Source organism: Labrus mixtus, chromosome 21 (genome assembly GCF_963584025.1).
Source record: "Labrus mixtus chromosome 21, fLabMix1.1, whole genome shotgun sequence".
NCBI classification, from domain to species: Eukaryota; Metazoa; Chordata; class Actinopteri; order Labriformes; family Labridae; genus Labrus; species Labrus mixtus.
In genome coordinates this window covers 12481805-12687963 of record NC_083632.1, presented here as the reverse complement: position 1 = coordinate 12687963, position 206159 = coordinate 12481805, and the positions used below count along the sequence as shown (strand labels likewise).

General features: G+C 40.4%; 18 protein-coding genes and 1 long non-coding RNA gene across 30 annotated transcripts; 13 read left to right on the top strand and 6 right to left on the bottom strand.

Annotated features, from left to right (window-relative positions):
• Positions 1–208: 208 nt before the first annotated feature.
• On the bottom strand, positions 209–2389 carry LOC132955839 (uncharacterized). The gene is made up of 3 exons (XR_009665953.1): positions 2239–2389; positions 1150–1256; positions 209–562 (listed from the first exon to the last, which is right to left on the bottom strand). It is a non-coding gene; the product is annotated as an uncharacterized LOC132955839 (long non-coding RNA).
• Positions 2390–4292: 1903 nt separating this feature from the next.
• prr12a (proline rich 12a) lies at positions 4293–21153 on the top strand. Of its 2 annotated transcripts, none has more exons than XM_061028389.1 (15): positions 4293–5484; positions 7283–7440; positions 7886–8047; positions 8295–12994; positions 13901–14128; positions 14218–14911; positions 15132–15634; positions 15929–16045; positions 16337–16470; positions 16677–17131; positions 17484–17603; positions 18048–18145; positions 18531–18662; positions 19607–19702; positions 19809–21153. In XM_061028389.1, exons 1-15 carry the CDS (start codon positions 5402–5404, stop codon positions 19941–19943), a joined length of 7815 nt encoding a protein of 2604 aa, XP_060884372.1. In that variant the 5' UTR covers positions 4293–5401; the 3' UTR covers positions 19944–21153. The 2 variants fall into 2 exon arrangements, with proteins under 2 accessions (XP_060884372.1, XP_060884371.1); XM_061028388.1 differs by having other exon boundaries at positions 4295–5484; positions 16659–17131.
• A 4659-nt stretch (positions 21154–25812) lies between these two features.
• Positions 25813–31893, top strand: irf3 (interferon regulatory factor 3). 5 transcript variants are annotated; one of them, XM_061028104.1, is made up of 11 exons: positions 25813–26027; positions 27279–27445; positions 27634–27805; positions 28374–28447; positions 28532–28592; positions 28694–28759; positions 28864–29109; positions 29305–29395; positions 29894–30183; positions 30279–30397; positions 30843–31893. In XM_061028104.1, exons 2-11 carry the CDS (start codon positions 27281–27283, stop codon positions 30954–30956), a joined length of 1398 nt encoding a protein of 465 aa, XP_060884087.1. In that variant the 5' UTR covers positions 25813–26027; positions 27279–27280; the 3' UTR covers positions 30957–31893. The 5 variants fall into 5 exon arrangements, with proteins under 5 accessions (XP_060884087.1, XP_060884085.1, XP_060884086.1 ...); XM_061028102.1 differs by having other exon boundaries at positions 28691–28759; XM_061028103.1 differs by having other exon boundaries at positions 27634–27813; positions 28379–28447.
• si:dkey-94f20.4 (synembryn-A) lies at positions 31629–40443 on the bottom strand. Its single transcript, XM_061028099.1, has 14 exons — positions 40021–40443; positions 39538–39632; positions 39399–39446; positions 38074–38091; positions 37847–37936; positions 37144–37751; positions 36714–36849; positions 36330–36524; positions 34644–34738; positions 33805–33955; positions 33617–33712; positions 33350–33494; positions 32919–33198; positions 31629–32185 (listed from the first exon to the last, which is right to left on the bottom strand). The coding sequence occupies exons 2-14, from the start codon at positions 39625–39627 to the stop codon at positions 32044–32046; spliced, it is 2094 nt and encodes a 697-aa protein (XP_060884082.1). The 5' UTR covers positions 39628–39632; positions 40021–40443; the 3' UTR covers positions 31629–32043.
• A 5345-nt stretch (positions 40444–45788) lies between these two features.
• LOC132955232 (transient receptor potential cation channel subfamily M member 4-like) lies at positions 45789–61335 on the top strand. Its single transcript, XM_061027996.1, has 28 exons — positions 45789–46054; positions 47725–47786; positions 47905–48082; positions 48560–48740; positions 50718–50887; positions 51055–51232; positions 51729–51793; positions 51908–52144; positions 53411–53513; positions 53858–53979; positions 54155–54451; positions 54544–54645; positions 54780–54908; positions 55440–55569; positions 55810–55955; positions 56152–56264; positions 56359–56475; positions 56656–56705; positions 56791–57029; positions 57288–57403; positions 58413–58545; positions 58791–58965; positions 59189–59354; positions 59443–59624; positions 59783–59915; positions 60007–60079; positions 60611–60704; positions 60857–61335. The coding sequence occupies exons 1-28, from the start codon at positions 45980–45982 to the stop codon at positions 60886–60888; spliced, it is 3798 nt and encodes a 1265-aa protein (XP_060883979.1). The 5' UTR covers positions 45789–45979; the 3' UTR covers positions 60889–61335.
• A 1814-nt stretch (positions 61336–63149) lies between these two features.
• On the top strand, positions 63150–67485 carry LOC132955582 (cilia- and flagella-associated protein 251). 2 transcript variants are annotated; one of them, XM_061028481.1, is made up of 6 exons: positions 63150–64426; positions 65697–65815; positions 65942–66013; positions 66116–66170; positions 66271–66307; positions 66594–67485. In XM_061028481.1, exons 1-6 carry the CDS (start codon positions 63496–63498, stop codon positions 66613–66615), a joined length of 1236 nt encoding a protein of 411 aa, XP_060884464.1. In that variant the 5' UTR covers positions 63150–63495; the 3' UTR covers positions 66616–67485. The 2 variants fall into 2 exon arrangements, with proteins under 2 accessions (XP_060884464.1, XP_060884465.1); XM_061028482.1 differs by having other exon boundaries at positions 63154–64426; positions 65709–65815.
• Positions 67486–70195: 2710 nt separating this feature from the next.
• LOC132955580 (uncharacterized) lies at positions 70196–82983 on the top strand. Of its 2 annotated transcripts, none has more exons than XM_061028476.1 (17): positions 70196–70315; positions 70556–70610; positions 72132–72164; positions 72268–72444; positions 72573–72724; positions 72833–72916; positions 73383–73449; positions 73871–74031; positions 76918–77023; positions 77126–77155; positions 77254–77430; positions 78712–78866; positions 78978–79067; positions 80949–80990; positions 81078–81159; positions 81243–81406; positions 82377–82983. In XM_061028476.1, exons 1-17 carry the CDS (start codon positions 70277–70279, stop codon positions 82539–82541), a joined length of 1779 nt encoding a protein of 592 aa, XP_060884459.1. In that variant the 5' UTR covers positions 70196–70276; the 3' UTR covers positions 82542–82983. The 2 variants fall into 2 exon arrangements, with proteins under 2 accessions (XP_060884459.1, XP_060884460.1); XM_061028477.1 differs by having other exon boundaries at positions 70198–70315; positions 76918–77025; positions 77131–77155.
• A 5149-nt stretch (positions 82984–88132) lies between these two features.
• On the top strand, positions 88133–91057 carry ca15b (carbonic anhydrase XVb). Of its 2 annotated transcripts, none has more exons than XM_061028688.1 (9): positions 88133–88274; positions 88805–88877; positions 88969–88995; positions 89093–89263; positions 89469–89617; positions 89713–89808; positions 89979–90051; positions 90140–90303; positions 90402–91057. In XM_061028688.1, exons 2-9 carry the CDS (start codon positions 88805–88807, stop codon positions 90585–90587), a joined length of 939 nt encoding a protein of 312 aa, XP_060884671.1. In that variant the 5' UTR covers positions 88133–88274; the 3' UTR covers positions 90588–91057. The 2 variants fall into 2 exon arrangements, with proteins under 2 accessions (XP_060884671.1, XP_060884672.1); XM_061028689.1 differs by lacking the exon at positions 88133–88274 and adding an exon at positions 88342–88366.
• A 1536-nt stretch (positions 91058–92593) lies between these two features.
• Positions 92594–113747, bottom strand: mmp25b (matrix metallopeptidase 25b). Its single transcript, XM_061028334.1, has 17 exons — positions 113541–113747; positions 112542–112743; positions 112184–112390; positions 110374–110456; positions 110090–110246; positions 109066–109139; positions 107597–107729; positions 102694–102791; positions 100605–100737; positions 100333–100486; positions 99353–99654; positions 98961–99140; positions 97328–97412; positions 96966–97048; positions 96591–96743; positions 95138–95431; positions 92594–94078 (listed from the first exon to the last, which is right to left on the bottom strand). The coding sequence occupies exons 2-17, from the start codon at positions 112645–112647 to the stop codon at positions 93834–93836; spliced, it is 2487 nt and encodes an 828-aa protein (XP_060884317.1). The 5' UTR covers positions 112648–112743; positions 113541–113747; the 3' UTR covers positions 92594–93833.
• A 5271-nt stretch (positions 113748–119018) lies between these two features.
• Positions 119019–124171, top strand: zgc:92313 (uncharacterized protein LOC436869 homolog). The gene is made up of 6 exons (XM_061028244.1): positions 119019–119419; positions 119615–119733; positions 119911–119990; positions 121611–121882; positions 122949–123109; positions 123256–124171. Exons 1-6 carry the CDS (start codon positions 119374–119376, stop codon positions 123508–123510), a joined length of 933 nt encoding a protein of 310 aa, XP_060884227.1. The 5' UTR covers positions 119019–119373; the 3' UTR covers positions 123511–124171.
• mapk7 (mitogen-activated protein kinase 7) lies at positions 124131–130422 on the bottom strand. Of its 2 annotated transcripts, none has more exons than XM_061028242.1 (7): positions 130295–130422; positions 129231–129511; positions 128933–129098; positions 126825–128365; positions 125661–126742; positions 125309–125454; positions 124131–124459 (listed from the first exon to the last, which is right to left on the bottom strand). In XM_061028242.1, exons 2-7 carry the CDS (start codon positions 129505–129507, stop codon positions 124312–124314), a joined length of 3360 nt encoding a protein of 1119 aa, XP_060884225.1. In that variant the 5' UTR covers positions 129508–129511; positions 130295–130422; the 3' UTR covers positions 124131–124311. The 2 variants fall into 2 exon arrangements, with proteins under 2 accessions (XP_060884225.1, XP_060884226.1); XM_061028243.1 differs by having other exon boundaries at positions 125324–125454.
• A 780-nt stretch (positions 130423–131202) lies between these two features.
• vkorc1 (vitamin K epoxide reductase complex, subunit 1) lies at positions 131203–132646 on the top strand. The gene is made up of 3 exons (XM_061028241.1): positions 131203–131484; positions 131845–131954; positions 132163–132646. Exons 1-3 carry the CDS (start codon positions 131315–131317, stop codon positions 132372–132374), a joined length of 492 nt encoding a protein of 163 aa, XP_060884224.1. The 5' UTR covers positions 131203–131314; the 3' UTR covers positions 132375–132646.
• Positions 132647–140881: 8235 nt separating this feature from the next.
• On the top strand, positions 140882–153924 carry LOC132955391 (uncharacterized). The gene is made up of 32 exons (XM_061028238.1): positions 140882–141060; positions 141159–141427; positions 141523–141668; positions 141755–142064; positions 142465–142627; positions 142726–142994; positions 143090–143235; positions 143322–143631; positions 144032–144194; positions 144293–144561; positions 144657–144802; positions 144889–145198; positions 145599–145761; positions 145860–146128; positions 146224–146369; positions 146456–146765; positions 147166–147328; positions 147427–147695; positions 147791–147936; positions 148023–148332; positions 148733–148895; positions 148994–149262; positions 149358–149503; positions 149590–149899; positions 150300–150462; positions 150561–150829; positions 150925–151070; positions 151157–151478; positions 151593–151764; positions 151851–152116; positions 152301–152398; positions 153498–153924. The coding sequence occupies exons 1-32, from the start codon at positions 140906–140908 to the stop codon at positions 153747–153749; spliced, it is 7008 nt and encodes a 2335-aa protein (XP_060884221.1). The 5' UTR covers positions 140882–140905; the 3' UTR covers positions 153750–153924.
• Positions 153925–154060: 136 nt separating this feature from the next.
• On the bottom strand, positions 154061–167219 carry LOC132955392 (integrin alpha-M-like). Its single transcript, XM_061028239.1, has 30 exons — positions 167010–167219; positions 165649–165751; positions 165385–165482; positions 164926–164996; positions 164641–164755; positions 164222–164349; positions 163907–164049; positions 163014–163164; positions 162730–162880; positions 162415–162488; positions 162169–162286; positions 161364–161500; positions 161100–161246; positions 160790–161005; positions 159917–160050; positions 159517–159659; positions 159266–159420; positions 158988–159113; positions 158567–158640; positions 157365–157506; positions 157165–157263; positions 156996–157075; positions 156827–156913; positions 156653–156722; positions 156433–156531; positions 156202–156282; positions 155120–155230; positions 154894–155007; positions 154703–154813; positions 154061–154567 (listed from the first exon to the last, which is right to left on the bottom strand). Exons 1-30 carry the CDS (start codon positions 167044–167046, stop codon positions 154475–154477), a joined length of 3408 nt encoding a protein of 1135 aa, XP_060884222.1. The 5' UTR covers positions 167047–167219; the 3' UTR covers positions 154061–154474.
• Positions 167220–169035: 1816 nt separating this feature from the next.
• Positions 169036–173415, top strand: aldoab (aldolase a, fructose-bisphosphate, b). The gene is made up of 7 exons (XM_061028330.1): positions 169036–169182; positions 170646–170762; positions 171399–171665; positions 171782–171942; positions 172245–172503; positions 172631–172830; positions 172999–173415. The coding sequence occupies exons 2-7, from the start codon at positions 170651–170653 to the stop codon at positions 173089–173091; spliced, it is 1092 nt and encodes a 363-aa protein (XP_060884313.1). The 5' UTR covers positions 169036–169182; positions 170646–170650; the 3' UTR covers positions 173092–173415.
• zgc:123217 (uncharacterized protein LOC641414 homolog) lies at positions 173259–179393 on the bottom strand. Of its 2 annotated transcripts, XM_061028333.1 has the most exons (6): positions 179275–179393; positions 177169–177183; positions 176851–177025; positions 175548–175816; positions 174837–174985; positions 173259–174610 (listed from the first exon to the last, which is right to left on the bottom strand). In XM_061028333.1, exons 1-6 carry the CDS (start codon positions 179327–179329, stop codon positions 174299–174301), a joined length of 975 nt encoding a protein of 324 aa, XP_060884316.1. In that variant the 5' UTR covers positions 179330–179393; the 3' UTR covers positions 173259–174298. The 2 variants fall into 2 exon arrangements, with proteins under 2 accessions (XP_060884316.1, XP_060884315.1); XM_061028332.1 differs by lacking the exons at positions 177169–177183; positions 179275–179393 and having other exon boundaries at positions 176851–177152.
• A 1956-nt stretch (positions 179394–181349) lies between these two features.
• Positions 181350–190606, top strand: si:ch211-180a12.2 (uncharacterized). Of its 2 annotated transcripts, none has more exons than XM_061028328.1 (13): positions 181350–181551; positions 183944–184264; positions 184362–184655; positions 184815–185120; positions 185383–185493; positions 186083–186244; positions 187365–187679; positions 187762–187812; positions 187906–188160; positions 188256–188603; positions 188743–189015; positions 189741–190016; positions 190256–190606. In XM_061028328.1, the coding sequence occupies exons 1-13, from the start codon at positions 181500–181502 to the stop codon at positions 190285–190287; spliced, it is 2796 nt and encodes a 931-aa protein (XP_060884311.1). In that variant the 5' UTR covers positions 181350–181499; the 3' UTR covers positions 190288–190606. The 2 variants fall into 2 exon arrangements, with proteins under 2 accessions (XP_060884311.1, XP_060884312.1); XM_061028329.1 differs by having other exon boundaries at positions 181352–181551; positions 187449–187679.
• A 901-nt stretch (positions 190607–191507) lies between these two features.
• Positions 191508–198930, top strand: si:ch211-136m16.8 (uncharacterized). The gene is made up of 6 exons (XM_061028327.1): positions 191508–191832; positions 193366–198003; positions 198099–198294; positions 198389–198468; positions 198550–198641; positions 198724–198930. Exons 1-6 carry the CDS (start codon positions 191776–191778, stop codon positions 198782–198784), a joined length of 5124 nt encoding a protein of 1707 aa, XP_060884310.1. The 5' UTR covers positions 191508–191775; the 3' UTR covers positions 198785–198930.
• A 569-nt stretch (positions 198931–199499) lies between these two features.
• On the top strand, positions 199500–203047 carry LOC132955385 (mucin-5AC-like). The gene is made up of 2 exons (XM_061028231.1): positions 199500–199627; positions 200437–203047. Exon 2 carries the CDS (start codon positions 200558–200560, stop codon positions 203015–203017), a length of 2460 nt encoding a protein of 819 aa, XP_060884214.1. The 5' UTR covers positions 199500–199627; positions 200437–200557; the 3' UTR covers positions 203018–203047.
• Positions 203048–206159: the final 3112 nt, after the last annotated feature.

Sequence of the window (206159 nt, the reverse complement as noted above, 5' to 3'; positions counted from 1 at the left end):
GACAGCAGCTTGATGGAAGAGGTTATACTGAACACCTTTTTTCCTCCCATTTCTACTGAAAATTCAATCTCATGTCCTTTCTAGTCTTCTCAGAGCTCGAGCGCAGAGTGGAAAAGTGGCATTATAGACTGCTGAGAACAGGCACTAATGTGAGGATTAGGCAGAGATTAACCAGCTCTTCTTAAGTCCATTGAGAGTCACTTTTCCTTGTAGAAGATTTGAATGGTCAGTGTAGCGTTTCCAACAGCTAGTAGCCTACATGTGATATTATTAGAATGTAACTATGCTAACATTGTAACACATGTGACCAGAAAAGAAAACAGTATGATCTGTGTAATAAAAAACACAAGCTATTTATTTAATTTATTTTTCTGCATTAAAGATTTACAGTGTATTAATAATCAATGTTTGTATAGTGGCATAAAAAATAGTCTCATATACAGAAGAGCACAGTATCAGAATCTTAGTGTCATCACCCCCCCTCTTCAGTCTGTCAGATGGTTCAGTCCAGCACAAAAGAGGAAGGGAATGCTGGGAAGAGGAGGTCTTTGATACAGCAACGCTGCGATTAATGAAAAATAAAAAAAGATGGGGTAAAATTAGTCAGCAGAGTCATAACAGAGGTGAGAAAAAATGTGATTCAAATACTTCTTCATTGTCATTTCAACACAATTTGAAATTTGAAATGTATTCAGCCCACAACAGAACAATATTCAATTAAACATTAAATAGAACTAGGTGACACATTAATGACCCATCATTTAACAACACAGCTGGAAATAAAGATGGACAGTATCGTATGTATTGTAAATGGATTACAGAGGTTTTCATTTTTGCTCAATCAGATTGTCTTATAAATGTCTTTTTAACTTTTCTGAATCAACATTCTTTTCCTTGGTTGTGCGATACATGTGTATTTTCTAGATCAGCTTTAGGACTCAGTGGCATACTTTACCAATTATCATTTGTGATTATCTAGTAAAACAGCAAAAGAATAGAAATGTGAAGAAAATGATAAAGGAAAATCCAAAAGCTAGTATCTCATTGAGCTATGATACACACTGAGGTCTGATACAGGACTTTTGTTTTATGATTAGTTATGATCTGTAGGCCTATGCCTTTTTTTTTTTCATTTTTTGGTAAACTTACATTAGCATGTATTTCTTGTGTGTTATGACCCCTCTGACAGGGTTTTTATACAAGCTTGGAAGGCATCTATCAGATCTTTACAGCTCTCTGCACCTTTTCCTCTGACACTGTAACATAAAAAAGCAAGTTAAAAAAAAAACATACAAACTTTACACCTCTGGCTAGGTTTTGTGTAGGGACCAGTTAAAAAATAATACAAATTCCATGGTAGAAAAGTAACAACATTGAAAACACTTTAGAAATGATGTCATTTAAAATTGTGCAGAAGAGACAGAATGTCTCAGACTGATGCTACATGTGCATCACAGGGATTATAACAGTGTCTCCTCTCCTGATAATGAAGTATTTAAACTCAAAGCCCCCCAGCTGCCTTTATCTGCATTTGATGAAGAAGAGTGTGTAATCTGCACAGCAGCTCTACTAACACTAATCACTGCTGCACGTGGACACGCACCAAAAGTCGACATGTAACACAAAACCAGCCGACAGGAATGTTCTGCTACTCTCTTGCAGCAATAGGTCACACATGTGGGCGCCTATTTTAAACTTCCAGTCTATTTCTGCTCCTCAAAACATGGATGTTACTGTGAGAAGCTCAGTGTAAATGTCACTATAATGTGAATATGTATTCTGGCTCCAATTAGACTTAATGATGATCCCACGAGCAATAAGAAGTGAATATGGGATCAATGGGTGCATGCATTCAGCTTGAGATAGTTATGGTTTAACGTGAGTAAATGAAGCTTCCTTGAGGGCAAAAAGTTTTACAATGACAATTTTTACTGGCAATTAAACTCACCAGGGGTTGTCACAATGTCTGGAGAACATGTATGAGTCATTAAAACAATGTTTTCTTTCTTTATTGTATGTGTGGGGCTTGGTTTAGCGCAGTTGATAAAACAGGCGCCCCATGTGGGCTACAGTACTCGTCACACTGGTTGCAGGTTAGAATCCCGATCCTGACTTTGGTGCATGTCATCCCCCACTCTCTCCCCCAACATTTCTCGTCTCTCCCAAAAAGCCCGAAAAATGATCTTCTGAAAAAAGTAATAATATCGATGATCTAATGTCATTCCTGTCATAACTTACCACTTGTCGACGTCCTCCTTGATGACAAGGCATGCAGCTGGCACAGCTTCAATAGAGTCTGGCATGTTGACAGAGCAGAGCGGAGTTTGTAGTGGTGAGCTGCTGCTCGAGTTAAAGTCAAGTAGGTTACGGATTAGTTACAAAGATGGAGGGAAATACAGTAAGGGAGGTAAAGAAAAGGGTGACGCATGACATGGAGTGTGAGGAGCTTAAAGAAGACGATCTAATGGAAATTAATCAAGAGATTAATAAAGATTTGAAGTTTGAATTGAAAAAATCCTACTTGATCTTCTTTTTCTGAGTTTTGTGTATTTTCTCTCTCCTCTAGGAGTAATGTTTGCCTCTCTGTTATTCTTACCCTTTTAAGTTCATCCATTAGGTATGCCTACATTCTTTCACCCCTATGCTTTGTTTTACACACTCTCTAATGAATATGCATTTTCTGACCTTTTGAGTCACACATTCTACATTACAAAGGCCTTATAATGCATCTAAACTGCTCACAACAGGGGAGAGGATTTTCCTTGAGCCCATGGAGCCTGACTTTGTTTTCACTGCTGGATTAAGAAAGGTTGAACTGAGAATTGGAAGATTTTATTAAACAATAAAATGTTACTGGAGACATTGCCTTTAAAAATGGTGCCAGATGAATATTTTGTAATAATACAGAATATTTGGGCTTTAAAGATACATAACAAAGCAGATGTGGGAAGAATTATTGAGATAAAAAACCAACACATTTAATATTAGATGTCTGAACTTCTATCTTAGCCTGTAAAAAACTAAGAAACCGTTTTTTTCAATCCACGCTAGCACCAAAAATTGAGTCAAGTTAAAACAAAAAAATAGTAATGCATCATGTTTCTAAAGAAAGATCATTTGTAATCATCATCCTATGATAGTCAAGGAAAGTGAACAATTTAAACATGGTGTTTAAACATGGTGAACACAGTGATTATTCAAAGAATGTAATGAAGCAAATCAAAATAATTTTTTTGTATGTCCTGATTACATTGTATATTATTTAGAAAAATACAGCAAAACCATTAATTGTTGTTTCTGTATATCTCTGCCCGACAGTTATCCTATACTCGGACTAATTATGAGTATTTCAGCCTTATTCATATTTGTGGAACAAGTAATTTACTAAACTTTTTTCAGTTCACAGTCACATTTGTACTTTGTAATAATTAGTTTATTTTAGGTAAAGTAATTCAATGGTTTGGGTGGATATTAAATGTACAAAATTGAGTTACTAAAATGAAGTAGTAGCAGTGAAATATGAACTGCTTTGACTGTAAAAAAATAAAAGTCCCCTAGATATTACATGGAGTCTTAGAGACTATGTATAGATAGTTGTATAGATATTAAGTTAATGTCACTGCTGAAATATTTACAGAATTTAAATTCACCGCTAGAGGGCGACAGAAGATCATCAACACAATTAATTTCTTGACAACTAGGCCATTGAGAGGGTGCATCATGACGACTTGTAAATAAAGATATCACATCAACATTAAGCAAAAATACTTAGTTCAGAATCAAGTGTACATATTGTTAAATATTACAAGGCCTCATCTTTGTTGATGAGTTTAAATGCACATAGTAACGGGTTGATATAATGCTCAAGCTAAATACAGTACATTAAAAAAAACGCTGGTAGGACCTGCATTTGAAGCATCAAGTATGTGAGCAAGAGAAGAGCATCTCTCTGTGAACCCTCCTCCCTTATAGTGACCATAAAATCCAGCGTGCCATCTGCTGGCGGACAAATCAAGTACATGGGAGGCCTGTTTGACAGATTCTCCTAATATTATAATGAGCCTAAAATAGCCTCAAGTCTTTTTTTTTTTTTTTTTTTTTAGACATTCGCTTATCTAAAAGGAGAAAATACCCCATATTGACATGGTGTTTTTTTGGCAAAACGCCAGTCTGTCTGACAGGGGCAGGAAATGACCAGGTCTCTCACACAAGGCTGTACATTTCTGGATGTGCATTTGAAGAACGCTCGCTGTGGGCATTTATATATCTGGTTATTACTGGAAATAATTGTGCACTCGAACGCATCTCAGCCAATCACAGCGATCTACTGAGCACAGCTGACTTAGTTATTTGTGCTCGTGTAAAATGTTGCTAAAATTAAAAACAAGATTATCAATGAGATGAAAATCTGGAAGAGCTTGCGGGGCCGGTGAATGGAGGTCACCGAAAACACAGAGAGTGAGTCTCAGCGGTGAGACAGAGAGAGAGAGAGAGAGAGAGAGGGAGAGAGAGGGAGGACGGACAGCGGCCAGCCGCCTTCAAAAATGGCGTCTCTGGAGGAAAATGAGAAAAAATATTAAACGCGGCCTGCTTTCTATTCACTTCCTAGTTCGGTTTTTGTCATTTTATCCCCGTACTCTTACTGCGTTTTCTTTAAGCGGGCAAACGCATCGTCGTTTTTACTCGAGAAGCTGAAAGAAGAAGACACATTTTGAGTATTTGGGGAATAAAGGCAGCCCCTGTTTTATTTTGATGCGACGTTACTGACAGCTAGCATCTGCTGCTAGCCCCACAGCTCTGCTCTGGAGGGGGGGTGGGAGCGATTTGCATGCAAAGAGAGAGAGAGAGAAGAAGAAAAAAGAAAAAGATTTTGAAATTGGGGATTTCTTTTGCTCGTCCGAGGGGAATGATCGCTTCCAACGTGGCCCGTCGATTGCAATCGTTTCTGTTGCTAGCAGCGTAGCAAAAAGACTAGCTCGAAGAAAGGGGAGGAGAGACGGTGGAAGAAGGACGCATTCAAATCAAATGTTTATCAGCAACTCGTCTATCAGCGGACCAAATCCGCAGCATCTTCAGGCATGACCGTGACTGAGTGTGGACTAAATCAGCAATCGTGGAAATGATAAACGTGAAAGACGCAGGAAAAGGAGAAAGACTGTCTTTTTTTGGAGGTGGTTGGATTATAACCTCGTAGACCCCCCCTCTTTTTTTTTTTTTTTCATCCAGCTTTCTCCTCCTCCCCTCCATTTCTCTTTCAATATGCTGTTTTCCACTCCTGAGGACTTGCTTATGAAACCGGGGGAAAAAGCCTGAGACCGAGAACTGGGGAAAATCTGGGGGCTTTGCCCGTAATCTGCTCGTTGCTTTTTCGTCCACATCGCACACTTTGTACAGCGCGTAAATGGATAGAAATTACCCGGGAACAGGGTTTGGTGATTTGGGCGCAGGAGCAGGATGGAGTTACGAGAGATCGGCTAAAGCAAGGTATGCATTGGATTCAGACAATGTGCATGCATCACTGGTACTTTGCAGGGCACGATGTGGCCCATGTAAACAAATTGTCGCCAGTGGGTTCATTTATAGTGCCATGCCTTGCCATTTTGTGTAACGCATTGTCACCCAAACAGATGCATAGTAATAATATTATAAACAGGAATGGAGCCGTGTGTGCGTGTCGTGGGGGTGGGCGGGGTGGTGAAAGGAAAGGTTGGGGATATGAATTGTGTGATTGACAGACGTGGGTTTGAGGTGGACATGGCGGGTTGGAGGTGGGGGTATGTCTGGAGCATCCATAGGAATTATTGTTCCCAGTGTGCAGGCCTGGACTCAGACCCCGAGAGATAAATTCAGTGGATTGATAGAAGCTGCAAAGCCCTCACAGCATCCCCCCCCCCCCCCCCCCCCCCCTGACACACATCAACAAGAAGGACTGATATATGTTATCCTGCAGGATGCATCTATAGTGACACATTTTTATAAAACGGGTTCGTTGTGATTTAAGAGACACATATTAAAATGGACATTCATTTCTCTTCCAATTGGAGATTACCATTTAATTTTGCCCAATCGTGATCTAGATAATTTGTGGTTTGTTTTGGGTGCTAATTTGCATAATTTAATTTCAGATTAAAACCACTGCTTCACACTTGCAATTCGTGTATTTGTCTGAAAATGTAAACCCATGCCAGGGTGGATTTATAATATGATGAAATTGCATGGACCGTGCAAGAAAAGCCCTGTCTGTTAGCTTCAAGTTAGCATGCAAAGCTAGCGCTACATTGCATGCAAGTCAGTTCAGGCCTGTACATTAAAACATAGTTTCATCTTATTTAGCTGCACATTTGTCAGATGTTTAGACCCAGGGTTAGCAGCCGAGGCGTGACCGAAAGCCATCACGTTTCTTTGGGGAGTTATTTACGGCTAAAAACACCTGACTAGTTGCTGGTGTTTGCATGCAGCTTAGCATGCATTTGCGTCGACTTGCACTCTCCAGCTGTTAGCTACATCATCATAATCAGAGTAAGCAGACGAATGACTCGTTTGTCGTTGGTATAAATGGAAGAAACTGCGTTTTTCAAATGGTCTAAATATGTACATTCATTTCCAGTAGTCTTTATACGCGTGAAATACGACTGGCCGTGGAGTTTAGGCCTAGTCTCTGTATTTCATAGCTGTTGCTGTGCATTGCTGCTAGTGGATCCTAGCAGCAGCAGCAGCAGCAGCAGCAGCTACCATGTTATCTGGATAGCCAGGCAGCCACGCATTTAATGTCTTTGGTACAGCAAAGTTCTTCTGCTGGTAAATACTTACAGATGGACTATGAGCCCAATTTAGTTATAGTTATAATACTTCTGCAGGGGTTTGACTTTACATAATAATAATTACACATGCAAATAAAGTATTCCACTATTTTTGCATGACACTTTACTGGTTTGACAGATTTGCGTCTACTGTAACACACTTTGTCATAGTGACAGAAAATCTGTCATTGACACTTAAAATAATTGTGAAAGGGTTTTTCTTCTCCTTGCTTTATTAGTCTGACTCATTGGGGATTTTACTTACTCATGCAGGCTGCTGCTTAGAGGTTGCACAAACTGATGAGCAGCCTGGAATTTACACGAGGATATGATATGTAAATAAAAAAAACGAGTTACCACTTAAGTAACTTCAGATTAGATCGTCTTTTCTCAGTGGTCACATTTGGGAACATATTAAGTATTTACTAATGTTCTCTGAAATTAATGACACTTCACAATTCCACACTCCCCTTTCTGTGTAGTCTTGTGTATGGGAGTTCCAGATCATCCCACCCCGAGTCTGAGCTTCTTCACCGACAAGCCTACGCCACCCCACACCCTCTGCAGGGCTATGCCACCAATCACCACCCAGGGAGCTCTGGCCAAGGCGGGGCTTGGGGAGCAGCTGGACGGAGTTTGGGTGAGATAAATGTCATACCTTCCATGTAACCACCATCAGGGGCCCTGACTGTGAATTACTGTGTTTCTCCTTTCAAACCCTGGTAGATTATTGTCATTGAAAAATGTGTTCATTATAGCTCAATTGAGTGGAAACCTAAGATTTTAAAGGTTATCTCAGAAAAAGCGTGTAGTCACAGTTTTTATACTTGTACACTTGTACAGCTTTAATTTAAGGTTGTTTTAAGCAAAACAGATTGAGTTTTGTTTCCACTTACACTCAGAACTACTGATATCATGATTGATGAAACAAATAATAAGATTACATTTAAAAATTCTTCTTCGTTTTGACTTCCTTATTATGAAATACGTTTTTTATTTACATATCTGCAACTTACTGCAACCCACAGTATTTTCATTTTTTGTCAATTAATCAATAGTCATGATTCTGTCATTCATTCTAACAGGTTTGTCGGGGCTCTTTGACACGGGTCTGCACCATGCCAGCCCCTCAGCCCCTGATGCCTCCGTCATGAATCTGATCTCAGCCCTGGAATCCCGGGGTCCCCAGCCTCCCCCTTCTGCTTCCTCCCTGCTCTCCCAGTTCCGCACACCATCCTGGCAGACAGGTGGGGCTATGTTAGATCTTCCCTAATGTGTTGACATTCAAACAGGCCCCAAAGTCAATATGACATTTAAAGACTCTGAATGTGTGGCTGAATTATAATTCTAAGTGTTGCTATCTGAGCATTTTTGTATAGAACTTTACAACATCTTCATTTTTAAGACTCCTTTTCTGTCTTTGCTGACTAATTTAAGTTATAGCCTGTTGGATGTTGGAAGTAATTTTGCAATTTGTTTTCCTTTTCCATACAGCAATGCACACGCCTGCTCCTCCAGAACTATTCATATCCGGAGCCCTCCCTGGCTCTGGCTCCTTCCCCTCCTCCTCAGCTCTCTCAGCCTATCAGCATCCAGCATCCTTCTCAAGCCGCTCTTTCCCTGCCACTTCCCTCACCCTCCAGGATACCCCCACATTTAGCCCCACATCCAATGGCCTTCTCTCCCCACATGACCCTCTACTACACATCAAGGCCCCTTCCCAGTCCAGCCTGGGTTTTGATAGACTCCTGTCCTCGCAGGGTGCTGCTGCAGCTGCTTATAGGGGCAGCCAGGATCCTACGAGCGCCACATCAGCCCAGGCCTCTTCTGCCAGGCACTTGCAGTCGCACCAGTTCAACCTGCTGTCATCACAACTCCAGGACCAGTCGTCCCAGCTGTACAATGCATCTGTCTTTTCTTCAGCTCAGCCCCAGCCACAATCCCAGTCCCAGTCCAATTCGGCTCAGGAACGGGCGGTACCTCGCCAGGACAGCGTTATCAAGCACTACCAGCGGCCCACGCCAGCTCAGTCTCAGCTCTCATCCTCTGCTGCCCACTCCCTTCAGCACTACCTCAGCTGTGGAGGAGCAGGGTACCAGCAGATTGCTTCCCATCACAGACACGCTGGCCTTTCTTGCAGCCCACTAGGTGACCAGAGCCCTTCATCTGACCACAAGCCCACATCTCGCACTGAACAATATCGGCCTATCATCCAGCCTCCCTATTCCTCTTCCTCCTCCTCCTCCTCCTCTTCTTCAGCTGGGAAAGGTTCCAAAAGCAGCTCCAGCAGTGGCTATTCTTCTGCCAGCTCAGCCTCATCCTCAAGAACTCCCCACACCCCCCCTTCTGCTTCCTCTACCTCTTCCTCCTCTTCCTCTTCATCTGCTACCTCTGGGGCTCATCCCTCCAACTCAATTCCAACCTCCAGCTCCAGCGCAGCCCCCTCAAGGCAGCAGCCTCCCCCTCAGCCCGCTCCTCCTCCCCCTGCCCCTCAGCAGCCTCCTGCGACTTCCTCCTCAGCCCCCCAGTCTCTCCCCAAATCCTGCCTCTCAGGCTATGGCTCTCCTGTGCCCCCTGTGAAGACCCCCACCTCTGCTCTTACTGGTCAGACTCCACCCCAACAACAGACACAGTCATATTCCCCTAATCAGCCCCCTACCTCCCACCTGGCTCAGTCCTACGGTGGGTTCAGCTCACCACAAGCCCAAGACCTAAGCTCTGGTACAGGAGGGAAAGGCTATGGGAGTTTAGGAGGACGGAGCCAGTCATACTCAACTGATATTTATGGATCTGATTCTGCTTATGGATCACTTCCATCCTCACTTGGTGGAGCAGGAAGCCCATCCCTTAGCTACGGAGCTCCTGGTCACTCCCCTGCCCTTTTAAGGTCAAGTGGATCATCAGGAAGTGGAGCATCAGGAGGAGGAAGCAGTAGCGGCACAGGAAGTGGGAACTCTGGCTCAGGAGGAGGAGCAGGAAATAGTATGACAAATGAGAGAGGTGGCGGTGGCAGTGGTGGAGGGTCTTATCATATTCCGGACTCCAGCCCTTCTCCATCTGGCAACTCAGGCATCATCCGTCCAGGGTTGCACTCCCCAGTGCCCACCTGTCCTACACAATCTCCAGGTGGTGCAGGCTCTAATAAATACATCTCATCAGTCCTCTCCCCTACTTTCCTTGCTTCTCCGCAGGGCTACCCCGACACCAGAGGTCCCAACACCCAAGCTCAGTCCTATCACTCCACCTCCTCCAAAACAAAGGATACTTCCATGCTAGGAGTTGGCTCTCAGAGATCCCAAGAGGAAGTAGATGATGATGAAGAATTCTTGATCCAGCACCTGCTTCAAGCCCAAGCAAGTCCTGCTCCCCAGGCTGCTCATCACCATCCTCAACAACAACCCCAACAAGCATCCCAGCAAACCCAGTCTCAGCCCCAGTCAGTGCCCCCTACCACTGATTCAGGCAAAGGACTGACCTATGATATGGGTAAGACCTCCGAGGAGAGGTACCACCCCCAAAGTGTAATACGTACACACAGTGCCACATCCTCTACCGGAGTAGGTAATGCAGGGTCTGGAGGGTCCATCTCAGGGCTGGAAAACCAGCTGGAGATGTCACTTAAGAAACAACAGCAGCAACATCAGCAACACCATCACCAACAGCAGCAACAGCAAAGGAACGAGAGGTCTGTTGGAAGCAGCAGAAGCAGCGGAGGGAGAGGCAGTGCTGAACAATTGCATTCCCATCTTCATCACCATGACAACCTAGGGTCAGTTGTCCATTACGGGAGGGGTGACCCATACAGCCAACACTCCCTTGCTGCCCAACACTCCTCTCATGGTCAGCACGTGTCCTCACACTCGCAGATACCGTCCCACAGCCAAATGGAGCTCCAAAAGAAGCCACAGGAGCGCGCTGAAATCCCGTATCCACGTAAAACCCCGGAAGTCCAGCAACAACATTCCCAGTCTCAAGCTGCCACCTCCCTTATGGACTCGCCCACTGATCAGTCACGTCAGCCGCCACACCTGCTCCAGTCAGTGTTGTCCCACACCACCAGAAACAAACTGGATTCCCATCAACAACATCAACAACAACATCACAAGATGGACCCCCATCGGCAACACCAACCACATCACAAAATGGACTCCCACCAACCGCATCAGCAGCACCCAAAAATGGACTCCCACCCTCAGCATCAACAGCACCACAAAATTGATTCTCATTCCCAACACCAACAGCATCATAAAATGGACTCACACCCCCAGCAGCAGCAGCAGCACTCCATTAACCAACAGCAAGCTGTGATGGAAAGTGCTGGTGGGACACTTGGCTCAAGTAAACATCAGAATCAGTCACAGTCCCAAACCACCCAACTCCAACTTCAACTCCAGTCCCAGGCTTTGGAGGTGGCAGCAGCCCACTACAACCACGGCCCACCTCAACATCAGCACGAGCAGAGCCAGGTCAAACAAAGCTCAGTGGTTTCTTCGTTGGACATGCTTGAGCGCTCCCTCTCTCAGACCTCCAGCTCTGATGTTGCTGTTTCTGAGGATAGACGTAGTGGAGCAGGTAGTGGGGGGAGGAGTGGTGGTAGCACTGATCGCCACCGACAGCAGCAGGAGCAGCAGCAGAGGCAGCACCCATCCCACCACCACTCGCAGCAACACTCCGCCTCTGAACTCCACTCCTTTCTTTCAGAGCCTGATATCGGCTTGTCCACGCCATCTCACATGCACCATCTTTCCCAACACCACCAGCAGCAGCAACAGCACCCCAGCTCTCAACACCAACAGACCCACACCCACCACCCCCACAACCAGCCCCACCCTCACCACATACCAACACAATCTGCCCAATCATCCCACTCCCAGCCTCAACCTGACCAACAGCAGCCCCACTCCTCCCAGCTTACCCCCCAGCAGAGCCAGCTGGACCAACAGCGATCAGAGCAGCACCAGTTTGACACAGTCAGCCCAGGGGAGAAAGCAGACCAGAGTCAACAAAGTAACCGCTTTGTACCCCTTACTTCTATCTGCTTCCCCGACTCCCTCCTTCAAGATGAGGACCGCTCCTTCTTTCCAGGAATGGAAGACATGTTTTGTGCAGAGGACTACAAGTCCAGCTGTGCAGGAGGTGCAGGACCAGGGCAGGAGGAGATGAATGAAAGCCATACTGGGCAGGAGGGAATGGATTCAATAAAAGCCGGACAGAGTGCAGGTGGAGCAGGGGGAGGTAGTGGAGCCAGCTTTGACATAATGGGTCACCATGGTGGAGATCAGGGGTATGAACCCTACTGTCATGGCTTGGAAGAACCCAACAACAACACCATGACTCTGGATCTGGACTCCCTTAAAAGCCATGAGCTCCCTTCCACTGTCAACACTGAGCATCTCGGATTGATACAGTCCCAGGCCCCAGCTATGGGAATGGGCTCCAATACTGCTGGTCCCAACAACCCTGGAACCAAACTTTCTTCAGGTCCTGGTGGAACTGGCTCAGGAACTGGTTCTGGAGGCCTCCAGTCACCCATTTTCTGCTCATCTCGTCCCAAAAAGCTCCTCAAGTCCAGCTCCTTCCATCTGTTGAAGGAGCGGCGGGACCCAAACACCCTGCCTAAGAAAAGTTATGCTCAAGAATATGAGTTTGAAGACGATGAAGATAAGGCAGATCAGCCAGCGGACATCCGATTGAATAGTAGGAGACTCCCAGACCTGTTGCCAGACTTGGTTTCGAGTTGCAGAAAGGGAGGAGCTGGAACTGGGTCCCTCAGTCCTTTAATGGGTGACATTGACTTTTACCACTCCTCTGGATACTCCTCTATGGCTTCACACTCCCTTATGCCTCAGGATGGACCCAAGAAGAGGGGTCGAAAGCCAACTAGACCTAAGAGAGACGGTCCACCCAGGCCAAGAGGCAGGCCTCGCATCCGTCCAATGCCTGAGCCCTACACGCCACGAGGGATGATGGGAGAGATGGGTGGAACAACAGTAGGAGGGGGATTCAGTGTAGAGGGACGAGGCAGGGGAAGGGGCCGTGGAAGCCGAGGGAGAGGAGGAGGAGGAAGGAGGGAGGATATGTACATGGAAATGGGCGGGAAAGAACAGGAGCAGATGCACCATCATCATCTCCAGCAACAGCAACATCATCACCAGCCCCAACAGCCGCTACATGAGCCTATTCCACCTCTAAAGGTCAGTCACATTCAGTCCAGAAGACCTGGAAAACCTATCATTAGAATAAGATTGGTCTGTTGCTAGAAAATGTTAGCACTAGTTGGTATTAAAGCTAAATGTAGGGCCTTGGGAAGATTTTGTTGTAACAAATAAAACAGGTAGTTCATCTATTGCCCCCTTTCTTTAAATTAGTAACACTCTGCTTGTGCAGTCAGGAGAGTCAAGCAATGATTGAAATTTGCTGCAACGACTACTAGCTTCTTATTTTTTTGCCATGTGACCAAGTCTCTCTTCTTTTTTTTTTTTTTTAAAGATACCATGTCTTTATTAGGTCACTTATACAGAATAAAGGCCTACTAGGAGCATAAATCAAAACTTTAATCAAGATAGAAATCAAATCTCAGACAATGACACTAAATTTTGCTCGTATATTAAAGGTTGCCACGATACAATTTTGATTTGAGTTAATTCATTTCGATTCTCAAGAATTTCGATTTTTTTACTTAAATCGATTTTTATTCCCACCCCTAGTAAATGTATATTTTTGGGTCAGCTAACATCTGAGTGAAGATGATACGTATTAGTGTTTCCACTTAGCTCTGATAAACTGCTACTGTCAATAAACTACGTCTGTCTGTCTGTCTGTCTGTTCATCCATTCAATTTGAATCATTGATTGTTAAATTGACTTAACAATTCATATTGATATATCATTATACACCCCAAGTGCCTACAGAGGTTTTTATTCTCTTTTTCACTAACTTTCTTTTCATTTTCATAATAGTCACACGAAGCACAAGAGTTATTAAGCATGTATTAAATGCTTAATATTTCAAATTTCTTTCCCTGTTTCCTTGGCTTCGTAATTTGTGAATACATTGTCTGTATATTCAGGCCTTGAAATCTTTCCTATTTTTTTGTTTAGATCAAGTTACCAATTGGTACCCTGTCCTCCTCTGATGCCTTGCTGAGGACGGACTCTCTGTCAGGCACAGACCCGGCTTTATCAGACGGTTCAGTTGGCTCCGCTCCCTCACTGGGTTTAAGTCCTGGACCTCCATGCAGCACTGAAAGCTCCAGACACCAGGAGAAAAACAAACAGAAGAGCCAGATGATGAGTGAAGGTGTGGATGAAGAGGGGCTGGAGGAAAGGGTAAGAGATCCAGAATTATATCATGCTATTTTTTAGCATAGAATATTAAAAGGAATCCCATTAAGCTAAATATTTTCTGTTACTTTAAGGGTGATGAAAAGGATTCCGACTCCAAGGCTGGCTTTGTTGCCTCATTCCTTGACTTCCTGAAGACTGGGAAGAGACCTCCAGGCTTGGACATCTCACCTGGAATGGAACCTGACAATGGTGAAAACTCACCTTGTAAATCAGGGGGTCTTCGCCCACTGTCTCCTGCACCTCCGCCTCCACCACCTCCACCTCCATTCGGGGACAGTGAAGGAAACGGCGGACTGGCTCTTGGCAACTGCCCCAGCCCCAAGCGCCTGGAAGATGAGCTGAAGAGGAACCTGGAGACCCTGCCCTCGTTCTCCTCTGATGAAGAGGACTCGGTGGGGAAGAACCAGGACCTCCAGAAGAGCATCTCTTCTGCCATTTCTGCTCTGTATGACACTCCTCAGCTGCCCTCCAACATCCAGCCCCCGCTCCATCCTTCGCCGCATTCCCAGGCGGAGCCTCAGCAAGCCCAGTCCCCACTTACTCCCATGCTGCCCCCCACACTTAGCCCTCAGCCTGCAATGCACACACCTCACACCCTTTCTCAGACCAGTGAGCCTGATGTTCTCCAGCCAGAAGATGGAGACATGGAGGAGAACAAAGAGGAGGAGAACGAGGAGGAGAGAAGCATGGGAGGGGATGGAGAGAGTGAAATGATGGAGGAGAGGGAACCACATCTGGAAACACTGGATGCACCTAATCTTGATGGTGAGGCTGCCAGCTAAATTTTCTATTTAATTCATCTACCATTTTTTACATATTGATTTTTTTCCTGCCATTATTTTTAAGGAAATAAGAAATTCCCTTTGGTAGAGCTATTACTAGATATTTGTCTGATAAATGACATAAATTATGTTAAAGGAGCTTAACTCTTCTGGTCATTGACCGTAAATTAACTAACTTCAACCTTGCTTTTCTGTCCTTCCAGCTCACCTTCCAGAGATTCCTCCAGCGCCAGAAACTCCTGAACCTCCCTCTGCCCCTCCATCTCCCTCCTCATCCTCCTCTCCTTCCCACTCCCCCCTCCCTCCCCTTTCGCTCCCCTCACCTCCACCTCCACCAGAAGAACAACTAGAAATCTCCCAGCCTCCAAGCCCTGTCGCTCCAGCATCCCCCTCAACGCCCCCTCCCCAGCCCGCTACTCTCCCTCAGCCTGCCCCCGGCACCCCTCCTCCCCCTGCTCCTGCTCCGACTTCCCCTGCTCCACCATCTTCTGCTCAGAAGGAGTCTCCCATGCCATCTCCGGAGTCCCCCGCCTCTCCAGAAGAGCCCCCGCCTCCCAAGATCACCTCCCTGCACCTTGCCCAGAAGCAAGAAGATGCCGCCATTGTTGGAGAGAGTGAGGAGGACGAGAGCGAGAGTGGAGGGGAGGGAATCTTCAGAGAGAGGGACGAGTTTGTGGTGCGGGTGGAAGACATTCGAACCCTCAAGGTATTTTTGGGGAATTATTGTGTCTGTAATGAACACCGGATGACTCAAAACACTGTGCTAGTTAAAAATGGAAAACAATGGCATGCTTTCCTTTAGACAGACAACAAACCAATACATTTTAGCAACCAAATCATCACATGCAGGTGTCAGGTATAGGTTTAAAAAAAAGGGGTTTGATAAGTGATTGTTCATGCTGAGGAAAATTACACTAGGAAAAATGATGAGTTGAGAGTCAAATCTATCAGTTGCTGCAAAGACATCTTCCTAATCTGCGTGTCATGTGTTTGTGCACAGCTGGCCCTGCAGACGGGACGTGAGCCTCCACCCATCTGGAGGGTGCAGAAAGCCCTCCTGCAGAAGTTCAGCCCCGAGATCAAAGATGGACAGAGACAGTTCTGTGCCACGAGCAACGTGAGTTCACCCTCGAGCCTTCTGTAATTTAAACACACCTACAGACTTTAAGGTCAATATGAACAAAATTCCTGTCACTCTACAACTTACCCTAGCCCCACCCGAATAAAGGCAAAGGCCAAAAAATAATTTATACAAAACAAAAATCTTAAAAAAACGAACTGAGATTTATTCTTTAATGTATTTTTATAGATCGAGCGTTGTGGACCACATTCTCATAGTAATGTTAGTAAAAGGAATGATTGTGAAAGTTTTTCTGTTGTATCATTTCTTCTTGTATTTCTGTCTCAGTATCTTGGCTACTTTGGAGATGCTAAGAGGCGATACCAGCGAATCTATGTCAAGTTTCTGGAGAATGTTAACAAGAAGGACTACGTTCGAGTCTGCTCACGGAGACCATGGCGCAGAGCAACACCTGCTCTCAGGTACCAATAAACGCCACATTGAACAATCTAAATAAAGATTTAGCTATATCAAGTGTGCATGAAAGCCATTTTCCTGAAGGTGTCTGTATCAGCTATGTCTTTTGTAAGGATGAGTTTCTTGTATCGAGGTTTTCTGTTTATAGATAAGTATTCTGCATAATCTTAGAAAATGTCCTCATGTGTCACAGGCGCCCGTCTCTCCCCAGAATGGCTTCCCCTCCTGCCACCCAGGCGCCAGCAAAGGTAGTTGAGAAGGAAGAGAGAATAGCTCCACCAGTCCAACGCGAGCAGAGGGAGAAAACGAGAACAGCCACCACTGCAGCAACAAAAGAACCGAGAGAAAAGAAGGAGGCTCCAGCTGCTGTGCCCAAAAGTAAGGACCGGGAGAAAGAGAGGGAGCCCGAGAAGGAGAGGGAAAAGAGAGTGCAGCCGCAGCAGGAGAAGGTGGAGAAACGTGCTGCAGCAGCAGAGCGTGGGAGGGCAAAGGAGGAGAAGAAAGCGGTGGAGAGGAAGGAGAAGGAGAAGTCCGAACACCCACCCAAGTCCAAACCGGTTAAAGTGAAGGCGGAACCCCCGCCTAAGAAGAGAAAGAAGTGGCTGAAGGAAATACCTTCATCGTCAGACTCGGACTCATCAGAGGAGGCAGCGAGTGAGAATGAAAGTAAGAGGCCTTTGTCATTCCTAATGCTAGTGTAATTACAAGTCACTGAGAGCATTTACATAGAGGGAATTTCTCAAAATTGAAGACAGAGTGCTTCGTAAAGGCAAGACAAGAGGAGCCAGGCAATAAAATGATTCAATTTTAAACAGAAATTTAGAGATGAGAATATTTAATATAAATGAAAAATAATAAAAATTAAAGATCAGGAAAGCCTCTCTAAAAAAAATGGGACTTAAAAGGCCGTGGCTTCTAACGACATTTTTCAAGTAAAAAAACAAAAACAAATGTATGTTGTGTTTTATGACAAAGATATGTGTTTGATAGAAATAACCTCTGTTTTTTGTCCTCTCAGTGCCAGTGAAAGGCGGAGTGAACAACCGTGCCATGAGGGAGATGTTCAGGAGCTACGTGGAGATGCTGGTCAGCACAGCGCTGGACCCCGACATGATCCAAGCTCTGCAGGACACAGACGGTAAGAACTGCACACACAGTGCATTGTTGATGCTATCATTGGTTCAATCAAAACGTCCATTAAAAATCTGTAAGCATGTAGACCTCAGCTGTTTCAATGCGTTCGATGGCTTCCAAGTTTTCCTGTTGATACTGGGGCAGGTTAAATAACCATAACCATCACAGACACAAGCAGCAGCTGCCAAGTTACAAATCGGGACATCCAGCTTGACAAACTGGCTTTACAGTAGCAGGGGAATTCTGCAGCGTGCATATTTCACTGAATCTTTCAGTGCCTTTTTGAAATCTAAATAAACAAGGTGTGACCGGTTGATGGAAAGCACCAAGAATGCTGATTGACGAGCAGCCAGAAGGAGCTGCTTTGAAACTGCCCTCTGTGTTAAAATGATTGGCATGCACATGAGTGATGACTAACGAAAGTTCCTGTCCCTTGATTGGCCACCAGATGAGCTTTACCTCCCGCCGATGAGGAAGATTGACAGCATCCTCAGCGAACAGAAGAGGAGGCTGTTGAGGCGAGTCAGCATGAGCTCTCAGCAGCAGGTAATATGTCCACTTTGCCCCGCTTCGCTCTCTGCACCAGGACTGAGAAAAAACCCTCCATTTTATTGGAGATGTTCGTGTAACATTTCTGTTTAATTTTGAAGAATTTAGAATATGCTGATCATTTAAAAGGCAGGAAATCTAAGCCTCCAATAAGAAAAATATCAGAATAAGGATCATATATAGTTTACACTACAGTGATTGATAATTCATTTAACAGAAACTAAATTTAACGCTATACATTTTTTTCATGATTAAATTAATTAAAAACCAGAATGATGAATGACTCAGGTGTAATGATGAGCTACTTGGTTCTGCCATTTCTTATAATGTTGTATTTCATAAATTTAAAAGTAATTATAATGTTGTACCTCTTCTTTGACAGGAGGTCCTGCATGCGTACCCTCAGATCATTGTGGACCCGCTGGACTCAGGAGTGGTGAGGGTACGGTTAAGCGGGGACGCTTACAACCGCAAGACCCTCAACAGAGTTAAAAAGACCCTGCCTAAACCACAGGTACGTGTTCCCGAAGGTCGACGGGCCGACCAGAGATAGACTCCTGTGTTTTCAATGAAACGCCATCCGCCCTGATGAGAAATACATATTTTCCGTCATAGCTTTTATTGAAGTTGTGAATATTTATACACTTCGATATGGATCATTTTAGGACATTTTGAGCCTAATACCAGATGAATACTGGTTTTCGGGTCATACTGAAACTATGGGATGAAAGAATCGGTTGTTTTTGCAAACATTTTGACAGTGAAGATCGAATCAAACGAATCACAAGGAGGCACAGAAGACAAAATGGTGCCAGCTTCCCCTCCTAGCACCTGCTGCGTGTTCAGTCTTAGTGGCATTATGCTTTCCAGGAAATCGAAGTTGATAAAATTCACTCGATCTTATTTCTTGACTTCTTTCTTCAAAAAAAATAATAATAACTTGGCATGCATCATATGTAAATATACACACATTGCATATGTTTGAAATGCAGTGACCGTGAACTCCTCCATCAATAGATCTAAAAGGAAAATTAAAACTACATGAAGTAAATCAACAAATGTCCTTTTTAATTTTTGTTTTTTTAAGATCGCTATTCGCCTTGTCAAAGTTCCTCCGTCATGATGCTTTTGTACTTGAAAATGAATCCCCAACTCTATAACATTGGGTCGGCAGTGTGTGATTTCACAGTGGCATGCCGTGTAAACGCACAGAGGGAACTTCACATCCACGCTCACTGATACATGCACCAACACACACACACACACACCTGTTCTGTCCTGCCAACTCCTACACCACCTACCCCTCTGTTACACCTCTGTTACTACCTCCAATGGCAGATAAGGGGCGTAATGACTTCACCCCACCATTCTGCCTCTCTGGGTTCTAGGTCACAGGGGTGTAAATATCCTGAAATAACCTGGTAATATGTTTGATTTTATATGTTTTTTGTCTTTTAGGACCTTAAGCTGTCAGCTGACTCGTATCGGATCTACAGTCTGTATCACTCCCTGCATCACTATAAATACCACACCTTCTTACAGTGCAAAAAAGAGGTAAGGGTGCACATTTGTAGTCTTTGTAAAACTGAATGATTAGTTTATGTTATTTAGAGCGGGGGCTTTTGGAGTCTTCTTCACCACAATCGTCTTGTGTTTCCAGACCAACACCATCGAGCAGGCGGCCGAGGATCCGGGCCAGGAGGAAGTGGTGCAACAGTGCATGGCCAACCAGAGCTGGCTGGATACACTCTTCAGCTCCTTCATCGAGCTGCTCACGCTCAGCACCAAAGCCTGAGCTAGATGCAGAAAAGAGACTAAGAATATAAGGCAAGGGGATTGAAATGAAAAGAAAAACGAAATATGGAAAAAGATGGATCCTACTGTACAGCCCCCCTCCCCCCATGGATTTTGAAGGCCCTTGGCGAACACAAGAGGGTCTGTTCATGTGACCTCGGACACTGGCCTCTGTTATTTTTCTTGCTGTCGATCAAAGACTAAAGAACTGTCTTATTTTCTGAGGAAGGGGGGACCCCACCCTACTGGTCCCTGGCAGATCAGGAGGGAATTGACCGTTGTTGAAAAAGGAGCTAAGGACAAAGAGTAGGAGCCGCGAAACACCAAGTCAACAGAGGAGCCACTGACATAGTGTAAACTGTGTCATAAAGACGATGGTTCAAAGAGAAACTATTACCACTTAGTTTTTACATAAATTATTTTTTGAAGACTAACATCAGCTGTCGGCTTTTGAAAAGAGTGGACCAGGGTGAGAATGCTTTTTAAACTGCGTGCAGAGTGATGCCGTGAGCAGCGTGAACATAGACTTGTCCAGGACAGAAACATGAAATGTGATAATACAACGCTCTCTCTCTCTCTCTCTTTCTCTCATCCTGTGCTATGTGAAGGGCAGCTCCAGTCCGCTGTGTGATAATATATAAACACATTTTTATTATTTATATGAGGAGGTTTTTAAATTAAACTCTCACAAGCGCTAGGTTTGCTGCCCAAACATTTTAAATACCTTTTTAATTTTTACAGGTTCAGTATACAGTTGTTACCCACATATCCAAGCTGTCTTCCCCCTCTATACAAACAGGACACATGCTGAGACAGAAATATTGGGTGTAGTACAGTGGGTGTAAAGTAATAAAAAAAAAAAAAGAAAAGAAGAAGAGGAGGAGGACTGGCAAATCTATTTGAAACTTAACATTGTTGTGCTTCAGTTCAACCATCAGTCATGCAGGTGCAAAGAAAAAGAAGTAAACTATCCATTTCCCATGTGGGAAGAAGGAGTATAAATAAGTAATATTTAAAGAGGAAATAGTCATTTCATTTCTATCATTTTGACGTTTGTGCATACTATGACTTATTTTGAAAACAATCTAATTTTCCATAAAAAAAAGGAAAAAAAAGGCGTGTAAATATTGTACAGTTCTTGATGAAATTCTTTGTCCTTCTGTACATTAACTCCTGTATTTGAGAAACAAATAAAATCTGCAAAGAACAAATGGTGTTTCATTTCCCTGCGGTGTGTTTGTGGAATTATGTTGATCTTGTGAGGACATTTGGACTTTTATAACCTTCCATTTAAGGAGGTTAGGGCTTGATTTAGGGATGAAGTTGGATAAAAGTTTACAGTCAAACAAAAATGTGTCAACAGGCGTTTAGATGATAAGAAATATTGTCTTAGGAGCACATTTGATACATTTAAAGTGTAAGACAAATGACCTGTGAGCATACTTTGGGACAGCTATGATCAAGTATGCAACTTAAACAAGTCTGCGGTCAACATTTTTTTGTGATTTTTAATTTTTTTGAACTTGAGTTGCCTTGTTCATTTCAGTCATATAGAAATACATAAATGTGCAAGAACAAAAAATATGGGTCATACAGCAGGTGGAAAATAAAAACATAAGACAGCAATAATCTTTCCCAGAACCCCCGGAACTTTCTTGATCTCTACCTGAATATCTCCTCAGCATTTATTCAATTTGGGACAATCCTGGAAAATATGAGTATGGTCTCCTATCTTCCCGCACTCTCTCTCCAACATAGTTCTGATGTGTTGCTGTATCTCGCCATCACAAGAGGGGTTTTAAATATTCTCATTCTCATTTTCCATTCAAACTCCCTCCAGGTAGGACTGCTTGTTAATTTATGTCCATAAAGCCATCTCTTTGCCCACATTCCATCAGTAATAATAGTATTCTTTTCTAATTACCGTTTCTGTTTTGTTTGAATAGTGTCTCCTGTGTCCTTGTCCTGGAACCATCTGTATAGACACAACACTCCCTCCATAGTCAACATAAAGTTTTTTTCTAAACTTGATACTGGAAACTTACATACCTGCTCCCAGTCTTTATGAGTCTTTAAATAGTGTCTTAACTGAAGAAATCTTAGAAAATCCATCCCTGATAAACCAAATTCTCTCTGGATGTGTTCATAGAATTGAAATACTTCTCCATAAAAGAGCTGGTCAACAGTAGTTAACCCTTTAATCGACCATTTTCTGAAGCCAGTATCAGTTTTAATAGGTCAAAATCCTGGGAAAGCTACAGTTTTTAATGCCCTGGGTATAGAATTAAAAATATGAAATCGTTTTTTTATATCCAGCCAAGTCTTACTCGTGATTATTATCCATTCATTCTCTATTTTGAATTTCTGCCAGTTCTCTTGGCTTAGAAATGGAAGCCCCCCTAAGGGAATGTCAGGACATGAATTTTGCTCTATACTGACCCAGTCGGTATCTGTTAGTTATCCATGATATTAAGGTCCTCAGTTGTGCCACAGTAATAGTATTTGAGGTCAGGTAACTTGAGCCCCCCCTTTTGCTTTGGTAGCAATAGTGTTATAAGTCTAACTCTGGGTTTCTTGTTCTGCCATATACATTTTGTTATCAGATTGTGGAGAACATTGAATATTGCTATAGGGTCCCTGAGCGGCAAAGACTGATATAAGAGGAGCAGCTTAGACAAAATATTCATTCGAATAGTTTCAATTCTGCCAATAAGTGATAAGGAGAGAATCTCCCATCTGTGCACATCTGCCTTTATCTTTCAACAACCTTCCATAGTTGGCTTCATATAGTTTTGATGTGGAGGGGGTGATGATAACACCCGAGTGTCTGAAGCCTTCCCTCGACCAGTGGAACTTGACCTGGTTGTTTAATTATGGTGGCCACGCCCCAGATAAATTCATCAGTTCTGATTTTGAATCTTTGATTTTATAGCCTGATATCACTCCATATTCGTTCAAAGCCTGTATTATGTGAGGAATTGACACGATAGGATCGCTCACATATAACATAACATCATCTGCAAATAATTTCATTTTGTGCTCTATCCCTCTAGCATCTTTGACGCCCTTTATAGAGACATCCTGCCTGACAAATTCAGCAAGTGGTTCTCAACATATATATTGAAGAAGGGAAAGACCCACCTACTGTGAAGGATATAGGCCGATAAGCCTTTTATGTAATGACCAAAAGGTATGAAGTGCCATACTAAAGTGAAGGTTATAACACAATTGATACACCTCGATCAGTCAGGGTTCATGTCATGTGCAAAAAAGACTCCTCATGCATCTATGTTACTTAGCCTTGATGCACAGAAGGCATTCAATAGAGTAGATTGGGTCTATCTCAGCCACACATTAAATAATATGGGGAAATTTATAGTTTGGGTTTAAGTGATATATTTGAACTCAAGATCAAGAGTGAATGGAACGTGCTCTGAGATTTTCAGCTTGAAACATGGTGTAAGGCAAGGGGACATGACAAAGATTATTGCATCTACCCAAGATCTAGGTGGGTCTCCTTCATATAAAGCATAGTTAAAGCCCCAATATGTAACTTTTCAGTTTTGGTGCGCTTTGGCGCCGACAGCAGGTCTCTGACTGCAACTGCACCGTCGTAAAACTTACGCTGCCCATCTGAAACAACGTGCATTTGTTGACAAGCAGAGGGTGAGGAAGCGAGAGAGAGGATAAAGAACCATGTCGACTCAAAAGGTACAGCAATATTACCAGATTTTGTAAGCTTATAAACTTTTTGGAGACAACGCAAGATGGATATATTTATCTATTTGTTTGCAAACCGGAGACATAACTTGAGCTGCCAAACGATGACAGGCAGGCAGAAAGTTTAGGAGCAGCTTCTCCCTGTGAAATGTGAGCATGAATAAGATCAGCTTTTGTTGGTGCCTGTGGATCATCAGCACCAGACTCTGTTTTGTAGGAATGCCCGTTCAACTTTGAATTTACTCCAGCTCTTTCATTTTTATTGCAGCAACTTCAGGACCTTGGACAATAACATAATTTTGTACAAGAGTGGTTTCATATTTTCAAAACTGTTTAGGTAACAGCAACAATACATTTGTATGTTAAACAACTGTTATACTAAATACTTACATCTTGTGTCCATCACAGTTTCGAGCAGGAAGTCGCCGGTTCTGTTGGTTATAATCAGCTCTGCAACCAAGTCAGTGTTCTGTATACAGGTGTGACCAGACTGCTTCCCTGCAACATAAGGGTGTGCTTTTCTGAAATTCTCTTGAGTTGTCCTGTTGGGTGGAAAAGGCAGACAGAAAAAAAACGTGCTCTGTTAGAGACATACTTCTCACGTCCACTTCATACTGCACCAAATAACATAAAGGTGAGCAGAGTCCTCAGCTTGAAAATCAGCTGATTCCCTGAGTTCAACCAGGAGCAACAATAATCACCTGTGCTGGCTGCAGCAATCAGCCACAGGTGAATGAGAGCCCCAAATCTGGTCTCCCATAAAGGGAAGGAGAGTTCATTGCTCAGTTTGCTCTCCTAAGGACAAGACCTGTTCCACCTTTCTTTGCTGAGTGCGTCCACATGTGAGTTATTGTTTGAATAAATTAGTTTAGTGATTATGTTTGTTTATGATGCATATAGGCAGACTTGATTTGTTGTTTAATTGATACATCCTCTGTTTAGTGAGCCTGTTTAGAATTATTGAACATTATTTTGTTGAAGAGGCAAATCATTAATTGTCATATTTTGTCTCCGAAACAGGAAAAACCACCTCACAAATTAAGGAAAAAACCTGTGCAAATAAAAACCTTGAAGTGGAATCATTCTCGCTGCCATCATTCCCATGCCTCAACTTTTGATGTCAATGAGCTTCAGCCCTCAACATTTAGGTTACACCTAAAACAATTATAATTTGTCAAATGTTTTGTACGACCGCAAAATGGAGCGAAATGTGAACTTCTTACCACGTTTTTACAGATTTTACACATTAGCATAAATATATGAATAAAGAGCAATAAAATCCTTTAGTTGTCCTTCAGTGACTTTAATTGAGAAACTTTGGTTTTCACAGCAATAATAATAATAATCATTATTTATAGAGCACTTTTCAAAAACAAGTTACAAAGTGCTTTACAAGGACAGCAAATATAAAACAGGCAGGTCATCGAATAATAAACACGGAAAGATTAAGGAATAAAAATCCCTTTTTAAAAGAACTGTAAAATACATACAATTATTTTAAAGGAGTTCTTAAAAAGTGAAAATAGTAACAATTTAAAATAAGGAAAGGCTCGCCGTAAAGAGTGTCTTAAGAAGGGACTTAAAAGAGATGACTGATTCTGCCAACCTGATCTCCTCGGGCAGCTCGTTCCATAGTGTTGGAGCCCTCACGTTCATCCACGCCCCATCTGACAGTACAACAAGAGTGAGTGCTGTCAGATGGGGCCAACTTGGAGCCACTTCTTTGGGTTTAACTCTGTCAGGACTGGGGGGGCCCTACTGGCCTGGGGCCCTATTTTCATGACATTTTTGAAGTCAAAAATTTGTCATGAAAAATTCAGACATTTTTAAAGTAAACACTTTTAATGAAATTTTAAAAATGTTTGATGTCAACAGTTTTTCATGAAATTTTGCTGTCTCAAAATACCCCATTTTGATATAACATTTCACGTATAGGCTATTCATTTGTGATTGTGCATTTATCTGCTTTTAAGAATTTTTAACGATTTAACGTATATTTCATTATCTTAAACATTTTATCTGTTGTTGATTTCGGGGTTTTGGTAAACGTTGTTTAAATGAGGGATCTCACGAAGATGTGAGGTGTGACTCCACCTATCGGGCTCTGCCGGTGTGAAATTGGCGCTGACGTCACATCAGGAAAACGAAACCGAGACTTGGAGTTTCCCAAGAAAACCACACAGCCAGGGTTTAACAGCAGCGGGACTACTTAAGAATTTGCAGCTGGGAGAGAGTGACAGATTGTCACAGAGCCTCTGTTATTACGGCGCACACTTTACTACTCGTGTTTTAAACCGTGGACCTCTTCAATCCGACTGTAAGTGAACTCAACACAAGCTGCACCGGCTGTGACATCGCCAATCAAGTAAGTATACTAAAGTTATAGACACAATCCACGTGAGTTTATATCTCGTCGCTGTTGTAAAGTTATTACTTCGCAACATTTGAACCCGTCAACATGTATGCAAAAGGCCAAGTGGTGTCTTTGTGCCTGAAGAAGTGGTATAACCTACTCGTCACTTTTTCACCCAATTGTTTTTTGAAGTGGCCCGTCCAGCGGCCCCTGTGACATGTAAGACTACTTGCATATTTAGTTAGTGTCTACTTGCCAATTAGAGACAGTGCAGGGAGGGTCACCCCTTCACCTATATTGAGTATAGGCTACTACTGCATATACCCTGCACCACACCACTGGATAGGCCCATATACTCTTGTAATGTTAATGTTTTATGCATGTGATGTTGTAGTTTGGTAGTGTTCTGTTTGGCCCATAAGGGGGCCCTCTTGGTTCATTTCTGAAATATGTGTTGGAAAAAGGCTGAGAGCCGACACAACACTGTAATGCTACCAGAAGTCTAACTACAGGAACATTAAAACCGTAGGCCTACATGGCTGTGTTGAATATTATTTAGCAACTTTATAATAGCCTACTTCCCTTACTGTAAGAGACATTTTCCAGTAATACTTCGGATTATTATTGTTTGGATTCTAATTTTCTAGAGTATAGCAGATGATATGTGTGTGTTTATTTTGGGAATATTTACTGTGACTATTCCTATTTTATTTTGAAGGTTTGTTGTGATTTTGTAAGACTTCCGTAGCCATGTGATCAAGAGACAGGAAGTAAAGTGTATTGTTGTGTGTGTTGATGTAAAATAAACCGGTGACAGCGGAGCAAAACAGTAGTTTCACCGTGGACACATGGAAACATCTGTATCAAGCGGACGTAACGCGTGAAACATTATGACGTCACTCTAGAGTGGGTAAGAGAGAAGTAAATATAAGACCACAAGATCTGATTCGAAGACTGAAGAAACCACTACACTTACATTTCAGACCTTTTGTGTGCTGGTAGCATAGAAGTTTTTTACAATTTGAATAATTTTGTCTCTATCATGTTATTGACCTACTCCTTATCCTTCAACTTTTCTTTTATTTTGTGGTTTTGTGTGTATATTTGATTTTTTTTAACTTGTACATTAATTCCAAGTTAGGTACCCTGCATACAAAGAGGTAGGCTAGATGTAGGAATTTTATGTTATTGATCTAGTAATAAGCTTACTGTTAATAATTTAGATTAGGTTACATGTTGTTGTTTTTTTTTTTGCTCCTGCAGAAATGTCTCACCCTAAACCTCTGCTCATCCCGTGGCTGCGGGGCAAGATTAACAGCGAACAGTATCCTGGTGTCCAATGGATGAACCCGGAGCGCACGGAGTTCTCTATCCCCTGGAAACATGCGTTAAGACAGGACTCATCGAACACTGACATTCTTATCTTTAAGGTAATTATGGAGCACATGCCATGACTAATAAAATAATACACATACAGTACAATACAGAAGTAAACATACCGAATATATTTATATGACGAACTGTATCTCTTGTATGCAATGTATTCTGCACATTCAAGATACTTTAAAAAATCCATTAGTCTGTTCTGTTTTTCTTTGACCTGTTTCCTCTTGTGCAGGCCTGGGCAGAGGTGAGTGGGAACGGCCGGGCACAGGGAGACGCCTCAGTGTGGAAGAGGAACTTCCGCAGCGCTCTCCGAGCCAAAGGCTTCAAACTGGTGTCTGACAAAAAGAACGACGCAGCGCACCCACACAAAGTGTTTCGCTGGCCGGAAGAGTCTGCATCAGGAGGTGAGGATCTACAAGTGCTTCCATAGACAATCGACATTTGGTCCTTTTTTTTTCTGTTGTAAATGACGGGCAAGTTAATAAAAGTATGTTTTCCTGCTGTCATGCGTGCTAAAAATGAAATGACATTGAAACATATTTGATATGCGGCTATGCTCTGGCACCTGGCATGAAAAAAGGGCCCAACAAAATTGCTCTCAAACTTGCTAAATCCAAACACACTGCTTTGGTCTTGTGCAAAATGATTGAGCTTGTTTGAGTTCATCATACAGTAGTTCCAAGCAGTGGGAGTCATTATCTGTTTGTCATGTTATTGTGCTGTTAATGGGATTTAAATGAAAGAAATAATACAGTGAAACAGTAAATGCACCTTGACTCTACTTTGTGCTTTATGCATGTGGGTTTGGTTTTAAAATTGGAATGCTACATATTGTACATATCTGAACTCGATTGTTAAAACCATTTGTGAAGGGGACTATCAGAGTAAAGATGTGTTTCTTAGGAGAATCTAAATGATCAAAAGATGGGAAGCAGCAGATTGTAACTGAGCTCTTTGTTTTCTTTCTCACAGCTAACTCATCTGCTGGATCCCAGGATCAAGATGACCTGGATTTGTTTGAGGATTGTGGCTTTCCTATACAAGAAGTAAGCCACTTCACGGAAACATTAAAATAAATGAGTTTAATCTTCCTTATTAACTCTTTGAAATATGTTTCTTTTATATTTTAGAGCCAGGTTGTCCCATGTCTTGATGCCTTTCTCTTTCATCAAGAAGAAACTGGGCTTTCTGGTAAGAATGCAGGCCTCTCTTCCAATTTGTCACATCATCAATTCATATCCAGGAATTTAGAATCACTTCCTGTAAAATGCTGATCTAAAATTTGCCAGTAGAATCCACTGTGCACCAGGATGTTCTCCAGGAGTGTCTAAAGGGACTGAACATTGGCCCTGAAACAGGTAGGCTCACCAGCCTCGCCTCGTCATTTATTCTCTTTGCTGCAGAATGAGCAGAAAACAAGAAGCTACTTTCCCCACTAACGCTTCTCCCAACTTTTCCACAGAGGGCATCACAGGCTTCGAGCCTCCTCCTGAGCAACAGCAGTTTCAGAGCCAGGCTGTGATTGGTGCACAGGCGTTTCCTGGGCAACAGCAGTACCCAGTAACGTTTGAGGGTGCAGTCAAGGAAACTGGGTTGCCTGAGCAACCAGTATATCCAATGGGGGGAGCTGTGGGCGGGGTCAGTGACGGGGAACTTGTGGAGCAGTTCCTGCAGACTATGACCCAGACCAATGATGGAAACAGTATTAGTAGGTTGATGGATGAGACTGCCAAAATATATATATCTCAGAAACTCCACAATTGATTTAATTATTCATATTTAATGTAATTAAATGGCCACCAATACTTCATAGTATGAGTAATAGCATGTTCTTAAGGAATACTGTTTAAATAACTCCTTTCTTTTTTTTTTTAATATGCCTTTCCTTTTTCTTAATCCCTAGAGACTCATTTCAGGATAATAGTCTACTACAGAGGGGTGAAGGTCTCCGAGCAGATGGTTGAGAATGAAGCTGGATTTCGCCTAGTTTATAGGTAACATCCAAATAGAGCTCTAACACAAGAAAGTGTGTCTGACAAATGTTCATTATTCCCAAGTTAGCTTGAAATCAAATGTTGAGTTGAAGATTGACAATTGTAGACACATGGCAAAGCAGTAGCCTAGCTTTTTCATCTGCTTCGCCTATCTAGTGCTTCATAATACAATTTTTCATCTCTTTACTTTCACTTGCTTTGGTAGCTTAGCTTTGTGCTAAGCTAGTCACGCTCTGGCATTAGCTTTATATATATTTAGTGCATTATGACGGTCACTGCCTTCATGAAATAAACATACTAGAGCTAAAACCACAAACAGCTATCTTAAGGCTCACTAACACATCTTTTGCTTTTTTAATTCTTTCTTTATAGCTTAGCTTTGTGCTGAAACTCAGCTAACCATCTCCTGACTAGTGCAGAGACATTCTTGTCCCCTGAAAGTGAAATTATTACTGCTGTTCCAGTTAAAATCTCTTGTATTCAATGTCCACACATCAGGCCTGAGCTCAGCGGGACAGGTTTGGATCAGGACTCGGGCCTTTCTGTGGTCTCTCTGCCAAGTCCCGGAGCAATGTTGGATCAAACCCAAGCCAAACTGACCCATCGCATCCTGGACAAGCTGGGGGATGGTTTGGACGTGGGCGTGTCAGGCCAGGTGGTTTACAGCCAGCGACGGGGTGAAATCAAAGCTTATTGGAGCCTCTCCAAGTACGACAAGAGCAAACAGATCCAGGAGATTTCTAAAATGCATCGTGAACCGCTGTTTCAGTTCAGGGACTTTGTGCGAGGTGGGATGAAGGACAAATGATGTGGCGTGTTTGAGCTTACCATAGCAAATGTGTGCTGTTGGCTCAGTGTAGTGATTGATATCCTTTCCCTGCAGGAATATTGAACTTCATTGATGGAAGAGACTCCCCTCCCTACTCCCTCTTCTTCTGCCTTGGAGAGAAGTGGCCTGACCCAGACGACAGGCCTTGGGGGAAGAAACTCATCACAGTAGAGGTGAGAAAACCTTTAATTATTTAAATGCGCACAGTGGTGTGCCGCCAAAGACCTACAAGCAGTATTTCACTCTGGCAGTTTTTCCTTTCTTCTGCTGCGCATACAGTACCTCGACCAAATGTCATGAATTATCAAACGCCCAAAATTGCCCATCAAGGGAGGTTTGGTCAGCTGCAAATTCCAGGGGGCTCAGCATTGATTCATTTCACTGAGGGAAGAACGCCCGAGTACCTGCAGTGGCACCTGATCCCTGTGGTGTTCAAGGTTTTAGAACAGTGGTTGATGCTGAGAAATTAAAAGCTGACATGAAAAGTTGCAGAATCCAGTCTGATATGTTTCATCGCTCCTGCTGTTCTGAATTGTATGATGATGGAGCAGTTAACCTCCGATTTGCTTTCATACTTATGTCATTCCATTTAACGTCTTACTGCTCTTCTTCTCTTAGGTGGTCCTGACCTCAATCGAGTTACTAAAGAACATAGCTGTTGAAGGAGGCGCCTCCTCCCTGAAGTCTGTGGACCTGCAGATGTCACTAGAAGAGATGATGGAGCTGTACTGAAATAAGTCATTGTTTACACATTTTATGTCCTAATTATACACATAATTTATCTTCCAATAAGTAGGGTATGAAAATGAAAAAATAAGAATGGGGACCAATCAAAGGTGGTTTAAGAGGATAATTCTGCCATCAGTGATATTATTGATGCGAAGATACCATGCTGCTTACTGCTGCAAAGACAAGCAGCTGAATAGAAGAGCCCTGTCACTCAACTCAAGACATGAAAAGTATCTCTTCACTCAGTCTTTCTGGAACACTTGCAAAAAGTGTGTTCCAAAATGAGCCGACTTGTTTTTTGTAAAAATAACACAGCAGTTTTCCCTTCAGACTGCAGAGAAATGCCACTCAAAGGCTGTCAGTCATCTGTATCATCATGCTGCTGGGAAAGTGAAAGTGGCCTCTTTGTGTTTATATTTATATTTACCGGATCAAAAAGCAAACGTTATGGTTCTAAAAGATCCTCATCAAATCTTAAATACTGTGCGTGCATGGAGATTTATTTTCTGTCACTATAACTAAAGCCTTCAATGCAGAAAAACACATGAAATTAAGTGTTCAACAAAAATCACAGATCAGATCTGACCTGGTTTCACATGAGACAGCTTCAGAACAATATGAAAAAAAAAACCCCAGCTGAGCACAATGTGACGGAGTTATAAAGCAAAACTCGCATTTTCCTTTCAGATGTTTATTCCAGGTTGTTTAAGGTGTTAGTTTACGTTGGGCCAATAGTCTGTACAACATAAGCTCTAAAGCAGCGCTAGAGAGGAGACGTCAAAATACACTCATCAGTACAAACAATACATTTTCAAGACATGATTAAAATATCACATTTACACCGTGAAATTTATTGGACCTTCTCTTATTTTAACTGGTGTGATTGCTCTGCTGATGTGTGTTTCTAGTGTGAATTCAAATAAAGAATCACTTTTTATAACCTTTGTTGAGTTCATTTAGTTTCATGACGGCTGGCTGTATCTGAGTGACTTCAATGTCACGTTTTTCAATCATTTAAACAAATATTTTAATGCTTGGGCAAGCTCGCATATTTACCAAGAATTACTATTAGTTGACTATTTGCCATGTTTCAGTTCTTCTCTCCTTCCTTTCCTCCTCCGTCATTCTCTGACCCGGACTCCCCCTCTTCAATGAGGGAGTTCTCCCTGAGCCCCGACATTGGGATGAGCCTCCCCTCTGAGTTCACTCCCATTGGCTGAATTATCTTGTCTCTGCGGGACAAAAAGAACAATTTATTCAGCAGTAGGCTATTTAAGATGTGCTTATTGTACTTTATAATCTATCTGGTTCTTCCCTATAGGCTACTGGACATTTAGTGAGGAGGGTGTTTTTCTTATTCGTTTTTTCACGTCACCTGAATCCACATGTGTCGTCTCTACAAATGTTTAAGGGAAAAACTAATAGGCCACCTTTAGAGATATGGATTTCTATCAGGCTAACTGGTGTAAAAGACATCTTAATTAGAAAACACTATTGATGAATACATCCGACACATTTACTGGGAAAAAAAGTAATTCTATCGTATTTAACATTATAATATCCAAGAATACAAATAGTGAAGCTTCTTTGGCCGACCTGCCTTATTAAAAACGGAAACATGTGTGGGGAAACTTAAGTTATTGAACTTTTGTCAAAGCTTGAAGTCAACAGAAACCCATTTGTTTCCAATGAGTAACTAAGAAAGAATACCTCTGCTCACAGCGACAGGGTGGTCGACTCTAGGTTAAAGCCAAGTGCTCTTGAAGACTAAACGGTATACTGTTTAGGTAAGGAGGCTATTTGACTAGGCTTTCTTTTTTTGATAGATATATGCCCTGGCCTGATTAATAAAAGGTATTTTTATACATGTTTCTGTGAGCGTAGCTGGAACCACAGCCTTCCACACTTTCTCAAAAACCTGAAGTAAAAGGTCTTAATGAGGCTATTGTTCGTGTTATCAATGACCTGGAAAGCTTGTTGAAGAGCATGATCAGCCTCTTGGCCTCCTCCTCTTTCTCATCCTCCGTCATGCCCTCCATGGGGTCCGGCTGCTCTGCCTCCACTCGCCCCGTCACCGGGTTGACGCGATCTTTGACCTGCCGGTACTCCTCTGTGTCCGAGTCCGAGTCGCTCGAGTACTGGGTGTCAGAGCTTAGGGTCCTGGATGTCTGGCCGCCCAGCAAACCCCTGGTGGCCAGCAGGCCTGCTGCATTACCGTAGCCTGTGTACTTGACAAAACGTCTAACTGGAAGAAGAAGTGAGGGGGATGGTCGTTGGAGACAGAGCTTGTAAACAACAATGCAATATGATCATTTAGTTTTATAGACTTGTATTTCTGTGACTGAAAACTCTAATTTAATTCATCCCTGTTAATTCATGGAAGGGATCGTTGTTACCATTTTCCTTGCAGAGGACAAATATGAGGTCAGCTGCGCAGTGTTTGAGGTCTGTGTCCAGATGAGTCATGAGACGGATCAGACGATTCTTCACTGTGGAGCCCTCCTCTGGCCGGTGTGACACGTCTCTCAGAGGGGGCAGGATCTAAACCATGCAATCATTTTCATTTCAGTGATTTAAAAAAAAAAAAAAATTGATATAGCCCAGTAAAGGGTAAGATTTAACATGAGCTTTCTCAGAGCTTTCCTATTTTGGGGGGTTATTACATGTTTCCTGACGTAATGGCGTGTTTCTCTGTGGGCCCTGCAGCTCTCTGTCAGCAGGTTGAGGACCGGAGTCAGTTTTTCTTTGATCTTGTCACCCTGGAAAAAATACTTCCTCAGGTTATTATTATTATTTTTTTTAAAGAATATTGGTCATTGAGCTTCTCTCTGCACATTGCATTCTCCCTCACCGACTCAAGGCGCCTCTCCATGAACAGCAGGAGGATGTGGACACAGTCCATGTTGACGCCCTGGCTCGGCTGGGAGTCTCCCTGCAGAGGAGCCACCAGCAGCACATCAAGACACTGCAGAGGCAGCGCTGATAGCAGGTTGACTGTGTGACTGAGACATGATTACAGATCAGGGATGAATGTTTTTTTTTTTTTTTTTTTTAAAGAGCAGCAGAGAGGTGAAGAATGTGATTCGGTTTGGCATGATGGATTATTGTAAACTCGTCCACCACAAACGTACAATAAGTGTCCTATAATGAAGCACATAATATAATACTTTTATTTATATAGCGCTTTCAGTCAAAGTGATGTACGAAAGTTAATACAAAATACAGTTTAAAAACATTTCAGAAACTAAAAATAATTAAAAACACACTCAGACTCTCAGAAAAACATAGAGAAATCATAACTCATACACTACAGTCTTTAGCTTAGCTTTAAATATCTCAACAGAACAAGCCTGCCTGATGTACTAGTGTTATACTTCTAATAAAACTGTGATAGGAATTAAAAGTTCTTTAGATAAAAGGTAGAGTAAGTAACCAGCACATAATCATTCAAACATATTTTAGATTAATACTGACCCTAAAAGCTTCTAATTTGATTTAATTTAACAAAATGAAATGTGCTTTTATTGCAATATCATCACATTTTAAATGAGTGTCAGGACTATTTATATTAATCCATGGAGTATTTCTATCATCCTTGTTCACACCTCCTACTGCCCTTTCAGCTCATTTGAACTTGTGACTGTCAGTGAGCTTTTCTTTCTAACCATCCTCACTGAGGTTCATGCTCACCCCTGCAGTTCGTCTGTGTCATCTGAAAGCGTGCACTTCCTCGTCAGGCAAAGACGCAGGATCGCCACCAGGTGTCGGTAAAGAGCTGCATCTTCCTGAAGGAGAAGAGGCACCGCTCAGCTCATTTGTCCCTCTATACACTGCAGACTAAACGAGTCGGGTATGGCTGCATCCTGGCGCTCTCTCGTCTGTGCGCTCTCGTCTCATGCGCTCTGGCTCCCCGCTCCTCCAGAAATGTATTTCATTAATTAAATTAATATTTACAGTATGATTAATTCAAACATTACCAAAAGAAGATAAGAGTGTAGAAGACGGTGAAGAAGATGGAGTCACGCGCCCGAGGTTTACAAGAAGCCCAAATGAATGTATGAATGGGTTGGCTGTGGCTCAGTTGGTAAAGTCGTCGCCTCTCAACAGGAAGGTCAAGGGTTCGATCCCCAGCTGAGCAACATGTCCGATGTGTCCTTGGGCAAGACACTCAACCCTGCATTGCTCCCGCTGCTTCAGTGGCGGTGTATGAATGGATTAGTACTTACTCTCTGATGTACGTCACTTTGGATAAAAGCGTCTGCTAAGTGAATTGTAACATTGTAACATGAATGAAAAGAAGTTCAAATGAGTCACGCAGAGGGGAGAGTTTGCTGATTGAGCTGTGTGTTTATATATAACTCAAAAAACACATATACATATAGAATGGCGAAATTGCTTATTTTTTTATTTAGCCTTGACTGTATAAATACGACGGAGGATTAGGGCCACGTTAATTTTTTTCATTTTTTATTTCAAGATTAAAGTCATAAATTTATGAGATTAAAATCGTAAATTTGCGACTTTATTCTCGTAAATTTACGAGTTTAATCTCGAAATAAAAAAAAATAAAAAATAAAATGTAACATGGCCCTAATCCTCCGTCGTCTATAAACACCTAATATGTATGTAATATATCACAACACTACAGATATGTTGATTTCCGGAGCTTTATGGCTTTATGTTGAAAATTAGAAGCTCAGAGTGCTCGGCTTCAGGCACACAGGCGAGAGCGCACAGACGAGAGAGCGCCAGGATGCAGCCATGCAGTCTTCCAGTACTAAACTGGGCTCATCTACTGAGCCCGGGAGGTGATGAAGTGTCTGAAATTCCTGAGACATAGGTTAACTCCTTAAGGGTGGTGGAGACCACGCCTGGACAAGTGATTGTGTGTTGTCCTTTGAGTTTATGACATACATCTAAGACAGAAACCCCCGCAGCTGTATGGAGAGGGGTTGTCCTGAGAAACAGATGTTGTTCTCCTGTGGGGTGTGTCTTTTTTGTTCTGTGTGATAGAGATCATTATTGGCTTCATGACTCTCCTAGGCAGACGTGTCTAGTGATGCTTTCTTGTTAATAAATAATCCTTTTTGAAAGCAAGTCAGTGTCAACGGCGATTCTTTTCATCATCTACATCTCATCAACGACTGAGGGGAACCACATCAGTGACATGAATGAATTTTTTTATAAGTCACACGTGCGAGATAGTAAGTCGTGCATGCGAGATAAAAAAAAAAAACCCATCCATGTAACCTCCAGGGCTCTACTGTACTCACCCGATCAAATCATGAAAATAAAGAGAGAAGTTTATTTGTGTATCTCCTCAAAACATCCCACCTGAAAGCTGTCAGCTTCATTAATGATCACATACTCACTAACCTCATTTGGCTCCTGCCTGTGCATGCTGTAGGTGATGTTGAAGAGGATTTTTAGGATCTCTATGACACGCTGAGAGGCTTCAAGTGAGATGGGTGCTGCAGCTTCTGCTGGGCTCGACACACACTCATACTGGTCCTTCCACTGAACCTCCAGGCTGCTCTCCATGGCTGCAGTGAGGATGGACACGCCGCCCTCCTGTTAGAGCAACAGAACAATTGTAAGTGCAGGAATGAAACCAGAACTCAAGTGTGCAGCATGAATCTTGGTCAATAATTATTTTCAAGATCAATACGAGATACAGCTTATCAGAATCATTTACATCATACATGAACTATTAACTATTTCACATGTTTAATACGTTTAGGGCAAGTGAACATATGTGACCTGTTGAAGCTGAGTCCTGAGCTCTGGCCGAAGTGCCGTCATGAGAAACATGAGGCGTAGTTCATAAAACTGACCACAGGACGGAGATGAGGAGCTCCTACTGGAGGACAGGCGCTCTGTGAGGCCACACAAGAGCCTGTGATTCAGGAAAAACATTTGGTTAGTTTTGTGGAAGCGTCTGTCTTTGCCTTCAACAGCAGTCTGTTAACAGGCAGGTGGTTGTTAAATTCAAGCAGAATAATTTGCCAGATTCAAAGGATTGACGCCAAAAATGAATAGGTGGAATGTGAATGCTTTTCCAACTTGGATTCATTTACACAATCTGTCCTTTGACTTATCCTAGATCCTAAATATCCTAGAGACCAATCCATGTCTACGTTTGATTGTTATATGCTTTCTTGTATGTGCATGTTTCTGCCAGTTATCCCACCTGAGAGCACTGAACCGCTCCTGTGCCCAGGTACTGTTGTATACCACATTACACAACACCTTCATGGCCTCCTTTCTCTGCAAATCCTCTCCCAACTGCCCTTCCTCCTCTTCTTCCTCCCCATCCATCTGGCTCTCCCTGCGGTCCCTCCTCCCACGCTCCAGCACCTTGTGGTGGTCTCCGGCTCGGTGCATTTCGTTGATGCTGGGCCTATGGCTCCCGCACCAGCTGATGCTGTCCAGGTCACCGCTGTTGGCGATGCTTATGTCACTCTTGGCGTCCTCATCGAAGGCCGAGCACTCTTCGTTTTGGTCACTGGCCTCAACATTATCCCCGTCCTCTACAGAGCAACTCTGCAGAACTCTGGCCTCAGAGACAGAAGCGATGATGTTGTCATAGAAATCCGAGTCAGGGTCCCCGCCTTCATCACACGCATCACCTGTCGTCAGGCCGGCTACTCTGGCCAGAGTGACGAGAGCGCTGTCGGTGACCAGGGGGCCGAGGACCTTCTTGTCTCTGGAGAGGATCCTCAGGGAGCGCAGACATAATCTCAACACGTGACATTTAACTCCTGTTCTGATGAACCTCACAAGGACAACAGCTAAATTCTGAGGACAGGGACAGAAAAAAAAAATAATTTAAGTTTTATGATATTCCTTTAAAAACAACCTCTGGGCAAGCAGAGCATGATAGTGTCAGGTACCTGTCTGAGGATAAGGTCTCGATTCTCCTGGTCATACTCGTCACAGTCCGAGTCAGAATCAGTGTACTCCCTCACTTTGTTCTTCCTGAACTGGAACAGGAGAGAGAGGAGAAGAAATAAAGTCAAAGTTTTATACTGGACTGCAGTTTCTGAATTATTTTTGATCCTCTCTTGCGAAATCGGAAACAAAATATAAACATTACTTCTGAACTGTCGCGGCACTGTACCTCTTCTAGTTTTCTTTTCTGTTGGAGGTGGAAGGTAAGATTTCGTTGAACAGCGCAACAGAAGAGAAAGAAAAAATTAATTTGTACAAAAGTGTCTAGCTTGTGGAAATTCTGCTAGCATAAAGTTTTGACCTCGCTGCTATCTAGAAACTGGACAGAATAAAAATTCATGTAAAGTAACGAGAAGGGTTTTTACATTCTAATGAAAATGAAAGGAAATTCTAGAAAAAAAAACATTAAAGTTAAAATGTAACTCTCATTAGGCAGTCAGGGAGGCAGGCATGAAGGGAGAAATATCTTTAATTGAAATGAGCAGGGGGGGCATTTTTGCCTTTTTTTTAATGAGATATGACTTTATCTGAATTTAGACAGGAAATGACGGTGGGGGAGGGAGGGGGGGGGATGTCCGATGTGACCTTGGACAAGGCACTTAACCCTAAGTTGCTCCTGCCACTTTGTCAGCGGTGCATAAATGTGTATGAACGGATTAGTTAATACTGATGGACACTTTATGTAACAGCCTCTGCCATCAGTGTGTGAATGGGTAGGTGTGACAAAGCGGTGTAAAAGCACTCTAAGTAGTTAGAATAGCACTATATAAACTCAAGTCCATTTACTATGTACATGCAGCAAAGAGCCAAGGCCGGATTCAAACCCATGGCTGCTGCGACTGCGGCAAAGACTATAGCCTCTGCACGTGGGGTGCGTGACATAACCACTAGGCTATCTAGGGCTCCCGAAATGAGCTTTACAAGGTTCTTAATCAGAATGAACTTTTTGGTCACTACAGTATATGAAGCTATAATGAAAAAGGTATTTGAAGGCTTGCGTAGTAAAGAAAAACAACATACCATTTCATTGTTTTCATACAACAGGATGCACAGTACTGGCAGCATTTGGCTTACTGTAAACTACTCTTTTAGTAGTCCTTCAGATTACCTGTAACTTGTTTTAATGTTTATGTTATGTTTTTGAACTGCGTTGTAGACTAAAAACACAAGTTGAGACTACTGCTTACTTACTACTGACCTACTGCTTGGTAGTGTGAATATGGCCAGAGAGCTGCTGCACAGTGACTGCAGACGACAGAGCTCTCAGTGTTGTAGAGATTACCATACTGTATGTTGCGACGTGTCAATCACTTTGTCTGTGCCCAATCTGCCGGCGCATGCAGGGAGAGAGGATCAGGGGCAACTTGCACAGCAGAAATACTAATCACAGACAGACTGTAAGCAGGGGTGAGCAGGGGTGGAGAACATGGAGGAGAGGGTTAACAGGGTAGTTCACTTTCTCTCCGTGAATGAGCGCAACATCAACCGGCTTACTCTTCTTCGCTCCCTCTCCTCTGCATCAAAGAAGAAACACTGTGCGTACTGCAGGGGAGAGAGGGACACAAAGTGAGGGGCTGAACGTGTCACAGCAGCAGCCTGACTCCAGTGTGTGCCAGCTTCTACACTGCGTTACCTCTTTGTTGAACTCCTGCAGCTGTGACTGAACACCGTTCTCATCCCCCTGCTTGATGCAGCGGATAATCCCCTCAAGGTCCACCACCATGTTTACTGCACACGCACACACACATTAGCACACACACACACACAATATGAGGCCATAACAAAATTAAAGTTACACAACAATAATGGGGGTGACAGAAAATAGGCATGATTAAATACATAATGTCAAAACGTACACATTATATACAGTATGCTTTGAGTTTATGGAAATATAGTAAATATGTCACATTAGAATGAGAGATTTTCAATAAAATACAAATGTTGCTTCTTTATCCTAACGTTCATCACGAGTGATAAATGCTTCCTTACACGTTTTACACAATTATCAACGAGAACATTTTATTCACACACACAGACAAATATAAATATAAAAAAAAACACACTCACATAAAAAAAGACTACAGACAGATCACTAAATATATTTGTCTAGACTTACCTTGTGCTGTGATTTTATCAGCCAGATGATATATTTCAAGTCTACCAAAATGACTTTAGATCTCCCACACCAGAGTGCTTCAGATGAGCTCGTCTGCCAGTGTTTCCAGTCCAAGTTTGCACAGTTAACTATATTCTCCCTTTAAATTTGATGAATTCACTTGCTTTCCAGTCACCTTCATGCGCTCAGCATATCTCTCTTTTGCTCTCCCTCTCTGTTTCACTCTCTCTCTCTCTCTCTCTCTCTCTATTTAATCCTAGAGAGGTGCAGGACTCATGGAGTGGTTATGGTTATAATCCACTAATGGACTCAAAGCTTATATCTCTGTGTTGACCCTTTAACCTACAGGTTTTCTAGACTTGTGTGGCACATCTCTCTCATCGCTCTCAGTGTCTCTCTCTCCGTTCCAATCCAACACAGTCTTTCACTTCAAATCTCTTAATGGCTTGAGAATGACCGAGCGACGCACTCACCATTAAGATTTTAGTTTTTATCACGCATCTCAGGCTGTTGCATAACCACAGTGGAGCTTTTGATGGCAAAAGTGGATTCAAAAACCTCAGCAGAAAAATGTGTCTGCAGATTCACCTAAGATGGCATAACTCTTTTTTTCCCCAGTAGCTGATTTTTTTTACAGCTTCAGATGTCATGTAAATGCACGAGTACAGCAGACTACATGTTGCGCAATCTGTATTACAATTCTGTTTGATAGCACTCCCACAAGATGGAGATATCTCATGGCTATGTTTATCCGATTACAAGTCTCTCGAGGTTATATCTTACATAATATGAGTGTACATCAAAAAGGTTCCACTGAAAGACAATACAAAAGATCCAAGCTCATAAGATCAGCTTGGCCAGAACCCAAAGTGCATATAAAGGGAAGGCAGCAAATGTTTTGATCTGACTTTATTCTACTAAATCGGATGTTTTTGTTTTAAATTTAGCAAACCTGTCGTACACGCTACACTGTGAAGATAAGGCCGGAGTTTACACACTTGTTGCAAAGTGTCTTGAGTACCCTTAGAGACGTAATGTGTGAGAAGATGAAGTGCGAGTGAATGGCAGTCTTTCCTGGCAGGATGCTCACTCTTGTGCCCAGTGGGCAGAGGAAACTCGGCCGGGAGTGTTGGAGTGGCCGGCTGGTGGTCGGAGGCTTACAACAACAGGATGCACGCTACGTCAGGGATAGTGGGAGAGAAGTATTCTCATGGAAGTGAACCTGTATTCCTCCAAGATAAATTAAGCCACTTGAGAAGGAGGACATCAACAAGTCAGACAAACACAGACAAACGACCCACAGTGACCTTTAAAAGAAGTGGAAGAAAACAAGTGTTGTCCCAGACGTGTTGAATCCAGGACAGACTGCTTTAATCATCCTGACACACACTGACATCATGACTGTGGTAATATCTGGGACATGCCATAAAACATGTAGCCTAAACTCAGCAGATCTCTGTCAGCTTTTAAGGGTCAGTCCACTTTTAAAGAAGCAGTTTTAAACCTCCTCACCGTTTTGTATTTTTTTAAGTACATTTTTTTTTACACCAGTAAGATATTTGCCCATGATAGTGAGGGTATTTTATCTTTTGTTTACTTTCTGTGTGGAGGTAATGAATTACCCAGTTGTACATTTGTAATTAAGATATTTCTATTATCTTTTACTTTAATGTCGTGTGTGTATTGTTTTCACATTATACCTGTTTTTCTTTAGTCATCTTAGTCATTTTCTTTTGCCCTCCAGTCTAAACCGTGTGTGGCTTTAACAACAACCACATAAAAAAGGAAAAAAGAAAAACAGTCAGGATGATGTGTTCAGGGTGTTTTATATGAAACTACAAGTACACTATGCTATATTGTCATTTCTGATGTGGTCGTATCGAAGCATCAACATGTGTTGCTGTTGTTGGAAAGGCCAGGCATACCTCAGTATCTATTTACAATGTTATCACCTGCAGGACACTTACTATGAGCAATAAACCGCCTTAAAAAATGAGTTGAAATCAATGAAGAAATAATAATATGAACGTATTCAAATTAGATACAATGAAATAGAAAAACATCTAAACAGTTAGGATGCACATAACAGTGCAGTAATGAGATGAAAACAATCACATTCCTCACACAAAACGTTGATCGGCTTACAAATTTAAAAAATGAAGTGAAAGCACGTTTAAATGGTTTCGTGCTTATAAACGCTAAGGTGGGAGAAACAGCAACATAGATTTCTCTTCATTAACTTGTTAGACCTACTCTCCATACGGAGAATACCTTCCAACATGTTTCCCATTGCAACATCCCTGTAATACTGCAATGAAAGATGACACGACCCGTTATCCTGCTTATTGTTTTCTCAGTTTCTTGTGTATCATAGAAATTATTAGGGGTGTAAAATGACAAGAACGGTGAAAAACATCCCTTTAAAAGCCACGTGTATGCAGTTCACTATCACTAAATAAAAGTAGCAGCTCATCATGCCCGAGGACCTGGAACCAGGCACTGCCAAAATGTTTCCTACACAGCTTGAGCATGCATTTCTTATCAATATAGGTGAGAATAATTTGCTTTATATTGCCTAATCCATTATTATTTTATTTTTTTAAAGCTTGCTTTCTAGTGTAGTTATGACAAAAACAGGTCATGGTTTCATTCAGCACATAATCTTTGCTGTCGTGCAGGTTGTCATATTTCACAAGGAAATTACTCATCAAACATTTGATGCAATCGACTATTATGCTTGTGAGAAAGCACAGGATTGCATTCTCATTCAACGGCTTGCGCTCTCCTGTGCACGCGCGCCTGTCATGACTCAGTGCACTGCTCTGACAAACACAACCTGCCCAGATGGTCACAGGAAGGCCACACAATGGACTCCAGAGGGGGAAGTTGTGATTCAGAGAGAAGGAGAGAGGCTGGGAGAAATTTAGTGCGAAGGTTAGAAAACATTAAATGTATCACTAACTCCCTGAGGACTTACTGTGTTATTAAAAGACGAAGAACTCTGAGATTATTTCCTAGAGGTGTCTGTATTTGGCCAAGATTTTTTATTTTTTTGCATGGATAACACAAGCATGAACCAATCTTGACTGCTTCAATGAGGTCATCTTAATTAGATTGACTATCTTGAGGTCTTTTTCAAACACTGTATGTGAACGGGGGGCTGAGTGAAGGGCATTTTGAGGAATAAACACAGTGATGGCCAAAGTGACTCAAGGGAAAAAGGCACAGGAAAAATGAGGCGATAAAGAAAAGCCTGAAGGAGAATCAGGTTATTTTGGGCTTCGCGAGCTTCCTGCAGGTGATAGGGATGAAAGAATGATTTCTGGAACAATTGCTCAGCAGCGAGTTGAGCGAGAGAGCTGAGGGATGGAGGAGGATGTGGATGAAGTGGGGGGGGGGGGGGGGGGTGTCGAGCAAAGAGTGAACATAAAAATCAATGTAAACATGGTAAAGGGTACAAGGTCACTTTGAGTTTAAGTACAATGTTTTGCTAAGGACTGATATATTATGTTTATGTTGGAATCATAGCTCCTGTAAATAAAGAAAAACAAAACTGCCACAGTGACTGATGATTTATTAGTGTGGGAGTTGGTTTGCCAGTATGACTGTGTTAAAGACACACCCCTTCACTGTGCCATCACTATAAAGGACCAGAGGTACAGAGGGGTGTCAGACTTGAGCATCCAACAATCAACAAGAGACTTTGAACGGTTCCATTAAAAAAAAAAAGCCACAGCAGATTTATTGGTTTTTTTGGTGGTAAGTTACATCCTGGATTCATGTTTATGATGTTTTGAACACATTTCTAACCAATAACTATCATCTTTAATGGCCTTTCTTGTCACAGGTTTGTGTCTGAGTTATTGAGGTTAAATATTGACTTTGTCAGACGACCTAGGGGGAATTATTCTGGTCAGGACGGTTTGTTTTTCTCAGCATCACTAATGGTGTTTTCTCCCACAGGCCTGTGCGGTATGGAGATAGCTGTTCTACTGCTGCTGATTGTCCCTTTGACTTCTGCCTCACCTCTTAGACCCCTTCACAGGTCAGTAAGAACATCAGTAAATACACTGCTAATAATGAAGGTAAAATACTCATTATACCATATTGAAGTATCACCTAACATATCAAGACATTTCAGACACAAGGTAGCAGTAAAAGGAGTTTACAAGAGAGGATGCTGACTAAGACACCAATAGAATTTGAAGTCATAAAATTCACAAGTGCTGACTTACAAAAAAAAACACACAAAGAAGTTTATCAGTGTTTATGTTTGATTTATTTTCCTTGTGTTGGTTTCTATTCAAAATGAACCTCCAAAAGGATTTGAAGAAAAAAAAAATTCTGTTGCAGACTGGTTTTAGGATGAACTGGACTTTGTGTTAGATTATCTTTAAAAAATGTAAACAAAAAGGACCTTTATTTTTTTTTTACTCACAGGTCAGGCGAAGACGTTGTCTTCCCAGAGGACACTGTCCAGGCTTCAGCTGCTGAAAGCTCAGAGGACACAAAGGAGCACCATGCTCAGGCACTGAAGATCATCCCATTTCATGCAGAGGACAAACATCTGGACCTGGATGCACTGAAACGCAGGTACGAAAGAGCAAATACAATAGCCATCAGCTGATATAAAACACAAGCCCTAGTGTATAATATAATGCTCATATTTGTATTTTAATTAATCTAATATTTGTTCGCCCTCTTTCTACTTCTTTTTTTATTAACAGCATGGCACTGAAGTTGCGTCCACGGCGCGCACCTCAGCGTGGCTGCCAATTTGGGACGTGCCAGCTTCACAACCTGGCCAACACGTTGTACCACATCAGCAAGACAAAAGGAAAAGACGTGTCAGACAAGGCCGACAGCCCACAGGGATACGGCAGATAGGGACGAGAGGGGAAAACATAGATATGGACTACAGAGGAGTACGGTTCTTCAAATACATTTACAACCAAATATCTCTGTTTATGTTCAGACTGACTGGTACTTGGAACGTGGATTTATTCTCTGTAAACACACACACAATGTGGATGTTTGAATGCTGCGTGAAATGCTTAATCATATTTCTTTTTATAATATCAATTCCTCAATATTTAAATTCTTTTTATAATATCAATTCCTCAATATTTAAATGCATTGTTTAATAAATATTTTATATCAACAAATGTCTGGAGTTGACTTGCAATTAATGCATGCCTGGATTAACCTAGGGAAACAGATTCCTACAAGGAAAATGATTCAATATTTCCAAGGGGTAAACCATCTGGCTTTAGTTAAAAATAATAATAATAATAATAATAATAATAATAATAATAATAATAAATTGGTTTTATATAGCTCTTTTCTAGATACTCAAAATTGCTTTGACAAGGAAAAAACAACAAAAACACAGAGCAAATACAACTAGGACAGTACAACGAAGAAGTAATGTAAGGGGGGAAGTTGTCCTTGATGGTGGTTCAACACTTGCACTGTTGGAAATCCAGGTCTTAATGTGTGATATTTTTAGCCAAACAGGACAGAAGCAAATACCTCAATCATGTGTCTTCAGTTGTCTGTCTGCTACAGTGGTGTCAAAATGATTGAGTCATTAGTGGCAAAGAGGATTTTCTTTCAAAGAGGGAGGGGGGGGGGGGGGGGTCTTTTCCATTGAAATTAACTCATTTTGAGAGAAGATTAAGATTTGGCTCAGGTCACACCCCAGGTATGCAAGTTGCCCCTCCTTGATTTAAGGAATTTGCAGGTTGTGTGCCTCTTGTTAGAAACCACACCCTCACCTGTGTGGTGTGTCTGCTCTGCACCTTGTGTCCTGAAATGGCATTTTCATAGTTTAGGATACATTTTTGTTAGAGCAAATCCAGGATATTGGCCTCATCCCTGGAGAATGCACAAAAAGAAACACTGAAGCCTTTCTTCCTCCCATTATCTGTGAGTGAGGCGAACAGAGAAGAAGACAGCAATGAGAGACACAGGAGGAGAAGGAGGAGGAGGAGGTGGCGGAAGAGACCACATTTCTAAATCTGAGAAGGACCAGGTGGGTACAGTTCAAATCATTCTGCTTCTTTTGGGATATCGTGGTGGGTAAAGCCTACAATGGCGAAGTGATTAAAAAAAGTGTAGTCTGTGAAATGAAAGTTGTTCTGGGTCACAATGACGAGCGCTGCAGGACAAGCATTTCCTTTTCCGTTTAAAGTGGTCGTGTAGAAACATGACACTCACAGTTTAGGGTCTTGTTCTTGGGAAAACCAAAATGCTCTGAAGCATGGCAAACTGTGTGTAAACAGCAAACGCGTGTTGACCCGCTCGAAGCGAAGTCCAGCAACTTTCTGCTCATGTTTATGGATACGTGTCAAACCGGAAGTTAAAGCTAGCTTGAAACATTCAACAGCTGTGCAACTAGATAACAACACGGTGGTTACCGGGTCGTGGAGAAATGATCAAAAACAACGCCAATTATAATGGAAGTTATCTAGAACGACTGAAACAAATACGAGCACAGAGCATGCCCATTGTGTGGACTTTTTTTTTTTTTACTGTATCAGCGACGTTAGCTGAACAACATTAAACGTGTTTGTGCTTGAGGTTAATGTGGATATTAAAAAGTCGCTCATACAGAAAGAAGTTTAATCGACAGACACACGTGTGATGAATTATTACGTGTGTGTTGGCTGCATTCCGTTAAGGTGTGCAGAGTTGACTTGACCTGCACAACTACATGAGATATAAACAGTGACACTTTTCTGACTGGACAGATGATCGTGTGGGAGGGATTTATCCAAGTTGTGACACAGCTATATTGACATAAAATGTAATAAAGAAAGAAAAAAAAAAAAAAATATATATATATATATATATATAAAGAAACTCTAGGTTTAAGTTTTGTCGCTAAGGTAGAAAGAGATACCATCCAAGTTAAAGAAAACAGTTCAGTGGGGCTCCTTTGTTTGCTTTAACACTGCAGAATTAAGATTAAGATTTACTTTATTCATTTCTGTTTTTACACTCTGTAAGTCATGCAACACACTGAAATATACACACACATGCACAAACAGGATCCTATGGACATGCACTAATGGAGAGATGTCAGAGTGATGGAGCGGCCCACAGCGGGCGATCCTGAGCTGGTGGTGGGTGGGGGGTGTGGTGCCTTGCTCAAGGGCACCTGGGCAGTGCTCAGGAAGTGATCTGGCACCTCTCCAGCTACTACAACTTCCTAGAACTTCCTAGAACTTCCATATTTGGTCCGCACCAGGACTTGAGCCGGCGACTCTCCGGTTCCCAACCCAAGTCCCTACAGACTGAGCTACTGCCACCCCAAAATTTTTATTTTTATTTTTAATTTATTTTTATTTGTTCCGTACATGTCAAAACACACAACAGAAAATGAATGTACTGTATGCACTGCACACATGTCATCCACACACTCGTTCCCCTTCTCAGACACACACACACACAGTTATAAACTGGAGCTGAAATTACTGCACCTACTCAGAAATAAGAGTCAGGTGTTAAAGCACTGCATACCTCACCAAAGTATCGCCAGCTATCCCTCCTAGCCAAAGCCAACATTTCATATTCGAGCGGTTTACTACACTCTGCAGCCCCATGATTTCCAGGCGTAAAAGGGTAGGGACCTGAACTCCTTCAAAACTAAATGTGCTTTTACATATATTCTGTTAATTAACCTTTTGAAAACCTTTTCAGACTTGGATCGCCAAAATCATCAACAAAAGAGTGTGCACCACCTTTGTAGAAGACTCTTTCAGGTACTGTGAGCTGTGTGTGGAACACATTCCTCTGTGATAGTAGTGTCTCTTTGTTTACTGTGGTGATGCAACAACAGCGTGATCATGTCTTCACGTGTGATTTACTTACCTCTCTCAGCAATGGTGCTCTGTGTCAGTGTGGGGGTGCTCGAGACGAACATGCCTCCGTGGCTTTGGGTGACTACTTCAGCACAGCGATCGTCAACCACTGGGACAGCGCCCAGCACTCCTCCGAATACCCGACTGATGCCTTCGGAGAGTTGAAGTTTGAAGGAGCCAGCAAGAGGCACAGCTCTGTGGGTGGCCTTTTAATTTACCTGAGAAATGTTCTGCTATTAAGTGATTGATTTCCATATTCTTAGATTTTTAAATGATTGATATTTAATGCTCCAGTGATATTCCTATACATATATAAGTAGCATTTTTCACATAAAAACTCAGTACTTGCAGTTTATTGTATCACATATCAAAAAAAAACTTTGCCATGTAAAATATAAATGACTGATTTTCACTTCGTCTGACACCTACAGTCCCGGCAACGTTTTTTAGACAATAAAAAAGCATTAACAATCGTCAGTCTTTATGTGGATGGTCTTGTTGACTTTTATGGGTCATAAAGTTATATCAGTTTGTTTTAAAACTAGCTTAAAATTCCTTGCTGTAGCTTTTAATGATCACAGCTTTTATTTTTGTAACCACTTGTTGTAGAATTTGGAGCTGTATTTGTTTTTTAATCAGTCAAGTGTCTATTTTCTCTCTCTTGGGGATCTCAGTACCTGCGTCTGTCATGGGACACACCCCCATCTATCGTCTACACCTTGATGACGGCCCACTGGGGTCTCCCCTCACCCAACCTGGTGGTTTCTGTGGTGGGTGGAGAAGGCAGGACAAAGGTGAAGACTTGGGTACGGGAGGTGCTCAGGCAGGGACTGGTGAAAGCCTCTCAAAGTACAGGTAAACACTTAGTGAAACAAAAGTCAGGTCAAAGTTTAGGTGAATATTATTGTTGCGTTGTAGTATCAGTAAGTTAAGAGAAGTAAAGCAGCACGTCCATGTTAATCACATCAGATACAAACTGAAGTTGGATTGTTGTAACTGTCGATGATACATGGAGAATGCCGTGTCCTCATTTTTTGTGGAGTATGAGTCATCACCCGTAGACATTCAGTTAAACATGCATCATTTCTTCTGCTGTCTGTATCAGAGAGATACTGTATGTGCCTCAATTACTTAATAATTAAAACAGGGTGCTTTTAGTGACATTTTCCAAATCTCCAATTCTCCAGTTATTTTTATTATTTTATTTCAAATAATTAAGATTGTTTTTCCTGACAGTAATGTAAAAAATGTATCTTAATAGTAGATTCCTCAATATATGGTTTTCCATTATACAAGTTGACATATCATTCATTTCACTTTCAATATGTTGTAAAAAGGTCTTTGGCAGACTTAATTTTAACTCGATTTATTCCGCAGAAAACTGCAACTTTGGCCACAGATTCTTTGGTAGATGGAGTTACTTCTGCTTTATTCTAAATTGTAGTAAATGATTTCCTTATTTCATTTCTTTGTTTCTTTTCTCTATTTTGTCCCTTACATTTAGTTATCATTTCTAAGTAACTGGCTGAAGGTGATAAATAATGAATCAACTCCTTACTTGGAAGATACAGAACTCAGTTATTGTGGCTTAAGTCAGAAAAATACAGCTGTTACAAAATGCATTAGTGTAATGAGTCCGTATGACTCCCCGGGGTCGCACCATAATCTGGTAGCACAATGGCCATTTCCTCTAGACTACTGTGCCAAGAACAGGTGGCACACCACGATACTGATCTCCCGTCATCTGAGGTCAGTTTTCACTATTCTGCTCTCTCCAAGGACTCAGATCAAAGCGAAGATAATCAGACGCATGCAAAAACATTCAGCCGACAGGTTGCTACTGCTTGGCCTCAGAACAAACATGGTTGTCAGGATAAGACACAGAACAGTGTTGATAGAACAAATATGTTGTTTTTATATGGACAAAGCTGCATAAAGGAACATATCATGACTTAAGTATATTTCAATGGTCATATATAAATCTTTTCTTATACCTCTTCTTTTTTTTTGACTTCACATTATGTAAATACATCATTAACAATAAGAATGGGGATTCTACAAATCTAAAATGTAATGAATTTAAAGTCCCACCCCAATCCAACAACAGATACTGAAAATACATTATGAAATTATACATTAGAATTACAAATAAATGTGTATTCTGTATACACAAGTTTACATACCCTCATGTCATGAACATGCTCATCAACGGTCAACAGTAAAAATGCCAAAGGATAAATGAATAGCACAGAGCAAACATGTAAGACAGTTAGACAGTTTCTCTCAGGGACAGAAGAGACTTTCTTTTCTTATATGTGAAATGAATTTGTACGGAGCCCCTGAAGTCCCAAAAAGTAAAAAATAAAATTCCAACAAGATATTATGTGTGCCCACAATATATACATATATATATATGTATATATGAGTTCCCCATTTGTGACTGGGTAAGTTTCTGTTCTCAGCCTTTGTATTCCTTCAGTTTCCATTTTGAGAATTTCTCGTCAGATTCTCTCGTATTGCACTTTGTTTTATGATCTTTTTTTCTTTTTTTTTTATCATTACTACCGTTTCAAAGGAAGTTGCTGCGTAGAGGAACCACATTTATATTCCTGTTTCGAGACAGACATTGCAAATAAACGTAGGCTCTAAATGCTGAGGTTTTTTTCATTGGTTTACACGCTATTTGTTTCTATACAAATGAACAGTAAATACAAATCAACAGTTTTAAGACTTTTAAATACACTCACTAAAGAACTGTTCCCTCGATCTTTTGATAAATTATCCACACAATGTAAAATCAAGCCGGAATTCTACTTCTGCTCCTCTACCCAGGAGCGTGGATAATGACAGCCGGCCTGCGTGAAGGTGTTGGCAGGTGTGTAGGAGAAGCGGTGAGGGATCATGCCACCGCAGCCTCGTCCATGTCTCTCAACAAGGTGGTGGCTCTGGGCATCGCTCCCTGGGGCCTTGTGCACAACAGACAGCAGTTGGTCAACCCTCAGGTTGTACAAACACTCATTCGTTGTAATCACAAATTCATTTAGCCTCCTAAAATGTATGATTTCCTGTTAATAATAAACTTTCATGATTCCCCATAGGGCATTGCAGATGTTGACATTTATTCTATGAAACGCTGCTCGATCATATTTCTCGATCTTTCCTCTTACAGGGGAGCTTTCCTGCTAAATACTACGTCCAGAACACGTCCCGGGACTCCTGTTGCCTTGACAACAACTACCAGGCGTTCCTGCTGGTTGACGATGGGAGTGAAGGCCGAAGAGGAGGAGAGACGGGGTTCAGGGCCAAACTGGAAGACTTCATCTCCCATCAGCGAACAGGCATCTGGGGTAAGTGTTTTAAAACACAGTAAATCTAAAATGAATGTAGAATTGTACATCATGGCATTTACAGCTGAAGAAAGTAGACCTCTGAACTCTTATTCCAAGAATGTATTTTTGTTGTAAACTGAAAAGAGATGTCTGCCAATTTAACCGTGCATGCTCTCACACGTTCGGTCCGGAATCCAAACTATTTGGCCCTCCTGTGGTGAACTTTTACTACAACATGTGACGATAAAATGATCCTTTGTTATCCACTGGAGGAAAGCCTTGGCATGACGCTGCGTGTATATGAGACTCGACTCATCAAGATGTATAATCCAGCTGAGATTTGTCTGCAGTGCAGCAGCCTCTATCAGTGTCCATGCTATCTCTAAGCTCTTGCATTTTTTTGCAAGAAAAATAAGCAGTTTGTTCAATGTCTGCAGGAATCATCATAAAGGGAATCAAGTCTAAAATAAGAAATGAATGTTGGAATAAAACTAGTACGTGTTTGTTTTTGCAGGCAGTGGCAGCATTGACATTCCAGTCATCTGTATGCTGGTATCAGGGGACACAAGCCTGCTGGAGGTACAGCCAACACCGTTTATGTGTTCCATTTTGATTCATTTATCACTATTATCATTTTCTTTTAAGGCTCCTCTACAGATAAAAGTCCATCTCTCTTTTCCTTATTTGTGTCAGAGAGTGGATCTGTCTCTGAAGACCTCCATGCCGTGGCTGGTGCTGGCCGGATCAGGAGGCCTCGCTGACTTCTTGAGCGATGTCTTGGAGAATCTGTCATCGGCCCCGGTGGCGGTGCAGTCCTCTGGTGAGGCAGACAGCGAGGCGGGTCCCAGCGTGGATCTGAAGGACAGACTGGCAGAACGGTTTAAGAAGCACTTCCCTACTGAAGCGGAGCCAGACAAACTGGTGGAACGGGTCAGTACAGACTAAATGTTTGACTTTTGGCAGGTGCATCAGGAGGAAGCGGTATATTCATGAGCTCCTGGCTAGATTTAAAAGACTTAAACGCTCAAAATCTCAGGGCTTGTCTGATCATATCTCTCGTCCTGTTTTTCATGCTTTAAGGGCAAGATTTTATTTTTACTCTTAAAAAAAAAAAAACCTCAATATAAGTAAATAGTGTTTATTAGCACCTACTAGCATGTTTTTCAGCACGTTGCTACTATTGCCAGTTACATGAATTTATTTCGCTTCCTCTGGCTCTGCACACCTCACGCTTCTTCTCAATCTACTTCCCGACTCAGTTTGACCCAGATTCCCGAAACTGCTGGCTGTTATTCAGTTGTTTTCACTTCTACAAAAGCTGCGGTTTGGTAGACAGTTTCAGTTTTCATGCAGCAGCTGACGAAAACCCTGAGAAATATGGGACGGCTGTATAGTATGTAGCCAATGACTATCAGACTAAAGAAGGACCTGAAACAGACACTCACGATGTTTTGATGACATCTGCTGTCAAAGTCCTTCTTGTGCATTAGAAATCTGACTTTCTATGAAATGTAAAAAGCAGTGTATTTCTTTTTATCTTCACTGATCTCTTTTTTTTAAATCAGAATTGATGTTGAAACAAGAGTAAAGCTGATCAGTGATCTATTCATTCCGTAAGTGGCCAAAATTTCACTTTGCTGTGTTGTGATTGGTCGTCTGACTGGGGACTGATAAGATACCGACTTTGTCTTTTTCTCTTTCTGCTTAACTATTACTGTAGTTTATCACTCTGCACAGAGAGGCTGTGCACCTGATGGACTCATGATCTCTTTAATCTCTTTCTCTTCTGAACAAAGACAAATAGATATCTCAGATCTCGGTTGATCATTCTACAATTACTGCTCTTACATACAGTTGCAGCCAGACTTGCCTACCTGTGAAAATCAGTAGCCAGTTTTGACCTAAAAACACACTCGTATAAAAGCTGGTTTTATTTCTTAAATCAAATGTCTTTACCTGTGTTTGATATTCGTTTTCTTTCTTTATATTTACACTCTCGTTTGAAATCGTCCACACAATAAAGCCTTTGCTAGTTGACACTTTTCTGTCTCACCCATGTTGTTCGTCGCTTTGCTATCTTTCATTCATTCATTTAAAAGCATTTGAAAAGTTTTTGAAGAAGTACTATGAAGATAAAGTTATAATTATAAGCTTAATATTATTCTTTCTTCTCTCTCCTTGTTTCTGTGTCTCCAGGCTCTGAACATCTACCAGAACAGAGACTTGATCACAATCTACCATGGAGAGCAGGAGGGCCCAAATGACTTTGATACAGTCCTGCTAAAAGCTTTGGTGGGAGGTATGTAATAGAAATATAAAAATAGTTATACAGCACCTCTAAATACACAGCTTTGAAAAACAAGGCAGAGAGCAGGATGCTTAGAAGGCAACACAGCAAACAAAGGACAAATAAAGACAGATGATACGAGGGGACAGTCGATATAAAGTTGTAAAGCAGAGAAGACGTTTTGTATGACAACAAATGCAAATAAACAATGTTTACTTTAGAATATAAAATACAAAATGTACAAGATAAAATGAAAAAGATTAAAAGTGACAAAAGCAAACAACTACTGTATATCTCACGGTGATTCATAGTGACAAGTTTTTAAAGTGATGTTTGTGTTATGTTTTCTTTTCCAGCTAGCAAACATCGTGCGTCCGTTGATGACAGCCCTTACAGTGAAGAGCTGAAGCTTGCAGTCACGTGGAACAGGGTGGACATCGCCAAGAGTGAACTCTTCAACGGAGACATCCAGTGGAGGGTGAGAGGGGAAAAATATCCCATCAGATGTCACATTCTGAGAAATGCATCCAGTCAGATGAAGATGTATTAAGTGTGGAGTTTAAAGACCAAAAACTTGTTAGAAAAATTGTGAAATTTCTAATAATGTAGTGTTAATAATAATAAACTAATAGACCTTTTATTCTCTGGAATAGTATGAAGACTTGGAGGACTCCATGACAGACGCCCTGGTTAACGACAAGCCTCAATTTGTGCGTCTCTTCACCGAGAACGGCCTCAACATCCTGGACTATCTGACATACGGTAGACTGGAGAGCCTGTATTACTCTGTGGCTGACGGCACGTTGCTTTACCAGCTTCTACAGCGTCGCTTAGTGGAGAGACTGGGTACTACAGCTCATGTGACATCATCAAACCTGCAGGAGTCTTCCTCCAAAGTGGCCGCAGAGAACATTCATAGCGGCCCTTCAAAGGAGATCAGCCTTTTTGAGGTTGGTGTTAATAACTCGGGTCTAGATTTGACCAAATAACGATAGAAATGTATTTTGTAATATTTCCTCATTTGTCTTTTTTTCTCCCTCAGGTTGAGGGGGTTCTGGAGCTGTTAATGGGTGATGTCTGCCAGCCGTTTTACTACAGTGCTTTGGGATTAGGACAGATCTCACATAAGAGAAGAGCTCTGAGGGTACTCTTATTTCTTCTTCGGCGAATATGCAGACGTTTATTAAAGCCGCTGAACTCCTGGCTTAACAAGACATGACACTCCACCGGTCGCTGTTACTTTCTCATGGTTGTATCTTCTCTTTTTATCCACCCCAGCGTGTCAGTAAGCTGCTGCGTGGAGACTGTGTGTACAGAGAAAATCGCTGCCTCTTCCCCTGGGCTTCACTCTTCATCTGGGCCGTCCTTCAAAACCGCAGCGAGATGGCCATGTTCTTCTGGGAAATGGTAAAAAAAAGAAGAAGCAACATTTTGAGTCTGGTGTGGAGGAGAATGTTAAAGAATTACAGTGTAGAAACAATCCAAAATAACGTGGTTCTAAATGTGATCAGAACTTTTTTACAAGCTTAAAAACAGCGACACTCGTCACCTCGATTGATTCATTTACAGTTTGGACGTCCCTGGGGACATCTCTTTATGTAAGCTGGTGTGTGTGTTTCCGGTTCTCAGAGCGTGTGTGTGGACCCTCCTCACATCATGTGTGTGTGTCAGTGGGGGGGATCTGTGCAGGCTTTTTAAAGGATTGAAGGGTTTTCTCTCAGATAGATGAGATAATGAAATTAAAAGCCTTTATAGCATGGTTTTCATCAATTGTATGATCAGTGGCATATGCTGTTATTGTGATTAGTCTACATACATTTTTACGAAGCATTATTTTTTTCAGTGAGTAATTAATGGAACATGCTGGGAAATGTTTTTCTGATATCCCTAGAATCAGTAAGAAGGACCACGTGTCTGATTTCCATGTATCCCTCTCAGGCAGGCGAGTCGGTGCTGAGCGCGCTGAGTGGCTGTAAGATGCTGAGGGAACTGTCCAAGCTGGAGTTCCAGACTGAAACCGAGCTGTCCATGAAAGAGCTCGCTCAGAGGTTTGAGAACCTGGCACACGGTGAGACCGTCAGTCATTCAAAGTAGTTAGAATAATAAAGAATCCAATGACAAGTGATGTCATTAAATTTCACATCTGAAAGGTTCTACCCAATGTTATTTGGTAACTCAATACACAGTGAAAGTGCTGCTTGATTTTAATCTCAAAATCTTCATGTTGCCAAAGTCACTTCCTGTTTTGTTTTCTTACTTGAAACATGACATTGACTTTCAACACTTCATTGTGTTTCCGTCTTCTCAGATGTCTTCAGCTCTTGTTACCGGAGCAGCGAGAGTCGCTCTTTCACCCTGCTTATCAGGAAATCTCCCGTTTGGGGCGGCACTACCTGCCTCCAGATGGGCATGGGCGCCGACGCAAGACTTTTCTTCAGCCATGATGGAGTACAGGTGTGTCACCATTTATGCAATCGTGACTGGTATATACAAAAATGTTTAAATGACTGACTTCAGCTTCAGTATCTCAAAGGTGAACACAGATTTTTAGTAGGACTTTGAAAATAAACACCTCACAAATAACACAGCCCTCTGTTGTTCTGAGCAAATAAATTTGTTAAACTTGTTAAAATGTTCTATTGTCCTCTAGTCTCTGCTGTCTCAGATCTGGTGGGGCGACATGAAGAGAAACACAGAGGTGTGGAAGCTAATGCTCACATTCTTCTGCCCAGTCCTCTGCTACACCAACCTCATCTCCTACAGGTAAAATTATCCTAATTACTGATATTTCTTGTTTCTAGCAGTAAGAGGATTCAGATTTCAGAACTGAAAATCTAAAACATCATCCGCCTTGCAGGAAACAAGAAGATAATCAGCAAGAGGAGCAGGAGAAGCCTAATGAAGACGGACCAGGCAGAGACAGCGACAGCCTCTATGGGACCACAATCTTCTCTTTCTCAGACATCAAACACATGTAAACAAACAAGCAATTTGAAAGAGCTTTGATTTTTCAATTTTCCTTTTTTTTAAATCGGGTTAATGCAATGATGAACTGGTCTTACTGTTTTGTAAGAAATCTTCAGAGTTTGGGGGAGAAATAATGTTTTTTTTGTGCGTCTTTTGGCTGATTAAAAATGTGTGAATGTTGTTCCAGTGATGCTGATGCACAAGGATCCCTTTCTCCCATGTCAGCTACAATCAAAGGTGAGCCCTCCTCAAACCTTTTTAGCAGCTGTTTTTTCAACTGTATCCAGCTACTTATCCACATCCCATAAATCCTTCTCCACAGGCATACCCCACTCTCACAGACCGCCAAAGCGTCCGTTCATCGTGTCAAGATGGCGTCAGTTCTGGTTCGCACCTGTCACCTCATTTTTGGGTAACGTCCTGATGTACTTCCTTTTCCTGCTGCTGTTTGCGTACGTGCTGTTGGTGGACTTTGCGCCCCCGCCGCCTGCAGGCCCGGCCATCACTGAGTGCGTGCTGTACTTCTGGGTTTTCACCATCGTGTGCGAGGAGGTCAGGGAGGTGAGCACAGAGAAACATGTTACTTTCATCCGATTATGTGGTTTTTATGTTTTATTCGCATTCAGCCGTTGACAATGTAAATACAAGTACATTACTGAATACTTTCAGAAATTACAGTCATGTTCACATGGATCAACCAACCAAACACAGGAGATAAAACAGAATAAATTACATCAATTAAAGTAATAAAATGCTGATATGTTTTTGGCTCTATGGTATTTCTTTAAAACTGTTAAATTCTTTTTTCTTTTTGACAAGACGTTCTTTCTGGGCACGAAGACTTTGCGTCAGAGGATTCGAGTGTACATTCAGGACGTTTGGAACAAGTGTGACCTCGTTGCCGTCACGATGTTCATCATAGGACTTTTCTGCAGGTACAGACAACCAATGCACACAATCTACATTATGAATAACTACGAAATCATATGAAAAACGTCTTTCTTTGTCCTGCAAAATAATCAAATGTACCATATTCCCCTTTTATTCAAATGATTGTGTAGTAAGGCTCTTGTTCCTCGATAGCTTTGCCTCTTGACCCTTGAAACCAAAGCATTACTAATTCAGTCATACATCGAACATGCACTGTTCAGCCCGAGTGTTAAGTCTTTGTAGTTGGAGTAGATTACCCTAATAATCAGAGTTCAGAAGCTAGCTTTGGATTGCAAACACAACATTTAAAAAAAAAACAGATTTAACAGAGAATATGTTAAGAGTCCCACAAATCATCTCATACATCCTGGCTCCTAAAAGTTCTATCTGGCCACACACTTCTCACTTATTAAAGGTGCTTTATGTAACTTTCAAAAATACTGCGATCATAGTGATACCGCATGGCCGTTAGGCGAAATGCACCAGTAACCTGTTGCTCGCTCTCCCTATTAGTCTCTGAGACCGGATATTTACCGGCATGATGTTAACAGAGGAGGTAAGTGGTCATACACATGTGAAAGTCTGTGAAGGAGTCTGTGTGTCTGCATTCATTCTCCATCCTACAAACGACAGTCTCGGCAGGCACTGGCTGAGAGCGGGAGTGTGTGATGAGTTTGTCCACCTTTTGAGAGCTCCTAGGGCGGATAGAAGTGTGTTGAAGGCGGCCTCTGGCTGTAGCGGGAGTGTGTGATGAGTTTGTACTGTTGATCTCTGTAAGCGGATCGGAGTGTGGAGGACGTTGAGAACGTGCATAAAATGTCACTTCCTGTAACTTTCGAGGAAAATACGACCCGGGTAAAAAATGTATACAGGCAACACAGATAGACAGTGAACATCTACATTTCTACATGTAAAAAGTTACATATAGAACCTTTAACTTAATAGCCTGCACTTACTCCCATTTGACACTGGGTGATGCTGTGGCCTCAGTGTGAGTTTCAATCTGTGCTTCAGGATGTTCACTTGGTCGTATGGATTTGGCCGAGATGTCCTGTGTGTGGACTTCATGGTCTTCACCATCCGTCTCCTTCACATCTTTGCCATTCACAAAGAGCTGGGACCAAAAATCATCATTGTTGGCAAGATGGTAAGAAGCATTTCCTGAAGTGGTACTATTTTTGTGTTTTTTAGTCATCTTTTTTTTATTTACAATCACGTTTGCATCAGTCTTTAAACATATATGTACTATCCCTGTTCTTTCTTTCTTTTGTAGATATGTTGTGTGAGGCACAAAATAAATAAATCGCATGTTTTTGCACTTTACTTTGCTTCAAGCATTACTCGCAGGATGTTAATCATAGTAAATTAAGTTCATTATTTTCTCTTATTTAGGTGAAGGATATCTTCTTCTTCCTCTTCTTCCTGGGGGTGTGGCAAATGGCATACGGTGTAGCCAATCAGGCCTTGCTCTACTCCTATGACCCTCGACTTGATCGCATCTTTCGCCGGGTTTTCTACAGGCCATATTTGCACATATTTGGACAAATTCCTGTGGAACAGATGGATGGTATAGTTTGAGCATTATACATATTGACAAAAAAAAGTCTTAAATAACAGAAAATTTATCCTGTCTTCTGAAGCCTGTGCTAGACATTTTTCTGACATCAATACATGTTTGTTTTTTTAAATATACACAAAAAAATCTACTTCTGTGTTAATATTCAGTAATAACACATTTATAAAATTATAATAATCTTTATTTACTTTGGCTTTTTGTGTGTCTTCACCAGTGGGGAAGAAATGGGACATTACATGCACAGACAACGTGACTCTGATTAAGAACGGTGATGAGCCGTGCAGAACTCTTGACAATAACTGGCTGGTGGTGATCCTGCTGGTTATTTTTCTGCTGGTCACCAACATCCTGCTCATCAACCTGCTCATTGCCATGTTTAGGTAAAGAACAAGCACAGAACTGTCCCTCAAACTTTCTCTGGCTTCACCGACATGCTTCATCTCAATATTTCTTATCTGTGCTCTCTAGCAACACCTTCTCTGAAGTGCAGGCTAACAGCGACATCTACTGGAAGTTCCAGCGCTACAACTTGATAGTTCAGTACCACTGCCGGCCTTCGCTGGCTCCTCCCTTTATCATCCTCTCTCATATAAATCTCTTCATCAAGAGGATCATCAGAAAGGTGCCCTCCATCAAGATCCACCAATTCGGTCAGTATTTGAAGAGGAGTCTAATTGGAGTCATAAAGTTATCGTGTGAAGCAGAAACACTCATCGAGATGCTTTGGTTCTTCCTACATGGCACAGGAATCCCCGTGGCTTTAATGAATCATAGTGATGATGATAGAAACCTTGGCATTCTCTTCTAGTTCTGCAGGTAACGGGGAAAGCTGCTAACAGACTAATGACGTGGGAAACCATCCAGAAGGAGGACTTTCTGACTGCCCAGTACAAAATCCAGAAAAGTAGTGACTCTGAGAGGCTCAAACGGATGTCTGCCAAGTGAGAATGACTCTCTGCACCGACACCGCGTTGGTTTAATTACTTGTTTTTTTGTCTTCATCATGCTGAGGTAAAATTTCTCAATTTTTAGGGTGGATGGTGTCATGAAACATTTGACTGAGAGCAGAGATTTTGACCACAGACTGAGAGCTCTGGAAAATGAGGTAACATTTAATCTTTCACACCCATCATTCTGTATATGTCAGCTTTATTTGTCATTCTTGATACATTGATGACTTTGCTTTGAATAAAACATGTATGCTAAGTAATCCTAGCCCATGGAAAGGTTAAATGAATGTCACCCCTCCACATATAACATAGTAACTTATATCACGACAACTAGAACTCCATGTTCTGATATTGATATCATATGTAGGGGATATGGGGGGGGGGGGGGGGGGAATGATATGCGCCTTGTTAGCAAAAGGCGACCTTCTGGTTACCTTCTATAGGCTGTGTATGTATGAAAAGACTTTGGTTTATTTATTTGTGAAAGAGTAATTTGCACCTTTGGGAAATATGCCCATAAATATTGGTCAGCCCACAGCCCCCCTTTTGCTATCGCTTGATACATGGATTGTACTCAGTGATGTAAAACAGTGGTTTTTGCAAAGTAGAAATATTAAGCCTTCCGCCACGTCTTTGAGTTGCGTTACATTAATAAAAAGCTCTTGAACCTGTGACCTTCTTCTCAGATGGAGTACTGCTCTAACGCTCTCACCTGGATTGTGGATACTTTGGCACAAGGAAGCACATTCAAACCTCCCCGGCCTCCACCTACATTAAGAGGTAATTTCATACACATACATGTATCTTCACAGTCTGCAAGTTGGAGAGTCACATGCGTGGCTTGGTTGACTAGTTTGAATATTTTGAGTGCTTTCCTCCAGGCATCCATACCTACCGTGTCCCTTCTTATATTGTCTCTTTTCTCTGCACAGATGCTTTCCCCTCTTCTTCCAATGCTTCCTGATTCTCCCTGAAGATGTGTTTACTTGCTCAGGGTTGGCAAGAATCAACCACGCACTGGTATAACTATTTTCCAGCCATGTTCATCACTGGAATAACTCACAAAAAAGGTTCAAATAGCTTTGAACTGAAAGAGAGGGAATGGATATCAACCATCACTTCCTTTTTTACAGTATTAAAAAAGGCAAATGCTGATATTTTAAGTGTGTAATGTTTTATATTTGTCAATGCTATTATGTCTTCAATGCTGTATTTTCAATCTGATGGCTGAAAGTCTCTTTTTACGATACAGGTGTTAACTGTTACACTGAAACTATGATGCTATTACAGGGACAGAACTGTCAGTGCACATTGTTTTGTATTTTGTAACCTCTGGCCAAATGCTTGCTATATATTGTGTATATGTGTTGCTACTTTTTATTCTGGTCAATAAAGTTTAAATATAGTAAAATGAATGCATTCTTTTTGTGTTAAAGAAAAAAAAAGTCATTACACTCTGCTGTTGAGCCAGCAGACAGTTAGCAACGTTTAGCTTCTTAGCAATACTTGAAACAAGTGGCAACAGCTCACCTGGCTAAAATGATGGTATATACTGTAAAATATAGTACAGTTAAAGTCGGTAGGTGGATTGTGTTCCCCTTGGATGGGAACAGGCTAGTTATTTCCCCACTTACTTTAGGCCACAGTAAGCAAAGCGAACAGGTCGCTGAGTCATAGCTTAGTCTTCAACGCACAGAGACAAGAGAGTGGTACGTGTCTTTCCTTCCAAAGCAAGAAAATAATAATTGTTGCCTAAAAGTTGAGCTAAAACTTCATGTGTAACAACAATTGAACACAAGAATTCCTGGGGGAAAGTGTGACCAAAAATGATCAGTGAGGTAGGTGGATACACTGTAGAGAGAAGGGGATATGGATAGTGTGAAAGGTGCACCATGGTGCTGAGTTTCAGTGTACCAGAGCTCTATTGAAGGTCACATAGAAGCGCCGAGCTATTGAAGGAGCCTTTACTGTAAATAGCTGGTCGGGCCACCTGTCAATTGCAACAGCGGCTCACACACACTGAGCACAGCAGTGTCATCACTTTCTGCCTGATGGCTGCATGTGCAAATATGTTCCCATGTTAGTGAGCATGTGTGTCTCACTCCTCCTGTGTCGCTGTCTGAGTGATTTGGTGACAGGCTTCTTCTTTTAAACAACCTGCAATGCTGTTGAGTCCAAATGTCATTTTTGTCTCCTTAATCAAAATAAAAGGAAGTATAAAATATTCTGTAGCCTACTTAAAATGTAAACCAATTCTGAACGCAGATGAACACACGACATATGTGCACACACATCTCCATTTCCTTCTATTTACATCCAATCCATACATCATTCTGACATCTGCTCCACTGCTTCAGGTTTGGCAAGCACAGTTTGTCTTTGCTGATTAGACTGTCTGAGACCAGTTGATTTATCCCAGCTGACATAGTTTATTACTTTGCATTTCAAGGTTTAGTACTTTTTTTTAAATTGGGTTTCATTTAAAGAGAAAGACGTGTACGGCTTCCTTCAGTACAATTCCTGTTCAACCTGTTGGATGGAGATTTTACAGCAAAAGTATACACTTTTTTCTCATATTCTTAGTTTTAATTATATAATTTATTCACTTTGAGTTCATCAATTTGAATTTAATTTCCTTTTGAGGGGATCTTCCAACATTTTAACTTGTCATTTGTTTAATTTTTATAAATACGTTTATTTATTGTCTCTAATTGGATGTTAGTAAGAAAAGAGTAGACATGAACCCTTAATACACCGTCAGAAATGCACATATATGTAATTACATGTACTTCTATGAACTCCCGAAAAACATTGGAGCAACAAAAAAAAAAACGGCGCCCCTAAAATGTTTAGGGGCGCCGGTAGTGCTAGTCGTAAGTGCGCGTGCCCCATGTACAGAGGCTATAGTCCTCCAAGCGTCCAGGCTTCCGACCTATGGCTCCTTTCCCGCATGTCATTCCCCACTCTCTCTCTCTCTCAGATTTCTGACTCTATACACTGCCCTATCTCTGACAAAGGCATAAAGCCAAAAATAAACTGTTAAAAAAAAAAGTTTAAACTTCAATTACTTCAATGCGACTTATTTATTTTAATGTAATGTAATTGAACATTTCCTTCTAATTCCCATGCGTTCTCCTAACCCCTCCTCCCTGTGCTCCACACCCCTAACCCCCTCCTGTCTGCCACTCACAAACCCCCACCTCCCTCACACACTGGGTTAAGGGCATCAGGAGCATTCTTCCTGTACATGTGCCTCTGTCACTCATGCCAAACGGCCACACAACTACACCACACACCCAGCTGTGTTTCCACTGTGTCCTCTGTGTTCCCACACAAGCCTGGTCTGTCACTCTGTCAGTTCCAGTCGGACTCTCCTTATCGGACAGCACCTAAGCAAATTCTCTGAATCACCAGCACCTTAGTTACATTTTCTGTGGATTTTATTATTTGTCAAAGAGTTAAAAAAGTAATTTATTGTTTGTTTTTATTTGGTGGAAGAAACAAAGTAAGGACTTCTCTCCAGTGTAGACTTTTATATCAGAAAAGTACTTGGCTGTTTTAGTTTTCCAAAATGGCTCCTGTGAGAGGCTGGGTGGTGGGACTCCTGCTGGTGCTCCTGAGCCCCTCTCAGCTCCCGCTCTCTGGTGTGGTGAGTGCCCAGGACGTGGCCGAGGCAGAGGAAGACCTTTCCAGAAATGAAGAGGAGGTGGTGGCTGAAGAGGCCGCTGAGGGTGACAATGGTGCTGGTGAAGAAGAGATAGCGGAGGAGGAAGATGGGGGAGAAGCAGAAGAAGAAGAGACTGTGGAACAGGAGGAGGAGGAGGAGGAGGAGGAGGAGGAAGAGGAAGAAGAGGAAGAAGTGGAGGATGTAGCAGAGGAGGAGGAGGAAGAGGTGGCGGAAGCTGCTGAGGAAGAAGAGGCTGAAGAAGAGGAGGAGGAAGCTGTTGAAGAAGAGGAGGCTGAGGAGGAAGAGGAAGAAGAAGAGGAGGAAGCTGTTGAAGAAGAGGAGGCTGAGGAGGAGGAGGAGGAAGCTGTTGAAGAAGAGGAGGCTGAGGAGGAGGAGGAAGAGGAAGAAGAGGTGGAGGAAGCTTCTGAGGAAGAGGAGGAGGAAGAAGCAGAGGAAGAAGCAGAGGAGGAAGAAGAGGAAGAAGCAGAGGAGGAAGAAGAGGCTGAGGAGGAGGAAGCAGCAGAGGAGGAAGACGAAGAGGGGAAAGATGTTGAGGAGGAAGATGATGATGCTGAAGAGGACGCTGAGGACACAGTAGCAGAGGAAGAAGAAGAGGAGGAGGAGGATGCAGATGAGGAAGCTGAAGCTGAAAATGAGGAAGAAGAGGAGGAGGAGGAGGAGGAGGAGGAAGAGGCCTCTGAAGATGATGAAGAAGAAACTGAGGAAGAGGAGCTAGCCGGAGAAGAGGAGGCTGATGATGCTGAAGAAGAAGAAGAAGAGGATGTTGCTGACGATGAAGCTGTACAGAACACAACTGATGCACTGGAAGATGAAGGTATCCACACTACATTTAATATGGCTTGTTTCTTAAGTAGATTTTTTATGTATTAATTGTTTATCAAACAACTAAATGAAGCAGGAATTCAGACAAAGGACAACACATATTTATACATTTCCCGCAACTGGTGAATGTTTTCTTACTCTTCAGTAACCTCGGACATTGTTTTGCTAGCTGTAGCTGCAGTAGGAGCTCTGTCACGCATTTACGTCTTAAAATAGACACGCTTATCTGTGTGGTACCTGACACCCAGCACTATCTGAACCCTTTACGCCTTTTGTTGAACTAATGCTCCTATTTTGGGACCCCCCCCCCCCCTTAAAAGAGGTGCTGTTTAAGTGTGTAAGTTCAGACAAATAGACAACTCAAATGTTGGTCCAAAATGAAACCCTTAAAATTTAATTAAAGTTAAAGAATAATCTGCTAATCACTAAGTAGCCAAAACCAGAAGATCCGGCCTTTTGACAATTTAGTTTATGTTCTTAATTCCCAGGCTTTAAATATCTAACAAAAAGCTGGAACACCAAAGTCCAAATACTTCTCAGGTTGTCATCAGTGCCATCAATCAGTGCAACTCATTTGTCTCAAGTGTTCATGGAGTACCTGCTGTGCTGTATTTTAAACTATTCAATCACCTCGTGATAATGTTTAGGATAATACAAGTAGTTCTCCATGTCTGTGTGTTTGGCTGCTGTAACACTAGATTTAGAAGATATGGCTGTAATATCTACACTGACAAATTATTGTTAAAGCAAATCAGACTTCAACATATCCTGAGAATTGAAATCCAGAAACTAATCCTATGAAAGATACTACTTATATCAGTATTTGGAAACATGAACTATACTGTAATAATAATGTATCCAATAGTAAGTTTATTGTTTTTGTTTTTATGGTCTGTTGTTTATTTGTGTGGCACTTGAATTGTCGCTGTCTTGGCCAGGACTCCTATTAAAAGACGATTTTTTTATTTGTAGTTTCCTGGTAAAATGAAGTTTTACTAGACTAAATAAAATGCTGACGTTGAATGTTACTAGTGTTGCAGGTAACGTGTCGATAGTGTTGCTTGCATGGAATGGACCAGTCAGAGCCCTGCAGTGTAGAAACTGTGTTTTAGATTCTGAATTAGGAGCATTTAGTTGTTGCAATCTCTTGCTTCTTCTTGGTTCACATTTTGGCTACACAAAGACAAAAAATATTGCATGTCAGGCTAATATCAGTCTAGCTATTTAGCCCAAAGTTGTTGTTTGCCGTTTACTTTATTTAGATTTGCCAACAGATGACGATGCAGCAGAAGTCGAAGATGATGTAACTGAAGAGGAGCCAGTCGCTGACTTGCTCCAATTCCACCCGGGCTCTTTGTGTAGTGTTTGCTCCATCTGTGAGGTAAACCATACTATATTTATATATTCATAATAAAAGATCTTTAGTTTTAATAAATAAATGTGCTTTGTGGCAATAAACAAATCAGTTATCATGACTGTACAATGGGATGTTCCCTCCCTCTTTCAGCACTGCTCCAAACACTGTGGGGATTGCCCCTGTGAAGAGGGAGACGAGTCAGAGCACTGTGAACATTGCCAAGTAAGAATTTCAAATAAAATGATACAGCAAATAATACACATCACAGGAGACATTTCAGTCGGACAAGACCTAAATCAGTGTAACCGATTCCTTGTGTTTCAGGAATGTTCATCCTGCTACCTTTGCCCATTACTTTGTGACACAATTTGTACGCCAGGTAAATACTGGTTATAATTCCTCATTATGAGTATGCACTTTCTGAAAATGTATTCACCCAACGTTGGACTTTCTTAACTTTAATATGCTTTTTTTTCCAGGTGGCCTTATTGACGAGCTAACTGGATCCCTCTTTCAGTAAGATGTTTTACTCACAGCTCTTGTAAGGGATAATGCCCAATAAGCATTAGCCTATCAGGAAGTAATGAACGAAGCAAGGTCCATTTATTCCTAACAATGGACATCTCATTGTCCTAATTATACAGAGCGATCTATCAACGAGTATTCTGTCAAACCATGTTTGATAGTTCATTTTTGCTGCTACTGTTATTTACTGAAACAACACACACCAAATGAAAGCGTATTGGGAAATATTGCATAGCTTTGTGTTGAGTGATCTAATGTTCTGACCTTTGTTTTGCAGGTCTTTTTCCTCTCTTCTTTAAGCTAGCCTTTGAACCACCATGTGGTTTCATGAGGTATTGCGCTCAGCATCAGAGCTGTCTGGTTGTTCATACCTTTCCAGCAACATGAGGACTCCCACAGGAGCTTCACATCGAACAGCTGACAAAAAGGAAAAATCACGACTAGGTTTTAACTCATGTTTAGACACTGATTTTAACTAGCTTTGAAAGGAGACATTTTCTTATCTTTTTAATGACCTGCATACTGTATGTGTTTTTTTCAACGCATAACAGAAGAAAAAAAAACGTTACTGAGGCTTTAATGTTTTTTGTAGAACTCTTATATATAACAGTCAAGTAAAAATTGTATAGTTGACAGGAATCAGTTAAAATGCACCAGATAGATGAAAGTGATGTCAATGGTAACTTATGCAAAATGAAAATGTATTATAAACCCTCACTAAATTTGAAAAACACAACATCAAAAACAAGTGTTTCACGATCACTAGTTTTAATTAAATAATACAATTATCCTTCTCCATCAAGCTCTGCTTGTTGTAACACATATGTGCATTAAAGGTAGAGGTTACAGCAGTGCTAATGCACACTTTTTTTGAGTTCATTATAACCTATTATTTTACATTGTTTATTGAGAAATATTTTTAGAGGTATTTTTGTGCATATAGATATGGCTATGGCTTACTTTCAAACCAGAGCTACAATTCAATATAAATGTAAACGACTCGGGTATAAAGTCCCTGGTAAAATACTCTTATGTAAGAACAACTTCTGAAGATTCAACCCACAACTTAGTTTAAAAACCAATGTACTTTCCTGTTGCTCATTGGATACACATTGAATTAAAGAATGATTAATAATAAGAAAAATAATAAACTATGTTTTGACAAAGAAGTTGTTAATTGTCTTTTTTAACCAAATAACATTGAAAGCCAAACCTCTCCTTTAAGGAGCTCTTAAAGGCGTACTAGACCAGAAACCATGGTGATCACTTCAACCCAGTTTTAAGACCACTGAGACACTTGGTAAAAAAAAAAAAAGAAAAAGAAAAGTGTTCAGGAGACACATACATGTGTCCCCGTTATATCTAAAATAAACAAAACAACAACAACAACATCTATAGAATCTAAATGTTCATGAAGTAAACATTCTGGCCAATCACATGTTGATTACTAAAGGATATCCAGCTGCGGTTCACATGAAGCTATATGATTCACCTCAGGCAAGAACTTGTTTAGAGGTCTCTGATTTATTGGCGTTCATCCTGTTGGAAGTGATCCAGGTAAAGGCTTTTCTGCTTCAATGGAATGAATCTTGTACTTTTCTGGCACTGACTTGATAACAGAAGGAAGAAAAGACTTTATCAGTCAATGTATACAAACAGCTACTAAGTTTAAGTGCAGGAACTGGCTGTCCTTTTACTTAGGCAATTGACCGCATAGTCTGCTCCTAATTGTTAATCTTATGTATTTCAGACATTTCCATATGAAATCCACTTTAAAATGACTAAAATCACACCAGAAATGAATATCATGTTATCTTATGTTCTCTTTTTAAACATTGATTTCAATTGTATGACTACCTCCGTTTTGGTTCTTATCACACATTGTCAACTCCCTTTGTGAATTAAGTTAGCATAAAGTGCCTCTCCTTAGTGCTTGTTTTGGAAAAGGCTTGTGTTGTTTCTTTATTAGAAGTATAAACACAAATGGTGTGTCAGGACATTTTGGAGGACAGCAAACCTGTTGTGTAGGTTCATGTCCCGTTAGGCTTACGTACATATAAATAAACACAGTAGGACTTACATAAACAATACCAGGTACAAAAACATTTGGCCCTCTGTAAAGAAAAAGACACCTACCAATCATTCTTCTTTTTTTGATCTGAATTTAGAGCCAGCAAGTTAGCTTAGTGTAGCACAAACACTGGAAAAACAAGGTAACAGCTAGCTAGGGTTCCCTACCTGGTCCAAAAGTTATAAAATCTGCCTACCTTCATCTAAAGGTCTCTTTTTATCACTTAGTTTTATTTGTATGTTTGTATTTTTTTTTTCTTGGCTTGAGACACACCAGCAGAAACCCATAAAGGCTAGCTCAGAAAAAGTCTGCTAATTAACCAGCTTAAAAAACCTAACATTTACTCACATTTTTGTATGGATACAACACAATAAATGAACAAAATAAAACAGATTTTTTTTTTTTTTTTCAAAAGCAGTGTAACTGTTAGCAGGCTGTTCCAGTCTTTGTGTGAGGCCAAGCTAACCACATGCTAGCCTGCTATTTAACAAACAAACAATAGGGCTATCCAAATCATAACATCAAAAAGCATTCCAGCAATTATCATTGAATGTTGATTCTTTTCTTCACAATGCAGGATTCATTTTGGACACCACATTACTTGTACAATTTTTAAATCTAACTTCTAAATTTGCTATAGCTGTTATAATTTGCTACCTTAACTTTATCATGTTGGTATTATTTTGTGTTGGAGTTCAGAGACTCCCAGGTCTGATTTAGAATTCGGGAAATCATTAAATATTTTTTAACCCTACAAGACAAAACAAGTTAAGCAGCTGAAATTTAATCATTTTTATAATGACAAGAGTGCTTCATACCCGGCCTACATTGCGTCTCACATTACTACGATACTATGATATATAGTCAACATTCCTACAATGGCTTGTGTAAGCTTGAAGTCTGCTGGATAATCCAATGTTTGGATAACAAATCCTGTTTAGCTTATCAGGTCTCAGTTTTCAGGAGCACCTGTCAATTAAAAGCTTATTCCTTCTGTGCTGTATGTTTATAGAGGGTTTTAATGGGTATTGAGAAAATTCCAGTGGCATAGTATCCTTTATCTTGATTGTACTTTTGTGTGTATGTGTTAAGTCTATTGTTCAACAATACAGTCAAACCTGTGTTGAATACAACTTCCTTTCTAGGGGTTAGAATTGAGATTATAAGTCTAAGATGTCCTGGAGTTTGCTGTAGCCTTTGGTTTGAATTATTTCCTCAGGGTTTACATACAAAATAGTTATTTCACATGATAACTGTTTGTATCGACATATTTCAATAAAATAAAACACAATGTCTGCATATCTGTAAAAGTTAACATTTAACAATTAATGTTTAGCCTCCTTAAAGCATTAAAAACAAAGTTGAACCATTTTTTTCACATAAAAAGGCATAAATGGCAACAATTATTAAGCCTGTAAATGTCTTTATGTCTGCTTAAAATTGCATTCCATTGTTTTGTCCATGAGACTTAACTTGCATAAAGCGTGTTAATTATACATTTGTGAAGTTAATACAAGTAGGCTAATGCCATTATATGAAATAATCCTTAAATTAAGCTAATAAGTCTTAGTTGAATGACATTCAAGTAATCGCCTTTGTACCTAGCCCGCATTGTGTATGAAAACTTCTGTTCTGTGTCATTAGAATTAGCCAGTAAACTCCCTTAACCAGATCACTGGCACGCTCCAAGCACCTGTATTTTGACCACAACGTCCTGACAAGAGACCTGTAGATTGGCTGTGTCCCCCATTCTGATTAGTGATGTATACACAAAAGCCCCCCCTCCCTCCTATTGTATGTCCCCTCCTGCTCTATATCACTGACTAGAAACACACTTTTTTAACTTCTCATCACTGGTGGACTTATTCAGGAGTTCACAGCTGCTTTTGATGCAACACATTTTATTTTCAACGTTTAAAGCCTTAAAGGTAAGACGATTTGAAGCTGCAGCGAAGCACAAAATTCCTATTGATTTTTGTTGACTTATTACAGAACATACAATAGGGCTTTGTCATTTAGGCTAGTATAGCATTATACATCAGTGAGTCTGATTTCCTCTTTCTCTAAATGAGAGGCTTCTTCATCATTATTACGCTGTGAAATGGCTGCAAAACCTAAAAAGAAATCCAACTTCAGATTGGTAAAAGGTCTGTTTTCTCCCCTCCAAGATGGCGGTCTCCTCCCTTCTGCTGTGCTTGTGTTTTGGAGCTTTGGTGAAATGTGGTAAGTAGAGTGTTTATTTCAATTCAATGGAAGAGCTCTGTTGCCCACCACGACACATCGAGTTCTTTGATAATTTTCAAAATAATGCAGAGTTACACTAACATGAAACATGTATTTTGTCCAACTTAAGTTAAAAGAATGTGTGTAGAAACCTAAAATGTGAATAATCTGTATTTTATTGTTCTATAAAACAAATATAATCATGTGGAGGTACAGAAAAATGAAAATCTTGTGATTTTGTTAATGACTTTTTTTTTTTTTAAATGAAAAATGTTCATACATCAACCTCTTTGATTCTGAACATTTTATAAATGATGGTTATTTAGTAGGAGAGTTCAACGTCTAGGTAACGTGATGAGGGTACAGAGAACGGCTGTACTTGCAGATACTTCTTAATTGCTGTTAATAAAGTTACTGTGAGGAAGTTTCAGGAGTGAAGATTTTGGCATTTCCTGTGGTACATTTTATTGTTTGCTGATCATGTCCCGTACATGTGTGGTGTTTTCTATCTTTTAAACAAAAAAAAAACAAAACAATTATCACACCTTTGAACTTCCTTACCCACTACATCACTGTGAATTTCTTCAGTGGAAAATGTGAACAAAGGCTACTTTTTGGCTGTGTGCTTAAAATAGCTTTTGTCTGATACAGACCTGTTGGGAGCATTAATAGGCACTAGAAACATAACCATACAGCCAAAGATGACAGGTTGACCAACTCCCATCTCTCTGCTTCAGACAGCAGCTGTTCAAATAAAAGCCTTTTTTGATTAGTATTTTTTTTTAAATGCAAGACCAAAGATAACAAAAAAAAAACTAGCAGAACAACAAGAGGAAGACCAAAACAACAGATACAGGATAACTAAACAAACAGGTTGTCACAGTACAGAATAATGACGTCGTTGTATGCGTGCGAGTGTGTGCACTCTCAGGGGGGAAAAAAAAAAGGATTAGATGGTGAACAAATGGAGTGCAAACTGCAGAAGAGGTGGGAACTCTTTTTAGTAAATCACTGCATGAAATCAAATGAATCCAAATACATAATAATAATTATTATTATAATAGTCATACTAATCCTAGCAATGTTAATTATGCAAATATTGCTACCACAACTGCCTCTAACTACTACTTTTTATATTTAAGTAATTAATTCAAAGGGAGTGCTGGCAGTGAAGCTTGTTCGAGGAATTCATGTATTGTTGCATTGAATTCCAAGGTTGCCTTTTTTTCCCCTCCCTATTGACATCTGATGAATCACATATTAGTCACTGTAAAGCTTCTGAAGCATGAGACGCAGTGATTAAGGTTATCTGACTGTTTTAAGTTTATATCAGTAGCTAAAGCAATAAACAATACAAGTTCAACATTACCCCCACCCCCCCCCCCCCCCCCCCCCCCCCCCCCCCCACACACACACACACACACACACACAGCAGCTAGCTGGTCCCAGTTACAATGTTCCTCAAACATTTGATAAAGTCACTTTTGACATTTTGTTTTGTATTGACTATTACTGTTTCAGCTGCTGGAACTGACTGGTGTTACACTGGCTGTGGTAAGTAAAAGTCTACATTTTCAGACTCCTTGAATTATTTAAATGAGCCATCATCAGTCTACATTAGTTTGAGCTATTGAGAGCATCTCTTTTACTTTCACAGAGCACACCCCGGTTCATTGGAAAGACATCTCTGGAACTTTCTGTGGAGAAAAGAGACAGTCTCCCATCGATATCATCACCAGCAATGTTAAGACTGGCCAAAACCTGCATAACTTTACATTCGCCAACTTCTCCTCGGAGAATGTAATCAAGTCGATCAAAATGGATGAACATACAGGTACAGACAGTGACGTTTGAGTTTTATCATCTTCTTCTTAAATCTGACTACAGACAGTTTAACTTGTGACAGAAGTCCTGAAATGTCATGTGACTAAATTCACACTCATCTGTCTTTTTGGTGTAAAGTGAAATGCATCTTGGAGGAAAATGAGGTTGAAGTGAGTGGAGGTGGACTTAATGGAACATATTCAACGATTCAGTTTCACCTTCACTGGGGGGATACAGAACATCATCCGGGTTCAGAGCACACTATTGATAAGCATCGATATCCAATGGAGGTACAGCATTGTTTACTGACAGTTAATTTATTCAACTGCCACTTTTCTTTATAAAGCAATCTTGTGTTACCTTGCTTGGTCTCATCACTCTAATGTAATCTCTTGTAGATGCATATAGTCAGTCTGAAGAAAGGTATGCAGGACCCGATGAACGATCCAGAGGGAATCGCTGTTCTGGGGTTTTTCATAAATGTATGTTCAACATTTTAAAATGTTTTTCTGAACCTTTTGATAAAGAGATTGAAACAAGGAACCATAGCAGCAGCATTTCAAAAGTCCACATCTGAAAATTACTAAATAAATACATTTTAGGTCAAAGTTTGAGAATATATATATTTTTTTATTCTTCTGTCTTAGATACTGCCCGTACCATGCTGGGCCCATTTGTCAAATATATATTTTGTATACTTTGAGACAAAAAGCAACAGTCAATTAAATGGATTTTTAATACATTACATTTTGTCCTGATCATATTTGCACTTAATATAATCTTTAAATGGTATATTTGAGTAGCAGACAGATGTAACTTTAATATATATCAATTTGGATGTCAAGTCTAAATAATGACAAACTCAAGAGAAATGCAAAAGTGTTGCAATCGCCCCCTCTCGCTCATTTAAATGTTTCTGCATATTAACAAACAGTTTTCTCCCTAAAGGCCACAGAGGATGGAGATATGTCTGGACCTTGGAGCAATCTCACGTCCTACCTGAAAAAGACCTCAGGTATGGTAGATTCTTAGAGTTCGTTTGTGACTCTGTGCACCATGATGCCAAACGGCAAGTTACTGTAATTGAGACAAAGATGTGGAAAGTGTTTTTGCTGCATTATGAAATGTAATGTGCATGTCGTGCCACGACTACATTGTTGGGTGACATGTCACAACAATTAAGATAATAATAATAATAATGCCACGCCTAAATACAGTCTGAGAACTTTCTGTGTGAGCTGTTACTTTTGGCGTATGGGCAGTGTGACGTCTAAAAACACACCTGGGATATGTACATTGACAACATAATAAAAGCGTGAGAAATTAGATATTGTGGGCTTTTGTAATGCTGAGCTCTAAATTAGGGCTGTGTTTTTGTAAAAGTAGACTTTGTGACCACTCACTGAGTCTTCTCTGTGTCTGACATCTTTTCACAGACATGGTAGACTTTAACCACAACATCTCTATCGATGACCTGATTGGAAATGTAGACCGCACAAAGTTCTACCGCTACATGGGCTCCCTGACCACGCCCAACTGCAATGAAGCAGTTGTGTGGACAGTCTTTCAAGAGCCAATCAACATCAACAAAAATCTGGTGAGTTGGCTGGACTAGAGTTGTTATTTTAGTGTAAGAGGAGGTCAGGGCAGTCAGCACATGCCCCTCACAAGACAGAAGGCTTTAAGTACTTAGTAATGCAACATCTTTATTGGCCAAACTCTCCAATAACCAAGTGTACACTTCCTGTATCAAACTGTACACAGACACATTTGGCAAATAGAGCATTTAACAGTTTCAGAGTCTCAGCTGTTTCCGAGTATTCTGATCAGATAAAAGCTAATTCTGATATGAGCATAACAGCTATCCCTCTTACGTTAGGCTATATCATTTAATTATATAGTGTGACCTCTCAACAAACGTAATCTCATTAAACTTTAAACATAGAGCAGGCCTCTGTTTAACCTTTATAATGTTACAAAGAACAAACTTGATCCACCAATCAGAAAGCACTTTGCAAAGAAAACCTTCAATCACGGGCAGAAACCTTGAGCAGAATGAAACTTGTTCTAAAGAGAACAGAATTAATTTCTTAGAAGAGGCTGTGAAGCTCTCAGAATCTCTACTGAAATACACAGAAGTACAGATACTTTGGCAAAGATAGAAGAATGAATTCCACCTTAGTGTACTGGCTTTATCACAGTAAAAGGGAGCCCTCTGAAGGACATTTCTACCAGTGTTTTCCAGTACAAAGTTAACTGAAACTTTACTTTCTTTACGCCTTGATCCAAAACCCAGACACATCCAAAGACTGTGATGACCTTGGGCAAATGGAATCATAACAAAATGTTACACAAGCTGCTAATGCAGGCAAGCGTCTCCAGAGGACACAAACAAGTGCAGGGACATACTGGTTTTCTACATGCTGGTGTCTGCTTTGACAGTCGTTTTTGATAAGTCAGGCTTGTTTTTTTTTTTTTTTTTTTTTTTCTGTTGACTATAGCCACAAGAGATGCTGCTGCATGTGATGTTGGGCGGGAAAAAAGTTATCAGTCACGTGCACGTAGCAGAATGACACATTCGGTCTTCCATTCCATCTTATCTTTCGTAACATCCATCAGCAGCCAGCAGATTGTACGTTACACATGACTCTGCCCTGCAGGTGGATCAACAGGTGCCTGACTCATTGACCTCAACTTCAAACATACCAGTCTGTTGAACAGTAAAAGGAAAACAAATACTTCACGTAGCTTAAAAAAATATATTTCAAAAAGTTGTATTCTAAATAATTTAATTCATTTTAGACATCTAGATTTTTGCAGAGTTACTGTATGATATTTAAAGGGTTAAAGTGAATACACCTTCAGAAAGCATTTCCTAAACCACTCAACCTTGTGACACTGGTTTTGAAAGCTTCACGTGTCAATCTACCTTGCAATCCAGGAAATTTCAAGCATCTTTTCATACAGTTTGGTAGAGTTTAAATACGTTAACTTGGCGATGACATTAAAGAAAGTGATAAGACTACTATATGAAAAAGAACAAGATGTTAACCATATACATAAATAGTCATGTCACAACTAAAGTAATAGAAGTGAACATTAAACGTAAAACAGTGCCAATTCATTACAAATGTTATCTAAGGACATGTTACAAAAGAGCAGGTAGAAGACCTTACTTTTTATCAAGCCTGCCTGACACAAAGGAATAACTCACCTGTTTTTCTTAAAGAGGAGTGGTTGCAATTGAGCTATATTTTGGGAGGGGGATACAAGCAGGCTTTGAGCCATTGAATTTTGATCTGTGTAAAACATCAAAACTTTTCTTTTTGGCTTGAGGAATTGCTTTTGCAACCAATTTGGCTCCATAAGCTTGAGATCAACATTTCAGAGGGGATACAAGTTGAAGCTTCTTCTGCTTTTTACAATATGTTTGTGATGTGATTTCAATGTATGAGATATTTAACTGTTGATTAAATACCATTCAGTCATTCAGCCTTCATTAACTTTGTGAAGTATCGACAACTTACGTTGGTTTAAATTTTTTTTTGGATTGTGGGTTGATGACTACATTTTGGCCAAGAAAAATATCTGGGGGTGTGGAATTGTGAAAATGGAGCTTTAAGGCCTCTGTAGCTAGCTTTTCATCTCTGCTCGAGGCTACAGGGTTACAAATGCATTTTGTTAATCGATTAGATGAGGAAGAAGCTGAAAACAATAAGTCCTCTAAATAAATCACTTTAAGTTGAAATGAAAAATGTCCTTCATTGGTGCCGTACTGTTAAGGAGTGCAGTGATATTGGATTAGTCTTTCTGATATTTATAATACATTCATATGTCATGAAAGACAAAACAGAGGAAAACTACATATGTAAACCGCAATAGAGGAAAACAGGTTTTGTTCTCCGTAGTGGAGACTATATACTATTGTATTACCACAAGTTAGATACTTGAACAATCATGACTATTTGATTAAATCATCATTTAATAAACAAAGACCAAAACTAGGCCTGCATAGCTTCAACTGCTACGGTTTAAATGGCTACAAGTTCTACAAACAAAACAAGTTCTGCGTTAATCACCATGTTGGTAGTGCATCTAACCTCACAGCAGCTTTTACACTCTCTTCAGACGAAGTAGAGAAGAAGGCATCCGCGACAAAGTCAATGGAGAGTGGGGACTCATCTGTCAAGCATCTCTAGAAATATACCTGTCACAAGAAGAACAGGCTATACATGTTTTTCACGGTTTTTGGGATTAGTAATCTGTGGCGTCACCAAAGTATGACTCTTTAGGCTCGGCCTGAAGTAACAAACTCCACATTTTAAGGATTTTTTAAGTCACCTTAGACATTGGGACAACCACACCAATGGACACAACTCATATTCTATGCTGCTAGAAAAAATGCTACAATAAAAAAACAACAAATGTTTTTGCTAAAATCACTGTGGTTCATCTGATGTAGTGGGTCTTGTTTTGTTCTTAGATTCAAAATTTTCCCATGAAGACAGGAATCTCAAACGTATTTCGTCCAACCCAAAATACTAATGGACGTCAAGTGTTTGCCTCCCCTGCAACTACTTTGCCTTCAAGTGAGTTAAAAATCAAACATACACACCAATCTGTGTCACCCAACATACTCTGACATTGAGAGACACATTTCTTATTGTTCTTTACTTTTTTTTTGTTTGAAGGTCATCATTGGTGCTATGATGATCACTGTTGTATGTATACCAGCAAACTTCTACAGGTTGAAATAATTGAGTCAAAATTGTATTCAAATTTGTCTTTAAAAGGTTGATTTTCCTTCTTCACCCTCAAGCTTTCAGCCCTTCAAAGTGGCAGCTCATGCCTCAGTCTTATTGTGGCGGTGAACTCCAGTCCCCGATCAACATAGACACACGTAACACTTTGAAGGATAATCATCTCAAAGAGTTCACCTACACAAAGTTTGGGGAAAAACATGCAATCAAATACATCACTAACACAGGAGAAGCAGGTAGGTTGGTTTTCTTTCACATTATTTGCTCTTTTTTTATTTTTAACACATTTACTGACTTCACATGGAGCAACTTTAACTTTTAAGTCTAGACTCAATGTTGAACTGAAAGTCACACTGAAAATTGAAAGTCAGCCTGTTATGAATGGCTTTCCTGAAGAATTTATTATCAATTATTCCTAACCAAACAATACAGTTTACTGTAGTATATGTGGTTGATCATAAAATGTGCCACAATTTATAGTCCAAAAGATAAATTCAAGCATAACGCCACTATTTAATTCTTCCTGCCTCAAAGCTGTGGTGGTTCTTTGTAATAAATCAAAGTAATATGACCTTTATTTAAACAGGGAAAACCAATTGAGAGCAGAACTCTCTTTTGCAATGGTGCTCTGTAATAACATTTAAACATAAATACATATCAAAAATACAAGACAATGTATAAAACACAATCAAAATCCATCAGGAAAAACAAGAGCATTCCTCAGACAACATTTCACTCAATAAAAGTTTAAAGTGCTAGAGAGTTACAAGATTGTCCAGTTTAAAGGGAGTCCTGAAGCTTATTCCATTGATAGGGAGCATAATGAGAATGCAGTTTTACCCAGTTCCGAATTCATGAAAGGAGTATTGAGAACGATGCAGTCATGAGAACGAGTAAAGTATTAAATATCCCTAAAATGTATGAATGAGGATCAATAGAACGGCAATTTATTTAGGACGGCTTTGTAAATGAGAGGAATAATTTTCCCTCCTAGTGAAAGTGATGTCCATCCCACCTTGTCATAAAGAATACAGTGATGCGTCCTAAAAAATGTCGCCTGTAATAAACCGTAGAGAGCTATGATATACGGCATCAAGGGGCTTAAGAGTATATGCAGCAGCATGCATGTGAATAATGTCCCCATAGTCAAGTACTGATAAGAAAGTTGCTTGTACAATCTGATATCTACTGCTCAGTGTAAGGCACTACTTTTTAGTCAGTTCTCCAATGAGTTTTAAAAGATAATTTATTATCTAAACAGATACCCATATATTTATAACATGGAATAAATTTGAACCCCAGTTATTGTGTTAAGAAAAATCTTAAATATTTTTTCAGCTGGGATCTGGTGAAGATCATGTAATTTGTTTTATCTGCATTTTTCTATAATGTAATTTTAAACATTGTGTTTGCACCTGCCTTATATATTGGTTTATTTTATATATATATATATATATATTTATAAAACAATAAAAGTTTACTAATGAAACTTTGACTTTTTTTCCATTTGATCTCAGTAAAGTGTGTTCTGAAGGAGGATATGTTGGAGGTCTCAGGAGGAGGTCTGGGACACGTCTACTCCACCCTTCAGTTCCACTTTCATTGGGGCTCCAGGTCACCAGACTCTGAGGGCTCGGAGCACACCCTGGATTCACACAGATACCCAATGGAGGTTGTAACATTGTTATTGGCATTTCAGTATTGTATTGTTGTAGCAAAGGCATTTTAATTGAATTCTAGGTTGCCACTGTATACTCAATGTTGTTATTGTCTTTTTGTCCAGATGCACATAGTGAACAAAAGAAAGGATTTAAGTTTGGAGGATGCAATAAAGACTCCTAATGGCCTGTCAGTGCTGGGATTCTTCATTGAGGTAACAAAGTGTAGTAGACAACAGTTGTTATAGTAGGTCAAATAGTTCTACATCCAGGAGGAAGAGTTACATTTTTCCCATCTGAACAAAACTTTCCATGTCAGGTGTCTCTTACTCGCTCCTGTAAATAAACGGTCCCACTGAGTGCCCCTACAGGCCTGGGGCTGTATTCACAAATCCTCCTAAGTACTAAGAGTTGGTCCTGGTGACAAAAGTTAAGACTTGATCCTTGTAAAGATGAAAGTTATTCACAAAGTGTCTTAGCGGTTAGAGAGCTCCTAAGGTGTCAAACTGTTAGGAGTAGTGAGGAAACTTGAGTTTCTCAAGCTGAGGATAAAATGTGGAAATGTTCTTCAAACACGACATGAACAATAATCTTTTTGACTCACAGCTGGGCTGAACACATACAAATTATTTGTGCAGACATTTCACTCCATGTGTGCTCTCAACCGAGAAGCTGACGTTTATGTTTATTATTTTGTGAATACAGAGTTGATGTCATAATGATGATTGGTTGCAGGCTTGTAGCCACTCCCTATTTAAGATGTCATGCCCATCTTGACAAACTTCGTGCCTGATGAAGGTCTAGTACCGAAACGTTTCCAATAAGTGTTTGTTTGCAAGTTAGACAGTGTGCAGGAGTTTCTCTTCAACTTAATATACTGTGTCATCAAAATAAAATGAAAAGTGGTTAAAGACTTTGCTGACGGGTTCCATTTATGCAGTTCAATTCAGAGCATCAGGGTCGCAGCAAAAGCTCCATCGCCTCTACGGTTCAACCAGGCATTTGAAAAACACGTGTCCACTTGTATAAGGAGGCCAGATATACAGCAGGGGAAATGACTATATTCACACAGGGGCTATTTCCCCTGATATATATCTGGCCTCCTTTCCAGAAAAGTTGAGCCTCAGGTAGGAAGGTAAAAAGCTGCAATGATCTCAAACTGTTGTGCTTAAGGATGCAAAACATTAGAGTTTAACTAGCTGGCTAAAGAAAAGTATACAAACATTGAAAATACAACAACATAACAGTTACCTGTTAGCCATGGTCAGACAACAGCTAGTGTTAGCATTCAGACACTTACTGTCACAGTTAGATAGGAAGTTGTAGAAAGATAATAGGCCTGACTGTTTGTATTGTTACACATTCAAATGAGAAAGGCATTAATGCCCAGTACGCATTGCAACAGAACTTGTAAATTTAGTTACATGAGCTATTAAGTGGTTGAATGCTAACATTAGCGGTTGGATTACAGTATCCTAGCAAATGGGTTATGAAATGTTTTGTCCAATGGAATGACAACATCCACAAAAGAGAGGAGAACAACATACTGACGAACAGAAAACATAATGCAGCCGTTTATTTACGTGCACGGAGATCGTAGTAGTCGCGTGCAGACACTTTAGGCAGTCACTGTATATAAACAACATTCTCTTCCCATTGGCTTGAGTTGAAATCTCCGGAGTATATGCTGCCGCGTTCAGACATCAGCTCACTCAGACTTTCTGCGGAAAAGATACTAGGGGTATGGTCGGAGAAACTCCGGGTAAAGTCAGTGCGACTTTTGATTTTCGTATGTGTGAAAAGGGTTTATGTTAGAAAAGGAGACTTGAAAGTAATGAAAAATCTCAAAATCTATTCAGTCATGCTGTAGTCCGTGCAAGGAGTCTAAACAGAAGTGATGCAGTCAATTTATTTTTTGTTGTGGTTATAAGCCTGTGCATTCTGTGTAAAGTCTCTGATCATCTGTAGCCTAAATCATATCCATCTTTTATATTTGCAAAGGAAATGGAAGCCTATGTTTTTTCTTAAATGTAAATAAAAATTGCAAACCAACAATTACTTTGTGTAAATAAATCTTCCAAATTGTAATTTTCCAGGCTAAAGAGTCTACCAAAAGCAGCGACGAATCTGATCACGAGGTAGGAGGTGAAGCTTTCCTTAGAAGAGGATTACAATCTGCAATTCTGTCAAATGCTTAAATTCTTTCAACCTGTTCGTCTCTGCAGACAGGTCCCACATCAAAGCCAACATCTGATATTGATGCCTGGAAAAGACTGACCAGCTACCTTCCACATATACAGAACATCAGTGGGTGCACACGATTGCTTACCCAAAATACACAATACACTGAATGTTGCCACTTGATCTTGAGTATTTATGCTTTCTTTTAGACTCGAAGGCAAATGTCACAGACGAGATCTCAATTGATGATTTGCTTGGTGACGTGAACCGAGTTGTGTTCTATCGCTACAACGGCTCCCTGACCACCCCGTCTTGTAATGAAGCCGTCGTCTGGACCATTTTTAAAGAGTCTATTAAAGTGGATAAAGACATGGTATGTGCCCCTTATCTTGGTGCTGATTTTTTTTGCCTTCTATGTGTAATGGGTATAGAGTAATGAAAGGCATTAGGACCTGTCAGATTTTACATTCATAGTAATTCTCAAATCTATCTGATATGTTGTAGTTCTATTTCATTACTGGAGGACTTTTTGTTCCATTGTGTAATGCTGTCTCTGCCATCACCAATCAAAGAAATCATGTTTTTTTCTGGCGTTACATTTCGTTCAGCATGTCTGCTATGTGCACATGTTTACAAATCACTGATGTATGACGAGTTTTCAAATGAAATGATGACTGAATTAATGGACAAAATAACTTTTCTCTTCTGCTGTAGATCATATTGTTCTATTAGTTATCAATTCCGTTTGATGTACCAACAATATAAGTCTATTAAAGCTCATCTAACACTTAAACAGAAACTCTGAAGATTATATGTGAAAAGGTTTTGGCTATTTTCTCTGATTTGTGATGAAAACATAGACAAAGATGGTACAGAAGACCAAACAAAGGCTAAAGATGGGAATAACAAGTCTGTAAAAGTTATGGTATATGGTTGGCAAGGAACAACACAAGTCAATACTTTTTAACACCTGTGAATGTCTCATTTCAAACTCAGTGGTTGTAAGTCAGGGCGAGTGAGCTGCTGTCAGCTCAGTTAAAAAAAAAAACTGGTTGGATTCCATTGTTAAAGGTTATTTGTCAAACAAAGATATGTAGCTGGAGGTAATTGCCAGTCATATTAGGAAGCTGTCTACCTACAGTTTAAGAAAAGACCTCACCCTGTCTTTAGATTTAGAAAACAAATCTCATTCACTGACTCACACCCATGTTGACCTGCTAAATGAGGTTTACCACTTCGACCCATGTGACAACTTCCTTGAATCTTTCTTTCCAATTCACCTCATGTATCTAACTTGAGTTTGTCCAAAATGTGAAAGCTAACAATTTTTCTAATCCCACCAGATGATGCTGTTCCCCACTCATGCAGGATATGAGAACGTGTTTCGGCCTGCACAGGCTCTTAATAACAGGAAAATCTTCACCTCTGCATCAAGTGCCCCTGGTCCCATCAAACTATTTCTGCTGCTAGCTTGTCTCTGTGCTCTTTCATATAATCTGCATTTGTGAGACAGAATCTGCTGTGAAGAATAATGCACTAATTTACTGACTTGCACAGTTTCCCTTTTATCATGATATTTATGGCTCTAAAGGTCATCTGTAACCACTATTTAAAGCCTGGTAGTTGATTAATTATTGCAGTGTGTTACTGTTGTAGTATAGTGATTGTATCAATTAGTTTCAACATTGTAAAATAAATGCTTGTATTAGTATAGACTAAAGCTTAAATCATTTAATTAACTTGTTAATGGTTTCGGACATCCAGGCACAGACTGGATGGAAGTTTAATGGCGACCAAATTGTCACCTGAAGTTATTATCAAATGTATTGTTACAGTGATCATGTCTGCCTTCACCTTTTTGGCCTCATCAGTTCATTATTTAATTACTATAGTAAATTGTATCACCACATGTTGAAGCAAGTATAATGAATAAAACACTGATACTGTTGAGTTGAAGTTTCTATGTTAATTTATGTTGCTTTTAGGACCCACCTTGAAATGTAGCATACTTGGTTTTGGATCAGAAGAACAGAATATATCAAGGATAAAGTATAATCCTCCAGCCTTTATTTTAAGGGAAAATAATTTTGTTATCACACCTGTTTCCACGTGTGTATCAATTCCCATGGAAAATGAATGTGATGGTATCACCACCACTTGTGCACTTGATGTACAAACATGTCAATTTACATACTGTATGACCAATTATAAAATCATACATCTCTAGGGTGAATTCACCTATGGTAAGTGACATAAAAACAGAGTGCATTGCAATGTATACAACAATGGCGCGATGTGGGTTAATGCATATTTCTCAATGTATAATTCTAGTGTGTTTTTTTTTGTACGAAATATAAGGATTTATCAGTTCAAGTCAGAACTGTTTGTTCGATGGTCCACCAGCATACATGTTTTATATTTTCTATCTAAATTGTATTCACAGTATAACTAACTATATACTATAACTATAATTCAGTTAGTAATTTGTTTGTAAGGATGGCTTTGATGGATTTAGTTTGAATGTAGTAATTGAGTAACAAAGAATAGATAGTCTTTATTAAGTAATCTGTGTTTCTTGCGTTTCCACAGACAGTGAATCAAGATTTTAAAGACAGAATAACTCAAAAACAGCATGTTAGAAAGAGGAACTGCATTTACTGCATGCCATGCATTTGAAAAAGAATACACTGTGTTCATCTAAAGAAATAATGCCCATATTTGACATATACACGTGGTACTACTTTCTGTTGTTGATACAAGTGTCAGTATACCGTAAGGATAAGTTATGTGTATCTAAGCGGAATGATACCTTTGTGATTGTATCTACACTAAGACAGTAATAGAAAAAACAAATGACTCCATTTCAAAGACTGCTTTCGAAACCAGCATGTCTGCCAACTATTTGAAACACCCTGTTGCCCTGGTGCCACCAAAACATTTCTGACGCATTTCTTGACTGATGCATCAAATGGCTTTGATGGACTTAGTTTGCGGTAATTGAGTAGACAAAGAATATAGTCTTAGCCTATTAAAAGGAATCTGTGTGGCTCAATTCCCATGGAAAATGAATGTGATGGTATCATCACCACTAAATTTACATACTGTATGACTAATTATAAAATCATACATCTCTACTGTAAGAGAAAGGGTGAATTCACTTATGGTAAGTGACATAAAAAAAGAGTGCATTGCAATGTATACAACAATGGCGCGATGTGGGTTAATGCATATTTCAGAAACAAAAACCGTAACAAAAAATAAGGGCAGCAACGATAGGCCTATATATTTTTAAATTCCTCAATTTCCTGTCTGTCACATAGGCATGTAGATGACAGACTAGTTGTTACGAGGCGACGGAATGGCAAAGTTTAATCCCCCAGCGAACTTTGCTTTTGATAAGCCGACTGAATGGCTAGACTGGAGACAACGCTTCGAGTGGTACAGGCGCTCGACAAAGCTAACTGAAAAGTGCAGGTGAGCTGCCTGATTTATGCAATGAGGCAGAAAACATATATAAATCGTTCACTTTTGCCGAAGACCGCCACAGAAACAACTTTGATCCTGTGGTGAGAAAGTTCGATGAGTATTTTTCCCCAAGGAGGAATATTATCTACGAGAGGGCATGTATCCACTAGCGCGTCCAATGGTCAGGGGAGAAGGCAGAGTGTTTTATCCGAGCCCTGTATGATCTATCAGAGCATTGTGAGTTCAGTGCCAACCGAGAGGAAATTATCCGCGATCGTATTGTCGTCGGTATATTAGATAAAGAGCTCTCGCGCAAGCTGCAGCTAATGGCGGACCTAACGCTTGCACTGACAATACAGACCATCACGCAGTCAGAGGAGGTCGCGGCACAGGTTAACCTGCAGGGAGACACGGTGGGATCAGTACAGCAGGTGCGTTACAAACAGAAAAAAAAGAAAAGAAATAACAACAACAAGGCAAGACAGAAAATGGGGGAGCGAAAAAATGTGGTAAATGTGGGAAAGCCCAGCATGGCAGAGATGAAAGGTGCCCTGCAGGGAAAGCTACATGCCACAACTTACAAAAAATGGGACACTGGGCCAGAGTGTGTCGCAACAGCAACAGGTCAGTGAATGAGGTCACAGAGACTGGGCAGGCTGAACAGACCTCCTATTTCTTAGGTTCAGTGTGCAGTGCAGATGACAATGAGCAGTGGACTGTGCAACTACAGGTTGATTGCATCCAAATGGAATTGAAAATCGACACAGAAGCTGATGTCAACGTCTTAAGTGAGGATGCATTCCACACGCTCACCCCACTGAGAGCACTAGAACCTGCTGACATTCCATTGGACAGCCCAGGAGGTGAGCTGGGCCGCTTTAATGTTACAGTTAGCTACATAGGGAAGGATTACCCCTTCAAAGCATATTTGGTCCGCGGCCGGAGTGTCAACAATCTACTCAGCCGGTCCCTGTCAGTGAGAATGAAGTTGGTGAGGTGAGTTGATGAAGTGATGCACACCAGCAAGCTTACAGTGAGCATGGCACACTAAAAGTGAACCAGTCAGAATTCAGTTGAACGACGGTGGTCAACCGTATGCTGTACATGCTGCACGCGTGTGCCCTTCCCCACATTACAAAAAGTAAAAGATGAACTGCACAGGATGGAGAATAATGGCGTCATAGAGCAAGTAACACAGCCAACTGAATGGTGTGCACCCATGGTACCTGTTCTAAAGAAAAAGCCTGGCAAAGCCAGGATATGTGTGAACTTGAAAAGACTTAACGAGTCAGTCAGAAGAGAGCGGTATATCCTACCTACATTGGATGATGGAAAATTTCCAGCGCAGAATACTGGAGACTGCAGGGGCTGGAAGGTGTGGAAGTTTTTATGGATGACATCCTAGTCTATGGGACCTGGATGAAACAGCACAACACCAGGCTCGAGAAGGTACTGCAACGTGTTGAATCGGCAGGACTGAAACTCAAAAGAGAAATGCTCCCTCAGACAAAGCCAATTACGCTTTTAGGGACATCTCATCGACCAGTCAGGGGTCAGGCCCCACCCTGACAAAGTTGAGAACATTCAACAGCTGGCCCCCCAGGAAATTTCCAGGAGCTAAAAAGAGTCCTGGGTATGGTGGACTACCTGGGGAGGTACGTTCCCAGCCTATCCACGATAGGTCAACCACTGTACAAACTTTTGAAAAGCAAAAACACCTGGACCTGGAGCCACTCACAGCAGTCAGCCTTTGAGAACAACAAGGAGGCGCTGATCACAACACCGATTATTTTCTTTCATGATGTTGCTAAACCTGCATCTGTGTCTGCCAATGCCAGTAGCTACAGCCTGCGGGGGTGTACTACCATGAAGAGGAGTGGAACTGCTCCAGGCGCAAAACTGAAACACGCTACGCCCAGATTGAGAAAGAGTGTCTGGCTGGCGTGTGGGCCTGTGAAAAGTTTGAAAAAGTATCTATGCGGCCGGATCGGTTCAGACTTGAGACTTGTGACTTGCAAAGAAATGACTTTCTCCCACCTTATGGTTATATATTCTCTTGCATATTTATTCAATTTCTTCATTCAACTTAGCCACTCCCTCTTCACCACTTCCACCATCTCCCTGCTCTGGGGCTCAGCTGATTTGGGGAGTTTACTCTGATGACACAGACCCGACTCTGCCACAACCTCTCTCAACCAATCATTCTGCCTCAGTCCAATTTTAAAACTTGTTCTCTCTCTTCCACAGTCATTTTTGCCATTTCAGTGCGATTGCTCCGCCCCAGTCACCACCATTCCAGCTCAGCAGAGTTCAGATACAGCCTCAGAAACCCACTTCTCATCACATCCAGCATTCTTCTATCACTACCACTATCCTATCCTGCTGTCAGCATCATTACCCCTCCGAGTGCATGAAGTCGGCGTGATGGAGTCTTATCCCCAAAGACTTTGCACATTTATTTCCTAAATTGTTAAATAAATGATTGTTCATTCTTAATGAAGTCTTTCCTGATTGAAACTATATGCTGGCATCATGCAAGTTTGTTGATGTATCACAATACAAGTGACACAACTTAAATGACATAAATAATAATGAGAGCTTATAATCTTTATGTGATCTAATAAACAAAATCTACGTATGTTCTTTAACTCGTAGAAAAATTAGTAGACATTCATAGACAGAAGCTTAATGCCATATAGCCGTGAATTCAAATTATTTTACATTTACTTTTAATCATGTATTGTTTTTGTTAAAAAACAAAAAATTCCCCTATGGGGGATCAATAAAGTTTGTCTTTATCTTTATCTTTATCACCTCTACATCTTTTAGGAATTGAATATGTTAATGGACCCAGAGCACTTAATCTACTCCTTTTTGCTATTTGAAGAGGACTGGTCCCTGAGGCTGTTTTATAGATTCAGTTCTAAGAAGAGCATTTGTGTGCAGGGCGAGGTCAGATGAAACCAGGATGTGGGAGAACAATAAATGCAATTTTGACAAGTCATTACTAATCAATCAGCAATCCTGAACCTACAGTATCTTCACAGATGACTGAAAAGAAAAGGGAGGAGTGAAGAATAAAAAGAAAAGGTTTCTAGATTCAAGATTCTAGTCTATTTTTTTTGTTCTACATTCCTGCTCCACAGATCTTTCCCCTCAAGTATAGAGTCACTTTAAATGTTGTTCTATCAATATTAAGTGCCCTGCCTTTAGTTACAATAGACATTACCCCCTAAAACACCTCAGAGTGTAAGCATGATGGAAAGTGCAGACTAATAAATATTCATTGAGATTGATTTTTAAACATCATCACTGCCACAATTACAAGTGCCTAAACCATATAGAGGTGATACCTTAGCGATGTCCCAATGGAAGTTGGATGTTCACAAAGCATTGACTTAATTAATTTTCTTTTCAGAACACTAATAATAAAACACAATCACACACACATCTCCAGCCCTCACACACACACACACACACACACACACACACACACAGAGAGAGAGAGAGAGAGAGAGAGAGAGAGAGAGAGAGAGAGAGAGAGAGAAAACGTGTTCTCAATGAGGTATCAATGAGTCCTTTTCGAGGAATCCAAACATACTATCAGTAGATCTCATCACCTTAGGAACATTCTTGCAGTGAGATAAAAAAACTTCGCTCGATGTCTGAAAGAGGCGGTTTCGCAGCAGATGCTGAAGGGGTTGAGCGGATAAAAAGCGGCTGGGGGAGTCTCCACAGTAGTCAGCTGATTGAGAGGAAAGACAGGTGCGTCAAAGGTAAGACACTGGCTCTTTTTACAATGCACTAATGCGTAGACTGGTGACTCTCATTCGCGGCCGTAATGGTTTAACATAGATGATTATTAGAGGTGGGCTATATTTCGGTTGTTTATTTTATTCATTGTACCTTACTTTGCAATCTGTTTATTATCACTGCGTGCTAAATAGTTGTATTTTCTGCAGCTTCTACAACAGCTCAGGTTAAATGGATTCAGCTGCGTCTAAGGAACGACTACAAACAGAATATGCTTAAATAATAGCGGCATTTAAAAAAGAAAAAGAAAAAGAAAACAGGGAAACAAGGACCAGTTAGTGACTTGTATTTTAAAAGTCTGCCTAACTGGTAAATTGGTTGCATTTAATTTAGTTTTTGCACACCTTAAAAATAAATGGAGTGGATTTGTTTGTTGCTATTATCTTCAATGCGAACATTTGGCAACATAGGCTACTCAACATGTATGCTCATTTGTTTTTTTTTTGCTCTAAAAAAAATGGATGTATGACTTGTTGGTGTTCTACATATTTAGATGAAGTGGCTTGTTGCTGTGCTGGCTGTGTGCGTCCTGGTATCCAGCGCCCATTGTGCCTCAGATTCTGTTCGTAGGTATTTTTTTTTTACCTATTATTGTAAAAGTTAGGCTATAGTCTAACTATAAGTGAGTAAATTGGTGTATTTTTCTTCTTCCTCCAGCATGGTGTTATCACCTTCCAGAATGCAGTGAGTAGGCTAATCTTTATCCCTGTCCCTATATCATCACACACAATTTAACTGCTCCTCTTCATCCTGCTGAGACACTATTGTCTGATTTTTATAGATTACACTACCTGGCCAACCATTGCTACTAACTTCTGCAATGGCACGCGACAGTCGCCTATTGACATCAACACCTCTAATGTCAAAGAGAACTCCAACCTGTCTGCGTTCACCTTCGTCAACTTCGACAGCACCACCGCCATGAGTAAGATCGAAAACACAGGAAAGACAAGTAAGTAGAGGGTGTGTGGACAGAGACTCACTTAAACTGAATCGATGTATTTGGCTTGTTAGGGGTGGGGCAAATATGTTGTAAAAAGTTTCCGCTGCTTATTCTTGCAGCCTTGCAAATACAATTTGTTGCAAATAGCGTTTAAAGACAACTTTTTTTTTTTTTTTTTTTTTAAACCATTTATCCTCTTTTTACCCTCTTCCAGTCAAAGTCCTCCTAAACAGTGGTGTAACGGTCTCAGGGGGAGATCTGCCCCAGACCTTCGAAAGCCTGCAGTTCCACTTGCACTGGGGTAATGGCACCTCTGTCCCTGGCTCTGAACACACTGTGGATGGCAAGCGCTACCCCATGGAGGTTGAGTGCATAGTTTTTGATTTATACTGAGCTACAAATTACAGTTGTGAGAACTTAAAAAAAAATTAAGTCTGTCCTTTTATATTCCCCCCCAGTTGCACATTGTAAACATTGGGGCATCCTTCAATGGGAACACAACTCTGGCTGTTGCAGACCCTAAAGGACTGGCTGCTCTTGGTTTCTTCATTGAGGTGAGAAAAATGTGTTCATGTAATTATTCATCAAAAACAGCCATCTCTTATCGAAGTTTTATTGGGTGCTGCCCTTTTTAGTTTCATTTCTCGATGGAGTAGTTCCACTGCGGAAATATTTGTATTTATTTCCACTTTGAGCTGATTAAACGAATGAGTGAACCTTACAGGTGGGCAATTCAACCGGGCAACCTGGAAGCTGGAGAAACTTGAGCTCCTACCTTAGCAGCATCCGAAACCAAGGTAAGGAGATGTGACTCCCTTTTTCTTATTGCTGTAATCAAACCTGCCGACTACAGCCCCTTTTACAGGTTTTTGTTTCTTCCCTCAGGTGAATCGGTTTCGATTGTACCCGGCTTTTCAATAAATGATTTCCTGGTTGGCGTGAATCTCAACAGTTACTACCGTTACCTCGGCTCCTTGACCACACCAAACTGCAATGAAGCTGTGGTTTGGACCGTGTTCAAGGATACAATCAAAGTCAGCAGTGAAATTGTAAGTTTCTTATTTTTCTTTCTAAAGCCAGGCTGGCTGTGATAAATATGTTCTTACATTGCTCCATGCAGATAACTGGTCCATTATCTCCTCTCTAGATAAACCTCTTCAGCGAAATGCCACGTATCGGCAACAATGAATCACAGCTAATGGTGAATGTCTACAGAGGCATCCAGCCAGTACAAGAGGTCACCACACAGGTCAGAGAGACCACTAGCTCTTCCTCCAAGGCGTGCTACTCTCTGGGGCTGTTGGCTCTGGGCCTTACTCTGGGGAGGCATTAGAGCCATGGAAGGAGAATTTAGCTGTTTGCCTGTATGTTCTATCTTTCTTTTTGTCCAATCATGCACTTAATTATTTATTGTAAGTGCCCTCAGTTCAGTCTGCAGGAGGTCTCTAGCATCCCAGCAAACCTGAGCCTCAACGCCACCAGAACTTTGCTGCTATCCACTGTAGCTTTAAATATTCTTAATGTCAACCTGATTACTGAGAAAGATATTTCATGGGAAGACAGATGAGTTGGTCTCCTGTATTATTCCAGGGTTATGATAAGCTATAAAGAATCATATATCCAAAATCAGAATTTTAACTGATCAATGTACACTTGGTGTAATGAAGGATTGACTTGTCAGTGAACACCATTATTTATCAACACCTTGACTTGCATAATGTTGCCCTGTGCTGCACTACTTGGACATGTAACAGAACTGTGACCTCATGTAACTGTTTCTAAATTAAAATGATTTGGTGTCAATCTCTTTCCTCTGCTGTCATTTTAGTCCGACTTTAACAAACTCTAGAGAACAGTGGTTCTCAAATGGTGGGTCAGGATACAAAAGTGGGGCGTGAAGATGTTTTCAGTGGGTCCCGAAACGCATGCCTGGGGAAAAAAACAATGTTTGTCACAAAGTCTGTGAAGTTTGTTTGGTTCAGTTTTTGGCTTTACATCTTGTACCATTACAGGTCCAAACGTGAATCTGGTTGGTTGAAAAATATCAGAAATTTGGGTCATGATTTTTCAGGGAGGAGTCAGGTGGTGGATCCTGAGGCTACACAAGTTGAGAACCACTGCTCTAGAATAATTAAAAAGGAATGTTTTTTATACAATATAAAATAGTATTTCTTTTGGTTCCATTTGGACTGTACTTGAAGCAAACACTTGAGATGTGGCTATCAGTCCGATGACATGGAAGCCTGCTACAGTATTATAGCGGCTTTCCTGAAGATGAAGCCGCTGAGAGGCTAAGGTTGGGCCTAATGTATTTGTCCGACGCGCTTTCAAAAGAATACTGTGATACGTAAAATAAGTTTGACTTTTTTTATCAACTAAATAAAGATAATCAACTTAACTCATGATAACGTGCATTAACTCACAATCACAGTGAACCAGAAACAAAAGCGGTCAACAAAAAATACGGCAACCCAGCTCACCCTCTCTCTTCCACTGAGAACAAAAGGTGAACAGGTGAGTTAAATCAATACATCTCCGCCCATACCCATGTGACCCGATATCCCCCTACTCAATATAATCCCACAATAAATGATATAATAATAAATAACCCAAAACACCAATATATAACAGACTACCTTAACTTTAAATAAATACTACAAATACAATTATATCCATCCATGGCTCCAACAAGTATATTTATCAGAGGGTGTAGTTTCCTTCAAGCTTTGCCATTTTGTTCCAAGTCACTTTGCTCCCATATACAACTGACATACAGTACTGTATGTAACTGTTGCTCTGAGTGATTTTAACTTTATCAAATTACCTGTGCCACTGACACCTTCATTGATTGATTCACTCTGAACTCTTCATTGATTGAATGGGTACACTGTAACCTATTTGAAGTGTCCCTACTGAAAGAGCTGCTAGTTCCTAAATGAAGACATTTGACAGCAGAAAAAAAGAGTCATCTGACAATGAGGAGACCAAAAACACTAGTTAGTCAGGCTAAACTAGCTTTGCCCTGACCTGCTATTCCTCCTGTGATTACTGTCGGTGAGATAAGTTGCTCTTAGTCATGGCCCTGGGGACAGGATCCTCCTAATAAAGATACCAATCAGTGGTCTCATGGTGACCAGCCTGTCAGTGGAGAATGAGCAGCATGTTCTCTTTTGTAAAGATTTATCAAATTGTGCGGCAAAATGTGGATCGTGAGATAGTGAGACAGACGTCAAACACAGCCTGTTTGACAGCGGTTATAGATCAAGAGATTAAAGACTGTTTTAGATTGGGACTATGGTACCACAAGAACAGAACAATTTAAAGGCAATATTTTTCTGATTTGATATTTTACATCAACATTTTTATTTTGTTGACTTCTAACACAGACCTGCAGCTTCAAAACAACGTTCAGTACACACCTTTAGAGTGATTACATTTAGCCTTAGGAATCATTTTATGGATGGATACAAATCAAAAAGACCTACTAAGTTTAAGCATCAGATGATTAACTGCAGTATGATTACAGATCTTAGCTTCAAATCTAAAGCAGCAACACATGTCAGCAAATTCTAATCATACCAAAACATAATTGAAATTCCTTTTTTTTATTATAGTATTTTAGATTCTTTAAAGTCATTTTGAAAAGTGTTAGCCCCCCCTCCTGTTCTCAGTCATAAAATAATTTATCATTTCATATATCAGCCATTAACAGCAACACTGATAATGTTTGAAAGGTTACAATCACAGAACATCAATGGTGGTGGCACATTGTGAACTGATTTTTGCACCGATTTTGTTCCAACATTTGCTGCATTTGCTGTGCAGAGTATCTTAAAGTACGGAGTCAAAGTGCATCCTGCAACAATACTGTCAAGCAGAATTAATATCATCAACTGTTAGAAAATGTGAACAAATATATTAATTTCATATCCATTACTGACATGTACAAAATCAAAAATATACAAAATATCAAAAATGGGGCCATTTCATACTGAAAAGAGTCTGCTCTGTGTGCAAAGGCACAATTCTACTCTTAATTAAAAAAGATTCACTCTGATAAAGAAGTTGTCTATTAAACTAAATAATGATTGTGTACGCCGGTCACAAAATAGGTTGCTTTCATAAGACCTCATTATGAGGGAGTAGCCTGCATGCCTTTCTGTGTTGAATTACCACACATTATCCTACACAGACTCCATGTAATCTGATACCCACAAAAGAGCGGCTGATAACGTATAGTAAGAGGGTGATAGGACGCAAATGTACTTTTTTCACAGGTCAGCAATATGTTCTGATAGGCAAAGCATAGGCCTGGTTAAGTCTAAGGCAGAGTTTTAATATAAATATATATTAAAACTCTCTCTCTCTCTCTCTCTCTCTCTCTCTCTCTCTCTATATATATATATATATGCTTTTAATGACACTAAAATGTAATACGAAACCAGCTTGTGGGTTGGGATGTACTCTAAGTGGATGATGATGTGAACAGCTTTTTTTACTCTAGTGAATTAAAGAGACCATAAAAAAAAAAAAACCTGCAGGCATGTGGTTTTTGATTCCATTGCCAAGATGCAGATTCTTAAATGAAAGCACAAGTAACACATAGTATAACAGAGATCAGGAGGAGCCAGCTGCTTCTTACAAATGAAGATGATCCTTTCAAGTCACAGCGACACTCCTTTGGTATCTGAGGAATTACTGCAGTGGATGTCGCAGGACATTGGAGCCATTCCACAGCAATTGATTTGGGTGTGATGTCTCCCTGATTCAGTCCTCCGTTGATCAACACCCAGTACAGGTTGTCCTTGAAGAAGTAGGCATCTCCTAAAAAACAATAGGAGAGCAACTCTCATTCCTTAAAATTATAATCAAACAATGGACTACACACAAACCTTTTAGTAGGAATCGAAACACCAACATTGACTCAATGGTCTAATTTTCTGCTAGGACATACTTATGCTCAACACTGGATTAAAATGTTGTACTTTGACTATAGTCAAAGTTACGTCTTCATAAAGGGAAGCTCCATGGCAGTCATTTTCCTCAAAACAAGCAAAGGCTGTAATATTGCACTGCTGGATTTCACTTTTATCAAGGACATAGATCCTTTTGGTGTAGACTTCACATGTATCAGCAGTTCCTGCGTCTTAGTGGCAGAAGAACAGGAAAAGCAAGTGGAGAGAAACACGGCAGATCAGACCAGATCCCAATTGGTTTAAGGGAAAGAATGTCTTGTGCCCATAGGGGGGTCTGAACAGGAACGCTTAAAGCTCTGTTTTCTATAGAAGATGGTCGTTGAAGACACTCTTAGAAGAAAAACGCAGAAATATAGCTGCGTTTTTTGTCTTTGCAGCTGGTTAGGCAGTAAGTCTCTCCTCAAATCACCAGAACCATCTGACAAATCTCAATATGTTCTGGACATGACCACAAGTACAAAATTGTGTGAGTCTACGTTTCCCTTTCTACTGCTGTCCAATCACACGAAAACACAACAAAGAGAAGTAATGTTCACAGACTAAAAGAGAATATTTGCCTTCGTATCAGTGAGCATACATGGCGAAGAGAAAACGTTATGCAGCACTTTAATTACGGGCACAGAGGTCGTCCTGGTCATCAATCTGTGGCTGCGCATCGACCGAAGGTAAGAACATCAACAACCCCTCCTACTCGCTCGAGTTGAATTCTCCTGATTATATTCTGCTGCTTTCTAACATAGGCTCACTCCAACTTTCTGCGAAAAAATACCAAGGGGCTGGCAGGAGAACCTTATGGATAATCTCCGCATGAAAAATGTGCATGTTTGAATTCACACATGCAGCTTTATTTGTCTAGCACTGGTGTCAAAATCTCATCACTTATTTGTGCGGCTGAACACTATATTACCTGCCCCCCAGCTGATGATGTCATCCATGTCAGGAGGAACTCCCGCCCACAGGCTGTTGTCACGCGGGTAACCCACTTCCGGTTGCCTGGGTCCCTGTTCATCCTTACGGGTATCGTCAAACCTCCAAAACTCCCCACCACTGAACAGGTACGTTTTGCCATTGTGGGCCCAGATGAAGGCTGCATCCACCTTCTCCACATCCCTCCCGCTGCTTGTCTTCATTCCCCAATCAGAGAGCGGCCGAGGGTAACCACTCATGGCACGCGTGTCCTTGAAGACCCAGTACTGAGATCCTGGATAGACATGAGAATTGGTTTTGTATTATATCATGATGTTGTGGGTTTACATTTTGTTTCTCATTTTATTTATTTATCTGACAAGCCCGATGAGTAGATTAAATTATGACAATAAAAATGATTAAGAATTGATTAAAAATGCAACATTGTGTTTATTTAAACATTATCCTACTTAAATTTCACAATTGAAAAGGTGAATTTAATTTTCTCAAAGTTTAACAGATCTATAGTAGTCACTATAGCGGACAATTGTTCAACAGCCTTTTCCCACTTAATGCATGGGTTTTGATCAGGATTTGATGAAGGAGCTTCAACCTCTTACTTCAGTGGATGTTAGCAAATCATCTCACACAGTGCCATCCACTGGCCAGATGTAGTTAGTGTAGCAAAAATGTCTACAAAATCAAGATGGCCCAAGGTAGGTCAGAAGTGCTATACAGATCAGGAGTATCTTGAAAATTATTTAATTCTAGAAAAACCCTTGCAGGTGACCATTTTTTCAAACATCAAGCAGCAACTAAGGAGCAACCTTACAATCAAAATGCTCAAGAACTGATTTTAGCTTTGGAGAAAAGAACAATTAATACCCTGTCCACCTAATTGGTCTTCAAGTATCGGCTTTATTTTATATACATTACTATCATTTAATGAGACTTGAATGATCTTAAAAATATTTGATGTGAAGTAAAATTTTTTGTGAAACAATTGATTTTCATTATGTTTTTCATTTAAACAAAAAGCTCATGTCCAAATTTAACTTTAAAACTCAAAAACTTTCAAATCTGATATTAAATGCAGATAATAACTCAAATTGAATCTCCCTACTGAAAACGTGTTTGTCATAAGAAAACATATAAACATATTTTGAATACTTTGTTTATGCATTAAAAAAAGTCTTAATCTAGTGAACACTTCTGTAACTTGCTCAAAAGTATGTATATATATATATTAAAATAAATCAACATCACTTTGCATGTTCTAAGTAAAAAAAAATAACATTAGAAAAACTTGTTCTGTTATTAATAATGTGTGAAAAAGGGAAGATACATAGGAGGAGGAAGAGTTCTGACTTTGAGTTCTTACCTCTGACTTTGACTCAGCGTTACCAGATTTAGATTCACCTAACCTACACATAAACACAGGGTTTGTTTCTCACCAATAAAGAAGACAATAGCGCTGTCGCTCTTCCTCTCGTACACAGAGTCGATCCGGTTTGTTCCTGGTGGAAGGCCCATCCAGAAGTTTTTGATCTTAGCTGGCTTGAAGGACACCAAAGACCTGTCTTGCTTAGTCCTCCAAAAGTTTGCCCCTGTACAAGGAAAGAAAAGAAACACAACAAAAACACGTGTGACTTAGTATACAGACACAGAGCAGATGATGTAGAGGGGCATCATCTATGAAACATAAATAGATTCAACTTCTGCATATATTTTTGTTGTATGACAAAGATTAGCACTGGTTTGGGAAATTGAAAGTATGTATTTATTTCATAAAATGTCTACTTTGTGCATCCCTGATGCTTTCCTCTTACCTTTAAAAAAGAAGACCTCTCCTCGGAGGTTTGCCACTGCGTCAAAGCCACCCTGACAGCGCTCGTTGAACAAGGGGTCGGAACTTGGATGGAAAATTTAGTCAAATTAATTTGTTGGTTGTAGTTAGTCAAAAACTCACTGGAGGGTGCAATAACAGACATCACTGCAACAGCTAGACTCAATCAAAGGGCTTTTATCTGAAACACATGGTCTTAAAATACTCTTCATCATTCATACGTCTGGGAGTAAGAGAGTGCAGAGTGCTTTGAAAGTCCATTCATAGTTTGTAAATGCATATCTTATGGGTTGTTGTCTGAATGGATGAACAGTATTTTTTATTGTTTCCTCTGGCTCTACTCACTGCTGTGTCGGCCTGGGAGGAGGTGGACTGGGCAGGCGTGGGACATCAGGATCAACACCACCTGGTGGCCCGTCACCCTTCACACCTACAACAGAACCATGTCAGCAGACAACATAGAAGAGGCTGTGCAAAGTGATGAAAGCGCTGAAAAAATTTGGCAAGCGGCCAACATTCTTCTCAGTTGCCTGGGGGTTTGACACACAGGATGAACACGCTTTATTTTTAACACACGGAAGGAAGCTGTTGAAACCCCCTGTTGCCTGTGTGCACCTTTTCACACATTAGTGCTCCAGTATTAAAATAGTTTATTACAGGGTGTTTTTTGCCCTCTTGATTGGCTTTTCATATACTTCTTGGAGTGTTTTATTAAGCTTAATCATCATGTAAACATTTATTTTCTTGGATTTCAGGGCCACTTCTCCATTTTGGGGGAACTTACCAGGCCAGAGCCCACTGCAGAGACCACGTTTACATGCACAGTTAACATTTTATACAAATCAAATCCTGTAGTCTGACAAATCTAAAAAAAAGATAAGAGGACAAAAGGAACTCAGAAACATTTGTAGCTATGCAAGTTGCTTGAATGTTAATGTTGGTCAGACTGCTGATTGGCTGACCACTACCTTGGCCCACATTAAAATGTCTCAATAAATATTGAATGTGTTGCACCAAAACATGGTGTCGACATTTATGCTTGTTCAAACAACTTAAATGATCCACTGACTTCCCTCTTATGCAATCACCAGGTTAAAATTTGTATGTTAATAATGATGTTTGGCAAATTGGCTGTTGCCATCTAAATTGTTATGGATTAAGAGGTGACCATGTTAGGATGTTGAATAAAAAAGGTTTTATTTCAGTTAGTTGAATTAGCTGAGTGGACACAAATCAGTAAGGTAGCAGCGCCTACCTGTTAATCAAAGCAAACAAACCCCTTAATTATACATACATTTATGCCTTCATCTATTGTAGTATTCATGAATGAATACATGAGTTGTAGAAACCAAAACTGTTGTTTGTTCTATGCTAGAAATAACTTTAATTCTGCTATGTAGTTGGCATTTTATCAAGGACTGGAGCCAGCCCCAAGTGGACATTTAATGAACTGCCGTTTTAGTAAGCCTACTTTAGCTACAGCTTTATTTTTTCAGCCTGTCACACTTGCAAAAACGAAAAAAGAAATCTGGCCAGTCTCAGCTGTAATTAATTGAGTGCTATAAATACTGTATATAATGCTAATAGCTGAACTAAAGTGGGGAACATTGTAAATATTACCATCTCATTCTCAGAATGTTGCTGTGAGCATGTTAGACCACTGCTAAACACAGCTTCATAGAGATATTAGCATGATTATGATATCATGTAGAGCTGCTACACTAAACTAGTGTTAGGCTTGTTTCCCCACACATGCACACAGCAAATCTATCTTTTGCAATCTAGCCTACATCTTTTCTTATCTCTTTATTTGTAGGTTACATTCTATTTCTGTACTTCCATTAGCCAAAAACTTAACAAAATGTAGCTATGAGAGGCATTGAACCAATACAAAATCTTTAGATAATAATGTATCGGACAAATAGACTTGGTAAAAAAACAATTCTGTAAAAGGGATGAAATATACTTTCTCACTGACCATAAAGCTGCTGGATAGCCAGCCTGTCGTCCTGGGCCAGCTGGAATCTTTGGATATTTTCCACAGGGCCCTGGTAGTAAGGCCTCATGATGGACGGATCAGAGGAGGAATGGGACAGGCCGAGTGCGTGACCAAATTCGTGGACTGCAACTGTGAACAAGTCGGTAGTGCCAGCGTCACCTGAGGAAGTGTGAAGTGCAAGTGTTACCTTACTGGATCACTTGAACAATGTTTAATTCTGGGTTTGTCGTCACAAAGTATAACATCTCTTTTCCTCTACTGTATATAACTTTTTCATTATATTTTGTATGTGAGTAGACAGATTTAATCTTGAGAACAGCTATTCTTAACCAGCGTATATCCCAAAAGCCATGATGCGAATTAGGAAATACCTCCATAGCTCCAGATCTCATCATCATCAAAGTGAGTGTCACCAGCAACTTCATCCCCGGTGGGGAAGAAGGCGTGGGCCAGGGTGCCACCCGGCCCGTCAAAAGGGTACCCGTCGTTGTGAAGCGAGCGGGAAAAAGACACTTTGATGTCCCCTTCAGGTCTCGCCCCGCTGCTGTCAACGTCAAGCCGAAGGATTCTCAAGGGGGCCGAGTCGCTCCAGGCTTTGAAGGCGTTAGTCAGGATGTTGACCACCAAGCTGCTTGACAGGCTGGGGGAGTGTGATGATGGGTAGTTGTGGACACTAAAGACAGGAATAGATTTTAATTAAAAGTAGGCTATAACCAAATAATAGCCTAAAGACTACGGCCATTTAATCTACACTGATTAAGATGTTCAGAATATTCAAAATGTCTCTTATCGTAAACAAATCCAATGAATAAAATAAACTCAACAATGAAACATCCTTCTAACAAATATTGCACGTATAACCAATAACTGATATACTTCATTCATGAATGCACACATCAATAAGCCACACTTTTGCACGTAGCTTCCTGTCATTACTGAAAAAAAAAAGATTACTCTAGCTCCAATGAATCCAACATTCGTAATACTTCTGCCTTAAATTGCCACTAGTGCACCAAATATGTATAGTCAGCAGCTAAAAGAAGTTCCCCTTCTTCCATGTGTTGCAATTTTTGAAAACCATGTTGTAAAATGAAGCATTTTTGAGTGCTACAGAAAAATAATGAAGGTATTGAAACAGTTGGTCCTTTAACGGCGCTTTTAAACTACATTTTTGGACCACTTTTTTTTTTTCTAGTTTTCCAGACATTAAAAAATACACCGACCTAAGCTTATGTGACCATTCACAAAAAGAACTTCTCCGAAAACCAAACCACTGAAATAATGATAAATATAGCTCTATGATTAACAAAGGAAAGCGATAAGCCACAATGTAGCATGACAGGAAACACACCTCCATGTGAGGTCTGTCTTATGCCACTTAAGGCCTGACAGCGCGTATCTCTTCCTCCTCACCGCCCTCCTCCTCCTTCTCAGCATTTCCTCACTCCCAACAATGTCAGGCAGAGAGCACCGTGGTGTGGACATGAGTTTGAAGGTTGCATCGTCTGGGAGAGAAGTTGATCACATCGTTAAAAGAAAATTAAAGGCTATTATGACGTGTGAATCGAACATACAGTACACATAATGCTTTGCCCTGCTATACCCAAGCAGAGAATTCATTACCCAGCACCCCGGTTTCAGGAACTCCCCCGTATCTCTGCATGACACGAATGGCGTTCTCGATCCCCGTTTTGGTCTGTAGTTGACTTGTTCGTGGGTCAGGAGGAGGCAGGTAGCCATACCTGCTCAACCAATCCTATACAGAAAAAAAAGAAACAGGCGGAAATTTGTTAATCTGTACATCATCACATATTCAGCACAGTGAATCTGTGTCCGTTGGGAATATACTCTGAAGTGTGGGACTTCAGAGCAATAGCAGATAACATCAGAATCAGAATCAGAATCAGATTTATTGGCCAGGTATGCTTCCACACACAAGGAATTTAACTTCGGTAACATCAACATTAGAAATGTGAGGTTATTTATGTATTTTTAGGTATTTTTTTCAATAGTTTTGCATTTCTTTTGGATCTTTCTTATTAATTGTATTTAATATTTTCATATTTAATCTCTAATGGTTAATGGTTTGTTTTAGTGTTTCTTACATTTTTTATTTTGATATTTCCTTTTCTCTTTATCGTGATGCTTTTGATGTCTTGTGTGAAGCTTTTTGACTTGCCTTGTTGCTGAAATGTGCTATATAAACTGTCCTGTGTCTCTTTAGCTTTCACTATCTAATTAACAAAAATGTCTGCAACAATAATCATAGTAAAAGGAACATTTTAGTAAGGAACAGGGACTTTGAACCTTGATGATGGCACTGTTAAAACTAATAGCAGCTCAAATGAAACTAATCTGTAGTTCAGCAAAAGTTTCTGTTGCTAATGTTCAAAAACCATCTACAACTGTTTGGGAATGGTGAGACAAGGACCAAACTGTTCTCAAATGCAGTTTCAAGCTTGGTACAGTATATCGCTTGATGATGAATTACTTTGACAGAACAACATCACTGATATTGATCTCTAATGATATATTTCCTGCCATTGCTGATGTCATGGTGGCTGTTTGATACTTCACATGTTACTATACTCAAACTGTTCCTCACAGTGCAAGCTTCATTCAAAATGACTGAAGTAAAATAAACGGTTTGATCTGGTGTTGTTGCTTCCTGTTGAATTTCAAACTCAGTTACTTCACAGTGATTTTGAAACCTGCCCTTCCCTTCCTTCACCCTCGTGCAGTAGTTGAGGTGTTCTCTTGCCATGCTGAGCTCACAACAAGTTGTTATATTTCCCTCTCAGCCCTTCGAGTATATTTCTGCCATTAACACATTAAAACTTGTATTTTTTAACAGTTTCATTAGATTTTCTTTTTAATGGCAAAACAAGACCAACAGTTTTTTTGTGTACAAACAAGCTGTATAGGCAGGAGTGGGGGAGTAGGGAGAAGGACAGTATACTCTTGTACTCATTATTTTTTCTTTTTTGTATGTACCTCTAAGGATGCTGGCTATAGTACACATTATGAAAATAATAAAAAGATGTGTAAAAAAAAAACATTGGACAATCCATGACAGCTTCCCTTCTATCAATGTATGTGTTGAGTGTAATGTATAGGTTTAAATCTATCAAACATTTGTTATTGAGCAAAAATGATGTCACAATAATTAATTATATAACAATAATCATCGCAATCGTTATATCTCCCAGGCCTACTTCAAATACACAAACAAAAAAATCTGCCTTTTTTTTTTTTTTTTTTTTTTTTTTTTTTAATGGCAGATGAGTCATCTGACCACCATATCATGTTCACCAGCCTCTGTGTAATATATCATGTGCTCTATATGTCATCCTGCTTTTATTAATAAAAAAAAAAAGTTTCAAAAAGCCCATTGGGACAATGAACAAGGATGGCAAAACAAACATTATGTTTTGCACGATATCTTTTCTACTTCATAATATTATATTAGCAAGGCATGGATTATAGGCTTAATGTATCTGGCACACACAAAAAATGATCATAGTCATACAAAAATCACACAGAGCCTATCATTCCACCTCAGTATAGCCCCTGTTTTGTTTTTTGTTTTTTAAAACAATGATATGTACTATTGTTCTAAATAAATTTGAACTCGATCAAACATTAAAGAATAATCAGAATGACTCTAAGAGACCTTACAAAACACAAATAGAAAAGTTCAGGAAACACTTACCACTGCTCTGCTGTACTGGTCAGTCACTGGCACTGCTGATGTGCTTCCCGTTAAGGTGAAAACCATCGACAGCAGAAGACCCAACTCCATCCCAGTCACTGCAAAAAGAAAACGCTTGACATTATCAAGAGAAGACTTCTTGTTATTTGGAGAAAGCAAAACATTTGTAGCTTATTATTAGTCAATTGAAATCCAAAGAAGAGAAGAAGAGAAGTGAAACAAAGCTCACCGTTGTGTCTCCCCTTCAGTCTCTCTTGGGACTAGGCTGGGCTGATCGATCAGTCGAATCTCTTAGCCCCCCCCCCCCCCCCCCCCCCCCCCCCCTCTCCCTCACAGAGCAGTGAGACGTCTTCCGTGATGTGTCGTCATACTCATTCTTTACGTTGGGTTTCACTGGCGCGAGCTGTTAAAAGGTGCAAAACGAAGCCACAAATCTGATCTGAATTTCACTTTTCGTAGACATCTCTAAAAGTAGTTGCCGCCGTCCTTTGTGTTGATTCAAGTTTGTTTTAACTAAGGTTGTACAGTATGTAGGAGTTCAGGTGTGACAATATTAAAATGAGAAATTAAACAGTCTGACGACATTATGACATCTAAAAACTCTTTGTGAAAAGATATAGACCAACATTTGTTCGTACTCTCTCCAAAGTGAGACAAAAGGCATCTCTGAAAAATAGGAAGAAGAAAAAAACAAAACGTGTTTTCTTATTATTGCTTTTTAGTGAAGGACGTTTAAGTTGATGGGGCTTGATGTTTGATTGATAATATCACAGATGCAGACATTAAAATGATGTTAAAAAAATATGCAAAAATTACATTTTTATTCATTCGAATTGAGCTTAGATGGCATTATCAAAATCTTTAAGTTCATTCATTATTTTCATTCTGTTGTTATGTCTGTAGATTATTCCATTTTCATTAATAATATTTATTTCCATATTCAGTGACAGGTTTATTTTAGAACTATTTTGCTGAGTATGCTCTCAATATTGATAAGAATGGCAGTAGTTCTGAAAATTAAAACTTAAATGGAACTGATGGATAAAAAAAAGTTGAAAAACATTTTCAGCTTTACTTTCCATCCCACTCACACTGACTAAATGCATTTCGATGTGATTTGATTATTTATTGTGATACTGACATCCCTGTTCTTCAATATTAGTCAACATGGAATGAATCTACAAAAATGATTCGCCAAATCTTTTTTTTGTAGAAGCTTTTTCTCAACAAGAAATATTTGCAAGTGTTAATCACACGAAGTTCTTATGACGGCTCACATTGAATGGAAACTGGTGAAGCTACATTAAACTGGAGTGCACTGGAATCTCTCATCTCATCTTTGAGTCCCATTATGTTGGTGGGTCATTCTCTCTGCAAAGCATCACTGGTATTATCTTTCTCTCTCCCTTCCTCCCCCTCTCCTTCCTCTCCCATCTTTAATTTCTGACCATCCTCCAGGGATCCAAGTGAGTCAGACCATTAGCACAAAAGGCTGCCCAGCTAATGGTGGTCCAGTTTCAGTGATGACCAGTTCATGTTGCTGCACCAGAGGAAGACATAAAGGTCCTTCAGATTCCCAGCATTCAGTATAAATGATTATGACACACTCATATCTATACTGTTGTCACTTTAAAGGTATGAAGGACCTCAAAAGAAGCTCCAGGGGGTTGGTCGAAGTTTTTTTTTTTAACAAGGTGACAAACATTTCCAATAACCACTGTGGGCCTATATCCTATATAGGGTCCTATGTTCCCCAACTCCACACCTCTTACAAAGAAAGTATTACTGGGACCTTACTTCACAGCAATATCTTTTAATATGTTAATATTACCTTCACGTCGCTTGGAGCCTATTGAAATCTATGCCCTCACATTTCAGGCCAGATGTATTTTTCCTCTGTAAACAGACATTTCTTCAGTGGTATCATAGTATTAAAACAGTGTTAGAGCTATTCAATTCCCTAACCCTAACCCCTATTTTGCATTGTGAACCACAAAGACAGTCATTTCTAAGTTAAGTTAACATGGGTCTGTTGGATCAATGGGATAAACATGCATACAAAATATAGCGGCTTTCCTGAACAATGAAGCCGCTGAGAGGCTGAGGTTGGGCCTAATGTCTTTGTCCGACGCGCTTTCAAAAGAATACTGTGATACGTAAAATAAGCTTGACCTTTTTATTAACGAAAAAAGATAATCAACTTAACTTATGATATCCCCCTACTCAATATAATCCTAATAAATGATATAATAATCAATAACCCAAAACACCAATATATAACAGACTACCTTAACCTTAAATAAATACTACAAAGACAGTTATATCCATCCATGGCGCCAACGCAACATATTAACCAAAACGTGTTTTTTTTAATTCTTTGAAACCTGTAATAACATTTTCTGGCCACTTGAGGGCAGCAGAAACAAGCTTCAAACCCATGATTTCACCCCCCCCCCCCCCCCCCCCCCCGCCCCAAAAAAAAAGAAAAAAAAAAGGAAATTACATAAACTGCATGTTCCATGGATTTTAGAGGGACTACAGTAAATGGTTTGTTTTCTTTATAGGTTCTTTACACGGAGTGATCCCTGCAGTGTACAGCTACACCTGTGCTCACTTTGCTTCAAATAAACACATTTTACTAGTTAATCATTCCAGGAGCTAACAAAAGCAAAACAAAAATAATACTTGTCTTTAAAAAAGATAAAATGATCATACATCGTACATGTTTTACGTCATACTAAATTTGCCTAAATAAATTATAGAAACATTTATTAGTAAAGGTGATGAATATTTTAGAATATACATCTGTAAAACATACATTTCCTCTCTGTAAGTTATACCACCATGTTATTTCAACCATTTTTAACTGAACTACGTGGACTGTAAAGAGGAAATAAAACATCAGAAATAAAGATCTTTGAACGGATTTTCATGACACACATTTTTATTTTCATTAAAGGGATCCAAGGCCTTCACAAAAGGGTTGACTCTTGGTAGCTATACAGTACTAACACAACACATGACGACAACAGAAACAACACAGAGGACTTATGTGAACGAGTGAAAAGACAAATAAATAAGAGTTGAAAGACGTTTCTTGCAGATTAAACTGAGATGCATCGACAGAACTGATAGTCGGAGGACGGTGAGCAGAGGTTAAACCCTGCCATGTACACTTTTGCTTTTGTAAGTGGCTGATTGTCTATAGCAGCTTGTTTTTGGTCATGCACAGTTGATAATGTCATTGCTATTGTATGGACAGTGATGCAAGAATTTCACAGTTTTGCCGTTTTTATATCTTCTCCACCTCCTGCTTTGATTGTCTTGCAAGTTTTTGCATTCAGAGTTATTTGTGCTGTGTAATAATACATGATTGTCACTGGCTGATAGTTTAGGATATATAAAAAATCCCCACAAATCCAAATAAATATCAATGCTAAACTTATTTAGAATTGCTGCAGTATATCTGTAAAATCAAATGAAAATGCTTTACCTTGTGTTTTTTATTTGATACCTTTAAATATGCAATAACTTTATATTCAGCCACGCACCAGATGGAATCTGATACCGACACTGATACGATGCATCCTTAATGATTTGTGCGGGATGATTTGAGTCCACAACATGCTACATTCTTCCCTCCAATAATATCTGACAATTTCCACAGTTATCGTCATCATACACCGATGTCTGTACAAAAATATGCAGTATCAGTCTTAGTGTAATGTTGCTGGCAGGGTAGGCAGGTTTTTACATTTTTTTTGTTTGTTTTTTAGGTTTAAAGGTTTAAGTAAAAGTGATTGCCATGAGCAAGTCAAACTCTTCACAGTAGCCTCACACAGCAAATGCTTGGGGAACAAGCGTCATATAACAACGTCATTGAGCTGCTCAAGTAACAAGAAACAAACTGTGGTTACACTTCACTATACAGACATCTGCTGATGTTTACTTAGTACAACCACATCACTTACTCAAGTAGTTCTCTGTGGCAGAATGATCATTCCAAGCCTGTTATTCATGCTGCATTTCCCACACTTTTGTTTTTGTTGCAACAATGAAGTTAATCTCAACATAAATCAAACAATCTCTTACAAAAGATTATTGGCTTTTGAATCCGCTAACTGACTTTTTTCGAGCTTTCAGCCAAATCATTGGCTCTTCAAATAAAATAGGATCAAACTTTAATGAATTAAAAGAGCAGAATCTAGGGCAAATAAAGTACCCTATAATAATAATAATAATAATAATAATAATAATAATAAATTCTTACACCTGTTGCATCTCAATAGATGGTGTAACCTAAATCCTCACTTAAACCTGATCCTAATCCTGACTTTAACGTAATCCTTAACACATCTCAGGCTGACTATTAATCCCTCTCAGCCTTATTATTTACACTATGTACAAAAAAAAAGTGAGTGCAACCTGATAGTACTAAGCAAATACCAGCAGAGCTACTGCCAAGTGCAACCAAAGCTGCTCTTGGCTGAATTTGTAAACATTTAATGCATTTCGGGGTCTTTAACTCATCGAGGCCCCCTTTTTATCGCAGTCCTGTGCCTCCTTTAACATATTTGTCCCCGTATTGTTTTCTTGACACCTTTATCTTACATGCCCCCTTTGTGTCCCTCCTATTCTTCTTTTTGATTGTCTGTAGTTCACTGTAGTCTGGCCCAGTACTGACCCAGGTTATGACTCATGCTCTGCTGCTCAGCTCCTGGAACCTGGACCGGCACTGAAACGCCGGGCGATATGAGCCCTGAGTGGAGGAGAGAAAAAAAAAAAAAAAAACATGTGTCAGTGTGAGGCAGAGGAAAAAGTTCAATTCAGCATGAATGTCAGTGAGCAGGCAGAGATAACAGACAGTAGGTGTCTCTTTTTTTGTGTGTTAAATAACACTCACCGGTGTTGGAGTTGGCCGAGGACGGGGTCTGCAGGTGAGGGGAGGAGTACGCTGAGGAGTCAAAGCTTCGCGGGGCAGAGGGGGAGGGAGGCAACATGCAGGAGTAGGAGGAGGCCGACTGAGGAGGGATGGACTGAAAGTGAAGGGAGAGAAGAGATAAAGATTAGATTCTAAATGGACCAACATAAAATTACTGTTATCTGTGGAGCTGCTCAATAAGAAGTATAAAGCCTGTTCTGTTCATTGCCCTGTATTACATGAAGGCAGTTTTTAGTTGTGACAAAATGTAACCACAAGGAGGTGCTACAGTGACATCACAGGAGCAGCCGTTTTTCTTTGCATAACATGTCTTATTTTTACACATATTTTCACATCTTTACATTTGGCTTGCACTGCCTTTTGAACTGATACTTTGTCAATTTAAGTTATTGTTTTTTTTGTCATCACTATTTTGTGAACCTCTTAGAAACAATCAAACTCTACTTGAAAGTAAATGTATTCCAATGAAGAACAAGGGGTTTTTAAAAAATGTGAAGGTTGATATACATAAACCCTGACACATGCAGGAAAGTTAGCGAAATAAGAGTCTCAAGCTGTTTTTAAATAAGTAAAGAAAGAAAAATACATTTAACCTGAAGCTCTGTAATTGCTACTTCTGACAAACAATGTTAGAATTCTTGGAACCCTCCAGTTGAAAAAAATAATTAATTTAATTACTTATGATCCCCAAACAAAGGGTCACGCTGCAGAGACCTTTTGACCTCTGAGTCTTGTGGTTCAGCGCACATTGTTCAGCTTGATAAACTTTGACTGATAAAGACCTTTGTTGTCTTAAAATACAACCGTGAAAGGAAACCCACAGAGTTCCCTTTACTCGGTGCTCTGATCAAATCAATGCAAATGAAGCCCCAGAACTGGTTTCTAATCTTTAGTCAGACTACTTTGCTTGCCAACAAAATAACACCAAATCAGAAACCAGATTTCAGAGATTGTTTTTGACATTTAAGCCTCTTCAGAGTGTAAATATATATAAGCTTAAAATCATGCTTCCTTTTTACAGGTTTTCTACCTTTCAGTCTCATTATTACTGTTATTTAAAATATTATCTTTAATAAGATTATGAAATATAATAAAAGAAACTCATTGTTGCACATATCTTATATGATTTTTGAATTGATCTGGACAACACATAATAGTTTTATAAACTGACTTAATATATTTGCTTGTTTGAAAAAAAAAATACTTAGCAGTTGCACAAAACCTGCAGTGTTATTATTATTGTATTTATGTATCTGATTGTATTCTTATTTGCATACATACATTGTATGATATTTTATTGTATATCTACATTTATGCCCCCGATGTTCTAAAGTGAATATCTCCGTTCTGCTGTGTGGAGATGACCTGCTTTGCTAAAGTTTGGGAGGTGCTGATGATGAATGATGAATGATGAATGATGAATGTCCAACCTGAACTCCGGATGAGAAAACTGACAGAGAGCTGTAGCTGGGCAGGGACGACTCAGCCTGACTCAACATGGACCCTGGAGAGACACACACACACACACACACACACACACACACACACACACACACACACACACACACACCACACACACACACACACACACACACACACACACACACACACACACACACACACACACACACACACACACCACACAGACCACACACACACAAACACACACACACACACCACACAGACCACACACACACACACACACACACACACACACACACACACACACACACACACACACTTGTGATGAGAACATCTCAGAATGGAAGTGTTGTAATATAGATGCACTTCTAATGGAGACTCTGCTGGTTTTCCAGCGTTAAAAAGTCAAGAAGAGTTCTGAGGAAAGGTTATTATCGTCAATGAAAAGTAAAAAAATTACAACAACTAGAAAATCCTTTTTGTTAACTGATTTTAAATTTAAAAAAAACAAGGCCTTACATTACATCTGAAACTACATTGTGAGTTCACGTCTGACTTAAAGTAAATTCTATTTGAAAGAAAAAGCCTTCAGTTTGCTTTTTCTTTGAGTATATTGGGACGCTGTGATGTCACCAAACTGTGTTTCCAATCAGTCTTGGTGTGACAGCACGGCAGCGCTAGTTAGAGTCCAATTGGATACATTTTAATGGTAGGATATTTAGATTTTTATGTACACAATTTGATTTCTGACCCTTTTGGGTCTTGTGCCTGAAAAGTATCCATTAAAATAATAAACTAACACTAAACTAAACTAGCTGAGCATTTACCAAAAATACAAACTGTACTAACAAACCAGCATTAACAACTGAAATTGAAAACAAAATAATAATAAAAAACAAATAGTTCGAAAGTATTATGACCTTGAATTGAGGTTTGTTATCTTGTAACGAGTGATGTTTTTCAAAATGAGCCTAAGAAAGTAATTATGAGTGGAATCATACATTGTTATTACAGAGTGGTGACCTGAGTTACCTGAGCTGCTGCCGTGCTGCTGATGATAGACGGAGGTGTTGAAGGAAGTGGTCAGAGGGGCTTGGCTCTGTGAACAGGAAGTCACTCCTCCTGACCTCCTTTGATTGCGCAGCTTCTCCTCCCTTCTCCACTTGGCTCTTCGATTTGAGAACCATACCTGACGATCAAAAACGTCTCTTCATCATGTGTGTCAGATAATGTCATTCGTCTAACAGACATTATACAGGTCGAGCATAAATGTTGTAAAAAAAAAAAAAAAAAAAAAACTAGAAAGGTTCCTTTACCTGTATCCTGGCCTCTGGTAAATCAATCTTATTTGCCAATCTCTCCCGTGCAAAGACATCGGGGTAATGTGTCCTTTCAAACTCTGTGGAAGATATTAACTAATGTCAGACACACAGTGTGAGCTGTAATCGAGGATGACAGGACTACTGGAGAGCAGCTCGTCCGATAACCCTTGCTGCAGGCTGTTAACATATTTTGCATTCATCTGTGCATCTGTCTTTTTATGTGAAAGCAGAATTCATTCCTTGCGCAGATTAAAATGCAAATGTGTTTTAATCACGTATTAATGCTCTGAATATTACAGCAAATATTGATCTGCATATCCGATAATCCCTGCTTGAAATAAGCACTGCTAATTATCATGCCATGGAATATACAAATTCAGGAAGCTGAGATGTATCCTTACAACCATACTTTAAAATATTTATCTGTTGCACTTTGTATCAATTATTTATCATTATGGAACACGCAGAAAGTTCAAATGAAAGGATTCAAGTTGAGAAGCTGCCTAAGCACTCAGGAGGACTCAAACTTAACTCAAAGAATTGTTCATTTTGGAGTTTCTTTTTTTTTTCTATCAATCCATTTATCAAAACTTTTCTCTGTTAGTATCTGACTCAGAGGCTCGAGGTAAATTAATTCATGACTCAGCGTTGTTTAAACAACAGTGTCTTTGTAGCACTGACACTTTCTTATACTAAAGCATCACTTTTTTATGTGTCACATCATCTTTAGTTGACAAACTGCTGACATTTTTGTTGCTGACAGTCGTAACGAGAATATGGCGACAGTCTGAGTCATCCTAATGAACTCTGAAGTTTCAGGTCTGTTAAAGAAGACATCTTTATAAATTGAACTGTCTGGTCCCACGATGCTTAACGTCAGTTTGAATAGAATGTCAAAGCAGATTCAAAAACAAATAAATCAATTTGAACTTTGGTTGAAAAGACAACTCATTTCAAATGAGAAGGCAGCACGATGGCTGGTGATGTTTGTTTTTATATTTTTTTGTGATGACCGTTTCATGTTAACAGATTACCAGAGGTGTCGATAACTTCTTTTTCACACTACAAACACGTGATAAATTAATAAATACTGCACAATGACACCGATAACGAACCCATGAATTAAGTCTGACTAACAAATTGCTATAATTGGCTGGGTTATAATTGGCGTCTGTGTCAACACATGATTGTTATTGTGCCTCGGCCGCACACTGAGGTCAGCGTACCTCATTAATGTCATTTTGCACACAGTGACCACAGTGATACACTTCCACTTGGCTGCACAGTGGACATTGCGTCCTGATTTAGCTCAAGGGGCCCTGCTGCAGCCATATCCAGTCAAGGGTGCCTCTGTGATGCCTCTCAGTAGATACGAGGCTACAAGGGCCAGATCTCGCTGCACAACACAGCTTCGGTAATGATGCATTATCGCGAACGCTGCTAGAGGCGCTTTGGAGCACATCGGGAATATTTGTGGAGTTTAGATTATGGATCATTTGCGTCCAAAAGTGTAAAAAAAAGCAACAAATATTTCTAAGGTTTTAATGCATCATTTGTCAAGCAAAAAAACAAAAACAGTTTGAGGGTCTAATTTTTGTATAAATATTTGACCATAAAGCTTATTAAAAAAAAGGTTTAAATACTGTTCTGCAATAACAAAGGTGTTGGCAGGGGAAAAGCAGCAGGACAAAGCTGCGTCATGACACTCTCATGGGGGGCAGCGATTGGCTGAAAAGCAGAGAGCAAGAGAGAGAGAGAGAGATAGAGGGAGAAAGCCTGGTGTGCGTGCACCGAGTGGCCTGACCTTTCTCCAGAGCCTCGATCTGCTCCTGCGTGAAGCTGGTCCTGTTCCTCTGCAGCTTCCTCTTCAGCTGCAGCCTCAGTTGCGACTCCTCGCCATCGTCCCTGTCGACAGGCACTCCTCCTCCTCCCCCTCGGCCTGTTCCCCCTCCTCCTCCACCCACCTCTCCCCCCATGCTGCCCTCTGTGTCCAGCAGACAGCCGTCAGACACTGGCAGGAAGGGAAGGTGACAAAAGAATGGAAGACATAGGATTAATGCTATAAACAAACAAGTTCACAAAAATATTAAGCATGTGACAAGAAACGACTTCATTTAACAGACAACTTGAGTACAGACATGTGTTGAGGACCCCCCCCTCACCTGTACTGTGTTGTGTCTGAACACCAGTGGGGTCATGGTACCAGTTGTTGGGTCCACTCCAGTTTGAGCCGCTCTGCAGGTTCAGCATGGTTAACTTCTCATACATACTACGAGAGTCCAAACCACCATGAAGAGAAAATAAAGGCCCTTTTCCCAATCGCCCTTCGCTCCTATCTCCCTCCTTCGACTCCTACTATCCTTTCTGCAGGGGTAAGGAGGAGGGACAAAAAGGAGAAGAAGTAGAAGAAGAAAAAGAAGGAGGGGTTCATATCGCATGAGTTCACACATGGTCGGCATTGTGGTGAATTAGCCTCATGATGACAGACAGAAATGGAGTTAGTTACACGGCCGCTGTCGTAACGCGTGTGTGTTATACATTGGTAGGCTAGTATACCATTGGGAGCTAAGGTACATTAGAAGCCACTCTGAAAGCTATGACATTTATTATGCTACTTGCTTTTAGAGCTATCTTTGCTGGTAAGAAATGAGCACGCATGCACACACACGCGCGTTTGCATTAAAAGACACAAACAGCACATCGCACACAGATGAAACAAATTTATGAACACAATCTCCATAAAAACCTAGCCAAGACAATTTTTTTACTTTCACTCAAGGCTTAAGTATTGTTAAACATCATTATCTTAGTAAGGGAATACAGATTGAAGCTTTTCTCTTGATCTCCTCTTATCTTAAATTACCTGCAGTTTTTCATAAATATACTCTGTCAAGAGTCAGAAAGGAATGCAAAGAGCGAAATCTGAAAACCTACTGGAGAAGCATGGTGTCAAAGGTCAAACTTCACCTAATCGAAAGAAGCAGCTGGGGGAACCAGAATTCATTCATCCGATTTTTAGGGAATTTTCAGGAATTACTTGCCGATGTTGGCGGTGAAGAAACTCGTTATGGACGATGAAGACCTCCAGTGAGGTCCGTTTTAAAGAAATGTTCTCTGAACAGAACATTACACATAAACGCACGAGATTTTTGTAAACTTACCAAGCGTCCAGGTGTAATGTTGCGAGTGGTCCTGCGTGTTACTTTCCTCCTCCTTGGACCTTTATTCCCCTGTTCCCCCTTCGTCCCTTGTTCTCCAGCTTTGTTGACAACACTGTGTGTGCGTAAAGGAGAGAGTAGCAGAGAGATGGAGAGAGTTAGACAGGGTGAGAGAGAGTGAAAGAGGGAGAGGGGGGGCTCTGGAGAGAAATGCGTCTGCGGGCACTCTTGTCCTCCAAGCGATGGAGAGAGAGAGAGAGAGAGAGAGAGAGAGAGAGAGAGAGAGAGAGAGAGAGAGAGGGAGCCACCGAGGGGTGACAAAGTGAGTCAACATCAGTGTCAAGTTTGAACTTAATGCCAGCGAGAGGAGGAGGGGAGGCCGAGAGAGGGGAGCATAAAGCCACGATAATGGCGAGATAGTAGATGATAAATAGATGAAGGGATTCAGTTTTTAGCATAACTTGCACACAAACAGTGAGCATTGATAGCATTTGAAAGTGTGTCGAATTACTACACAAACACAAGTGCAACAAGACAACTGAATTTATTTGACGCAATGTTCACACGAGTAAGGACTCCTTACTCCTTTTTGAGACATAAAAAAGATGTTTGAAGACTGTATTGTGTAGTAAAATTCTGCATTGATCAACTCCACGTAGAACCAGGTAACAAAAGATTATTGGACATTAAGATAAAAGTAAGTAAATATAAAACAAACTTTGCATCATATTAGTAATATTGATTTTGTGTAGCATCTGAAGTAATAAAAAGAGCTCTAAACGTCACGATCAGATTGAAGAAACAGATAAAGGGTTTTAAGTTTTTTCATAAACGGTTTTGTTAATAACTGTCTTATTGATGTAACTTTTTTCAACAATCATACTATACTCTATAAAAACATTCAATATAGTGAACATAAAACGTATAAGTGATGGTAAGGTACAAGTAATATTAGGCTTAACACATCAGTACATCATAATGTCACCAATCAATATGAGATGTTGCTGCGTCTTTATAACCAGATATTTGTTGTTTGGATAAGCATTATTTTGTTCATTAGTAACAGATTTTGTCATTCTTTGTCTTTTTTCAATTTGATGATCTGTTGTTAAAATAAAAAAGATGAATGATAAAAATTAAATCCTGAATGATCACAAGAAAAATATAAATAACACAAAAATGATGTCATTGGATTACTACATACCTCTTAATAATTGTACCATTAAAAAGAAAATAATTTTCATTACTTTAAAATAAAAATGTATTCATAAATCAAGATACCATTTCCTTATGGACAGTGTCAGCTAAAGACACGGCTTCTTGAGGGAATGCTAAGATTCATGATTGATTCATATATTGATTAACTGTTTGAAGAGACCAGAAATGATAAAAATATACTACTTTTCTTCAAATTGCCTTTTTTGTTACGAACCCCCCCCCCCCTTATTTTATTACCTAGCATGCAAAAGCAATCATTTCACCTCAGATCTAAGTTTTGTTGTTGTTGAAATTTTTGTTTGAATTTTGAAAGTTTAAAGAATGAATCAAATAGTATAGAGTATAGAGTATTTAAGGGTTATTATATGTTGATCTTGTAATTAATTATTCAAATAATTGTTCCATGTCTACATAACGCTTACATCATTTAATTTAATATTGAGGCCAAATGGAGTGAGTGATTTATTCCTAGCAGCACATTGTAGGCCTTCAGTGAAGATTCTGTAGAAGAGTTTGTCACAGGGCACAGAGTTTGAGTAGCAGCCTTTCCAAGATCACCTTGGTATTGTTCCCTGACTCCAGAGGTATTGTTCTCCACCTATAACACACACATGCCTTAAAGCTTCAGGACAAATAAAACAAGGCATTGTCTGGCCCTGGAGCCCCTACGCCTGTGCGATAGGCACATGAGGTTTGCAGTGAGGCGAAAGTAATGACGCAGGTATGACGGTATGTATGGTCGAGTCAAAGAGCCAGAGCAGAGCAGAACCACGGGTTTAAATATATCTCTTTGCAGAGGAGGAAGAGAGGAGAAGAGAGAGATGGAAGATGGAGGCAGGAAGGCGGAGGAGAGAGATAGAGGGAGTGAAGAGGAAGTATGTGACTTTGGGGTGGGTGTAGGGGCTTGGGGATGGGGAGGGTGCCAGCTTGTTTTATTTCCGGTTGACAAGACTTTGCGCTCCCTTTCTCTCTGTCGCTCCCTCTCTCTTTCATACTCTGCTATTCTTCCTCCGCTAACCCCATTGCCACCCCCACCCTCCACCCCCCCCCCCCCACCCTCCTCCCTCCTCTTTCTCCGTTACTTTACTCCGAGACGTGCCTTGGAGAAAGGAAAGGACTTGACAAGTTCAAAGGTAAAAAGGAAGAAGAACAGCAGTGGAAGAAGCGTTCAGATGCTGAAGTTTAAGAAACAACACCACACAACTAAAATACATTTCTGCATTTTACAAAAGTAAAAAGGAAGAAAGCATGATTTAAAGTATCAAAATTATTGCTATTAGTGCTTTTCATGAAAATGAGTGCTACTTGTGCAAACTGACCGAATATCATTACCATTACTGCTGCACAGATCTTCAGTCAACATTTTCACATGCATAGCTGCAGGTGAAGCTCCTTTAAGGTACGTGATCTAATGTTGGGGAAATTCATACAGTGAAATCATATCACAAATTAAACAAAGTAGGTTTTGATCGACAAGGAATCTGCCAGGATAATTTTGGTTCCTAACATTAAACACAGAAAATAATAAAAAGAAATATAGGAATAAAATAAATGGCATAAATATACAATTATTTCAATTAAAACTGTTCTATAAATCTAATTGTTGTATGAAAAAAGGTGTTAGGTATGGACAGAAATGTTCAAGATTTTGCCAATGAAGGGCGGAAAAACTAGAGACAATGTGCAAAAGAGATGACGAGGACGTGCGTTTATTTAACACATGGAGACAGTTTTGTCAGCTTCTTGTGATTATGTTCAAATAATGTTACTTCAATTTACAATGCTACTTCATACTCCAAATGATTTACATGCAAAGCAGCAAACAATGAACTATGTCTTCAAAATTAAAGTTATAAAGGAAAAAGGTACATTTCTGGCCTCTTCAATGTAGTGTAGAAGAAACATTATGACATTAAGCCCTAAATATACTGTACATACAACTGACTCACCATTGCACTTCTTTAAAAGTGTATTTGGAAAATTGGAAAAATAAATATTGTTAAGTTGTTTAGTTTAAAGTTAGTGAGAGAAATGTAAAACTCAACCTGAAATAATGGTATTAGTACACACACACACACACACACACACACACACACACACACACTATCCATCCCACCCCCTCCTCCTTTTTTCTTTTAGCTGGTTTTCACTTCTGTTTTTCCTTTATTCAGACATTTTAGTTGTGTCTTATTGTGTTCAAGTTGTTGGAATGTGGCTTAACCTATGTGAACCCTATGTGCTGCTGAGTGCAATAATGTGGTTGTGAGGGTGTGTGTGTGTGTGTGTGTGAGAGAGAGAGAGAGAGAGAGAGAGAGAGAGAGACGGCGCGTGCTTCACTGCAAAGATTCATGTAGCTCCAGGACATACATTTTTTTTAGTGCATCTTGTTAGTTCATTCCTGTCACCTCTCTCTCTCTCTCTCCCTCTCGCTCGCCATCCCTCGCTTTTTCAGCGCTGGAGGGGGGATGGGGAAGGGGGGAGGCGGCGGCGGTGGAGGCAGTCACCATGGTAACCGTGCCATGACAAATATTCATCAAGTCGTTAAAATATAAACAAACTGGAGTGCATTATAATTGCTCTTACTGACTGGCTCCTATAATGCGTTCATATATTATGAAGCAGAGTGGAAGGGGCTCGCACACAAAAACACACAGCAAGTGATTAAAAAAAGTTATTATCAGCTAAACAAACACATTCAATTCACACACATACACACTCATTTATTCAAACTTTATGTGCCTAACTTTATTTATTCTTTACCTGCTTTTGGAATTCCCTATGAGTACTTTCGTGAGTCTCTCCTCCTTTTTCTCTTTGTCTCTCCATCTCTCGCTCTTCCTCTACTGTTGTGTAGCCTCGGGCAATACTGTGATGTGTCCTCCCTCTGTCCCTCCCTCCCTCTCCCTCTCTCTCTGTCCCTGTCACCTTCAATTGCTCTGTGAAACTAGACACACGGCCTGGGGCAGGGAAGCAGGGAGGGAGGGAGGGAGGGAGAGCGAGAGGGAAGAGAGGAAAACAGTGAAGGAAAAAGAGAGACAGCTTTATAGACAGAAGGAATAAACATTTGGTGTCATGTAAGAGAAATATTGGATAACCTCTGTCCTGATGTGTGGTACACTATAAAAATAACAATCCAATCTGATGTGTAACGGGCACAACACAGCCAAAAACACATGTACTCATATAGTTAAGAAACAACTGAATCAAAAAGGCCAATTTGGCACAGAGTTTGGCCTTTGACCTAGCCTGAACCTTCATGTCTTCAAATCAGTGTTAATGTGTCTTTATCAGCGTAATGTGTGTTAATGTGTATCTCGTGCGTGCCCAAACCCAGCTGCTTCCACTCCAATTGAAACCTGTTAAGCTGGTTTATTTTCTTCAAGGAACATGCCGCACACCTTGTCCAAACAAATACGTAGTTATTCAAAATTATGAAAGGCCGATTAGAGCTGTGACAAAAGAAAAATAACTTTTTTCTTTTTATACATCCAATCCATTTTATTCAAACGTTTTCCCCTAAGGAGTCAATTTCAGTTGTTTTCAGGGTTGTAGACTTGTATATCTTGTGATCTAAGGATAGCAAGGCTGGTGTTCCCATGATAATGAATTAACTTGATAATGAATTAATTCTGAAGCACTCTCCCTAAGGCTTTCAATATATCCTGAAGTTATTATTAATGTCCGGGTCATATTGACCCACATAAACTAGTCTGTGATGGCTAGGACAATTTGGAGCAGACACAACATTGCAGATAAAGTGGAAGACCCTTGACACTTAAGCTGTCCTTGCTTTCTAGTCACAACTCTATCAGATCTGACTGACATCAGAGAACAGTGAATGAACAAAATGATGTCTGTTACTGTACATTTACCTAAATCTAAATAGGTAGCCTACAAAAATTCCACCGCAGTAACTCGATATTCCTCCTAATGCTCCAATGCTTTACAGTGCATGCAACATTATTTATAGCGGGACAACTGCATTGCAATTTACCAATTCTGGTCTATAAGACCTGTGAAAACTTTTGTGTAAAGTAAGATAACACAAATGGGATTGCAAAGGCGTTTCGTAAATTCAGAATCATGTTTTGCTTGGACACTGGACAGAGTGGAGAAAACTGTCGTTTTTTTTTTTCATGGGTTAAAAAAGGCAGAAAGCACAGTTTACCTGTGTCCGGATGATCCTGATTAGTCCGCAGTTACATGCCTTTAATTTCATTGGCTCGTGTGGACGAGGAGGGCGGGGTTAGTGTCTTGATTTGCTGATTTGCAAAACACTGTTCGGCTGTTCCCGACTGAGGCATTTACCTGGAATTTACCTGGAACCTAATTTGGTCGGAACTGGATGCGATAGCGGATTAAGTCGACGGTGAAATTATTCACACGCGGATTTTATCAAAGGCTGTAATTTATTTCCCACCCCCACCAATAGTCAAGGCTATTCTTAATGTATTGCTTGAGTTTCGGCCACAACATACCAGAAGAAGAGGGGGGGGTAAATTTAACGATTTTTTAAAAACCTTTTTTTCGTCGTATAAAAGTTTTCAGATAGTATTTTTTTTTTATTCTGGTTCAGAAGTCTTTGAAATAATTCTAGTGCCGCCAGCTAGTTACTGAAATGTTACCAAAAGTCCTGTTTCCTGCTTTTTTTTGGTGCCTAACAGGTGAGTATCAAATCTCAACCCCCCCCCCCCCCCCCCCCGAATACCACCGCCATCTCTATTGTTTCTTTGTCCACCTTTACAAAAGAAATCGGCTACATTTAGCTTACTAAGTACATTTTAAGTTTGTGTCGTCATGTTAACAGTTTATCCTCTCGGTCAACGTGAATTAGAAATGTCATGTGTGTTAACATTTAGGTGTAGTAGTGACCTACGCCCAACAATGTGGCCGACCTCCGGTGTTGGAGAACAGGATAGTTGGAGGGATAGCCGCCACCGAGGGGGCTTGGCCGTGGCAGGTGGATGTGACGATACAGGTAATAACGGTCCTTGCAGCCGTCTTCTTCTACAGTAGGGTATCAGTTTTACCTTTTTGGTAGGCCTAGTGAAATGCTAGGGTTAGTCTAGGTCTTGTTTATCAGACTGACCTGCTGAGAGCGGGCTTTGGCTGTGATGCTGAGGTGACTCACTCTTCCTCTCTCCTCGGCCTCCAGTCAGGCACTAGTCGTCACATCTGCGGTGGCTCCATCATCACAAGGAACTGGGTCCTGTCTGCAGCCCACTGTTTCCCCAAGTAAGACAACTCTTCTCAATTCAATTCAGTTATCAAAGACTCCTGGTCCACAAGTACAAGACGATAAAACATTTAAGTGAATTATGAATGAGAGCACAATGTGAGCTCGTGGTTTAAAATATGGTTGCTTGTAATGATAGCCTACATCTGATGTTGCTGAAGCCAAGATTATTTAACACTTTGGTGCATAAGGATGGTAAAAAAAAAAAGCTTGGGAAGTATTTACTTGTTCTGTCACTCACATTTTACTTTTAACCCACGGCCTCAGCAACTTACAAAAGCCTCTTTAGGAAAGGTGTTTTTTTTTTCCCCCCCAAGGAGAATTGTTCATCCGTGCCAATTTAGTAAACTTACCTTTATCGTTAAATGTGTGACAGTGCAAATAAAATCTCCATGAATATCCTTTTCAACATCTTCAATATGATCTTCATCAATATCAGAGCAATGACTAATCATGTTCACTAATTGTGATCTTAATATCAATCAAAAATAATCGTGAGAATGAGTTTTGACCTAAAGCAGCTCTAGTGGAAAGGGTCTCTGTCGAATAAATATATATGGAGGAGCGACTAGCCAGTGACTCAGGGCCCTGTTGATACATTTTGGTTACCTGTATACCTCTAAAAGGCTGGAGAAAGGCTTTTCATTTTTCTGACCGCTTACCCCATTCTTGTGTACACGTACAGGTGTGATATCCTGAGAATGCCTTGTACAAACATTCTGATATTTGGGACTCACACTCACTCCGACTGCAGGATGAGTGCACAAGGTTTATGTTGTCAACACTCAGGGTCGTTACGATCTCTTTAAAAAAACAAAACAAACATCCTAAATTCATTATTTTCTCAAATTATTAAACAATGAGTCAATAAATGTTTCCACAATAAAATGAAGAAGTGATGATGTTTTTCACACAAAGGGCCAGAAGTCAACTTCCTCCTGACAACAGTCTGTTCCACTGTTGTGATGGCAACAGGAGCACATGGACTGGATATCTTCTCATCTGTGAAAATAGTCCAGTTAGCCTCAACGAGGAAGTGGTTAGACTTGAATAGTCAAGAATCAATCTTAATGAGATATCTAAGAAAACACCTGGAAGTCATTTTATTACCTCTGGCTTAGTTTTATTATTTGATCCAACCAAAGGAAGTCACTTTACCCTTTATCCACACTTGCATACCTTTTTGTTTGTCTTGTGATGTGACCTCTTTCTTTAAATGTAGGCCTGTTTATACTGTTGTGTTGTTTAAAGGGTAAAGTATTCTTTCAAACACAATACTATCATTCTGTGGGAACTACTGATGGAAGCAAACTTCACCTTAACTGTTCGACAGAGACATGAGAGTGTGAGGCAGTTATTCTAGTTTTCTGAATAATTTCTCTTTGAATGACTATAAATGGTGACTTTTTAAAGGAGCAACTGCTTGATACCCTTTGTCACTGTAAAATATCAATCAATCTTTATTTGTATAGTGCCAATTCATAACAAGTGTTATCTCGAGACACTTCACAAAAAGCAGGTAAATTACCTTACTCATTGTTATTTAATATTATAAAAGATAGAGGTTTCACGTTTCCAGCACATCCGGTTTCACTCTGTGTCCCGTCGTCTTCTTTCAGTCCATCAGATTTGAGCTCGTACATCATCTATAGCGGCCGGTACCAGCTGAACGGCTACAACGCTCACGAGTCGTCCCATCGTGTGAGACAGGTGGTGATTCCATACGGTTACGTCGAGCCTCACGGCGGGAAGGATTTGGCGCTGGTTGAGCTGTCCACCCCTGTCACCTGGTCAGATCATGTCCAGCCTGTGTGCTTACCTGCATCTGGCACCCTGTTCCCAGGTGGCGTTGAGTGCACCGTCACCGGCTGGGGGAACATCCGGGATGATGGTAAAGCTCCCTGATTCTTCACATCCTGTTTACATGTTTCACACATCTCTGAAAAAGGGCCTTCTACTTTTCATGGACTCTTGGCTTGCAAATAAACCCTTGTTTATCACCAAGAAATTTGAATACAGGTGGACAATAGGCAATCGTAAATTTTGAATGATTTGCCCTCTCTTCCCTGTAGGTGTCATTTACAGAACAGATGGGTTGTAGAAGCCAGCCCTATACAAGAGAGACATATATAGAATCATCATGACTGGCTTGTATCAAATTATATTTTTGTATTTTTAGGAAACTCACCTCCAGGGGTGAAGGTCTGTGCTTTCAGAGAAGGAAGGCATTCAAAATATAAGTCAATGAACTCCTTCACACAGGCAGAATCCATGAGAAATACTAGAGCACAAAAATCACCTATGGCAATTTATTAAGGTGCAAACTTGCAAGCAGATATTCCTATTTCTTTTTATTAGCACATCAATGTGTCATGTACTACAGAATAGCAAATTACCGAAATACACCTAAAACTAGGTGGAAGCGATGGGAACACGAGATTAAGCGAAAATATTACGGTAACTTAGTTTCACCATGACAATCTTTAAAACTACTCCTTTGAAATTTGGCCAAAAAAAAAGACCCTGTCCCTTCTTCATCAGTGCAACATAGCTCCTAGTACATCTGGACAACTTTTGATTCTTCATCTGGCATGTTATGCGTATGTAAGATTAAATGCAGTATTTTGGGGACATTACATAGACTTATATTCATTTTTAGGGCACTACAGTAACCACAGTGACTGACTCAAAAATTAGCTTTAGCCCAATTGAGGTCATGGTATCACATCATCATTTTCATGGTTATGAGTTGTGCATCAGTGTGGCTTTATCTCATCAGATCCTAAAAAAGTTTTACAGCTAATTGATTAAAACACTGTCTAAATGTTTGTGACTGAAGATTTATACTAAAGTACTAGAAGTAAACTTGCCCTTTGAGCTGTAGCCATAAAGGTTTAATGTCCACCTGATCAACTGCAGAAATTATAAACCTTTGGTTTTTCCATTCTTTATGATAGTCCCTCTGGGTGGACTTGGAACTCTGCAGGAGGTGAAGGTGCCGATCATCTCTCAGAGTTCATGTCAGGAGATGTACCAGATGCATCCGACAGAGCCGGTGGACATCGCGCATGACATGATCTGTGCTGGATTCCAGAAGGGCGGCAAGGACTCCTGCCAGGTACTGTTGGATCATCTGGTTGTGCTGCATTTTTTTTTTCCAATCACAAAAACAATTGGAACTAACTTGGATTGTTACTTGCATTTAAGGCTATTTAATACCTCTCAGTGGAGAAAACTTAATAAGTCTGTGTGTCATCTTCTAAGGGGGATTCAGGAGGGCCGCTTGTCTGCCAGATGGTGAACGGGACCTGGGTGCAGGCCGGGGTGGTGAGCTTTGGACTGGGCTGTGCTCACGCAAACCAGCCCGGTGTGTATGCCAGAGTGACCAGCTACTCCAGCTTCATTAGCAACACGATACCAGAGATCACGCTGTACGGCCGAGCGGATCAGAACTGGTGCGGGAGTGCTGCTGTGTTCATCAGCTGTCTGTCCACTCTGCTGATTCAGCTTCAGAGATGAGACGGCGTAAACGCCGGAGATCTGGGAGGTAGATCACGCACCAGGCCAAATGAAGGAACAGATTAATTATGTTTGCCTTAAGTCAAAAGATTTCTTGAATAGTCAAACTCATAAAACTATACCTGACATGCACATGGAGTCATAATGAACATAAACAGTAATATAACCTTTAATTTTAGACCTATAACGATGTATTATGATCTTTGATTCAGAGTAACTTTGATAGGTTTGTATTTTAAATCAGAATTATGAGCTGAATAAATGATGTGTTCTTATTTGAAATAAATTGTTAATTTGATTCGTTGAATCAGGTCAGTACTCAGAGCTTTGAAAAATGGATCAACAAGTATCACTTGATCTCTCTCAAAGCTTCAGTTGTTCTCTTTCTAAACTTTTGATTTCCTCCTCTAATACTGCCACTTGCTTGGGAAATATCAAATGTATTTTTTTAGGTGATTTCAGCATGCATTATTTCGGAAACACATATTCTTTCATCCTTCATATTTTATTTTGAGGCATTAAGGTCATTTCTAAATGGCCTAACCTGCACAAGGCCAACTTCAATCTCGGCCTAATTAAACACATTTGACGTTTTGTTGACTATCCAAAGACAAAATCAGTTAGGACTCAGATTTCTTTATTACAAAAAAAGCACATCATGTCATCATGGTAAAAAAAAAAAACAGTGCTTAGTGATGCCTTTAAAAATAGCATTTAAATTAATTTGATAAGTCTGCAATCAGAAATGTCATGCTAGAAAGAAAGTAACTTGTACAAAAATCAGAGGCAATGTCTTTTAAGTCAGGCGTCATGGGGAATTGTATCAGAGAGGATCATGGGAGAACCGAGCTGCAATTCCTGCTGCAGTGATTCCAGATCAGCTGGAGTCATGCGGTGAACCTCGTTCCAATCAGATAAGAGGGAGGCTGACAGGGGCGCCGAGTCGAAACTGAAGGAAAAGGAGGCAAATACAGGAAGCATTTAGACAAAAACCTAGAACAGAAGAGTCCCAAAACTTCATGTCTCTATGAAGAGAGACATGCAGCTCACTCAGGATTCCCCTTACTCATGTATTTACTTTCAGTGACTGTTTGACCTTCACTGTGCAGAATCATGAATGTTCAGGGTTTTAGAGTAGAAGTCTGTTTTTTTACATTCATCTGCTGAAAAGGGAACGTGTCTTTAAGCGCACCTTCAGTGGAAGACGAGTACCAACATGTACAATTTAACCGCTACTCACCCGGTTTGACAGCCAATCGGCCTGGTGTTCAACTGACACACTCAAATTAAATCATAAAGTGCAAAACAGAACTGGGATGGGCCTTGACATGCACTTCACTTTAAGAGACAGTGGTCTTTGCTTTTGGTGGTTTATTAATAAACATTGATTTGAATAAAGTACTTAAGAACTACTTCTTTATTGACATTGTTGCTTCAGGGTTTTTAAAGTTTGATATGAAACTAGTAAGAATTAAACAAAATCAATATCTCTTTCTATACCATAGCAACAAAAGTAGTCCTAGTCACCTGATATTTGTGAATTCTCTTGTTTTTCCTTTCCAAATTGCACAAATGCGTGGCAACATTTGTATTTGTGTACCGCTCTTGCCCTTGCAGCAGCTTTTGGTTAAAAATATTTTTTTAAAGCTTCTGATTCTGCTCATCTGCTGACTCATATTGAAACAACTGTTATTGAAAAGTATTCAAGTATTTCATACCCCTTAAACTCTGATGTAGAATTAGCTTCAGCTGGACTTGTGCGTTTGTTCAGCAGTATTAAAAAAAAATTTGCCCTCACTGTATCAGACTGTACCTGTCCCGGTCGCAGTGGTGCAGCTCTGTGAGTGACTGGTTGAGAAGGTCGTCCAGGTCAAAGCCCACACCATAGCCAGCCCCACTGCCTTTAGGGGTGACCGAGAACACTGGGGGGAGAACATCCTCTACCTGACAGGAGACAAGGGAAAACATTGGGTCCACTGAACTTTGTACCCTTAAGATCGACTAAGTACAGGCATCAGATTGTGAAGTTACATTACAACACCGGTGCTATGTCAATAAATATAGTTTCTCTTGAGTAATGAAGTAAGAAATCAATAAAAAACTTTCTACAAGGAAGGCGCAAAGCAGCAGAAAAAAACCCTGAACCACACCTGGGACTTGGAGAGCTGCAGTGTCACTGTGTGAATATCTGGGGCCATGGAGGGTCCCTGCTGTCCAGTATCAGTGAATCCGAGGCTGGGATGGGGCTGTGAGGGGACACCTAAAGCACCACAGAGAGAGTTTGTGGTCTGCGGCCCAGGTTTCTCTCCTACAGGAGGACACAGCTTCTCCAGCTGACCGGCACTTGCAGTCGAGGGGTTATGGTGGGAGTTGAGGTTATTATGGCATCTGATATCCTCCTTTCCGTTTTTCTCTCCGGTTGGAGCTTTGGTCAAAAAACTCTCCAGAGGAAGCAGCTGAGGTGGAGGTTGAGGGTCAGATTGAGGTTGGAGCTGTGGCTGAAGAAAGCTTGACGTTTGAGGCTGCGGTTTTCTGTTTGGTTGTTGTTGCTGTGGCGGGCCGCTCCAATTCCCCAAACAGTTGAAACCACTTTGTCCGTTACGCTCGCTGTGAGGTTTGAGTGTGTTGTTCTTAACAAAGCCACCAGTGACAGTCATTATATCCAGCCCACCGCTAACAGAAACAACTATATCGGCTTGGGGCTTCCTCTGGCTCATTGGAAAAAGTATTGAAGGCTGCTGGTTGCTGGGAGGCTGAAACAAAGCCGGCTGGTTTGGTTTAATCTGAGAGATTAACTGTTCATGAGGCTGAATTTTCCTTGCCTCTTTTTCTGTTTTATTGTCCAGTGCTGCTTGAGTGTTATCACCAACATCAACGCCCCTGTGGGAGCTCACATTACACTCATTATTCTTTGCTCCATCATTATTAGGAATCTGCGGTTTATCATTGCGTCTGTCCCTCATCTGAGTCCAACGCTGCAGAAGACTTTTGTCATAGTCGCTCAGGAGGACCCCGCAGAGCGAGTCCCCCTGTTTTCCTTCTCTTTTCTCCTTTTCCTTCATTTTTCTCTCCCGTTCTCTTGCTCGTTCCTGCCTCTTCCTTCGTTTCTCCTCTCTTTCTCGTTGACGCTCCTGGGCTGTGACAGGCCGACGCAAGTCAGAAGCAGACGACAGGGAGGATGATACGCCTCCCCCTGCCCCGGAGTCAATGCCCAGAGCTGAGGTAACGCCGTCTGCAAGGAGGAGATCAAATTTAGATAAAGGTTTTTGAATAATGACATTCAATTATATTAGAAGATAACTCGATAGACTCACCACCCCTGGCCTTATTTCTCAGAGCTGATTTCAGTAAAGCCGCTTTAAGTGCAGCTTTAGTATCCTCTGAAATTGCTCCTTCTTTCCTGGCTCCCTCTCCTGCCCCTGGAGGAGGCCTGGTAGTCTTGGACAGAGACTGTGAGAGGGACTGAGACAGTGACTGGGCCTGTGCCACTGAAAGAGAAAGTGAGGGCACAGTGGTGGGTAAAGGTGTCATTGTGGGTGCTGGCGTTGCAGGAATGGAGGTGGGCGCCTGGGTCATGGACTGGCTCTGGGTGGGCTGAGTCAGAGGAGCCTGACTGCTGCTGGTTAGCTGCTCTGTAACCTCACTGTCTCTCATTGTTTCTGGTGGAGTGTCCTGACTAGACACTGGTGTTGTTAGGTCGATAGTCTCTGGCTGACCGCTGTCTGAGTTGGCACTTGGCATGTCCACATCTACCGGGCCAGTTTCACTTTTTGAAAGAGGAGGCAGAATATGGGTCACATGAGGCGGGGCGACTTCTGTCTCAGTAAAAGTTTGCATCTGATTTGTAAAAGTGTGGTTCTCTTCTGCTGGTGTTTGATCTTGTTGCTGTTGAGATTTCACTTCTCTTATGTGCTGCTGTATCTGTGCTGCTTGCGGGTGTTGTGCCATTGGAACCAGTGTTGATTTGCTCATGTTAACCGTCGAGGGCTGAGCATCACGCTGGTTTCTGCTTTGTGCCGCAGTGCTGACGTTTGCCCTCGCCAAGGGCCTGAACTGCAGTCTTTGGCGACAGCTCTGTTTATTTTGATGAAAGTCCTGGATCTCCATCAGAATTGCCTCTTTAATTTGCTCCTTGTTCATCTGGAGCTTGTCAAATTCAAAGTCAAACGCTGGCACGCAAATTGGCTCATCATCTGGGTCATGGTACTTGGCCAGGTACGGATGCTCCAGCGCTTGAGTTACGCTGATTCGCTCACGAGGGTCAAAGCGCAACATGGCCGCCAGCAAGTCCAGCGCCTCTGGTTCAGCCTGTGGGTACAGTTTAGCCAAAGGCACAGCAGTCCGTGATGGAAGACTCTGGACATAGGAGCGTACTCGGTCAGCCCGAATAGTGCCAATCAAACCATCGGGAGGGGTGCCCAACACGGACAAAATTAGTTGAAGCTGGTGGACGTAGTGCTTCCCAGGAAAAAGCTGCTTACGGCCCAACATTTCAGCAAAGATGCATCCAACGGACCACAAGTCGATTGCTAAACTATAATGATTCAGAGACAGGAGGAGCTCAGGAGCGCGGTACCACCGAGTCGCCACATATTCAGTCATGAAGGAATGAGATTCCTCAGGGTGTGAACTTAAACCCCTCGCCATTCCAAAGTCGCCAATTTTTAGCTCACAGTTCTCGTTCACCAACAGATTGGAGGGTTTGAGGTCACGGTGGATGACGTTGGCAGAGTGCACATACTTAAGGCCACGGAGGAGCTGGTACAGGAAGTAGCGGGTGTGCTCTGAGGTGAGTGTCTGGGCAGAGTGAATGATCTGGTGTAAGTCGCTCTCCATGAGGTCAAGCACCACGTACCTTCACACACAGGATGGGGGAACAGTGAGATTTATCTGACATCTATTAAGCTCCAAAGTACATCACTCAAACGATCATTACACAGACAGAAAACATCTTGATCTCTCTAATGGTAGATGAAGTTTGCCATTGTAAAAATGCATGTCTTAAATTTTCCTTTAGTATATATCATAACAAATATATCAATCTGACCGAAACATGTCTGTTGGTTACAAAAGTCGACTATAGTGTTAAACATAAGCTAATAATTTAAACCTCTATTTACCTAGAATTGTGATGTTTTTCATTACCAAACTATTTTTCTGGTCAACACTATAACTAGTCCTACTAAATGCTTCTGATGGATGAAAAATTTTACAAGTTCAAAAATATGCAGGATAAATGTGTACCTAATCTGATAGGTACACTGGTGAAATGCCTAAAGTAACCTGATGGACTCAAAGATCTATTTTTGGGAAGCTTTCAAATGTTTCCAGCTATAGAGTTGTACATATTTTTCTTGCATGTGCAGATATTTGAACAAGAGCAATCGCCGCTTGAGTAATACAGAAAAGTTAAAGTACTTACACAGACTTGAAAGCAGAGTGAGGGAGATTCGGCTGCAGGATGTCTTTGATGGCAATAATGTTGTCATGTTTGAAGTGCTTGAGAATCTTCAGCTCTCTCAATGTGCGTTTGGCATTTGTCACCACTTCAAATGCATTGGAGATCTTCTTTATCGCCACCTGCTGGCCTGTGAAATATGCCCAAATGAAAATCACAGAAAGTGGGTGTAAAAATGAGTTTAAAGGGCAATAATAATAGTACAGGAATGTCTCTATTCAGCATCTAGTCACGTGTTATATCCTTATCAAATCAGCCTCACCATTGTCCCTTCTCCTGGCTGATGAAACAACACCATAGGCCCCGGTGCCAATGGTTTCTATAACATCATACTCCTCTCCGACATCAAACTTCACATCCAGAGAGTGTGCTTTAAGCAGCGCCAAGTTTTTCGCTGCTGTGCTGGTGTCTGCTGTGCCTCCTGTCGCCTCGACTCCATGCTGGTTCTGGTTTTCTCTGCCTTTGTCAGTGGTCATTCTTTCAGGCGACATGGCCACAGTTGGACCATTTTTACCATCTCCACCCTCCTTAGCTGACATTTTCCTGCGAAGAGAAAATGAGAGTGAGTTTTATTTGATGCCTTAATTTTACAGGTTCTTAATTGCAGTTCTAGGAATTACATTGTAAGCTATGTATAAGAGCTGGAGTCACATTAAAAATACAATAGAGACGCAACAAATCATTGATTCATTGGTTAGTTATTAACACTTAAATGAATCTCCTTAGTTAATAACCAGTCACTTTGAGAAGTAAAAATGAACTAAATAAATAAGAACAGGTGTATTAATAAGAACAGGTAATACTCCTGTTTGTTTTAATCACAACTTTCTGTTAGCTTCTAGTAACTCCATAGAAACCAGAGCTACTTCAGGATACTTATTAAAGGTTCGGTCAGAATTGACAAAACACAGTGCACTCGTTTTTTAGTAACGATATTGACTTGCAAGAGATATAAAAGAATAAATGTTGATATTAAATTAATACAAACGAGGCGCGATCAACACGCCACCAAAACGTTACAATAGGCCTGCCAGTAATTAAAAGATAACTCTAACACCTCTCTAGATCATAGCTAGCTTTAAAACGAAAAAAGACAAAGATGAGCTGAATTTAACGCCTCATTATTTTGGTCCTACAGAATGGTTAGATTAAATTAATGACTTCTTTTAGACAGCCTTACCCACTTTCTGACGCAGGGGCGTATGCTAGTTACCTGCAGCGCAGGCTTTCTAGAAATGTTAATCATTAAACTCTGACTTTCTTGGTTAAAATAATCAAACGGGGCCACAGTGAGACTCGTATCAGAATAACGCTTCAAATTGTCACCTTTTGAGCCAGGCACAGCATCCGTATATATGTTTTTTATCCCATAGAAGCACCGCTATCTCTTGTTTTTGTCTGCCGCTTCCTCGTGCAGTTCCGTGTTGGGTTTGAGTGCCATCTGGCGGACCAATGACACAAAGGGGCGTCCGGCAGACCATCCAATAGGAGCAAGGAACGTACGGGTAGGTGGGACTTTACGACACACAGTAGGTTCTCTGTGTTGTTTTTTTTTTTGGTGGCGTTGACGACGTTTTCCAGAATCAAATTATTTAGGAGGAGCCACATTAGGACACAGTTACCTGCGCGTTCAGCTCTTTTTATGTATAATGGAAATAAAGTAAATACAAATGTAAAACAAAAAGTAAAAAAAAAAAAAAAAGATAAAATCTAATTGTCTTATTTAATAAGCAATAAACCTGAAGTTTTTATGGATCTTGCGCACACACAGGAGATTGGGGCCCCGAGCTGCTGTCTGTTCAAAATAATCCAGCAATTTTTAGTCAGTTATTTTATTTTATTTTGCTGTCAAAGCCTCTGTACTTGTAATTGAAACGAAATATGAATACAGCTCTCTATTGAAATGGCCCTTTAACATTTTGCTGCTTTTACTTCACTTAATTGTTCCCAAGTACTTCTTCCATACTGAATAATGTGAATGCAAATGTGTGCAAATTTACACTGTTTCATAGAAAGCTGAAGTGGTAGTCGGCTACTGCATGAGCAGTTTTTAACATTCCCCCCTGAAGACCAAACAGACTGAAGTCCACATTAAATACACAATAACCGCGCCTCCTGCTACTCCAACATCTGTACAGCTGTCCTATGAACGGCAAGAACCAAATCCAGCGGACCAACCAGAAGAGAGAATCGGACTTTTAACACGTCGCATTGACCAGAGGACCTCCGTGGTGAAGTTTGAACGGAAACCGAAGTCTAGCAGGAAATCTAACCTGTCTAATCTTTTTGCCCCCCCCTGGAGACATTTAGGCTACATTCATCTAAACGTTTCTTTAAAACACAAGCATGGCTTTGCCGAAATGGGAGAGAAAGGCGCGCACATTTCTCTGCGTTTTCGGATTGTGTTTGTCTGTTTATGCGCTTCACGTCGAGCTGTCCAAAGAGAGAGACCCAGATTACAGGGCGATGTGCGACCTGGGGGAGTCTGTGAGCTGCTCCAAAGTTTTTGCTTCCAGGTAAGTTTTTTTTTTACTCTTCATCAGCACGTACCTTAAAATAACTTATTTATCCACTGTAGGCCTATTGTGAACCACAAACACTCTACTTTGACTTCTGCATGCAGGAGGCATGGATGCATTTTGGGTACCTTCATGCACCTTAATCTGCCACGTGTTAAAATGTTGTGCAAACGCATCAGCATTTTAACATTATCCTGTGCATGATTCCCTGTTAATTGCAGTCCATAAAATAACCCGTATGCCTTATTATATTTCACAGGAGTTGAAGCCCATATGCAGGCGTTTTACATTTTCTTTTGTATATAATAATATTCTAATAATGTATAATTCTAGATCTTTCCTTTTTCTTTTTGACAGATGGGGACGTGGCTTTGGCTTGGTCCAGTTCTTTTTTGACAAAGATAGCCTTCTGAACCAGCCAAACAGTGTGCTTGGCATCATATTTTACACTCTTCAGATGGGCCTTGGTAAGTCTGTGTTTTTCCTCTGCAAATTATAGGTGCTGAGTATTTTTGAAATAAAAAAAGATCCTGTTTGCAATCCAGCATCTTTGTGAACCACGGCTTGTTGTATATTTCAGCCAAATTAAACATTCCATAGTCCTACAAAAAAATGACAATGAGATAGAGCATATGTAATGTATTTTAGTGACTTCTTTGTCTGTTTTTATTGCAGGAATGTTTGTGTCCAAAAAAGCAGTAGTGTTTTTGGTCTTCTCCTCCTGGGTTTCTGTAGCCGGCTCTCTTTATCTTGCAACTATTCTCACCTTTGTCCTGGGGGACTTCTGCATGGTCTGCGTGTCAACATACATCATCAACTTTGCCTTGCTCTTCACCAATCTGAAACGAAGGGGAGCAATTGAAGGAATGAAAGTAAAAGCTGGATAGAAAGTGCTACTCGTGAAATTCAACACCTTCTGCTGAGCTGGAGCTGGAGCTGCAACTGCGCTGAGCAAAATTTGTAGCAAATTTTTTTCCCACACTGTCTCTGGATTATTTACACCTTTTGATACTTTTCTATTGAAAGCATATTGAAAGTAGGACTGGGGATGCTCGTCTGAAGAGGTACAAGATGGATTTATGATAATGTTTGATAAAGCAGTAATTTTTTTTATTTTATTAATGTGCATTTAGAGTTGATTACACACTTTGTAACACTTCCTCTTGTTAGTGTGTGATTAAAAAATGAATACAAATAAGCTACAGTCTACTACAGTAAGCAAAAGCATTGCAGGGCCATGCAAATACCAGGTCTTACCAGTAGATGGGGCTAAATGCTCAAGTGTATCATATGGCATGGGGAATTTGGACACAGATCAAGTCAGTGTTTTAAGAAAACAGAAATTGAGAATTTGCAATGCATTTATGGCATAGAGGAAAACGTTTTCTGAAAACCTTTTATTTTTTCACAAAAACATAGCCAAATGTCTTTTGAGCTATACGTTGGCCCAAAGCAGGAGTGGACATTTAGAAAACCCTGCTTTTAACTTTAAAGTACCTCTTGGGGCTATTGTAACTCACATAATCTTATTCTTACAAGTTCAGGGTTGGTAAGCTGATAATTAGTGACTAGCCCAGTTTAACTCGCTGGGGCTCGTTTTGGGCACCTCAAAGTCTTAATCTCTGTATTATCAACGTAAAAGAAAGGATTCCAATCCACCCCAGTTATGAAGACTCTTGAATTTTTCAAATCCAAAGGCAAACTCTGGTGTTGAAAAATGAAGCCAATGGAGGATTGCTAAAAAAGTGCAGTTCCTATTTTGAGCGCAGAAACAAAATGTTTATGGCCTGGTATACAAAAACTGAATTTGGTCTGAAGAGTTCAAGTCCTTATTGGCACACACTGTCCATTTGTTCATAACTCATTCATTTAGAATTTATGAAAGATAAGAGTTATGCATCATAGTGTCACTGAGAGTTATGCATCAAGAGTTATGCGTAATTGTCAGCATGTGTGCCTGGGAAAAAAACGCTTTGTTCGCTTTGATCTGTCACATCTTTTGAACTGTCTAAAGTTCCAAACTGCACCATTTTTCTAGAGCTAGACCAGTTGAGAACCACTGCCTTAGGACCCACCTTGCCTGTTACTATAGGTTAATGAAAAATTAACCTAAATTTCCGTTTACTGAGTCACATGTCTTATACAGTCTATGGGGTAATCTTGTGAAACATGAATCACTTGTAGTTTTTTTATATCATGTTGCCATGTCCTCTTACGAGGTTAATAATTACATCAGTTACCAAACTCTATGACATCACAGCCCACTGTGACAGTCAACAGAGCATCTGATTATTAATCAATCACACTGTCTGCTTGTCCATTGACTAAAACACTTTTATCTGAGATTACTAAGAGCTCGGTACATAGTCTAACAAGACACACATTTTGCAAATGTTCCAACTTGTTACAGAAAAAATAATAACAACAAAGTTTAGACATCAGTCAATAAAAACAAGAAGCAAAAAAACAAGTCACCCCTTTTAATTAGCACTTTTTTTTTTACCTTAAATGAGCTATGTAACTTTCAAAAATACTGCGTTTGTAGTGACACCTCAGGCCATTAGGCGAACTGCACCAGTTCATCATCGGCCGCGAAACACTGGATATTTACCAGCACAATGTTTACAGAGGAGGTAAGTGGACATACACATGTGAAAGTCTGTGAAGGAGTCTGTGATGTGCCAGAGGCCAGTCGTTTATTTGAACTAACAGATTTCATATTAGATTAATTCTCCATCCTACAAACGACAGTCTCGGCAGGCATTACTGTTGATCTCTGTAAGCGGAGCGGAGTGAGGAGGACGTGGAGAAAGTGCATATAGCATCACTTCCTGGAGCTTTCGCGGAAAATTCGACCCGAGTAAAAATTGTATACAGGCAACACACTACTGACACTACTTTTTCACATCAGTTAACCGTGTGCTTATTAATGGGCATTAAAAAACTATTTATACATGTAAGTTACATATAGGATATTTAATTTTTGGAGTCTCTACATGCCTGCTGTGTAAGCTCATCTAATAAACAAATATTAGATCATGGCTTCTACCAGAGGTGTTTCTAGAAAATGGGTGTAGCTAAAATTAGGCTTCCTTACAACCCTCGTACAAAGTTTTCAGCAGTTATTGTCAGAGTTACTGAAACGGTTTGTCTTGCAGTGTGGACAGATGGATCTCTGAAAGATAATACACAAAGACTTGTCAAAACAGAAGCACACTGACATTCTTGTCAAAGTTAGCTCCAGTTTGGTTTTTTTGTCATGATCTCAAAACCTTACATAACGTTTTTAACATTTTTTGAATCCGTTTTCATAGAATGGAAAGCGCAGTATAAGCGTATAACATTTAACATAGTACAATATGATATAGTATAGTGTAAGGTGAAGTATAAGTCAAGTCCAGTGTATTTAAGAAGCCCATTTGACCAAAGTGCCGCACAACCAAGAGAAACAATACAATTAAAATAAAAGTCTAAGAGCCTTCTAAAAAATAATCATACAGAAAACCTGTGCCCGAAGAATATTTTTCCAGGTGGATTAAGAAACTCCAATCTGTGAGGTATGATTCAAACCATTTGAGGGCAGTGCCTTTAATGCCCATATGACGCTACAAGGCATCATCGAGGGATCCTGTGATCCACTGTATCATAGGCAGTGGTCGGGTCTAAACTCACTTAAACAGCAGAATCAAATGAAAGGAGAAGCAGAGCTGCTGTGACATGATTGAAAGTCTGACTTGAACTTAATTACTTTCTCCATGACTTGGAGAAGGTCAGCTGATAAATTAACTTAAATTTTTACAGGATGAAAGGGTCAAAGTAAAAGAAATAAGCAGAGGCTTAACTACAGCAGGTTGAAAAGCAGTTGGTTACACACCCTGACCGTAGAGAGGAATGAATTACAACAAAATCACTTGGTCCAATTGCTTGAACAACATTTTTCAACAGCTAATGCTTCAAACAATGGAGGAGTTGTCAGCATTCGTTTGGAGGTTGCAGGAACCAGAAATGAATCTGAAGTCTGAGGTAGAGAGCGAAGAGGATAGGAAGAACAGCTCCTTGAGATACGCCAGTGTTGCCCACCTCAGGGACACAGCCATCCACTCTGACATATGTAGACGTGGTCCATATTCCGGGCTGCAGTGTCAGGGTGCAACTTCAACTTTATTGTCCCCAAGGGGAAATTTGAGAATTCAAGAAACATGTAGAAAACATAGACACATAGATTAAGACATAAAAAGCAAACATAAAAACATTGAATACATAAATACTAGAGTAGAACTGCATCAAGTAACAGGAAAATAAGAATGCATAAAATGTCCATAAAATCATCAGCAGCAGCTTATCCCTTAGACGGCAGGGCTGGATGTATTAAACGCACTGGAGAAGTCAAAGAAAATCACTCTCACAGTACAGAAGTGAAAGGGCCCTGTGGTTTAAGAAGAAGATGGCGTCCTCCACACCAATGCGCAGCTGGTATGCAAACTGCAGTGGGTCCAGGACGGCAGTTAGCTGAGGCCTCAGGCTCTGAAGAACCAGACTGTCAAATGTCTTCACGATTTATGACATGGGTGCCAAACGGCTGTAGCCATTGAGAGCGCTGGGACTTCCTTTCTTTGATGCTAGGATGATGCAGGAGGTCTTCCACGGGTCGGGCACCTTCATCAACCTCAGGGATAGATTAAAGAGAGGCTGAACGAATCCCCTAAGCTGCCCAGCACACAACATTAGACACATAGACAAAAAGATGCAATATTTTCACATTGGATTCTCCCAGATTTTTTTCTTTCAAATCACCCTCTAACATTTTCAAAAACAAGTGAGTGCATTCTTCGGAACAATTCATACCAACAGCATGACACATGTAGTTAAAAAGACCAAAAAATGTTGATATTTGTCAATGAACATTTGTAGCTCTCAGAACGGGCATCTTTATTTTATTGTAATGGAGAGACATCTTATCTTATATTTTTCTGAAGGAAACACTGGTTAAAGTTTTCAGGACAACTATGATAAGAAACAAACAAGTGTACCTTTGTCTATATGGTATGTTTAAAATTAGACCTACCTGTGGCAATAACATTCCCACAGGTAGGACCAGATTCACATTGACGCCTTTACTGTTTGTACACTTATTTATTGACAAACTCTGCCATAGCAACACAAGAAAGAGTCTTTACAATACAGCATAACAAAAACCTTGTAGACATGTATGGGGATTAACAGTTTAATCTGTCTACATCTCCTGACATCTGTCAGATCACTCATTCTCATCCACATCACAATAGATGTCTTCACTCACAAAATTCCCCTTCTTTGGTAAAAGTCAAGATTCCCTTCAGAATAATTAAATGATGCAGGGCATACTTTTAAAAATGTCTTATAGAAATGTGTAAAATAGCCTATATTCTTGACTGATTGTGACAACTGGTTGAACAATTTTGCTGGTAATAACCTATAATGTGTTGATACTTAGAGGTTTTATCTTGGATGTGGAGGGTTAAGACATTTCAACAGAGATCCAATATAATATTTTAATCAGTATTTTAAAAAAGTATATAAAATGTAGATACATCATTTTGATATCAGCCCACTCTGCTTAGAAAGCAGAACACCTGAAAGCTCTTCATTTGTTTTTGAAAACACAGAAAGTAAACTGGTCCATTTTAACAGTTTCCATTTTCTTGTTACATTTGTATTTGTGATGGATAATAATCTTGGATCCAAGGAGTTATATCATAAATTTCAAGTTTAGCCCAAAAAAAGAATCACTCCCTCAAGATGAGTCATGGTTTAATCAGCATGGTAGACATGTAACGCCAAAGTACAATCTAAAGTGTTAAAAATAAACCGGACCAGCACCCAGGCTTAAAGTATTGGTAAAGAAGTATACTAGTATGTACTCTATGAATTTCCTTTTGTTCGTGTTTAATTGGAATTAAGCAATAACAATAAAACACACTCATAGTGCCACTAAAGCCAGAAGCACAATTAGAGTGGTTGTCATAAATAAAATATATAAATTAAGTCTATTGTTCTTTTTTCAGTCAAGTTTAACTCTGAAGTGTTTGCCGTCATCATCATATCCTTACATAATTACTCCGTGGACGTAAAGGTAATCCAAGTTTCACCAAACAAGGTAGGTGTACAAAATGTAACCACGCAAACAGCGTGCTGCTTTGTTTTGAAAGCTTATGCAACTGCATGTGAAAAGATTTTTCTCCTTTTGTCAAAATGCATATTTGCAGTTTGAAAATACACAGATATTGACAGACAAGGTGTAAAGGTTGCAGCCACAACAGGAACATATACCTGTGTAGTATTATTACTTGAGGGTGAGCCGCGCCATCAACACATCGACACGAGCTATTCATCATTCCTGTGGGTTCCTCACCTTTGTAGAGATTTTTGTTTCGTAATAGCACTGAAAGACAAGTAGAAGAGTTAACTTAAATAATCGTGAATGCTGCCAGTGGCTTATGTTGTAACTTCAGAATAATCTTCTTATTGCTCAGCAACCAAGATGAAAACAAGCAGGACTAATTCAGACACTGACACAACACTTCAAACTTATCCCACTTAATCTGATTAAGGCATGGTAAATGTTTATATTTTTAAATCCCAGTCATAAAAAAGTGTCACCTGTAGCCTGAGTTGTACATCCTGACACATTAAATGTAAGATAGCTAGTTTGCTAGACGTCAGTGACGTAGCTATGACGCGTTTGGGGTCTAAAATAACATTTTTATCTTTTTAAATAGTTTCCAAGGTGCTGAAATACACAATTGTTCTAGAAACAAACCAAATATGCTTTTGTCACATTCGTCACACAAAAATGTTCCAACCATGGTTGAGCGACTAGAGTTGTTTGCACACACTGGGTTTCTCAAAGTCTGAAAATGTGACTGGTTCGTCCACCCTTGAAAGTTGGTTTAACAAACTATCAACTTCACACCTTGTGTTCAGAAAATGATACTATAATGATGTAGGCTCTTTAGCTTTGTATGACGTGACATAACCAGAGAGCTGTAATCTTTTTCAACAAGGAAATTCCCATTAACTTTTGTTGATGTTATGTGGGGTGCATAATGGGAAGGACACACCTCATGGCAGGTGACAGGTCAAAGCAGGCATATAAAGAGTCCGAACCAAGAACTGTGAAGTCACACAATGGCTTTGAGGAAGTGGGTCTGCATCTTTACTCTTGCAAGTCTTTTACCTGCAGGTAAGTCACACTTTGACTTGACCATCTTGGTTAATATGCAAACCCTGGTAAAAGCAGAAATGTGTATGATAAATAAATGTACGACCATTTTTTTATCATTATGAATACTTTTATACTTTACTGTATATTTACTGATATTAAATACTTTAACTTAACATTTTTCTCATTATTTGGGCTGAATGACAAATCAAGGAATCTGAAGACATTATTTCACCGTACTTTCATATATTTTATTTTAATTTAATGTTTATTTTATTGTAACATAGCTATTTAAACTTCTGGGAGATAATACAATGATTTAAAGATTAAATCCAGACAAATACAAGAATAATTTGCACAAGTGCAAGTATGTAATGAAAAGATTACTTATTTCATTATACTTCTTACTACAGTGTTAAGTGACCATACATGGTTTTTGCATGGCCATCGTACAAGGACCATGTATAAATTATCATAAAAAAGCTGAATGTCATGATTTAAGTGAAGCACATCATCTGCCTATTGTCTTTTTGTAAACAGTGAGAGTAGCGCTTAGGCACAATTTACCTCACTGCTGTCCATTTTAAATGTAGATGTTTGATATTACACAACATTGTCACATAAATCTGTTTGAAGAAATGAATGCAAAATTGGCTACTATAATGAAGACTGTGATTTCAGTGGTAAACAAGTATATTTTTATTGTTTAGATACGGATTTACCACAAATAGAATTTTGGAATATTTTATCGTAATCTTTATTGTATATTGAAGGCTAAAATGATATTAATTTTCAATACATACTGTATATCTAAGGTATAGTATAAGGCTATACTTCTAGCCTTTTTCATTGTGTATCTTTTTATCTAATGTAATATTTAGTAACACTTTCTTTTCTTATCATAGCTCGGTTGCCATCTTATTAAAGTCTTAAATAAAAAACTATGCTAAAATTGTGCTCAACTATCACTAAGGGAGTACTCTGTCCATGAGCAGGATACATGATCATAATGGCAACCCACTGCTTGAATTAATTTAAGTCTATATATGAATGTAAGAAAAACACAATAGCCTACAATTACAGGGACAAGGTAATCATTTTAAACAAGGTACTGTTGCTGTTGATAATCTTTGGAACCAAGTTCATGGTAAAGCAAACACCTAACATAAAAGGAAAAAGACTAACCCAAATGTGTTTTCTAATTCCAGAGTCACATGCTCAGCTTGATGGTGAGTAGATCCTTGCACGAACATCGATGGCTTGTTGGATCAAATTTTCATGAAAATGGAAGCCCACACACACACACACACACACACACACACACACACACACACACACACACACACACACACACACACACTTTAGATTGACTTGGACTGACAACAAGAACAACCAAACCAAAACATCTTTCGGAACTTTCGGACAAACTAGCTAAAAAATCAACAAGATTTATTGAAATCTGTAATATTAGTAGTGTCAAGAATGTATGGGTGAATATTCATGGAGTGTGTGTTACAAATAAGAATCACAAGTCAAACATTAGTTGAAGAGGCAGTGTGAGAGAGAGAGAGAATTTAAAAAAAAAAGGTAATCCGTATTCTCTTAAATTGCATCCATGATTCCTTTACTCGAGTGTTAACTTTTAGTCCTTCCCATTGGAGAGACACAAGAAAATCAATCAAAAAGTTATAAAATTGTGAGCAGCCTTCCCTCCAAAGTGCAAATGAAGACACTGCTTCTTTTTGATGTCGATGTTTGGTGATCAAAGCTGGACCAAATTATAAATTACATAACACTTGTAAAACCCAATGCTAATGTATTATTACTCTCACATGTAACTGAATAAAGTGGCATTAATGAGTATTAATGTTGTTTTGTTGACACAGAATGATGGAAAGGTGATTCATTTGATGTCGAGATCTACAGTGAATGGATTTTTTAGATGGGGAATAATAAGACAAATCAACAAAATATCTAGGTAGTTAGAAACCATATATAGTTAATTTATACAAAAATTAATGGCACACATTTTCATGCCATACTCTGAGAATGTACAAGATGTTTTTATCCTAGGAAATAAAAAACTGACCCAATGTAAACCAAAATTGATGTAAAGTCAGATACAAAGAACCCTTCAGTGTATGTTTGTTTGTTGCTTACCTTGACTGAAGTTGCCGCTAATATTTACTTCAACTAATATATTTTGCAGTATGTGGCATGACACCCCTGAACACCAGGATAGTTGGAGGTGAAGACGCACCACCTGGAAGTTGGCCCTGGCAGGTTAGTCTGCAGATCTTTGGCGGCCATGTTTGTGGTGGTTCCCTCATCAACAAAGAGTGGGTAATGACTGCTGCTCACTGCTTCTTCAGGTGGGTAGTCAAAACAAATGTCTTTCTGTCTGTACATTTGCAACGTTTTGGCCCAACGTCGTCCTAAAACCAATGCGTTTCTATCATTTTTAATTCAGTGCAAGTCCCACCGATTGGCAGGTCTCTCTTGGCCGTCAGAACCTTCAAGGCGAGAACCCCAATGAAGTGACCAAGAGTGTTGACACAATCATATTGCATCCAAATTATGACAGTGTCACCAGTGACAATGACATTGCTCTGCTCAGACTTTCCACACCAGTCCAATTCACAGACTACATCAGGCCTGTGTGTCTGGCAGCGGGTGACAGTACATTCAACAACGGTACTGATAGCTGGGTCACTGGCTGGGGCGCAGTCCAGGAGGGAGGTGAGTCTGCTTGTTGCTGGCTAACAGTTTGGACAATGTGTCTTATACACAGCAGGTGGATGTGTGAATTGTCTGTCTTCGTGTTGCCCCCTCAGTGTCATTACCGTTCCCTGAAACTCTGCAAGAAGTGCAGGTGCCAGTTCTGGGAAATCGACAGTGTAACTGCCTCAATGGAGTGGGTACAGTCACAGACAACATGATTTGTGCTGGTGTTCTGGCAGGAGGCAAAGACTCGTGTCAGGTAGGAATACCTTTTTTTGCGTTCTTACAGACAATCAGTCGCATTCCAAAATCAGTGACCTTTATTTCTTTGCTTCCAACTCCCAGGGTGACTCAGGAGGTCCAATGGTGAATCAGCAGGGCTCCATCTGGGTCCAGTCTGGAGTTGTGAGTTTTGGTTTTGGCTGTGCTCGGCCCAATCTGCCGGGAGTCTACTCCAGGGTTTCCCGTTACCAGTCCTGGATCGAGTCCCTCATCAGCTCAGATAAGCCCGGCTTTGTCCAGTTCACCTCTAATGGGCTTGATGCTGACAGCAGCTACACCTGTCCTGGCCTGCCACCTCCTGTTATTACCCCTACTACTGCGGAACCAGAAGGAACCACCCCAGATTCAGGATCCACTGCCTCAAGTGCTGAGTGTAAGTATCTCAGATTCCAAAATGCTTCTTATGTGAATGTCACCTTGTTTCCAATTTGTAGAAAAATAAATAACAGACTGGTAATGCTTGGTTCAGAAAGTACTGTACGTTGCTCTCAGCCTATTGGCACATGTGGAATGCTGTCAACCTCATTGTTTGTTCTGAAGCAACCATAAGCCGTTGTCAATGTCAGAAGTTTACAAACCATACCTATAGAGGCTAAAAACTAATTGTCAATTCATTTAGTTTCGGATTTTTTTTTTACAAAGTTCTATCACTGAAATTTATGTCATAATTGTTTTCTCTCTAAAATAATTTGTTAAAAATAGCCCTTAGTTAGTACTGTGAGCCTTCTGGGAAACCTAAGATACATCTTCAATGCTTTGTGTGTTGTTTGCAGTGTGTGGCATGACACCCCTGAACACCAGGATAGTTGGAGGTGAAGACGCACCACCTGGAAGTTGGCCCTGGCAGGTTAGTCTGCAGATCTTTGGCGGCCATGTTTGTGGTGGTTCCCTCATCAACAAAGAGTGGGTAATGACTGCTGCTCACTGCTTCTTCAGGTGGGTAGTCAAAACAAATGTCTTTCTGTCTGTACATTTTCAACGTTTTGGCCCAACGTCGTCCTAAAACCAATGCGTTTCTATCATTTTTAATTCAGTGCAAGTCCCACCGATTGGCAGGTCTCTCTTGGCCGTCAGAACCTTCAAGGCGAGAACCCCAATGAAGTGACCAAGAGTGTTGACACAATCATATTGCATCCAAATTATGACAGTGTCACCAGTGACAATGACATTGCTCTGCTCAGACTTTCCACACCAGTCCAATTCACAGACTACATCAGGCCTGTGTGTCTGGCAGCGGGTGACAGTACATTCAACAACGGTACTGATAGCTGGGTCACTGGCTGGGGCGCAGTCCAGGAGGGAGGTGAGTCTGCTTGTTGCTGGCTAACAGTTTGGACAATGTGTCTTATACACAGCAGGTGGATGTGTGAATTGTCTGTCTTCGTGTTGCCCCCTCAGTGTCATTACCGTTCCCTGAAACTCTGCAAGAAGTGCAGGTGCCAGTTCTGGGAAATCGACAGTGTAACTGCCTCAATGGAGTGGGTACAGTCACAGACAACATGATTTGTGCTGGTGTTCTGGCAGGAGGCAAAGACTCGTGTCAGGTAGGAATACCTTTTTTTGCGTTCTTACAGACAATCAGTCGCATTCCAAAATCAGTGACCTTTATTTCTTTGCTTCCAACTCCCAGGGTGACTCAGGAGGTCCAATGGTGAATCAGCAGGGCTCCATCTGGGTCCAGTCTGGAGTTGTGAGTTTTGGTTTTGGCTGTGCTCGGCCCAATCTGCCGGGAGTCTACTCCAGGGTTTCCCGTTACCAGTCCTGGATCGAGTCCCTCATCAGCTCAGATAAGCCCAGCTTTGTCCAGTTCACCTCTAATGGGCTTGATGCTGACAGCAGCTACACCTGTCCTGGCCTGCCACCTCCTGTTATTACCCCTACTACTGCGGAACCAGAAGGAACCACCCCAGATTCAGGATCCACTGCCTCAAGTGCTGAGTGTAAGTATCTCAGATTCCAAAATGCTTCTTATGTGAATGTCACCTTGTTTCCAATTTGTAGAAAAATAAATAACAGACTGGTAATGCTTGGTTCAGAAAGTACTGTACGTTGCTCTCAGCCTATTGGCACATGTGGAATGCTGTCAACCTCATTGTTTGTTCTGAAGCAACCATAAGCCGTTGTCAATGTCAGAAGTTTACAAACCATACCTATAGAGGCTAAAAACTAATTGTCAATTCATTTAGTTTCGGATTTTTTTTTTACAAAGTTCTATCACTGAAATTTATGTCATAATTGTTTTCTCTCTAAAATAATTTGTTAAAAATAGCCCTTAGTTAGTACTGTGAGCCTTCTGGGAAACCTAAGATACATCTTCAATGCTTTGTGTGTTGTTTGCAGTGTGTGGCATGACACCCCTGAACACCAGGATAGTTGGAGGTGAAGACGCACCACCTGGAAGTTGGCCCTGGCAGGTTAGTCTGCAGATCTTTGGCGGCCATGTTTGTGGTGGTTCCCTCATCAACAAAGAGTGGGTAATGACTGCTGCTCACTGCTTCTTCAGGTGGGTAGTCAAAACAAATGTCTTTCTGTCTGTACATTTGCAACGTTTTGGCCCAACGTCGTCCTAAAACCAATGCGTTTCTATCATTTTTAATTCAGTGCAAGTCCCACCGATTGGCAGGTCTCTCTTGGCCGTCAGAACCTTCAAGGCGAGAACCCCAATGAAGTGACCAAGAGTGTTGACACAATCATATTGCATCCAAATTATGACAGTGTCACCAGTGACAATGACATTGCTCTGCTCAGACTTTCCACACCAGTCCAATTCACAGACTACATCAGGCCTGTGTGTCTGGCAGCGGGTGACAGTACATTCAACAACGGTACTGATAGCTGGGTCACTGGCTGGGGCGCAGTCCAGGAGGGAGGTGAGTCTGCTTGTTGCTGGCTAACAGTTTGGACAATGTGTCTTATACACAGCAGGTGGATGTGTGAATTGTCTGTCTTCGTGTTGCCCCCTCAGTGTCATTACCGTTCCCTGAAACTCTGCAAGAAGTGCAGGTGCCAGTTCTGGGAAATCGACAGTGTAACTGCCTCAATGGAGTGGGTACAGTCACAGACAACATGATTTGTGCTGGTGTTCTGGCAGGAGGCAAAGACTCGTGTCAGGTAGGAATACCTTTTTTTGCGTTCTTACAGACAATCAGTCGCATTCCAAAATCAGTGACCTTTATTTCTTTGCTTCCAACTCCCAGGGTGACTCAGGAGGTCCAATGGTGAATCAGCAGGGCTCCATCTGGGTCCAGTCTGGAGTTGTGAGTTTTGGTTTTGGCTGTGCTCGGCCCAATCTGCCGGGAGTCTACTCCAGGGTTTCCCGTTACCAGTCCTGGATCGAGTCCCTCATCAGCTCAGATAAGCCCGGCTTTGTCCAGTTCACCTCTAATGGGCTTGATGCTGACAGCAGCTACACCTGTCCTGGCCTGCCACCTCCTGTTATTACCCCTACTACTGCGGAACCAGAAGGAACCACCCCAGATTCAGGATCCACTGCCTCAAGTGCTGAGTGTAAGTATCTCAGATTCCAAAATGCTTCTTATGTGAATGTCACCTTGTTTCCAATTTGTAGAAAAATAAATAACAGACTGGTAATGCTTGGTTCAGAAAGTACTGTATGTTGCTCTCAGCCTATTGGCACATGTGGAATGCTGTCAACCTCATTGTTTGTTCTGAAGCAACCATAAGCCGTTGTCAATGTCAGAAGTTTACAAACCATACCTATAGAGGCTAAAAACTAATTGTCAATTCATTTAGTTTCGGATTTTTTTTTTACAAAGTTCTATCACTGAAATTTATGTCATAATTGTTTTCTCTCTAAAATAATTTGTTAAAAATAGCCCTTAGTTAGTACTGTGAGCCTTCTGGGAAACCTAAGATACATCTTCAATGCTTTGTGTGTTGTTTGCAGTGTGTGGCATGACACCCCTGAACACCAGGATAGTTGGAGGTGAAGACGCACCACCTGGAAGTTGGCCCTGGCAGGTTAGTCTGCAGATCTTTGGCGGCCATGTTTGTGGTGGTTCCCTCATCAACAAAGAGTGGGTAATGACTGCTGCTCACTGCTTCTTCAGGTGGGTAGTCAAAACAAATGTCTTTCTGTCTGTACATTTGCAACGTTTTGGCCCAACGTCGTCCTAAAACCAATGCGTTTCTATCATTTTTAATTCAGTGCAAGTCCCACCGATTGGCAGGTCTCTCTTGGCCGTCAGAACCTTCAAGGCGAGAACCCCAATGAAGTGACCAAGAGTGTTGACACAATCATATTGCATCCAAATTATGACAGTGTCACCAGTGACAATGACATTGCTCTGCTCAGACTTTCCACACCAGTCCAATTCACAGACTACATCAGGCCTGTGTGTCTGGCAGCGGGTGACAGTACATTCAACAACGGTACTGATAGCTGGGTCACTGGCTGGGGCGCAGTCCAGGAGGGAGGTGAGTCTGCTTGTTGCTGGCTAACAGTTTGGACAATGTGTCTTATACACAGCAGGTGGATGTGTGAATTGTCTGTCTTCGTGTTGCCCCCTCAGTGTCATTACCGTTCCCTGAAACTCTGCAAGAAGTGCAGGTGCCAGTTCTGGGAAATCGACAGTGTAACTGCCTCAATGGAGTGGGTACAGTCACAGACAACATGATTTGTGCTGGTGTTCTGGCAGGAGGCAAAGACTCGTGTCAGGTAGGAATACCTTTTTTTGCGTTCTTACAGACAATCAGTCGCATTCCAAAATCAGTGACCTTTATTTCTTTGCTTCCAACTCCCAGGGTGACTCAGGAGGTCCAATGGTGAATCAGCAGGGCTCCATCTGGGTCCAGTCTGGAGTTGTGAGTTTTGGTTTTGGCTGTGCTCGGCCCAATCTGCCGGGAGTCTACTCCAGGGTTTCCCGTTACCAGTCCTGGATCGAGTCCCTCATCAGCTCAGATAAGCCCGGCTTTGTCCAGTTCACCTCTAATGGGCTTGATGCTGACAGCAGCTACACCTGTCCTGGCCTGCCACCTCCTGTTATTACCCCTACTACTGCGGAACCAGAAGGAACCACCCCAGATTCAGGATCCACTGCCTCAAGTGCTGAGTGTAAGTATCTCAGATTCCAAAATGCTTCTTATGTGAATGTCACCTTGTTTCCAATTTGTAGAAAAATAAATAACAGACTGGTAATGCTTGGTTCAGAAAGTACTGTACGTTGCTCTCAGCCTATTGGCACATGTGGAATGCTGTCAACCTCATTGTTTGTTCTGAAGCAACCATAAGCCGTTGTCAATGTCAGAAGTTTACAAACCATACCTATAGAGGCTAAAAACTAATTGTCAATTCATTTAGTTTCGGATTTTTTTTTTACAAAGTTCTATCACTGAAATTTATGTCATAATTGTTTTCTCTCTAAAATAATTTGTTAAAAATAGCCCTTAGTTAGTACTGTGAGCCTTCTGGGAAACCTAAGATACATCTTCAATGCTTTGTGTGTTGTTTGCAGTGTGTGGCATGACACCCCTGAACACCAGGATAGTTGGAGGTGAAGACGCACCACCTGGAAGTTGGCCCTGGCAGGTTAGTCTGCAGATCTTTGGCGGCCATGTTTGTGGTGGTTCCCTCATCAACAAAGAGTGGGTAATGACTGCTGCTCACTGCTTCTTCAGGTGGGTAGTCAAAACAAATGTCTTTCTGTCTGTACATTTTCAACGTTTTGGCCCAACGTCGTCCTAAAACCAATGCGTTTCTATCATTTTTAATTCAGTGCAAGTCCCACCGATTGGCAGGTCTCTCTTGGCCGTCAGAACCTTCAAGGCGAGAACCCCAATGAAGTGACCAAGAGTGTTGACACAATCATATTGCATCCAAATTATGACAGTGTCACCAGTGACAATGACATTGCTCTGCTCAGACTTTCCACACCAGTCCAATTCACAGACTACATCAGGCCTGTGTGTCTGGCAGCGGGTGACAGTACATTCAACAACGGTACTGATAGCTGGGTCACTGGCTGGGGCGCAGTCCAGGAGGGAGGTGAGTCTGCTTGTTGCTGGCTAACAGTTTGGACAATGTGTCTTATACACAGCAGGTGGATGTGTGAATTGTCTGTCTTCGTGTTGCCCCCTCAGTGTCATTACCGTTCCCTGAAACTCTGCAAGAAGTGCAGGTGCCAGTTCTGGGAAATCGACAGTGTAACTGCCTCAATGGAGTGGGTACAGTCACAGACAACATGATTTGTGCTGGTGTTCTGGCAGGAGGCAAAGACTCGTGTCAGGTAGGAATACCTTTTTTTGCGTTCTTACAGACAATCAGTCGCATTCCAAAATCAGTGACCTTTATTTCTTTGCTTCCAACTCCCAGGGTGACTCAGGAGGTCCAATGGTGAATCAGCAGGGCTCCATCTGGGTCCAGTCTGGAGTTGTGAGTTTTGGTTTTGGCTGTGCTCGGCCCAATCTGCCGGGAGTCTACTCCAGGGTTTCCCGTTACCAGTCCTGGATCGAGTCCCTCATCAGCTCAGATAAGCCCGGCTTTGTCCAGTTCACCTCTAATGGGCTTGATGCTGACAGCAGCTACACCTGTCCTGGCCTGCCACCTCCTGTTATTACCCCTACTACTGCGGAACCAGAAGGAACCACCCCAGATTCAGGATCCACTGCCTCAAGTGCTGAGTGTAAGTATCTCAGATTCCAAAATGCTTCTTATGTGAATGTCACCTTGTTTCCAATTTGTAGAAAAATAAATAACAGACTGGTAATGCTTGGTTCAGAAAGTACTGTACGTTGCTCTCAGCCTATTGGCACATGTGGAATGCTGTCAACCTCATTGTTTGTTCTGAAGCAACCATAAGCCGTTGTCAATGTCAGAAGTTTACAAACCATACATATAGAGGCTAAAAACTAATTGTCAATTCATTTAGTTCATGATTTTTTTTTTACAAAGTTCTATCACTGAAATTTATGTCATAATTGTTTTCTCTCTAAAATAATTTGTTAAAAATAGCCCTTAGTTAGTACTGTGAGCCTTCTGGGAAACCTAAGATACATCTTCAATGCTTTGTGTGTTGTTTGCAGTGTGTGGCATGACACCCCTGAACACCAGGATAGTTGGAGGTGAAGACGCACCACCTGGAAGTTGGCCCTGGCAGGTTAGTCTGCAGATCTTTGGCGGCCATGTTTGTGGTGGTTCCCTCATCAACAAAGAGTGGGTAATGACTGCTGCTCACTGCTTCTTCAGGTGGGTAGTCAAAACAAATGTCTTTCTGTCTGTACATTTGCAACGTTTTGGCCCAACGTCGTCCTAAAACCAATGCGTTTCTATCATTTTTAATTCAGTGCAAGTCCCACCGATTGGCAGGTCTCTCTTGGCCGTCAGAACCTTCAAGGCGAGAACCCCAATGAAGTGACCAAGAGTGTTGACACAATCATATTGCATCCAAATTATGACAGTGTCACCAGTGACAATGACATTGCTCTGCTCAGACTTTCCACACCAGTCCAATTCACAGACTACATCAGGCCTGTGTGTCTGGCAGCGGGTGACAGTACATTCAACAACGGTACTGATAGCTGGGTCACTGGCTGGGGCGCAGTCCAGGAGGGAGGTGAGTCTGCTTGTTGCTGGCTAACAGTTTGGACAATGTGTCTTATACACAGCAGGTGGATGTGTGAATTGTCTGTCTTCGTGTTGCCCCCTCAGTGTCATTACCGTTCCCTGAAACTCTGCAAGAAGTGCAGGTGCCAGTTCTGGGAAATCGACAGTGTAACTGCCTCAATGGAGTGGGTACAGTCACAGACAACATGATTTGTGCTGGTGTTCTGGCAGGAGGCAAAGACTCGTGTCAGGTAGGAATACCTTTTTTTGCGTTCTTACAGACAATCAGTCGCATTCCAAAATCAGTGACCTTTATTTCTTTGCTTCCAACTCCCAGGGTGACTCAGGAGGTCCAATGGTGAATCAGCAGGGCTCCATCTGGGTCCAGTCTGGAGTTGTGAGTTTTGGTTTTGGCTGTGCTCGGCCCAATCTGCCGGGAGTCTACTCCAGGGTTTCCCGTTACCAGTCCTGGATCGAGTCCCTCATCAGCTCAGATAAGCCCGGCTTTGTCCAGTTCACCTCTAATGGGCTTGATGCTGACAGCAGCTACACCTGTCCTGGCCTGCCACCTCCTGTTATTACCCCTACTACTGCGGAACCAGAAGGAACCACCCCAGATTCAGGATCCACTGCCTCAAGTGCTGAGTGTAAGTATCTCAGATTCCAAAATGCTTCTTATGTGAATGTCACCTTGTTTCCAATTTGTAGAAAAATAAATAACAGACTGGTAATGCTTGGTTCAGAAAGTACTGTACGTTGCTCTCAGCCTATTGGCACATGTGGAATGCTGTCAACCTCATTGTTTGTTCTGAAGCAACCATAAGCCGTTGTCAATGTCAGAAGTTTACAAACCATACATATAGAGGCTAAAAACTAATTGTCAATTCATTTAGTTCATGATTTTTTTTTTACAAAGTTCTATCACTGAAATTTATGTCATAATTGTTTTCTCTCTAAAATAATTTGTTAAAAATAGCCCTTAGTTAGTACTGTGAGCCTTCTGGGAAACCTAAGATACATCTTCAATGCTTTGTGTGTTGTTTGCAGTGTGTGGCATGACACCCCTGAACACCAGGATAGTTGGAGGTGAAGACGCACCACCTGGAAGTTGGCCCTGGCAGGTTAGTCTGCAGATCTTTGGCGGCCATGTTTGTGGTGGTTCCCTCATCAACAAAGAGTGGGTAATGACTGCTGCTCACTGCTTCTTCAGGTGGGTAGTCAAAACAAATGTCTTTCTGTCTGTACATTTGCAACGTTTTGGCCCAACGTCGTCCTAAAACCAATGCGTTTCTATCATTTTTAATTCAGTGCAAGTCCCACCGATTGGCAGGTCTCTCTTGGCCGTCAGAACCTTCAAGGCGAGAACCCCAATGAAGTGACCAAGAGTGTTGACACAATCATATTGCATCCAAATTATGACAGTGTCACCAGTGACAATGACATTGCTCTGCTCAGACTTTCCACACCAGTCCAATTCACAGACTACATCAGGCCTGTGTGTCTGGCAGCGGGTGACAGTACATTCAACAACGGTACTGATAGCTGGGTCACTGGCTGGGGCGCAGTCCAGGAGGGAGGTGAGTCTGCTTGTTGCTGGCTAACAGTTTGGACAATGTGTCTTATACACAGCAGGTGGATGTGTGAATTGTCTGTCTTCGTGTTGCCCCCTCAGTGTCATTACCGTTCCCTGAAACTCTGCAAGAAGTGCAGGTGCCAGTTCTGGGAAATCGACAGTGTAACTGCCTCAATGGAGTGGGTACAGTCACAGACAACATGATTTGTGCTGGTGTTCTGGCAGGAGGCAAAGACTCGTGTCAGGTAGGAATACCTTTTTTTGCGTTCTTACAGACAATCAGTCGCATTCCAAAATCAGTGACCTTTATTTCTTTGCTTCCAACTCCCAGGGTGACTCAGGAGGTCCAATGGTGAATCAGCAGGGCTCCATCTGGGTCCAGTCTGGAGTTGTGAGTTTTGGTTTTGGCTGTGCTCGGCCCAATCTGCCGGGAGTCTACTCCAGGGTTTCCCGTTACCAGTCCTGGATCGAGTCCCTCATCAGCTCAGATAAGCCCGGCTTTGTCCAGTTCACCTCTAATGGGCTTGATGCTGACAGCAGCTACACCTGTCCTGGCCTGCCACCACCTTCAACAACAAAACCAACAACAAAACCAACAACAAAACCAACAACAAAACCAACAACAAAACCAAGTATAATCACCAGTCCTGCAAGTGAGTGCTGTGAATATAATCCATTTTCTCCGCTCAATCAATTCAGAATTATTTGTCAGTTGGTTAGTTGTTATTTATTTCCATTTCTTCAAATCAAAAAAATATTTTATTCAGGGTCAGTGTGTGGCAAAGCTCCCATGAGTAGCCGTGCTGTAGGTGACAGTGGTGTTGTACCTGGGGGAACATGGCCCTGGATGGTTAGCCTCCACAGGAATGGGGTGTACACTTGTGCGGGAACCCTCATCGCTGACAAGTTTGTCCTCACGTCTGCCCAGTGTTTCTCGGGGTAAGTGTTTAAACATTTAACATACATTTTTAAAAAGGATTCATGAGCATGATAATGAAAAGTGGGACCCTTTAACTTCTCAACAGCTCCAACCCAGATGTCAGTGAGTGGACTGTGTTTCTTGGCCACCAGCATGTGAACGGGTCTGAAGAGTTCGAGATGTCTCTTGGCGTTGTGAAAATTACAGTGAGCAAAATGACTAGTTCAAACATAGCACTGCTGCAGCTTGGTAATCCAGTAAACTACAAGGATTATATCCAGCCTGTGTGTATGGACATTAACAACGCCAGAACCTTCCCCATTGGAAGTCAATGCTGGGTGCCAGGCTGGGGGAAAGGGAGCAAGAACAGGGGTAAGGTTATTTTTATTGAAACTTATTTAATTACTTATTTGCGTTTATTTTTTGCTACTTACACATTTTATTTCTCAAAAGATTTTGTAATCTTAAAGTTTTTTATTGTATGCCAGGTAGAGATTGATAATTCTCTGAGACTGTATTCATGTTGGTAAATGAGATTGTCTCTGTGCTGATAAAGCTGGCTCAGGTCTCCGAGACATTGAAACTGAAGTGGCAAGATGTGGAAATGTTTCTGATTTGGAGAACATCTGCACTTATACCATGGATCTTCAACAGGTAATAACAAGTTTCACAATACTCAAGTATCTAAAATTCCAAATTCGGTCCTGAGTTGTGCCTTGATTTGCTTGATGCATCGGACACCTTTTGGATAACCCCACTGTGACTCCACTAACCCATGTTATCACCCCCACCCATTTTTCTAACTTTCCTTTTTTTCATTTCTGTTTTCCCCCTCTCTCTCTCTCTCTCTCATCTTTCACAACAAAGGCTCTCATCCCCAAGCAAACACTTTTTGCTACGCAATTCTTCGTTTTATTATTCATTATTATTATTATACTTTTTCCTAATTGTTTGAGCTTTTTTTTTTCTTTGTTTGTCACTGTCACTGTTTGGTGATTGGTCATCATCTCCCTGTATTATACTTTCATGTAGTCATGTTTTCTTTGCCTCTCTTCTTGCACAAAAAAATACAAAAGAAATTAAGTCTAAATTAAAGACCTAGTTTAATCTGGAAAAGAATGATCCAGATTTAGAAATCAACTATCTTCCACTTCTTCTTCTTCTTCTTCTTCTTCTTCTTCTTCTTCTTCTTCTTCTTCTTCTTCTTCTTCTTCTTCTTCTTCTTCTTCTTCTTCTTCTTCTTCTTCTTTTATTTTATGTTTGACATTAAAATGTAATGCAGAAAAAAATATTTTTACAAACGTGTTCTTTATTTTCTATGTCTGTTTATTATCAGCTATTTCAGATCAGCATTTAAAATTTGTTTGAAATGTCTAGAAAAAACTAAACATCTTTTGTTTATTTAGAATGTATTTCTCAAATCCAGCCTGAATCGGGCCCTCTGCTGGATTCAGGTTTTTTCTGTTTTTATTGGATCAAAGTTGTCCAATTCCTTCTTAATAGTTTTGAACATTACAAACAGTAGCTTTTATCTGGACAACAGCCCACATTGGGTTACTCGAATTCATTCAATTTTGTAATGCTTCCCCCCCCCCCCCCCCCCCCCCCCCCCGAATAATTAAATAAACCAATTTCAAAATGTGGTTCTAACCAATTGCTTTAATCTGATCAGATAACTTTTCAACTGAGCAGCAGTTTTCTAGTTGTCATGACCACACTTGTGATGATTGTTCTGTTTTTTTTTTATTTGCAGGGGGATCAGGGCGCCCCTCTACTATGCAAGTCAGACTCTTCTTGGTTCCAGGTGGCTGTCGTGTCAATGAGTGGAAGTAAATCAGTACGTGCGGATGTTCAGGTCTTCACAAAAACGTCTAGATTTGGATCCTTTTTAAAGGAGACGGTTGGTGACATGCCAACTCCATCAGCAACAGGAAATGCACCAAGTTTCTCAATTTCCTTATTCGTCTCTTTCACCGTTCCTATTGCCTCAATGTTCCTTTTGTGATAATGTTAGGGTTACTGTCAGTGAGGATGGATGAAGTTGTTCATTACTGCACTTAAAAGTCATCTTGAGAGCTTTGAGCTCCTTTTTAAGGCTCTCATTATATTCTTCTTCTTCTTAACTTTTTATTTGTAAAGGGACCATGTACAATATCAAACATAATTGTTACCAGAGTTAGAGTTAGTTAGTTTACATCTGCAGTCCCTCAGCAGGTCACAATTAAAACATCACATAGTAATACAAACATTAACTAGTCTGTTAATGCACTTCAGATACTCAGGTCAAAGTGATAGGATTGTTACATTATGAGACACTTCAAAAGTTTACATTTTATTGTTGTATGGTTTTAATACATCAAACAGGGAAATGTGTTTTTCAAAATGTGTTTGTTTCAGTTAAATGAAGGAAAACTAGAATGTTACTGGTGTTATACCTTTGTGTTTCCTTCAAAACAAGAATGTGAATGAAGTTTTGTGACAAATGGAATGTCATTTTTTGTCACATATATAATAAATATTGATGAAGCATATCGAAAGTCTTTTTAATAACAAAAACATTGATCAGTAAAATGTGATGATTTAGTCTAAACAAAGCAGTTTACGTTGTCAGCAAAGGCTGCATTCTATACATTTTTTTAAGTGAGCATCAAATGAGAACTATAAAACAAGTTACATGAAATTACATGTTTCGCTGGCAGAAGTAAAAAAGCAGATAAATATATATCATTATTATGGTGAGAGGGCTTCTTCACCACCTGGACTCCCTCCTTCTCCTGCATCCTCCTTTATCATCTGACCGTACTTACTCTTGAAAAAGCCAGCCTGAGAGCAGAACACAAGAGATATTACATCCAAACATGCACAATGAGTCAACTGAGAAAACTCTACAAGTCAAAATATTTTTTAAATCCTTTCAAGCTGCCTATGAACTGAAAGAGTTTGTCTACAGTTTCTCACCTTATATAGGCCAGCAGTGAGTAAAGCCAGCAGAGCCAGCCCTCCCAGAGATCCTCCAACAATCTCTTTGGTGAAGTCATGTTCAGGATACACCTCTACCACCATCTCAATCTGTCAGAAAAAAAAGACAGGATGTGGATTAAATTGAAACTCTTTAAAAAGCATGAAAAGGTGTATCATTGTGTAATCACCTTGCGAACAGGGGGAGTGTTACTAGATCCTGTTGAAAAGAAAATGTACTGGTTTGTGTTGTACTCCAGAGTGGCTGTGCTGGTCAAGAGAAATTTGGCAGATTGAAGTCCAATCTGTTTGAGAATTAATGAAAGTTTTATAGGATAATATTTATTATCCAATGTTATTATGAGCTACATTTGACCAACTTTCAATTTCAAGTTGAATATTATACACATGATTTACCTGTTCTATCCACCGAGAGCTCAGGTTGGCAGAGATTTGATACTTTTTACTCTCCAGTCTTCCCATGAACGTTTTGCACTTGAACACACCACATATGGCTACAGAGCAGTCCTGTTGTGATTGAAAAAAAAGAAAAAGGCAAAGAAAGACGTAGACCTTTAAGTCTCTGTATGCCAACATTTAAAAAAAAAAAACTCTAGGTATACAAGAATCACAAGGATGCCATATTTTATTTCCAAAAAAGAAAAGAGTCTGCAGCTAAATGTGGGGTTGTAAGACGGAGGATTAGGGCCACGTTAATTTAATTTAATTTTTTTAATTTCGAGATAAAACTTGTAAATATACGAGAATAATCTTGTAAATTAACGAGTTCGAGACCAGCCTGCATGAAAACAATGAAAGTAGAACTCTTAAAGTCTTTTCCTCTGCAGACAACTTCCTCCAAGTCAGTGTGGTTCTTTCTTCGGAAAAGCCACAGTTTCTTGCAGTATCTTTTCAGGGTGCTGATATTTTATGACAAGGTGAAGATGATGATTTTGCCAAAAGCATGTGTAGTTTCATATCTGCATAAGTAAAGCCCCAACACAACTATTTGTGTCTGTTATCGGTCTGCCTTGTTAAAGTGTCTCATGTGCAGAGCCCACATGAGCTCTTGCAACTTCTCTTGAACTATGAAGTTTTTTTCCCACTATACAAGGAAGTAGCCTATGTCCTTATAGTGAAACCTTTACTAAAGTATAACAAGGTGCTCCATGTTTGTCATTTGAGAACATGCTGCTGCTGCTCTTCTGATATAGACTGAAATAACGACTTTATTCTTTTAAGACTTTAAGAGTTCTACTTTCATCATTTTCGCAAAGGCTGGTCTCAAACTCGTAAATTTACGACTTTATTCTCGCTAATTTACGAGTTTAGTCTCGAAATAAATTTTTTTTTGAAAAATTAACGCGGCCCTAATCCTCCGTCGTAGGGTTGTGTAATGCAATTTTAATTGTTTCCTCTAAAGGAGTCTAAGAAACATAGGGTTAGAAATGTACAGATATAATTCTATGCAACAGGCTGTGCAGTAGAGGCATACTTACCACTATCTTATTTTTCTGTGTTTGTACAATGAAATCTGTGACATTAGGTTTCGCATCTATTTCTCTTCGACAGCCCGGAATCTGAAAAATAAAAAGCCTATTATTCAGTTTAACAGACAACAACATCTGATCCTCATATAACCATGTTAATGCAATGTTCTGTAAGGCTGAAGATGCAAACAAAAAAAGCTAAAATTGAGACTTTTTTATTGGAATAAAATCCCAACTCACCTGAAAACTGCTTGAATCCACCCAGATGTCTTTATCACCAAGTTTTACAGGCACCCTGATCACTACTGTGAAATTCAGAGCTCTGATATCATTTGCGACCTTAGAGAGAGGAGGAAAACAAAAGGGTACTTGAATAAAGCACTACCTGAGTATGAATTTTTTTTTTTAAATAGAGAATACATTTTAAAATAATTGCTGTTGTAATGATAAGAGATTTTACCGAAATTGTTTGTTGGACTGGTTTCTGCAAGTCATTTTTTCCATAAGTGAAATTTTTGTAGCTGAGGGAACTAAAGAGACAAGTTCAATATTAGCTGATAAAATGTCCACTATGAATGGTAATTATGAATTTATTTTAAGTAATCAATTTTGTTCAACATAGAGCAACACATACCTTTCAATTGTTGCAAAAATGCTGTACTTCACATCAATATCTTTCATTTTGTAGAGTTTACTTGAGGGGGAGTGCTCCAGATTCCCACTAAAGGAGAAGTCCAATCATTTTACAAATTGGGAATTGACTATTGCACACAAACACAACTGAATACTTAAGATTTTGGTACCTGGTAGCATTTGCAGTAAAAAATATATTGTTGCCAAGTTGACTGTTGGATTCAATCCCATAGGAGACAATGACGAGAGCCTAAAATTCAAGAAATGAGAGCTATCAGAGATATTTCCCTTTCTGCAGCAGTGAGATGACATCTTCTAAAAAATAAATAACAAACAAACCATAGTGCCACTCTTGAAAATGGGCTGGTCAATAGTGCAGTCTGTCTTTCCTCGTGATGAACCATCCTCACTGTCCAATGAATTGCATTCAATTCTTCCCTATATTTAAAAAAAAAAAAAAAAAAAAGGCTTTTCCGTGTGACATGAGAGAAAAACAGACCAGAGATGAAATTGATACAGACTTGACCCTTACGCCTCACCCGCAAAATCGTAAACTTCCTGAAGGAGAGTCCAGCCGGGTAAGTTAGAATGGCATGAGTGTTGTAGGAGTCTTCCCCTGAGTTTTCCACTGAGACAGTGACATCCAACAGTTCATCAATGCCAACTCTAACCTCTGAAGATCTGACAGATAACAAGGAAAGAGAAAAGTGAAGGTAGAGGAGGACAAGACTTATGGCACTTACAGATGCCAGTTCAAAGCGGGATACTTACACCCCCGTCTACAATATCAAAGCATGGAGGTAGAATGGTGAGGTGAGATGTTTTGCCCCATATCCACCTTGCATGGTTGTAACAGAGGCGTAATGCGGTGAAGATGTTGACAATGTGTAATGTTGGAGCAGGCAGCGGGGAACAGTACTGTGTGTGTGTGTCTTAAGTGTGTGTACATGTAGCTTCTCCTGTGTGTCATCATGCCTCTCGTGCTTTCACAACACTGTAAAGCTGTGAAATCATTATTATCATTATGCCGTTATATCTAAGGCACAACAATGCTCTGAGCTAAAAGCTTGACCTTAGCTTGGCAGTATGCAAGATTAAAATGGGTTACGATCAAGCGTCAACCTCTGTCTTTAAAACATGAAGCCAATGCAGAAGTGCAAAGGAACTGCAGTTCCTCAAAAGCCCACTAGAGGCTGCCTCCAACAGCCAAGGAATCTCCATAAATTCCCATTTTTACAGCAGAAATAAACATGTTACTGGTTTTAAATACAGTTGAAGTCTCTATGGCTCATTTCTTCATGGGTTCACAGTGACTGAGACTACGTCCATGTTTAAAACAGTCTTTGTTTACGATCTCAGTTTAGGTTCTTACCATTTGGCCTACTAACTAATCAACATAAAATACAAAGGCAGCTAAGGTTGGTAAGAACAGTTTTAATATGACTTTATGGAAAATCTCAAGTGGGTGCTAAAAGGACTGTCTTTGATATGCCACACCTGGAGTAATAACTAAAAAAACATACATAGGAATTTGAGGTTTCTTAAATAGCAGTAAGGCTTACATGTTTACTACTAGTAAGCTAGTAAGCAAAGCTGAAACATTTGTGCCTTGAATTTCCCTATACTTAACAACACAACTGAAATAAAGGAAATAAAAGGGCATGCTTTTAAAAGTGAATGTGCAAACTTTCTCTTGTCATCTGACCTGAAACACAAGTATGACTTGATTTTTGCAACTCACCTAGCAAAGTTGAAATCCACTTTCATGTTATCTACACATTTGCCGTCATTGCCACAGTTGATCTCAAATCCTAACTGTGGAAGAGAGTATGAGGTAAACAACATTAGGATAATAAAGTGATAGCACACAAAACATCAGTTATAGGTTTGTGTTCCTACTTTTAGAATTAAATGTAGTAATGAGTGAACATTGCTTAGATGGAATCACATTGCATTACAGAGCCCTCCATATGTTAAATATCTTGAAATGTACAATTTTGTTGACAAGAAATCACATATAATTTTGCCATAAAAGTTGTATTTTACCCCAGAAAGGGCAGGCTTTGATGTTCAATTATTTCAATAAAGACAACATCTTAAAAGTATTGAAAAGCAAGTTCAAACCAACCAATAAATGAAGGAGTCTTACAAAGATAACTTACAGGATAATAGTTTGTCATCTGAGCCTGTTGGGCAAGACTTGGGCTAAGACCTGTGTTAGAGAGCAAGCCTTCAAAGGTGAACCTGAGTTCATTGCGCAGTTCATTTAGAGCATCCACTGGACAAGCCTGCAAGCAGAGGAACTGATTGAGAAATACTTCAAACATGACACTTTTCAGTATGTGAGAAGCAAGTTAGAGTCACTTCTTCTTATGCCATTCAAAGGCACATACACTACAAAGTGGACCAGATTTAATTTTTTCGTTGTCTGAGAGCTCACCTGAACAAAGAAGTCAATATTGTTGCACTGCCGTAGCGGTAAAGTAAGAGTAATTGATCTGGTCTCCTCTCGTATTTTATCTCTGATAAAAGCTCGGTTGTTTGGTGCCTTGCGGGTGGCATCCAGCGTAAGAGTGTAGTTGATCCTCGCTTGAGCTGAAATAGATTTGAATTATTAAGAAGTTAGTCATAGAAAGGCCTGGATTGGAAGGAGTATCTATGTGGTTTAGAGGATTCAAGAGAAATAGGAACCTGTTTTCACTTCAGAGATTCTGGTCATGTGAAAGCAGATTCTAGCCGTGTTTTGCAATGGTACTAAGCAGTCTGAGTTTTGAGTGGAGACTTGGTTTGGGTTGTATGTTATCGTAGCTTCAACCATCACTATTGGCTTTGATCTGGAAATGAACAGAGCAGGAAAACATAAACTTTGGTTTTGGTCCAACAGAAGACCAAATGGACTAGTTTAAGAGGCCTGAATCAATCCCTTACAGGTGAATACATCTGTCCTTAAATAGAGCAAAGAAACAAAAAAAATGTTTTATTAATCTCTGACTGGTATACATTAAAATTTAAATTTGAACATTTAATTTATGAATTAACACCAAAGGTAGAGTTATGTCAGAGACTTATTTTTATAACAAGAACCTCTTACCTTAGTAGAACAACTTTGCCCTTTGAGCCCACCGCTAGGTCTGGCAGGGAGTCCCCACTATGGTCAAAAGACGACTGACTGATCGACATGCCAAAGAACATCAGTCGTGACTTGACTTCAGAACCAGTGATTCTCTGTATAAGGAAAATGTATGGATTTTATTCCAGAGGCAATCTCATGTGTTGAAAAATGCCAATACTGAAGTACAAATGACTGCAGTTCCTCAAGTATCCACTTGAGGCTGGCTCCAAAAATCAAAAACAAATGAATCCTCATTGGAGCCCACATTGAAATGCACATTATCACAGCAGAAATAAACATGTTTAGACAGTTTTAGTATCTATAGATCGTTTAATTTTTTGGTAATATATATTTAGGGGATGATTTTTTTATTTGACATGTAAATCAATTGCTTTGTATATGTTAAGGTCAAAAGGAGGCAGAATAAGGGGCATGGCTGATTTGACTGATAAGAGGGCACATTGTAGCTGTTGGCCAGGAGGTTAGGCTTCACTTATGTCAATTCCTGTTTCTGATCTTAAACTGCGGGCTTTGTTTGTGTTGTGAAAAAAGCTTGCAAGATGAGGAGACAGAAGAGCGTTTGCAGAAAGCCTTCTTCTCAGTTATCAGGAAATTAGTTGGAGTTACCATTCCACATTAAAACAGCTGCATAGTTGGTGTTCATAAAACCTCTTCAGAAACCAATGAGTGTAGACAATGAGACAAAGTACATGTTTTATATCGTTAAGTGGACAACAGCTATGTTGTATATGATACTTGATCTTATATAAGCTTGAGGGGCAAACTTGAAAGCACACATTTAAAAACCTTAAATGAAATTGTGGCTTCTCTACATTTACCATAATTGCTAACCTGTGAGAAATCAGGATTAATTCCTCTGTGTCCTCCCTCGCCATGAAATAGGTAGATACTGCCTTTCATGTCATTTTCCAAAGGTGCACCAACAGCCAAATCACGGAGACCATCCTTGTTCAGATCAGGCAATACGGCAAGGGAAGACCCAAACCTTCCTTTGTCAGATTCAGCCCCTCTCAGTACCAATGGAGAATCTAAGTGACAGTCCACTTTCTGGTGAAAACACAAGGATGAGAGTCAACGTTTGCACAGTCGTTACATAAGAAACACACAACTTCATAAATAAAACTAGATAAAAGTAATTTACCGAACCAGTTAAGTGGCAAACATAAACTCTTCCCTCTCTGTCATCGTCTACGTACATCGGGGCCGATATGAGGATTAGATCAGTGTAGGTGTCAGGATCCAAATTCATTGCACAAACCTCAGCCCCAAAATATTCCCCACTCTGAAACTGAAGTAAGTGGCATATTGTCAACCAAATGATCACATTAAAGGAGACTAAATTAAGCTATTATTCTTAATTTTCTTGACATTATCTTTCATAGCCTCTCTTGGTATAAACACAAACCTGATATTTGGTTGGGTCGATCATTTGCTCAGCGTTGTTTTCTTGAATTGCCACCACAGCTCCTACATGACCATGTCTTGGAGCGCCAACAATTGTCAAAGAGCCTTGCATGGTTTTAGCAACTGCCATGGAGTAACCTGGAATAAGAGAGTCACAGCTGAGGAGAGGGCCAGCAACCCAATATTTCGTAGGTGTGCACTTTGCAGGCAATCTAACCTCCTCTGTCAACACCTCTGCCATAGACTAAATGGCTCAACAGCGGCCCCATCCCCTCCGATGACTAAAAAGGGCAAGTCTCATCATCACCATTTTAAGCATTTTTTACACTACTCATTTCCAGGTTTGGCAATAGTCGAACAACAGCAGCTATACAGGATGAGGTGAAGACTTGCCAGCAAAATCATTGGTACCCCTTTTCCCCCTGTGGCCTCATTAAGGACCCTACCCACCCATCCCACAAATTGTTCTCCGTCCTGCCATCAGACAAGAGGTACCAAAGCAGTGCTGCTAAATCCAGCTGCTGAATCCAGTTTTTATTCTTAGACCTTCAGGATCATAAACAAACTGTGCCACCCTGCCACACGAACTGTATCTAATGGACCTTTGCACTTTAACGACACTGTATGACTTTTTTATATTTAATCTAAAATTATTTTCACTGTTTGGGTTCTTTTTTAAAGTTATTTTATTTATTGTAGGGTTTCTGTCTAGTGGATATCTGTTACAGTGTTGTGGGCTGGGAGAACAGCATTTTGTCTTTTTTTTTATGCAGGCAGATGCATAAGGAAAACTTTCATGTTCTTACCCAGGTAACTGTCAGGCAAAATGTTGTCAGGTTCATAGCTGCTGTGTTGGGATGTGGCTGAGTATTGATCAAAGCCTCCCTTCCACTGGTTAGCACCAACGATACTCATCCGTATTCCCTTTAATTAATTAAAACATTTCAAGAACGAGTTTGTGCCACAGAACATTTGTCGAAGGCTAAACAATTCACACATTCAAAAGTTTATGACTGTCAACTGTCTAGTGGATATCTTGTAACTGTAATTACCTGAGGAGCATAAACTGCACTTAATCCACCTTGAGACATTTCTCTTTTCAGTGTCTCTCCAGCCGTTTGAGATCCTGTGAAAGCAACATAAAAGAGCACATACGTAGCTTGAATTATCTTCCTTCCTACTTTTTATTATTGGACTTACAGTGGTGTACTAAAGAAAACAACTATATTACTGTTGACTTACGTTTAATAAATGGATGGTCAGCTTGAAAAGAATCTTTTTATAACTGACCAAAAAAACTAAAACTTTTTGAAACAAGAAAACTTAGATTAATTTCAACTGGAAATATTATGAGTTTACATTCATACCTTCAATGGAGAAGATTTTCTCCTGCAAAGTCTCTCTTATTTTATTAAGCGCATCAAAGTTTTCCACCTGGAACACATGGTCTGCTGAAGGAGAAGATGAAATCCTCTGCAGTTCGTTTATGGCATCCAGTGAACTGAATGCATTCCCAACCTAGGGATGTTTGGATAAAGTGTTCAACATATTGTACTTTGAAGGTCAAATACTGGCTCTGCTTAAGCTCTTAATGGGCACATTTGACGCAGGCTAAGCACAAGACAGAGATATAAACACAGATACTACTTACCCCAATGGCAAATCGAACTATCTTTTTGTCATTAGCTAATTGTATTGCTTTGTTCAAGTCAAATACGCCATTAGATTCTCCATCTGTAATGATGATCAAAACTCTTTTCACATCTTTCCTTGAACCTCTACTTTCAATAAAGATCTCCTCTCTGTAAAAAAGAAAAAAAAAAGATCTGCTTTTAATACAGATTTTCAATCTTGTTTTGCAGTGTTAAAAAATAATTTATACTTTAAGAAACTAAACAGGGAGTTCAATTATATTAGAAAAATGTGTTTTACCCTTTCTTCAACTAGAATTAAGTCGCTGCATATCTCTATTCAGACCAGATTTAAAATATTTATCTCTTTGGTGGTTAATAGTTTATGCAAATGAAAGTAAAGGTTCAGCATTGATTTTTTTTTTTCACTCTGTGAGCACTGCAAAGGACTTGTCATTCAATGGAGGTCATTGTATTGGGCTGGAGGCATAACGAAAATTAAATAAGGATTACATATATGGATATAAGTTGTGTCAATTAGAACTTTGCAGTATTAATGAGAACGGTCTTATTGATAGGGATAGTAGGGTTTTATAAAAGCATTCATTTAAGTTCTCCTGTTACGTATCAGTCCAGTTTCATCATTGTACATGAATAAAATCCAAGTTGCTCCACTGTCTTTTTTTATCATGAAGGTTTTAACCCATGTGCGTTAATATTAATATGTTTTTCTACAAACAACTTTGGAAAAGTGCAGGCCTGAATAATGTGCAATTTCAAATCTTTAAAACATCATATACCATTCAACTTGTCGTAGTGAACTTTAAACTGTTCAATTTTAGACTACAATCCACTTCCTGTCTGTAAAAATAAAAGCAGGAGGTACTGTCATCAACAACTTGGATGCACTTACACAACACGTTTGATGGCAGTTGCTGTATGAGTACCCCCAGTAAGCTGTCGTATTTGGTTAATTTGATTATTCCACCTTGCAGCATCAAATGTACTCAAGAAATTATGGATTTGGAACCTACTGGAGAACTGGGCAATGGCAAACTGCAACAATGAAGAAAAAGATTAATTCAATGATATGTTTATGTATTAGTTAAATGCTACTAGAACACAAAATAATTTCATATTGTATAAAGCCCAGGACTGCTGGATTTTTCTTTTTCAAATAATCAGCGCGATTCTGTTGTTTGACTGGCGTGCATGAACACAAACATACCTTTGTGTCTTTACCCTGGAACAAGTTGATCATTTCCTTTACAAAATTCTTCATCTTTGTAAAATCCGAGGAAAATACACTGCCTGAGCCATCCAACAGGAATGTGATGTCTGCTTGGGATTGACACTCTGTCAAAAAGAAGAGAGTGTTTGCAGTTTCCATTCAGGTCAAGTAGTTTTAACATTTATTACACATCTTTTTCTACATTACTGATGAGTGTAGTGTCTGCCTGGTCAGGCGGTCAGATGTACCTGTATAAGCAATATGACAACTAATCAGATGCTTTGATTTCTGCCACTATGCATCTTCTGCTGTGTGTCCGGAGTAATTAATTTTTTCAGATATATGCAAATATTATCTGACCTTTACTACACTTATTTGATTAAATGTTTCTTGCTCTTATAAAACCAAATATTTACCTTTAGGGGAAGAGGGCATTGAACGTCGGACCTGATCATTACTGGCTATTTCTAAGCATACACCGTCATACATGGTGATACTTCGGCAGTCTTTTGGGATGGTTGGTCCACACACCTACATAAATATAAGCAAAAAGGCTATCATGTCCCAGATCTTTAACAGAATAATGTAAAATATAAGGAAAATCATTTCATTTTAGACACAGTTATTTATATGTATCCATTTGCAGATCTATGCGTTGATATCAGAAATGCTCTTTCAGTCTCTTCAGTTCTTCTGCTTACCAATGTGTTTTGTGTCTCGGGATCATTTGCCATTTCCAGACCAAGGGACATGTTGACTGCAAACTGTGGCGCTGCATAAAAAAAATCACAGGCTCAGTGACTACAACCCAAACATACTTCCCTATGTATTCTGATAAGTCCTAGCAGCATTAGTCAAATGTTCAACAGCCTGTTCTTGTCGAGTTCAATGGTTGCAAAAGTCTCATGGAAAAGGCAAATTTAGCATTTAGCATGTGGTTTACCTTTATTAGTTTTCATCAAACCATGCAAAATGTTTGCATTTTAATAAATTATTTTAAAAAAAATTGAGTCCCAAAATATGCAAAAACGCAACAAACAAACTGCAAGAAAGTAATTCCCTTATATTTCCTAGTAACAGTGTGCTTAATATTTCTTTAAACATACAATCTAAAGCTTGTTATTTAATCTTGCAGCGTTTGGAAACGAAAGGTTGCTTACTTGAAAGTGACAGTCTTGCACAGGAAGTGGTGGAACATTTATAGATTACACCTCTTCCTGTCTGAGAATATTGTTCAAGAGGAGCACTGACCAGCAGGCTGATGGAATAAAACCAGAGAGACAAGTGAAAGAGACGTATTGTTGAGAGAAGTGAAGCAGAAATATGGCAGATAGCAGAAATAAAAGAAATTAAAATAACCAAAGTTGTTGACAAATTACAATTGTGAACCCATATCCCCCTTCAAAATCTATGATTTGACTTACTCAGAGTTTCTCTGCACAACCTGGTATCCAAAACCTTCAGCATCCTCTTCAAAGGTCTTCCAGGCCGCAGGGTCGATATTAAAACAAAGTGCAGCTTTAAACACTGAGGAAAAGAAGAAGAAGGTCATGTTTCAGATTATGTGTTTTGTACATTTTATTTTATGTTATTTGGTGTGTTTGAAAAGTGATCAGCTATATGATCTATGGATGATGTCTGCCATTGTCTTTCTCCATAATGCCACTAGAGAGAGCCAAAGTCAGAAAGGTTCTTGTTCTGAACTTATTGACACAACATAATCCTTCATATTCAAAACATATTCCAGAAGACATTTTGGAGATGTTTATCTGTCTTTCTGATCATTTGTGATAGTGGTTCTATGTCATAATTATCCCCCTTTTAAGAGCTAGAAATATATATTCTAGCATTTTCTTTAAAGTAACTCTAAAGGTAAAGACAAAGTTGTGACACGAGAACATGTAGGAGGCCTTATTTCTATTTTTGTAATCCTACAGCATTTCCTGATATTAAGAAAGCTTTATTGTCATCCTTTTTATCCTTATTTGGTCACAACATGAGTGTCTCTGAAAATGGACATGATTCATACAGCATGACAAATGACTTCCTTGTATTAATAATCAAAAGCTTCAATGTATTGATTGATTTGATGGTGTGTTTTAAGGAAACATAGGCTTCCTCTTATCTGCTCAACTCAGACTGACACCTTAAATGGACATCAATACATTTTGATAACTTGTGCATTGCAGTGCCTAGTCTTTGCTCCCAAATTGGTATTATTTCTTTAAGTTTTGCATTCATAATTTTTCAGATAATGAATCAGCTCCATGAGATTGGTTTCTTCTATTTCTTGTCAGCATTGGAAACATTTGTTTGGCTTCTGCAGCTTTTATGACTTCAAGCAGCAGGAATAACTCTCGAAAATACACACAGTCAACATATTGATTCGCCTTGATCTTCTGAACACTCCTGTTACTTATCAGTCCAGTTCTTTGTGTTTTACTGCTGTTGTGGTATTACATTGAATCACATAATATATTTACATATTCAGCAATAGCAGAAAATACTTCAGCAGCTGTAGGAAGCCTTTCATTACGCTCCTATTTCTGCTTCTTTTAATATTTTAACTGGTTACAAATTCAAAGATAAAAAATGCAAATGAGGAAGTGATCATCTTAACTGTTTTTCTACAAAGTGTTCAGCAGTGTGTTTAAAGGTAAAGCATAAGGAATACATCTGAGAGATGATGAAGATTTTAATTGAATCCTAATCATTAAATGACATTATTATCCATTAGCTTAATTAAGTAGACGATGGAAGACATAATCAGGAGGAATTAACTCACCTGTCAGGAATACTGCAGAAGTAATCATCCATGCCATTATGACACTCCCATGAGAGAAACCTTGTGATTCTGTATTTTATGAGCTCACACACTTTTGTTTGGAAGCTGATGTACTAACTGGCCGACCTAGTATCTATTCCTACTTGTGTCAGAACAGGAGATGTCAAAAGCAAAAATGCACAAGGGGGCTTAAAGCTAAGGCAGTCAGATAGAGGAACTGTTAAGCAGGAGGAGTTTCAATGTTGACTAACAGTTTCCTTTTAAATGAGCACACTCTGTCAATTGATTGCATGAAGGATATGTGATCTTTCATGTTAGATCTACCCACTAAGCAGTAGTTTTTCAAAGACTCACACCCCCTAACACAATTAAACATCCATTTACAAGTTTCTACTATCAACAATGATGAAGTTTTACCTACTTAGCAACATCCAAGGCTTGACACATCCTCCATAAACAACTCAATTCTGATAAGGATGCAGTATTTTCCTGTTAACGTCTGTTTTAATTGTATGATGTATTTTTTACACATATAAATTATTGTTTTTCTCTTCCTGCTTTTGAATTTTAATGGACACTTAAACACGCTTGTATTTCCTGACAAGACTGCAGATACTTGAATGTATAATTTTTAAGGGTTTTAATCTTGTTTTATGTAAAAAAAAAAATATATATATATATGCTATATGCTGATGTAATATATATTTTACCTCGCAGCAAAATAAACTTCCCCTAGGGAAGTTAAAGATGAAAGTAAGATAAAATCAGGGAAATGCCAGTCTGAACCGCCTGCTCTTCATGAAAAAAATGTTCCTTTTTTTGTCTTGAAAATACAAAGAAAGTCATTTCTGTTACTGGTAGCTTTTTATGGTCTTTTATTTTTTTCTCAACAACATTTGTGAACACACGGGCTACTATCACTGCACTGTTCAAACTCTCCTCACCATGACAAAAATACACCTAAAAATAAAAAGGAACACTTCTCCTTTTTGTTTGACTGCTTCTCCAATGTCTTATCCCAAATGAGCGGTAACATTTTACAGTTTCAATGTTATAAGACTCACATACTTTGATAGTGTATACTAATTTGTACACAGTATCTGGTGACTTGGTGTGCTTTGCTTGCTGCAGAATGATTTTTAAAATAGAAAAGTTATTTTAGATTTATTTTGTTGAAAGTTTAACCATCAGCTTCATCTAAGGACATAAATGATGATGTCACAGGCGTTTCAAAGTCTTTTGTCTTTTTGTTTCCTTCGAACGACTGCGTGCTGATAGACTTCAGCCTACAGCTGCAGTTCAGGAAGTGAATGTCTTTTCCTGCTTGCCAGTGATGAAGTAAAAGATAGTCAGCATAACCAAAAGCTCAGACCAGAAAGAAAAAACAATAAAAAAAAGTGTTGCAACTTCACTGTTTGCATGTGCAGCCTGCAACCTTTGCCAATCTCACCAGTTGACCCTTTCCTGCCAAGCAAAGACGATCGAAAAAGGTCACCAAAAAGGTCAAGGATCAGTGCTGTGTTGCTGTGTCTAGATTGGATTTCTAAGGGCAGGTTAGAAATGTTGTCACATGCTCTAAAAGCCTCTGTGTGAGTGATCGTGTGTGTGTTGTGCATGTGTGCTTTTAGTACATACTGTGGATACCCCAGAAGTTATCTTCCAACACATAACCTTTAAATGACCTCTGGGTGCTGTGATGCTCTTCTCATTTTAATTTTACAATTGTATTAATTAAAACGTTCAAAAACCAGATTCAGAGATGTGCTTTGAAGACGTATATGTTTGTTAAAAAAGAAGGAAGGTTTGTGTCTTTGTAATTCTTTTTTTTTCCGGGTGGTATTTTGTACCTCTCTTGTACTAAACGCACATTCCTACTTCTCTTACCCACTCTTACTGTCCCTTACTATGTCACTGTCTGTGCCATTCACTGAAACACTCTTTGCCCTTTCACTGGATGCTCACCACCATGCTGCTGCAGCCCCTAGTCTCTCTGAATGTCACGAGCGGTCTCTGGTTGCGTCCTGTTCTTTTTATAGCCGACCAGCTGAAATGTGAGGGGTCACAATGGGAGGATAAATACAAGGGCCAGCAGGCTGCAGGGGTTGTCGCAGACGAAGGCCGGATCTTCTCCCTCTACCTCTCTCTTCTCTCAGCTCTCCTCCTAAACTCAAAGGTAAAAGACTATACAAATGTGACTATGAGATAATTGTACGACTTGGTAATACTTTTTGCAACCTGTTGCACATTTTTGTGCTTATAATGCATGAGAGGAATGCCTTTTTACTTGAGAACTGTAATGTACACAACCAAAAGTGTAAACTTGGTGTGGTTATTTGGTTTCTGTCAGCTAGAGCTGCATGACTGCTACAACCACAGCATCACACACTCCTACAAACTAACCACTGATACACTAAAACAGATAATGTCAAAGTTTCACAATTATACATTATATATAGAGAAAATGCTTCAATTGCACTTTGACCACTATCCATCTTTATTATGTATGCTCACATATACACTGCTAAAAACAAATATCTAACCAGGTGTATAATTTCAAGTAAATAATATCTCATAACAAGCCATTCTAAGCCAGTTTCACCTATCAAGTCCTTATTTCAAGATATAACAAGCACGAAATACGACCTGAATCACATATAATAAGTAAAATAGCTCCAAATGCAGCAAGCAAAATTTAAGTTCCTTGAAATACAATATTAAAGTAAATGTTGCTATTCCTGAACCTTTTGGCTCGGCTGACTTCATTACATCACCAGTTGTTGCTACAGCCTCCTTCTGCTGGTTCAAAGTTTCCATTGCATTGTTTCTGAGCAGGCCTTAATGACTCAGCTTTTCTCAAACATGTCTAAATATGTCCTTGCTGTCTGGATTTAAACTTCCTGCAGAGTGCATAACTTCTGAACAGCAGGCTGTGGAGCTACATACCTCTCTTTTATGAAATCCTTTTTTTCCCCCTGAGCCATAGCTCTTAAACTGCAATGTGTTGGTATGCTGTTTATATTTAGTCCAGCCTATTGATAGTGGAGGCACAGGTGGGGGTGGGGGAGGGAGTGGGAGGGCTGGGTAATAGAGGTTTAGGACTGAAGAGCAGTGAGGAGGACGGGAAAGGTCAGGGATAAGAGGCTAGAAAATGGAATAGGTCAGCCACATGCTTGTCATGACTTTTCAATGGTGGGCAGATACGTGCAAGGTGGGGCTGTGGAGGGTGGAGGGTTCTCTGACAATGGATCCATGTTCCACTACATATTGTGCCTGGGGAATATTGAGAAACCCCCACACAAAGTTCCTTACGGTGCTGGTGCAGCTATAGCTGCAACAACTGCAGCCAGACAGTCCCTAACACCAGCTGAAGTTTAGAGAGACACACAGAAGACAAAAAAAAAGTCAAACTGTGCAATCAGGTTCTTTTTTCACCACTTCCTTCACACAGCAACCAAATTATATTTTCATGTGGAACTTTCTCACGCTTTTCATTATGAGAACAACAACCGCAAATCTTAAACGTTGCAGCTACGTTTCTGTTGAACTATTGCCCGGGCACCTGCAACATTTTTGGCCCATTTGTCTTCACTGCTGAGCTTATTATCTCTTTTTTTGTCTTCCTCCTTCTCCCTACAGTCAGGATGCCTCACGCATACCCCTTCCTCACTCCTGAGCAGAAGAAGGAGCTCAACGATATTGCTCAGAGGATCGTCGCTACTGGCAAGGGAATCCTCGCTGCAGACGAGTCCACTGGTAAATCATTTCTATAAAATCTATTTTGTTTTTATTTATTTAAAAAAAACAAAAAAAAAAAACATCAATCAGTCATGAAGGATGACCAACTGTGAATAAAATCAGTTGAAAGTGCTGGCAAGTGTATAAAAATGATTCTGTTTGGAATACCTATTAACACATTTTCAAACAAGGGACATCTTAAAGCTACTGTGACAAGTTTTTAGCTGGTTTTGAAACAGACTGAAACTAATATGAATACCTATGTATGGTCTACAAAAGCAAGGGACAACATCAGCAACCAGATTGATTATCGGTGTATGTATGAACTGCTGCCATGGGGCACAGGTGTCAGTTAAAAGGATTTACAGCATGCTTCAGAAGTAATTTCCTCCCTGTTTAATGGTAAAGATGCTCAATGAGGGATATTTTTGACTGTTAAAAGAAAGCAGGATTATTTGTTAAAAAAAAACTACTTACACATGTACAGGACAATTTAGCACAGCAATATGAGCCATGGCTTTTGTCCAGAAAGGGTCACCAAAATTAACCCAGAGTTCCTCAAAGGAGCTTTAAATGTACCTTCCGCAAAAGTAAATTGGTAATTTTATGCATAGGATCGACTCCTCATCTATCTTATCTCTTTGCAACCTCTAGGCAGCGTTGCCAAGCGCTTCCAGAGCATCAACGCTGAGAACACTGAGGAGAACAGGAGGCTGTACCGCCAGCTTCTCTTCACCGCTGACGACCGCATCAACCCATGCATCGGTGGCGTCATCCTCTTCCATGAGACCATGTACCAGAAGACCGATGATGGCAAGTCCTTCCCCCAGTACCTCAAAGAAAGAGGCATGGTGGTGGGCATCAAGGTCGACAAAGGTGTCGTTCCCCTGGCCGGAACCAATGGCGAGACAACCACCCAGGGTAAGCAAAAAAGAAAACACTACTAGAAAGAAACCCACAGTTCTTCACAAAGAGAGCCAACACCTGTTAATACCTTTCTTTGACTTCTTTCCGTGTGTCTCTGTCCTTTTTCATAGGTCTTGATGGACTGTATGAGCGCTGCGCCCAGTACAAGAAGGATGGTGCTGACTTTGCCAAGTGGCGCTGTGTGCTGAAGATCACCCCGACCACTCCCTCAAAGCTGGCCATCCTTGAGAATGCCAACGTCCTGGCCCGCTATGCCAGCATCTGCCAGATGGTAAAAATACAACAGACAAGAATGAGAAATCATTGTGACAGGTTTTCTTACTTAATTCTGCAACCACCACACCAGAACAATGTTAGAAACTTTTCAGTACGACAATAGGTATTGTTTTTTTGTGTGGAACTGATATGATGAACTTTGAAAACCTCCATAGACAACTCTGCACAGTTCAGAAATATGTGTTATTTCTAACTGGAATGTAGGCATAATAATTTCTTTTAGAAATGACTCAGCTAATACATCGTGGCATAAAAGTCATGCTCAACATTCATTTTTACTTGTTTTGTATTCTGCAGCATGGCATCGTCCCCATTGTTGAGCCTGAGATCCTCCCTGATGGTGACCACGACCTGAAGCGCTGCCAGTACGTCACAGAGAAGGTCCTTGCTGCCGTCTACAAGGCCCTGTCAGACCACCACGTCTACCTGGAGGGCACTCTGCTCAAGCCCAACATGGTTACTGCCGGACACTCCTGCTCACACAAGTACAGCAACCAGGAGATTGCCATGGCAACTGTCACCGCCCTGCGACGCACTGTGCCCCCTGCAGTCCCTGGTGAGTTTGACAGGCTGCATAAAAGCCTACGTTTTACTGTAATCATTTACTATAGATTAAATAGTTTGCATAAAATTCACTCACATGTTCACAGAAGAATAATGCTGAACTCTCATGCTCTGCACAGGCATTACCTTCCTGTCTGGTGGCCAGAGTGAGGAGGAGGCCTCCATCAATCTGAACGCCATGAACCAGTGCCCTCTGATCAGGCCCTGGGCCCTGACCTTCTCATATGGCCGTGCCCTGCAGGCCTCTGCCCTCAAAGCCTGGGCTGGCAAGAAGGAGAATGGAAAGGCATGCCAGGATGAGTTTATCAAGAGAGCTCTGGTATGTCTGAATATAAATTAGATGTCAAAACGTACAAGAAAAAGTACATCCTTAGATAGTAGTGTGTTACACAGATGCTGCGAATTAGTTTTGTTCAGGGAATTTAATGGATTGTTAGCCTCAAACTCTGTGCTGCATAATAATATTGTTGTTTTTTTCCCTCTACAGGCCAACAATCTGGCCTGCCAGGGAAAATATGTTTCATCTGGAGCCAGCACCGCCGGTGGAGACTCATTGTTCGTGGCTAACCACGCTTATTAATTATGGACACTCAATTTCCTTTCCATTTTATTCCCACCATCACATCACCATGGAAAGATTGTGTTGTCACAGGCACCACAATACAGCACTTTTACAACATCTTGGTAGAAATTGAAGGAAAAGATGGAAGAAAACTTTCCTTTGGGGTTGTTTCTGCAGCTAGAAGATCCTAAAAATGTCTGCCTCCATTCCCTTACTTTTTTTTTCAGGTGAAGATTCCTACACTGTTTTTACACAACTTGTACTTTCCTCCTTGGTCTGATTCCATCGAAACAGTACATGATTTATACTGGTACCAGGAATAAAGTACTTACCCTTCTTGTTTATTTGCTTCTTTTTGCTGCTGAGTGCAACATTACCTTAAGGTTATAAACAGCATGAACATGCTGGAGTGACATAAGACTTAAACATCTTTGACTGATGTTACTTTAATAGCACAAAACCCCTCGATCAAAAAAAAGGAAGAAACCTTTTTAGACTTAAAGTGAAAACGTAAATAAGGAACGTGACCCAGGATGAATCACAATAACTAAGCTTTTTCATCCACCAACCACTAACTTTTCATTTAGCTTGGAATGGTTGGTAAAGAGATGGACCCAAGTGCACGATTAAACTTAAAGGATTTATTTAAACAAAATGGCCAATGGCAAACAACACTTACTTTCTTCAAAAACTAAACAAAAAATCCACCAGGAGAAAATCAAGAGCTATAAGGAAAACACTGGTAGACGACGACCGACGTAGACTGACAACTAACACCATCTGACTTACCACATTTGACAACACGAGGGAAGGAACAGTGAGACTAAATAGACAGGGATAATCAAACACAGGTGATACTAACAAGACACAGGTGAGGACACACAGAGGCAGGAGTAAAGACAACACTGGGGACTACTATAATCTAAATCATGAAACATAGAGAATTCAAGACTGTAACAAAACACACTAGAACACAGAGAGACACAAGGAGAAGAAATTACAAAAGAACCCAGGAAACACTAAAGACTAAACATACACAAGGACACATTAACACACGGGAAACAAGCAACACTAGGAAAGAATGAAACACTGAAAATATACAAAATACAAAACCAAATCATGACAGCCGGCTAACCTGTTTATTTGAAACCACTATCATGACTTACAATCATTCAAATATTGCCCAACAGAATATCAATTCAGGTCCATCACAATGCTATAGAGATCAAATGTAAAGCTGGAAGAATGTTGCCATGAGAACCAATATAATCTCACTTTCACTTGTTGTTGCCCTTGCATTTACAGAGTCTGAACTGCGACAGTCAAAGCTGCTGTCTGGGTCAGTGCCATTGGAGGTGAAGGTCACAAAGCTAACATTTGCCCCAGCCACTTGATCCATGATCCATGTCTGGAATTCAGAAACTCGGGAATAAACTTCAGGGAAATTAGCCAGAGCACAAGGTACTCCAAAACTAGCTATGCCCGCCTGGATCCACACTGAACCTTGTTTGCATTGCAAAGGTCCACCAGAGTCTCCCTAAAACAGAGGGGACAAAACAGAGTTAATGACACTTCTGGTAAAAATGCACGGATTAAAACTTGGGTTACACATTCTCACGGGCAATAACATCTTAACAGGAAAAAGATTGAAGTTAGAGATTAATTAATAAGATTAAAGAAATTATTCTAATTTATGTGTGAATAATTCTCTTTTTGGGAAATTTCCGGAAGTCTCTCCTGATTTAATAAGATGTTGTTTTAACCTGACATGCTCCTTTGTTCTCCTGCCCAGCACAAATCATTTTGTCAGTGATGTTTGCGAGTGGTTCTGGCTTGTAGTTGCAGCTGCATTGCTTATTTCCAACGACAGGAATCTGGACCTCCTGTAGTTTATTAAAGGCTTGGGGGGGCTCTGTGGGAGGAAATATGAAATCACGAGTTATATATTTTGTTATACTTTTACACAGTTTAAGTGGATTTTATTTAATGGTCTCAGACTAAAATAGAAACAAAATAATACAAAAATGACATTGTGTCTTTGGTCCAGTAAAACATTTTTTCCTGCTACGCATAAAGCATTCTGTTTTGTTTATCTTCTCAAATAATTTCTTCAATACTTTGTTTCTGTGACAGAGCACTCCTAAATTACCAAAACATCATGGGGTATGTAGATGGCAGAGACGGACCTTTGTACTACTGCCTGGGAACATCCATGCAATAAGGAAATGCCTGTGTGACTGTGTTAATATGATTAGAAGGTATCTGGTTTTCTGGTGAATATAAACATTTTAGTATTTCTATTGGCAACCCATTCAATATATGTTAACATATTTGGGTCTGGACCAAATTGGTTGCCCTACTGATAGACATTGCCACAAGAATCACCTTAGTTTTGGCTCAAAGTTCAGTGACAGTCCTCACAAGTCTGAATGCTAACTCTGTCTGAGCTTGATGTACTCCATCCTGATACTCACCATCCTTTCCCGTTCTGCCCCAGCCAGTGATCCAGCAGAGGGTGGAATTGTGGAATTGGCTGGAGTTACTTGCCAGGCAGATAGGTCTGATGTAGTCGGTGAAATTGACAGGGCTGGTAAGCTTCATGAGGGCGATGTCGTTGTTGAATAAAGTGTTGTTGTAGTTAGGATTAACAATGACCTGGGACACCGAGCGGTTCACCTCATTAACATTAGGGCCACTCTGAGTTTCTCTTCCCAAGTAGAGAGTCCACACACTAGGTAAGGTACTGGAATAAGGAAGAAATAAAGATTAATTTCCAGTAAATCAGTCATTGAATGTACTTGAAAGTCTGTTGCATGAGGAGCCCACCTGTCTTTATTCTATGGCTGCTAAATAGTTTCCAGAAGGTTTAATAGATCTGATGTTTGACCTTTTTCTCCAATAATTCTAAGGCAAACTTCTGTCTTCCACCTTTGTTTGATGTGTGTTTTATTTTCTGCATAGCTGAGCTACGACACTGATGTTAGATATTCCATATGTGGAACATGCAGGGGAATATCTCACTGATCTTAATCTGGTAGAAAATTTATAATAAAAGGGCCATTCTCACTGAGTCTTACTTTCAGTGTGAATTTTACAGAAAATAGGACCAATTTAACAGCAAAGTAATCTATAGGCTACTTTTGAGAAGCTGTTTCATCCCTACAATACCTCTGATTTAACTTTTGCTCATGAAATCAAATTTCACAAGGACTTCTACAAAGACAAACTCCTGTGTTCAGTCTTGATTGGATGTGTGTTTAATTTGCTGAATGGCTGTGCTAATACAATGAAAGTAAACGCAGTTGACAGTCAAAGTAAGCAAAAGACTGACCTGAATGTTAGGGATGGTAATTGTAGAGAATTAATCTAGGAGGCAAAGACCACCATGCAATTAAAAAAAATAAAAGCTCCTCCTAAGATTTTAACATGTGTTTGTTTATGTAAAACAAGCCATGTTTTTTTTTTTAAATGCTGTTGTATGAAAGAAAAGTCAGACATTATAAAATGTTAAAAAATAATAATCTATTAAACGCCTTACAAGGGACCCAAGGTGGCTTTACATCATCACAAACAAGACAACACAATAATACTGGACCAAACTAGACAGTATCTTCTAACTGTCTGTTATCTAGTTAAAAAGTATTTTTCTATTCAATATTTTTTCTTATCTGTTTTTCCGGAAGCATAGTTACTGTATTATTAATACTTAAACCTGTGAAGACTTTGAAAGTTTTGGGACTGCGAATTGTAAGCATAGAAAATAAGAAAACATCTTACGATAAGATGCAGTGAGCCGCTGTGACGACCCACTGGTCGTTGATGAGGGTCCCTCCACAGATGTGTGCTCGAATTGTACTCAATTGAAAGTGCACACTGACCTGCCAGGGCCATGACCCAGCTGTGGCAGTGTCACCACCCACTATCTTTGTCCTCAAAGGCGCCACTCCACAGTCTGACAGAGCAAATAGTGTTTCAGGGGAAATAGTGCATTCATTTGCTGCTGCATGTGTTCTGCTTGCTATGGCAGTGCATGTACTGACCATATTACATCATTAAGAGCATTTACTAACTGGGAATAATTGTGACCGTACTTACCCTGTGCCCTTGACCCTGCAGAAAAGAGGAATATGCAAGTTACTTACATCTGTTTACCTCAATGTTTGTGTCTTTAATTGCTTAACACATGAACTTTCACATGGATATTTGTCAGCAGTGTAGATAACGAACACAGACACAGGGTGGTGGTAGAGTTCAAGCAACGCCTTAAAATTCCATCTGTTGCATGAGCCTGGAGGAACTGTGCATCAACATATCTGTGCAAAATTCCTGTTATTTAGATTTGATTTGATGTTTCAACATTAACATGGTCAGCAAAATGTCTAGGCATGCTTCCCAGACTTTTTGAAGTTCAACAGCAAATATATCTTGGTTTGGTAATCAACAGTTTACCACACCAATGAAACAAGTCAGAGTCAAATTGGCTCTCTGGCATGCAAATAAAGTGGGGCATAAAGCATTATTTTAAATAACAAGGTGGGCTTAGTATTTAGGATTTGTAACATTTATGCATTACTTAGAATTATACGCAACAGCAGCTGATTTTCTACAGGGGTCATCTAGTGAAGTACAGTTTGTGGAGGTTTGTTGAGTGTTTAATTGCTGTACTTAAATTGAAAATCTTAAAGGCTTAATATGCGACTTTTCACACTTAAATGTAATAGAAATCAAGTATATCCTCTGAAAATAACTCTGTGAGTCATGACTGTCCACAATGGGTGTAACACCCGAGTCCCACTGTCTGTGATGTTTTCTGAGTTTTCCGAGTCCTATCTTCAGTTTGTTTACATCGCCAGGACGGCCAGCTGACTCATCCCCTCGCGTATAAAAGTTTTTAATTGAGGGACTAGAGAAAAGAAGAATAACATACTGTACTCACTGCTTAACTGAGTTTCTAGATCATAAATTTACATGCAGTGTGAAGATACGAGCATAATAAAGATCGCTAGCATCAGCATGCTAACACAACAAGGCAGCGCGAGTTGTTTTGGTTTCATGCTGGTGCTCAAGGGCGACATCTGCTGGATCAAAAAATCACATAGTAAGCCTTAAAGTCAATCTTGTTTTGTTAACTCAAGTTTACGACAATAAAGATTTTTTGTTTTACTTTGACAGGCAACATTTAAACATTGTTATGTCCTTGGAGCAGGTGTGTTGACAAGTGAAGCTGTAGAAAATAGCCTACCACACCCTTTTTTCTAAAGAAGGAACAAACTGAAAAAAACCCCACAGATAACATAAAGTGGGACAATGTTAACTGTAATGTTTCTATGCTCTAAAAACGTGTTAGAACAGGATGAAACTAACAAAATAAGGAGAGTGCTTGTCAGCTGGTTTAAGGTATTGTTTACAGAATTTGTAATACATTTTTTTTTTATGCTTCTGCAAATTAGTTTTAAAGTGAAGCAGCAAGAGTATGCATATTTTCATGCGATTTGTAATAATCATATATGCAATCTCTCATTCTGGATGATTTATTGATCATTATCATTATTACATGAAATGAGCGACTTATGCCAAAAAAGCCCAGTCCATTTGCAAATACTCAAATGTAAGACATACATGAACACAATCTTTATTTTTTAAGTACAACACATGTTATATTTTTGTTGCAAATCAATATACCAAACATATATGTAAATATGTATTTTTTTAAAATAGTTACTAAAAGTTAATAGCAATTCCATTTAATTCATTTTCATTTTATTTTAAACATGTTTTAAAAATAAAATAAAAGTATACATTACAAACAAAGCAAACAACAATCAAAGCATACTTTCTGTAGTGGCTTGATTTTTTTCCTTAACCAGTCCACGTTCGAAAAGGGTGTAGGATGAAATTAAATAACTTATCCTGTCCTTCCCCTTTTATATTTTTAGCTTAATAAATTAATCCAAGGCTAAGCTTTACAAAAATAAAGTCAAAGAATACAGATAACTAAGTAACAAAAGCAACAAATATAATGTATTACACATAAATTGGTAGACGGTACAGACCTTACAACTGATATTGATTTGGTTCTTCTCATTGACTGTTGAATTATATATTTGTTAAATAAGTTATTCTTGAAAATGTGTTTAAACTGTCCTATAATAGAATGCTAATAGATAGAGTTTCAAGTGTAAACTCTGTATAAAAGCTCACCTTGTCCAGTCAGTACTATACACAAGATGAGTATCCATCCAGTCCAGGCTGCCATACTGTGCTGTCACTGACTCTCTGTACTAAGACAATATTTTGAATATAGCTTCTTGCTTTGTCCTCAGCCACACTTGTGCGTTGTTTATAGCGCCCGCTCCCTACTCAAACCTGTTTCTCGAGATACCTCAGGCTCCATCTGGGAAATCACCTCAAAGTAATCACTTTATCTTAACACATTCAAAATTTTCCTGCAGTGGTAACCAAAGTACAGGTCATATATTATGTTGTGACTTCACCATGTATCACTTTATAACAAAACAAAATGAAATAAAGAGTGTATAAAGTTTGTATGTGCATTCCTTTTTCATGTGTCAAGTTATCAAGTCAATACTTTAAATGGCCTTTCCTTCCTTTCTTAACTGTCATACAGGATGAGATTGTGCTGGTTTTAGTTTGGCGACATCAATATGTTTTTTACTTCTTCACAGTTTTCCCCAAAGACTTCTTGCAAGCTTGATTTGATTCCTTCTCAGCAACCGAAGGCCTGTCACCATTTTTGTAATACATTATATAATAATTATATATTAATATGGATGTCTTTATAAATTACATGAATGGGTTATAATTATGTATAATTATTATATATAATTATTTGTTTGGACACAACTTCTTTAAAGGGATACTTTAAACCTGGTAGTATTTTTGAATGGTCGTGCATCCCGTCCTCATTTTCCCCTGAGATGGGAAATCTTTGTATTTCTAAGTTTGAAAAGGAGCTTCCAGTGACGCAAAATGACGATTTTTGCGTCAATGGAAGCTGTTACGGTTAGCGTGGTGAAACTACAACGCTAGTTCCTCATATTTTCGACCACTGAAGCTACAGACCAATCACAGATCAGTGGGTGGGAACTCACTCCCAGAATCGAAACTTAACATCCGCCATATTGCTTGGAAGCTATGCTAACAGGCTCTATGGAGAAAGCTGATAATGACAAAATATAAATAAAGCGGCGAGACGGCTGCTGTCGACAGGCCGGTCTTGTGTTTTTGCTGCGGTGGGCGCTGGCCGCCGGGGCCGCCGGGGCCGCCGGGGCCGCCGGCAGCACCAGACCAGCCTGTCGGCAGCAACCGTCTCGCAGCTATATTGCTGTATTGCTGGCCGCCGCTGCCAGCTCAGCAGCCAAAACATAAGGCCTGCCTTGCCCCAGATCGCCTTTCGTGTTTTCTTCACCTCACCTGTGCATTTTTGGACACCACTGGGATCACGGACACTGCCACTTGGGACCTCGCACTACCCCTCCCCCCTTGCACCTTGCACCTTGCACCTTTTTGAGTCACGTTTGGAATAAACTTTTTGTACCTATATCCTGCCTGTCTGAGTCGTGCTTTTGGGTCCAGATTTTGTACTAGTCGTAACAGTTTGAGCACCAAAGTACCAAACACAAACAAAGAAATGGAACACATTAATCACTTCTTCTAATCACTTTCCAGCCAAACTTTTGTCTCTCCCTAAAGAAACTAGAGCAGAGCAGATTACGAGAGAAAAGAAAGCTGTCAGAGCCAACACTTCAACTCTGTGACACAGATACCCTGTGTGAACTGCAAATAAGAAACGACCACATTCAATGTGGCCAAGAGCAGAGTTAAACAAACTAAAACATATTCTGAAAGGGGATGAAAAAGACTGCACCTTTTGCTTCAAACATCAATCACTTGTTCTGGCTAAAAATTAACTCCAATCAAAGGGGTGATTACAGCAGGAGCTGTGTGGAGAGACAGATAGTCTGTGCAGAACGTTTTTATTCTCCAAATTCAACACCACACTAACTTTTTACCCTGATATAAAAGAGTTGTAGTTTTGCCTGAGTGTTTGCCCACATAAGCTCAGCAGGATTACCCTCTCCATTTGTTCATAGGAACACTGCACCAATGTAAAGTAGCCCCAAAAACTTGGCCAGAGGCCTGTCTGAATTTTAAGTGACCTGTTTGCCCACTTGTGTGTCTCTGCACATCTCTCCCTTCCCTTTTCGCTCTGTCAGTGCTCTTGGGTTTGCTCGTTTAAGAGGACACCATATATCAAGGGCTTCCTTTCACTCCTTGGAGGCCCAGGGACAATATTTCTTATTTCCCATGTGGCTGGATGAACACGCCCCCTGTCACCTCAAAGCTCTATATAAGACAGCAAAAGGGCCCGATGATAAGATCCTGGACTCAAGACAAGCTTGGCCATGCGGTGTAAAGTCCTCATCTACGTCGTCCTCCTGACTCTCATAAAGCATGGTGAGTATTGTGTCATTACATTCAATGGACTGTCACAAAGCTGCATTGTTGATTCTTCACCTAATGACAACATTTGAGCTATCTCAGGTGGGCTCTGAATATTCAGGCCAGTCACAAGACATTTTATAGTCCTGATGTGAATCATTTGTTTGTGTAGCTGTGATATGTTTTATTTAACTGAGTGGAAGTTTAAGTAAGTGTTAGAGTACTAATGCATTGTGGTCGAATTCTTAAAGTAAGTTGAAAAGTACTGATGCATTGTGGTCAAATTCTGACATATTAGTGTCAGCATGTACCTGACCTACTTTTTTTTTGTAATATGGCATACCAAGAGTGATGCCACTATTAGTTTAAGTATAAGGCATTTTTGTGTTTTAGATTTAAGTAATGTTATACTAGTTGGCTTAGGGTTAGTTAGTTCAGACATGTCCTCTGCTATAAATACTGATATGGCTGCTTATAGGACTGCTTCATGCATTGGTGGAGTTGTCAGGATTTGTCTATATAATAATATAAAGTGCTGTGTGTGTTTGTAAAGTTTTAAAATACAAATAATGACAAAAAACTGCACAGTCCAATGTGGCTATTTCCCAAAACGTCTCTCATTTGAATTTCTAACAATAAGGTACAATTTTACATCTATATTATGAAATATGACAAATGATATTGCAATATGTCATACAGTGATAGACAAGTTTGCTCCCTGTCCAGCCTAGGCCATAAAGAATAAACTCGTTCAGTAGAAATAACAGTTTAAAATTTTTACTGTCAAGAAGAGAAATCACTGCACACTTTCCTGTATGCATTACAAAAATAAAATAATGTAAAGACCGTAATTACTATAGTTTCAAGATTTAAAATTTGATCATCCTTTGATACTCTAGAAAATCTCAGACCTAAACAAATTACCTGAATGTTTTAAAGAACTGAAATAGATCTAAATGTTGATCAAAGTTTAAGAAAGTGTTGTTTCGTTGGTGCATCAGGATGATGTTTTCTGCTCTCATGCTGAGACCATTTCTTTCTTTTGTTGTAAAAATACATACTTACCCAAAGTAAAGAATAGTTGATAATTAGTCTCAAGGAGTGCAACATAAACACTTCACACAAGAGAAATTCTTCAGTGCTCAGCTTTATACCTGCCGACAAGTATTTATTGTACTAGTTACTAATTAAGCTGAATGCGTGGCCAGACAACACTTAAAGGCTTTATATTTACACTGATTCAAGGAAGTGTACCTTCATTATTGATTTACAATTGGGGGTAAAAAGAAAGAATGTGAAGTGGATATTTTCACAAAACTGCTCTTTCTTTAGACACGTTCTAAGTTACATAAAGAAACTTCACAAGTGTTTACCAAGCCTGAGATAAGATGTTTTTTTTTTTTGTAGTTGTATTGCAGATTGTATTTTGGCTGTAGGGACAATTAGCTTACATTCTAGTTTGGTACTATATTTTAAGTCTTGTTTTAAATCTGTTATAAAACTACCTACATGTATTTGTTGTCTGTTTTCACATAAGCACAACTACAGAGTCAAAGCTGTCTGACTCATAAATGTCAGTTTTATAGCCTAATCTTGTTTTGCTAACATAGCTAACATTAGCAGATATTAGTTAGTCTAAATGTCACACCGGAATAGGTTAGACCATGGAAGCAAAGCTACTGCTGTACAAAGTGGGCTTTACTGCTTAAAGGGATCTCATTTTAACATGTAAGAGGAAGATCATATCTTTTTTTGATGATTTATTGCCTCATAAGAGTAACACACGTTAGCTGGTCTAGTCATTCCCACGTTCCAGGGGTCCTGTATCTAGAGTCCTGTTAACTTCAAATTGTAATAAATTGTAAAGGGCTATGTTGATGGTAAAAATGAGAGATGCAGTTTGAAGGTTAAAATATGTTCACTCCAAAGTCAAGAAAACAGCCTGATAACTTGTGGAAGTAGGTTTGTCTGGGTTCAGTAGGCTCCAATAAGTAGGTGGGTGACTTCAACATATTAAAGTAGGGACGTGTACATTGAATAACCTAGGGGAAAAAACATTGTTGAGAGAGGTCACCCTAATGTTTAGTGTGTGTTTAATGTGTATAATATAGCTGGGGAAGATTACCGGGTAGCATGGGAAACATATTAGCATAAATTACTAGTGTTACATGTTTGCTTGAGTAGAGTAAGAAACTTGTTTGATTACATTAAAGTATTAAACTGAGATTTATATTATACTCCCATCTGTTTTGTGTATTTTATAACTTCAGTAGGATATCAGACTCACCATTCATATCAAGGGCCAATCTATGAATATCTACAGACCATACTGAGAAGAGAGACAGAAGCATCATTTATGTAAAGGCTCTGTTTCTCTCTACATCTAAAATGTGTCTTTCTCCTTCAGTGTCTCCATCTGGAATACAAGCCAGCCCAAATTCAAATGCCACCCTCCCCTGCAATGTGACGATGCCCCCTTATGTGGACAAAATAGACAAGTCTCTCATCAAAGCTGGCTGGACAAAAAACGGCTCTGACATTGCCTCATTCACTCAAGCTGTGACGCAAATAAAGGAAGGCTTTCGCTGGGACACCGGTGATTTCATCAATGGGGACTTTTCACTGACCATCCTCCGAGCCAGTCTCGAACTGCAGGGGATGTATGAATGCACCATTAGCTACAACTCCACAATGCTGCATTTCAGTAACACTACATTCAGTATCCTAGGTATGTCATTGTTGAGATTCAAGGATTTACTTAGTGCACATTTAAGCTGTTGTATTCTTTGTTTTTACCAAATGTTCTTCTTCTATCCCTTTTTTAGCCTCCCCCATTCTGTCTGTCCCGCAGCAGTGGGTGGTGTTAGAAACAGAAAGCCAGCTAAAGTGCAGCGCAGACAGTTTCTACCCTCCTCCTGTGTCTTTCTCTTGGATCAGAGACGGGCAAGTGATTCAACCTTCATATATTGTTGAAGGTGAACTGACTCCAGATGGGTACTACATGGCTATTGGCAACTTGACCTTCTTTCCTTCTCGTGAGGACCAGAATGTGACCTTTGGGTGCCATGTATCACATGGTGGACGGCATCAAGAACTGGATTTCCAACTCAATATCACCTGTGAGTGAGAGACACATTCCGTCACTATAAATTCATTGAATGAGTTATCACATTTGTTTACCTGGATAGGACTAGAAAATCAAGTTCCATCAATTATTTCTGCGCGGCTTTCACAAAGGATTTTTGTTGTACTGAGATTATTTTTTAATCACTCCTCAGATCTCCCTTCTGTCAAGCTTTCTGCCGTGTCGTCCAAATCGGACAACATTCCTCTCACTCTTTACTGTGACGTGGAGAGTTTCTACCCAGAGGAAGTGTCTGTGTCATGGCTTCAAAATGGTACAGTCCTCCCTGAGCCCCCTACCACTGACCAGAACCCTGATGGGACCCTTAGAACCAGGCGCTATTATACTTTAAGTGCAGAACAGCGAGAGCAAGGTGGGAAGGTGGAGTGTGCAGTAAACCAACCCGGGGTATTGCACCCAGTGAGTGGCTCATCGTTTCTAGAGTTACTGGATCCCAGAGGTATGGTTTTAGATATTTTAAGAGACTTTTTTTGCACAGGACAATACACAAGACCACACCCATTTGTGGCATTCAGTCTTTTATATTATATTCATTTGAATATTTTTCACATTTGACGCATACACCTCTTAAATCAGATGATAAGGAAAACTTTTAAGAAATACAAACATAAAAAACTTTGGAAGAAATGTCTCATTTGTTTGCAACTTTTTTTCTTCTTTATTTTGGTTCTTTATAAGAGTTTGAGTCTGTTTCCTTTCAGATGAGGCACCAGTGTTGACCAAATCTGCCAAAGCATCAGTGGCTATGATGTCTATTTCTATTGTGCTGGTGTTCCTGCTCTGTTTTGGGTTTTCTTGGAGGAGAAGGGATGGTGAGTCAGAAGGGCCCTTACGGCAGTGGTACATGCAACTAGCCACACAAAATGACATCTTCCCTTTAAGAATGTTTTATCTTATCTTTAGCTTTAAAAGGTAAAACATTGAGACTATTGTCACCCAATAAATTATCTTGCGACCCCCTCAGGTAAATAATTGGATACAAGGTCCTGCTTCATGTATCGAAGCACAGGTATATTCTCGGAGATCCATATTTGAAACAAATAATAAATTGACTTCATAAAGGACCAGTTTCAGTCAAAAGTCTTCTTTCTTGCTTTGAATCATCCCTTTGAAAGCCGAAACCAAAGAATGACACTGCAACAACTCTGCTTCTGTCATCCGGGTAAACCACTTCAACTAACAAGCACGTTAGTTATAGTAAACAGAGACAGAAACACAATGGGTTTCAGGAACACTTGATCCAGCAGGTTTAGAGAAACCAGCTTTGGATTCAGTTACGGCTTCCTCAGCTGATCTCAAAAAAATGCAGACTACTTACCCTGTAATTACTTCACAATACCTGACACCCCCACCCCCACACACACTGATTCCTTTATCTGCATTCTTTCATCCCCAACTTAGAGAAACAGAAATCTCTGACTGTGTCTGGGATCATCCTCCCTCCACACGTGACAGTCGGTCAAAAGGGCAGGGTGACAGTGAGCATAGAGGGCAGGAGGGTGGACCGAGTCCAGGCTGCATGGTTTCTAAATGACACGCCTATCTCTGACACCTCCCTCGCAGGTAAGACTGTGAATACACATCCACATATACAACATTAACTGGCATTAACATTTGTCTCCCAGCACATGATTAGCCTTTCGGGAATTTTAGAGTGGATCACAAAGTTTAGTTTTGTGTAAGGCTTAATTTGGGGAGAAAAAAAGGAAATAATGCAAAAGATAATGCTGTATCATATTTTCATTGAGTGGTTTAGCCTTCAAAAACTGTATTTGTTTAGCTTATTTCACTCAGTTTAAAATCGATTTCTTAAAATTTTGGCCAAATAAACAGGAAAATACACAATAAGAACACTGTGAGATGTTACAATACTGAAATGTAAGTTTACAACAGACACATTGATAATCATTTAGTATTTTATTTGTTTGAACAGTAACTACAAAATAAAAACCAAAATGTCATGCCAGACTATGGTTGTGTTCAAAATCCCTGTATCAAAATAACAGGTTTAAAGTGAATTCATTGGTTTAAAAACAACTAAAACATCGTGGAAACCTTCCCTTTGTGTGTGTGTACTTCTACACTCTTGACGTAATAGCTCTCTTTTTGTAAGAGTTTGTCCCCATCGCTTGTATAAAACTTTGCATGATACAGTGTTGGATCAGTGTCAGCACTATAAACTGGTTCTTTGACTAATGAGTGGACTTTAAGGAAGTACTGAGGGACTTTCAACACTGCATTTTCTTTGGTAAGGCGTATCGACTTACTAGTATGTTAAGTCATAGCAAGGTTGCAAAGTACAGTGGAGGAGCACATTTTACCCGTGTTTCTTGAAGATATAATCATAGACGAGACGAGGTTTGAATTTTCCCTCTGTTTACATTCCATACAGGCTACAGCTTTATCAATCAACCAATTCATAACAAGTGTTATCTTGAGACGCTTTACAAAAGAGCAGGTAAAAGGTCTTAGCTAGAAAATAAAAAGGCCAAATTCTGAAAAACTACTTTAAAACCTTTAAGGGAAAACAGGAGTTATGTTTGGGTAACTGGCATTATAACACACATTATGAATCATGGCTTCTATAATAAGTTATAGCCTATTTGAATTGCAAGTGCTCATAAAACCATATTTTCTCTCTTACCCTTAATTCTGCTAACAATTTACAATCTTATCTGGATAGAAACCTCTAAATCTAATTTTAACTGCCTCTATAACCCCCTAACCACCATCCATCTGCCCTACGGTCTAACTCTCACCTCCCCAGTGTCAGAGAAAGGTCGTCTGCTGCCCTCCAGAGACGAGATGGGTTACTACAAGCTGCACACTCAAGGGCCGCTGCACTCATCCGGAAGTGGCATCCAACAGCTGATCGTCTCACTCACCTTCATCCCCCAGATTTCAATCCACAAGGGGGCTGTGTTTAAGTGTCAAGTGGCCTACATGGGCAAGGACAAGATTGTGTCGGAGAGGGTGTCAGAGAAGTTTACGATTCTATGTACATAACATTTTATTCACTTTACCTATCTTTTTGAATTTTCTCAACTTATTGAATGAGTTTATTTAACTTTCTGTTTTAGCTGCTCCTGAAGTATCAGAAATCCAGCTGACTGAGACTCCAAATGACTCTGGTGAGGTTTCAACTTATTTCTCAATTCAAAACATGTAAAACCTTCCTGGTTATGAGAGGCTACATTTGTGCATTCTCACATTCTGTCTCCCAGATGTCATCAGTATGACAGTCCGGGCATCACATTTCCATCCAGACGTCATTACCTTCCGCTGGTTCTGTGAGGGGAGCGAGCTGAGCCCTGTTGCCTCACAGGCCTCGTCCTCACCTAGACCCAATTCTGAAGGCTTCTTTTCTGCCTCCAGTCAGTGTAAACTACCTCGCAGTGAACTGGAAAGGGGGGGCACCAAAGTGTGGGTAAGCATCCACCACATTGCCCTGAAACAGCCGGTCACCCGCGAGACCAGAGGTAAAAAAAAAAAAAAAAATCAGGACAAAATGAGGGATACAAGAATATAAGCTGAAAAAAAAAGAAAAATGTATGATCATTTTTTTCCCGAATAGGCTTCATGAAGAGCCCATGTGTCTCTGAAATCATCCGCTCCACTTCTACACCGGATCAGCCTTTCATGCTTGGATGTGAAATCACAGATTTCTACCCTCCAACCATCTCTGTCACTTGGCTGAAGCTGGGGCAGGGAGAGCGGGATGACAGAGAGGATGAGGTGATAGCGGGAGGAGAGATGTGGGGACCCATGCAGACTCATCCCAGACTCTACAAGGCCACAGCTTCACTGAAGAGGAGGGCAACAAACGAGGGGAAGGAGGAGAGAGGTGGAGGGATCACTTGTAGAGTGGAACACTGTTCTCTTATTGAGCCTATTGAGAGACACTGGAGGAATGTTGACATTGGTAGGCATCATTACATCACGAGTTAAATAAGTTGTGAGTTTGAGAAAACAACCAGAAATGTAAGGAAGTGTGTCTGCTGAAGACTTACGTACTTTATGGCGTTTTTAACTCACTTACACTTTCTGATTCATTCCCATAGTCGCTCCCTCCATCCCTCCGTCGATCTTAGTGTGTTGGAACAGTGTAGGGGTCGGTGTGTTCTCCCTCCTGTTGAAAGGAGGTCACCCAAAGGTCAAATTAGTCTGGGCAGCGGGAGGAGCCACACTTTCACCACTGGTGTCCAATGAGACAGAGGAGATAGGAGATGATGGACAGAGGGAGCTGAAGAGTTTGTGCGCCCTCGAGAGGTCCACGAGCCTGCCGAGTCCGACGAGCAAACCGCTGGAGAGACGGAAGAATGGACATGCAATAAGTACTCGTCCTTAACAAATGCTCATGTAGTTTTATTTACAAATTGGCAGAAAATTCTGAGCTCATTTTCAAACGTAGTCCTCTTTCCACACAACTAAAAAGAAATTGAACATAATGGAAGAGTTGAGTTTACAGTGTTGATGTGATGATTAAATGAGTGTGAGAGTTAACTGAGTGAGTGAGTATTCACTTGGTAGGATGTGCCTTACATGAAAAGCTGTTTCTGTTGCATGTTGGGGTGTAGGAAAATATCAAAAACTCTGCTATATTCTTTGGACCCGAATTCTTAATTTGCAAGAAATTAAATTTAATCCATGGTTAGTTTGGTTCATACTGGCAGATGCTCAAACTTGAGTACAACTGTAGGAGATCTCAGATAGAACTTGCATTATATCAAATAATGTAGGCCTATTTTTTTTAATTTAAAATTCATCTGCCATTTTTGCTCTTATTTTAGACTTAATTTCTTTACAGTTTTTTCCTAAATAGTATGAAGCATTCAAATAATCTCATTCAAAAATGGCCAATGGAGTATATATGTATTTTGTCTTTCATAAAACCACCCATGATGGTTTTTAGAAAGAATGTAGGTTTCTGAGGCTCTTCCACGTTGGCCTCACTTTTCAAACCAAGGGGCTTCATCCACTTTTTTTAATTTCCCTATTTTACTGTAATAATATCTGTCAGTGCTGGTGCGTCTTCATTTGAATTGTTGTTCATTTACAGAAACAAAAAATGCAGTCACAGACCCTGATGCTGAAGGGATAGAGTACATCGATGAAAAAGTGGACGGAGAGAATAACAACATCGACGGGGATGAGGAGACAAAGTCGGAGCTGGACGAGGACAGTGACAAAGACACAGACGAAGACACGGGCGCGTTGCAAATAAACCGAGTCAACTTGAGGAATGGACCCCGAGGAAATGAGGGAGCACGTTTGAGAGTGTGCGTGGAGATCACACACCCTGCGCTCAAGCTTCCTGTTTATCGAACCTGGACAGGTAACCCACACAAACATCGCACTCCTGTTGTTTTGGAGCAGAAGTTTAAAAGCAGCAAATAAATACAGTGAGCTTAAACATAAACAAACCTAATTTATGAGGAAATGTCACTAAGACCGTTAACTGTTGCTGGTTGAGGGAACAGTTTTCAATGCGGCTACAGTTCAATTATTGCACACACAAAAAAACAGGAAATGTTTTCATGTAGTTTTTAAACACAGTTGTGTTATCTCTTTCAGAGCCAATTGAGGAGAACTCATCTTCCGCATGAAAGCCATGAAGTGTGCAAGAGAGCCTGGATATTTCATGTACTCCATTTAATATATCTAATATAATGTATATTTCTGTATTAAATAATAGTCGTGCTTTTAGGATATCCAACTCTTTTTAATATGATCAACAGGTGTGGTTTTACTTTCAACATTTATTTTATCTTTATTTATTACTTTTTATTCTTAATCTTCCATCAATTCTTTGTTTCATTTGATCCATGATTTTTACAAATATCCATATTTTTATACAAAGACTTTACAATAATAATCTAGCAGATTTTTTATGACTGTATTTGAAAATAAAATCTAGATACATTTTTGGAGAGGTTTTTCTTTGGGGGTGGATTTTGTTTTGTTTCCCGTCTATGAGAATGAGTCAGTGTAGTATGTGTTGACATCAACCACAGAACTAAGTTCTCATTTTAAAATAAACTTCTGTATTTTTTTTTTTTTTTTGCACTTTGACCACAAAAATGTCACATCAGTGTGCTGAGAAGTGGAGGTGCAATTTAAATGTCGGGTTTAGAACTTCCTCCTCTCAGTTTATACAGTGAGAACATGTGCAATTGCAACTTATGTGATATACATGTAAAACAGGTTTTTTATTATTAAAGTGGTCTTTTTTATATTGTGTTGATTGTTGAAGTTACTTTGATAACTATTGCACAGGCCTACATTTTACTTTTTCATCCAGTGTTGCACATTGTTTCCAAATGTCATGACCAATGAAAATCATAGGCTACAGCAGGGATCGTGACTAGAAGTTCTATGTAATGTATGATATTATAAAAGAAAGGTGACACAGAAGACTTGAATAGTTTTCAATAGCTGTATTTATCTTTTCAGATATCTAAAATGAGAGATATCCAAAATGTAATTATGAATATCAGAAATAGGCCTACACTGTGACTTGTATAATGAAATTAGTATCCGCATTATGGCTATACAGGTAACATCCAATTTCAAATAGGGCCTATACAACAAGAATTATGACTTGAAATAATTCAATTGCAGATATCTACTAGGCTTATGAATTTTGCTGTGTTGATATAGGTTTATTTTTTTGTGTGCTAAGAATTTGGTCCAATAACAGTCACAAAATGTTGCTAAGTCAGTAATTATGAAAAGCCCTCAGTTATGAGCTCGTGCTGGTTTTCCATCGTGATTAGAATAACTTTTACAAGACCTATCGCCCATCACTTCTGTGGTCGGACCTTTCAGACTGTGTGAAAGTGCATCACCAACCTCTGCAGCAACACGTAGTTCAAGTGCTGCGGTAACTCAGCTGTGTTAATCAGCCTCTTCCTCACTATGATACACCGGACATGTGTCTGTATGAGGAACTGAACCGTGACGGCCGGACGGGGCTTGCTGTCGAGTTCCTGGTGTTCAGTTTAACACTTACCGACAGTCCGGAGCCTTGAGCTTTTTCACGGTCAATTACAGAGGACATTAGCACATCAGTCACCAGGGACGAAGATCTGAGGATGGACCCCGAAAGTCCCGTTGTCGGCAGGGTGGAGAGAACTTTCTGGACAGTTTGGGTGAGCATCACTCAAAACAACATTTGTAACTAAAATGTAAATGCTTTAAAAGGGAAGTGGGATGCGAATTGAGGGCCTCTCCCTTCCTGTGCAAATCACACATAGCCAATGGATTTTGTATTAATAATGTATCTCACCCTATAGTTCCTCACCCCGTCTTTCTCTCTTTGCATCTTGCACGCACACACGCACGCACACACGCACGCACGCACGCACACACACACGCACGCAGTTTGCACAGTTATGTCTCTTAATGATGAAGAACAGCATGGACAAACTTGTTTTTAAGGTTTCAAATGCACATTAGTATATTAGAACTATGTGGACACACAAATATAACACAGCTGTTTGACTATGTTTTTAATTGGTCTGCAGACATTTTATTTCCTCATAACTTCCTTCTTCTGAAAAATAGCCTAACTTTAAAATAGGACAAATAATTTGTCTGAATGTAGAGAGTTCTGTGAAATCATTTCATCATCAAGTTAAAAATAAGTTGTTGATTTCCATTTCCCACTGTTTCCCATGTTAACTTAAAAATTGTCCTGTAGATAAAACTGCACATTTTGCAACTTCAGTATCATCGTACGTCTGGCTTTTTTGAAACAAAAAGGAGAAATTAGGAAGACTTGTTCTTATCAATATAATTGGATATTGTTGTGATGCAGTTCTCATCAGCTCTCAATCAGCCCATTTTAGTAGTTTCAGTTGATTTCAATGATCTGAGTCACTGAGAAGATTTTCAGGGTTGACTGTGCTCTACCTGCCCAGCACCAAACAACAGACACATTTAGCAGCTAGCTTGAAGATGTTTAGCAAATAAAGAGCCATTTTGAGGAAAGCAAGATTAAAATGATTTAAGTACATATTTTCATCAGGCTGCATTAATTAAGATACTCCAAACATATGCAACGGTTCTGTAATGACGTATAGAAGGGCTCCATAGGACTTCAGAAGAAGTCAGTTTTGTGTTCACAGCTGATTGCACTGCAGCACAGAAACCAGTCAGTGCATGTTTAAAAGGAACCATATCTGATGTGATTTCTTTGCTTGGAGTCAAGAACACAACAAACCCAGAAGCCATTTATGGACATTGCATTGTGTGTGTGAGCATTGTCATGGTGTAACAGGAAAAGGGACTTCCCCAAACTGTTGCTGGTCAGCTGAAAAGACATTGCGTGAATACTCCTATGTTACATAAAAATGTACCTTAGCTACCAAAACACAAACAACAGAATCAAATAAAATAAAAAAATACATGCATTTCCCCTCCCTAAAAAAATAGGGAGGGGAAATGCATGTCAACAGAGATGATCAAATACTTTTGGCCATATTATTTTGATATTAATTCAGGGTGTTTTTGAAAAACAAAGACAATATATACGGTTTTCAAATTGAGGAAAAATAATGAAAGTCAAATTAGTAGATTTGAATCTGCTCAGCCAATTGCATTAGAAATGATTTGGTAAATTAGTCTGAATTAATGTTGAAACATCAATAAGTCTCCCTTTCATGTCTTTATCTCATTCTCAGTACTATTTAACTGGAGCTGTTAACAGATTGCTCAGACCAGAGCCGGCCAACATTGTTAGCAACGGACCAAACTCCCCCCAGGAGTCGGCAGTTGACAGCGAGCTCGCAAAGTGTAGCCATTTAGAAGATGAAGTCACCCGGAGGGAGGTCGATGAGGAACAACTTATTGCCCCAGCATCTCTGGTTGGCACATCTCAGTCAGCTGTTGCCTGGGAGCTTTGCACCACAGATATTGACCTAGGGCCCGATGTAGAAACCATGCAGTACAAATCTGAAAGGGAAGATTCTGTGGAAGAAGAGGACACCAGAGGGGAGGAACTCAAACAAACAGAATGTGATGATTTAGAGCTACTCGTGGTGAAAGATGAAAAAGAACACGAAGAAGTAGATCGTAAACTGTACACTCCCAGACAAGATGAGACGGCAGAAAACAATGACTATGACGAACGCGTAAACGCGAGGTCACAGATGCTTAAAAGTGATGCAACGAGTGAAGATTTGGCTGTTTCTGAAGGTGAATCAGAGAGGGAAATTAAATCAGATGTTCCTCAAAAAATGGAGGAAACAGAGACAAAGATCCAAGACAAGGTTGGAGATAATGAACATGATTTGGAGGTAGACGGCATTGCGATAAAATCATGCTCAGTCACAGAATTTAGTCCTGAAAAAAGGGAACCTAAGATTCACATAGAAGAGGACGACATGCAGAAAAACGAGACAGAGACATTGATGAAGCACGAAGAAGTGGAAAACAGTCAGGGTGTACTATGTACAGTACAGGATGAAAAGCAGCTCTCAGCAAGTGAAAAATTGTCAAATGATGAACTACTTATTGCGCTAGTTGTTGGAAAAGATCGTGTGATGGCTCCCAGAAATATGAGCAATACATCTGAGGATGTGAAAGAGAAGGAGGATAAGAGCACAATGGAAGAGAGAGAGCAGGAAGCTGTCATCGAGGAACAAAAAGTGAATGCGGCTGAAGAAAACCAGGCTTTAGATAAAGTGCTGGAGCAGAAAGACAACTCTGAAACAGTGCCAGAAGACAGCAAAGAAGACCCCCATTCAAACGACCAAAAGAGTTTCAGCGATGAAGTTGTGCTGAGTGCTAAAACTGAGCTACACACAAATGGAGAGCAAGAGGATGTGGCGAAGGAAGTCAATCTGCAAATCAAAATGAGAGACACAGATGATGATGCATTGATCACTGAACGGTTTGGTGATAAACCATCAGACATTTCAGTAGTAGACGAGAGATCTCTTGATAAAGATCAAGTACAAGAAGACATTGAAGAAAGTTGGGGGGTAAGAGCATGTACAGCCATCTCGGTTACTGTGAAACCTGAAGGTGAGACTGGACAGGAAGAAAGCTGGGAGTTTCAAAATATTCCCCAGGGTATATTTGAAGGCCGGTCTGATGTGTCGCCGGAGCTTAATCCTCCAACATGTGAGGAAGCACAAGAGGGAGTTCCTGACTACAACAATGAGCCAGGACCTGATGAAAATACAACACAAAGGTTCCTGGAAGTAGGAGACTCCAAGGAAGTCCAGAGCAGCCAATTACCAAAAGAGGTGGAGAGCAAAGAGCCGGAGAGCCTTCAAAACAGTGGACGTAGCACTGGAGCTGACTGTTTACTGGTGCAAGAGCATATGGAGGAGGTTCAAGAAAGCAAAGAAGATATTAAGAGACACTCTGCTTTGGTTTGTGCCGAATTGCCAAAAGAAACAGGTAAACCACTAGTTGAACCAACAGCTCAAGAACCAGGACCTTTGTTTGTGGAAGAGGACGGAACATTTATGGTTGCCCAAATGAAGACCGGGATAGAACAATCAGAAAATGAACTTGAGACAGGCTTGAGCGTGACAAAGAAAAAAGATCTACCAGATGAAGAGCTTTTGGTTGAAATAGATGAAGGTTCTTTTAACTCTAAAGAAGCTGATGCTGCTGGAGATTGTCTTGAAGCAACAGAACATTTGGTGGGAGAAGAAATTCTAAAACCCCTCGAGGCTAAAGAACAGATGACAACGGAGACAAGATTTCAAGAATCAGTGGACGCTAAGAAAACAGAACAGAGCAGCAATAGAGCATCCGGTGTACAAGATGATATTCCTCCCATTGGATTTGTGAAACAATCTGTCGAGACTGAGCTGTCATCAAACAAAGAGACGGAGCTGCAAGATACAGGCAACAATTTGGAGTTGGAAGAGTATAAAGTTGAGGAGGAGGAAGCAGCAGAAGTTCAGATGCAGAACAAAAATGAGGTTGAAATACTTGATCTGCAGGTTGCTGGTATGGCAGCTGAAATAACCAGAGAAAATAATGATTTAATTTCAGAGTTTACATTATCTATGAAGTCCATAGAGACAGAAAATCGACTATCTGACAATGAAGCAACTCATGAATCGGAGATAATCGAGCCCAAACCAATACATGATGTGTGTATGATATCAACAGATGAGATGCATCTTGGTAAAGATCAAGTACAAGAAGACATTGAAGAAAGTTGGGGGGTAAGAGCATGTACAGCCATCTCGGCTACTGTGAAACCTGAAGGTGAGACTGGACAGGAAGAAAGCTGGGAGTTTCAAAATATTCCCCAGGGTATATTTGAAGGCCGGTCTGATGTGTCGCCGGAGCTTAATCCTCCAACATGTGAGGAAGCACAAGAGGGAGTTCCTGAATACAACAATGAGCCAGGACCTGATGAAAATACAACACAAAGGTTCCTGGAAGTAGGAGACTCCAAGGAAGTCCAGAGCAGCCAATTACCAAAAGAGGTGGAGAGCAAAGAGCCGGAGAGCCTTCAAAACAGTGGACGTAGCACTGGAGCTGACTGTTTACTGGTGCAAGAGCATATGGAGGAGGTTCAAGAAAGCAAAGAAGATATTAAGAGACACTCTGCTTTGGTTTGTGCTGAATTGCCAAAAGAAACAGGTAAACCACTAGTTGAACCAACAGCTCAAGAACCAGGACCTTTGTTTGTGGAAGAGGACGGAACATTTATGGTTGCCCAAATGAAGACCGGGATAGAACAATCAGAAAATGAACTTGAGACAGGCTTGAGCGTGACAAAGAAAGAAGATCTACCAGATGAAGAGCTTTTGGTGGAAATAGATGAAGGTTCTTTTAACTCTAAAGAAGCTGATGCTGCTGTAGATTGTCTTGAAGCAACAGAACATTTGGTGGGAGAAGAAATTCTAAAACCCCTCGAGGCTAAAGAACAGATGACAACGGAGACAAGATTTCAAGAATCAGTGGACGCTAAGAAAACAGAACAGAGCAGCAATAGAGCATCCGGTGTACAAGATGATATTCCTCCCATTGGATTTGTGAAACAATCTGTCGAGACTGAGCTGTCATCAAACAAAGAGACAGAGCTGCAAGATACAGGCAACAATTTGGAGTTGGAAGAGTATAAAGTTGAGGAGGAGGAAGCAGCAGAAGTTCAGATGCAGAACAAAAATGAGGTTGAAATACTTGATCTGCAGGTTGCTGGTATGGCAGCTGAAATAACCAGAGAAAATAATGATTTAATTTCAGAGTTTACATTATCTATGAAGTCCATAGAGACAGAAAGTCGACTATCTGACAATGAAGCAACTCATGAATCGGAGATAATCGAGCCCAAACCAATACATGATGTGTGTATGATATCAACAGATGAGATGCAAAAGCAAATGATGGAATCAGAGGGGAGTTGTGGTCCAAGTCAAGATGTAATTGATGAGGAAATCCTCGACATGTGGATTGAGACATTGTCCGAGGATGATGAAAAACATCAAGAAGGGCTTGAGCTTGGGCCACAATTGAACCCAGGAATAGAGCCATCGGAAAAGGAAGAAACACAGCAGGATACAGAGCAGCTTGTGGAGTCAAATCCAGGGGAATGTGAATTAGTGAGTGATACAGAGATGTCTTCATCAACAGCAGAGTCTGGATTTTCCGACCATTCCCTTAATGAATGGGGCCCACAAAACAGTGAGACACAGTTACTGAAATCAGCTAGCCCTGGGACAGTCCAAGGCACATGTGACATGTTGGTGAATGTGTCAGAATCCGGGAACATCTTAGAATTGTCTCCACGAGAACACAACTCTGGATCCCAGGATACTATGATGGAGGAAACCCCTGACGCAAGACAGTTATATCTAAAAATTGAGGAATCTGTGACAGGATTTCACCTTGAGGAGAGAGATTCTGAAGAGGTTAGACATCAAGATCAGGAATCAGATCAAACACGGGAAAAAATGCACGAGGAAAATGGATTACAGAAAGAGATTGATGGCAAGGTGACGGACTTTAAAACCGCTGTTGAAGCAGATGTGACATCATTGACAGAAGTGGGCGCTCTTTTCCAACTAGAGAAAACAAAAGTTGAAACTGAGACTCTTGAGATAACTGCGTCTGATTCTCAAGAGGAAATCCAACACACTGACTCCGCTCGTTCGAGACGTGACTCAGAGGGTTCGTCAGAGGAGGGTATTGAGTCATCTGAATCTGGTTCAGAAGACAACACCTCAACCCAATCAGAGAAGACATTACTTGAGAAAAAACAGCTTGGATTGACAGAAGAGATAGATGGTTCTTTACCAGGACTTACCGGGACAGAGGTGGCACAACAGTCTGGAGATCAGATTGAGGTATTGTTTCAGTTATATATAACCATAATCATAGATTCATTCAAAAAGTATTCAAAACCTAAAAAGAATGAATTTACACATTTTTATCTTTACAGGTGGATGCCTCTGTGCTCGACTTTTCTGCGCAAAGGTCAAGAATCGCTGTGAAAAACCCTCGAGTCAGACCACCAACAGATCCCCGCTCCCTGCTGCATATGCCCTCGGTGGATCCCACTCCTGCTTCACGTCTGCCAGTCAAAGTCCCTGCAGGTGTGCCTTTGGGAGGCTTTGGCATTGGAGTAAAACTTCCTGGTGAGTCACTTTAAACACACGGAAAGCCACTTCTCTGAGTGTTTGTTTTTTACCTTATCTGTTAAGTTGATCACACTTGTTTTTTGCTTTGTAGGGCTCGGTGCTGGTTTTCCTGTTCTGAAAAAGACAAAACAGATGATGAGAAATGAAAATAGCCCAGACAGTGACCCACAGGTACCGTTATAATCTTTAAGTACCAATTTTCTCTCATGTTGATGTACCATGTAGATTGTTAAAATGTAACTATATCAACAGGAGCCTGAGACAATGCCAGAGGAAAAGGGCGTCGCTCCAGAAGAAGATAAGGCACAACACAAGCCGAAATGGATGCCACCAAGACACCCAGGGTAAATTATCACAGTGTGGACATCATTATATTCAACTCAAAAAGGGGGAACTATTTTCTGATTCTTACTTTTGCCTCCTTAGATTTGGAAATCCTCTGATGTCTGAGCTGAAGACAAAACTGAAGAAAACCACAAAAGAGTGAGAAGAAGATGAATGATAATGCCTGTTGTGAATATTTAAAATGTATTATATAGAGTACTTTACTTTTATAAAGAATGTATCAAATGAAACACTGATGAAATGTACTTCATGTTTCAATGTTTGTAATAAAGTTGAACCTAAAAGAAATGGGACTTTCTTTGACCGAACGTGTTTCTACCTAGCAGTGGTGAGTTTTTAGAACAGCATTCACATTTAGGAAACATAATACAAGACAACTTAAGAGAAGATGTTTGAAAAGATGACATTTTAAACATTTTGAAACATAACTTTATATATAATTGAATTTAAATATTGATCTCATTTGCAGTCTGATTAAACTGAGCAAAGAGAAAAGCCATAACTTACAAATTAATTTAGAAATCGGATCATTTAATTTAATGTTAAATTCAGCAAATTTTTAGATTAGGCTTTAAATAAACACATGGAAGGAAACTGTCCAGAGATCTGGCATCAGCAGGAGAAAATGGTTCCACTCTGCTAAATCTAGATGAATAAGATGAGGAAGCAGTTGTAATATCTGCACAGCACTCTGTATAATATTTAATTGAACAGTGGAGGGCAGCAACACTCCAAGGATGAGTTGATGCGTCTCGTCTGCCTAACGCAAGAAGAAGAACTCTACAACAAGCGCTGTGATTGGTTGGGATCGTCCAATGCTTTTACGGTACACTGACGTTTGGACGTTTTTGAACCAGAGCGGCTTGATCGCAAGTTTTTCGATGCTTTATGACATCGTTAAAAGTTTGTGTGGATGAATATTCGCAGTCGAAACACGAGGGGTTTTATTCCACAGACATTACACTTCGTCACTGAAGTCTGAAAGGTAAGACAAAGACTTTGACGATCGACAAACTGACGTTGCTATGCAAGAATTTACTTCATTTGAGACCATTTGAGCTGGACTGACAGACCAGAAGTGATGTTACTAAAAACTCAAAACGTCTGTGGTGACGTTTACTTAGCAGTGTCTAAGTATGATCATTATTTACATTAAATCAGTTATACAGTATCCGTTTTACCAACTGGCTTTTCATATCTGTGACCTACTTCAAATCTAAGACGGGGGTGGGCAACTGGCGGCCCGGGGGCCACATGCGGCCCCCATCAACCCTCAACGCGGCCCTCAGGTCAATTTTTACACATCAATTAATTTGGAAACATGAAGAAAAACATGACTAAATCTGCCATGAAATCATGAAAAGCGGAAATGTGTCCATAATAATATTTGATCACTGGCATATGTTGAGTTAAATTTGAGACCTAATTGACTGTAATCGTTTTTTTTTGTGGCCCTCTGGCAGTGAGAATTAAATGAATGTGGCCCCTCGCTGTGACCGAAGTTGCCCATCCCTGATCTAAGATGATGTTGTTGTGTTCTTCAAATTCCACTAACAAGCAGGAAGAGTGGGAGTTATTTATGTTATTTACGGCCGCGAGATTTACCCACCGACTCTCCAGAGTGTCGTAAAAAAGCTTTAAATGATCACTCTGAAGTAGCTGGAACCACTAAAGCTTTGACTTCTCCGCTTAAAATATGACTGCAATTATTCATCTTTTTATCAAAATAGTTGACGGTTACTTTCCTTTTGGTTTACTCATCTATATATCATTCATGTATTGTTTTATCCCCAGGCTGCCGGCCAGAGGAATCTGAGACGACGCCTTTGAAATATGTGTCAGGAAGTCTGAGTGTCGCTCCTTGGCATTCAAAACAAGAAACCCTTTGTTTACATCAGAAGAACATTAGACCAGTATGGCCAGTGAAACGACAGTGCAAACCTTATATATTGAGGAAAATCACAATGCTGATGACGACTGGGAAAATATTCCACCTGAAATCTCTACCGCTGCCGAGTCTTCAGAGCTCGGAGATGCGGTTGGATGTTCCGCCGCGCGGCCGAGCGGAGGAAATCAGCCTCTGTCTGACGTCTGCGCCTTTTCGACGCCGGCTCCGACAAGCAGCGGAGGCAAGGCAAAGTCGCGGCTTTCTGGCCTCCAGTCTGCTCTAACACCGATTTTAAAATACTTGAATATCAACAATAAATGTCAGTCTCCAGTGTCGCCAAGACAAGGTAACGCAAACAGTCAAAAAACAAATGACACTTCGAACCGACTTCTTCACCCAGATTTCTTAAGCAGCCATTGTGGGCCATCATTGGTTGGTACCAATGCTTCTGTGAGCTTGCTGGAGGACGAATATTTGCCGGAAATTACTCTGCTTGACGTGACATGTGATTCAACGATGCAAGTGACGAGAAATGATTCGGCTCTTCCTGACAGCGTGCCTCCCTCGCCCGTCACAGCCCCGCCCGCTTGCTCCCCGCTTACCGCTCACCGGCCCTCCAAGTCGACCGCCTCCACCAGTTTAAACACGACCACGCCGATGCCCGACGTGAAGATGCGTGACCCCCTTGAGAGCTCTTTTGCTCCTCTGCGTTGGCTGGATGACAGATACTTCCCAGAAATTACTCTCCTGGATGTCACGCGTGACTCTGAGCCGTCGCCAGGAGCAGAAAGGTCCTCCATGAACATCACGCAGGATATTTCCCCGGCGGAAGCTTCAGAAAGCAACGCGGCTTCCGCTGGCCTCGGCGGACAAATTGCGGCGGAGCCCGCCACAGTCGACATGAGTCCAAGTGGGGACTTGTCCAATACTCTTGAAGGTAACGTCGCGCTCACCAGCGGCTCTTTGAGTGAACCGTCGAAGTGTGGAGTGCAAAATGTAACAAAAGCTTCCTTTGAACTAACTCGGGATATTTCTGTGAGCAACGCTTCAGGAAGTAGTCGGCTTTCAACGGAGCCGAGCGGGCGAAACGTGACGGAGGCTCACGCAGCAGCTGAGGACACTCTTGAAACCCATCCTGTTAATGTCACACGTGACCTGAGCTCCTCCAGTGACACGTCTGTTCAGAGTGCTGTGACACAGTTCTCCACCTCTGACATGCAGGGTGACTCCAGTTCAAAGACGGTAACCTCTGAACTACACAGTGAGCCTGTCGTGACCTCTAATGCCCGAGCGCTACATACTAGCCACGGTGCTAGGGCGTCGAGCCTGAGCCCCGAAACGGCCGGGTCTGCGAACGACACGTTCACTGTTGCTCAGTCGGCCAATCTAAGTTCCTCGAGCAGTTTTAGCGGCGCGGCTCAAACACCTCGGAATATGACGCTGGACCTTCCCCCATCGAATGTAAGCAGTCCCAAAGCGGAGAGTGAGGCCAAAGGTCAGGCTTCTTCGCTCTCAAGCAACACAACTGAAAACTCCCTCGTGGTAAGTTGCTCGGCTGTAAAAACAAATGTCTCATGTGACATGCCAAATGCCACTTTTGATAGGAATTCTCTACAAAGATCCAGTGGGAATTCTACATTAGGAGAAGCTGCGGCTGGAACTTTCTGCCTCCAGAACAACACTTTTGATACCAAACCTCCTCCTCAGCAGAACTACACGATTACTCTGTCAGAAACGAGCGACTGCCTCCACAACAGTGTGGACAAGCCGTCTTCTTCGAAGGTCTGCGATGCAACAAGTAGCCCTAAAAACCCGACTCCTGAAGCCCAGCCTCCTGAAACATCTGAACGGACCGGCTCTAAAGTCGGTACGGATCCCAGTGCCAAGATGGCCGGCGTGCCTGAGAGCACGTTTGAGGTGGACCCAGTTGTAGAGAAAGCTTCTAGCGAATCGAAACGCGGGATTAAGGATATTTCACAATCAGGGCAGCCTATGACAGACAGTCCCTCTGACACTTCAGCCTATCAAAGCAGAGATTTGGACGGCAGCAAAGCGAGCACATTCAATTTGGACGACACCTTAGATTTAGCAGCAGCCGCTTTGATCACTTCGACACCAATGCCAAACTGTAAAGTGTTCAACTTCAACAACGAGCGCGAGACGGGCAAAATCCTTGGGGCGACGAAGAAGCTGTACGGGGACGTTCTCAGTAAGCCGGACTGTCAGGTGGCATCGGACATTCCTTCCAACATCGTCTGCGACAGAAAAACATTCCTCACGAAGCCCGCTGCCAGATCTCTCCTGCCTCCATCCAAATCTACATCCCACCTGTTGAAGTACAAACCGGCCTCCACACTTCCAGAGCGGTTTGAGCCGCTGATGTCCGGCATGCAGATGAGGAGACAGAAGATCCAGGCTGAAGCTTTGAGGAGCTCTGCAGCTTCTGAAGTGGTAAATGTTTGCTGTAGCCTTTTCAGTATCATATGACAAATGTCTTTTTTTTATTTATTTTTTTATACAATCAGTCAGACCAAACATTGACTGCATATCAAGGCTCTCTGTTCATGACATCCTCTGTTCTTGTGTATTTAAGACTACAGGGATATCAAGCTCCTACAACTTGAGGGCCACAACTACAGGTGGGGCATTGTGTTTTATGTTTTTGGTTTAGGCTCATTAAACGTACATTCTATTCTATAAAATAATAAAGAATATTATTATATATAATAATATATATGTCAGAATATCGACAGCATGATACACTCAAACCAATGTAAAATGTCTTTCATGAATAACTTTTAGACGTTTCACTGTTTTTCTTCATTTAAAATTGCACTCTGTAAAATAATAATAATCTGATTTGTAAAGCACTTTTCAAGCATCAGAACAAACTCAGAATAGCTCATTTGAAAGTGCACATTTAGGACCTCCTTTATGAATGAGAACTAAAATTAGATCATGAAATGTGAATGTCCTCTATGCACATTGTCTCCACTCAGGATCCAAAAAGCCCAATTATGGCTTGCGGAAACCGCAGGCGGTAGGCATGCCATCAGGCGTCCAGAGAGCTGCTGCTGGTCTCAGGCCGCCATCAACAAGAAGCAAAGCACCGGCATCGCCAACTTCTTCAGGCACAGAAAAACTGCGGGCACCTGCAGGTACTCCTTCAGTTTGGTCTGGGTGATTCTAATTGAGCGAACAAACACAACGTATCAGAGCGAATCGAGCCTCAGGGAGAATGCAGTTTCATTATTTTTGAAATGTTAAGAAATGTAACGATGTTGCTACATGTAAACCTGTCCAACAAATATTCATATGTATCAATGTTCAAGCTTTCTACGAGTCTGACACTCCCTCTACTTTTCAGTTTCTGCACTGGGGTTCACTGTGGTTTTAAAGAATTTAACCAATTGCAAAAAAGCAAAATGTAATAGTAAGTGACTAATGAGCATCAACAACACTTCACAATTTAGACATTTGTTTTGCTTATTCTTATTCTCTTGATAAGTGATGGTGGGAAGTTACGTGTAAACGTATCATTCCATTTTTTCTTTCTTGAGTGCCAAGGTGAAATTATGAATTAACATGAATCTTTTTTTTTTTTTGACAAACTCTTTACATACAAACAGCAGCTAGCCCAGCGACGAAGATTTCACAAGCGAAGAAGCATCCCTTAAGCCGGGCTGAAGCTTTGCAAGTAGCAGCAAAGAGGAGGAAAATGGGTAAATGTTGAATGTTTGCCATCATTCAGGCTTGTGTGTTTTTCAGACTTAGTATTTGCGCGTGAGCTGCGTCGAAACACCTATAACTTAACTGCACACCAGTTGTTGTGAAGGTGTTTGCATAATTGCCCTACATCACACTTGTATCTCCTCCTCTCAGATGCTCCATTACCATCCAGTAATGCTGAAGCCTCAACATCCTCCTGTGGTGCAGCCAATAGAGCCAAAAACCTGAAACCGCCTACAACCAGCCAGAGACCTTTGCCAGCTAAAACCCAAAGAGAAGGTTGGTCGGGATTGTCTCGTGCTGTTCCGCTTTGTAGAACAATCCTGCTGTAGTGGTCTCGTGGGTTACTTATCTTCTTTGCTACCTGCTCTTCATCAAATGTCTCCAGATGCCGCAGCACAAACTGGTACTGCTGAGACCTCAACGTCTTGTGACGCCGCCAGCCGAGCCAGAGTCCTCAAACAGCCTGGAACCAGCCACAGAGCCCCACTAGCTAAACCTCAAGCCCATGGTAAGCTGGTGCACCCCGCCTGAATATCAAAACCAGACCATGTTTATTTATTAAAGTCCCTTGACATTAGGAAAACCAGAAAGTGTGTGTCAGTAAAAGTCCTGTCATAGAAAGGAAATCAAGAAAGTGTGTGTTGGTAAAGGTTCTTGTCATCGATAATAAAACCAGAAATATGTGTTAATTAAATTCCCCAACAGGAATACCAGACAGTGTGTTTCTTTTACACGATATGTCGAATTCAAATGTAATGAAACAATGTTCATATTAAAATATCTAAATTCATTAAAAATGGACTAAACCTGTGTTATATATATATATATTTGTGTTGAGTATTTACATCACCTCAACTGTTATCAAAGCCAGAGAAATCTGTAATTTTAGCAGAGAGACAAAGCAAAAGGGTGTTGTGTTAAAGAAGTTAGAGACCAGTTCAAATAAAAAAAACTCAAACAAGTATATTTATAAACCAAGTATTTAGCCTCACCAATCTAATGTATCATTAAAATGATCAATTATTTACATGGCATTGCAGGTTGTGCCAACTGTGTTGCTCTTGAACAGCAACTTAAAATGAAATCGGAAGAAATAAGGAGACTGAAAGAAGGTATGTACTGTGACTGTGGTTCTATCTTAATGAATTAATTAAATGTATCTATTACCCCCAAAAAAAGCTCAAAAATTGTTATATTGAAACCGTGCTTTTGACAAACTCACTTTGAATAGTACCCTCACTAGTTTCCACATGTGGGAAAAGGTTTTCTCGCTCTCAGCTTGGCTTAGATTCATGAGCTAATGACACTAAATGCAGCTGAGGGCGGGCCGCCCCCCCTAATATAATGGTAGGGGAAACACTGTTTAGCTTTTAAGTCACACATTTTGGCTTTGGTGTGTCTTTTGGATGGTCTTTTTGTAATTATGCCAGGAATAAGACATTTAGATTTTCGTTGAAAGTAAAATAAGTGTTTGTGTCATCTTTTCTTCTTTTTTTTTCAGAGTTGCTAAAGTACCACAAAGAAGAGGAGGAATGCTGATATAGTTTTAAAGTCACAATGTCTCACGCTGTGCTTAACTTTTTTTTTCTTCCAAATAAATGTCCTTTTTAATGAGAAAAAAGACAATATATAACTCTTTACTTTCTGTCCACTATGTAATGGTATGTAACTGGCTGACCAGCATTTACTTACAAACATGTAAATCTGGTCTTTTGTATTATCGTCACTAAAAACACCACAATGCAATACAACACTGAACAGTGTAAGGACTTTATAAAACTCAGTTTGTGATGATACTGAAACACCATGTTGCCCAATGTCAGTGTGAATGTGAAATGTATATTAGTAGGCAATGAAATGTTAAAGCCGTGTATGTGTTTCCTTTTCAATTTTCTCT

Bases quoted from the DNA above. Each gene is read 5' to 3' on its own strand.
- prr12a (XM_061028388.1), top strand. From the start codon at position 5,402: ATGGATAGAAATTACCCGGGAACAGGGTTTGGTGATTTGGGCGCAGGA. The intron at 17,132-17,483 runs GTAAGAGGCCTT...TTGTCCTCTCAG, and splicing joins GGCAGCGAGTGAGAATGAAA to TGCCAGTGAAAGGCGGAGTG. The intron at 18,663-19,606 runs GTACGTGTTCCC...TTTGTCTTTTAG, and splicing joins AGACCCTGCCTAAACCACAG to GACCTTAAGCTGTCAGCTGA.
- irf3 (XM_061028100.1), top strand. From the start codon at position 27,281: ATGTCTCACCCTAAACCTCTGCTCATCCCGTGGCTGCGGGGCAAGATT. The intron at 27,814-28,378 runs CTACAAGTGCTT...CTCACAGCTAAC, and splicing joins CTGCATCAGGAGGTGAGGAT to TCATCTGCTGGATCCCAGGA. The intron at 30,398-30,842 runs GTGAGAAAACCT...TTCTTCTCTTAG, and splicing joins AGAAACTCATCACAGTAGAG to GTGGTCCTGACCTCAATCGA.
- si:dkey-94f20.4 (XM_061028099.1), bottom strand. From the start codon at position 39,627: ATGGTGGTGGACCTTGAGGGGATTATCCGCTGCATCAAGCAGGGGGAT. The intron at 34,739-36,329 runs GTTAGTGAGTAT...CTTCTCCTTCAG, and splicing joins ACAGGCAGGAGCCAAATGAG to GAAGATGCAGCTCTTTACCG. The intron at 33,713-33,804 runs GTGAGGGAGAAT...TATTTTTTCCAG, and splicing joins TGGAGAGGCGCCTTGAGTCG to GGTGACAAGATCAAAGAAAA.
- LOC132955232 (XM_061027996.1), top strand. From the start codon at position 45,980: ATGAGAGACACAGGAGGAGAAGGAGGAGGAGGAGGTGGCGGAAGAGAC. The intron at 54,452-54,543 runs GTTGGTGTTAAT...TTTCTCCCTCAG, and splicing joins AGGAGATCAGCCTTTTTGAG to GTTGAGGGGGTTCTGGAGCT. The intron at 58,546-58,790 runs GTAAGAAGCATT...TCTCTTATTTAG, and splicing joins TCATCATTGTTGGCAAGATG to GTGAAGGATATCTTCTTCTT.
- LOC132955582 (XM_061028481.1), top strand. From the start codon at position 63,496: ATGGCTCCTGTGAGAGGCTGGGTGGTGGGACTCCTGCTGGTGCTCCTG. The intron at 64,427-65,696 runs GTATCCACACTA...TACTTTATTTAG, and splicing joins TGATGCACTGGAAGATGAAG to ATTTGCCAACAGATGACGAT. The intron at 65,816-65,941 runs GTAAACCATACT...TCCCTCTTTCAG, and splicing joins GTGTTTGCTCCATCTGTGAG to CACTGCTCCAAACACTGTGG.
- LOC132955580 (XM_061028476.1), top strand. From the start codon at position 70,277: ATGCAACACATTTTATTTTCAACGTTTAAAGCCTTAAAG. The intron at 77,024-77,125 runs GTGAGTTAAAAA...TTTTGTTTGAAG, and splicing joins TGCAACTACTTTGCCTTCAA to GTCATCATTGGTGCTATGAT. The intron at 77,431-78,711 runs GTAGGTTGGTTT...ATTTGATCTCAG, and splicing joins CACTAACACAGGAGAAGCAG to TAAAGTGTGTTCTGAAGGAG.
- ca15b (XM_061028688.1), top strand. From the start codon at position 88,805: ATGAAGTGGCTTGTTGCTGTGCTGGCTGTGTGCGTCCTGGTATCCAGC. The intron at 88,878-88,968 runs GTAGGTATTTTT...TTCTTCCTCCAG, and splicing joins TTGTGCCTCAGATTCTGTTC to CATGGTGTTATCACCTTCCA. The intron at 89,264-89,468 runs GTAAGTAGAGGG...ACCCTCTTCCAG, and splicing joins CGAAAACACAGGAAAGACAA to TCAAAGTCCTCCTAAACAGT.
- mmp25b (XM_061028334.1), bottom strand. From the start codon at position 112,647: ATGTATGAGAAGTTAACCATGCTGAACCTGCAGAGCGGCTCAAACTGG. The intron at 110,457-112,183 runs GTCAGGCCACTC...TATCTTCCACAG, and splicing joins GATCGAGGCTCTGGAGAAAG to AGTTTGAAAGGACACATTAC. The intron at 107,730-109,065 runs GTTGGACATTCA...CTTCACTTTCAG, and splicing joins TTTTCTCATCCGGAGTTCAG to TCCATCCCTCCTCAGTCGGC.
- zgc:92313 (XM_061028244.1), top strand. From the start codon at position 119,374: ATGTTACCAAAAGTCCTGTTTCCTGCTTTTTTTTGGTGCCTAACAG. The intron at 119,420-119,614 runs GTGAGTATCAAA...GTTAACATTTAG, and splicing joins TTTTTTTTGGTGCCTAACAG to GTGTAGTAGTGACCTACGCC. The intron at 119,991-121,610 runs GTAAGACAACTC...GTCTTCTTTCAG, and splicing joins GCAGCCCACTGTTTCCCCAA to TCCATCAGATTTGAGCTCGT.
- mapk7 (XM_061028242.1), bottom strand. From the start codon at position 129,507: ATGTCAGCTAAGGAGGGTGGAGATGGTAAAAATGGTCCAACTGTGGCC. The intron at 128,366-128,932 runs GTAAGTACTTTA...CTGTGTGTGAAG, and splicing joins CACTCTGCTTTCAAGTCTGT to GTACGTGGTGCTTGACCTCA. The intron at 125,455-125,660 runs GTGTGGTTCAGG...GTCTCCTGTCAG, and splicing joins TGCAGCTCTCCAAGTCCCAG to GTAGAGGATGTTCTCCCCCC.
- vkorc1 (XM_061028241.1), top strand. From the start codon at position 131,315: ATGGCTTTGCCGAAATGGGAGAGAAAGGCGCGCACATTTCTCTGCGTT. The intron at 131,485-131,844 runs GTAAGTTTTTTT...TCTTTTTGACAG, and splicing joins TCCAAAGTTTTTGCTTCCAG to ATGGGGACGTGGCTTTGGCT. The intron at 131,955-132,162 runs GTAAGTCTGTGT...TTTTTATTGCAG, and splicing joins CACTCTTCAGATGGGCCTTG to GAATGTTTGTGTCCAAAAAA.
- LOC132955391 (XM_061028238.1), top strand. From the start codon at position 140,906: ATGACACCCCTGAACACCAGGATAGTTGGAGGTGAAGACGCACCACCT. The intron at 151,479-151,592 runs GTGAGTGCTGTG...TATTTTATTCAG, and splicing joins TATAATCACCAGTCCTGCAA to GGTCAGTGTGTGGCAAAGCT. The intron at 151,765-151,850 runs GTAAGTGTTTAA...ACTTCTCAACAG, and splicing joins TCTGCCCAGTGTTTCTCGGG to CTCCAACCCAGATGTCAGTG.
- LOC132955392 (XM_061028239.1), bottom strand. From the start codon at position 167,046: ATGGCATGGATGATTACTTCTGCAGTATTCCTGACAG. The intron at 162,489-162,729 runs GTATGAATGTAA...TTGCTTTCACAG, and splicing joins GAAAATCTTCTCCATTGAAG to GATCTCAAACGGCTGGAGAG. The intron at 160,051-160,789 runs GTTAGCAATTAT...TTCCTTATACAG, and splicing joins TTAATCCTGATTTCTCACAG to AGAATCACTGGTTCTGAAGT.
- aldoab (XM_061028330.1), top strand. From the start codon at position 170,651: ATGCCTCACGCATACCCCTTCCTCACTCCTGAGCAGAAGAAGGAGCTC. The intron at 171,666-171,781 runs GTAAGCAAAAAA...CCTTTTTCATAG, and splicing joins TGGCGAGACAACCACCCAGG to GTCTTGATGGACTGTATGAG. The intron at 171,943-172,244 runs GTAAAAATACAA...TGTATTCTGCAG, and splicing joins ATGCCAGCATCTGCCAGATG to CATGGCATCGTCCCCATTGT.
- zgc:123217 (XM_061028332.1), bottom strand. From the start codon at position 177,116: ATGGTCAGTACATGCACTGCCATAGCAAGCAGAACACATGCAGCAGCA. The intron at 174,986-175,547 runs GTGAGTATCAGG...TTCCTCCCACAG, and splicing joins GGGCAGAACGGGAAAGGATG to AGCCCCCCCAAGCCTTTAAT. The intron at 174,611-174,836 runs GTTAAAACAACA...CCTCTGTTTTAG, and splicing joins AGAACAAAGGAGCATGTCAG to GGAGACTCTGGTGGACCTTT.
- si:ch211-180a12.2 (XM_061028328.1), top strand. From the start codon at position 181,500: ATGCGGTGTAAAGTCCTCATCTACGTCGTCCTCCTGACTCTCATAAAG. The intron at 184,656-184,814 runs GTGAGTGAGAGA...ATCACTCCTCAG, and splicing joins TTTCCAACTCAATATCACCT to ATCTCCCTTCTGTCAAGCTT. The intron at 187,813-187,905 runs GTGAGGTTTCAA...TCTGTCTCCCAG, and splicing joins TGAGACTCCAAATGACTCTG to ATGTCATCAGTATGACAGTC.
- si:ch211-136m16.8 (XM_061028327.1), top strand. From the start codon at position 191,776: ATGGACCCCGAAAGTCCCGTTGTCGGCAGGGTGGAGAGAACTTTCTGG. The intron at 198,004-198,098 runs GTATTGTTTCAG...TTATCTTTACAG, and splicing joins AGTCTGGAGATCAGATTGAG to GTGGATGCCTCTGTGCTCGA. The intron at 198,295-198,388 runs GTGAGTCACTTT...TTTGCTTTGTAG, and splicing joins CATTGGAGTAAAACTTCCTG to GGCTCGGTGCTGGTTTTCCT.
- LOC132955385 (XM_061028231.1), top strand. From the start codon at position 200,558: ATGGCCAGTGAAACGACAGTGCAAACCTTATATATTGAGGAAAATCAC.